This window comes from Bactrocera neohumeralis, chromosome 6 (assembly GCF_024586455.1).
Source record: "Bactrocera neohumeralis isolate Rockhampton chromosome 6, APGP_CSIRO_Bneo_wtdbg2-racon-allhic-juicebox.fasta_v2, whole genome shotgun sequence".
In the NCBI taxonomy this organism is placed as follows: Eukaryota; Metazoa; Arthropoda; class Insecta; order Diptera; family Tephritidae; genus Bactrocera; species Bactrocera neohumeralis.
Window position 1 is genome coordinate 39847338 of NC_065923.1, and position 237507 is coordinate 40084844.

Here is a 237507-nt window from a genome sequence, read left to right on the forward strand (position 1 = left end):
TGGGGGTTAGGTGGGTTCCAGAGGTACAAAAAAATTTATTTTTACAATTGCTTTTTTAATATAAGCAATCATATAAATAGTATTTCAAAAGTATAATATGGCATGTCAAAGGTACATATTTGAACAATATCTTTTAAAATTTTGAAATAAAAATGTTGAAAATTCAGCCGTTGAGAGCACATCTCCCTAAGTGTCTCACAAAAAAGGTGCTCTCGTCGTGGACAGCATAACTTATTATTGGTTCATCTCAAATTAAAAAAAATTTTTTGTAAAATTTCCGCCATTTATTGAAAAAAATAAGTTGTAATGAAACAAAAAATTCTTCGTTCAATAACTAGAGAATGTTACTTTAAAGATGTGTACACTTTGAAGTAAGTCGGTCCTTAACTTTTTGAGAAATCGTGTCCACCGACTTCAAAAACACACTTTCGAGAAAAACGCGTTTAAAGACGTCGAAAACTCGAGCGCACAAGTTCTCAAGGCTGTATCTCCAAAACTATTACTCGGATCAACTTGAAAATTTATTACAATATTCTAGACGTGTTGTAGAATTTAATACGACAAACAAAAAAAAAATCGATTTTTTGAAATTTTCATACCCACCCCTTAAAGCGCTTTGCTGAAAGAGCTAAAGGCTACCTCAAAAATCGAGTTTGAGAAGTGTTTCTAAGATTGGATTAAACGCTGACATATGTACATAAGTGCATGTAGACTATTTCGAAGGCGACAACATTAATGTAGACAAATTATTAATTTTTTTAAGCAAAAATTACCGTTATTTTTTGAACACACCTCGTACATGGATAGTCAGACTTATGAATTATGACGGTTGGTTGTTGTTGTTGTTATAATGACCGAAAACATTCCTACAGTAATTCTTTCCCACGACAGTCGAGTCTACGTAACCGAAACTGAGGAACCTTCCATTCTTACTTCCTATTTACAAACTAGAAGAAACAATACCGTCGGATTCTCAATGTCTTTGTCAAAGGTCTCCAAAATTCTCCTAACCACCAACCGCAATATAATATTTTTAAAGATCATTGTAGATACTTTTTCGTTTTCTGTCAGCTTTAGATAGGATTCAGAAATATATCATTTTTAATGTGCTATTGTCTCTAAAGGCAGTTCATTAAGTTTAAAAAATTTTCTTTAAATTTAGATACTCCTTTTATTGATACTCCTTTTATTGAATATTCAAATATTATCTATTTTCAACCAGGCTTCTATTGGATCGTTCACAAAGTAATTTTTTTTGTGCAATTTAAACATGATTTTTGTATTTGAAATTACATACGTATGTATATATTTTCCATTTTCATCCAATACCTTTTGCCATCTTTAGGGCAAGAGATTAATCCCACGCTCATACAATTTTGCTTCTTGCTGCTAAAAAACTGATCCAAGTGGTTTTTGATATCCTGATTTGAGGTTCTTCCATTCAAGAAATTTCACAGAGACCGGAACAAGTAATAGTCTAGAAGACAAGTCTGAAGAATATGGTGGATGTGGTAGCATATCCCAATCAAGCTGCATACGCTTGTACACCTTTTCTATTGATTAATTTTGACCTCTTCTGTTTGAGTACAGCTGATACCAATATACTTCAGAATTAGTCGTTGTATTGTCGGGCAAAAGCCCAAAATAAACGATCCATTTGAAAACTCACCAAACAGAAAACATAACATTTTTTAGATGACTGCCGGCTTTCGAAGTGATTTGAGCGTATATTTCCAAATGTAGGCCGAGGCTACGTCTCAGATGGTCCATCCGTAGAGTCTAATTTTCGATGATTCGTTAGAGCATTTCGACTGATAACTGACGAGTGACACGTGTGATGTGTTGCTTCTTAAATAGAAGCGGGCATTGTCCGCATAAACTTTAGACTTTACATATCCTCACATTAAAAAGTCTGTCGGTGTAATATCACACAATCTTGGTGGCCAATCGACCGGCCCAAAACGTGAAATTATCTGCTCACCGAAGTGTTCTCTCAATAAATCCATTGATTGATGCGATCTGTGTGAAATGGCGCCGTCTTTTTCAAATAAAATGTCGCCGAGATCACGACCTTCAATTTCAGCCATCAAATAATCGGTTATATGGCGCGATAACGCCATTGACGGTTACGTTCTCACCGGATTCATTTTTGAAGAAATATCGACCGATGATTCCACCGGCCACAACAAAACACAGCAAAAGGTTTTTTTTTATGGATGAAATGGCAGCTCTTGAATCTTGAATCTCTTCTGGTTGATATTCGTCCCAAATGCGGAACATTTTGCTTGTTTACATACCCATTGAGCCAGAACTGGGCCTCAACGCTGAATGAAATTTGGTTCGAAAATGTCGGATCTTCTTGGAACTTTTCAAGAGCCCATAGAGCTAAGCAATATCGCTTGCGTAGGTTGAGCAGCTTCAGTTCTTGCTCAAGCTGCATTTTTTACGCTTTCAATTTAAGATCTCGACGTAAAATACCTCAAGTCGTTCCATACGTCAGCGCCGAATTGACTCTCACGGTACACTCTCAGCTACGGCTGCTATATTTTCTTTACTGCGTGCTGGACATGGTCTATTCGTTCGAATGTATACAATATTGAATGCTGAGTCTGAAAATGGGTGATGGTGTTGCGAATAGTACGCTCAGTGGGTCGATTAAGTTGATCATAAGTTGAGCGAAGCCCGCGAACGATTGAAAATGTTGTTCAGGCGTAAGTCTTTCCGTGATGAAATGCCACACAAAACTGAATAAAAATAATATGACAGCTTGAAGCGACTCATGCGTGACCAGTCAAAAAAAGCTATTGAACAAAGTACCTCTACTTGGATCACCGGTTATATACACATGTGTACATACTTAATAGAGTCTTCGACATTTCCTGCTGTGACATTGATTATAACTATATTCATTTCATATATTTTGATATATTTTTATTGAAAACTAATAAAACATATTTGAAAGTTTTTATTCAAAATATTTACATATGTATGTGTTTTATTTCATTGTCTTGAGGAAGTCTTCAAACTATCGAAGCACATTTTGACCTTCAATCCAAAATACCTAATATACAGGTAAAGGGTGGCGCAAAAGTAAACCTCCTTCAGAAGATGTTATAAATTTTGCAATTGAACTATAATGTCAGTTCTGTTTTGACATTTGTGAAGTAAACATATGCGAAATACAGGTATGTATGCTCCAGAACGCGGGTTATTGGTGACTATTTATTTGACCAATAATCGGTCGGTGACTTTGGCACAACGTGAATTTCGTCGCAGATTTCCTGGCCGTCCGCAGCCTACTGGTGAAACATTGCGACGTTTAGCCGTTCGCCTCGAAGAGACTGGCACAACACGAGATGCTGCCAGGCGTGGCAGGCCCCGGAGTAGCCCGTTCTGCAGAGAATATTGCTGCTGTCGCCGAGGATTTCAAGGAAGCGCCGTCCACATCGACCAGACGACGTGTCACGCAAATGGGTATCAGTCGACGGTGTTTACAGCGAGTTTTCGTACAAGAAGATGTTTCCGTACAAAGTCCAGACGATGCATCAGCTGTTAGCTGCTGACCGCCAATCGCGTCTAACATACGCCCTAGCCATCCTTAATCACCACCAAGAGGAAGATGATTTTTCATCAAAAAGAATCATGAGTGATGAGGCCCATTTCCATCTTAGCGGGTACGTAAATAAGCAAAATTTACGCTTCTGGGGCACTGAAAATCCGCGTGTAATCCATGAAGAGCCATTACACCGGCTCAAAGTCACTGTATGGTGTGGTGTTTTTTCTTCGAAAATGTCGCGGGCCAAACGGTTACTGTGAGTGGTGAGCGCTAAAGAGCAATGATCAACGAGTACTTTTTGCCGCAACGTGATGAATTGAGATTGAAAAACATGCGGTTCCAACAGGACGGTGCAACGGCACAAACTGCATGTGCCACAACCGATATGCTGAAGGATGCATTTCCCGGGCGCCTAGTCTCCCGTTTTGGTGATTTGCACTGGCCAGCTAGATCACCTGATTTGACCGCTCCAGACTTCTTTTTGTGGGGCTTGAAGTCGTGGGCTTATGTCAACAAGTATCAGACTCTTGCAGCTCTTAAAGAATGTGAGGACCTATATCCGGAAGTTCTGGCCAAAGTGATGGAAAATGCCATAAAAAGGGCTCAAATGACAATCAACTGTGGCGACGGCCATTTACATGATATCATATTCTCGACTTGATGTAAAAAAATTTAAAAGACCAAATAAAAATAATCCACAAGCAGAATCAAAGTTTTTCATTGTTTTTTAATTAAAGCCAAAAAACATCGGAAGGTTATTTTTGCGCCACCTAGTATATACACATACATATGTATGTATGTTTATAACAATATTTTTTAAATTTAAATATAACCATACGCTTCTATATACAGATCTAGACATGTAAGTAACTGAGTTTGTGCGAGTTTATTCGAAATTTTAGCGGCAATTTTGGAATAACTAACTTGCAGCACTTTTAAAGTGTTCACAATGCACTGGAGCATTGCACCCAAGTAACCCCGAAAATTGGCCACGGTGCGTGGGGGCATAACTTTGGCACGCACCCATTGCCCTTAGCTTACGAAAACAAAATTTTCCGTAATGAAAAACGCAAACGCATATACCAATGTGTTCCTGATTTTTGTGATATGTACGTATATATGTATGTATGTATAACTGTTAACGTAGGTAATTATCTTGAGCAAATGCATAACAACACCACATGAACAACGACAATACAAGAATATTGCCAATTTGAATCGCTTACCTCAACAAAACATGCGTCCAAAAGTCAAAGGCAGGCGAAAATTTTTTGCATTTCATTAATTACCAGCGAAATTCGGTGTTGTAGCAAAATCAAATCGGTCAAATTGGGTCGTTTCCCCGTGGATTGTAGCACCGTTCCACTTTCCGCAATGGTTCAAAAGCACAGACGCGAGCCAGTGCCGGCCACAGTCTCGCCGCGTTCTTCAAACGGAAGTGATCGGTCGCTCGTTGCATTGTGTTGGACGGAGTAAACGCGACAATCGAATTATAATTGCTGGAGTTTAAGCGGTTTCGGATTACCTTTCATTGGATTACATACACAAAAGGATACATACATGTGTGCTGGCCATTCTATACATATATCTATATGTATGTACATATTGGATTATGGCGCGTGTGTTGTGAATGAAAATTTGAATTTATTATGAAAGTGCGATTTGATCCTTGTGACAGCATAGTAACATGATACACTTGCATTTTAACATGCAATGAACAAGTTTAACAATCATATTTTTATTATGCTATCAAAATGAGTTGTGGTGTCGTGAAATGTGCACAAAAAAGTGAGAATTGAAAAAAATTGTTATAAAAAAATAAATGTTATAAAGTGACGTTAAAGAAGCAAAAATTGGAGATACATACCATACATATATATACATACATATATTTGTGCCGAACAGTGGGTGCGACTACTCCATAAATAAATAAATAACTAAATAACTAAATAAATAAAGTTCCTATTGTGCCCCAATTGATGGATACCGTTATAACATAATATAAACTGTGCTACAATAATGGCAAAAACGAAATTATTTGCCGATGGTAGGTGTAAAATCATAATAATTTAATCGAAATTAAGCGAAGTATGGGGTATGCCCAAGGATATAATTCATAATTCCTTATTGTTCAGTGTTGTGCTTAATTCTAAAGAGCTGTTTAAATATTTTATGTATACATATGCATATGTGAATAAAAGTAAATGAAATGGAATTTGCTCCACTGAGTTAAATATGCAATTTTGAAGAGTTTGTGAAGTGCACTCCACCAAATCAGCCTTTAACGTCTGATCAAATTTGACCCGGACTGTTCTACTAAAGTTTGGTCTCCAAATGTCAATAAGTGTGTGTTTGACAGTTGTTTCTTTAGGAAGCGAAAAGTTTGTAATCGTCCTTACCGTCTGATCAAATTTGACCCGGACTGTTCGACTAAAATTTGATCTGCCAATGTCAATTAGTGTGTGTTTGGCAGCTGTTTCTTTAAGACGTGAAAAATTTGTGACCGTCTTTGCCGTCTGATCAAATTTGACCCGGACTGTTCAACTAAAGTTTGGTCTCCAAATGTCAATAAGTGTGTGTTTGACAGTTGTTTCTTTAAGAAGCGAAAAGTTTGTAATCGTCCTTACCGTCTGATCATATTTGACCCGGACTGTTCGACTAAAATTTTATCTGCAAATGTCAATTAGTGTGTGTTTGGACTGTTTCTTTCGAAAAACTAAAATTTGATCGGACTGCAAAGTTTGGTCAATGTCAATAAGTGTGTGTGTGTCCTTGTCCGTCTGTTTCTTTATTTGGAAGCAAACAAGTTTGTGAGGCGATTTAATCATGGAAAAAGAACTTTACAACGAGTTTGTTTGAAATTTTGAAAATATTTGAGTGGCAAAAAGCATTCAGTAAAGGCCGTGAAATCATCGCAAACTAGCCTCATGCGAGTTGTCCAACCATCTCTCTTAATGACTTAATCGAAAAAAAAATCTCTTAATGACTTAGGAAAAAAGTCAGAGAGCTAGCAGAGGATTTCAACAAGTCTTTTCTACGCAACACATTTTTTTTTAATGTTTTGAGTATGAAGCGTGTCAATGTAAGATTTGAATCTTTTGCAAAAATGACAATGAGTAGCGGTCGCAAAATAGATGCTTGATAACGCTTGACAGCTGAGAACCCTACATTCAGCAAACGCATTATTACTGGTGTCGAGTTATTAAAACTGAAATGACCTTGATCTTTTACTAACATCGAAAAATTATGTCACTGTTAGGTCATGTAGCTCCATAAATTGAGCTTTGTGGCCAAACTCTGGGCTCAATCGTCTGATTCTTGCATTTCGTCGATTTATTTATATATGTGGCTAAACCATCCAGCCATAGACGAACTACGAACGGATTTAGGATTTCTCATATTTCACTAGATGAATGCATTTCGTGCAATAGCTTTTTGAAAACCTAACTCATCCATCAACTGCACTATTGACCTTCACCATATCTTGTTTAGAGCTAATGATTATTTCTTTTAACGGGCAGTTTAAGTTCAGCAATCCGAATCGCCATTTCCTGCCTGGCGTTGGGAATCCACAGCAGCGGAAAATGTCATCCCAATATGTACCTTGTGAATAACACTACGTTCCTTTTAATTCAACGTCCTCCTTCTTCGTCGAGACGAGTTGAATTCCAATTGAGGATTGCAGAATTGCTCTCTCAACGGTTACAACTGCCTGATAGCCTGACTTCTTCTTCTTGCAATTGCGGGGCAATCTAGGAGTATGTGCTCTGATGTCTCTGCTTCTTGGTCGCAAAAGCGACATTGATTTGTGAAACAATACCTTATTTTATACAGAAGACACCGCATCTTGCAGTGAACTGCGTAGATTTCCACAAGCTGCCTTAATTTGTTTCTGGGAAGGATGGTTGGGTTCTTGAGCCGTTTTGTATCGTATTCTCTCAGAAACAACTTTCGTCAGTCTAGGCATTTGTTGTCAGTATTGACTTCAATTGGCCTTTTCCTCTTCTCAAAGCTCCTCTCGTAAAGTGTGGGGGTCCACAGCGAAAAACGGTTTCGGTCTTGTCGGACTGGTTGCCATCGCTTCTTTCACCAGGAGATCGGCTAGATCATTTCTATTGATTCCTCTATGCCCAGGAATCCACCCTACTAGGATATTGTTTTCAGTAGAAACCCTGTTAAGCACTCCATTATAATTGTTGATTTGATTTCAATGGATGAGATTGCCTGAAGTGCCGTTTGATTATTACTGAGTGTGAAAATTCGATCTCCGTGATAGTTCCTCTCTAGAATGATCTCTACACATCTGTTAATGGCATAGGTTTCAGTTTGAAAAATGCTTGGAAGCCGTTTGGCGTGTGGTCCCACTATACCAGCTGTAATTTAATCTACTGTTTTCTAACCGTCTGGGTTGTTTCTTCGATTTCAGTTTCATCTAAAATCCAAGTTAATTTTTCTGTGATACTGGAAGTTAATTCTTTTGATAAAGTGGATTACGAAGGTACTCCTGAATCCCTTTTCATAGTACATAGATTTCCTTAGCAATATCATCTCTTGAAAAGAGTGCGATCGGAAGGCTTCCCTAATGGTCCTTGCCATGTCCTCAAAAGCCTTTTTTATGTCAAAAAGCCGCATAAAATTACTTCTCCCTTTACAAAACCATTCGCAAAGTCGGCGATTACACTGTACAGAGCTCTGTCTGTACACTTGTTGGTTCGGATGCGGTGGATTTTTTTAGAACAGTTGTCCTGATGTGGTGATCAACTAGCTTCTCCATACCCTTTAGTAGGAAGTCGGTACGAAGATGAGTGCTCCATTTTCTTCGGAAATAAACTTGTGCAAGGCTGTTCCTCATTAGTTTTACTAAGCGCGTCAGAATAATCTCTTCTCCCTTCTGGAGTAAAACTGCAAAAATCCCGTCCTGACGTACCGCTTTCAACTTGGTAAACGTGCTTATAACCTAACTTACCGAGTAGTTTGTAAAAATACTCCTAGCCACTCTCCAGTCTAATGGGCCTGGTCTATTATCAGTGGTTGTGGACCTTGTGCAAAACTTCCTGAAGTTGTTGTAAATAGTAAAGCTCCCACTAGTCTGCGTACTGATTTCCTTATTGTCGAAAGTTTATTTATTACATACTATAATGATTTTCGTTCCTCTAGTAGAGTTTTTGCCGAATATGTCGGTCAGTTATACTCACAAAAATGTATGGAAACTTGATCCCGAGTATATTTGAGTACTGTGTTAATGTAATCAGCCCAGACCTCCAACTATTCCCAATATAACCGAAATAGGGAATTTGAGGTTTCCGCTGGACTCTAAATCGTTTACCTCGGTCAATATGTGTGATATTCTAATGATTTTAAATAAGAAACGTAGTCGGAGTTTAAATGAAAACGGTCTATACGACAGTCGAAACACCATAACCTTTATATTATGATTTCCGTTTCTCTGGTTAACCTTTTCCTGGTATATTCACTATATAAAATATATCTCCTTTGGGTTGATTTTATACCACATATATCTAACTTCAGTAAATTATTTTGTTTTCACTTTGCAATAAGAATAAACGTTTTGTTTGCTTCCACTTTAATAAAATAATTTTTTTACCACAGATATTGATGTGTGCGGTCCAAGGTCTCAAAGAAAATGTCTAAAGACACTTCTTTTTCAAATACTCGCCATATCTGGAATGGCATTGTTGGTGGTCTTCATACTCCTAGTCTATCACGCAGTAAGGCTTGATAGAGGCGGTAAGTTTTAAAAATTCTAAGATGTGCCTATATTTATATTGTATGTATTTACTTTCGCGTAGGAAAGCATCACACTTTTGACACATCGAGTTCGCAACATCAGAAAATACAAAACAATCCACTCTATAATCATTTACCTCAAGATGTGACCGCTAATAGTCAGACATCCAACTATGACTATAAAATATCGAATGAACGAACTTTAGACGTTCCGCGTTCGCCCTCTCCAGTTACCTACCATCGACGTCGTAGAACTCTGGCCGACATGTTGGATCCTTTATTTTTAGAGCGTGGCCCAAACTTCGATAGACTTTATACAAAAGTGCGAGACAAACGAACCCGTAAAGAGTTGACTGAATTAGAGAAAGAATACTTTCGTTGCAAAAAGGAGTCAGTAAAGAGTAGCAGTTGTATGGTTTCATTTCTAAAGCTGTACAATTTAGCTAAAGAAATCAGTGAGAAAATGGACAAAATGAAAGAGATATTTAACGACAATGAAGAAACGCGTACACAGAGTAAAAGTTCCCATTCTAAAGAGTCCAAAGAACTCGACGAAGATGTTCACAAGGGCGATAACAGCAATGAAGAAATTGCTTCGAAGACGGAGCCCAGCTTAACTACAGTGACGGTTGAAGATGGCTTTGCGCAACGAAATTCTAGTACTAAGGAGGACGAAGAGCAAATTCATTATAGTTGGATTATAGATGGGCAACACGATAATCCTGTAGATAAAGACACTACGAAGGAAAGTACAAATGGAACAACACCAAGTATTTTGCCAAAATCAACCGCGATCAGGGAAGTTTCACCTACTGCCACAGAGAGTACTCAAAGAACTGTGACTTTAAATAAAAATTTGTCTAATAGTACAAATCATGGAACTGAAAGTGCACAGACGGCATTACCGAAGAATCATAATGATACAAGTTTTACGCACACCGAAAATGAATCACACAAAATAAGCTGGATTTTAGATGGTTTTGAAAGTGATAATGAAACAATACACGTGAATAAAACCGTAACCCTGAAAACTACTGCGGAACCATTAGAAAAAAACAAAACCACGGAATTTGCCGAGCATACTTCTGTTACAACTCAAGCGACAAAGACGACTGTAGACGATAAACCTGAAAAGATTAGTTGGATAATAGATGGGCATCATGAAGAAGATGAAGAAAAAGAATATAAACCTACAAATACGACACAGTCCAGTTTATCAAAAGGTTTAACTTCCAGTATCACAGAAAAAATAACCTGGATTTTAGATGAAACTGAAATCGAAGAAACAACCCCAAAGCTACATCAAGATCCACCATTCAAATAGAAGACAAACCCGATAGGATCAGTTGGATTATTGACGGTAATGATGACAATATTGTAACAGCTTCCACATCAAGGACCACATCGACGTCTACGCGCGATATATTTGAAGAATTGGAAGCGGTTACGGAAGCTGTTGAGAAAGAAGAAGATAAGCTGCGCAAATTGAAATACGACGCAATAATTGAAGAAGAAAACAAATCCTACGAACAATACAAAAATGACACTTCAACCACAACACTTCCACGTGGGCACTCAACACCCTCTTTGGTAATGAACCAAACAGTTTTTCTTACTAATACCACAGGCATTACAATAACTTATGGCGGAGACTGCGTAACAACGCTAAAACCCGACATTGAACATGAAAAAGCACGTATAAGCGGTAACGACCGCTCACATCCTCTGGATTATCCCTCCAGTATAGAGAATATGCTTGACAGCTCTGAGAAACAGCACGGTTTTAAACATATAGAACAAGATATTATTTGGCCAAACATTAAGAACGCTACTCCAACCACAAGCGCTCCGTATGATCCTAAAGTTTGGGAGGAACTATTTCGCAAAACTTCAATGGTACAACATCAGCGGGATGAATTAATTGATACATTCGAGATAGGAGATATTGACTCTATGATGAAATTTGGTGCCAAACTGAACTCAGCAAACACAAACGCTTTCCAGGGTATGTGCTTATTGTATACATAGAACCACTGATTTTACAGTGTTAACCCAAACATTTTCAGATGCGCAATTCCTTTCGTTGTGTGATCAAGTGGCAAGACGTTTGCACAGCAAGGGTGCTTACACAGTATCTGACTCCTTCACGCCGGCACCGAGCCCGCAATTTACAAGTCGTGGACCAGGAGGCTTTCCAGTTACTGGTGAAACAATGAAGGCCACGGCTCAGTTCCTTTACAATCCCAATTTCGGTATGCCTACCATACCGATATGCTTTTACATAACTCCTGCCAACTTCCGCGTAAGTAATCAGCACCCTATGTGGTCACCAAATTTCCAAGGCATGCCGGTCAGCTATACTAGCGGTCCCATGAGTTTTAATACGCCAAATGGTGTTTTCTTTGTGCCTCAGAACGTTGGTCCAACGGGAAGTTTCTTTGGTCAAACAGGTGGTACGGGCAATGGCGGGTAAGTACTTCATAGCGCACAATGGACCATTGCACTTATTTTTTACTATAGTTAGTGACTTTTTGCAGTCAAAGTAATATGGGTAATCTGTTTACGAAGAATGCTGCACCTAGAAAGCAACAACAACAATTCTTCTGCACTTACATGCAAAACAATGCCAATAATGGCCCCAGTGGCGCGAGTGGTGGTGGACTTGGTAGCAGTATTAACGCGATGGGATTCTCTAATGGAAGCTTCAAGATGCGTACGAGTGCCCAAAATCTCTCGAGCGATATTATTTACGCCTCCTACACCAATATTCCTGATCATTTGGGTCATGTGGATCATTTCCAGTGTCCGTCGCCAGAGCAGACAGGTTGTTATGGGGGCAAAGAGTGTATCCAGAAAAGTGCTTGGTGTGACGGTTATGTGGACTGTTCCGACGGTAGTGATGAGGCAGCTTGTCGTTGCATAGATCGTTTGGCCAGCAAACGTATTTGTGATGGATATGCAGATTGTCCGATGGGTGAAGATGAGCTTGGTTGTTTTGGTTGCTCCGATTTAATATATTCCTGTTACGACAGTCCTGAGGAATATACTGCATTTAATCGGTCGACGGTTTCGATGTGTTATGGTGCAACCGAAAAGTGTGACGGCGTTATGAATTGTCTGAATGGACGAGACGAACTTGAATGCAATATTATTGTCAAAGATGTGTCGGATCATATGGTGAGCCACATTCATTTAGTTCCAAAAATAATTTCCCAACATTTTCTTTACTTTAACCAACAGTCACATGCTGTGTCCAGTTCGAGCGGTTTCCTCTTCCACAATTATCGGGGTGAATGGTATCCTGTCTGCAACAATGCTCAAAAGTGGGCTAATGAAGCCTGTGCTAGTGAAGCCGAACACAGCGCTACACCGAATGTGACTTTCCGTGCGATAACATTACCCGGCCCCTTTATTGAACCTACTTTAGTAGGACAGGCGCACTTTCCTCAGTCTTGTCAGCAACGCGATGTACACGATAATCTCGTGGACCAGGCTGCTTATGTTAATTGCTCATCAACCATGTGTGGTTTTGTGAAGAAGAAATCTGTAAAAGCTTTTCGTCGAAAACGTTCAAGAGCTTTGACAGCATCGCAAACAATGAAGAAGCAACAACAGCGCGGCATATTCAATGGACGCATTGTTGGTGGCAGTTATAGCGCACCAATGCAATGGCCGTTCGTCGTTGCCATATATAGAGATGGCAAATTTCATTGTGGTGGAACAATATATAACGAAAATTGGGTAACTACAAATAATGAATTTAAAATTTTTGAACTACGTTTTTCTGATTAGTGAATATTTTTTTGATTAGTTGATTGCGCAATGCCGGAATCAGATGAGTGTTACATACGAGTGTTGCCAGTATATTTCAGGATTAGAGAAAAAAAAAAAATATTAATCATCAACTTTCCTGTTTTTAGAATTAATCATTAAGATCAACTTTCAATTTGTTTTTGAATTCTGATAGTCAAAAATCTGTTGTTTCATTAAGATCCATAGCACTGTTTCGTCTCTGGAGGTTAGTTTTCCTGATTTCTTGATAAACAACTGGTAAACAAATGTTTGTGTATCACTCGGAATTTACTGTTCTGCGTGCTTCAAGTGGTATGGTTGGGACATGTCCAGTTTAAAAAAAGGGCAACGAATTGTTGGGAAGGAACTTTTTTGGATTCGCTGATCTTGAAACACCCATACTGTCGACTTCTGTTTACTTTCAGGCTAATACCCGTAAATTCACTATCTATCAACCTTCACGAGGCCATTAACATGTTTTGAAGCACCGCTATAATATTTTTTAACATTTCTCTCAACCAATCCACGAGCTTTGAGTGATTGACAAATTGTGTGGAATACAACCTGAACAAATTTGTTTTTAGCAGTCAAATGTTCATACAATGGTCCCACTAAAGCTTAAAGTTGTCTCAATCTCACGAAATGTCATAAGATGATCTTTAAGTATCAGTTTGCGCACAGCGTCAATACTTTCCGGCACAACCACTGATTTTGGACGATCTTCACGAAATTCGTCTTCTATGACGTCGATGGAATTCACCATACCATCGATAAACACTAGTCATTGTTTATCGCCAAAAATTAATCATCTATGCACTGTTACTGAGTTAATCCACGTCTAAATTTAAAAAAAATAATCGCTAAAAATATTCGCGATTTAATTCCATTTTTTTCCCCGAAATGAATATTTGAAGTTACTGTCACCAACACAAATAGCGCTCGTTAGTCAAATTGTTCTGAGTATGTATAACATTAAAAATTACAAATTTTACGATAAAGTTGTGAGTTGCCAGACTGCAACACTAGGGTTGTCAAATTTCAAAATATATAAAGCAACATAAACTGAAGTATTTGAGTTGGGTTTATTGTATCGTTTTGCTCAATATTTTCTTTAAAAGTTTTGAAAACACTGCTTTGATCGTGAAGTTAGGTAATGGCTTCGAAGGCCTTGTGCACACAGTTTCGTTGGTTCCATTTGATTTTTTAATACTTCATCTAACATCATTATCTTTTTTTGTGTCTACGCCCCAAATATTTTTTATTCATTGATCTGGGCTCAGAACCTCGTCCTTAATTAAAAGCAAATGAGTTTATAAAACTTTAAAATTTAATAAATTTTTTTTTTCAAAGTTCATCCAAGTGGCCGGTAAATACAAATTTATTGTATCCAAAAATTCATTGCAAAATATTACGTTAGTAAAATATTCCGTATTTGACTCATACTTTATCGATATTCTAAATACTTATACTTCTTAGGAACAATCACCGATATCCAATGCACTGTTTTGAAAATAGCGGTTCAATGGTTTCCTAGTTTATAAGGTTGGGATCGGAGTATTTCGATGTAAATACCTTCTTGGTTCAATATTATGATAAATGAACTTGATTTAGATGGGAATATATGTGAACTATGTATAGATTAGGTTAATCTGGTAGGACAATGAGCAACGCATAGACCAGTGTCCTTTGCGATACCACATGGAGTTCAGTTGTTAAGTCCAAATGTTAACATACTCTGCGACCTCACTATCGATATCTTCTCTACTCTATCATACCGTGGGTACTCCAGATGCTTACAGCGTAGTCTTGTCAATGTGGGGCTAGAGCACAAGAGATGCTCCATTCTTTCCCCCATCCTGCGGGCGTGTGTCGCCACCAGACAGTGATCAGTTAGTGTTCCCATCATGTTCCTACATTCACTACTATCTAATATCTACCGTTTTGCACATGACCTTTGCAGTTTTGTACTCAGGTGGCTTGTTCCATCAGGTTTTGATTTTCTTTACCATGCTTCTTTCGAGATCGTCGTATAGACAATGTATGGGTTTACTAATGTTGACCACGTTTTTGGAGATGACTATTATTGGCAATCTCGTTCAATATTTCATTGCGCTCGATGCCTTTGTGACCTGGCACCCAGCAGAAGTTAAGTTGCTTGCTTCTGGTAAGACTGCTTCCTAAGACTTTTCTGGCCGATATGCGACACGAGGTTACTGCCTTGATTGCTGCTTGGCTTTCTACGTAGATGTTTACTCTGGAATTGGCTGTAGGTGCATTAGAGACCAGCTCCGCGACTTTCGCAATAGCAAAGATCTCAGCTTGAAATATACTGCAGTGGTCCGGCAACTTAAAAGGTTGTCTTATGCTTAACTCTGTACAGTATATTCCCGCACAGACTCCATCTTCGATTTTCGAGCCATCGCTATAACAGTAACATAACATATCTTACTTCGAACCTTCTTTCCCAGTTGAAAAGTGGGACCATGTCATCGGTGTTTGCCCAACCGCCATTGCCCACCGAACTATGCCCGAAGGTTCTATGTGTAAATTCTCCTGCAGCCAATAGTCGTCCCGCCGATTTTGCTGCGCAGTTTTCAGCGAAGAGGTTTATAGGTGGCAAATTTAGTACCAGCTCCCGTTATGCACAGCGCACCGAGCCTCTGAACCTACCTGTCTACCTACCTACCCTACTAAGTATAAATGCTAGCATATATATTTCTGATCTAGCATTGCTTTGAATGTTTTTGGAACATTTTAAAAAAATCCTTGAATTATAAAAAAATTTTCTCCAGATTCATACCAACACCATTCACATTGCGACGAAACCAGTTTGTTTTTTATCGTCGAATCTTCGTATTAGTTTAGACTTGTTTGCGGAATTGAGCTGATAATATTATTTATTTTTTCTCGATTTTATCTGTGAAAATTTTTTGGAATATCTGTAACATATCATAAGCTCCTTATATCTGATATTGGTTAATAATTTTTGTATTATTGATACATATACTATATACATGTGTAAATATAATAATTTTCATTCATAGATTCTTAGTGCCGCGCACTGTGTGATAAACTACCATAAATATTATTATGAAATTTATGCTGGATTGTTACGTCGAACGAGTTTCTCGAGCTCTACTCAAATCCGTGCAGTGTCTCATATAACTGTGCATCAGGCATATGAAAGGCGTAGCATGCGAAACGATCTTTCCCTTCTACGCATGAGCGAACCACTGAATTTTAATCGTTGGGTGAAGCCGATATGCTTACCCGATATGGGTCGAACTACTGTTGGCGAAGATTGGATTTGGGGACCCGAAGAGAACACGTTATGTACGGTTGTGGGTTGGGGCGCTGTGCGTGAAAAAGGACCTGGAAGTAAGCACAACGTGAAATAGTAGTCGACAATTTATTGAAGTCATAAATTCTTTGGCTCTAGGTGATCAATTACGCGAGGTTGTGGTGCCAATACGGAAGCAGTGTAAAGAGCTAGACGACAGGCGGTCTGAAGATGTTTGTGCTGGTGATTCTGGTGGTGGGCGCGATGCCTGTCAGGGTGATTCCGGCGGTCCTTTGTTCTGCCGCAGTGCTAACAATTCGGAGGAGTGGTATTTGGCCGGAGTTGTCAGCCATGGAAATGGTTGTGCGCGCCCTGATGAATTCGGCGCATACACACGCGTTGCGCTCTACTTGGATTGGATCGAAATGGCGACACAATTTCTAGCGAAACTTCGGCCCCGTTTAACTTGCCCCGGTTACACTTGTGTGTGGGGAGGAAAGCGCTGTATACCTAAAAAGCAACGTTGCGATCGTGTTGTGCACTGTTTAGGTGGTGAAGATGAGGTGGGCTGCACTTACAATTTCATTCCAGATATGGTCGGTAGTAGCATAAATGCTACAGCAACAACTGAAAGTGATTATTATCCCGAAAATGTGGTAACACTTCCATACTGCAAAGCAGCGGACACAGAACGCCAGGCTCGCGTAGAGTCCGAAGAAAATGAGGATAGTACAACGGTATTCACAACAGAAGCCCCAACAAATATTTCAGAAACAACTAAAACTGATAGAGTAAACTCCACTGAGTCTGGTATGACTGAAATAACTACAACAGAGTCTAGTATGGAAGAGACTACAATAAGTCAAACCACTACCAAAGAAACAAGTACTTCTGAAGTTAACAGCACCAAGCTAACAACTAGCGAAACCAGTACCACGGAGTCCACGGAGTCTACCGAAAGCGAAAGCACACTTTGGACAGCGGCAGACACTACTATTACGCCCAGCACGACGGAAATTATTACGACTATTACGGTTGTGAATACAACAGAAATAAGTACAACAGTTAGAACTGAAACAACAGAAACCAGCACGACGGAGACCACAACTGAAACTTCGACGTCCTCTGAAATCACAACACAATCGTTAACGCCATTTGATATTGAAAATTTGGTTACGACTCAGGCAACGGATGCTACGCTTTCTACTACCTCCAAACCAGATACAACACAGACATCGGAAAAAATTACAACTGATGGAACTTTAACTTCGGAAACATCTAATGATTCAACTACGAGGAAACCTAAGAAGTTTAGTAATTCCACTATGCCAGGGAAATTCGTCTGTCAAAGGTGTGTATAATTAGTAATAATATGTATTTCCTGGTATAGGTATACATTTGTCTTGTGGGTAATCGATTTTACAATGTGTCGTAATAGGTAGGACCACATTTAGATAAAAGTGCAAACACACTCCTTGGACGAGGTTCATACTCCACTGAATTCTTCGAAGTTTCATTGAATATATAGTCAAGTATATTCTTATTACTAGCAAGTGGACTGCTAAAAACGCCCTCACCATAATCCTAGCAAGACCGAACTGGTGTTATTCATTACGTCGACAATAGTCGACGGTCATGACATGAGCACGCACGGCCGAACGTCGACTATAGTCGACACCCAGAAATTTAATTTATCTCTACAGTTGCGCAGTATTCGCTCGCATAATTCTAGTTTCGTTAAATTCATCGAGCAACACGGTCCTGTGACGTTTTTATTATCTTATGACAGATCTATCGACGAACGAGGCAGCGCGCGGACGGTGAATGCCGGCCGTGGGCGCCGTACCAAAGTGGTTAACTAAGTAATCCTTTGGCTCTATGAAACCATAGTTAAGCCTATAAAGTTCTACAGAATTTTCGTTTCGTGGAAGCCGCTGGAATAAAGCTACACTCACGAAAAAATTGGCTCTGGAGCGCATCATCTTTCAGAGTAGTGATTATTCACTCCGATAGTAGGGTAGCGACGTTATTTTTGTCTTGAGTTCGCTGACTGTGCGTTCAAAACTAATGAAGTGATGTCAAGACTCTTTATCTCTACCGTCTATTACAGGAAACTGTAAGGCTGAAGAGATTACTAGAACAGGTTAGACTTTAGTTTTAATAACTGTGGAATTTGAATTCCTGCGGCTGTCTACTGGACCGTTGGGCCTCAGTCCAAATCAGCAAGCGCTGGTTGACTGCCAGCAGATGCACAGTCGCAAGGTGCTTCTGGCCCAGGGTAAATCTTATTGTCGAGGAAACTCTTCTTTCTCAGAAACGACCACCCTTCAGTGGTTGTAAGATCTGACTGGACACTGCCAGATCGGGATTCAGAAGGTTGAATATCTTACCGGATGCCAGCTGCATTAGCTGTGTGGATGAAGATGACATAAAAACATCTCTTCCTCTTCGAATGCCCTTGTTTCGCCAGATCAAGGCAAAACACTTCAGATGCCATACTTTTAGACCTTCAGGTGAAATAGAAATAAAACACCTGAGCAGATTTGTGATAGATTTAGGGCATATTGTCGATAGCTAAAACCAGCTACAGGAGGTTTTTGTTTGGCATCACATTAAGAATCAATAGAAAGTCTTATTGGGTCTAAAATTTGTATATCCATCGTTCTTTTATAATCCACAAATTTTTAATTAACTTTTTTTTGTTCTATAAATTTTAGAATACCGCAAATTGTAGAGTTGGCAAATCGATGCGATCGAGTTTTGGATTGCGAAGATGGCACGGATGAGGAGTCCTGTACTTGTCGAGACTATTTGAAAGGATCTCTCAATATACTCATTTGTGATGGAAAGGTTGACTGTGAGGATTTGACCGATGAAGAGAATTGTGGTAAGTACATATACACCTACATACATGTACATATGTGCATGAATATCAGGAAAGCTTCATATGAATATATATTTTAGGTGATTGCAATGACAGTGAGTTCTTGTGTCCACTTTCTAATATTTGTGTGCCGCTGCAAAAACGTTGTGACGATACTATCGACTGTGCCTTTAAAGAAGATGAAAAGGACTGCTGTGAGTAAATGTCATCTTCAGTTATGAAGTTTATATATTTCGATTTTTTTAATTTTAACTTGTTAATATCTCTGCTTCATAGTTGCTTTAACCAATGGAAAGAACATCGTTTTGGACGCCGATAGGCGACCCGTTCTGAATAATGCCGGCATTTTTTCTCGTAATAGTCATGGTAAATGGCGTGTGGTATGCTCTCATGAGATTCCCTTCTCGGAAAAAATTTTCACGACGGCAGAAAATGTATGCGCACAGCTCGGTTTCAAAAGTCTAAAATTTTACAATACAACTAAATTCATTACACACGACTCCATAGTACCCATACATCCGGATATTCAAAAGAAACCTCAGCATTTGCGTACACACTTCTCCGCCATAGCAGAGGACAATCACCTTTTTTCCAACATGGAACGTCAATTTCGTGTAAACGATCAGGCATTCAAGGCGCGCACGCAATTCATAGAACGTGCGAAGGATGAGTGCCTTGGCCTCTTCGTGGAATGTGAAGCCAAAGCTTATAAAGTAGAGCCAATTAAGACTGTAAGTGCGGGAGAGGAAGTATCGCCATCGGGCTTGCCAACATCTGTATTGAAGCCGGATTTAGAAACGCATGGAAAACCGAACGTCTTCGTAACACCGCCATCAACACTTTTTATGGTGAACAAGAAAGATGAAGTGTTCGATAAGTTGGAGGGGTTAATAAAGAGCCGTAAGAATATGACACTTTTGATAGATAATAAATTGCACGAGGCTGTGGAGGAGTTACACTGGCCGTGGGTGGTTGATGTGTACGTTGATGGGCGGCTGTGGTGTGTTGGCGCCTTGGTTGATAAATATTGGGTGTTGGTACACGAGTCTTGTCATTATGGTGTTAGGTGATTACAGTTTTTTTTCAATTCAGTCAAATATGTACCTCAACTCTAACGATCTTTGTAGATTTAATACCAATTATATAGCTGTTCTGTTGGGTGGTAGCAAAACGAAAAGTCGCCGCCACAAAAGCACACACGAACAGATACGACGGGTCGACTGTTTCGAGCAGGTGCCCAAAAGCGATGTGCTGCTGTACCATTTAGAAAAACCCGTGCGTTTTACACACCATGTACTGCCGACATTTTTACCCGACTTGTAAGCTTTGTTAAAATAATTTCTAAATTTATATATAGTATTCAACTATTACAGTGACAAAGACGCGACTGATGAGTCTTACCAATGCATTGCTATTTTACACGACGAACAGAGCGGCCGTATAAAAGCGGTATCCGCTATTGAAGAACGAAATGATGCTCTATGTAAAGTCTCAGACACATCATGTTTTCGCCTAGTGGAACATAAACCACCAAGAGAATTAATGGGGCTTGGATTGAGCGATGAGGATTTTGCAAGCTTATCGGAGGAACTAAAAGAAGATTTAGATAAAAACAACGACTCGACGGGGTCGATAATCTCTCGCTTCACAACATGCACACAATTCGGTAAGAAGAACGTTAGTCGCACAGCTGTCGAACCTGTCGATCAGGGCATTTTGTCATGTCGAAAAACAGATTCCGGCTGGTTCCCATTGGCTTTATTCGACTACAATAATACGAATTGCTACAGTTTTAAGGATTCATTTGCTTTGCGAACTCTAGAAAAGGTTTACGGTGCAATGCAGAAATTAATAGGTCGGTTGGCGAACCAAATACGTACATTGTAATGGTAATTTTATAGTGCTGTTTTTTATATTTTTTACGCCACTTATAGACCAACCGAAATGTGAGCATTCTAACGGCGCACCGGTTTGTAGCACTTTTCGTTGCACGCTCGGTGATTGTTTGGAAGAGGAACAAATTTGTAATGGAATGAACGACTGTCATGATGCAGCTGATGAAGAGAAAGAAATGTGTAGTGGGCGTAAAAAAGGTTGGTGAAATTATTTTTATAGTAAAATATTAAGCACATTAAGGATAACTAGTTAATTGTGTTCTTTCAATCTCTTCGATTAAGAAGGCAACACGAGCAAGCACTGTGACTCTCCAAGACTTAAAGACATACATATATTGTAGAAATTGTACCATTTGCTCTAATTTTGTGTAACCAGGAAAGTTTCCGGAAAGAAAGCTTCTCAGAAAATTTCAGAAGGGGGTATCGTGATTTATTGTTAAATTTTCATTAATTGCCTAAGAGAGATTAGAGTTTAAGACATAAGCATCCGAGTATTTCGAACTGAAGTGGTTTAGACCGACCTGAAAAACTATTGACCAACAACTGCATGGAAAATTTGTCGTGGATTTTAAGATTAAGTGAAACGTTTTGGATGTTATTAAGGGTTAACGCGTAAACCTCACAAACACATGTGCTTAAAGCACTCTGTTCATTGTTGGTTCAAACTGAGGATCCTCTCTGTTCAATATTAACTTTACTGCGAAGTGATCTTTTAGACTATGAAAGTTTAATAGAAGAAGAACTTTCAGAAAATGGATTTAATGAAAATAATAAGTTTCTTCTTAGTAAGCTAGTCGCAAAGGGCTTACATTATAACTACTTTATCTACTAACTTAAAAATTGGAAAGTGTTAATAAAGGTTGATTCATTTCGAGGTTCCCTACTTTTTTAAAGAAAAACCACAGACACTAAATTTAATGGATAATGTTTATTGTCTATAATTCAAAAGAAATTTATTTAGAAAATATTTCTTGAAGATTATCTCTTTCAAATGTTGGCCGTTGAGTACAATTTTCGATGACCCGTTCGAGCATTTCGACTAGTAACTGGTAAATGACACGAATGATATTTTGTTCCAAGACCTGAATCGAAGCGGGATTGTCTGCATAGACTTTAGACTTTTCATATCTTTTCAAGAAAAAGTCTAACGGTATGATATCACACCATCTCGGTGGCCCAAAACGTGAAATTATTTGCTAACCGAAGAGTTCTTTCAATAAATCCATTAATTAACGCGATGTGCGAAAAGTGGCGCCGTCTTCCCGTCAAGTACCTTGCCGAGATCACAAGCATCAATACCAGGGAAGGTCGGCATTGACGGTTACGTTCTCACCGTCATCATTTTTGAAGAGATATGGACCGATAATTGCCCACAAACCACACTAAAACGTTGTTTTTTTCTGAATGAAATGGCAGCTCTTGAATCTTTTCAGATTGCTATCCGTCCCAAATGAGTTAATTTTGCTTATTTACATACCCATTGAGCTAGAAATGGGCCTAATCGCTGAACAAAATTTGGCTCGAAAATGTCGTAACTTCTTAAAAGTTTTTAAGAGCCCATAGAGCGTTGCGATGTCGCTTGGGAAGGTCGAGTGACTTCAGATTTTGCACAAGCTCTATTTTGTACGCTTTCATTTTAAGATCTCGACGTAAAAAACATGACAACTTGACACGACTCTCGCGTGATCTTTCAAAAAAAAGTACCAAAGTACCTTTACTTGAATCACCCGCTATTAGGTCTAAAAATAGACTCCTAACTTTCAGTTTATAGCATTTTTGCATTATATTATATAATATATCATTTAAATGGAGTAGATCGCGGGGAGCCACAAACAGCAGGTGTTTATATTAATTAAAATACCGCATGATATTTATTTTTGTACCATTGTGATTAACATTTCTTATACATATTCAGTTTGCCAACCATCGGAAATGAAATGTAGGTCTTCATACAAGTGCATACCAAAGACGAAATTTTGCGATCACATAGCCGATTGTGATGACATGACTGATGAGCCTACACTTTGTTCCTGTTACACATATCTGCAGTAAGTCTAAATAAATTTGAAGATTATCAATAGCTAATTAATATTCTCAGAGCCACAGATCCGAAGAAAATATGCGATGGCATACGCAACTGCTGGGACAAAAGCGATGAAAGCCCAGCGATTTGTAATTGTACCGCGAATCACTTTCCGTGTGGCGCGTAAGTAATGAATGTTTTAAATTTTAAAATTGCTTTAAATTTACATTTTACATATATAATATTACTTATGTAATAGAAAAAAAATTATCATATAATACTGGTTTAAATGCATATCAAGAGAGAGTGAGATTTTCTCTACCCTTTTACATACAAAATACGTAGGTTTAACCGTACAATTTACCATTTCTGATGTATGCGTATTCAGAATGTTTTCACATACATACGTGCGCTATTTGTGTTTTTTACATTTACATAAAACAATGGGTTTTTCAATAGGAACGCTACAAAAGTAAAAGGGACAGTAAATGACGCCATATTTTTCCCGCTCTTTTGACATTTTTCTTCAGTAAGGTTTACTATTTCATTGTGGAAAAATATACGATCCAACAACGAATCGAAATTATTAAAATTTACTACCGAAATTCGAGTCAGTGGCTTCAACTTTAAGAGCGCTTTGTCCAATTTATGGTCGTCATAAACGTCATAATGTATCAGATCAACAATTGAGCGTCTAGTGGATAGTTGCGATTTAATCCACAGGCACAGTACAAAATGTTCCTCTGACAGTAAGATAAAGAAGTGTCCGTAGTGACGAGGATAATGCTGCCGCAAATCAGTCCCTCACACGTCGTTCTCAAGCGTTGGTCATCTTTGTGACGTTGTTATGGCGAATTTTGCGAAAGACCTTGACCTACATCCTTACAAAATCAAATTGACGTCAGAACTGAAGCCGCTTGACCACCAGAATCGTCGTATTCTGACTGAGCAACAACTTGCAAATGATCCGGATTTTAATCGATAAATCATGTTCAGCGATGAGGTTAATTTCTGGCTGAATGGCATCGCCAATAAGCAAAATATGAGTCACCATTGCATCCCGAAAAAATTACGGTTTGGTGCGGTTTATGGGCCGCCGGCGTCATTGGGTCGTACTTCTTCCGTGATGATTAAGACCGGCGCGTTACTGTGAATGGGATTCACTACCGCTCAATGATAACCGAATATTTTGGCCCGAATTGGATGGTATGGACATGGACAATATGTGGTTCCAACAGGATGGCGTCACAAGCCACACAGCAAATGTCACAATCGATTTATTGAAAACCAAGTTTGGTGAACGTGTCATTTCACGAAATGGCCCAGTCAATTGGCCGCCTCAGTCGTGCGATTTGACGCCGTTAGACTATTTTTTGTGGGGCTACGTCAAGTCTAGGTCTATGCCAACAAGCCAGCGAGGATTGATGAACTTCGTACGAATATCGAATGTGAAATTGCAGCAGTATCGGCCGATTTTTGCGTGAAAACCGTCGAAAAAAGGGTTCAACGTCTAGATTTGTGCAACCGTGCCCGTGGTGGCCATGCAAAAAGAAATCGATATTAAAAAAACTTTTGTAGCTCTGTTATTGAAAAACCTGTTATTAACCTCGGCTAAAACTTGGAATTTAATCGCGATCAATTTCAAGTTATTATTTTTTACAACTTTCGACATGGATTAACTTATCAAAAGCGCAGGAATGAGCTTCATTCAATTTTTGACAATGAAGCTCAACCACCAGAGTTTATCGATGGTATAGTGAATTTAATCCAAGTCGTAGATCACGAAAAAACGAATTGCGAGAACTTTCGTACCCACTAATCCACTCGATGGTACATACATACCACACGTACTATGTGGTGTTTCGTGAAAGTATCCGTCAAATGAAGAAATCTAAAAGTTTTAAGAAGGCTTCGAACGAATGCTGGATATATTTAGACTATTTTTTATGGCTGAAATATGATCTTCGTTTCTGCCGAGAAGATTTTTGAAAAATAAAATTGTTATATTTGTTTCAAGTCGGTGAGAATAAAGATCCACACTTTTCCATTTGTTTTATTAGTCTCCTATACTGTGTTGATTTATGATTAATTGAAAATCATTAATTTTTCAGTTCATCAAAGGAGTGTGTGCCACGTGACTTCGTTTGCGATAAAGAGCCTGACTGTCCAAATGGCGAAGATGAGAAATATTGCGTAGGTCTCGAATTCCCGCAAGAGATAATAACGCAAAAGGTCGGCTTTACTAAGCCACCGCAACTGTAAGCAACGATTAATACCAAGGATTTTTATATAATTTTCTACTTCTCTGTTTTTCTCTCTCTCGTTCTCAATACTTAGCAAGCACAAGCAATTACCACAGTTCGGTCAGGTAATCGAGCAATCCTATGGCGTTTGGCATACAAAATGCTTTTCACGTAACAGTCCACCAGATGTGAAAGAGGTGCGGCAAATATGTAAAAAGCTTGGTTTCAGCCCCTACAAACAGCCAAGTTATCGCATAATTGATGATGCAGTCAAGGAGGTGGTCTCGACAAATGAGTGGCCCGATCAACGAGGACGCAGCTTCGGCGATGACGAAGAGTCACCTTTAGCCGAACGTTATCGTAGTGCCACTAAAGCGGTAGTGGTGAGTAAATTCTCACCACTGAGCCTTAACGAAGAGTTGACGCTATTCCTGAAGCCCAGCAGACCCATCGCTGAGGTGGCGCACTGGAATGCGACCGACTCTGACAAGTGTTATAGGCTAGAAATAAAATGTATGTAGTTGCTTAATATTATCTAATGTAGTAATTTAGAGGGCGTATATTTATTTTTTGAAATGTTAGCTTTCAAATTAGTTTAGATTTAGGAAAATTTTTGTACTTTTGTAAAAAATTAAAATAAAAATGAAATTTGAGACTTCTCTTTACTCACCTACGATTGGGGCCCAACGGTATGCTGATGTTGTTGTAATCGAGGTCATCCAACGGTAGGCCCAGGAAACATGCTGTTTCGACGGGGTCGGACCATAGGGAGAAGGGTGTCGGATGTGTGAGGTTAGCAGGGCATGCAAAGAAGTGGTTGGTGTCATTCGGGCACTCATTGCACGCTGGACATATGTTTGATATGTCAGGGTCGATTTTGCATAAGGAGGAGTTTAACCTGCTACAGTATCCAAAACGAAGCTATCCAAAGGTCACTCTCGATTGTCGTGGCAACTCGAGCGGTTCGTCTGCAATGGGTGGTGGTACGCCATTCTATGTGAGGGAGTCGGAGAAGGTGTTAATGGCTCCACTGTGGATGGCGGTCAGTGCATGTCTGAAGTTTGTTGCGTCCGAAGTCTAGTTGGCTTTGACAAATGACCTCAATGCTTTTAGGAGGCAGTTCCGCTCCATGCAGGTGACTGCAGAGATGATTTCTACGAAAGCACCCCAGGAGAAAGTGTTTGGAGAGGAATTTATTATGCTTAACTGGGAGCATATGGACCTCACTGTGAAGATGTTCGATGGAAGACATCAAGAGGTCGATAGGACTCCCCTTTGTTTTCCACACATTGGGTATTTGAAGAGTGGTCGGCGGCAGGGTGAAGACCTTGGTCAAGTAGTTTACTCCCGTCGAGCCTACGTGTTTTAGCATCATCATGTTAGTTCAATCAGGGCCAATGGATTTGGACGATTTTGTCTTGTTGATGACACTCTGAACCTCCTCATCGGTGAAATTAAGTTGTGCTCAGTCTTTTGGCATTTTGGCAGCCGTCGAATAACAAATTGTTTGGCTTGGTCTACCGAAGAGTGCAGTATAAATTACCGGCTAAAATAGCTCACGCACTTTTTTGGGTCTGAAGAGGCATGGTCATTGAATTGAATTTCAACTGGGTCTTCATGTCCCTTCAGATTCGACAAAGCCTAGACAGTAGTCCGAAACTTACTCACGCCGGTTGAGAGGTTACAGAACTTAAGGTGCTCTATCCATTTGGTCCGTTAGTAGTTTATTTACCATTTGCCGAATCTCCAAATTGAGATCCCTTATGCGGGGATCACAGGAATTGGTATGGCGTAAGGTGTTGCGCTCATTAGCTAAGGCAGCTGGTTTGGCTGGGAAATTAGCGAGGAGTTTCGCAATTCTTCCAGACTGAATGGATAGAGCGGTGAAGGCCTCGGAAGTCGAGAGGTTTCTCAATCGAGGTAATTATGCGCAGATGCTCTGATACGAAAGTTAGCAAAGGTCGCCAGGTTATGCTATTTATCAGACCACCACTAGCTATGGTAATATCGGGCGAGCTATTACAGGTTCCCATAATTCTCGTGGAGGCTTCCTCATTCATTGTGCAGAAAGTCGAATCATCTATCTGTTCCGCCAACTTCATCCCGCTACGATCGTTTGACAGGCAGAAACACCAAAGATCGTAGTATCCAACGGTATCTTAATAATTAATAAGAAAGCTTTTATATTTCGTTGGAAATGGCATCGTTTATTACGTTTACTCATATATTTACTAATATGTATTCATATTTTTATTTACAAAGTATTTTTGGCGTGTTTTTATTTAACAGTTTCTTGGTCCAAAACGTCAGCTTAACATCGAAAGGTTTACTATTTCTTTCAGCATCATTTTGTAATTTTATTTAGTAGTAGTTATGTATTTTAAATTTGTTCTTAGTAAGTTCAAAGATTTTTGTGTGAATAAGGGAAGGATATTCATTTATTAAAATGCTAATGTTTTTTAAATGATTGTATCATCACTAAATAGAAATTTAATAATCGTTAGTTTCTTGTTTCCATATAACATGCGTGCCCATTAATTGGCTACTTCTAGTTTTAACTCTTTCTTCTAAATAACTTGTTAATGTTTTTTTTGGTATATTGTTGTAACAATTATCGTTTATATAAAAAAACCTATTTTAAATATCCAAAGTTAAAATGTTAAATTATTAAAGCACTTATATGTATATACTTACGTTTGTGTTATAGGATAATATAGCTTTTACAAGTTTTAGTACTCTTCAGTTAGCTTTGGTATCGTTTCAAGTTGAGAATTTCAATTTTCGTTTCTAATATATTTACTTTAATAATTTCTTTATGTCTTACTTCGTATGTTATGAATATTAAATTCGTTATTATATTTATAAGGATATAGTTAATTAATATATAAGCCGTCTTCGATTCGCCACTTCACTGCTCGCTAATTTTCCACACCGCTCTCTTGTCAAAAAATTGACGTTCGAAAGCAACAATAAAGTTGTACAGCTAAACTCATTATTATTTTTTAATACATTTAAGCCAGTTGCTTGTTCGTTTCGTCTATTTCTAAGTTGTGGCGAATCGAAGACCGTTATAAGGAAATAGGCTTTACCAAAATTATAACAATTTTATCATTATTTTTAGAAAAAAAGTAGCTTTATAAAATAGTTTGATTTTCTAACTAGTTTAAGTATTAGTTAAATTGTTTTATTACCGTTAAAAAGCTTTATAATATTTACTAAAATAAAAATTTGGTAAGTATATACTATACATATGATAAAATTAAGTTTAAAGGCGAAATTTTTATAAAATACTTATAGTAAATTATTTGAATTATGTGAAGATGATCCAATATGTAGAAAAAGCGAAAAGTCGCAAGAGTCTTTAGGTATTATACCTCTATCAAGACATAACTGTGTAAAATGGATTGCAGAGATAGTTCGATTTTTTTGTTCCAACTTTCTTTATACTTATTGGACAGTAAGCACTTTTTATAAGGACATAGAATTTATGGTGTATGATAGGAACCTATAGTTAAACGTTCAATTTATTTGGATTGTGGAAAGTGTTTTCTTGAGGTATCACTTAGAGAATATGTAAAAAGGGAGGCTGGGATGCGGCGGACCACCATTTTATTTCATTAATAGTCACAGTAACCGGTCATTGGATTCAGTAGCATAATTGCTTGTATTTGTTAATTTTAAAATATATTTCGTATAATCCGACTGAAGTTTGTCGCAAAGATAATGTTCCAGCGTGTTATCAACCTCCTTTCTCAACGTTTTGAAGGAAAAATCTTAAGGGTAAGGCTTTGTGATGTCTCTTATAATATTATTAAGTTTGCTTTTGCCTAAAAGTAGAAGCCTTACAAACTGTCCACCTTCATCATCTTCTTCTTCTTAATTGGCGTAGAAACCGCTTAAGCGATTATAGCCGAGTTAACAACAGCGCGCCAGTCGTTTCTTCTTCTCGCTACGTGGCGCCAATTGGATATTCCAAGCGAAGCCAGGTCCTTTTCCACTTGGTCCTTCCAACGGAGTGGAGGTCTTCCTCTTCCTCTGCTTCCCCCGGCGGGTACTGCGTCGAATATTTTCAGAGCTGGAGTGTTTTCGTCCATCCGGACAACATGACCTAGCCAGCGTAGCCGCTGTATTTTAATTCGCTGAACTATGTCGATGTCGTCGTATATCTCGTACAGCTCATCGTTCCATCGAATGCGGTATTCGCCGTGGCTAACGCGCAAAGGACCATAAATCTTTCGCAGAACTTTTCTCTCGAAAACTCGCAACGTCGACTCATCCGTTGTTGACATCGTCCAAGACTCTGCACCATACAGCAGGACGGGAATTATGAGTGACTTATAGAGTTTGGTTTTTGTTTGTCGAGAGAGGACTTTGCTTCTCAATTGCCTACTCAGTCCGAAGTAACACCTTTTGGCAAGAGTTATTCTGCGTTGGATTTCTAGGCTGACATTGTTGGTGGTGCTTGCGATGGTTCCAAGATAGACGAAATTATCTACGACTTCAAAGTTATGACTGTCAACAGTGACGTGAGAGCCAAGTCGCGAGTGCGACGACTGTTTGTTTGATGACAGGAGATATTTCGTCTTGCCCTCGTTCACTGCCAGACCCATTTTCTGTGCTTCCTTGTCCAGCCTGGAGAAAGCAGAACTAACGGCGCGGGTGTTGAGGCCGATGATATCAATATCATCGGCATACGCCAACAGCTGTACACTCTTATAGAAGATGGTACCTTCTCTATTTAGTTCTGCGGCTCGAACTATTTTCTCCAAAAGCAGGTTGAAAAAGTCGAACGATAGGGAATCGCCTTGTCTGAAACCTCGTTTGGTATCGAACGGCTCGGAGAGGTCCTTCCCGATCCTGACGGAGCTTTTGGTGTTACTCAACGTCAGTTTACACAGCCGTATTAGTTTTGCGGGGATACCAAATTCAGACATCGCGGCATAAAGGCAGCTCCTTTGGTGAATATTGCGGTGGATCGATGGTATTCATTGTGTTTTTGGCTTTAAATTTGGTCATAATCGTGGTGGTGATCATCGTGTAAAATCCATGAATTGTTCTCCCACAATTCTGGCCCGTTTCTACGAATGTTCTCACGCAAACGCCTCAACACGGTCAAATAGAACTCCTTATTGACCGTCTGTCTCTCCAGAACAAATTCATGATACACCAAACCACTAATATCGAAAAAAACAATTTTTGAGCGGCCTTGGCGTGTTTTTTTGGTTTCGGCTCGTTTTTTCCCCTCCGAAGATTGTTGACTAATTTGCGCGTAAAACTCGTGAACCCATGTCTCATTGGCAGTTATAATGCTTTCCGTGAAAGTGTGATCGAACTCGCGAGAGTTGTCGAGCTCTCTTTTCATGTCTGTAACGATCTCTCAAGCGTCTTTCAAGGTTTTGTACCACTCGTGGGCTTGTGTTTTTGATGAAAATGAGTCACCGTAAGCGTTTTCCAGTATTCGCTACGATTCCACACACGAAATTTGTTTAGAAATATAAAATTTGAAATATATTCTTTGTACGATATTTTTATCCATTGTAAAAACCGCAACGCACTACTGAGGCGTTCCGACTTAAGCAGCTGCTTATTTGGCGTAATAATTAAAGACAGTCCTATCAATTTAATTACAATTTTCGGGTGTTTTTTTGTCTCAATTCATATATAAAATTGAACAATTTGACTAGCTGAGTCAATTTAGTCATGTTCGTCTGTATTTACACAAACTAGTCTCTCAGTTTTGGAGATATCGGACTGAAGCTTTTAACACGTAATTTTCTCCTCAATTGGCTATATCCTAAAGGAACGATCAAAATCAAATCCTTTATGGAAAACGTATTTATTTGTGAAGGGTATTATATGTATGTGGGTGCGGTTTAACCGAATTTAAGCTTTTTTCTTGTGCTAATTAAAATTGTAAGTTGTCTAGGTTGGAGTATATCTTTTTCACTATCAGTATTACGATGTTAGATAAGAGTAGGAAATCGTTAGTTAAATTTTTTTTTTTTTGGGATATAAGTAAGTATATTAATTGGGGTTAAAAAGTATTTGGAATATAGAGATTTAGTTGAGAGGGAGAAGGAGATTGGATAGAGAGAGTTGTTAGGAAAAATCGATAAAGAAATGAAATAAATATGTTGATCAATTTGAAAGTTGCAATTAGTTGACTTTTAAATCCCACAAGTTATGCTATGTTTAGGGAAAAAGTTTATAATTTTATTTTTGAATATTTGAAAATAAATACGGCAGTTTGTGAAACGTAAACTCATTTGGCATAGTGAAATCAAAGTAGTAAATTATTTAAATAATAACCAAAATAATAACCAAATAATGTGCATTATTAGTATTTTAGTTATAGCATATTTATACCCATAGATTAGTATTTGAAATTGTAAATTTTCGTGTGTGTATATACAAAGGTATAGTTTACAGCTTACAAATTAATTTCAAACACTTGATGTTAATCACATTTTATTTAAATAGTTTTTAAATATATATCTAGTAGTAGTTCATTATAATTTAGATACACAAGCCCTGAACAATATGATAAAGAAAATTAAATAAATTTTCCTTTGTGCTTAATAAAAATTTTGTACGTATTTAACATTTGCTTTACATACATACAAATTATATTTGCATACAAGTTTATGTATATATAATACCTTTTTAGTATATAATACAATAATAAATAATAATAATATAATTGGTAAACAAATTCATTATTTTTAAGAGAGGAAACTTAATTATTGTGCAATTACTGTTCGATGTTTTAACGAAGGTTCAAAAGGATTATGCGTTTAAATATGAAGTTTTCTATAAAAACTACAAAACCTGCTTAAATACAAAGCCAAAATAGGACTTTCCCACACCTATTTTGTGGTAAAAAATAAGGGGAAGCCAATGAAAAGGAACATTTCGACACTCATAAGAAAATAGTTGAATTGAAGATAGGTCATAATTGAAAATGGCCATGTACCATACATCAGTGATTATTCCAACAGACCTACATAGGCCATGAAATTCGATATCCAATGAATATAAGCAACATCAGTACATAACCTAACATTTTCGTAACAAAATGAAGAAAAATTAGTTCTGCTTTCTTCAGACTGGATGAAAAAGCGAAGCAAATGGGTCTGGTGGTGAACGAGGGCAAGACGAAATATCTCTTGTCTTCAAACAAACATACGTTGCATTCGCAACTTGGCTCCTACGTCGCTGTTGACAGTCATAAGTTCGAAGTCGCAGATAATTTTGTCTACCTTGGAATCAGCATTAACACCTACGACAACGTCAGACTCGAAATTCAGCGTAAAATAACTTTTGCCAACAGGTGCTACAGGTACTCTCTCGAAGAACAAAGATCAAACTCTACAAGTCACTTAATATCCTCGTACTGCTATATGGTGCAGAGGCATGGACGATGACAACATCTGATTAGTCTGCGTTACGAGTTTTAAGAGAAAGGATCTGTTGAAGATTTATGGTCGTTTGTACATTGCCAACGGCGAATATCGCAGTCAATGGAACGATGAGATGGACGAGATATACGACGACATCGACATAGTTTAGTGAATATAGACTATGGCTAGGTCATGTCGTTCGAATGGATGAAAAACTCCAGCTCTGAAAGTATTCGACGAAGCACTCGTCGGGGAAAGCAGAGGAAGAGGAAGACCTCCCATCCGTTGGAAAGACTAGATGAAGAAGGATTTGGCTACAATTGGAATCTCCAGTTGGTTCCAAGCAGCGAAAAGGAAGAACGACTGGCGGGCTGTTGTTAACTCAGCTATAACCGCGTAAGCGGTGTCTACACTAGCAAAGAAGAAGAATAATAATTTATGTTTTCATTTCATGAATATAGAACATATCATTTGGTGAGTAAAAGCTACTTTCTGAGCATTACTGAGTTATTGAAGCTCACCACCAATCGAGAGATAAAAAGTTAAGTAAGCGATATTAATGTAGAGTTCGGCCTAATACCATAAGCTAAACATAAAACATATGTTGTGAGCTTTAACAGAAATTGCCACAAATGATATGAGTGAACGGGTGCCCCGGCTTTCGCCATGACCGGGCAGTCAAACGAATCTGATCAGAAGAATGCTCACATGCCTAAAATAAGTTGCACTCCGGAGCACTAAGAACTTCAGTTCGAGAATATGTCTAATTAGATAGCTCGGTATTGTACTTCAGGTCAACGTCTAGATACTCTTAGTTATCTAGAATGATCTGCTGCAGTTAAAAAAAAATTATCGAAATTATGAAAAAAACTTCACGCGAGTGCATAATAGTGCTGGAATCGTTTTGTGTTATAGGTTTGGGAAAGGTTACTTTTGTCTTTATGCGACTATAAATAATTTCTATGCCACTTAAAGTTCTGCATAAAGTTATATTGAATCTCGGACATTATTTTAGCAAAAATATTACTTAATAATTAGCGAAAATGCACTAGTATTAGTTGGTAATTATAAATAGTATTTGAGTATAATTTCAATAGTGACCACAACCCTAGCATTTTTTGCCAAATATTAGTTCAATAAATTCTAATACTATACGAAGATTAGCAGGACAGTGTGCAGAGTATAGTCTAGTAGTATAGTTTAGGAAGCTACGAGGTGGTGTTTATACAAAAAATCACAAAACATTATAGTTATAATTTTTTTATAATCTATTGCTAGTGTGTTATATACAGTTAGTGTCAGTTGGAGTTTTCCATTTTAAGTTATGTTACGTTTTGGGTATCATCCCTGAATGGTATTCCTTTAATCTGAAACACGATCATACCTATACTTATATATATATCATGTACAAGAACTCGAGTTCCACAAGAACCCTTTCGTTTATAGTGTTGATTTTTTAGTATTATTTTACCATTTTTTCTTTCGAGTCAGGATAGTAGTTTTCATTTTAGATATATTGATGTATATAGATTCAAATGTTTAGATATAAGTTGTTTTAAGTTCAGTTTGTGCTAAATATACTTCTTACGAAAACAAAAAAAATAATAATAAAAACTAAATTATATAAAAAACAACTGATCGTTTTGATAAACCACAGACAACATTTCCTAGAAACCGTTCCGACGACAGTCGGGTCTACCTATCTGAAACGGTCCCGGATTTTTATCCGCTCAAGGTCTGTGAACTCGACGCCATTCATCCAATTATTTAAATAATGTCATTCTATGGTTTAGCTTAATCCGTTCACGATTACTTGGACAATATGTCCTTACAATTTTCAAACTCCTGTATTTTTACTATTTTTAAAGCCACAATGTAAGCAAAAATAACTGTAAAAATCAATATGCACTTCCAAGTCAATAACCTACACAACCTTTGTAAATCAGATCGCCAGTTTGATCGCAAATTTTATTCATAGCGCAATCTTCAAATAGCACACTAATTGTGCTTTTTCTGTGAGAAACATTCTAAATCTATTTAAAAATATATCTTTGAAGCGTTGCACTGATACAATGTAAGTTATACATGATTTTATAAAAATGGGACTTAAAGTCCCTGCAAATCTAAATGGACATTTTGGATGTCGACAAGGAAACTAAATCTGCACGATCTGCGAATAACTATGAGTCCACTGGTGAAACGTCATTTCAGACTTCAAACCAACGTATCAATTTCCATCTTTTGGAACTAAAAACTTATTGACTATCCGAAAAAGTTTCATAAGTGGCGAAAAAAAGCCTTTCTTAAACTCCTAAGGATTCCGGTAACCAATTCTTGGACCATTTATAATAAACATAAAAATACTAAGCTGTCTCTTAATGATTTTTTGGTACCTTTAGCGGAAAACATGATTTTCGAGGGCAGAAAAGGAATCACAAACCAGCTACGACATTAGGGAGGTATAGTTCCCTAGCGTCCTAAAACTTACTTGTATCTTCTCATCTTACATGATATATTGAAGCCTCATGGTAACCGCAAACGCTTTGTATAATGCACTTCGCTCAGTTTTTAAGTCGAAATAAGTGGCCCGAAAGTGGTCTTCTGGTTCTGCCACACCTTAGTCAATGTTATGTTCTATGGAGTCTTTATATGGTGGAGGGCTCTGGAAAAGACCACACTTGCAAAGAAAATCAAGAGCGTTTAACGGGTGGCGCTCATCAGCATCGCCGGAAAGTGTATGGCTGCTAAGAGTGTCTGGGTTTCTAAAAGAACACGTGTCTGAACACTCGGAAATCCTCACTCATTTTGACTTCATACCGAATCACTTGGATCATAGGCGGCTCCTTCTTTACTCATATACCGACGAGGTGGTTGGTTAAAAGCCGTTGGAGAAGACTAGCTGCGAGCTTCTTCATGGATAAATCAAAGTTTGGAGGGAAGGTTGGTGGTGGTCCCTGACTATTGCAGTGTCTTCAAGGCCGAGGTTGCAGCCATTAAGGTATCAGTATATTTATCCTTCAGAGAAGTGACCATCCACTCAAATAGCAGAGCGACGATACTAGTCTTGAACTAATTAACAGTGCGTTCAGGGCTGGTCAAGGAGTGCCTAGCCTCGCTATCAATAGCATCGAGTGTCTATGGGAAAAGACTGGTATATGTTCCAGGTCACAGCGGAATCGCAGGAAATTGTAAAGCTGATCAGCTAGCAACAGAAGGCACCCTAGAACTGCAATCGGTAGAATGGGCTTCACGGAAGCTTGGCCAGCGCTGAGCCACCATCGGTATATGCGCTGTCGCAAAATCCTTTTTGTCCAAGATCGATCAGTAAGCCGCTCTCTAGTTTTGAGGCTATTGCTTTATCTGCATCCATGCACTAAGGTAAGAAACAACTCAACACTTTCTTGACTGTTCTTCGTTTGGGGGGCCAAGACTTAAGCACTTGGGAGCGCATATCTTCAGATATTACACCGAGCTGTCGGGAGTGGAAATTAAATGCGTATTCAAACTTGTATTGGCTACTAAGAGTTTTGCTAATTTATAAGTTCAAACACAGGAGTTCTTCTTTTCTTTGACTTCACAAAGGATTACAAAACTAAGAACTCTTTGATCAGCCATCTAACCTAACCTAAGTCAAAATAATGCGCTAAATAGACTCTACAATAAAGTAATAATATTATTGATTGTCGAAACAATAATTTAATATATTTCTCGTACAAATTAATTGCTTTTATAGATAGCTTTGCTCCAGCTAATTTCAATTTATCTAATTTTCAAAAAAGTGATACGTTGTGGATGCATTTGTTTTTCGTCAACAATCACGTGTGGGTTCTTAGAACCCCAAAAGTGGCAATTTGGGTGATTAACAAACCCATCAAGGTAAAAATGTGCTTCATCGCTTAGGATAATTTTGGTTGGAATTATCAGCAACCATTTATTGATGAAATTTGAAATACAAGATGCGTTCCACAGTAAACAGGACTTTTTGAACCTAGCGCCCCCTGGTGGCGCCATCTATATGTCGACTGGTGCGTTAGAATCTGCTATCTTTATCGATTGTCCAGTGAGAATTTTATGACATTCCATTGATTGGAATGAAGTTATTGCGTTTTAGGTGTCAGTATATTTGTGTTATCGGTGCGAAAATGAGCTTCGAACAAAGAGCCAACATTATATTTTGTTTTAAAATTGGTAAAACTTTTACTGAAACGTTTCAATTGATGAAACAAGTTTATGGCGATGATTGTCTATACCGTAGCAGAGTACACGAGTGGTTTCAACGTTCCCAAAGTGGCCGTGCGTGAACTCATCAAAAATCAGCCGAAATCGTTATTGAAATTCATGGAAATGAAATTAAACATCTCCAACCGATTTATCGCATTTTGACCTAACATTTGGGCTTATTAAAGGTGTATGCACGGTTTGTTCCGCACAAATTGACTGACGACCAAAAATTGCTCAGAATCCAACATTCGAAGAACGATTATTTGACCAAAAATCACATTTTAACCATTAACCACTCCCGTATTCACCTGATATTGCACCGTGCGACTTCTTCGTTTTTCGGAAAAATGCATTTGCCCATGAAAGGAAAGCGTTATGCAGACGTAGAGGCCATTCAAAAGGCTTGCACCGACATACTGGAGCTAGAACACTCGTTTGGACCGTGCAAAAAGCCGTAGAAGGAGACTATTTTGAATAAAATAAATTGATTTTTCCGAAAAAAAAACATTTGTTCTGTGTTTTTTTTTTAAGTCCTGTTTGCTTTGGAATGCACCTTGTATTATTTAGTAATGAACACACGTTATACTATCATGCAACGCTTCACTTTTACTAAACCTTTAAATAAAAAAATTTAAATATTGTCCTTTACATATGTAGCTGTTTTCTTCGGCTTACAGCCCTTATCCGAATATAAATCCGGCTCCATTTCGGTTACGCAGACACAACAGCTTTGACAAGGATATCAAAATCATTTCCAAGTGAATTGTTTCAGAAAAAGCTTAATGTGCATTCCTTGGGGCGGTGCATTCACGAAAGGGTTAACAATAAAATAAAATAAAATAAAATAGTAAAAAATCAAACACAAACGATTGAAACATAAACATTTATTTAAATAAACCCCTAAAACTAAATTACATTTCTTCAATAAATAATTTATGTAAGTTTGTGGTGAGACAGAGGCGCTTAACTAATTATTTGTTTTTATTGTTATAGGATTTAGCACTTATTCTCAAGAGCATACATCCGTGTTGCCAGTGATCATACAAGGATTTAGCGCATTCAGCGCATATAACCACTTATGTACCTAGAATTATTGTTAAACATACAGACATAATACGTTAGTTATGCCGTCTTTGATTTGCTAGTTTGTCATTTTACGGTCTTTCACATAAATTCCTCAAATGCAATCATACACATAGATATTACGTAAATGTGTTGGTAAACATATAACAATTGCGTCGCAATAATAATTTAATTTAAGTCTAGCTACATAGGCATTATAAGAAGTGATCAATACGATACCCAGACAATAGGAAGGTCACTTAAAACTTTTCTAAGCAAGAGCATATTACAAGGGTTAAGGTCAAAAATAACAATTCGCATTAAAATTAAATATGAAAACACATAGAAACAATTGAAACTACAAAACGAACGAACGAACGAACGAGCGACGAAGTCGCACAGGACAACACGTGCCTCTTAAAACTATATTCAGTTGTTGTTATTGTGTATGTATGTTTGTATTCAGCTATACGAGTATGTGGTACGTTACTATGTTACTATCATTAATATTTGTATTTGCTTTTTGTATTTGTATTTGCATGAAGCCAGTTTGTGCTTACGTGAAACTCAACATTGTGTTCCGTGTGGAACTAACATAGTTACATAACATACATACCTACATACGTAAATATGTTCAACTGATAAATGACTTATGTATATAAAAAATCTAATTTTTTGGTTCTAAAAAGGGCAGTCGGAAGCTAGCGGGTTTCTTTTCACATGTAACGGCCGTTAGGAGGCGTGTTTCGCCACCGCTCGTTGGTGGTTCAATTGGTATTGAGCGTTGCGAACGATCAATATGTGGCGGCAGTTGCAAGTTGATGGGATCGCGTAGGCGTCGCAAGTCGTATTCAGCTTCGGCGATTTCACGTCTTAATTGATTATACTTTTCAATGTCAAAGCTCTTCCTTTTGGCCTTTTTGTGCATTGTAATCAGGAAGAGACGATCCCTAACTGTTTCGTAAGTGTATTCCTGAAAGAAATATAACATATGTATATGTAATCAATAGGTTTAGGTACAATACAAAAATAAATTAAATAAAAGTCTGCGTCCAACCGTCCGTTTCCTAACTCGTATATCTCTATGTTTCCCACAAATCACCCCCATCGGACGTTGATCTTGCAGCTCTGAACTCGCGAATTGCAACTTAATTCACTTCGAAGTACCAATAAAAAATAGCAACCATACCTAGTAGGTAATTAAGCTGCCTTCGCTGAGTATAAATAACGGATGATCCCAGTAGAGGTATTAGTTTGGCATTTCATCATGGAAGGAAGGATCGCCTTAACAACATTTACAAATCGTTTAACTTTATTACGCTCAACTTTTGGTCACCATCACCTATCTGTAGACCCAGAATTCATTATTGGATAACATTCAACCGAATAGACCACGTCCAGCACACAGTGAAGAAAATAAAGCAGCCATAGCTGAGACTGTGCACGAAGACCGTGGAGAGACGATTCGGTGCCGTTCGCGGCAACTTGGACTGACGTATGGAATGACTTGGCGCATTTAACGTCGAGATCTCGCGCGACCTTCTCAAGCAACATCGCTTCGCTCTATGGGCTCTTGAAAAGTTCCGATGTTTTTTAGGCAAATTTGTTCTGCGATGATGTCTATTTCTGACTCAATTGGTATGTAAATAAGCAAAATTGGCTTTAATCTGAAGAGATGCAAGAGCTGTCATTTCATCCAGGAAAAACAACGGGTTGGTGTGGTTTGTGGGCCGCTAGAATCATCGGTCCATATTCTTTAAAAATGACGCCCGTAAGAACGTAACCATCAATGGCGACCGTTATCGTGTAGCTCATAATCTTGGCGACATTTGGTTTCAACAAGACGGTGCCACTTCCCACAGATCGCATCAATCAATGAATGTATTGAGCAGATAATTTCACGTTTTGGGCAGTCGATCGGCCACCAAGATCGTGTAATATCACACTGTTAAGCTTTCCTGTAGGGATGTAAGTCTAAGTCTAAAGCATATGCAAGACATCACACGTGTCATTCGCCAGTTATCAGTTGAATTGCTCGAACGAGTCATCGAACATTGGACTCAACAGATAGACCATCTGAGATATAGCCGCGGCCAAAATTTGAAAGAGATAATCTTTAAAAGATTTCAAAATTCTGTGTGTTTAAAAAAGTAGGGAACCTCGAAATGGATCACCTTTTATTATATTTTGTTATTTGGTGGATAGGTCGAAAAGTCTTGCTGACTTTTTAATGTCCATCTATATAATTTTCAGTATGAACTAAACATACAATAACAAAAAAAAATACAATCAATGAAAAGTACTAGAAGTTATAAACAACCTTTATAGCATTGACAGACGGCAGCGTTAAACCAGATTAATTGCATTTTTCGATTGGCCACCAAGATCGTGTAATATCACAGTTAAGCTTTCCTCGGATATGTTAAGTCTAAAATCTATGCAAAAATTGCGCTTCGATTCAGATTTTGTTGAGCAAAACATCACACGTGTCGTTGGCCAATTATCAGTCGAAATGCTCGAACGTGTCATCGAACATTGGACTAAACAGATAGACCATCTGAGATATAGCTGCGGCCAAAATTTGAAAGAGATAATCTTCAAAACATACGTACCAAAGAATATGCTTTCGAATGGTAGTAAACATTCCCCATAAGATTTAAAGTTTCTGTGTGTTTAAAAAAGTAGGGAACCTCGAAATGTATCCTCTTTTATATCTTTTATTGTATTTTGCAGCTTGGTGGATAGGTCAAAAAGACAGAACTGACGTCTGCTGATTTTTTAATGTCCATCTATATAATTTGCAGTATGAACAAAACATACAATAACAAAAAAAATACAATCAATGAAAAGTACTAGAAGTTATAAACAACCTTTACTCTCTCATCAGTAACTTCGAATATACGTACGAGTTCAATTATTATTGTAACGAATCTAAGCTCTAGGAATTATTATTTTTAACATATTACCGATTTCGTTAGGCAGTAATAAGCATATAGGGCCATCGTGGTGCCATATGTAACAAAGTATGTGACGGGTTCCATGATGTCCCAAGAGTATTCCCACCAAGTAAGGCGCGCCAAGACGCCAAATTGTACCGCCATTAAACTGAGTCCGACCCACGTTGCGACGACCGTTTTACGTTGCGCTAGTTTAGCAAGTTCCTGCTTTTCCTGTAAATTTAAGAAACGTTAGATATTTTCCATATGAGACCTACTTGCGTATGCGTGTTATAGAAACATTTACCATTTCTAGAGGTGATATTTCAAATTTTAAATTTTCTATTTTTTTCACTAGTTCTTGTTCTTTGTGCAAATGATATTCGCCGACATGTAAAGCTTCATACAACTGTAATGAGAACAAAATTGTATATAGGTTTTAAAAATTTTACTTAAAATAAAAATATGTTTTAATACATACTTGTGCTACTAAAGTTCTAACATCACTAAGCCTCTTTAAGTCTTCAGAGTCGATTTTTTTCCTTTTAGGAGGGATCACTTCGTATTTGTTATCATTTATTTGAAGCCTGAAAGATACGTAATTTAATTGTATTAAAAAATAATAAAAACAAATAACGATTTTTGTAAACATCAAGGAAACAAATAGTTATTCGAATCAGATTAGATTATATATTATATATATCACTTTAATATGGGTTCAAGTTCTCTTTAAATCAGTTCTGTATCTGGATCCGAACTTTTTGGAAAACGCGCATGCTTCTTGAACAATTTTTTAAATATTTTCTCTTCATTACTCACCAAAATGGCTCATCCATAAGGCTGTCGATGGCGCAAGTGGACGCTATTCGTACACCACATTTGTTCAGCACAACCGCTCGATCAATACCGTGATCTTCAATTTTCAGCATTTCGATAAGATCGCCTACTTTGTGCGACACGGGCCTCAGAGCAAATCGGCATTTTTCCAATCTGCTTGGCAGCGGCACTGTTAGGTGTGGAAGTCCTTGTATATATTCAACGTAGACATCGCCTGCAAAAGGTTGAAAATGAGACCCATTAAAGAGAATATTATAAAAATAAAATATTTATAGAGGCTTCAAAATATACTGGTGTGTAGTTTTGATATACAAAATATAGAATAAATATGTTTATAGTACAAAAATAATAATCTTATATATAAAAATAAAATGCCTTTTTTGTATGTCCGCACATTACACCCGAACCACAGCAAGGAAAGACGTGAAAATTTGCAAGGGTATTCCTTTAGTCCTGGAAAAGTTTCTATCGGTGGCCTTTTTTTGCAAATTCACCCTCGATTTCGCAATTTGTTCTATATTTATAACAAGAACGCTGAACCGATTTCGTGAAAATAATTTGAATTGAACCACGGGACGATTTCATCGTTTTATGTTAGAAGCCAAAAAATGATTATTATAGTGTATAGTATCAGATAATGCAACAAGAAAATAATACATATTTGTCGAAAATGTTTCATCATACATATTTAGTACGATTCCTTCCCCTTCTTAAGGGATCGTTACAGTGTGACCCAATCCGAAAAATATGTAGATTTTCGCCATTTTTTTGCCTATGGAATTATATTGCTAGTCCGATTTTTTTATAAATAAATACGTTCATAACGAATACAAAGATATGTTTAAAAATAAGTTAAATAAATGGTTTGAAATGACAGGTAAAAAAAGGTCTGTACAAAAACGATTGACACAACTTTGGTCTAACGCCAAAACTTAAGGGTTTTACTACACTGACCTAGTACCATCACCTTGGAATTTTAAGTTTTTTTTTTTGAAATTTGGCAAAATGGCGGCGGTTTGAACAAAAAGCATCGAATTTTGACCTTTTTCGACAGTATTTCGTTGAAAAAATTGCAAGATTTCACAAAAAAAAAAAAAAATAAAAGTGATAGCGAATCAAAAAAGTGGAAACCGTTTCGAAAAACACCATTCTGAGAAAAACGTGTTTAAAGATTGATGTGTCGCCATTTTGATACACTTTCGTACAAGAAACGCTGTAGCTATTACGTAATCACCTTCTCTCTCAAATTTTGAAAGAATGTTTCGATGAATAGTATCAGATAGTGCAACTTATTTCCGAAATGCTTTTCACTCTGAGACGATCCATTTAAGGTTTACGAAGTCAATAAAATATGTAGATTTCCAATTTACCTATTCCATTATATTGCTATGACGATAAATAATACCCTTGACAACAGAGAGCGATTGTTTCCGGGTTTAATCTAATGCTACTCCATAAATATAAACGGTCATTGAAAATCGTAGCCTTTTTATTGCAATTAAATAGTTTTTTGGACTATGTAACTTCAAATGGCCAGTATGAAACCTGTTGTGAAAACATTTCAAAATTATATCGACTTTTTAAGGGGTTATATACAGTAAGAATTTTCAAAAAAAATATTTTTTCATTTTATTTTCGTAATGTAAATATATTTAAGAATAAACTTTTCAAGTGAATATATCATCGTTCCGGTGAATATTTTCGAAATTGACGCATTTTGTAATGTTTTTCCACCTTTTGTTTGCAATTTGCTGAAATTGTCTATTGATCTCTCCAATTGTTATTTTTAACACGAGCTTCTGAAATATATTTTTCATATTTTCGAACATATTTTCTCACGCTCTTTTCCATTCAGGCATTTGAGGAAAGCTCCTGCCTTTGCCAACTCGTCTGCTTTTTCGTAACCGAAAATGTTCCTAAAGATTGCCGGGATTTCTTTAAAAAAAATACATCTAAGTTAAGTAAGTTAAGCTTGTTTTTATTTAGCTTAGTACAATCTCTCTTGCAGTTGTGAACTATACTGGAATTTGTCATGGGTGAAGACAATGCCAGCACGAGGGCCACCAGGCCGTCCGTAAATATAGTTGCTTTATGTATATTCCCGTGGTAATTTCTAATAGAACTTCGCTTCTTGGAGGTCATTCAATGTCAGAATTTCTTGAAATAATTGAATCTCCAAATTCGGTTGTTGCACGTGCTTTGTGGTTCGTAGCCCGTCTTGTTGGAACCAGATGTTTTCAAGATCAACTTCTTCCAATTGCGGCCATAAAAAGTTGATATTCATCGATCTATACCGTTCTTCATTGACAGTAACGTTGTCTCCAACTTCATTTCAAAACACGGACCGCTGATTCCACCAAACCAAAAACAAAACCTAACTGCCAATTGCGATAAATATCAAAAGAGGCCAGAATCATGGGCCGACAACTCTAAGATTTTGCACCACAATAATGCACCGTTACGTACTGCATTGATTCTTGCTGAGTTTTTCGCCTTTTTCGCCTGATTTAGCTCCGTGCGATTTCTGGCTATTCAGCAAATTCAAACGACTGCTCCGGAAAACCGTTTTGAGTCAATTGAAGACATTGTCTTTAACAACTGTTTCGAGGATTGGAACATTGGGGCTAATGAGGATTACTTTGAGGGGGACGGCATAGATTTTGAAAAATAAATTAAACATTTTAAAATGAAAAAAAGTATTACCATTTTCTGCTAATAATAGTATACTCGGTTATAAATAAGTAAGTCTCTAAATTTCTATCCTCTCGGATAAAAATATGCTTTTCGAACAAAATGGAACAGCTTAGTCTATTCAAGGGCATGCAGTCGCATTTTCTACAAGGACTACAGCCAATTATTGTTCTTTATGTACTATATATCAGAGTACTCCTTTTTCTATAATTTCATAAAAAATTATGAGGGTTCGTGACACAATATAGGTAGTATCTCTCATCATTCTCTATAGTTTTTAGTCTCCACTTCTGTAGTCATACATGCACCCCCCATTAGACATGACTTTTACCCTTGAAATTACTAGTAAAAACCATGAAAATTTCTTTGTTCAGAATTGGTCACTGACACCACTACTACACTGGGTAGAAAATTTGACTAGTGCTTCATCAAAGTTTTTCATCAGCATCCTAAAAATGATAGATCAAGGAAAAATGCGTGCAACAAAGCCTCTTCGCCAAACACGAGTAATTACGCACATTCAATGGGCAAATAATTTCATGCTGATTGGGAAAAAGTAAGTTTCGTGGCAATGGTAGGCAATATATGTATGTATGAATGTAGCGGCAGAATGAGTGCTTTCCTTCATGCACGCGTACATATTGTCACTTTTATGGTGTGAATCTCATTCCTCCACCGCCCACAGTCAAGGCTATTGACTGATTGGAACGCCGTAGAAACTTAATTGCTCAACTATGCATGCACAGACGTGATGTTTGCTGCAGCAGTTAAATGTTCTCAATGCTCTCTAGAGCACAACTCTTCACGCTGAATTCGAATGGAATTTTCTTTTCGATCTCGCATGTTTGATTAACATTATTACTGGTACTTGGTAGTCGATAGTAGTTAGGAAAATATTACGAATTGCAAAGTTGATTAGCATTTCATTACGAGCCTTACATGTGTAAATATGTATGAAGATGTTGTGAGCAAGCTTCATCAAATGAGAATGTCGAGGGCATAGCATGAAATATGAATGAGGGAAACAAATATTTGGAACATTGAGCAGCACTCAGAAGCATAGGCGCTCAAACACACATGAAACTGCACATAAAACAAACCGAAGCATGAAAATATTTGTGGCATTTTTATTGAGAATTTTACAAAAAAATTAAGCTTTTTTGAATTTACCGAAATTATTTTGACTTGAAATAATCAGTAGTTGAAATCCAAATGTGGTTTATCGAAAGTGAAATGTGGTAGCTAAGATATGTGAATAATGTAGTTTTATTTACTCTTCTTTCTTAACGCTATCGCGTCAGTACACAAGCTTTTTAACGAATTCAAACTGCGAAAGACTCCTTCTTCAAAGATATTTTAGAGTATTGAAGAGTATTACATAGGGTTTATCGGACAAAAAATAGCCTTTTTTCAACTTTTTTTTCATTTAAAAAATGAAATATTTTGTTAGAATTTTTTATTGTTAAAAACATACACTGCTAACAAAGAAATTCTGACATTTTTGGAAAAGTAATATTTTAAACTCGGCCATTGCGACGCCATTTCCGGTGACCCCTCGGAAAATTGATGCGCCCGCGTTGGCAGGATAACTCTTTACAGGATCACCTAAAGTTAAAAAAAATACGTGTTTTAGTTAAAACCTTAATTTAGAACTTGGACGAAGGAAAAAGAATCTGAAAATTTCAGTGAAAATTTCGTGACATTTTCTTTTCAAATATGTAGTTGTAATCGATAAAAAATCGCTCATCCAAGTCTTAAAGAATTGTATCTCAAAGACCTGTGTAAAATTTCATGAAGGTCGGTTGAGTAGTTCTCGATAAATCTTTCCAACCGACTTCAAAAACACAGTTTCGAGAAAAACGCGTTTAAAGACGGCGCATTTAGCCTAGCTAGCCTCTAGCGCACAAGTTCTCAAGGCTGTACCCCCGCAATTATTGCTCGGATCAAATTGAAAATTTAGCAAAATATTCTAGATTGGTTTTGTAGAATTTAATAATATAATACTCGATTTTTTGAAACCCAGAAACCCATACAACTCCTTAAGAACATTAGAAGAGGTTTCCAAACTAGATTACCAACTTCAAGATAACTCGCCGATATGTAAAGCTTACTCTACTTCTTCTTCTTTACTGGCGTAGACCCCGCTTACGCGATTATAGCCGAGTTACCAACAGCGCCAGTCGTTTCTTCTTTTCGCTACGTGGCGCCAATTGGATATTCCAAGCGTAGCCAGATCCTTCTCCACCTGGTCCTTCCAACGGAGGTCTTCCTCTTCCTCTGATTCCCCCGGCGGGTACTGCGCCGAATACTTTCAGAGCTGGAGTGTTTTCGTCTATACGGACAACATGACCTAGCCAGCGTAGCCGCTGTCTTTTAATTCGCTGAACTATGTCAATGTCGTCGTATATCTCATACAGCTCATCGTTCCATGCGATATTCGCCGTGGCAATGCGCAAAGGACCATAAATCTGTCGCAGAACCTTTCTCTCGAAAACTCTAAACCTTACAGAGCAAAGATATACTCAGGGGTACCAGTATGAAGTGAGTATGTGTAGAGAACGTTTATTGTGAACGAGCCATAACTTTTCTGTTTGGTTGGCATGACATCTAACACACATATTTAATAACCTTACAGTCATTGAACAAAAAATTTCATATGTTGTCAATGTCAAATTTTGTACCGATGATGAGGAAAGCATTAATTTTTTGTTTCCATTTGAAGAAAAGTGCTGCAGAGTCACACCGAATGCTTGCCGAGGTACATATATATATGGTGATTATGATCTATTAGAAGCAACATGCAAAAGATAGTCACAACGGCTCAGAGATAATTTTGATGTAAGAACTGTAGAACGTAGATGATCGGCAAATTGAATGAAAAACAAATGGAAAACCGAAAAGACACTTGTGAAATTTTGCTTCAAAGAGCCCGAAAGTAAATAGCAGTCAACTGTGTTTGTGTATCCAGTTGGGCCAAATGCAACAAAAGTTGTGCCCATAACTTTTAAGTCATATTCGTAAACCTGAAATATCCTCTTTATAACTGTGGACTCTGTTGCACCCGATACTCGCTTTAGTGTCTCAACAGACACAAGGTCTGATAAACGTAAATATAATTTCGCATTTGTTGAAGTTGTGCGTGTTTGTTGGAATAAAAGAGCAGGCAACCTACTGAACGTAAATTCGTGTTTCCACATTTGTTGTAGTCATTAAACACAAACATTATTAGTGCTCATGTTATCATCTTCTTAGCTTCTTTCTCAATTCTACATAAGCGCCTTTTCTGCATTTGCTTTTATTTATCAGTTTGCTTGCCACATTTGCAGGTTTTCGCTGCAATTAATATTATGTTCGCCCACCAAAGTATTGTTCGCTAAAAGCTTTTTTTCTACTCACCATTGGCCAAGTGGTTATCTATTTCTCTGTGTGTTTGTTGTTTCGCCAACCTACAAGCGTTTATTGTACACTCTGCTTGCAGCTCATTTTCACGCCAAAGATGTGTGTAGTTTCGTATTAATTTTCTTTTTAAATCAAATTTCTTTAACGCTTGAGTTATTCGCGACGACGGCGCCGACGCCGCCGCCGCTGCCACTGCGCGCACTTGACTCTCATTGGCGTCATCATGGCAAACTTTATGCGCTTATTGCTGTACTCCATATAACTGCAATGCTGAAGCTACCATCTTCATTATGTTCATCATTGTCTTGGGATATTCAGTCATTAGCGAGACTTTGGCGTCATAACTGGTGCGCGAGTACCTACAAACATATGTACATACATATGTATATACATACATATGTGGGTAAGTGGTGCTATTTGGCCGCTTGCTGGCTTGTCAGTTGCGGTTGTTGGCCATCACTGCCGCCTGCACGTCTGCCCCACTGCCGCCACTACCCAGCGCCACCAGCGCCGTTGCTGATTATTATTTTCATGCACTTTGATTTTTTGGGCTTTTCAGTAAGCATTTCACGATTATGACTAGTGCAGCCAGCTACTTACATGTACTTGTACTTGTAATTTGCTTTTTTTCTCCATCGGCGCTTATTAATGGAATTAAAAATTCAGTTAACTTTCAGATTTTCGCGCTTGCAGACGTTCCCGACGGATCGCCCATGTACGCGGTCAGAAAAACGGTGCATTAAGCATACTTGTGTTAGTGTTAGTTAATTAAAAAAAGTATATATTCATATATAAATAAAAATAACAGTGTTACTTGTGCATAACAAACAGAAAATATGCAAAAAAAAAAATCGTGAAAACAAATTTGCAATTCCATTTATTGTGACAAAGTTTCAAATCACTACCACAAATGCTACAAATTCCAGTGACAAGTGAAATGTCAAAGTGAGATTGACTGTCACTCAAGCAGGATTAAGCAATCAAAGTTCATACAGTCACAAAGTCTTGCGAAGAAACAAAAAAAAAAAAAAGAAAGAAACAAAACACTTGTTATCCACCAACCCACAAGCAAAGATAGGGTCGCTGCGGTGTTGTTGACGGCGCTGACACGCATACCTCTCTAACTCACCCACTGCCACCCTACCACATCCTCAAAAATTCTGAAAGTGTCAACTTATTTACTCGATTGATGTTGTTTACCCAGCCATATGTTCACACACACACGCCGAAAACTCTTTACAAGACCCTAGGGATGGCAGAGGGAAGTGTATTTGATTAACCATCGAAGAAATTGCTCGCCCTTTCTCTCATCACCGCCAGTTAAGTGTGCGCTGCTCAAGCGCCAAATGGCGGTCAAATGGGATATTGACAGTTGATGCCTTGAGGAAGACAAATAACAGTTCTTCAACGACTTTCCATAATGTTGCAAAGTCAAAAGAAATTTTAAGTGTCTGCTTGAAACTTCGAATGTCCTTAGCGAATTTGTGTATAAAAATAAATAAGAAATATAAAACTTTGCAATATTCACGTCTGCTTCCTCTTCGATTTGTAGCTATGTAGAAAATATTGTATAGATTTGCTTAAAGGCAATTGCTAACGTCTCTAATGCCAAACATACAACGCAATGTTTTCGAATTTTCCTGGGTCAAGTCTTGGGTTTTTTCTATGATAATAAAAATAGTTCCAATTATATACATATGTATATGTATAATTGTGTGAGGTTAGGTTTTAGGCTTCTAAAGGGTGATAAATTTTGAGGTTCCCTACTTTTTTTTAAAGAAAAATCACAAAAACTTCAAATTTAATGCGGAATGTTTGTTATCATTCGATCGAAAATTCATTTTCATTTATTTTTTAAAGATTATCTCTTTCAAATGTTGGCCGCGGCTCCGTCTCAGATGGTCCATCCGTTGAGTCCAATTTTCGATTATTCGTTCGAGCATTTAGATTGATAACTGGTGAATGACACGTGTAATGTTTTGCTCCAAGGCCTGAATCGAAGCGGGATTGTCCACATAGACTTTAGACTTCCCTACAGGAAAAGGTCTAACGGCGTGATATCCCACATTCTTGGTGACCAATCGACCGACCCAAAACGTGAAATTATTTGCTGACCGAAACGTTCTCTCAATAAATCCATTGATTGATGCGATGCGTGGGAAGTAGCTCCGCCTTGTTGAAACCAAATATCACCGAGATCACTAACTTCAATTTTGAAGAAATATGGACCGATAATACCACCCCAAACCATTGTTTTTCTGGATGAAATGGCAGCTCTTGAATTTCTTCATGTTGCTTTTCGTCCCAAAAGCTTGTTTACACACTCATTGAGCCAGAAATGGGCCTCATAGCTGAACAAAGTTTGGCTCAAAAACCTCGGATCTTCTTAGAACTGTTCAAGAGCGAGGCGATATCGCTTAGGAAGGTCGAGCGATTTCAGTTTTCGCACAAGCTGTATTTTGTTCGCTTTTAATTTAAGATCACGGCGTAAAATGCGCCAAGTCGTTCATATGTCAGTCCGGGTTGTTGCGAACGGCGCCGAATCGACTATCCACAGTCTTCATGTACACTCTCAGCTACGGTTGGTATATTTTCTTCACTGCGTGTTGGACGTGGTCTATTCGGACGAATATTATCTAATAATGAATGAAAGTTACTCCACTTGGATCACCAGTTATATATGCATGTATAATTGTATGCGGTTAGGTTTTAGGCATCTACAAAGTTTACAGCTTTTCAGACACATAACATTGAACTGGAGAAATGACCTTTCCTCCATTACTTGACCTTGTTTCCTCAAAGCGAATATTTAAATTTCAGGAATTGGGAAATAATGTCGACATGGAATTATTCTTGTTCTTCTTTTGTGACTTCGAATTGATATTCTGTTAACAAACAATTACACATTTCGGTAAAGATTGATGCAGACAGTCATAAGTTAAAATGAGTTAAGGCAATATACAACCGAAATTAACACGAATAGTTTTCTTTTTCCCAATATTAGATAACCATTCAGCTCCTTCAAGGGATGTTTGAAGCAATGGACCTTAGAAAAACACCACAGGCCATACCACAAAGTTACCTGCCGGTAGTGTTGATGGTGGACAGACCCAAAAGCTCCTACTTCTAGGCAAAAAGGAGTTTAGTCAATATCAGCAAATATGTGTTAAGGCAATCTATAACCGAAACTAAACCGAATACTTTGCTCTTCCATTAATATTATCGAATCATTCAGCTTCCTCAAGAGATGTTCGAAGCAATTGACGCAGTAGGAAAACCTCATGTCTTTATACATTAGCAACACTGTCACACCACAAAGTATCCTTGGGGTAGTCCTGATGCTGGACAGACCAAAAAGTTTTACTTCTAGGCAAAATGGAACTTAGTAATATTGTTGGGGTCACCACAGGGCACCTACCTTTAAGATCTCACCTTCAGAAAATGTGAAAAGTGGATTCGGCGGAATGCAGAGCATGCTCGAAGGATGATGAGACGGTGGAACATTATCTATCCGAATGCTTAGCCTTCAGCCGAATGAGATGGTATATATTCCACGGCTCCCAGTTTGCCAACATAGGAGATATTTGCTAGCTTGGGTAGACTTTTTTTTTACTAAATCCACAGAATTTCTGGATAGATCTTAGTTTAGTTACCACACGGGAGCAGAATAGGTCTAACAATGGCTTAAGTGCGGCCTGCTGGAGGCGCTCATGTGCATCCTATTTAAACCAACCAACCAATAATAGAGCCTTCGCTTAAATTCCCACGACAGCCGGTTCTACGCACAGGAAATGACCCGGATTTTATCCGGCCAAGGACTGTTTTTTTGGCGATCTAACCCCGTTTGGATCGGTAAGTGTTAGCGCCTTCGAAGAACTTGAAATTGAGCATTTCGTCATATATGTACCACTTACAAACCTGTTTATCGAAACGTGGGTTCGAACCAATTCCGGAACGACAGTAAAGCAGTGATCTCTCAGCAGATAACACAAGACTTTTAGATAAAGAACATACTTTCGTTTCCACGATAGATGGACTGCTGAATGTGTATAAATTTGCACTGAATTCATCCAACCAGCAAAGCTGGAAAAGATGAAATTTATTATTCCTAAGTGTCGCAGAAGACCACATTGACAACTTTTGGGATTTTTATTAAAATTCTAATGAGACCTTAACAACAATTAATCGAGTGCTAAAACAGATCTAGCTCGAGGCTTAGTAATACACGCGACCTTATAATTGAACACTCTTCCGTTCTTCTCAATAAGACTTTCGATGTGGAAAATGCTTCAAAATTTCAAAAAAGTTTATCTTTAGGCCTACTTTTGCAGTAATTCCTAATTCTACCTCAATTTGGGTGCTTAGGTTTAGTTGTGTTTTCATTTCAGATTTATATCGGGTGATTTTTTTGAGGTTAGGATTTTCGTGCATTAGTATTTGACAGATCACGTGGGATTTCAGACATGGTGTCAAAGAGAAAGATGCTCAGTATGCTTTGACATTTCATCATGAATAGACTTACTAACGAGCAACGCTTGCAAATCATTGAATTTTATTACCAAAATCAGTGTTCGGTTCGAAATGTGTTTCGCGCTTTACGTCCGATTTATGGTCTACATAATCGACCAAGTGAGCAAACAATTAATGCGATTGTGACCAAGTTTCGCACTCAGTTTACTTTATTGGACATTAAACCAACCACACGAATGCGTACAGTGCGTACAGAAGAAAATGTTGCGTCTGTTTCTGAGAGTTTGGCTGAAGACCGTGAAATGTCGATTCGTCGCCGTTCGCAGCAATTGGGTTTGTGTTATTCGACCACATGGAAGATTTTACGCAAAGATCTTGGTGTAAAACCGTATAAAATACAGCTCGTGCAAGAACTGAAGCCGAACGATCTGCCACAACGTCGAATTTTCAGTGAATGGGCCCTAGAAAAGTTTGGCAGATGAGGCTCATTTCTGGTTGAATGGCTACGTAAATATGTAAGCAAAATTGCCGCATTTGGGGTGAAGAGCAACCAGAAGCCGTTCAAGAACTGCCCATGCATCCCGAAATATGCACTGTTTGGTGTGGTTTGTACGCTGGTGGAATCATTGGACCGTATTTTTTCAAAGATGCTGTTGGACGCAACGTTACGGTGAATGGCGATCGCTATCGTTCGATGCTAACAAACTTTTTGTTGCCAAAAATGGAAGAACTGAACTTGGTTGACATGTGGTTTCAACAAGATGGCGCTACATGCCACACAGCTCGCGATTCTATGGCCATTTTGAGGGAAAACTTCGGAGAACAATTCATCTCAAGAAATGGACCCGTAAGTTGGCCACCAAGATCATGCGATTTAACGCCTTTAGACTATTTTTTGTGGGGCTACGTCAAGTCTAAAGTCTACAGAAATAAGCCAGCAACTATTCCAGCTTTGGAAGACAACATTTCCGAAGAAATTCGGGCTATTCCGGCCGAAATGCTCGAAAAAGTTGCCCAAAATTGGACTTTCCGAATGGACCACCTAAGACGCAGCCGCGGTCAACATTTAAATGAAATTATCTTCAAAAAGTAAATGTCATGAACCAATCTAACGTTTCAAATAAAGAACCGATGAGATTTTGCAAATTTTATGCGTTTTTTTTTAAAAAGAAGTTATCAAGCTCTTAAAAAATCACCCGATAGTTTCCCGTTGCCTTTACTGCAACCACAACTGTAAAGCACTAACAATAACCAAACACACACAAATTGAGTTTCGCCCAAAACATCACAAAACCCCCACACAAGTGCCCTATGTATGTTGAGCCGCAACATCGTCAACATCATCAGCAACGGTGCGTGGGGCAACAATGTTAGCAATGTAATGACATTGCTACTCGTTCTAGTGCTCCTCGGTTACTGTGGTTGTGGTAGTTGTGATAGTGGAAATTCGCAAAAAAAAGTTATTTTTGGTTTTCAAGCGGCGGCTGCTTGACTGGCTGGGCGTCTGACTGCTTTGCCCGGCTAACCCACTGTGATGAGAAAATATTTCAGTAGTTTGGCTGCTTATTTGGCTCGTTTATTTGCTCGTGCTTTTTTGTTTGTTTGTTGATAACCTTTTATTTTCCGGCTTGTTACGTTTAACTTTTTGAGTTGTGCATGTGGTGCACTAATACCAACGGTTGACCTTACAAATTCTCAAATGGATTTCCATGTAGTGTACGAAAGTGTCTCCGATTCGGAATGAACTAGTCGATTTGTGGTGAAGTAAGTGTTACTAACAACACAATCCGGTATCAGAAACCATATTGAAAACTGTAAATATTTGTATACCCTGAACAGGGAATATTAAATTTGCTAACATGTTTGTATCTCCTAGTAGGAAACATCGGAGGCCCTATAAAATGTATATCTAAATAATCAGCATGACGAGCTGAGTAGATTTATGTCAGTCTGACCATCTGTCTGTATATACGCAAACTAGTTCCTCAGTTTTTGAGATATAGATCTGAAATTTTGCACAAGTTCTTTTTTCTCCAAGAAGCTACTCATTTGTCAGAATCGCGGATATCCATCCACTATAGCATATAACTGCCCTACGAACTGAACGATCGTAATCAAGTTCTTACAACGAATATTTTGTATATGAGAAGGGTATTATAACTTCGATGCTTTGGTACGTTATTTCTTGTTTTGGCTAAGGTCACTAACCGTGTGAAGTGAAACCTAAAAAGAGAGCATTATCAAGTCTTTGAAGAAAATGGAAATCTTTATAAAGTGATAGGCGGCATTGTTATTACATTCAAACGAACAACAATTTATTAAATTTCGAAATAAAGCTGTCCACGATCTCAAAAACCATGATCATAAATTGGGCATATCTCATTTTCAAGACTATGAATATGGTATTACTGGAATTTCATTCTCTTCTATTAATTCTTTTAAACACATAATAATAGAAAACGGATTTAGTATGAAAAAGATATACATGTGTTTGTCGAGCTATCAGAAAACCAAGAAAGAGTTATACTATATAGTACGCATAAGCGATATGCTACTGTGATCAAATTGAAGAAAAGAGGTCCCGTTTTGATGACGACCCCTGAAAACGTGTTAAGGATTACGACTTAAGGACATGCAGCTGGAATGTGCGCTCCCTTAATGGGAAAGATGCCGCTGCCCAGATGGTTGATGTCCTTGTTAGAGTAAAGACTGACATCACCGCCGACCAAAAAATGCGATGGACGGAACAAGGACTGATGCGAGTAGATCCTTGTGGCATTTACTGCAGTGGGCATATAAAGGAGCGCAAATTCGGTGTGGGAGAGAGACTCCGTCGTCGAGTACTATCATTCACTTTGGTGGATGAATGTCTAGCCACAATGAGCATCAAAGCGAAGTTGTTCAACATATTGCTGATTTGCACCCACACCCCGACGAAAGAAAAGGACGATGTGACCAGAGATGTCTTCTATAAGCGCTTAAAGCGCGCCTATGATAGCTGCCTCCGCCACTATGTCAAATTCGCGCTTGGCAACTTTAACGCGAGAATGTGCAAAGAAGGTATCTTTGGTGCAATGGTCGGTAAATTCAACCTCCATTAAGAAACATCCCCAAATGGGTTGAGGCTGATCGACTTGGCCGGGACCCGAAATATGGTTACCTGCAGTACTAGATTCCAGACTAGAAAAATTCATCAAGTTACTTGGCTGTTGTTGTGATAGACGGAAGACACGTCTCCAGTGTTTTAGACGTGTGTACGCTCCGAGGTCCTAAAATTGACTCCGACCCGACTGTATTGTTGCAGCCAAGATACGCAACCACCTCTGTGCAGCAAAAAACGCACGTCAGCAAACACAAGGAAGGTTCGACGTCGAAAAGCTGCAATCACAACAGATAACCGAATGATTTGCAATTCGACTTGCACTCCTGCTTTCCGAGAACATTCATCAGCATCTCGGTCTAAGGGAACTGCATTTCAACCTCCTTACGTATAGCTGAAAACAAAACTATTAGTTTTCGGAAAATTCAAAAGAACAGCTGGTACGACGAGGAGCGCCGCGTTGCAGCGGGGAGAAAACAGACTGCCTACCTTGCAAACGTTACAAACGACCACAACACGTGCGGGATGGGATAAATACCGATAGTTGAAGAGGGGAGAAAGACGCATTTGAAGCCGACACTCACCATTCATTCGAAATCAAGAATTTTTTGTCCTAAAGAAGCAGCTGATATACTATATAGATCGAGGTCAAGAATTTTGACTGATTACACTACTCAACAAATCTGAAGCAAAAATTTGCGACTGATGTAATGAGTAAATCATTGAAATAACTAATTTGGTATTTATATTGTTCTATATTTTCGCTACATAAGTATATTTTCAAGCGTCGTCTGTACTGTCTATTTCTGGACGTAAGGTGGGGTATTTTATAATAACGCTTAAGGGAAAATAAAAATGACACTAGTTAAAAAAATTACAACGTTATAATCTTCGAAAAAATTGTCATATAAAGTGAACAATCAAAATCTAGATAAAGATCTTTATTACAGCTTCGGTGCAACGTGTGTGGCCTAACGTTGTCCCAATAAGAGAAGAACCCTGAAGTAATTTAGAGCAATGGGGCCGAGTGCTTGCCTGTATAAAAAAAATTGTCCGTTATGGTTAGTTTCACCCGACTGTCGTAGGAACGGTGCTGGTCATCTCTTGACGATTACTTACTACAGACGGTCCAATTCTACTAAGCTAAGAAATCAAGAAAGTTATTTAGTATGACTTGACTGTGCCCAAAAAATAAGGTGACATTGTATTTATTTTGAAAATTTTTTATTTATTCTTCCAAATCAATTTGATCCCCTTCAAAGTAATCCCCTCCCGATGCAATGCACTTATGCCAACGGATTTTCCAAACTTCGAAACACTGGTTGTAGTCACTTTCCGGGATGGCCTTCAGTTCCGTCTTCGCTGCGACTTGAATCTCCTCTATCGTATAAAAACGGTGTCCCCGGAGCGGTCTTTTGAGCTTGGTGAACAGCCAGAAGTCGCACGGCGCCAGATCAGGAGAATACGGTGGTTGCGGAACGATATGGGTTGAGTTTTTGGCGAAATGATCACGAATTACGAGGGCAGTATGGGATGGTGCATTATCGTGGTGTAAAAACCAAGAATTGTCTTTCCACAATTCCGCCCTTTTTAGGCGGATAGCGTTACGCAAACGACGCATAACGTTCAAATAATATTCGTTGTTGACTGTTTGACCGGTTTGAAGGAATTCATAATGCACAACACTACGATAATCGAAGAAAACAGTCAACATGACCTTGATTTTTGAGCGGCTTTGGCGCGATTTTTTTGGTCTCGGCTCTCTTTTGGCACGATATTCGCTCGATTGATCGGTTGTTTCGGGGTCGTAAGCATAGGCCCAAGTCTCATCGCCAGTTATAATGCATTTTATGACATCCTGGTAGTCGGAAAGCATCGTTTCATACACTTCAACGCGACGCCTTTTTCCAAAAAATTCAATGTTTTCGGTACCCGTCGAGATTTGACGCGCTTGAGGCCCAAAACATCCTTCAAAATGGTATTGGCTGAGCCTTTTGATATGCCAACTTCATCAGCAAGGTCTCTAATTCTTAATCGACGGTTTTTCAGCACCAAATCTTTGATTTGTTGAACGTGAGCTTCGTCGGTTGAGGTTGATGGTCGCCCTAGACGTTCTTCGTCTTCGACACGTTCACGGCCGGCTTGGAACTCACTATACCACTTATAAACATTTTTTTTAGACATAGCCTCATCACCAAAGGCTTTCTGCACCATCCTCAACGTATCCGCAGCAGAAAATTGATTCCGTAAACAAAATTTAATGCAAATTCTTTGCTCAACAAATTTCGACATCGCAAAAAACGAAAAATGAACTTTTAGCAGCTCACAAAACGACACGTATCTCAAACACTAATGAATATTTTGACATGAAATTTGACATAAATGTGACTGACAGTACTACCAACCTAAAAAAAAATAATTCTCCAAATCCTTCGACGCGCGCAGTTTAAATTCAAATGCCACCTTATTTTTTGGGCAGAGTATTATGTTTCTATGACCATATTGTGGAAGTCAATTGCACTAACACAACACGAAATACAGCAGTACAAGTATTTAAAGTTCAGCAATCCTGAAATCAAAGTCGAAGATTGCGAAACGGTTTTTTAATATATTGTACTTCGTCTATCGATGCATTTTCAGCATTAAAAATATTGAGAAATTAGTTTGCGAACAATTCCGAGCCGAGTAACGACCAGTCCATTTTAATGAGTGTTACATCATACTGGGTTAAGGTATGTTAACACAACTGGCTCACATGTGGAACATACATAGGAATATCTATGTACGTACACGTATTTGGTTTTGTAGATGTTTACGCATGAAAACCTCGCCAAATGCAACTGCTATTCCTATTAGAAAAAACTTTACTGCTTAGAGCAGGCTGTTCCTAGCGTCTTTTTGGCATTTTTGACAGTTTTATAGTTTCTGTTTGCGGCCTTCTTTCGCCAAGGATACAACCGAATTTAAGATGAAAGTTCCAAATAAATTGGCGCACCAATGGCACGATTTCAGCAGACAAATGGCGTAGACGAACAACAAAGTGCAAATCAACGGAAGTGTGGACAAGCTACTACATAAGTAAGAGAACAGACCCTGAAAACCTTAAAAATGTGTGTTGGCACAAAGGAACACTTTTAAATTGGCAGCTATTCGTTTTCTACTCCATCTTGTCACAATTCTTTCTAAAATTTACTTGTTACGTTGTGGCATGCGAGTATGTGTGTGTTTATGCTTGCAAATATAATTCCTTCGCTTTGCGTTTCTTTAGGACATCAGCTTGTGGTGTCAAGTCAATGTTTACTTATGTATGTACGTATATGTACATATGTGTATATGCATACCATATGTAAGCATGTGTGTGAGCGTGCCATATGCGTGTTTAAGTGCGTGTCCTCTTCTTTGCATATCTGCGTGCAGAAGTGACTGAGGCTCGTTAATTATGGATGCAAAGCGCATACATTCGACACATACATACACATATATACATATTATATATACACTTGCATGCATGTAATGTTGTTTTTGTTCGATATTTGCATTTCACATGAACAATTGCGACGCCGTTTGCCATTAATCAAATTAAAGGCGAATTAAATGTGTAACGGAAAACAGCGAGCCGTCAACTGAGGTTTCCCACACCCGACACTCGTCTCTTTTCAGAATTGAGGGGTGGTGGTAGTGCAGCGTGAAGTGTGAAGAATTTATGCAGGTGATTTCGGAAGCAGCAAAGTGCCAGTTGGCTTAGGCCTTGCCATTTATTTTAGCAAAACCACAAGGAGCCACTGTGAAAATTCGTATAGAAAGCCAAAATACTCGTAAATCAGCGGCACATAATAAACGGATTGAGGTAAATGATTTAAATGTTGATCTCACATAAAATACTTAGATTATACAAATATCAGTTTACCCTTTTCAAATTTATCGCTTGGGTGCTTTAAAGTTCTACCTAAGCTACTTTGTTCTGTCACATTTGTCTTTCATTTCAGCAAAAAGAAAAAGTGTTTTTGGAAAACTTTGGTTCGTTAAAAAATATAAATTTGTTACGAAAATTGCTTCGTGTTTTAAACGAATACGTTTTTTTGTAATCGTTCTAATATAGCATTTTTAGATTATTTAAGAATTTTCTTATAACCTTAGCGTTATTTAACACCTAAAGAGTTTTAAATTAGCAGCGAAACTAAAACTGAGAAATTTATTACAAGCCATTCAGCTTTATCGGAACGAGTCGAGCAAGAATGTATACCCAAAATATCCTTCAAAATTATTTGAACGGACTTGTGAGAGATGTCGAGCTCTCTTGCCATCTCTCTAACAATTGCCTGGTCGTTCAGAACGAGGCATGTGTTCAACGATTTCTCGACCATATTTAAAGGCTTTGTACCACTCGTATGCTTGTGTTTTTGATAGGACCGAAACACTGTACGCCTTTTCCAACATTAGCAATGAGTCCGCACAAAAAATTCAAAATTTTGGACAGATTCCATGTTCGATGTTTTTATTCATTGTAAAAATCGGAACGCACTACTGAGGTGTACCGACTTAAGCAGCTGCTGTTAACAAACTGGTTGACAGATCGCGCTCATATTTATCATAGATTTTGAAATATCTATCATTTTCCCGTGGAATTAATTACAATTTTCGTGTGCTTTTTTGTGACAATGTTCATAAAACTTGGGAACGAATCTCATTGAACCTTTCATAAATCTTTTGAGACGACTCATTCTAACAAAGCGCCTGGTTCCAGTGACATCTAAGGTATTTAAAACCCAGTTAAGGGAAAATTGTAGTAACAAGTGGTTCAATGTACCTATTGTGGTATATTCTGGTCAAGTAGGAACATGCATCCTCTGGTTTTTGACAAGCGTTAACCGAGCTCTCTCGAAACCAAGCCATATGGCGTTAGACAAGAAGAGGGCAACGAGTACGACTCCTTTCACTTCTTCTTCTTTATTGGTGTATACATCGCTAACGCGATTAAAAACGAGTCTACAAAAGTGCGCTATTCGTTCTATCTTTCGCTGTTTGGCCCAATTGGAGATTCCAGGTGTAGCTAGGACCTGCTCCACCTGGTTTTACCAACGGAGTGGAGTTCTTTCTCTTCTTCTGCTTCCCCCGGTGTACTCCATCGAATACTCTCAAAGCTGGATTTTTCATCCTTTCGGACGACATGACCCAGCCAGCGCAGCCGTTGTCTCTTAATTCGCTTGACTATGTCAACGCCGTCGTACTATATATCTCATACAGCTCATCTTTCCATCGAATGCAGTATTCGCCGATGCCAATACGCAAAGGACCATAAATCTTTCACAGAACTTTCTCTCAAAAACTCGTAACGTCGACTCATCAGATGCTGTCATCGTTCATGCCTCTGCACCATATAGCAGGACTGAAATTTACTTCTCAAGTGTCTACTAAGTCTGAAGTAGCATCTGTTGGTAAGAGACGTCTCTTTGCACTGGTCTGATTATATTGGAACGACAGATCCATTGAACATTCAGCGCCTACCAATAGGGTTGTTTGTGCCTCGTAGAGGTCATGTTTATTTAGGGATTTGTGTCAAATTTTGTCAGTGTATTTAGTAAGTTTAGCCATTTCTACAAGTCACGTTTCTTGGGTACAAGGCTTGGAAGATTATTACACAAATTCACGTTTCTAGTGGCTAACGTAAGAGCTCTTCACGCCCATTTCTGTCTAAATGATTTCGTCAACAAACAAAATTGTGTTGTATGATTCAGTAAACGGATTTGCTTATCCAAAAATTGATCGTTTGGTGCAGTTTGTGATTAGATGGGACAGGAAATGCTGTCACCCTCAAAAGCAAGCGTCATAACACGACGTTCACCGACATTTTCTTCCTGGAATTTTTTGAAATCAGTGCGCAGTCATGTTTTACGTCTAAACTTTTTTGAAAAATTCGAGCGTTTCGATTGCAGATATGATACATCACGTAGTTCTTGTTGGTAGACTCATATATAAGTGGAAATAGTTAGGTTACTAGCTCATCAATTTTACCCAATTTTAATCAATTGGTCAAACAGAAAAAGTAATACGAACGAACTTGAATCATACGACATACCGTCTTTCATTTGAGACTTTAAGACTGAATAAGTGTTTCCGTTGAAATTTTATTACTTTAATAAGAAGAAAACGTCGACCGAAAGTCAACCTGTGTTGGTGGATGTTGATGGTAAACATTATTTAGCTGAGCGAACGCATCAAAAGTCGTCTGCACGTCGTGAAGTTGGTGCTTTTGGCTTGGAAGGCGAAGAACGTCCTGAGCAGCCCAACGGGTTTGAAGATGGTGGACACATGATGAGCTCGCAGGATGTTTACGAGTAATTCAAGTAGTGTTTCGAAACGTTTTAAAGCTGTCTGATAGATTCAAAACCAAATAAACTGGAGGTTAAGAGACATTAAAATACGATTTTGCATTTCAGAAATGCGCGTTGTGTCTAGTAATGAAAAATTAATCTATTACGGCATTCCTAATCGCAAAACATCATATGTGAACCAGACAATCAACGGTAAAGCCGAATATCAGTGACGCCAAGGTGCTCTGTATTTGGTGGGTTCAGAAGGGCGTGCTGTTTAAGTCTTATCATAAGTTTCAAAACCAAGTGAAACCATTCATTGGGAATGCTACCGACAACAGCTCTTTAAATTGAAGCGGGCGATTACCGAAAAATGTGGGTTGGTCTCACGTTGCAAGACCGGTTAGCAACTATATCGCAAATAGCGGCTCAGAAGTATTGCCCCATACTTTTTATAGCCCAGATCTAGCCCTATTTGACTACCATATGTTCCGGTTGATGCAAAAAGCCCTCAAACTCCTTTGATTCATTCGCACGAATGACTATTACGGTGGTACGATATTGATAGAAAATTTAGCGAAAAACTAACGAAAAATCAATGCAGTATGCGACGGTGCATTAACGTCGTGCAAAAACATAGAGTATAATTCTGCCATCTTTTTACGAATAGCTTCGCGCATAACACTCAAATAGTATTTCTTGTTGACAGTTTAATCGAAGGAAACTGTCACAATAACTTTGATTTTTGACTTGCTTTGCAGTGTTTTTTCGGCTTCGGATCAGCTTTGCCACGATACTCGGCTGATTGATCGTCTGTTTTTGGGTCGCAAGTATAGATCCAAGACTTATCGCCAGTAATAATAGTTTTCATGACATACTGGTAGTCGGAGACGCTGTTTTTCGAAAAAAATTTAGTGATTTTGGAACCAATCGTGGTTTCACTTTTTTTAGGTCTAAATGAACTTTCAAAATAGTTTTCACTGCTGTTTCCGATATTTTAATCTCTTACTGTTAATCGTAGATTCACAAGTACCAATTCCTTTGATGTTGATGGCTGTCCTGGATGTGGTTCGTTGTCAATGCGTTCTCAGCCCTCTTTAAATGATTTGTACCAATCAAAAAACTTTGCTCGCGAAAAAAATTATCACCAAAGTCTTTTCCAACATTCTAAATGTTTCGGCACCAGAACTTTGATTCCGCATACTAAATTTATTTCGAACTTCTTTGTTGAATAATATCACTCATCGCAAAAATCTTTGAATGCACTTTATGTACTTCAGAAATAGAAGGGTATACTAAACACTAATGATTATTTTGACATGACATTTGGCACAGATGTCATTGGAAGTCTTACCAACCTAGAAAAAGATCATTTCGACAAATGGATTTTCGCACGAAATTCAAATTAAAAACTATTTGCAAATTACAAATTGACTACAAGAGGGACAATGGTTTTAAGAATTAAATAGTAATGACCTCTTTCATAAGAGTTGAATGTCAACGAAGTTTTTCACGAAATATTTGTCTTTCCTTCCTAAAACAAGGTAAATATATATATATACAATATATCTACACTAAAAAATCTGTCCTGAAAGAAATTATAACAAAAACCCATTTGAACCCCATGTATTATATTAAAGTAATACCTTAAATTATTTAAGTTATTTAACCATTTATTATACATCCTTAACATATAGTTAATTACACTATTATGCTTCCCACCATATATTCAATAGGAGTTCAGAACCTGCTTACCCTTGTTATATGCCCCCACATTTTCAGTTGAATGTGTGTTGGTGGAATGATGTGAATCATCGTCGTCACCATCATTTCCACCGCCACTAGCATTACCTGTGCCACTCTCTTTAGGGTTGGAAATAGATGTAGGCGAACTCACGGTACTCTCAATGCTGTGTTGAACTTTATAATTTGGGTTCTTGGCATGAAGCTCAACATTGTCAGCTTCGTGCTTTGTTGTTGCTTGGTTGGATGAGAGATTTTGGTACATAAGCGGAGCGATTTCTGGTTGTTCTTCGCTGGCTTTCTCTTTTGCAGGTTGATGATCTGTATAACTATGTTCTCTTGCGCTCTCGCTGTTTATTATTTTCTCCTCCTCCACTGTTGCAACAGCCTCGTACGCTTGCGTATCTGATGAAATTAGAGTTGCAGGCTTTCCTGTTTTAAGCTGTAAGTAGCTTTGTAAACGCTGCACCAACACATCCTTTTTGCCGACGGGACTCAAGCCATGCGCACGCAGCTGGGTGCGTAACTGTGATATTTTCAGCGTCGTGAGATCCCCCTCTTCATTGATGAAGTGAAAGAACACCCGGGTAATGTGTGTAGACGTAAGTTTTTTGGCAAGAGTGTAGTTGATATTACATAAATATATAAAATGATAAAAAGAAAATAGTTAACCTTGTATGGTGATGAGCAATGGAAGCGCGCGCTCGGCACCGCTAGTGTGGACCACTAGCAGCTGCAAGCTGCAGCAGATTTATCGTACCTTTTGAGAGAGTCTCATCTGCTTTAAGCAAGTGATGTGGTTTGAAATTTTGTGTTTGCATGCTTTTTGCTAAGAGGTTGCTCTCTTTGGCGGTTGGCTCTGCATTTTCATTTGCAGTTTCACTCTTGCCTTTGAACGAAACATAAAAGAAGAAACAGAAGAAAGAAAAGAGGAGTATAATTTTGAAGAAATGCAAAAATAACTAAAGTGCGGTGCAAGTATTCACATAACGTACGGGGAAACTGAAAGCGGGTGCGTGCGGGTTTAGTACATTGATGTGAATTTATTCAAATGGAAAATGAATTCGATGGGCATCAAACCGGAGGTTAAGTTATGTGAGATGAGAAATATTAAATATTTGTCTTATGAACAAATTTGGTGAGAATGAATGGGAGATGAAACTAAGGATGTGTGTAGGAATTATTTTGTGAAACAGAAAACAATTATATATTAATAACTTAATTATGTTAAACTCATTAGAGATAAGTGCAGTTAATTATACAAAAATATACCATACATAAATATAATAATATGCATTTATTACACAATAATGTTATTGCTCTGGGGGTGCCTTTTATTGGAGGTTGTTTATAATTTATTAAATTAATTTTTCATTAACAAATTTTTAGTTAGCATTAAGATTTCTCTTGACTGAGAGACCCCACAACAAAAATCTTTTTTCTTGTCTTAGTGGACAAACATTAACATGAATACTGTTCTTCTCAAGTTATTGGCCTTAAAGTGATGCTAGCTCTACTATTTTTGTTGATGCAAACTTGTTAGATATAACTGAAAATCCGTTCCATTAAATTCGGTGCTCGAATACTGGTTTTTTGAATTTTAAGGCAGAAAAAACTGAAAAATCATCGTGTGTTCTGCCCAATCCACAAATGGGAAACCCCATAATCTGCGCCAACTACCATGGAATAATACTCCTCAATATTGCATATAAGGTTCTATCGAGCTTGCTGTGTGAAAGATTAAAGCCCACCATCAACACACTGATTGGACCTTATCAGTTTGACTTCAGGCCTGAAAAATCAACAACTAACCAGATTTTCACCATGCGGCAAATCTTGAAAAAAACCCATGAAAAGAGGATGGACATACACCACCTCTTCGTCGATTTTATAGACTTTCGACAGCACAAAAAAGTGCTCTCTTTATGCCGCTATGTCTGAATTTGTTATCCCCGCAAAACTAATACGATTGTGTAAACCGACGTTGAGCAATACCAAAAGCTTCGTCAGTATCGGGAAATACCTCTCAGAGTCGTTTGATACCGAACGAGATTTCAAACACGGCGACCGCTTATCGTGCGACTTATTTAATCTACTGCTGGATTAATTTGAAAATAATAGAGAAGGTACAATCTTCTATAAGAGTGTACAGCTGCTGGTACGGCAATGATATTGATATCATTGGCCTCAATAACCGCGTCGTTAGTTCTGCTTTCTCCAGACTGAATAAGGAAGCGAAACAAATGGGTCTGGTAGTGAACGAAGGTAAGGCGAAATATCTCCTGCCATCAAAAAAACAGTCATCACATTCGCGAATTGGTCACTGTTGACACTCAACTACGAAGTCGTGGATAATTTCGTCTATTTTGGAATCAGTATCAACACCAACAACACGTCAGTTTCGAAATCCAACGCGCAGAATAAGTCTTGCCAACAGGTGCTATTTCAAATTGAGTAGGCAACTGAGTAGTAAAGACCTCTCCTCTCTTGACGAACAAAGACTAAATTCTACCAGTCACTCAACACCCCCGTACTGCTATATGGACGTTGAAAACATCTGATGAGTGAACGTTACGAGTTTTCGAGAGAAAGGTTCTGCGAAAGATTTATGGTCCTTTGCGCATTGGCAACGGCGAACACCGCAGACGATGGAATGATGAGCTGTACGAGATATACTTCGACATTGACATAGTTCAGCGAATTAAGAAACAGCGGCTACGCTGGCTAGGTCATGTTGTCCGAATGGATGAAAACACTCCAGCTCTGCAAGAACTCGACGCAGTACTCGCAGACGTTTTCGAGTAAAATTTTGTTCAGAGATGAGGCCCATTTCTGGTTCAATGGGTATGTAAAGAAGCAATATTGTCACATTTAAAATTGAAATTCGCGATCTCGGCGACAATTGGTTTCAACAAAATCGTGCCACTTCCCACACATCGCATCATTCAATAGATTTACTGAGAGAAAACTTTGGTGCGCAGATAATTTTACGTTTTAGGCTGGTCGCTTGGCCACCAAGATCATTTAATATATCACCGTTCTACTTTTTCCGTGGGGATATGTAAAGTCTAAAGTATATGCGGACAATCCCGCTTCGATTCAGGCGTTGGAGCAAAACATCACGGGTGTCAACGTATAGACCACCTGAGACACAGTCCTCATTAAATTTAAATTTTCTGCATTTTTTCTTTAAAAATGTAGCTAACCTTGAAATGCATCACCCTACAAAAGTATATTCGTGTTAGAAGAATACGAATTTTGAAAAAAATGATACCATTTAAATAAGGCTGTAACGATCCATCTCTGAAGTGAATAGTTACTGCTGGTGAAAAGTGGGTCACCTATGACAATGTTAAGTGAAAATGTTCGAGATCGATCCAACTCTTAATTCGAACCTGCGCTGTCAACAATTGGTAAATATATGAAAGTGGTCTTTGGCCGTTAGGAAAGGAATTGCGTTCCAACAGGTTAATGCCAGCACACACATCGTTTCTGACTCGCCAGAAGCTCCAGAATCTTGTTTCGAATATTCTTATGGAATCAAGTACTTGCCATTTTGCTGGTGAAAACTTTGTCTTAAGGGGGTATTCTAGTCTAGAAATGCTATTTAACGGCATTTTTAAAGTCCAATAAAAAAAAACTAAGAACATTTTTACTATCCAATTTTTTATCAGATATTTATTGATATTTTAAGAATACAAAAAAAAAAATAAAAAAAAATTTTTGTGATAATTTGATTAATTGCGGCGTGGTGGCGTGGCGTGGCGGGGGTTGAAAATAAGGGTGCGCCCTTCCTGACACGATTCCAACACTTTGGGTGATTTGAAAAAAAAAAAAAAAAAATTTTAATCAGTACAAATGCCGCTATCGTCTGAACTAGGATAAATAAAAAAAAATTTCAGTAAATGGCGACTGAATGCCCGTTTTTTGGCAAAGGTCAAAATTTTTTAAAAATAGTAAAAATCAAAATTTTTTAATAATCCTAGTTTCAACCATAGAGAGATATATAAAGAAAGTCCACACCAAATTTCAAGTTAATCGGTTCATTAGAACTTGAGAAATCATGTCAGAAATGTTGAAAATAGTAGTTTCGAGAAAAACGCGATTAAAGATTTGAGTCTAACTGCAGGCAGTCTATACGCTGCGTCACTAAAATAGCTATAATAGAAATTTTAAAAATTTCTTTGGGGAATATATTCTTAAAGGTCCAGTCTTTAAGAATATGCAAAAAAAATTAAATTTTTTCAAAATTCTAGACTAGAATACCCCCTTAAGAGAAACTTGTGAAAATCAACCGTCTCAGTGTTTTGCCAATACGGTTCCTCCCTACAAGAGTGACATTATGAAATTACCTTTAAAATGCCAAAAAGTTGTCGAAGAAAAATGTGCATATTTCACATAAATCTGATAATTCTAACTTGGCTAAAAAATCGTGTTTGTATCATATGCAAAATGCAAAAATAATGGACTTTTTTTAATAGTCTTTGGTATGACATGCCGTATGAGCAATACATGCAGATGCAGGCTTATAGAGGAGTTCAACAGTGCAGCATTTAAAATTATTACTATTGAAAGAAGCCTCGAAGTTTTAAATTGCTTGTTAAATACTTACTGGAAATTTATTTATTTAATAAATGCTTTAAAAAACTCATAAACAACATAGAGAAAACGAGGACTTAAAAAACGAACCCTTTTTCTGAGTTGCAAATTTTAATTGTTATATAAAATTTTTGACGTTCCTATGATCATCAGATTCCTTCACCTCTATTATTGGAAATAGTTTTAATTTGTCTTTGAAAAATATGAAAGCTTGATTTTTCTTACTGAACTAGAAAAAAGTAAGAATTATTTAACTTATTATTTATTTATTTAAAAATTTAATTCTTCACAGCGTGGCCCATTGCTTCTACGAGTGTTACGAATTGACTTTTAGCAACAGCCAAAATAGGTTCGGGGCAGAGTCACAGCCTGTGCTATGGCGGCACAATGGGCAATGGCTATTTTCGAACGTCACAAACGCGCAAGGACAAGCGGTAAGTGAGGAAGATTTTTAAGAAATATTCACTAATTTATATCTATTAATTTTAAAAGTTCTAGAAATATATATAACATTTATTTTCGAATTCAAATTACTTTGACTATGCAAACTGTTATCATTTGTAAACCGTTGCTTCATATCCGAACATTTTTCACCTGATTTACACACTCGCAAAGTCCACTTTGAACCAGACACTCGTGACTTTATATAAATACACAAGCAGCTCGTGCAACTTGGAGAGGTTTATATATTTTTTGGTATGCAGCAATATGTGTCAAATGGCTTACAAGCTTGTCTGTGGGATTAGAGTGACACAGCTGACTGATGTGTTCGTGTATCCGATGATGTGAAGTGAATAATGGCAAATCTTTCCGTTTCACCGGAGCAGTTACAATACACTTGAGCAAGTACGAGAAGCATAGGGAAAAATTACGCGGAAATGGCGAATTCTAATGCACTGATGTGCATATATATGCTTATTTTTGTATATAAGGATGGGGGGTTGTAAATAAAAAATATTCTCTCTTTACCAAGCGAGATCGCTTCGCTCTATGGACTCTTGAAAAGTTCCAAGAACCAACTTTTGAGCGGTCGATTGGCCACCAAAATCATGTGATATCACATCGTTAGACTTTTTCCTGTGAGGATATGTAAAGTCTAAAGTCTATTTCGATTCAGGGCTTGGAACAAAACATAAAGCGTGTCATTCGACAGTAACCAGTCCAAATGCTCGAACGAGTCATCTGAGACGTAGCCGCGGCCAATATTTGAATAAGATAATCTTCAAGAAATAAATACCAAAGAATGTTCTTTCGAACGATAAGACACATTCCCCATTAAATATGTAGTTTCTGTGTTGGGGAACCACGAAACAGATCACCCATAGGATTTTTATAATATCCTTCCTTATAATCGATTTGTATAGCTAGAGTTAAAATTTCTAATTTCTGCGCCAGTGATGAGAACTTAGTGACCTGAAATTGGAGGTCTACTGTGGAAAAATGTTCTGAGAGACATTGAAGGTAAGGGAACATACATATCCTTCGATCTTTATAACAGGTGTGTTTCTTTTTTACTCTGGAACCACGTTTGTAAATCGTGCAAATTTAATACCAAAATTATGGTTCGGTTCGCGCGTGGGCTGTGTCAATGTTCGGTTGACACAATCGCTCAGCAGAGTCATTAATTTGTGTAACCATGAATCGGTTTCGCACCACGTTTACTCTAGTGGATAATGTGCATCCTGAGAGACCGTCGCAAGAAAATTTGTTTCGCGATGAAGCTCACTTTTAGTTGAAAGGGTTGTACGTTAACAATCCATAAGTCATTGTTGAGAAGAAGTTAATCAACTCTTTTCAGGAAATTTTTGGTAAGCCTATTATCTCGTATTGTGGGGTTTAATCCCGCTGGACAATTTTTGGTGGCGTAATGTAAAGTTGCTTGCCTACGCAGATAAGCCCGATACGACTGTCACCTTGGAAGAATTGATGCATAAAGTGATTGAAAATTTGGCCTTTCGTTTGGATTTTTTCAACCCATACTTGGGGTATTACTAAAAAAAACCTAATATGCTTTCATGCTTCTGTCCCTCTTCTTTTCTTATCCAAAAACTTTTCAAGACTTGACATTGAATTCCAAGAGATATCGCTAACTTCTCCTACAATTTAGGTATGAGATTTGTCTCTTCGAACAAAATACTGACTTCCCGAGTGTAGTTACAAAAACCTACTAAACTTTATGCAAGCAACTAAGAAGTAGAGTACTCATGACTCTAATACACTAACAGAAGTAGTGAAATAGTTTGGATTGAGAGAGATACTTCGATATTCCTTATACAATTTACATACCATATAGCATTTAGAGGCGAGGTATTTGTGTGTGTGCATATGTAAGTGTATATGTGCATGTCTAAATGAGTATGCTTATGAGAATGCCAATGAAAGTCACGTTCCAGCTTTTTATTGTATCTACTATTGCTTAAGGTTGCATACAAATGGCATTCTTAAAGTTTGCAATGTCGATTTCCTTCTATTTGTGCTAGTGTTTGTATGAGTATATAACCGAATGCATATGTGTGTGTTTTGTTTCGAATGGGAAAACGAAGATTATACATATTTACACATACACACGCGTACATACATATATCCAGTACAGACACAATTAGCTCCAATTCGATTCCGTTTTCGTGTGAAATTTAGAAAACTCTTCTCGTGTCGACCTTCCTTGTTAGACATTTAGATTGTGTGTGTAAGTATACAAATACACCAGTTAAAACACCGAGGCGACAATTCAAAGCGTTAGCCAGATAACACCATATCTATATGTGCGTGTTCTCTTATGAAGCTACATTTAACGTTTACCTACATCTGCGGTCTGTGGTTAGGCTGCAGGAGACACAACTATTTCGGACGCCACTTACCTGTAAAAGAAGAAAATGAGCAAAGTTAGTGATTTAATTTCTCTATGTAATTAAATTGAGATTTTACAAAATATATATTTTTGAAGAATTTTGCATTGTGTAAATGACAGCTGTTAGGAAAGCTAAGGAACCTAAAGAATTGCAGTTTCTTGCGTGTTTGGGATCAGAAAAAAATTAATTTAAAGAAAAATTATTCCAAATAAAAAATATCTCAACCAAGCTCCGGAGCTTATGGCGAGTCACTATGCTATTTTTGGGCGGTTGCTTGAGATGGCGCAATTGTTGACAGTACACATCCGAATTAAGAGTTTGATTGTAAAAGAGCAGCTCATAAAACACGATTCCTTGCTAATCCCACATATCACACACCAAAGGCTTCAAGGCAGCTACATAATCCACCGTTTACACCAGCTCACTGCAATTCGACCACGAGCGTTTTCGTTTAACGTTGTCATAAGTGACATATTTTTCACCATCAGTAACTATCCGCTTCAGAAATGGATCGTTGCCATTCAACAAATAAGAAATCGCGGATTGAAATTTTATTGATGAGACGTTAAATCGTGTGGCACCCATACATTGAGCTTTTTTTATATCAGTCTAATTTAAATGGTACCAAAGGGTTTTTAGTATAATGCTTAGCAACTGGACAACGTCCGTTGTGATTTACGTGAGTACTTGCCGGCGACGGCCTTACCTCACGGTGCTTTCTAGAAGCACATAGATCAATACAATGCGTTGATCAGCGCCCCAAAGCATAAATGCATTCTGCACTTATACCTTGGTTCCAAATGGTTCAGGTATATAGGGACACTTTATCCGCCTTGGTCGGGTACGAGGCCGCCCTAAAACCTCTGCCGTACTTTGGGTTTGGTACCCGGCCGCAATGCAACACCACATTGGACTGAAATTTTTCAACCATGCCTGCCCTTAGGTCCAAACCACAGGCACCAAGAATCTCCACAAAGGGCCAAACTGAATAAGCAGATTGGAGTAAACTCCAAGGGCTAACTGCTCCCCGTGTTACCAGGTTAAAGTATCTGGTGAGAGCTTGTAGCTTTTGCAACTACCAGTTGAGTCCCCAAAAACTCAATGACTGGTGACAAGTGATCAACAAATCAGCTCTTTATATTAGAAAATAATGGAATTGCCTAAAATGATTCCTACATCGCAGTGCCTTTTAATTTTCAGCATTTTTTCAAGTTTCCTTGAATTTTGGGTATATCGCTGAATCAGCGAACTGCTATAGAGCGGATGATCTAAAACAAGGGTGCTCCCGCCAAAACTCTCTTGGCTGCGTTTGGCTCCATAAACAGGCAAAAATCTTACTTATCACAATAATAAAACAATATATGATGACTTGCGCTGGCGCCATCTGGTTTTAAGTGGCACACTAAAAACTAACAGGGTAACCTTCATTTATTCACTACTGGCTGGCATAGATAATATACGTATAGTTTTGAGTTGAGAGACTTCTTTGTCTTTATAAGAAGTATGTTGCTGAATTTTTTACTGATGTTTCGGAGTTAAATTTACTCTGACCTAGATTATGGAAAACTCCACTTTACAGAGAGGTAAAATGTAAAATTACTTTTGTGATATCTAGGAGAAATCTTAATGTTTTGAAATAAGTTTTAATGCTTTCATTGCTTTATAAAAGAACATCCTACCGTGTATCTAATACTAACACATAATCTCTTCTTAACTCTCTCATTAAATCATTTTCGAGCATTACCCCTTTCGTACTAATGCATTTCGGCCTCTCTCTTTTTTTGTTGTTTGCAAATTCCTCTCACTGCTCTCTTCAACTGTCGGTATCCATCACATCCCTCACGTGTTGTAACGTTACGAGGCAAATAGTCTGTTTTCTTTCCACTACGACACGGCACTCCTCATCGTACCAGTTGTTTTTTTTTTGCATTTACTGAAAACCAATAGTTTCGTTTGCTGCTGTACGGAAGGAGCTTGAAATGCCGTCCCACAGCTCCTTTATAGCGTGATCAGCCAACAACGTAAGTCCGTGGCCCGTGTCAGCTGATACGACCTATCTTATGGGAGCGCAATTTAAGTGATCAGCGAAAAACGCTATTCCCTTCCGCTTTGCCGTAGGATGTCGTAGATTTCCACGGCATTTGGATTTTTGCCGTAGAAACGTGTCAGCTGATTGCTCTCTCACAACGCAGGGTTGCCAATCTCGATATACTGTAGTAATTATAAAAGTTGTCTTCAATATGCTTGAAAATTTCTTAAACTAACTCAAAATCAGAGTCGAATGATATTATTTACAAATATATAAACTATTTCTAATAGTTTGTTTTCAGTTTTGATATTTTATATTATGAAAATTTGTAATTGAAAAAATAGATGTGTACAAAACTATATATGCGTATTGAGCAATGGCAACATTGTTCAAATGAAAACAAAGAAAGATGTCTCATTTCTACGGGCTCAACTTTTGACACATTTTGCTCGCTAGGGAAGGCAACTGAGGAAAGGAGTAGCGTTTTTCGCTGTTTCTGCTATTATACGGAGTTGCTGACGAGTGCTCTGAGAGAGCAGGAGTGCAAGTCGAGTAGAAAACACACAGCTTACAGCTACTCGACGTCGAACCTTCCTTGTATTTGCTGACGTGTGCGGTTTTTGCTGTACATAGGCGGTTGCGTATCTTAGCTGCAACAAGATAGTGGGCCGAATCGATGTCGGACCTCGGAGTGTACGCACATTTAAAACACTGGAGACGTGTCTTCCGTCTATCATAACATGATCAATCTGGTTGGTGGCTTTTCGATCCGGACACAGCCAGGTAGCTTGGTGATTTTTTCTATGCTGGAATCTAGTACTACAGATAACCATATTTCGGGACCCGGCGAAGTCGATCAGCCTCAACCAATTTGGGGACGTTTCATCATGGTGGCTGAATTCATCGAATGTTGTGCCAAAGATACTTTCTTTGACCACCCTGGTGTTAAAGTCGCCAAGCACGATTTTGATATCGTGACGGAGGCAGCTCACATAGGTGCGCTCCAAGCGCCCTTAGAAGGCATCTTTGGTTACATCGTCGTTCTATTCCGTTTTCAGCCTTTATTTTTCTAGGAAATCAACCAGCTGGGCAGCGGCACCTTCCCGATTAAGGGACCGGCCATTTCAGGTGCATGTCCTTAAATCGTACTTTTTAATACGCTTGTAGTGGTCGTCATCAAAAGGTGTGTCTATCATCCAAGGGTCTTGTTTCCTTTTCATTGGGGCGGTTTTTATGTGGTCCCAAACCCAACGCCCAACCTTTTTCACTTTAGCTCGTTTTCAAATGGATGCTCTTTAGCTACCCTAAGGATACTTGATCTAAGACCAAATTTGATTTCATTGATTGCTAATATGGCATAAACGGTGAATAATTGGCTTCAAACCGTAATCGTTAAAAATTATCTGGAATTGGAGTACGCTACATACATAAATGCTGCTTATTTTCACTCAATTATAGTTGGAATTAGTTAAACTTTGCATCCTCTGATCTGTATTGAAAACTAGTTCAAACCAGGCATATGCTAATGCGATTAATTTTCGGAGTAAAAAAATATTATTATCTTGTGAAAATTTGTGTTGATTTGCACAATGTCTGAAAATGAGTCTGAAATATGACTTCTAACATCCATTAATAACCAAACTCAAAGGCACCATTCTCAGCAAAGGAATGCACTAGAACGCATCACCATCAACTACAGAGTTTCAAATGTAGGAAAATACACACATACATATATACACACATAGATACATATACCAATAGAGAGAGAGTGTCTTTTACAGGCTTGCCAGAAAGTTGTCACTACCCATTGTCCTGCATGAAAAGTTTGCCTTCACCAGCACATTTCAGCAGCGACGTCAACCGAAATGCAAATTTTCGCTCAACTGACCAGCAACTGGCAAATGAGTTTACAATGGTCTACTGCGTCGAAATAAATTTCATCAATTCTGGGTTTTTTCTTCACTTTAGCCTTAGTTTATGCTAAATGGACAGACAATGATAATGCAGAAACCAAGGACCAACAGCCACAAAGGAACAGGGATCAAAGTTACAATTGAAAGCCGCAAAATGTAAAAATAAAATACTTTTGTCCCCTGAAATAACGTTTAAGTACAGCAAAGTTACGCTATGCTGAACATCAGCGGCTGCGAAATGAAAAGGAAATGAACGAAAAAAACTAAAAAATTAAAATCAACCGCAATTACTTAGGCAACTTAGGTGAATCAGTTGTAATAGTGTGACAAGTGGTTTTGACGCTTATAACACGCCCAAAAGTATGCTTCACTTGTTCACTAGCAAAAAGCAGCAACCGAAAATTGCATAGCAATCGGCAGTTTGGAGCAACTTTTTGCAAAACATATCAAAAGCATATTATTGCGGCGCAATCTGAGCACCTATTTTCAGAGGATCTCTTTCCCTCGCTTCCTTTGTTGCTGCTGGTAGATAGCCTAGAAGAGCATTCGCTGCACGTTCGACAAGTTCAATTAACTTGTGGCCAATAGCAGGCATCAGCATTCAGAACGGAATGCTCGTATGTTCGACATAAAGGCGCCTTTGTTCGATGTGGAGACACAAATGGCAATGCGTAAATTGAAAGCCATGTTGTTGGCCAAAACAATGGCGCACATGGCAAATAACCGAACTCGAGCAAATTGCAGTATTTTCACACAAGCTGTTTAATAAGCCAAACTTGTCGATGGCAGATAAGAAATATATCCAAGCAGGTGCGTATGCCTGGTAGAATATCTGATCGCAGAATGGAATCGATAAAACAAGAAATATTTAGACACTGTAGACTTGTATAGCTAATTCTAAATGGTATTCTGAATATTATAGTAAGCAAATCACAGAAATGTTAATTAGCAGATTACTAGGTAGAACATTTTTGAAAACAAAAAAACATAGTAGAATGAAACCCATCGAAAATGAAAGATAAAATAAAAAACATTGAAGAAGAAGGTACAAGAGTGTGTCGATATTGCCACTTCAATTTAGAAGGCAGACATGGTTATAATTTGATTTCCATTTTCCAACTTAAATATTTCTAACCAAGTTTGGTTCTAATCGTTTAACGTCGTTACCTGCTAACGACAGCCTTACCCACGGCGCTCAAAAGCACAGCGCACAATGCGTTGATCAGCGTCAGGCATTTTCAGTACCAATTGACAGTGTGGAATGGACACACTAACCACCTTGGTAGGACTCACCTAAAACCTCTGCCGTACTTTGGGTTCAGCACCCGGTTGCAATGCAACTACGTATTCAACCGACAAAGTGTCAGTTTTTTCCACATTAGTGTTTTAACCACAACCACCACCAGACTCCCAAAGGGACACGTTCGCATGAGCAGGTTGGAGCGAACTCCAACGGCTCTTGCTCTTCGTGTTACCAGAATTAAGTCTCCAGTCAGACTTCGAAGCCGAAACTTCTACCAGTTGAGCTTCCATACTGATACTGGAATGGTGACCAGAGGTTGGACCCCATACACACATTACACGCACACACCATTCGCACAAGAAACTAACCCTAATTCTCAGTTAAACGCCTACGTCGTCTAAACAATTCACGTGCAAACGACCCTAACTGTTTGGCTTTCCGAATAATGGAGATCACACCGCTAACATCTAAACGTCCATCAGTCCAGCTAATCTCCACACCTCCCAGACCCCTAATGTCCGAGTACATCGGGCATTCTGCAATTACATGCACCCAGTACTCTATCTTCGGCCCACAAAAACAATCCGACCTATCAGATAGGTCAGACACCATCTGAGGTGTGCGTTACGCTCAACAAACGAACGTCCCAAATGTACTCATAAGTCACTCGGCTATTAGGACTATTGTCCTAACGGTCTTGCTACCTACACCTGGACCTATCATGTGGAAGCCTCCTGCTCCCTAGATATCTCTCCCTTCTGGAACTTTCGATGTGAAAGATGCACCTCGCTCTAGTCGACCGATCGCTAAGGAACTTAATATTCATCATCAAACGGTTTTGAATCATTTGAAGGCTAGCTACAAAAAAAGCTCGAATTTTACCACATGAATTGTCTGTGAAAAATTTAATGGACCGAATTAACATCTGCGATTTTAGCTGGAGCGAAATGAAATCGAACTATTTCTAAAGCGAATGGTAACAGGAGACGAAAAGCGTGGTGAAGCTGAACAACGACTTGACCTTGACGCCTTGAAAGATTATGCTGAGTGTTTGGTGGGATTGGAAAAGAATCATCCTCTATGAGTAGATCCAGCCTGGTTAAACGATTGATTCTACATTTACTGTCAACAAATGATGAGATTGAAGCAAGCAATCAAAAACACGGCCAGAACTGATCAACAGAAAGGGCCTCGTCTTCCATCAGGACAACACTAGCCTTTGGCTGGAAAGTTTTGATGCATTCACCATATAGCCCTAACCTTGCACCATCGGACTATCATTTCTTTCGGTAAATACAGAACTCTCATAATGGAGTAAAGTTGGCTTCAAGCGAAGCCTGTGAAAATTTTTCGCCGTGAAAGCAGAAACGTTTCTCACTGGTGGAATAATGTCTCTGTTGGAAAAAAGGCAAAAAGTGGTCGACCAAATTGGTACATATTTGGTTCATTAAAGTTCATTATAAATATAAAAATAAATAAGCTGAAGTTTGATTAGAATCACGAAAAGACTTTTTCGACTACCCAATATACATAACACGAACCTTGAAACACCCAGAAGGAAATTTCGGTGATCTTATAAAGTAGCCAGGTTCGTTTTCTCTCCAAGAAGCTGCTAATTTGTTGGAATCAATATAGCATATAGCTGCTGTTCAGTTTGAAATAAAGTTCATATATCGAAAACTTTTTCATTTGTCAAAATGTCTTCACGAACACGCCCTAGGCGTGAGATCAGACCACTATTAGACACCTTAGATAACCTTGATTGTGTATTTGTTCCCATTTGTATTCTACATATCAAGATGCACAAAAGAGAGAATGAAACAAAACCTGGGAAGATCTACAAAAGAAATTTGTTCGTTGCAATACATTACGAGGGTAAGATAATGCAAACCTCATTCTGTTTAATTAAACGCAGCGACGGTTTGCCTTCATCAAGTGCATTTATTTTCACGCTGAAAGACGTGCAGCATCAATCACTTGCTAGTTTCCCAGCTAAAGGAACTTTCGCATCACACTAAGTACAAAACGTGGTCGAACAAAAGTACCACACATGATACGCACATGTGTGTGTGAGTATTTATGTATCGATGGCATCGATTCTAGCGTGCCACACTAAATTCCCATTAAATACATCAGCCGCCGCGTACACCAATGCCAACCATTTTCCTAATGTGAGTTTAAACATAAATATTTCACTGAAAGATTTGCAGTTTATCAGTGAAAGCAATTGTAATAATGCATGTGTGTGTATGTGTGGGTAGTACTTTTTCGAATTCGAACATCTCGAACATCCGCTTTGACAAAGTCACGTTCCCTTTCAAGATAGTCACGAGAGATGCATGCGATACACATCTGCTGGTATTCTTCGGATCTCATTCATCAAACACAATGAACTTCCGTTAATGCCGAACCACCTTCTCCCCGCCCCCACATATCAGTCATTTATATTTAAAATGTAAGCGTGCACTTAGTCGCATATAAAAGGGCGATTGCAACAAACTGTTGCACAACTACAGCTGACACGCTTCCGTCCGTGGGCACGCTTATGTGTATGTGTATCATGTTTGTATGTATCTGTGTGTTCCTTGCAAGTGTGATCGTTGGTGGCCGACATTATCTAAAAGCACTTGCGGGTATTTGTGGCGGCAACGTATCGTGCAACATTCTCAAGAGGGTCACAATGCAAGTGCCGTTATTGTTGTTGAGAGTTTACTAAGGGGATTGTTAAACCACCAACACTTCATACCGTTGGTTGTATGACGGCACGTTTGTATGTACGTGTATATCAGTTAATGTAATGTAGACTACTTTACAGTTATCATATCTTGTGGCTACTTACAAATGGCAGCGGGGTGGATAAGTCGCTTTTACAGCTATAAACTGCCAGCAATGAAGAGAACATTACATAATGACTAATGCAAGCAAAGCATAAGGAAATGAGTGTTCGTGTCAGTTGACGAGTTGACGGGTTAACGGTTTATTGACAGCCCCTTTGGCTCGGAACAAATAAAATGTTGATCTGTAATGCGACGGGAACATAAAGTCTTTCAATAATTTTTGTGGGTGTCATTTCAATTTTAGGGTCTTTTGAGTGCAAAGAAGTTTTTAGTAGTCAGTATGTTTGCTCTTTAACTGTATGCATGTCGCATAAGTTTAAAAATCACGTTAGAAATAATATACTAAAATTGAATGCACCATCTCCAAATTACGATTTTGGTGGAATGACTCATTTGCGGTTTTGACCTTTGAAAATATTGGGTAGTCGAAAAAATCTTTTCGTATTTCTTATCAAACTTCAAATTATTATTATTTTTACATTTATAGTGAACTTTATTGAACCAGATATGTACCATTTTAGTCCACCACTTTTTGCCATTTTTCCGCTACAGACATTATTCCACCAGTGTAAAACTTTTCTGGTTTCTCGGCGAAAACTGCGACAAGTAATTTTCACAGTCTTCTCTTGAAGCCAACTTTACTCTATTAAGGGAGTTCTGCATTGACCCAAACAAATGGTAGTCTGATGGTGCAAGGTCTGGGCTATATGGTGGTTGTATCAAAACTTCCCAGCCAAGCTCTCCCAGTTTTTGCCGAGTCATCAAAGATGTGACAAGCGTTGTCCTGATGGAAAACATCGCCCTTTCTGTTGATCAATTCTGACCGTTTTTTTCGATTGCTTGCTTCAATTTCGTCAGTTGTTGACAGTAAAATATTCGATCAATCGTTCGACCAGGCTGGAGCAGCTCATAATGCATGATCCTTTCCAATCCCACCAAACACCCAGCATAGCTTTTCGAGGCGTCAATCCTGGTCGCAAAGCCATTTGTTGAGCTTCACCACGCTTGGACCATGATCTTTTCGCACATTATTGTCGTATTTGATCCACTTTTCATCTCCTGTTACCATTCGCTTCAGAAATGGTTCGATATCATTTCGTTTCAGCAAAGAATTGCAGGTGTTAATTCGATCCATTAAATTTTTCACAGACAATTTATGTGGTACCCAAACATCGAGCTTCTTTTTGTAGCCAGACTTTTTAAATGGTTCAAAACTAGTTGATGATGAATGTTAAGTTCCTTAGCGATATCATGGCTGCTTATGTGACGGTCCTGGTCAATCTTTTCCACAATTTCATCGACTTTTTCAACGATAGGTCGACCAGAGCGAGGTACATCTTTCACATCGAAATTTCCAGAACGGAAGTAAGCGAACCATTGTTGTGCTATACGAACTGATTCAGCAAAATCTCCTTGGCTTGCGTGGCATTCTTCCCTTCTTTATACAAAAATTTCAAAATATAGCGAATTTCTTCATTATTTTCACTCATTCAATTAACAGCTGTAACTTTTTTAACTTCCTCGAATTCTTTTGGTTAAATGAAGCTTAAAATCTAACCTTTCCAACACTATAGTATATGGTATGTGATTGGTAGCACAGGAGATGTAAATTCTCCAGCAGCCATTAGTCGTCCCGCCGATTTTGCTGCGACGTTTTCAGCGAAGAAGTCTTTAGGTTGCAGATTTAGTACCAGTGGAACCCTTTCCATTGGCGTCTATTGAGTAGATACTAGAGCAGAATTGGTTTTTCAGAATAGAAATCGTTCAGAGCGTACAGAGACATTTTCATCTAAGTTGACTGTCTAAGACTACCCCAAAGGTACTTGGTGCGAATCTTGAGAGAGAGTTATGTCTCATTTATCGAAGGAAACCATCACAGAAGAATTTTGTGCATTTTTGTGAACGCTTGCGATACTCAATTCAGGACTGTATAAAGAGTGGTGGTTATTATACTGCTAATAGCGTGTAGACACTACACGTTATTAAAATGGCAATGTCATTTGCATATGCCACCATCTTAGGGGCTTTTTCGTTCCTACAGACTTCCTTGGCGTCGTTCCATTCTGCTTTTATCCGTCTAGAGGTCAAAAGGCTTCTGATCCAGCCTTAAATAGCAGGATACTATTCAGAATAGATTCCGTAGAGACATTGCTGAACGCTCCAGAAATGTCAAAGAATGCTCCAAGAGCATATTCCTTATATTCAAGACTACAGTCTGTACTGATCTGCCCGTCGTATTTGCGTGCTGCGTCTTAGACAAGCTTCTAGGAGACTATGGCTAAATCAAGTCAGCTCGTCACGCTGATCACTTATATATATACATATAATGATATATATTTTATAGGTTCTCCGACGTTTTCTTCTGTGCGTTACACGAAGTTTGTAACGTCTGTTTTATGCATAATTAACATAATGTCATGAACAATGTCAGTTTAGGGTCCAGTAGAGGTGAAATAGTCTCGAAATGTCATATTAATTTTGGAAATAAAGTTGAGACTAAACAGATGACCCTTAACCACATATATAAGAAATTAAAACCGTTTGTTCTAGTTTGAAAGTGACATTAAGTCTGATCTTTTAGCTTCGTTCTGTTGTTGCAAATAAAAATGATAAACAAAAATATGGTCCAATAAGTACCAATCCCCAATGTCGTCATTATCGCAAGAGAAATTTTAAAAATAGTACGAATGATTAAACTAGTTCAAATTTTGGTTGCGCGCCGGTTTTCGAGAAGCCACGTCAAGGTGTCGCGAAAGCGGCTATCACGGAGGATAACGCAACAGAAGTCCACGAACACCGTCGCTTCAAGGTGAGCAAGAAAGCTGAGATAGTCATATGTTGCACGAAATTCTCGTATTTCTTTAGTTATAAGTATATCTCGGACCGTCCTAATTACAACAGTTAATAACACAATCAGACATAACTCCGATACTTAACTATATATGTAAATCTGCACCGAATCATCTTTAGTCGTTCTCTGCAAATTTACCTGGTTTTTTATAATTATCAACTCCTTCCCCGCCATTTCCATTTCCATGCCCATTTCCGCTTCCATCTCCACTACTACTAGCTCTGATTGAGCCACGAAAAGGATTCGCTGCTGTTACAAATTGTTGACAATTCTTTGCTATGGATTGCCATTTGCCGTCACTGTTCGATACCATAAGGTCTGATATATTCGACATTTTCAGTTTGGACAAGTCAATAGTCTCAAAGAACCGTATTTTCACAACTCTTTTGCGTTTTATTAAAGAGTCGAAAATTTTCTTGAGTCCAATGGTGTAAATTAATCTTTTCATTTTTGCTATAATCGCTTAGTCGTCAAGCTGACGGAATTAACACAATTCAATATCGCGATTCACAAAATCCGAACTAGTTTTGTACGAAAATTATTTTTTGTAGTAAATTTACATAATTTTATATAATATTTAAATATTTTATAATTTTAAAAATGCAAAAGCAAAAGTCATTTTGATGTAAAGCAAAAATTCTGTCGCGTTGTAAAAGTAGCACATGTTCAATAAAAGATTGAAGTGTTTTATTGTAATGAACAGTATACAGAATGATTCAAATATAATTTACAAAATATTAAGAAAATTGTAAAACTTTATAAATTGAAAAAATAATTTGTTGCCTTGTAATATTTAACGTCATAAATAAGTGACTAGCTCCTCCTCACTGGATTCGGATGAATACGAATTTAGTACATTCATGCAATCCGACACTCGAAGTGTAACCAATTAAAAAAGCCGTAAATTCGGTTTGGAAAATTATTTCTATTTATTTTAAAGTACAAAATGTGTGAAAATAATCATTAATTCAGAACCAATTCACTTTTGCTCGATATGGCCACCTTTTGCCTTAACTATGGCCTTGAGACGGTCAAAAAACGAATCGCAAGCTGCCCGAATGTGACTTGCCGGTATTTTGGCCCACTCACGGACAATGGCTTTCTTCAGCATCTCGAGATTGATGTATTTTTTACTTCGGACCTTGCTCTCCAAAATGGCCCAGAGATAATAATCCATTGGATTCGCATCCGGTGAATTCGAGAGCCATTGTGTGGTCGTAATGAAGTTCGGAATGTTGTTTTTCAGCCATTCTTGGTTCACTCGCGCTTTGTGAGACGGTGCTGAGTCTTGTTGAAACGACCATGGCTTGCGACCGAAATGTTTGTTTGTCCACGGCTTCAAAGCAGCCTCCAGAACACTTTCCCGATAATATGTCGCATTTACTTTGACGCCAGGCTCGATTAAAACAATTGGAGAGCGCCCATCTGCGGTAACAGCGGCCCAAACCATTATTTGTGGCGGGTGCTGCCTCCTGATGGCCAACCGAGGACTTAGATTCTCGTATGAACGGTCGGTCAAGTAAACCCTATCGTTTTGAGAGTTTACGAATTGCTTAATTGGAATTTCAGTTCTTTAGTCATTTGATTGGCACTTCGTCGTGGGTTTCGCTCAAGTCGCTTCTTCACTTTCCGAACCATCTCATGTGACGTTGCAGTCTTTTGATGACTACCTCCATGGCGTTTTGCGATGCTACCGGTATCATTGTAACGAGTGATGGTGTAATAAACAAAACCTTTATTCACATTAAGGTGTTTGAGCTCACGAACAATTGCTGGCTTTTCCAGCTAAATATAAAGCAATCACACTATTGCGTTTGAATTCCATCGCTGATCACTTTATTTTGCGTTCACTTTTGGCAAAACACTTTTGTACTCTTGAGAACAATACTCCGAACTGTCATTCAGCAAATTTATAAACAGCTGATTCCAGTGCGACAGCTGCGCGAACGGTCTGAAGTTGGCTACACTTCGAGTGCCGGACTCTTACTTAAGCCTTGTGAAATTTTGTCAGGTACAAAACATTTTTATTAAAAATTTTGCAATTAATTCAATAATCGTTACTATTTACAGTTAGTACTCGCTTATGTTTTAACGAGTTTTTAGATGAAATCCCGGATTGGGTCTTAACCAAATTAATTTAATTTCAAACAAGATTGGTAAGTTCTTATCTGGTTCACGTTGATAACACTTCAATATATTCTGTTGTCCGATGTGATTCTTTGGTTCTACCAGAGCACCCTTATCATCCTGTTTTGGAAATCAATATCGAAATCATAGCCAACTTAGTTCATAATAATACACAAGACCTTTGTTCTCGGTTCAACTTTGCGAAATCTAATTTTAAGAAGATTAATTGCGAACTTTCTAAAGTAACTTTGGCAGATTACAGTAGCAATATCGATTTTAGTGTCTCACATTTTAATGAAACTATTTTAAATTTATTTGAAAGATATGTTCCGAAATGTGTTGTTACTCAAAAAATATGTTCAAATGTGTGGCTTTATTTAAATTAAAAAATAGATTATCACATGCTTTTAAACTTCTTAAAAAAACTGGTTTAGTTGTTGACTATTCCAAATATTCTAAATTGCGTGGACAATTTGCTGAACTCAACAAAATATTTTATAATAATTACATAAACAAAGTAAACAAGTAAGAAAGGGCTTAGTTCCGGTGCAACTGGAGACGTTATACTCTTGCAACTTACAGGAATCAAAGCCCGGGAAATACCTTACGATGTAAAACGTCAACCAGAGAAGCGTAATCTAAGCAATTTTACATATACGTATACTATAACTCATACACTGACCGACATATTCGGCATAAGGTTTGTGAGAAAAACGAAATCATTATACATAGCCATTACACGAAATCAGCCCGATGTTTGAAAATCTTGATAATGGTTATATGGGGGGTTATATGGGGGTTAGGTCAAGTTATGAATAAATACGTTCTGAATATTTCATTAATATAACTTAAATATTGGCCGATATATCCAGCATAAAGTCACCAGGAAGTCCGGTTTACATTAGGTATATGAGGGCTCGGGGAAGTATTGACCCGACTGCACCCAATTTGGATACACAGAACTAGTACTGCAGGAAAACGATTCTGTCTGATTTTCTATTGTATATCTCACACATTGACCGATATTTTCGAACAAAAATCAGCTATAGGTACTGGGGTCCACATATTCGGTACCTAGGGTCATGAACAGTTTTGGTTGGATTTGAACAATTTTTTGTCATAAGGTGGCATACACTAAAGGCACTATTCGTGCAAAATTTAATACCATTATATTAATTGCTTCTTGGTCAGTCGAGTCCCGAGATATATGTTTTCACCAAAAAGTGGGTGGTGCCTCGCCCATACTCCAATTTTTACACCGGCCTCAGTAAAGCCTTGTCATACTATCCCGGTGGCAAATTTTAACGTTTCTGGCGCATATAAAAGTAGTTATTGTGTCATCGCGCTTTTAGCAGTTTAGAACAGTACCGTTGTATGGGAAGTGAGCGGGGTTTTCATCCGATTTTATCCAGTTTCCCACTATCGGTGAAGATTTTGTAATATTTGTGGTGGTCGGACGAAAGCATACTCAACGATTAGAATTTAAGTGTGCTCTGCCCAATCCACAAAAAGGAGACCCCACAATTTGCGCCAACTACCGTGGGATAAGTCTCCTCAACATCGCGTATAAGGTTCTATCGAGCGTATTGTGTGAAAGATAAAGCCCACCGTCAACAAACTGATTGGACCTTATCAGTGTGTCTTAGATCTGATAAGGTCAACAACCGACCAGATATTCATCATTCACCAAATTCTGGAAAAGACCCGTGAAAGGAGAATCGACACATACCACCTATTCCTCGATTTCAAAGCTGCTTTCGACAGCACGAAAAGGAGCTGCCTTTATGCCGCGATGTCTGAATTTGGTATCCCCGCTAAACTAATACGGCTGTGTAAACTGACGTTGAGCAACACGAAAAGCTCTGTCAGGATCGGGAAGGACCTCTCCGAGCTGTTCGATACCAAACGAGGTTTCAGACAAGGCGACTCCCTATCGTACAACTTCTTCAATCTGCTGCTGGAGAAAATTATTAGAGCTGCAGAACTTAATCGAGCAGGTACAATCTTTTATAAGAGTGTACAGCTGCTGGCGTATGCCGACGATATTGATATCATCGGCCTCAACACTCGCGCCGTTAGTTCTTCTTTCTCCAGGCTGGACAAGGAAGCACAGAAAATGGGTCTGGCAGTGAACGAGGGTAAGACGAAATATCTCCTGTCATCAAACAAACAGTCGTCGCATTCAGAACTTTGAAGTTGTAGATAATTTCGTCTATTTAGGAACCGGTATTAACACCATCAACAATGTCAGCCTGGAAATCCAACGCAGAATAACTCTTGCCAACAGGTGCTACTTCGGACTGAGTAGGCAATTGAGAAGCAAAGTCCTCTCTCGACGAACAAAAACCAAACTCTATAAGTCACTCATAATTCCCGTCCTGTTATATGGTGCATAGACTTGGACGATGATGCGAGTTTTCGAGAGAAAAGTTCTGCGAAAGATTTATGGTCCTTTACGCATTGGCCACGGCGAATATCCCATTGAGATGGACGAAAACACTCCAACTCTGAAAGTATTCGACGCAGTACCCGCCGGGAGAAGTAGAGGAAGAGGAAGACCTCTACTCCGTTGGAAGGACCAGAGAGCCGAGCACTTTATTTAAGGAATAATTTACCACAGTTATAAGCAGTTGTGAAATAAATATTTTAAATAAAATCTATGCATATCATTTACTGCTTCCGTAATACTTCACGGATATATGTATAGTACATATGTACATACCATGTGCGAAAAAAGACAAATAATAAAAGTAAAGGGAAACCCATCACATAACAAAGTGTAAATGTTATGTTGTGATAATGTACGAGCCAAACAAATTATTGCCACACAGGTAATTTTTCAAGCCAAAAACGATGAAATGACAATTGCGATGATTCAATAAAAGCACAAACAAAAGCAAAAACTAAATGCTCATAAAAGAGGTGCCAAACAAATTGGAGCACGGCAAACGTACTTTACGCCGCATTATAACACATAAGTGTATATAGGCATACTATACATATGTATGTAGATATGTGCTAATGAATTGTATGTAAAGTATTTAGTTAAAATAAGCTTAAGACAACTAAAAACACAATGACATGCAAATAAAGAGGGAACTAAAGCGTCAAAAATGAATGTTGCAACTGCTTAAAGCGACCTTTCCGGCCACAAACAAGCCGCACCAGCTGCACTAGTCAATATGATATGATATGTATATTTGTATGTATAAGTACATACATACTCATATTCACATTAGTTACGTTGCTAGTGTGGTGAATACAATGAGACGACTGCAGCCTGAATCTTTTGTTATTATGCAATATCTTCATAATGCGAGAGATAGGTCAGGGAGCACGTAATAAAAGTGCAAGGTGTTTAGGGTCAACTGTTGCTGGTTAGGAAAGGTGATACTCTGTGCATGAGTATATACAAGTATGTAACAGTAAATGCATATTTGTATGTAAGTACTAAGTCGGTTCGAAAATTTACTAACGAAGAGATTAAAAGCTGAAAAAAGTAATCTTTATGTATTGATTTAAAGTTGAAGAAGTAATAAAAACATAAGATTGAAAAGTGGAGCAATGTATCTATTATTTTAAGAGGTTACCTGGGTTTACGGGTTTCAAAAAATCGATTTTTTCATTATCTTATTAAATTTTGCAATACCTTCAGAATGTTGTTCTATTTTGATCCGAGTAATAGTTTCGGAGCTACAGCCTTAAGAACTTGTGAGCTCGAGGCTTGCTAGGCTTAGTGCGCCGTCTTTAAACACGTTTTTATCGAAACTGTGTTTTTGAAGTCGGTTGGCAAGATTTCTCGAGAGCTACTTAACCAATTTTAATGAAATTTTACGCACGCCTTTGAGAAACAATTCTTAAAAAAAGTCGCGAAACTTTCACTGAAATTTAAATTTTTTGTAAAGATATCTTCCAAAAATCCAATTTCCAGTTTTGTTTTTCCCTTCGTCCAAGTTCTAAGTTAAGATTTTAACTAAAACACCTATTTTTTCATTTTAGATGAGTAAGGAGCTATGCTACCAACGCGAGTGCATCTTTTTTCCGAGGGTTTACCGGAAGTGGCGTCGCAATGGCCGAGTTTAAAATATTTTTTTTCCCAAAAATTTCAGAATTTCTTTGTTAAAAGTGTGCGTTTGCAGCAATAAAAATTCGAATAAAATATTTAATATTTTATATCAGAAAGAATTTGTTGAAAACGGCTCTTTTTTACCCGAGGAAACCCATGTAAAACCTTAAGGCCTTTGTGAATAATTCAGTTCGAATGAAGGGAACATTTTTACCTGAAACTACCACAATAATTATGTCAATGTAACAGATCTTACTCAACAGTTAAATGCCACATTTTTGATTTTGAAGTTTTTTTGGAAGCCAGTTTGAAGTTGCTGTTCCACTGTTTCAGAACCTGGGTTCCATCTCAGTACCGTCTAATTCTAAAAAGCCTGAATATTCTCAATTTAGGGGATATTTTTAATTTTTATATAGTGAAAGAGAAATTAAAGAAAAGTGTACCGTCATAGTAGGGTTCCGTGGCTAGAAAAATAAAAATAATAATTTTAATAAAAGGATATACGGACTTTAATTATATTTTTTTTTTTTTCAAGAATTATGGATATGCAAAGAGTAAAACTGGCTTTCTATACACTCGCTATATGCTGCTTCTTCTTCTTTATTGGTGTATACACCGCATACGCGGTTATAGCCGAGTTTGTATGTTGCTACATAGCATAAACCTGTTGTTTGGTGCAAGGAATTGCAGTGATGAGGGGAAGACAAACAAATTTTAAAAAGTGGGATCCTGTCCCCTAATAGGATTAATGTATATATCCCCCAAATCATTTAAGCTTAATGAAACGAACTTGTTCAGACCATATTTTTCAGCACCCCCTTCGAAAGTGTAGAAATTTGTGTAATCGGATTTGAACACCACGCACTCCGCAAACCGGTTATGTTGAAAACTTCTATAAGTGCGATATCTCAATAAATAGAAACTTGAGAGAAACTAAATTTTGCACCCTGGATGATTCAAAAACGTCCCAGATAACGAATATGAAGGGATCCCAGTGTCAATTTCTAACTTTTTAGCTAATATATCGGCAAAAGCCTTAGATATATTATTGAAATTCGGATTGAATTCTTTTCTGACGAAGGAATGCCAGTATGTTAAAAATGGATTGAAGCAGATCAATACTTCTCTTGACTAAATGACTTAACATAAGCTATCGGATTATGTGAGTGAACTGTGTACTTAAGTTCACAGCTGCTATCTTCTTATAGAAAATACATCTAAATGATATACTAAGGGTATCTAGTATATAAAAGGTGATCTATTTCGACGTTCCTTACTTTTTTAACGAAAAACACAGAAGCTTCAAATTTTATCCGTTGAGTACAATTTCTTTAACACGTTCGAGCATTTCGACTGAAGAATGACACTCGTGATGTTTTGCTTGAAGGCATGAATCGAAGTGGGATTGTCTGCATAAACTTTAGACTTTACATATCCACACAGAAAAAAGTCTGTCGGTGTGATATCACACGATCTTGGTGGCCAATCGACCGGCCCAAAACGTGAAATTATCTGCTCACCGAAGTGTTCTCTCAATAAAGCGATTGATTGATGTGATGTGTGGGAAGTGGCGTTGTCTAGTTGAAACCAAATGTCGCCAAAATCACGAGATTCAAATTCAGGGCAGAAATAGTCGGTTGTCATTATGCGATAATGGTCACCATCGACGGTTACGTTCTCACCGGTAACATTTTTAAAGAAATATGGACGATGATTCCACCGACTTACAAACCACACCAAACACATTTTTTTTGAGTTCAATGGTACCTCATAAATTTCTTCGGGTTTCGCTTCGTTACAAATGCGACAATTTTGCTTGTTTGCATGTTCTTTTAGCCAGAAATGGGCCTAATCGCTCAACAAAATTCGGCTCGAAAACTTCGGATCTTGTTGGAACTTTTTAAAAACCCATGGTGCGAGGCGATGGTACTTGGCAAGGTCGGGCGGCTTCAGTCCTTACACAAGCTGTCTTTTGTACTTTTTCAATTTAAGATCTCGACGTAAAATGCGCCAAGTCATTCCACACGTCAATCCAAGTTGCTTCGAACGGCGATGAATCGAATCTCTACGGTCTTCGTGTACACTCTCAGCCGCGGCTGCTATATTTTCTTCACTGCGTGTTGGACATGGTCCATTCGGTCGAAAATTATTCAATAACGAATGCTGGGTCGCAAGATGGTTGATGGGTGCCAACCTATCGAAACTGTATCAAACTTCTGCTGACTGCGCATAATGCTACAAGCAAAGTCTTACCGAAACCAAGCGAATTGCAAAGTAAACGGAACGAACAAAGACATATAAATATTAGATGAAATTCCCCCCCGCATTAATAAAATGTGATTATATTTTGTGGTTGTCATTTGTACTACTCATTGTTGCGCATTTGCTGTCAAAGTAATTTACAAAAACAACACACCAACAAACACGCTATGCTGCATCTAACACTTTGTATAATGCATAATGCGAGCGTGCTTGTGTACTCATTTATGCATTTATATGTGTGTGTATGTATGCAATTACAAACAACAACTCAGTTGAATAGCTTTCAATGGTGCATTCAACAGGTGCGAGTGATTGCCGAGTAATTATGAGACTGAAGCGGCGGAAAGCCCACAGCGGCCGCCCTACCCTACACACACACACATAAATATGTAAATGCATGAGTATGTTTGTGTGCGCATGTTCGTCGGTATGTATTAGCATATCTTCGACTGAAATTCTGCGCTTTATGCTTTTCAGCGTTTTGTTACATTTCAAACGGTCGACAGCGCAGTTGACAGCGGCACGACTGAATAAACAAACTTCCTGTCGTCGTTGCTCATTCACGCTCAGCCAAAGGGCCACCAGCAGGTGGATTGCGTATATGACCTAACACATACATACATACATACATACATACATACATACATATGTACGGTTTTATGACGCAGAGCAACACAAAAGCACTTCCGGCCCCAAAGATTGCTTTGACTGAGTGGAAATTATGCGCTTAAATGTGTGAAAAGCGGCGCATACAACAACAAAGCACACTTACATATGGTTAATGGTTTTATTTAAATTTGTGAGTGTGTACATGCGTAGATACACCGGTGTGCGGGCACGATATCGCATTTTATGGGTTTGAGGCTATTAATTATGCATATGAGTGCGTTATGAGCCAACTCTTCTGGGTTTTTTTCTTTCTTTTGGGGGCATGCAACATGTCACTGATGATTATAGCGATGATGATTGTGGCGAAAAATTGTGCTGTTTGACTGATTGTTTTGTTGTAGTTGCGGCAATGTCGCCTTGAAAAACATTTTTCAGTTCGTTTCACTCGCTGCTCCTGCACAAAAGCCATTGCCAGCTATTTAGTCAACTACTACTTCAGTATTACATAGATTCCGACGGCCGCGGTGAACTTTTGTGTTCGCTGGTCTATAATGTCTTTGCTAAAAAGTTGGTACACAGATTAAGCACAAAGCGAATTCAATGCTGAAAATTTTTGGATTCAGTTTGGGACTGCCCACATTTGGCCAATATAACATACACAGTTGAAGTTAGAAAGTTCTTTGTGAGTAAATCATTGGATATGTTCCACTGATTGGACGAATCCAAAGTTTATATAATAAATTAACCATTTGGAGTAGACAAAAAAGATATTGAAATTTTTTGAATCATTTGATCCTAAAAAGTACATAACTGAATTTGCCGAGTCACGATACAACTCAAATAAGAAACTTCTTGACATACTCAATATATGCCATATAAACGGGTGATCGAAGTATAGATACTTTTTTCTATAGCCTTTTTTGACAGATTACGCATGAGTCGTGTCAAGTTATCATGTTATTTTTGTTCAGTATTGTCATAATGGAAAGACTTACGCCTGAACAACGTTTACAAATCGTTCAACTTTATAACGAAACTTCACGTTCTGTAATGAATATATTTCGCGCAGTTCAATCAACTTATAGTGAACATAATCGGCCTACTTAGTGTGCTATTCGCAACACCATCACTCATCATGAGTCCCAACATTCATTATTGGATAATATTCGACCGAATACACCACGTCCAGTACGCAGTGAAGAAAATGTAGCAGAGCTACTCTGAGAGTGTACACCGACGTATGGAACGACTTGGCGGATTCTACATCGAGATCTTAAATTAAATGCGTACAAAATACAGTTTTTGCAAGAACTGAAGCCGCTTGACCTTCCCAAGCGACATCTTCGTTCTATGGCTCTTGAAAAGTTCCAAGAAGATCCGACGTTTTTGAGCAAAATTTTGTTCAGAGATGAGGCTTATTTCTGGCTCAATGGGTATATATAGACAAGCGAAATTTCCGCTTTTGGGTCGAAAAGCAACCTCAAGACATTCAAGAGCTGCAATTTCATTAAAAAAAACAGTTTAGTGTGGTTTGTGGGCCGGTGAAATCAACGGTCCACATTTCTTGAGAACTGATGTCGGTGAGAACGTAAACGTTAATGGCGGCTGTTATCGCGCCATGTCAACAGACTATTTGATGCCTGAAATTGAATCTCGTGATTTCGGCGTCATTTGGGTTAACAAGACGGCGTCACTTCACACAGATCGCATCAATCGAAGGATTTATTGAAAGAAGACTTCGATGAGCAGATAATTTTACCGTTTAGGCCGGTTGATTGGCCAACAAGATCGTATGATATTACACCGTAAGATGTTTTCCTGTGATGATGTATAAAGTCTAACGTCTGTATGAACAATTCCGTTTCGATTCAGACCTTGGAGAAAAACATCATGCGTGTTATTCGCCAGTTACAAGTCGAAATGCTCGAATGAGCCATCGAAGCCATGGACTCAACGGATGGACCATCTGAGACATAGCCGCGGCCAACATTTGAAAGAGATAATCTTCAAAAAATAAATGTCAAAGCATCTTCTTTCGAATGATAATGAACATTCCCCATTAAACTTTAAGTTCCTGTGTTTTTACTTAAAAAAAGTATGGCAGGTCGAAATTGATCACCCTTTATTACGAAGCAATTGTTCAATAAACAGGAGATTTTTTATGTGAGACTAAATTTAGCTCTAAAAGAAAATAATATGTATTCGATGCCAGTAGTGCTCATTCATAAAAATGATATGAGCTTTTCAGCCTCTCTTATGACGTGTGTAGACGAAGCGGTTTTAGTGCTCCAATTTGCTGTAAAAATGCGTTCTATAAAAAGTGCATAGTATTGCCAGATAATGCCAGAGATTTCGGTAGTTCCATATCATTTTCCAACTATTTTTTGTGTGGACACACTTTGATAAATACCAGTGAAACTCCATATAAACAAGTGCAGCTGGTTCCTGCAGGATTGCAACGGGCGCAGCAAAACCATAATGACTGGCATCATAGTCAGCTATAAATCACCACGGACAGAAAATACTTACATGTATTAGACGTGCTCATGCTACAAATATAAATTCATATTTATACAAGTACATATTAGTAACAAATGAGTGTATTAAAGTGAGGGTTGCTTATGGAAGTGCCAATGTTGAACCCTATAGCGAAAACGTACTAAGTATAGTAAGTAAGGTAGTTTAGAACTAGTATCAAACAGGAGCACAACTAGTCGGCTGATTGTCTTTTTTAGTATAAGCAAGTTATTCGTGCTTGCGGAGGTTCTAAGGGACGACAATCGTCAAAATTCAGTCAGAAATGTACTAGAGCCATACTAGTTCCAAACGGAAAGATAACTATTTCGTTAAATTTATTTTGTCAGGAATAAGAAAAGGTAAGAAAAATTATTAATTCACCGATATGTATATAGCTTTCTGAAGCGACATCAATAACAAAAAAAAAATGGCATAAATCTGATGCTTTTTTCACAGTTCGATATTTTTCAGGAGGTTTTAGTCTTAATGTTTACTTGCCTATATATACACATATTTAAATACAGAACAATGTGCATTATGTTAGTTACTGTACAATATTTGACTCATAAACAAACATAAGTAAGCACACAGTAAGTTACTCTTTCCCTCGGTTCAGTGCGCTTTCAATACCGAAACGCTTTTTGTTAGTTTTGTAAATTTTTTGCCAATATTCGTATTGTTGTTTTTACGTTATGAACCACATGCCCTCAATTGCCAGCAAATATGTACAATATTTGCAGAATATTTCGGTTTTATCTATGCAGATATACGCTTATATAAGCAGATACGAGGGTAGTTGAATAATTATGTGATTTAAATTATTTTCATGCAAGTATTATTATCAGTTGCCTTTACTGTTTTTCCAATACCTTCGTTTTCCTTCTCACATAAAATAATTTTCTAATGAATATTTCAAAAAGTTTGTTGTTATTGATGAGCTAATTCGGTTTAAATCTCTTAGTATGGAACACCTTTATAATTTTCAGAAAATAATAGCAGGTGTCGAAATCTTGTCTGGCCTTGAAGGTCAATTTCACACCTAAGTTACTTATATTAAATCTCTTGTCTTTTTGTTGTCGCCTATTTCGACACCGCTTCATACCCAAAACATTAACCAAAATATTAACCAAAGCATTAAGGGGGTATTCTGGTCTAGAAATTTAAAAAAATCGAAATTTTTTTTTCTTATATTTTCAAAGTTTAACTATTCAAGAATATGTATACAACAGGATTTTTCAAGATTCAAATTATTTTCGGAGATTTAGGCATTTTTCTGACCCGGCATCCAAACTGGTTCGGCCGGAACTAATCGAACAAAAGACTTTACGCGAAACTTTAGACGCGTTTTTCTCAAAACTGACTTTTTCGGAACCCACGATTTCTCAGGTTCTACTGGACCGATTTACTTGAAATTTTCATAGAGTCTTCTTTATAAGCTTGTCTATAGTTGGAACTAGCCCCATCCCTAAATTTTTATTTTTATTATTTTTAAAAAATTCGAAATAGTCAGGAAAAGTGATCCAAAAAAACGTTTTTTTCAGGCAGTCGCCATTTTGTGAAAAACATTTTTTCCCATTCTAGATTAATAATCTTTTTTTTTTTGGTTTCAGATAACTAGGAGGGTTGAAATCATGGGTATGGTCACGTGGAAATTTTTAGAGACCCCCCACTTCGTCAGCTCATATTTTTTGAAATTTTTTACTTTTTTTAGTTTTTAATTTTTTTCTGTACTCTTCTAAAATTAACAAATAACTAATAAAAAAATGTATAGTAAAAATATTAATTGCTTTTTTTTACGACACTTTAAAAATTACCTGAAATTCATGCTTCTAGACCAGAATACCCCCTTAACCAAAGTGGTTGATCTTGAAATCTTGTTTTCTAAGCATTCAAATCTCTTCGTTTTTGTTTCCGCTCATTTCGATAAATGTTTTTAGGCCAGCCAGGCACTTTCTTCATACCCAGAACATTAACCAAAACAATAACTAATTGATCTTGATCTTGAAATCTTGATTTCCAATCACCGTTTATTTAACTATTTTGATATTATCGTCATTGACAGGTGTGAACAGACGACTTGCGTCATGTTTTCGATGACTTCACGACCTCCACTGAATGCTTTGTGCCTCTGAAATATTTGTATTTCCTGTTAAATTAGACACAGATTAGAATTACAAAACACTTTTACAACAGCTTCCACTATTCCTAAGATTCTTTTAGAAGCGCAAAATTCCAAGCGAACTCGTTGTACAATTTTTTCGCGATTTTCTCGCATCGTAGAAACAAGGCTGTGGAACAGACACCAATTGATATAGTGAGCTCAAACTTCAGACGAATAAAAAAAGGTTATACCAATCTAGAAAAATTAAAAAGAAAGAAAATATTAATTTTTAATGAAGTCAATGTCAGGCCTTTGACCAAAGTTCGAGTATGGAAATCTTCTCATGGAAATTCTTCTAGAGGCATCTTAGAAACAAACAGATCCTTGACATATAGACAGATTGATTTTTCGCACCATTAATGACTTTAGTTCGAGTACATGAAAAAGTTTTTGAGCGAATTATGGAGCCGACCGAGTCCAAGTTTGATATAAATAACGTAATTTCATTATGACGCGACCGAATCAAGTTTGATATATATAATAATATTGACATTTTAAGGCTTCTATTGGCAAAATGAGAAAGCAATTTGTAACTACTGGAATGCTGCTATAGTGGTCTAAAATTTATATAGTAGTTCATTTTTTTTTTTTGTAAAAACGAATTAAATAATTCAACCGAATCAAGTTTTCGAAACAATTTCGTGAAGCATTTATATTCTAAAGCCCAAATAACCAAAGTCTGTTAATATTATAATTACCAGGAGCAGTGCTGCAATTAAGGCGTCGATTCATCGAACTAGCCTCGTACATTTTCGATTTATTTTCTGTATAAGAAATTCTATATTGCTCACACTTTTAACTATATACATAACTGTATGCTATAACATATACACACATGATGTTTTAGCTATTTGATTTTTGATTCACTGCTCACTAAAGTTGATGTTCGGCAGGCTATGGTATTGAATCATCGGCATAGAATATTCAAGAACAACTTTTGCAGAAACACAAAATGGTAAATAAAGCATTCGGTTTGTTAAGCAAGTGTCTTCAACGCGGAAAAGTGGAAATCAAAATCAAAAAATTAATTCATAAATAAACTTTGGTAAATGACAGGCAACTACGCTGGAAGGAGAATATTTAAATCATCCCATTCTATATTATTTCTATTCTTTTAAAGTAATTCCCGGTTGGAAAGGACCAAATTCTTATATACATACAAATATATTGATATGCAAAGAAGATATAAAATTAAAAATATTAATATCATCGTTGGATTTATTAGATCGTGGAAAAGGCGCCGTCATTACCCCCATTACGCAATAATAATATGAATGACTGCTGATAAATTCTGGTTCACTAAATTGCCATTCAAGAATTGGAGCCGAACGACGTTGAGCGTCACACGCTCGGTGAACGAGATGGCTACCGATCCCGACTTTGGTCTATGGCTCTATGGGAAGTGAGAATTATTGGCCGATATATATTCTCTATGAATTATATATCACACACATTGACCGATATTGTCGGTAAAAAGTCAACTAGAGGTACGGTGATCCAAATATTCGGTACCTACGGACTTGAACGGTTTTTGTAGGATTTGGACAATTTTTGGTCATAAGGTGGCGTACTCTAATGGTATTACTTGTGTAAAGTTTCATTACGTTGTATTAATTGATTATTGATCAGATGGGATTTGAATTTGTATTATATGGGTAGTGGTAAGGGCGAATTTGGTTGTTGTAGCTTAAGTAGTTCAGGAGATATATGCATTAGACTTATAAGAGGGCGGAGTCAACTCAACTCAAGACTCTTCCACGGATACTTTCCGGTTAAGTATTACTTCGTGGGAGGGATATGACATTTAAGTCTCCTCTATTGTGCGGACTGACGGACGCTCTGTTGGAAAGTCACAGTTTTGTCATTATGCAAGCAGACGCTTCGCTAAAATTCGACTGACACATGAGTGTCGTTAAGTTATCGACCGTAAAACTACCACCGAATGTAGTTTTTAGTTTTTCCCTTGTATTTGAAAAGCGAGGGCAATAATATAATACATGTTCAGAGTCTTCTATATAATGTGTACACGTCGGACAGTGCAGACTAATATGATTGTGGAATCTATAAAGATAGCTTCTAAAGCACCCATGTCCACTAAGTATTTAGGTTAGATTGAAAGCCAGATCCCCATGTCGTCTGTATATCTATGAGTGGATGTCTGGAATAAGTCTGTTGGCCCAGTGCTCTTTGGATGAGGATTGCCAATTATTTGTTTAGCATAAGCTTTTATATCCATTGCTTGTGACCATATTGGTGCTGCGTATAATATTACGGTTTTGCTTTTGCTATTAATGTTCGCCGGCTGGAACGCTTGCAGCCCCTATTGGCCAGCAATATAATTTTTTTTTTGCTTTAGCGGAAGTATAAGTACGCTAAATGTTCCTTAAAGTTTAATTTGGAGTCCAATGTTACTCTCAGGTACTTCAGCAGCGGCTGTGAAGTAATTTTGCACTCCCCTACGGTGAGCTCTATTCGTTCTTCGGTCTTCCAGGTGGTTATGAGAAAAACTTCTCAGACTCACAGAAGAGAACAAAGTGGATTGAGCTTTTGTATGCTTTCGGTTACGATGTTTTGTGGGATTGGCAGTCGTCCGATTACGCTTATCAACGAATTTACGATTTCAACTCATCTCTTCATCCTGACCATTTATGTACATATGTATATATAACCCTATATCTATCTCGATTAGTTTTAGGTGATACACACAACCGTTAGGTGAACAAAACTATTTTACTCTACAGCAACATGTTGCAGGAGTATAAAAAGTTATCAAAAAAGAAATATATACAGTATATACATATATACATATATAATATACTTTTATTTAACTACCAAATATTTATCGGATTATTATCGCTGCAGGTCAACGAACATTACGTAAGTCAACAATGCTTTCAATTACATAGATTTATTTGTTTGATAATCTCGTCAGCTGGCGCCGGGTTCAATAAACTCTATGCTTCCTTAACAAATTTTTATGTAATTACCACCAAAATTTCTCTTGCAAAATTATGAAAAAGTACAAAAACGCATTGAATTATCATATTGCAATATGGAAATAGCTGAAAACACGTACTTCTCATACACACACACAAACTAATATGTAAATGTCACGAACTAAATCCAAATGCGGCGACTAAAACCAAAAAAAACCAACGTGGGAAAGCCAATTTGCGCATTTTTGAAAACAATTTTTTTCCTGTAATGAGTGAAAAGTGAAAATTCGTGCTGGTGATTTATGAGCGGACGGACCAGGCGAATGGAATGCTTAGCAGAAGACTGGCACTTATAGAATATTTTCAAAATAAAATATTACTGGTTTTCGTTTTCATTTAAATTTTCACTGAAACACCGCAAAAAGACACAACAACTTACAACAACAATCAACAATTTACAACAGCTTTATTTTTATTGCCGCTCTTCTTCAGCCACTGTCATCCGCCGTCAACCAAAGCGCTGCGGTTGTGTTGCGGCGCGGTTTCGGCGCTGTCAACAGCCAATGTTGTAATGCGGCCACCGAGTTGACACGAGTGTCACTGAGTATTTGGCAAGCAAACTCACAACGCTTCATAATGCCACGCAACCATACAGCAACAACACCAAATAGCCAGTGTCTGCAGCGCCAGTTGCAGAGTGTGTTGCTGGAGGAGAGCGCGCTGCGGAACGCAAGCGGTGAGCTTGGCTTGCTGGCGGTTGAAATTGGATGAGTCAAACCGCGCTATGTGGAAATTTGTAGATCGTCGCACCACACACAGCCGCAACGCGATCATAGGCTTGCCTCGCACGCATTGACTCAATGTGGTGTGCTGGTGGTTGATGGTAAACTAATACACGGTGGCGTTAAAGCGGAGCTTTGCTTGGAAATTTGCTAACTGAAAATATGAAGTGCATGCGCGTTGACTGTTATGGTTCGTCGCAACAGTCCAAAATGAGACGCGAACGCGGCAACAGCGAGCAAGCGGCTTTGAATTGAGAATCAAGCAAGCGATCGCGCGTGAAAATAAAAATTATTAATTCAAAAAAAAAAATTTTTTTTTTAATTACAAATAAATTAAATTCAAATGAAATTGTCGATTTTTTTTTGATTATTTTCTGCGTGCCTAAAAGCTGCTGAAAATCGCGCGTTAACCGCAATTGAAATTTAATAAAAATCTAACATTATTTAGAAACTGTGCTGCCACATAGTTACAAATACATTCTATCGCACATACATATGTACGTGTGTAAATAAAGCAAATTGAATTGAATTGCTGTTTGCCGAAACTAATCAAGTTCGCAATCGGTTGAAGTAATTGTTGGATAAATAAACACAAACGCTTGCGCCAACACGCAGCCAGAACCGTCTTCTACACGCGCATCCGCGTCGCCGCAAAAAATCGATGAGACTTTGTGCAGAAGTTTAATTGCCACATTCGTTACTTTTGCAGTTTCGCTGTTTTGGCGTGCCGAGCAGCGCCGCCGCTTAGTGGGTGGGTATGTATGTGTGTGTGTGTTGTTGTGTTGTGGAAATCAGTGTCGCCGACATTTCGTGTCAATATTGATGTGGCAAGGTTTGCTTGCCGAAAAGGCTGCCTCTGTATGAACTAGCAGATTTTAATAATTCAGCATTGCAATTTCATGCTCATTACTCGCCGAGAACACAAACAAACTGCTGGAATTGTCATTGACGCCGCTGCACGCTGCCTGCACTTGACGGCAACTTTACTTGCGCAGTTTGCCTCACTTGCTCTGGTAATTCAATTTTACTTGCTGTGTTTTTGCTGTTTTTGTTGTAGTTTTGTAATTGTGCATTAGTTTGTGAGAACTTAATCAGTTTAAAAGCTACAAAAGAATACTTGAATAAGTTTTATTTTAAATAAGGTTTGGGTAGCATATTTCAAATTAGTTAAACCTTCCAGTATATTTAAATTAGGTTAGATTTAATTAATTAAATTAGAGCCAAATTGTTACTAAATTTTGACAGTATTAGCCTTTTAAGTGTGCTGCAGGATATTTGCTGTGCTTAATTCCTCATGCAACGGTATTTCAAAGCTTTGCAGGTTTTATAGATAAAGCAACATTTTAGTTTAGTTATTAGTGCATCGATTTTATGAAATTTTAAAAATAAATTTAATATTACATAAAAATAGATTTAGCAACTTTATTTTAACCTAATATGCTTAAGTAGTTATATCATTAACTTTCGTACACTTTTGAATTTTTTATCTTCGTTAAGAGCGAACATAAACCTAGACGACGCTAAAAGTTTAGTTTAGTTAGTTTAGTTTTAAAACTTCATAAAACTTTTCAAAAGAACTAAAAACGTTAACTTCGGTGGTACCGAAGCTATAATATCCTTCACAAAACAAAATATTATTCAATCAATCAATCAACTCAAATCAGGATCAATTTTTTAGTATTTTTGGCAACCTTAACCACTCTGTGAAAATGGCTGAATAAGCATTATAATCCGGCCCACTCCCCGTATAAAGGCTTTGTTAAATACTATTAAAAGTGGGATAAATACATCCGCCATAGACATAAGATTTTACAATCAAGACGGTCCGATAGCGCTTTATGAGAGGCGGTGTCAAATTCGCACGGTGTAGGAAGTACATTAAAAAAGCCATATATCTCATATCTCGCCAGCTACAAAATGTGTCGACTTATTTAAACCACTACCTACATACATACATAACATTACAGGGAGAAATCAGGAAACGAATGAGACTTTCCACGTCTACTTCCCATGTAACATAATTTTAAATTACAGTGAATCTTTCAATTTATTTTAAATAAATCAAGAAATAATCAATTTAGCCAGACGTAACTATGCACAAATATTACCATTGAGGAGTGGCACCTTATGACCAAAATTTACGTTCAAATCGGACCCGAAATGAGATACAGAATATGTGGCACTCAGTTCCCGTTGTCGAATTTTTTTATCGAAAATATCGGTTAATCTGTGAGATATACATATATATTTTAGAAATTCAGAGAGAATCTTTTCCGAAAATAGTATGTCTGTATATCAAAAATGGGTTGAATCGGATAAATAATTCCCTAAGCTTCTATATACCTAATAGAAAGTTTTTCGAACTTTCGACTGACTTAATCATACTAATATTATAAATGCGAATATAAGTTTGTTTGTTATGCTTTCACGCAAAAATTTTACTTAACCGATCATCATGAAACTTTGTACATATACTCTTGAAAGTATTAGAAATAACATAGGGTACTTTATACTATTAAAAAACATTTTCAAAAGAAAAAAATTGTTTGTCAAATTTAGCTACTTCAACGACAAATCTGTGAGATATATATTTTGAAAATTGGTGATGGTTGTTTAGATTTTATCAAAAATGGTTGGCTACATATTACTGTCTATATACTTAAGAGAAGTTTTTGTAATTTAGTAGAAGTGATGTGGATCTCATTGCTAATGTTTTTCCGGAATTGAAACAAAATTTGTGTAGCGATCAGTGGTTGTGTGCAAGAGCAATATTAACACCAAGATAATTAAATTGTTAATAGGATCAACACTGTCATTTTAAAAGTGGTTCAAGGAGAAATGAAGTAAAAAAAATATTTCTCAATGGATACAATTATAGATACGTAACTTATAAATATCAAAATTAACTGAACGTCTATTATTGGTTATAACTACTATAGTCTAGTGCCGAGAATATGTAGAATTGGTCTACGAATTACCCATATCCCATATACTACAGATAATGACTTTTCGTATTCTAACAACTTTTAAGCCTCTTTATAAAACTGTTTGAAATATGTTCTGGATCATGCTGAGTAATGTCAAGAAATTGTAAAACCAATTGTGCAATCTGTCGCCAAAACCTTATATAGTGATTTGCTGCTTCCCACCTGTCTTTAAATCATTTATTTTGATCAAAATGTGTGATATTTTAGTGAAATTAAGTAAACAAGCTTTCTTACTAGTAACGTGGTTTAGCGCTTAATATGAATGGAATTGTGTTACGTGTAGAACGACTTGTGTGACGTGTGGAACGACATTTTACGTCGAGATCACAAATTGAAAGCCAACGAAATACAGTTTATGCAAAAACTGAAATCGCTCGACCTTCCCAAGTGACATCGCTTCGCTCTATGGGCTCTTGAAAAGTTCCAAGAAGATCCGACGTTTTCGAGCCAAATTTTGTTCAGCTATGAGGCTCATTTCTGGCTCAATGGTTATGCAAACAAGCAAAACTTCCGCATTTGGAGTAAAAAGTAACCTGAAGAGATTCAAGAACTGCCATTTCATCAAGAAAAACAACGGTTTGGTGTGATTTGTTGGGCGGTGGAATCATCGGTCCATAATTCTACAAAATTGATGCCGCTGTGAGCGTTACCTTGTTTGGACCGATCAATTGGCCACCAAGATCGTGTGATATTGCACCGTTAGGTAATTTTTCTGAAGGAAATATGTAAAGTCTTAAGTCTATGCGGACGATCATGCTCCGATTTAGGCTTTGGAGCAAAATATCACGCGTACCAGTCGAAATGTTCGAACGAGTCATCGAAAATTGGACCCAATGGATGGACCATCTGAGATGTAGCCCCGGCCAACATTTGAAAGAAATAATCTTCAATAAATAAATGTGAAGAAATGCTCTTTCAAATGATAATAAACATTTCACATTAAATTTGACGTTTCTGTGTTTTTGGAACCTTGAAATAGATCACCTTTTATATATTTTTCTTTCCAAATCGGAATATAGTACTTTTTTCTCAAGAATAATTCATAAGGATTGAATTGGTATTAAAATGAGCAGTTTAGAAGGAAGCTGATGGAGACAGAAACTCTATAGCTTGTGTTCTTTTAGGGTGTTATACTTTTTGCTAAAGAATTACTAAAGTGTAATTTCGTCGTTATTAGAGATCCTTTCTTTAATCTTTAAAAAAAGTCACATAATTTGGATGTATATTTCATTAAGGTAGTCTGGTAACTTATGCCTATTTTCATGACTTCTTTAGAGGGTGTTTTTTACAGGAAAATAAAAATGAACTATCTTGAATATTTAGAGTGTTTTTATTTACATATTGAAAATATAAAAAAAAAAATATTTGAAAAAAAATTTAATACTTTATTACTATTATTATTGTCACTAGAAGTTGAAACCTCAAAAAAAAATGCACGTGGGTGGCCCGGGTGATTTTGGCTCTTGATGTTATCTGAAATCAAATATTCTTGATTATTCTTAATCTATAGACATGTCATTCTGGTCGGAACTACTGAAGTTAAATTTCAAGGGTCAATAACAAAATGGCGGACTTTGAAAAAAAGTCCTTTTATTTTAGCAAAGAAAGGGTTGTAAAAAAAGGTTAGGGGTGAAAAAAATTCTAGTTAGTACCGACGAGAACTATAAATGTGTAGAACAGCCTGTTAAAATTTGAAAGCAATCGGTTCAGTAAAAAAAGTTAGGACCCGGGCCGACCAGAAAAACAATGTTTTGAGAAAAACGCGTTTAAAGTTCAACAACCTTAAAAGTTGGACTCCGAGGCGCTCTAGGAAACACGTTATAACTCCCGCAATATTTCGAATTTCTGTCTGAAATTTTCACAGTATATTCTCAAGACATTGTACTTTCAAATTAAGTAAAAAAAAATTTCGATTTTTTGAACCCAATTTACCAGACTTTAAGTAATAAATAGATATTGAGAGGAAACCGAGGCGTCGTAAATTGTTTAGATGGACTATACTTATTATGTACGCATTGTTAATTGAATAAGTTCTGGAACTGCAGTTCTGTCGTTTGATAAGCACTCGTGCGCTTTTGAGAATAGAAAGAGCGAATAGCAAGAAGCTTAAATCACTTTTATGTGGGGAGTGTGCTTCTGAGTTTTCCTGCCTGATTGTGGTTAGCCAAACCGAAGGTATACATAGTTTAGCATTTTGAACATTACTTCGCGCTTTCTATTGAAAAAGCTTCCATAACTTGCATAATCTGAAATATAAGTTAATTATTCAAAGAATAAAAATAAATTAAACTGAACGTTTATAGGAAACTATCTGATTTTGGGAATTTAATTAAGGAATGCTTTCCAGAAATAATTGTGACTTTACTTGATTGGCAATAAATTATGAATAAATAAATATCGTTAATAAATTTTATTTGCATTTGATGGAATTTGATGGAATTTGGTGTAATTGAAGTATTCCATTTAAGTCGAGACCGCAAGATTTTCATTTCGCAGTTGCCACAAGTGGTGCTTTCCACACTTACACATATGCATGCAGCTATAGGTATGTGTGAGTTATTTGATGAATTTGTAAAGCTACAACTTTCATAAAGTACCGAATCGCATTCATAAAGCACATTAAATTTATTATTTAAAACTAAATTTGTTGTGTGGAATTTTAGTAAAAAGCTGAATATTAAATCGGTTGTGGCAAATAAGTGTCAGTACACATGCGATGCAAATATGTACATATATATATATATATATGTATAAGTATATAAACCTAAAGACATATGTATGTGCGAATGTGTGTCCAGCGCCTTTGGAATTTTCAATTTACAGTTAACAATTGTAGGTTATGTTATTAATTAGTGCAACGCAATTTATACAGTTAAAAGGCACTAAATAATGTTGCAATTTAAATACTGCTGTAATATAAAATAAAAATGGTGTAAAAACACCATTGCAACAGCTCGCTGATTAAAACGTAAATTGCCAGCTATTGGCGCATGCAAACAGTGCATGGATTAGTGTAATTTGTCTGCAGGCGATTGTTGTGTATTTAATGATTTAATTTTTATAAATAAAAATTCAAACGAAAAGGTGAGATGTTTACAAAATGCGCGGATTAAAAATATGATTTTTGTAGTAAGACACAAAAATTCTATGATTAAAAAGTAAGGCAGAGCTACGTTAGGGTGTAGTCGAATCACAGCCAGGGAAGCGCCTTCAGGTACATAAGGCCTGTTAGTTATATGCGGTCTAGGGCGAGTTTTCACCCGATTTTATTCACTCTAAGCACTCAAAGCAATGTTATAAGAAAATCATATTCTCTCAATTTTGTTAAGATAATTATATACGAGCCGATATATGCGGTATAAAGTCATCCTGAATTTCAATAATCTTTTAATAAGAGATAAGGGGCTAAGGGAAGTACTGACCTGATTCAACAAATTTTTGCGATACAGACATACTGCTATCAGTAAAGAATTCTCTTTGAATTTCAATTATAAATCTAAAACATTGTCCGATCCAATATTTTCTGTAAAAAGTCAACCATAACATAAGAATGTTAAATACCAAATTTGGTTGAAATCGATCGAGCAAGTCCTGAGTTATGTCAGTTTACTTATTGGTGGCTGGTGCTACGCTGATCGTCTAATTTTTACCCCGGCTTATACAAAGCACGGAGGTAAAATTTATTATTTATGGCGTGTTTAGTTGTTGATTTATCGCGCTTTTAGTAGTTTTTAACAGTACCGTTATATGGGGAATGAACAAGGTTATTATCCGATTTCATCCATTTTCATAAAACTGTCGGTAGGAATAATATTTTAGCCGAGTAAAATTCGTTGTTGTAACTTTAGTAGTTTAGGGGAAATGCACAGTAAACTTATGAGACGGCGGGGCCACGGCCACTTTTTAAAAAGTTTTTGCCATTCCCTGTGCCGAATTATAGTCCTATATCATCATTCAAGTTTTTTTTTAGTTATGGCACTTTGCATGTAGGCACTAGACATAAAAGCGTATACCAGCCATAGACTTCCACGGAGACGAATTCATGAGATTATATGAGCTGGATGAGAGGAAAGAAAGAAGAGCATAATTATATGGCAGCAACAGTAGCAAACCTCAACCATAAGACGGTGGACCCACAGACTTATACCTGACATCCATACCTAAATAAGTAGACACCATGGGAACCTAGATTTCCACCTGACCCAAACATTAAGAGGGCATGGGTGCTTCAGAGGCTACTATACAAATTTCAAAATGACAACAGTCCGTATTGTTCGTTGTGTACAGAGTCCATAGAAGGCTCTGAACACGTGTTTTTCCATTGTCCTCGGTCTAAACGTAAGGGAAAGTTAGAAACTGCGCTATGTGGTAGTTTAACGGTGGAAAATTTGACTGCAGTTATGTGCCAATCCTCTGATAAGTGGAAAGCTGTTTGCGAAGCGGCAACTTTGATCATGACTAAATTAAGACAGTTACAGCAGAATAGGTGTCGGTCCGTCCGTGCTATAGAGGAGACGTAAAATATCTTGTCACTCCCATGAAGTAATATCGGGTGATTTTTTAAGAGCTTGATAACTTTTTTTTAAAAAAAAACGCATAAAATTTGCAAAATCTCATCGGTTCTTTATTTGAAACGTTAGATTGGTTCATGACATTTACTTTTTGAGGATAATTTCATTTAAATGTTGACCGCGGCTGCGTCTTAGGTGGTCCATTCGGAAAGTCCAAAAATGGAAGAACTGAACTTGGTTGACATGTGGTTTCAACAAGATGGCGCTACATGCCACACAGCTCGCGATTCTATGGCCATTTTGAGGGAAAACTTCGGAGAACAATTCATCTCAAGAAATGGACCCGTAAGTTGGCCACCAAGATCATGCGATTTAACGCCTTTAGACTATTTTTTGTCAAGTCTAAAGTCTACAGAAATAAGCCAGCAACTATTCCAGCTTTGGAAGACAACATTTCCGAAGAAATTCGGGCTATTCCGGCCGAAATGCTCGAAAAAGTTGCCCAAAATTGACTTTCCGAATGGCAAGACGCAGCCGCGGTCAACATTTAAATGAAATTATCTTCTAAAAGTAAATGTCATGAACCAATCTAACGTTTCAAATAAAGAACCGATGAGATTTTGCAAATTTTATGCGTTTTTTTTTTAAAAAAGTTATCAATTTTATATGATGATTCCGTGGGAGGGTCTTGAGCAGTGTTGCCAACCTCAAAAAACTAAAAAACCACAACTCGCCTAAAAAAAAACAGTAGAAAGCAGGTAAAGAAAAATGGCAGATTTCATAATTTTGCTCATATAATTAAATAATAAACAACTTTCTTAGTAAATAGAACTCACATCAATTGATATACATATTTATAATCACAGCAACATAAAACAAAAATCAAAGAAAAATTATTTTTCAGTTTCATTTTCAATTGCCTCATCTTCAATATTTTCACACTCATTTTTATTTTTAAAATCATACATGTTTTTGTTGAATTTCTTCATGTGCTTTTCTGTGGCTTCGAATGAATAGCAATCAGTTATTTCGGATTTATTGTGTAATACTCCTTTAAGAGTTGTAGTCGATATTCTATTGTGTAATTTGGTTTTCATAATATTTATAGCAGAAAATAACCTTTCCACGGCGGCGCTGCACAAAAGTTCTTTACCAATTCACACAATGTAGGGAATGTTTGAGATTCGTCTCCATTTCTTAATTCTTCTACATGTTTCCAAAAGTCGATAATACCGGGAGTTTTGTTTTGGTCGAAAGAAAAATCGACATTTCTTAACATTCGCCATTCTCTATCCAGTTCCGTTATATTATTTGGACAAATCTTTGGGAAGAAATAATGTAAATCTGCAATGGAAGGGAATTTCTTTTTTATTTCAGAATCCAGAATTGCTTTAGGATTTAGCATCTTCAGACATTTTAATGCTTGACGGTCTTTGTCGTCAAAAGGAAACCTTTTTAATATCTGTTTTGCAGCCTCGATATAAAACTCCTTACACTTTAAGTAGAAATTTTTCAGCTGTTCTTCCTCTAGTTCTCCTAATTCTCTCTTTCTTCTGATCAAATTTGGCACCATTCCACCAACGTATATATGTTGCATCGGTAAATGATTCTGCTCACTCGAGAAGTCAAGGTTTAATATTTTAGTTTCTTTTGCGTGTAAAATATTTTGTGCTTCATTTTTTTCTCGTTCAGTGAGATTCAAATATTCAGCTTGTACAAAGCATTCCAAGATCGTTGTGTATGCGGTCAGTATTTTGTATAGTAAATATAATTTCGGAGTCTCGGATTGCATTTCTTTATAGAGATCGGTAAATATAGGTAATGCAAATTTCAAAAACCCCAGGTACAATTCAATTGTCGGTTCGAGAGCCTTGGAGATAATTGATTGCGCAGAAAGTAATCTATCTACATGAACTGCAGCTTGAAAATACAATTTTATAGCTGGTAATTGTTCCAGAAGCCCATTTATTACCTCAATAAGCGACAACCATCTGGCTTGGCTAGGGTGGAGTAATTTGTGTGGTTTAACATTTATGAATGCTTGAAATGTTTTGAAATCTCCAATACGTTTTGGTGAATTTTGTACATGATTATATACGTCTCTACAGAAATCTTCCACGCCCCTTGGCAATTTCTCACATGCGTATGATGCGCATAGGTTAAAAGAATGACAAATGCACTTCATAGTAAAAATGTGAGGTATGGCATTTTTAAACAAAGTGACCAATGAATGTTTATCTCCAAATATAACGTTAGCGCCATCAGAAGCAAAGCCTATCATGTTTGATTTGTAAGGAATATTTTTTTCAACAAAATATTCTACTATTTTGCCATACAACGCTGTTGGTGTACCATCTACGATTGGTATTAAAGTCAGAAATCTATCTTCAACGCTGAAATCTAATTTTACTATTCTAGCGACAAACGCTAAATGTTTTATCGTAGATTTATCTGTGCTTCCGTCAACAAGTAATGCAAAGCAATTGTTCTGTAACATCTCTATTATATTTTCTTCAGCTGTCTGCCCAGTTACGTTAACAATAATAGCTCTAGCTTTTGTGCGGTCTATAGATAATTGTTCGGCAATTTTCGAATCTGGACATACAGCGCAAATCAATTTATTCAAATGAGATGCTATGTTAAAAGATATATCCGATATCACTGAATTGATGAAGCAACCGAATTGGTTGATTTCAACAAATTTTTTGAAGTTATACTAAGAGTTGAAATAAAAAGTTTCAAATATTGACATTAGTTCTGCTTCGAATGGGAAAACGAAGACTATACATATTTACACATGTACACACATACATATATCCAGTACAAACACAATTACATAGCTGCAATTCGTGTCGACCTTCCTTGTTAGACACTTAGATTGTGTGAGTGTAAGTATATAAATACACCAGTTGAAACACCGAGGAGACAATTCAAAGCGTTAGCCAGATAACACCATATCTACTTATATGTGCGTGTTGTCTTATGAATCTACATTTAACATTTACCTACATCTGTGGTCTGTGGTAAAGCTGCAAGAGACACAACTATTTCGAACGCCTCTTACCTGTAAAAGAAGAAAAGAATGAGCAAAGTTAGTGATTTCATTTCTCTTTGTAATTAAATTGAGATTTTACATAATATATATTATCAAATAATTTTGCACTGTGCAAATGACAGCCAGCAGGAAAGCTGAGGCTCTTAAATAATTGTAAATTCTTGAGTGTTTGGAATTGAAAATAATTAATTTAATGAAAAGTTATTCTAATTAGTTTCATATTAAAGAATCGAGCATCTGAGCTTATCCATTTTAAGCATATGCTCCAGTAATTGCGGCATTCAGCGTTTTTGACGAGAGAAAAAAATAGCGAAAACGTTAACTTCGGTTGCACCGCAGCTAGAATATTCTTCAGAAACAAGGAAGTTTCCATGCAAGTACTTGCTTTTGATCGTTCAGTTTGTATGACAGCTATATGCTAACATATGGCACATATAACAGCGGCAGTTCCAAATAAAAGAGCAGTTTTTTAGATCAATATCTTAATAGCTAAGGGACCAGCCCGCGGATAGCTTCCTACTGCTAAACTGATACATTGGGGGTAACCACTAAGTAGTTTCAATAAAGCGTTATGCAAAGAATTTTTCTTTGCTTTAGTAGGAGAGTAGATTTATAGGATTATAAATTCTAGAGAAGTATAATCTAATCTAGGTCACTTCGCGTAGACTCAAAAGCAAAACGTCGAGTTTCTTTTGGAAAATATACCAAAGGAATGGAGTTCGAGTTGAGTTTAGTATTCTAACCCTTCCAAAACGCGAAGGGTACTTCAGTATAGGCCTCACCAAAATGTAAAAAAATATTTATTTAACATTGTTCTTTAGAACAACGGTTGTTAAGGGAATAAAAGAATTTGGATTTGCGATCATGTCCAATCTTTTCTTCGTCTCAAATATGGTAATTTTGCATACCCATTGAGGCTAAACGCTGAACCACATTTGGTTCGAAAACGTCGGATCTTTTTGGAACCTTTCAAGAGCCTATAGAGCGAAGTGATGTCGCTTGGGAAGGTCGAGCGGCTTCAGTTCATGCACAAGCTGTATATTGTACGCTTTCAATTTATGATCTTGAATAAAATGCGCCAAGTTGTTCCATACGTCAGTCCGAGTTCCTGCGAAGGACGTGGAAACAACTTTCCACCTGTATACTCTCAGCTACGGCTGCTATATTTTCTGCAATGCGTGCTGGACGTAGTATATTCGGACGAATATTATCCAATAAGGAATGCTGGGTCTCAAGATGAGTAATGATGTTGCGAATAGTAGGCTCAGTAGGCCAATTTTGTTGGCCATAAGTAAATCTTTGCATAATGAAATGCCAAACAATAATGAACAAACATGACAACTCTGTCTGAAAAAGGTTAACTCTACTTGGATCTCCCGTTATATCAATTGAGAAAAAATGTTAAGGATTTAGGGAAGATGTTTACAACGTTTATGAAAATGATGAAGTAGCTAAAGATATTACTAAATGCCCTCTATCGAAAAAATAAATAAATTTGGATAAAATTAAACCAAATTTTGTGCGGCCCACAGTTTGAATCTCCAATATTTCGATATTGCGACTTAATTGCTCTCAAATCGACAAACATTTATTGTAAACACACAATCTTAATTGTTGTTCGGAATTACTAATGGCAATAACAACAACAGTGTTTATATTTACATTTTTTTGTAATATCATTTGGAATCAATCAAATCAATTGGAAATCACTTTGACAGCTCTTCGCCGTGAATACAGTGTTATCCATGTAAATATTGATATAAACAATATACATATACATATATAAATACATACATACATATGTTAATAAAAGTGAATATATAATTCACTCGTATATTTGAAGGTGTAAATTGTAGGCATGACTCGGATTTAAAATAAAGTGTGATAAATGTTGGATTTTATAATTTATCCTCGTAGAAGTTGTGCAATCAGATGCATACTGAATGAATTTATTATTGGACATATACATACATATGTACATATGTATTTGCGCTACATATTTATTGTGTTTATTTCTTCCAACGCGGTTATTGAGTTCCTGCGATTTTACTTTTGAGCTTTTGCTTTCAATTGGTGGAAGCTTACGTTTCCATACATACTATTCTGAGCAAAAAATAGTAAGACTTTGTTTATAATTTTAAAATTCTTAATTTATTCTTCAAAATCCATGTCATCCACCTCAAAGTAATCCTCTTGGCTCTAATACATGTCTTCAAATATTTTTTCAATCCGGAATAACCTTTAATGCGTGTAGTGATTCACATTTCATGTCTTCAATTGACTCCAAACGGTTTCCCCGGAGCAGTAGTTAGAGTTTGCTGAATAGCCAGAAGTCAAACGGAGCTAAATCAGTGAAATGCTGTATGCGACGGTGCACGCACCACTCCTCAATAATCGAAGAAAATTGCCAACATAACCTTGATTTTTGACCCGATTTGACGTAGTTTTTTCGGCTTCGGCTTACCTTTGCCATGATATTCGGCCGATTGATCATCTGTTTCTGGGTCGCAAGCATAGGTGCAAGACTCATCGGCAGTAATATACGTTCCTCGTAGGTTCCTCGTCATCGAGTTTTCGTCTCTCTTTTAATAACTTGTACCAATCAAAACATTTCCACATTTCGCGCCCAAATGGTCTTTCAAAATGGTTTTCATTGATCCTTCCGATAGTCCAACGATGCCAGTAAGATCTCTGCTCGTCGATTCTCATGCAACTTCTATAACCTTATTTATATATGTATGTATCACGCGGTCTGTTAGAGGTATAACACTTTCGTAGGTAGGGCTATACGTATAAAACCATCTGCCAATTAAAAAATGTTTGATCGATAACATTGGTTAGGTAAGGGAAGGTACTAAAGAACAGCAGCCTATTTTCGGCGAATTTTTGGTTCTCCGCATCAATATCAATCGTCTATATTGAATATGTGCTGGACCCACTGATGCCTATAGTTGTCTCAATCTCTCGATAGGTCACATGATGATCATGAAATATCAGTTTGCGCACAGCATCAAAAGTTTCCGGAACAAAAACTGATTTTAGACGACCTTCACGAAATTTGTCTGTCGTTTCGGTCATCTTAAAGACGACGCATTTAGCCTTGCTAGTCACGCGCGCACAAGTTCTCAAGGCTGCATCTCCGAAATTATTGCACGGATCAACTTGAAAATTAAGGACAATATTCTAGAGGTGTTGTAGAATTTAATAAGACACTAAAAAAATCGATTTTTTGAAACCCATAAATTTAATCAGTTTTCGAAAGGTGAAAAAAATCGCGCGAAAATGTTCGCGATTTAATTTTTTTTGGTTGAGTCGAATAGAGTAAGTTACTGTAAATAACACAAATAGCGCTTGTTAGAAAAAACGTTCTGAGTATGTATTATATATCACAAAAATGTCAAACATTACGATAAAGTTGGGAGGTAAAAAAATCGCAGCACTTAGGAACCCAAATCCCGAAATATAAAAGGCAAGCTACGTAGAATTCTCTTTGCCTTAGGCAAGTGCATTCTCTCCAATATCAGACGATGTAATATCGTTTTATTTCTGAATCAAAAGTCTTCTTAAAGGAAGCCTTTCATTATTTACCTTTAGGGCCATACAAACTTTGGTCGCTTTAAGTCCTGATCAAATAAAACAAATAAATTTATTTCTATTTAATTCTCCCCTCTGAGCACTTAGACTTTAACTTTTCGTTGGAACAAGCTAAATAAGGCATCAAATGCCAGGTGCAACTCAATACAACTACCTGACTTTGTATGCTGCATGGCGTGAAAGAGATCTCATAACTCAGCTTCATATAGAACAAAGCTTCGAACCATTCAAAAATGCAGATTTACCAGAAAAATATATTTATGTATGACTACATGAATATTGGTGTATCAGTGCTGGTCGTTTGGCATTACCATTTTGATAAACGAATGCGCTCACTGGCGCGAATCCAGGGTGCAGGGCTGTCACAGCAATTCGCAAAAAAATTTATGAAATTACCTGAAAAACTTCAACAATGCAGGCGGCGATTGCGAATTAATCAGATGGGAAGCTCATATTGCAGAAATATTGTTTGTACCCCACACACACAAATGGATGGTTGCATGATGGGGCGAATATATCTATACATATTTTTACATATGTATATGTATGCTGATGTGTTTGGGCCACTGGCAACAGCGACACTCGTCAGCTGCGTTCGCCAATATTACATAAATGAATTTATTATTGTTTTCTGTTAGCGGGAATATGCGACTACGCGGCAATTGGAAATTGGCAGGTAACAGCACGCTGCACCCACAAACACACATTCATACACATGTATATATACATAAAGTATATATCTTATGTGAAATTGTATTTGCCAATATTTGGGTCGCATTTCCACTGCACCATTGCGTTGCCTCTGGATAAATGCGTCACAAAAGCTGCAACCACATGCACACACCTCTACATAAATATGTATGTTTGCACAGTAATATATGTATGTACATATATGCTGTGTGGCGCATTGTTTGGCCCAATGTTTTCATATGTAAATTCAATTCGACAATTATTGTGTTGGCAGTTCATTGGCATCGAGCGTGGCTTATTGTGTGCGTTGCAGTTATGACAAAGGGTTCGGCCGCTTCCGAAATTGGCATTTAACTGTGCACAAACTCGCATTGAGCGCAGATATACACAAATATATATGTATATGTATCTACATGTAGTATATATGTAGATTACGGGCATAACTGGCTTTTATTGTTTTTAAGATAATTTAGATAACATAGATTTGATGGTATTAAAGCATTTGCATTTACATATGTCAATTCTTCTTCTTTATTGACGTAGACACCGCTTATACGATTATAGCCGAGTTTACAACAGCGCGCCAGTCGTTCTTCCTTTTCGCTGCTTAGCGCTAATAGGAGATTCAAAGCGTATTTAGGCCCTTCTCTACTTGGTCTTTCCATCGGTGTGGCGGTCTTTCTCTTCCTCTACTTCCCCCGGCGGGTACTGCGTCCAATATTTTCAGAGCTGGAATGTTTTCGTCCATTCAGACGAAATGTCCTACCCTGCTTAGCACGTGTCTCTTATTTCGCTATGTCAGTGCCGTCGTATATCTTATACAGATCTTCATTCCATCGAATGCGGAATTTGCGATTGCCAATGCACAAAGTATTATAAATCTTCAGCTGAAACCTTCTCTTGAAAAACGCCGACTCATCAGATGTTGTCACCGTCCATGCCCCTGCACCATATAGCAGGGATATGAGTAACTTGTAGAACTTGGTCTGTGTTCGTCGGGAGATGAATTTATTTTTCAATTGCCTACTCAGGACAGTTTTAGGTATGTCGTAGACATCACGAATACAAGATTTGTGGGGTACGAAGCATTCAATGAAGGTCGTGAACTTACCGAAAGCTTGCTAAAGTGCTGGAAAATCGTCGTATCAACATCAAAGAGAAAGCAGAGGATCTCTAGATCTCTTATGAATCGACTCAAAACATTTTGGTTAATGTTTTGGGTACGAGCCGTGTTCATTACGTACCTAATACCTGAATCTTGCGATGCCGAGTAGAGGTCTCCAACGAGCTGCTTGACAGCGTAGCTGAGGACCCTAGATTCATCAAATGTACTAATACTGGTAACAGGACGTGGGTTCATGAATATGACGTCGAAATTGTAACACAGGCTAGCGAATGTCATTCCAAAAATGAGTGGAAACCGTAAAAGCCCAGTCAAAGTTGTTCAAAAATCAAATTGATGTTTATCGTTTTCTTTGATTACTGTGGTGTAATTCAGCAAGAATTCAATGCACAGCCACACTGATAGACTGTGACAGACTTAATAATAATAAATTATGAAAAGTTTTGTACGTTGGCATGTTTAAAAGGAGACTAGTTTAGAGGCGATAATAAAGACTGGCATTTTTTTATTAGACCGGGTTAGTATCCATTCCAAGCAACCGATATGCGAGGAAAATTAGAGACCGAGTTAAACATTATTGCTTTTTTCGGGGTTAAAATTGTTGATGCGGGGATATACTGTTCGGAGTTAAACAATAGGCAGCCTTCTAAGCTGGAGCCGGATCACTGCAGTATATTTCAAGCCGAGGTTTTTGTTATTGGGAAAGGCGCGGAACTAGCCTCTAATACATCAGCAAGCAACTCCGGAGTTTACATCTACGTGGACAGCCAAGCAGCAATCAAGGTAATAACCTCGTTTCGCTTTCTGGCCTGTGTGTCTTAGGAAGCAGGGCAGCAGCGGAGAGTGTCGCCAGGAACAAGCTACTTATTTTTACGTATACTGCATACCAGATCACAAAGGCATCGATGACAATGAGAGAGTGTACATGATTGGCGAGAGTGGTGTAAAGCTGCCACCCGAAAGCGAGATCGAAGTAAACTCATGCATTGTCATTATGACTATCTGGACAGCAGTCTAGTATGGCAAGGAAAATCAAAACTCGTTGGGATGATCTATCGGGGTGATAAGACTTCAAGAAATTTCAAGAGCAAGGTGCCAGTGAAATAATCGAGCATTTCTTCTGCACTTATCCAGCATTGACAAGGCAACGCTTTAACCATTTTGAGGGTTCACAATAAGAAACACTAGAAGAGGTATCGTTAGTTTGGTCGTATTGAGCCTGTTGAAATTCGTGTCAGGCGCAGGCATTGTAAAACATGACTACCCTCCTCTTGGTCTACGTAACGGTACTCCATCTGGTATCGCTGAGTACCAAAACTGGTCTATGCGTGGCGCATTAGCCTACCAGACGAACCTAACATAATGGTTAAGTAATGTCCCAACGAAGGTTAAAAAAATAAAATAAAATAGGTAGAATAATTTTCATTTTCGAGCTTTTTATTGAGTTGATTTTTAATGGCTGCGTTACTATGAAATCAGCTGTAAGATTGGCGGAGATATATGAATTGTTCACAAGAACCTTCGATAGGCTCGATAGGCAGATCGGTGGATAAAATAAACCAAATACCATCTCGCTTTCTCTGGGAGAGAAGGTTTCAAGTCACGCTATAAGAAAGTGTATGGCGCAGAGGCACTCGATCGACCAGCGCAATACAGACGGACGGATCAAAAATTACTGATAGAGTGGTCGCCGGGATCTAATGTGCCGAGCTAGATCTCAGGCGACCTGTCAAGCCGCCGATATACTGCAGTTTCTTCCAGGCAGAAGCCTTTGCGGACAGGAAAGCAGCTGAGAAAGCTAACAACGCAGGAAATAACGTAAAGGATATTAGTATTGTTATACATAAGTATATGCATACAAGGTGCGTTCCAAAGTAAACAGGACTTAAAAAAAAACAGAACAAATGGTTATTTCGGCAAAATCAATTTATTTCATTCAAAATAGTCTCCTTCTGCTTCAACACAGCGATGCTTTTTGTACGGTCCAAACGCATGTCGAACGAGTGTTTTAGCTCGTCGGCTGGTATGGCCGCCAGTATGTCGGTGCAAGCCTTTTGAATGGCCTCTACGTCTGCACAACGCTTTCTTTTCATGTGCAAATGCATTTTTCCGAAAAGGAAGAAGTCGCACGGTGCCATATCAGGTGAATACGGGGAGTGGTTAATGGTTAAAATGTGATTTTTGGTCAAATAATCCTTCGAAAGTTGGATTCTGAGCAATTTTTGGTTGTCAGTCAATTTGTGCGGAACAAACCGTGCACACACCTTTCGTAAGCCCAAATGTTCGGTCAAAATGCGATAAATCGATGTTTTGGAGATGTTCAATTCCATTTCCATGAATTTCAATGATGATTTCGGCTGCTTTTTGATGAATTCACACACAGTTTCGATGGAATTTCTGGTGAGCACGGATTTTGATTGGCCCACATGTTGATCGTCATTTATGTCCTCACGGGCACTTTGAAAACGTAGAAACCACTCGTGCACTCTGCTACGGGATAGAAAATCATCGCCATAAACTTGTTTCATCAATTGAAACGTTTCGGTAAAAGTTTTACCAATTTTAAAACAAAATTTAATGTTGGCTCTTTGTTCGAAGCTCATTTTCGCATCAATAACACAGATATGCTGATTTTTAAAACGCAATAATTTTCACTTCCAGTAGATGAAATGTCATGAAATTCTCACTGGACAATCGATAAGGATAGTAGATTCTAACGCACCAGTCGACATATAGATGGGGCTACCGGTTGGCGCTAGATCCTCAAAGTCCTGTTTACTTTGGAACACACCATGTATATGGATATCGATAATCAAGCAATGTCAGAGAATGTCCTTAGAAGCAGAGAGGCAGTAGCTATTGTGGCTTCCATTAAGCGGCTGTATATATATTGGGTTCCAGTTCCAGATTGTCAACGATGCCACTCGCTTGACTTCCGAAACAGTTCATAAAATACGCAAGTCTTTAAAAACAATACACAACGAAATTCCGAAAGGGTAGACGGGCCAGGGTGAGACGGGAGGCTTTAGGGATATGCAATACGCCAAGATCTTTCTTGAGGAAGCGGAAGTAAAACACGCAAACTTTCTACTCACATGTTCTCAAAACGATTGATTGACGGTTGTTTACCTAGTAACAGGTCAGAACTTACTGGCATGCGAACTTTATAGGCATTATTAACGATGGCACATGTAGAAAGAGCGGGGAAGTAGGCATGAGAAAACGCATGAAGAGCTCGTATGCTTCTTTCTGACTTTATCTAGCACTTGGCTTACATAACAGGGAGTTTCGCAGTTCAAGAGACTGTATCAGAAATAGATATCAAGTCTCTATTGAACTTCGGTCCATGTATGGGTCGACAGCCAGCCAGCGTAAACTAACCTAAGCAAAATTGTGCGTAATTCGAATTTTTGATTGGTAATTCATTATATTGCTGCAAAGAATGTTGGTCGTTCTTTGTAATAATGTTAATTGTTACCAAGAATAATGAAGAATAACACAATGAAGCCTTCAAAAGCAATTCACAGGAAATGCTAATTGCCTAACTGTTTCTGTTTCATTAAGTAAGTAATTGGCAAATGTTGTTTGTGCAGTGATTTGCTTGAAAACAATATTTCTCACTAAAAATAAACATTTGAAGAGGACAGACGGCAGAGTAATAGATTTCAAACAACACACGCTGCCATTGCTAAGTTACAGTTAAATTAGAACAGCACACTTCAGAAATTTATTTTCAAAGCAAATTCATTGCAGCTGTTATTTTAGCAAAATTGCGAGTGTGAGCGGCAAAGGAAGCTTCCATGAAGGCAGGAGACTCCAATTTCGTCCTCGAGTTTAATTTATAAAACAACATACTTGCAACAAGAACACGCACAACTGGCGCTCACTCGCTTAGGTATGCTCTTGCCGCAATGCGTTTAAGTTGTTTTGTTGTTGGCAGTTCTCTTGCTGTCAGTTCCGTTGGGTTCACAATGCACAGACGAGGAGGTAATCATGAAAAAAATTGCTCAAGTCGTTAAGCGCTTCAGTCAAACAGCCAACAAGAGAGAGACTCTTTTTGTAGCACATGTAGGAAGTTGGAAGTTGTGAAATGGGTTTGCAGACGAAGTAGCATAACAAAAGCGAAAGCGGCGAGTTCTCCTATGCAACTTGCTGTAGAAAAAATGCTGGAAACAAAGGAGGCAGTAAAATTGCGGAAAATGGATGGAGTTGCAGCGCAACTCTTTTTAAGGCAACATAAGTTATGCTTAACTGTAATGCACCCACGCAAAGCTTCTCAATTTTGTTTTTGTTTAAAAAGGAAATTTTCTTAAGGAATTGCGCGATTTTTTACGATGAGAACTTTATGGTAGTTGTGCTAAAAGAAAGCATCCTTATTAACACATAAAGTCGTCATTAAAGTGATGGTTGCCACTTAGTTAATTAATTAAAATTTAACAATAGATTACATGGAGTATAGTTTTGCGTTTTTTTTATGAAGTAAAGATGACAACAAACGGAGACAAAGACTTTTTAGGGTCGGGAGCCAAAAGGGAATCTTTAAGCTTCAATAAAAGCCCTACAAAAGTAGATTTTTAAATAAAACAAAAACGGCTTGAGATATCAATGAAATTTGTTATTCCTGTGAAAGTACATTAGAGCCATTATGTATGAAACTCGATTTCTTTTGCATGGCCACCACGGGCACTCTTTCAAAAGTCCAGACGCTGAACCCAATTTTCGACGGTTTTCAAGCATAAATCGCCCGATACTGCTACAATTTAGTGTTCGATATTCCTACGAAGTTCATCAATCGTCGCTGGCTTGTTGGCATAGGCCATAGACTTGACGTAGCCCATCAGGAAATAGTCTAAAAACGTCAAATGGCACGACCGAAGCGGCCAATTGACTGGCCCATTTCGTGAGATAACACGTTCCACCAAACTTGGTTTTCAATAAATCAATTGTGACATTCGCTGTGTGTCTTGTGGCGCCGTTCTGTTGGAACCACATATTATCCAAGTCCATATCACCCAATTCGGTCCAAAAATATTCGGTTGTCATTGAGCGGTAGCGATTCCCATTCACAGTAACGTGTCGGTCTTGTGCATTACGGAAGAAACCGCACCAAATCGTAATTTTTTCGGAATGCAATGGTGACTCATGGAGTACGTGTGGATTGCTGCCTGACCAATAACGCATATTTTGCTTATTGGCGAAGCCATTCAGCCAGAAATGAGCCTCATCGCTGAAGATGATTTTTCGATGAAAATCCGGATCAATTTAAAGTTGTTGCTCAGCCCAATTCACGAATATACGACGATTTTGGTGGTCAAACGGCTTCAGTTCTTACGTCAATTTGATCTTGTAAAGATGTAGGCCAAGATCTTTTCGCGAAATTCGCCACAACGACGTCACAGAGATGCCCAACGCTTGAGAACGACGTGTGAGAGACTGATTTGGGTCTTCCTCAATTGATGCGCTAGCGGCAGCAATATTCTCGACACTACGGGCACTTCTTTGTCTCACTGGCACGGGAACATTTTGTACTGTGCCTGTGGATTCAAATGTTTCCACTAGGCGCTTAATTGTTGATATGACAGGACGATTATGACGACTATAAATTGGACGTAGTGCTCCTAAAGTTGAGGCCACTGACGCCGAATTTCGGTAGTAAATTTTATTAGTTTTGACTCGTTGTTCGATCATATGTCTTTCCATGATAAAATGGTAGCCCTCACTAAAGCGAAATATCAAAAGAGCGGTAAAGAATATGGCTTCGTTTGCTGTAGAATGCATGTTTACTTTTGTAGCGTCTTTAATGTAAACCTTGTTATATTGTATTTATCTGTCGACTAACTTAACTAACCTAATCTAACTTGTGCTACATTGGTGTATTTTTACTTTACGAGCGACTTGAAATCTATTTTTTATACTTCACTCAGTCCCTTCCACTGTGAAGCTTCTAATTATCTAAGACAATTTCTAAATAATGCTGGACAGAAACATAGAAGGTGTTCCAGTGTATCTCTTATGACCATTTCCTCGCCTGGCTCGCTTGTGATGCCAGTAAGTTGTCGCCTGTGACTAGGTCTGCAGTGCTTTTGAGACCGTGTGAGTAAAGAACTTGCCCGTTTTCCTTCGGGGCTTTTGCTCACAATTTTGGCGATCCTGTATGTGCTTAAGGCATTCCATCTCGCCCTGATCCGTTTGTCAGCATTTTCGGAAAATTCATTTTTTTCGTGTTTAGTGACTTCCTTCCTTCCTGTATTGATACGGTAGCCAGCAGAAATATAATTTTAAGCTGAAAAATCTTCCTCGTCACAGGACACCTTTTTACGGGCCGGATTCCGGATCAAGGGAATCCAATTTTCTTTTTAATTGAACCTTGGATTATTAGAGCACGTTAAATTCTGAAACTGTAATTTTTTTACTTTCTCACCTACTAAGGTATTTTATCTGACCCGCAATGAACGCAAGTTCGAAGCAACTGTGACATTATCATTCAGTCAAAAGCATTGACGATTCGTCATTAACACATTCGCAAGTCATAAATTTCATGCGGCTCTAAACCAGATTATCGCACAAAACTTTCAATTAAATCAACTGTAGACAAACACACAAACACATATGCACATACATAAGTCTGCACTGATGTACTTAAGTGCCTGCCAGTGAAGCGCCGGATGTGGTCACGTCTGTATGTAAACGTACGGCAAAAAGTGGAAAATGCAACAGGGAAAGCAAAAGAAAGTGTTTGTTTGTATTTAAAGTAGAAATGTCAGACGAATGCATGTGGATCCGAATGTAAATTCGCTTATGTCATGTAGTTGTAAAGTAACTTCAACATAAATAGTGAAGCAAACAAGTTTTGCACGTGCTTAAAACACGAGAAGTTAAATTTTTAAAACCATTTTATCGCTGGCAAACTTGTGAGCTTTAATGTTCACACATTCAACATATGCTGACGCATTAAACAAACGACCGAGCAGACGAGTGTGTGTTGAACTTGGGCAACGCTCAGACTTTGAAGAGCAATGTGACGCGCTCCAAGCTATGCACACATGATATGATTAAATGAGAAGCCGTAAATCCAAATAGAAACCATAGAATGAGACCAATTTTCTTTCAATTGTCTTTTGTAAGTATGGAAGTTTACTTTTAATTTTCCATATAAATCAAATGTGGACCAAGTGCCTTTCTGTAATTAAATCCGTTATACTGATGAGAATGGAAGCGATTTTAATGATTTAGAATTAGTTTTTAGCGTTTCAAAGTATCAGAAGAAAATTAAATATACTTCAGAAAATTAATAACTTTATATGGAAATATGGTCAATCCTATATAAGAAACTACAACTAAAACGCCATAATACTTCCTCTACGTTATAGTTGTCGAATGAGAGAAAATAAAACGTGGTACTGTTTGACCTATCTATAAGTCAAATTCTCCACACGATACATTAAATACTTTACAATAGATAGTAGATATAGGCACTTTTTTCTCTGTTCACACACCTGCGAGTGCTTTGTGGGCGCGCCGAAGCCGTTGAAGAAGAAGTGCAGTGAGCTTTTTTGCAGATGGAACGAAGTTAAGAGGAGAGTAGGTGTTAGAGTCTGTTATCGAGATCTCTCATCAACTTTGGTTTCAGGCTATCATACTGTTGTAAAGTTTTTCAAGCGGAAGTGCCTGCCATGAAGGCAGCGGTAGATGTGCAGCCTCCTTCAAAGAGGTCTGAATTGACTCACATAGCTAATGGGCTCTACTGGCTTTGAGCTCGCTTACTGTGTTCTCAAAGACCGTCCATCAGTGCATGGACTCACTATCAACAGCTTCAAGTTTTTCCCATATTATACTTTTTTAGGTTCCCCGTCATAATGGAAAGCCGCAAATTGCAAAACGATAAGCTTACTAGGGGTGCATCTTTAGATCAATTTAACGCGATTGGATGCGTGTCGTTTGCCCGCTGTCCTCTTGCGTTTTCGCGCTGGTGCTACGGATTTGATCCGACTCTTCTCTCATTCAAAAATGTTTCGTCCACCTTGAAAAATTGATATTTGTCTATATCAAAAACTCATTTTACAAATGACACTTGCGTCACGTTCAAAAACTACAAGACGTATGTATTGCTTGAACCGCACAAATAACAATATGAGAGAGAGGAGTGCAAAACGCTCACAATGGGCTTCAAGAGTTACCACACCGAAGGAGAGAGAGCACCTTAAAGCGGCTATGGCCACTGGATGCTACTTCATGTCTACTGGCAAGTCGACTTACTGTCCTTCCGACACAAGAAAATTATCCGACCTGATCGACTTTTTTATCACACGACAAATATATAGAGCCTGCATTACCATGGAAAACTAATTGGACTTAATATCTGTGCCAGTAATCTCTATTCCATAATCGCCATCTTAAACAAGTCTATATATTAACTATCTTTCTAATAGACATACGGATAGGGAGTATTTCAAAGTTTTGCTCTACAAAAATTTTGATTTCAAATTAAATATAACAATCTTGAGTTGAGTTTTAGAAGATCAAGCATTTAGGAAAACTATTCAAGAATCAGCTTGGAAAAGTACTCTTTCTTCGAAACAAAAAAGCTTGTATGCTAAATATTCCTCAGAAATTTTAGATCTCATAAATAAAAAATAAAACTATGTTAAAAGTGGTAAATCACGCGATTTCCTCAATATAAAACGGAACTAAACAATTTAACTAAGCTTCTCAGCACAAATATATTTATAGTTATATATGAGAAATTAACGCCAAATTAAAATACAGATTATTATTCTCTTTGTAAAGCTGTAAAAAATATTAGGAATCCAATATTGTCGAATACATCCCTCAGAAAATCAAACGGAACCTGGGCCAAAAGCTACGAAGCAAAGCGGAAACCAACATTAACGTTAAGCCCTTTTGTGTTCCACGCTACTTTACCGCAACTGTAAGCATCGCATGTTAAATAAGAAGTGAAAAATATCATCAAAACTACATTTAAACCGAAAAAGGCTTCTGTCTTCGACTTGGTGACTGCTGATGTACTCAAAAATCTAACGCGAAAAGCATCAACAAAGTTTACATCGATAATAAATGCCTTCTAAAATCTCAGATACCTCCCATTGTCATGGAAGGTATCTGAAATCGACATATTGTCCAATTCACTGTTGCTTATTTTGCCCAAGCTACTTGAATCGGAACATAATTTAAGAAGAAGGGCTTTATATCAATTCATCAATTTTGATTTAAATCTCAACATTGAAGCGGTGCAAAGATTCCCAAATAAAGTTCTGCGAAAAATTCTAAATGCCCGTGGTACATATGCAATTCAGATGTACATCGCGATCTTCACATAAAAAATGGTTTGGGAAGTCATTCGCGAAACGCATCGAAACATGCCACCATGTTACAAAATCACGTAAACGCTGAAGCCCGACAACTAGGAGAGTTTAGAAATAGAAGGCGCATACTAAAAAGAACAAGTCTTCATCACCTTCTAAGGAAATAACAAATAATATAATATTTAGTTTTAAAACCAAGTTTAGTTTATAAAAAAGCTTCTTAATAGAGTTTTGATCCGGCAACCGAGATGCTTCAACTTTAGTCTGGCGCAAGCTGGACATTGGAGGAGAAGATGTCAAGATGTTTCACCTGCAAGGGTCAAGATGTCACCAAGACTTGTTGAACATTGCTAAAAGCTAGTAGTTCCATGGTCGTTTTATGTTCCACTGTGGGCCAGAATGCTTTCGCAACCCCACAAGGGCTGGTTACTGACCAACGCTTATTGAGCTCGTGCGCTGTCTATAGATGTCCTTTCTTGAAAACTCATCAGCTTTACAGTTTCCGATGATGCCGCTCTTTAATATGGAAGTAGCTTGAGCTACTGAGGTCATACCCTCTAGCTCTGAGTTCACTGTCAGCGAGCTCAAGGCTTGTGCAGCGGTCTGCTAATGGAGTGATTTTGTCACTAGTAATTGATTTGAAACGTGCTAGTACATTGAATATGTACGATCCGTAGAAATCAAAGTTCAAAAGTCGAAGGTCGTGTAAAAATATACTGAAATTGAATGAATAGGTACGATAGCATGGTTGGATATGATCGCATTGTGGAGATAAGTTAAGCAGCTATAATTCTATATTTAAAAAATTTAATTTTAGCTTTCGATACTTTTGAAAAATAATTAATAATTCAGTACACCTGTTACTCCACATAGTAATTATTATTAATTAGAATTAGAGATTTGCTTACTAACAAAGCAGTAAAATTATGGTGTTCTTATTTGAATAGCGCAATCAGGTGGAACTGGGGTTTTACGCTCGGTTGAGCAGAGCTTTAAGAAATTTTAGTCACGCCGCTACATTTAGTACAAATACAAGTACATACTTATATGTGTTTGAACAAGTTTTAATTCTAATTAGCATATGAATAAGTCACTTGTAATTAAGTTGTAAATTTTACTTATATTTGCCGTGTGCTGGTAATTACAATAAAATATTAGATTAACGTACGTGTATATTTGAAGTTTATTATTTTTACGACTTCATATTTTCTGCCTAATGCAGCAGTTTGAAAGCATAATAGTCAAGCCTTCAAAATTATAAGCACAAAATTAATTTATTGTCAGATACATACATATGTATGTATATATCCATTATTTGAGCTGCCGAGATGCTCGTAAATTGTAAAATATATTGAATTCATAAATTATTGATATTTTGTTTGCAAACACAAATCTCTCGCTGGGTAGCTGAGTGCGTGTGTGACTCTTTAAGAGTGCACAAGTTCAAGGCTTTCACACCGATTAGCTTAGACTTGCACACATCGAATAAACTTACATACTTGTACATACATATAACTGTCGCAGCAAAGTGCCCAATTAAGAGATTAATCAATTTTAATTTCAACCCATTAAATTTCTTATTTAGATCTCTCGATAAACAGCAGAGTGTTCTTAGATTACATAACCATTAAAATTTTGCGACTTTTACACGCCGCACAAGCGATTTTATTAAGTCAATTACTTAGCCACAAGCTAACAGCTAATGAATCATGGCCGCTTTTTTGTAATGATTACTTTTTTCTGTTCTCTCTCTCTCTCTCTATCCCTCTCCGCCGCTCAGAAGATCCAAAGAGCTCACGTACAACTACGTGGATCGCGTTCGTTTGGCTGAGCATTCGCTGCAACAAGATTATAGATGTCCGACGCGCGGTTCCGGCTGGCGTCACAACAATAAATCCATCTCGCACTTGGACTTGGCCACAAGCTGTCATAGCACAGCTTTCGGACCAAGTCATTGGCCACATAATCGTCAGTTGCGTCATTCGCGTTCGTTAGATTATGCACATTTAACGGAACGTTGCAAGGACCCATTGGATATTGCGGAATTCTATTGGCGTTTAGATCCAGATGGTGATGCTTTATATGAAGATGAGTATGAAGACGAAGTGCCCGATGAGGAGAACGAATTAATAACACGTTATAACGGAGAGAAGTCATATCGCGATTATAACTACGGTGAGTATAAATGACCTATTTTAATATAATTCTTTATCACTTCAAAGTAGGCTCCCGAGGCAATATAAGCATGCCAACGCTTATTCTAACTTTCCACACACTTTCCATAAGCTTCGGTTGGGATGACCTTCAGTGCATTCAGCGAATTTTGGTTTTTCAGTTCTGACTCATTTTTAATGCTAGATTGTCGGAGAGTTTCGACATCACATTCATAAACTAAGGTGTCTTTGATGAATATTGGGCACTCAGCCACGTTGTCAAATATGCCTTTTGCGATTCTTACTCGACGTCGTTTTTGCAAAAGATTCAGATCTTTTGGCACAAGTCACTTCATACCCAAAACTTTAACCAATATGTGTTGACATCTTAAAACTTACCGATCTAAACGGTGTTGGATACCCGACCGCCATTCACAGTGAAATCATTAATACCTCCACCGACTCGCTCTCTGCGAATGGCGTGTTTGGAGTCAAACCACAAACCATTGCAGACGAATAGCTCGAGTAGCCACGATAATCGAGAGTGACCCTTGCGCAGCTTCGTTCTGGATAATGTAGCAGGTTAAATTCCTTCTTAGACAGAATCGACCCGACATATCAAGTATACATATGTCCATCGTGCAAAGAGTCAACGCATGACACTAACCACCTCTTTGCATGCCCTGCTAACTCTATACATCTGACACCCTTCTCCCTATGGCCCGAACCTGTCGAAACAGCACGTTTTCTGGGCCTACCGTTGGATGACCTCGATTACAACTTTTATAATCTTTACCATCCTAATTGGGTTTAGGTACCTGTTACAATAACAACAGTTGAAATCCTTCGATCAGATTCCATCAGATGGTATAAAGTATTGTAAACACAAGGTTAAGTTGTTATGGATCCACAATAATACTCTAAAGTAACTGGTGGACCCACAAGATTACACCATCTCGAAGTAATGACGGACTCCCGCTTTGATGGAAGTCAGGATACAAAAATATTCCATTTGACAAGTCTGGCTGTTTGTTGCTCCAAAAGATTTCAGTCGTGTCCTAAAGGATAGAGTCTACGATAATGAGTCTGCGCAAACGTATGGTAGACCGAGTTTAGTTTTGCGAGATTGAACGAAGTTCAGATTACATCTTCAGACCTCAACCTCATATTTGAGTATTAATTGGATGAAAGCCGACAGTAGTTAAGGAATCTATATATACTTTTGTATATAAATTCTAATATTTATAGGGGAAATAAAAATTTTTGTAAACCTTCGCACTGTATCTGCAGTTCAAACTAATTTTTCGATCTCATTTTCTACCTTTATTTATTTTTATCGTTCAGCTGAGGGTAATTATCACACCGCACACGCTAACAACAGCCAGCTTCTACATCCGCCGCATCTCCATCATAGTAGCGGTAGCAGCGTTGGCGCTGGCAACAACAATTTAGTTAAAACGCCTACAGCGACGCCGGCGGCAGCAACTTTGCAAGGTTTCGATTTCGGCAGTGAGTCGTGCAGTTTGCGTCGATCGCGCAGCTTAGCCGTAATTCGTGAAGAGACATTTAGCGACTTGCAAATTACAACCGCCAACAATAGCCGACGATCGCAGTTGATACCGCGAGCGCGCATCGTGAATCGGGGCTTCATACGAGAACGCGAGCGGTAAGTAAATATCAAGTTTTATTTGAGCAGAAAAAAAGGGAACTGAAAAGTCGCGACTGAAGTGCACTCAAATTGACAATACAATCTATATGAATATTTTCATTTTATAATTACTTTCGTTATACCCAACTACATATATCACGTAAAGGGGAGTCGAGAGATGTGAAGAAATTTCTTAAGTAGTCAGATTTACTTAATGATGCAATTAGTGTTTGGTGTCGTCATCAAATCGTGTACTGCATGTTTCTTCTTACTGGAACATGGAAAAAGACTGCTAAGCCGGAAAACTAAGCCGAGATGTAGAGTATGTTACTAGTGGCAAATATTCTAGCACATGATTTTACAGTGGTGACTTACAGCGGTGACTCATTTAAAACAAGCTGTTCAGTTAATACTCTGATAATCCTATAAGTAATTTGCTGGTTAAAGGATGGAAGAGTTTCCGAATCGCTTGGCTTCGTACTGCCGCAGACTTGGAAAATGTATTAGAGTTCCAATAAAGTCACAAGGAAGAGCTGGAGTTGTGATGTATTGTTATTCCGATAAATAGGTTATGTTTGGTCGTCGCTCCTGGCTTAAATTTGGCAAGAAAGCCAGGAGTCTGAAAGCAGGCTTCGCAGCAAAGCAACTGCCTGCTATATCCACGGGTGCTATACATATGTATAATAGCATTAGCTGTCATCATAAGTGTTGTATGCTTCAGCTGTTTAACGAATGGGTATTTACCGATAGCCCTGGCTTAACTACGGTTTCGTAAAGCCAAAACGCAACTTTCGGTGAGAGACCTCAACGCTTCGCAATAGCTTCTTTACAACAATATAAGACTAACGAGGACATTAACGAACTGGGCAGCGGCACCTTCCCAATTAAGGGATTGAACGTTCCAGCTGCAGGCCCTTAAATCGTAATCCTTAATGTGTTTGCAGTGGTCGTCATCAAAAAGAGAGTCTCTCATGCGAGCCTGTTGTTTCCTTTTCATTAGGGGCGTTCAACTTTTCACTTTAACTCGCCTTTAAATGGATGTTTTTTGGCTACCTAGAGGGTACTTAGTCCTAGAAAAAGTAACATTTCTGGTCACTCACAAGTAAATGGCGATCAGAGAACTTTCCTCACTTGCTTGAACTTCTACAGATGGCTCCATCATCCTCGTAAGCGATTTTTAGGGCAATGAAGCAGAAGAATGCCATGAGACTCTTATGATTACTTTTTATGTTAGATCCACAGAAAAATGCTAATCGGACACTCGAAACCTCAAAGCTTGCTTAAACTAGAAAAGTGTATATAAAGACAAGGTAACTTCGTTCCAGAATTGCTTAAAAACTCCATGAACTTCTAGCATTTGGTGATAGATTTAGACTTCTTTTTACCGCGTTGTATTGTCAAACCTGAGGAAGCAGTTCAGATTTGTGCCGAATGAGGATGATTTTTTGATGTTTTTTTTGCTATTCCCATCTTATGCCAAATTTTAAGTTCGTTTAATATTACTTAGCATCATTTGTTTAGTAGTTTTTAACCACTTTTTATTTTCCTCGCCGACTATTGCTGTAAGTAAATGGGCACTTAGCTAACAATATAACTATCTCTATTAGCGTTTGTTTGCACGGCTGTGTATTTCCGTGCAAACAATTGGCGACGTAAGTGGACCGCGCATAAGACGCCACTCAGTGACGCAGTTGGCGACAGCGAAGTGGCTGTGGCATATAGTATGGAGAGATATCTATCTCTATATACATACATATATGTGTGCTGTCGTTGATCACAAAAGCCGAAACATCGCGTGCGGCGCTTATCGCTTTACAAGCGTCTAACTTTTCAATTTCACAGCGTTGCGTTGACGCTTTGTACGTAAAGCGCTGGACTGCGCGAGAACCACAAGCAATTTTATGTAGATTTTGAATGAGCGTGTGTCTACAGGTAGCCGATCAGCTGGTAGGCTTGCTGGCAAACGACAACTGACCGCTCGAAGCTGGCGAACGGAGCTCGATAGAGTTTAGTAATTTGTAGTCACGCGTGTGAGCCATACGCTGCGCATCCCACGTTTGCTGTGCTGTACAACTTTTACGTTTATTTCAACTAAAGTTGTAAGTAGTAACAGCGCGTTTTTTATTCGAATAATAGTGGCTTAGTGCAAAGCAAGTTTTATTAGAAGGCGCAGATTGCAGTGCGGCGGAAAATCGTTCATTTGCGCGCATATACAAAGCGAAAAGTTTACAACAATTGCGCTGGTATGTGTACGGACAGCTGTGTGCGCTTGTGTCACGTGTGTTGTGGCGGTGTGTCGATGATTTTGCGCCGCTTTGCGCCTAGCACTGCTGCATCCCCTGGATCCAGTGGGGTTTTACTGTATTATTTTCCAGGAGCACAAGCTTGCTGTGCATAAAATTTGCCGTTACATTCATGTGAAAATGCGAAACTTTGGCATAAATTATGCGGTGTGTGGTTGGCTGCAGTAGATTTAGCGCCAATCTAGTGGAAAATTGCTAAGCTTGAGCCGCTTTCTGCCAACGTTGGCAAAGTTTGCATATGTAGTAGTGTGAAAATTTGCATACACCTACACACACACGCGCAGCGAATATATCTAAAAAATTCCCTCTGTTATTGATTTTTCATGCTCGCGTATGGCTGCTGCGCGTTGTGTGCACTTTTGGTTAGATTCGGGCTTGCAGCTGAGCACCGCGTTACCGACCCATTCCTATACACCCACATACATCTGTGTATTGTATAGTAATAACGCGCTCGTACTTATCCAAGCTACAGAAATTCCGTAGCCAAAATATTTGGTTTGTTGTTTTTATTTTTGTTTATTATTTTTGTTTTGTTCATAAACCTGCAAAAGTCGGCAGTGCTCAACGAGCTTCCGAAGATGAGATTTATGTATAATGCAACATAATGAAAAGGCTAACAATTTGTTCTGTACGAGACGTCCAAGTTCGGTTGCGGATACTTAAAAGCAACTAAGTTTTGAACGAATTCGTTGCTGTTTTTCTGTTTTTGTCATAAAACTGTAGCGAAGTTTTTGATTCAATGCTTAAAGTTTTCCACATTTGAAAGTTAATTGAAGGGCAATTCGCTGGTGTTGAGTCAACGATCTGGTTTTGTGCGCGTGTGAGTGTGTAGCGGAGAGATGGGGTGCCAGTTGAGCTTCACTCGGCATAAGCTCGAAACTAGCTTTGGTAAACAAAAGCAATAAACTGCCACAAGCCAACATAAAATGCTGAAACATGTGTTATACCTCTAAACATAAACAAATTAGAAAAGTTGTCAAAGCGAGATTTATTTGTAGTTTTACTAGACACTTTATATGACTGTAAAATCAAAATAAAATAATAATATTTCATTGCACCCAGAACATGGGATATTAAGTCCGCCACCAAAGATAACGTCGAAGATCTTTTATAGTACATATATCAACGTGATGAGAAGAGTCGACGTAGCTAAAGGGTTATCTATTTCGAGGTTCCCTACTTTTTTAAAGAAAAAACACAGAAACTTCAAATTTAATGGGGAGCGTTTACAATCATTCGAAAGAACTTTATTAGGGATTTAGTTTTTGACGATTTTCACTTTCAAATGATGGCCGCGGCTACGTCTCAGAAGGCCTATCCATGGAGTTTAATTTTCAATGACTCGCTCGAGCATTTCGACTGGCGAAGGTTCTTGCCGCATAGTCTTTAGCCTTTACCTATCCCCACAGGAAAAAGTCTAACGGTGTGATATCACACGAGCTTGTTGGACAATTGACCGAACTAAAACTTGAAATTATTATTATAATTTCATTAAGTGATTCATGTGATAGTCAGCGGAGGCGTCGTCTTATTGAAACCAAATGTCGGCGAGGTGAGGAGCTTCGTTTCCAGCTACCAAGTAGTCGGTCATTATGGCGGCATAACGGTCGCCATTGACGGTTACGTTCTTTTACATTTTTAAGAAATATGGAACAATAATTCCACCGGCCCACAAACGACACTAAACCGTTGTTTTTTCTGGATGAAATGGCAGCTCTTGAATCTCTTCCTGGCGCTCTTCGTTCCAAATACATTAATTTTGCTATTTTACATATCCATTGAGCCAGAAATGGGCCTCATCTCTGAACAAAATTTGACACGAAAACGTCGGATTTTCTTGGAACTTCTCAAGAGAACGAAGCAATATCGCTAGGGGAGGTTGAACTGCTTCAGTTCTTGTACAAACTGTATTTTTTTACGTGTTCTATTTAACGCCAAGTCGTTCCATACGCCAGTCCGAGTTGCTGCGAACTGCGCCTAATCGGCTCTCCACGGTCTTCGTGTACACTCTCAGCTACGACTGCTTAGTGGACGTGATCTATTCGGTCGAATATTATTATAATGAATGCTGGGTCTCAAGATGGGTGATGGTGTTGCGATTAGTGTGCTCAGTAGTCCGATTATGTTGAACATAAGTTGATCGAAGTGCACAAAGCACATTCCTTATAGAACGTGAATTTTCGTAATAAAGCTGACCGATTAGTAAACGTTGTTCAAGCGTAAGTCTTTACATGATGAAATGCCAAAAAATATAGAACAAAAATAATATGACAGCTTGACACGACTCACGCGTGATCTGTCAGAAAAAGGCGATTGAAAAAAGTACCTCTACTTGGACCATTTTAAATTGAATTTATCCTCTGTTTGTGTATTGTATTTACACTCAAATCGCTTATGACGGAATAATCTTTGGACCATTCAAGATATTATCTACGAAAAACTGTTAACCGACAATTTCTTATTGGTGTAATCTATCTAAATAAAATTGTTCTCTATCTAATCTGAACTACCCATCTTATGGTTATTTCTTAAGGTCGAGTTTCAAGGGAGTCGTTAATCTAGATGAAATATCAGTTACCGCCTTTTGACAATTTCTTTTCTCAAACGAAGTTTATTTAACCTTAACGAAAACTGGTCACTGTCCCATTGGCACTCAAGCGGTGAGGCTAAATATTTTGTAGGACGTAACTTCATAAAGTAGCAGGGAAGAAGAAAATATATCCAGACATTATGTCCTTCACTTTTGCAAGACTAAGGTTGAAGTAACTCGTTAGTCATACTTTCTAAAAACCCGGCGAATTGGATGGTATAGATATGAGCCGGCTCAATAAATTTGTGACTGATACATCTCTAGAAAATGTAAGCATCACAATGGACAGTCGCCTCTAACAGCCCAAGTGAGAGTTTTATGGTCTCACGAGAAATCAGCATTTACCTAACCTAACAAAATTTAAGAACATGCTGTTTGTGATTCGGACTAAACACCCTCTTACTCTCGATTTAAAAATGGCAAAGTCATGCTGTGAAAGTTAGCGATATTAAGTAAAATACGCCACTAGCAAAACTAAAACGGATATGTGCTAATTGAAGAAAGCACACAAATTTTAGTACAATTATAGTATTGAGACCTTCAACTGGTTACTCGTCTATGGTATATGCATACCACTGTCAGCAATAGTGCCTGGTGTCTAGGCGTTGTCGGTGAAACCAGCTTGTTTACACATACCTTTGCTCTAGTTTGATTTAGTTTATGAACTCAATCGTCCCCTCGAGCGCTAGAAAGTTTTGTTATTTTAAAGTGAAGTCGAAAGTAATGCGGAATTAAGTGACTTTTGCAAACACAGATATGCAAATGAATGCCAATTTTCTAAAACGTATACAACAATGAAATCGACATGATTCTTTAAATACTTGAAAATCAAAGAACGGTTTGAAAACATATGTGTAGCTAATTTGTCGTTTTGAAGAAATATTTTTTAGAAAATTTTTAGAAAACGTTTCATTAGTTAAAGCTTCAGTTTTGATACTCAAAATTTGTATCTATTTGACAATCATCTATAACTTTTTTCACCGACAATGTTAACAGGAAGTCAGCATCGGACCTGCTTCGTGAAACAACAACTAAAGCTAGGGACTGTTGGATACTTATTAGAAAACATATATTTACTGACATATTTATTCAAGAGATCCGAAGTGATAACCTGAGAGGAACAAATTAATATCGCTTTTAGGGCGCTGATGTGAATCCTCGCTTCGAAGTTAACAATTTTGCCACAGTTCTCCATTTCCAAATTCGAATTGATAACCTTAAAAGTGTTAAGATGATCCTTGCAGGCAAAAAACTGGCCCAAGTTTCTTCTGACGTCTTCATTTGAGGTGAAGCTTCTCCCGAAACAAAAAATTGTGCAGCGATTGGAATAAGTAATAGTTCGAAGAGGCAAAGTTTGTATATTATGGTGCGTGTTGTCCTATATCCTATTCAAGCTCAAAAAACTTTTGGCGAATCATCGAACTTGTATGAGGCTTCGCATTATCATTATGGAACACTACACCTTTACTAGTGATCAATTCTGTTGTCTTCTGTTTGGGTGCATTACTCAAGATGTCCAGCTGATCACAACACATGTCAGAATTAATCGTGGTATTGTCGGACAAAACTTCAAAATAAAGGACACTTAGTAATTCCCTCAAACTGACAAAATAACCTCTTTACCTATTACCTTCGAACTATTCACGTTCGAAGTGATTTGAGCTGGTTCATTCTTCTTAGACCTGATATCTTGTGCTGTACATTCTTGTTATAAATCCACTTTTAGTCGCCTGTAACAATTCACATCAAAAAAAGGACCTCTTCATTGCCATTTGATGAGCGAATCGTAGTCGTTAATGCGACGAAGTAAATTTCGTTCGGTAAATGTCAAGCGGTGGTAAATGTCGAAAATAATTATAGAAATTTCATATGCTTGTAGACGGTTGCGTTAGACAAATTTAATCTTTTAGCAAAATCTCGAGTTGTTATACAACGGTTTGCAGCGGCTTCCAGAGTGCTATCAGGTAGTGGTTGAAGATCGAAATTGTTGGATCAAAATCTTGCACACCAATTATGGCAATGGCGTTCGGTGGAAACATTTCCAGTCCATACACATCACAAAATTTTCGCCTGAACTGCATTTTTACCCTTTCGATAGTGAAACAGTAAAATATGACAAAAATGGTGTTTGCGACCTTCCATCCTCGAAAAAATATAAGAAAAGTTCCTTCATTTCGAAAGTAAAAGGAATATACGTATGATATTCAACTTCGTCTTTTGATTCCAAATTCCTCTAGATATTCTATTTGTTTAGGGATTAACTTGCGGATCTAAATATTTTGGCAACAAGCATTTGAAAAATTCCCAAGTCAGTCGGATCTACTTTATAAGAACGGACTAGTACTCATATTCAGCTAAAAACTGCTTCCTCGTCAGCATTCTTCGATACTTTTATGGTTCTAGAAACACAAGAACTGAAAACATTTGATGAGATTTGAGATGGAAGTTGAAAGAAGCATCCCGAAGCTGTCATTTCTATCTGGAGATTTAAAATAAACTGAATCTCAGTGAATAAAGTAGTATAAGTAGTATAAGGATTAAAGTAGTATAAGGAGCTATAAGGTTTCGATTAGACCTGTATATCATTCTATTGAAACATTGGGATTCGAAGGAAGTGCACTTACTCCAATGAATCGTCAAACAGCGCACCTTCCTCTTTAACGAAAGAAGAATATTGCGATTTCAAAAGCAAATTTTGATTTTGCCATTCAGCAGGTCCTAGTTTCAAAACCAAAGCTTAGAGACGTTATCGAAATGACTAGACTAAGCTTATGGTCCAGACAAGCTGGGCATATGAAGGAGTCTGAACAAGGATACACCGAAAGTCTCTCCTCCTTTAACTGCATTCCTGAAGACTTAGATCACTGCGTGGTGGAGGCGACTCTTGGTCTTGATATATAGATGGGGAGGAGTTGCTGAAGAAGAGGACTAGTGAGCCTTTTCAGGGATGAAGCGAAGCGAACAATGAAGTTTGAGAATAACTCCATGCTTGCAAAGACTTTTAATACATTTATTGAAAATGGTTAAGTGTGAAGTGGGTTGCGATCAAATCCAATAAGATCAGCTGTAGTACTCAAACGAAATCACTTAGTGCACGATGCAACATATAAGTATAAATTATCAGCTTGACGAGTTGAGTCCATTTCGCCTTATCAGTCTGTCTGCCTGTCTGTTTAGTCTCTCAGTTTTTAGGTATCGAACTAACGTCCTTTTCTCCTCACGCTGCTGCTCATTTGTCGGAATCGCCGATATCGGATCACTGTAGCATATACAAAGCTGCCATACAAACTGAACGATCAGAAACAAGTGACTGCATGGATAACTTTTTCATATGACAAGATATTTTCACTTTTGCATTTGGGATCGGTATTAAAGCTTCGGTACACCCCAGATTGACGTTTTTCTGTTCATTGATCAGTCAGTTTCAAAATAATCCAAACTAAACTAACTGAGTAAAGAGTCTAGAGCAAGGCATCAGGGAAACAATGGAGCATATCTTGTGCACTTGTCCCATACTGGCAGAACTACGCTGTAAGCATCTGGGGTCCCACGACACGGTACACTGGAAGAGGCATGGATAGTGAGGACACAGAGCCTGTTAAAATTCGCGTCTAGCGCAGGTATCCTAAAGGATGACTACTCCTTATGGACTTAGTAACTGAACTCCATCTGATATTGCAAAGGACCGAAACAGGTCTATGTGTGGCTTATTGGCCTACCAGCAATCATACATAGGCATTACCTTTGGATCAGTCAATAATTACCTCTCATAAAAAAATAAATAAAAATGTCATGCAATTTAAATCTGCCACAGGCAATGATAGTTTATGTTTACCATAAATTCACATATTTATGATTTTGCATTGTTCCAAGTGCTGTTTAAACACATATATTCATATATATATGTATGTACATGCATAAGTATATAGTACAACAAATAAATGTTTACACATGAATGTCATTGCAACCGCAGCAATGCTCAGTGCCATATTTTTCATACAGCAACAAAGTGAAATTACACCGGATGCAGTATTTTATCGAGCAATCCTTTTTATTTTGCGTATTACGGTTGACATCAGGCGTCCGAATTATGTTTGCTTGAGGCATTTTCTAGGTCATTTCATTGGCAGCGAGCAAGGCATGTGGTCAGATCGTTGGCGTCTGTGCAGAAAAATGAGCTTACACAAAGCACACACGCACAACTATTCATGTTTAAAAAAAATGTGCGCAGCATCGTGGCGCATAGATGTATGTATATTTATAAGTGTATCAATGTAGCCCCAGGCACTTCTGTTCAAAATTTATGTATTTTATGGGCAATTCTTTAACATACCGCAGGAAACCGAATATCGGAAAGCATGCATATAGTTCATACTATAAAACTGACAAGTGCACGGGATTTTCAGTTTTGTTTTGGTAGTGTATGCAACCGAATTTTCTCAAGCTCGAGTTGAGTATGGGAAAATTTTTACTAATTTCACGGTTTTCGCTTTTAAGTGTTTAGTGTTTTTCAACTGGAAAAAGTAGAGAATAACAAAACAAATATTGTTATTGCAAAGGCCTTTTGGAAGCCCAGGAAGACAAGGAATATTAATGTGAAATATCATTTCACCAAAATCAGAAATTAGGATGAGTTATGAACCAAATGCTGAACGGTGTTATGAAGGTAATATACAGTGGTTGTCCAATACAACGAACTTTCATTATAAAGAATTTTCGGTTTAAAGAACCATCAAAATTATCAATACATCAACTTCAATGTATTATTAACGCAAAGTAGGATATACATACATATAAGTAATACCAAAAATTATTTTTATATATGTACGTAATTCTAATGTAATTGTCACCAAGATCTTGACACTCCTCAGATCGGGATAATTTTCCAGATTCAGATCGGTGCATTATCGTGGGGCAAAACCCAAGAGTTTTCTTAGAGAGAATAGGAACGAGCCCAGGGGTCAGGTCTACGATCTGTCGGGGTCGTAAAAGGGAGAATATCACCTCTCTTCGCGCCGGTGACACTCTGTTATCGTCGTGAAGAGAGTATGCGGGCGGTTCAGTTAGGTGCGTTATTTTCCCAGGTCGGAGGTGCAGGTACCTCAAGCATAAGATGATGGGAAGTTGGGATACGCCTTTGGCCTTGTTAGGTCAAACCGGTCTCCAGGTTTTGATGGTTTGAATAGAGAGATATGCAAAAGCTTGTGGAAGTTCATTACGTAATACCTGGAGACCATTTATAATAAGTGCGTCTCGGAGGTATACTTTCTACACGAGTCGGAAATGAGTTATGGTGGAACGGCTTCAGAAGCTGCGATCGAGTGGTGCAATGACTAGAGGAGCTTGGCTGTCCGGAAATCACTCTTTGACGGAGTTACTTTTCGGACAGAAAGGCCTCTCTAATCGGCATGAATGGGAGTGTGGAGATCGGAGTGGTTCGTGGCTACCTACAGTGCTTCATCTGTGGTTCATATATCTGGAATCTCATGATGGCTTCTCTACTTGGGCAGCTTGAGCGACTCTGTAAGTTTTGTGAGTATGTGGATGACCTTCTTCTGGATGATCTTCTTCTTCTGCTTGAAGGTCGCTCGCGGTCTGAGATAGAGCGGAAGGGGGGGCAATTTTTAGAAATTGTAAACACTTGGGGCTTAGGTGTGGGGTTGGACATATCAATGGAAAAAGAGGTGACAATGCTGCTTAAGGGCGGATTTTTTCACTCCACACTTGGTGAATGTAAAGGAGAGACTGCAGGCAACCGTTACCAAAGTACGACGTATTTTGCGGAGTGATTGTAGTCTAGGACGCCGTGCTGTTCACACCATATATCGTGGCTTGTTTGTGACCTGTGCCACCTATGGAGCCGCTGTATGGTGGGAAGCAGCCAAAAACTCTTCTCCATACAACGTTGTTTGATGCTTGCCTGTTTGCCTGTATGTCGCACCGTCTCAACGGTTGCTTTGCAGGTTTTGTTAGGTGCATCCCTTCTACAACGTGCTGTGGCATTCAGATTAGGAAGGAATGTTGTCATTGCTGCGGAATAACTGGATTTCTGATGGTGACGTAGAGAGAGAGGGATATCTAGGGAGTAGGAGGCTTCTAGATGATAGTGTAAGCTGTAAGTGGCAAGACCGTTGGTACAATAGCCTTAACAAGTTACACGTTAAACACACCAGATGTTGTCTGTCCGTCTGTATATAAACTCGAACTAGTCCCACAGTTTTTCAGATATAGATTTAAAATCTTTCATACGCCCTTTTCTCGTCAAGACGCTGCCATACAAACTGTGCAATCAAAATTAAGTTTTTCTATGAAAATTTTTGCCATGGATTGTTATCCAAATCTGTACCGTTGTCTTCGGAGAAATTGTTCAAATCGAACTACTATAGCATATAGCTTCGTACAAATTGATCGATCACAATCCAGTTTTTTTATTGAAATGTTTGTATTTACGAAAGGTATATTTTAGTGTTTTTTCTTATTTTTTTTGTTATAATTACTAGAAAAAATAATTTTAGCTTCAGTTACGCCTCTAAACGTTGTATTATAAATTGTTCTATTGAAAGCCTTAATAGAGTGCAATTATGTATTTTATAGCAACAATAATGAGAAACAATAAGAAAACCTATAAATCTCAAGTTCTTAAAAACGACTGAAACGTAACATAGTTTCACCTTCGTTGCGTGCATTCATACCCCAAACGGGCACGAACGTACAATGCGCAGCGCCAATGCCCACACTCCCCACTGCTGTCTTAATGCACGGTTTAGTCAAGCGTTGAATGATTTCAAAAAAATATTATAGTTAAAAACACGGAGATGTACGAGTAAAAGCGGTCCACACGCAAATCTCAAAAGCGTCGTTTCACAGGCAGCGTTTACGGCAGCGTTTAATTGTCTGTTACTTTACGATATTTTTTGCCAACACACTTACTCGTCTATTGTCTAAGCGCCCCTATTCATTTTCATTGCAGTTTGCGCTAAACTAGAAGCACTAACACACATACACACACACACTAACACACTTGCCATAATGACTTGCACAATGCGCTCAAAGAAATGCGAAATAATAACAATCACAAGAGCAATTACTGTCATCACTAATTGTGACGTTTTCCCCACAGATTAATCTGCGGCGGCGGCGCCAGCAAGCATCATCATCACCACCATCATCACGGTGGCGGCGGCAGCGGCAGCAGCAATACGAATGTGTGTGAGGAGCTCGACTACGAGGCACTAAGCGCCGTCGAACAGAAGGTGCAACGCAACAATAGCATCAACGCCGGCAGCAGAGACGCGGGGGAGTTGCAACAGCAGCAGCGCGCTCATACACACTTACATCGTCATCATCACCATCATCACGCGAGTGGCAGTGGTAGTGGCAGCGGCGGCGGCGGCAACAACAATCACGATAACCTTCAATACCAAAGCACACAGCAGCAGCAACAGCAACAGCAACAGTCAGGCGCACACCCACAAAGCCCAACAGCAGCTGTACAGCAGGCGGCGCAACCGCAGTCACGTGAGTCGGACGACTATTATGATAATCTGAAGCGCTTGGATGCGCTGACATTGGGACTTGTTGAACAATTACACCCTTGGCACAATGAGAAAAGCGATTTGGAGAGTTTGAACTCCGATTACTTTAAAAACTCGCTACATCAGAGTCACGAACTGCAGCAGCAGCAGCTGGACTTTGAAGCGCTCGAAGAGGCGGTCAGCTTTTTGGCGAGCGAGAAACCACGCATATACCAGTCGCGACGGCAGCAGCGCGTATTGAGCGCCGCACAGCAGAAGCTACAAAACGCAACCGATTCCTATCAGGAGAACAGTCAGAGTAGCGCATTTCCTGAGACCACAACTAGCAACTCGGACGATCAGACGGATAGTCCGTCACTGTCCGAGCAGGAGTACGATTTGAAGAAGATTGAGAAGATCTATAAGAAAACCGCTGCACTTGAGGCGGATGAGGACAGTTATGAGCTCATAAGTCTCACGACAACGACACGCACACGCTTGGAGACCACTGAAGACGAAGAGGACGAGCACGAGGATAGCAGTTTTAATTGCAACGAACAGTCAGCTGACGCAACTGATTGCCTAGCGGTTGTTGCGGAAAGCGTTCAAAAAACAAACGAGCACGAACCCATTAATGGCGTGTTAAAACGTACGCGCGCCTTAAGCGAAAATCTCGAGAAACTCATTGCATACGACTCGGTCTATCTGTCGTCCGAGGAGAGTTCTGAAAGTACATTGATTGACGAAAATCACCGCGGGACATATGAGCGCACAACACAAGTAACGGCACAACTCGCAGAGGACACTGGCGACGCGGCGACATTGCTGCACTTCTCCATCGAAGATATAATCTACGAACCGCACAACAAGCAACCGCTTAGTGCCAGTGAGCGCAGGGAATTTGATACGGAGCAGCCGCCAACAGTTGGTGTTGCCTGCACGGCGACCATATTGACAGAGACGGATACGGCGGAAATTGCCACGCAAGCAGCGAAGGAAAAGCAATTAGTTAGTATAGTGGAAACAGTAAATACGAAAATTGAAAAGATACCGCTAACGGCACACGTATTAGACGAGGAGCAGCAGTGTGCAACGCGCGACTCGACGACATTGTATACACAGATATTGAAAGTGGGTCATACGTCCACACCGTGCGGTGTCACAAATCCTAGTGAAACTACGTCAACGCTATCAACGATAGCTACAACGACTGCTAAAGCTTTAGTGATAGCTGCAACCGGTGCACCGGCAACGACTACAGCTATAGTTAAACCTGCCACAGGCGGCGCTTGCTTAGCCACACAACCCACGGTGGGCATTACATCCAGTGCAGCAAGTAAACCGAAAATCCTGTCAGTGGTCGAGAAGCGTAAGTGGAAGCGTTACAACGACGCAACTACTACCGTCAACTTAGGTGTCAACAACAACGAAGCGGTAGTCCAGCCACGTGGCTGTGGTTTAGAGTCAAACGTCAGCTCAGCTTTACCACCAATTGATTACCCACTTACGTCACTGAAGAAGCATCAGTCAACAAGCGTTGTCGACACACTTACGTGCACGCCGTCGTACGCCACACAGCCGTGTGATAATCAATATCATAGTCTGCCGGATGTGAGTATAGGGCAGAGTCTGAAAGTGTCCGAGTCTATCGATGCGAAGCTGAGATCTTCCTACAACGTACGCAAAGGTGAACTAAAAGAGTATTGCAGACGTGCGGAGGTTGGGCATACAAGCGGCAACAACACAAGCGCCAACAACTGCGGCGCCGGTAAGGCGACACACCTACTAGAAAACGCGACTAACAAGTGCAAATTAAAGCAACAACGTGAGGAAGTTGTAACTACTGAAGAAATTTACGACTCAATCAAGAGATTCGGTCGTGCACATCAGAAGGCAAGACAGAAGGAATATCAGGAATTTCACGAAGTGCATGTGGAAAAAGAGAAGAAACGCGAGGTGAAGGAGAAGCGTCTCAAAGTGCACGATAACGAAGCGACTAAAGCGGAAGTTGTGATAGATATACATACTACGACGACATACCCCGACAGTTTAGCGGAAGAAATTGACAGTGAGCAAGTCGTAAGTGAAGACGCGGCTGGAGCACAAGCGCTTGAAGTGCCACAAAGCGAAGTGGTTGAGGAAAATACCAGCGTTGATACTAATGTGGCAGATGATACTGATAGCAATATAACAGCCAACAGTTCACTGGATACCAGCGCGAGTGAGTATCAGGAGCAACCAAAGGACGCGCCCGACGTTGAGGTTGAAAACTTCAGCAAACTAATTGAGCGGCGCGCAAAAGAAATCAAAGAGAAAGCTTGCAAACTCACTCTAAGTGAGGGGAACGTCAAACGCACGAAGTACAGCACGCCAGTACAACGCATAGAGACGCAACATAGAGAATTATACACGCAACAAGCTGATGATTATCACGTAAGCGCAGTGACAAGTCAATTTCGCATAATTGTGACGGATGCGCAAGACAATATCATCGAGGAAGACGCAATAGAAAACGACGACAGCTTAAATAGCGCAGATCAGGCTGATCTCTCGCCCTCAAACAATTCCGCATGCCAAAAGCTTAACCTGGCAACGGATGTAACGACAAGAAGACAGGAGATAAAGGAAAAATCCACAAAAGATAAAACGACAATTGTGAGCACGCACACGCGTGTAGCATCGCTGAAGCGTGTACCTTCGAAGCCGAAACGGCAGCAACACCATATAGCACAACACCACCATTGCTGTCAACAGCAACATAATAAAGTCAAAAGCAATAATAGCAACAATATTCAAGCGAGCGCTTGGCGTAGTCAAATCGGTAGCGACACAACAAACGCGCCGTGTCACGGTAACGTTAACAGTAGTGATAGCGGCAACGGCAACGGCAGCGGCAGCATTAACCGCCATCACAACAGCAACAATTACTGCGAATTATCAATAAAATCTAAGGAGCATCGTGTGCTGAGCACACAGATCTACAAAGCACGTCCCATCAAGGTGCTCACAGCGAACGATTCCTTCCGTCGACGTAGCACTGAGGGCGCCGTAACGGCCGCAGGCAGTAAGATGTCACGACCACAAATTTTGCACGTTGTCGACAACAAACGGCGCGCTGACATACTTGGCACGGCCAAAAATGTACGAAACAATAATAACAGCAACAATAATTTCACTAAGGTCAAACGAACGGAGGAAGACGGCAAGGCAGAGAGTGAATATCTGAGAAAGGTCGACGCAGTGCGCAATTACTGGGCGAAATTGGCAAAAGAAGGCGATGAGCAGGCGACGGAATGCATGATCTTAGACAAACAAGTAGGTGGCATACGCGAAGACGAAGCTAAGGAACAGCCTAGTGAGCTTGCAGACTACCAGACGCCGAAATATGCAAACATACAAGAAAATGTTAATGAGCAAACGAAAATTAAGTTGGAAGCGGCGGCACATCAGTCACATCAGTCACAGCAGCCACAAAAACCGCAACCCGAACCGCGACATTTTATTTTGGGTCCGCAAACACACGGACCAATACAAACACAGAGTCAAGGCACTCACTTCCATCAACAGCCAGTTAAGCCACTTAAGCCTAGCGCCAATCAAGATGAATTCTGTAGCTTTATGCCTTCTATCGAGATCGTGGAACTGGATGGTGACAAGAAGGCCACCATAGTTAGTACAGTGCCGCCTGATTCGGAGGATGCGGCCGCTTTGGCTAACGATGCCAACGGTGAACCACAGTTCGATCACATACGCTATAAAGTATTGAAATCACAACAACTACTGCGCAGCAATATGGTGCCACGCAGCAAAAAGGAGGCACAATTTGATGGGCTGATACAGTATTTGCAGGAGTATAGTTTCCAAGAGCTTTTGGCAAACAATAATGTCGTGATTGTGGAGCCGGTACGCACGAAAATCGAACGCCCACTCGCCATGGCGGCGGCGGCAGCGAACGTGGCGAATACAAAGAAACCGGCGCGAAAGCCCAATGAATGCAGTGGCAATGCGGCGGCCACAAATCAAGCATTGGACAATGGCGATGACAGTAAATTGGAGCAGAAACCGAAAGAGCCGTTACCTAATGGTGGACTAAGCAATGCACGTATAACGAAGTCAAAAGAAAAAATAACTAAAGATATTGGCGAGGCTGGTGAACGAGCTGGTGCAGGTGGTGGTGGCATTAAGCGTCACTTCTTCTATCAGCCGGTGCGTGTCAATCGTGAACTATACGAGGAGGAGTTACCTAATCCGGACGTTGTACGCAATGTGCGCCGCTTCTTTGAGGAAAATGTATTGCCCACACCGCGTGGTGGCATGCAGTTGCTGCATAGGCCGCCACCCGAAGAGGATACGTTTGTGGAACGTAGCGCGGCTACTCAACTGCCAAGTCCGCGTGCGAGACGTGCGCGCAAATACCGTTATCTGACTATAGACACATCCTACGGGCACATGCCGCCGCAGCATCAAAGCCATCAGTCGCAACAACAGCAGCAGCCACTGTCGAAGCAGCAACCGCAAACTCAGCTTGCTAACAAGAACGGCAGTCCGACCGCACGCAAATGGGATACGGCTAGCTTATCGAGTGGCATCTCCAGCGGTGATTTGTCGTCACCGTGTGAATGCAATGAAATGGACGCCACGTGCGCCGACAAGCCAGAGGCCGTCAATGAGGAGGTGCTAAAGGGCGTGCACGTGCAGGCGGTGGTGCAGCGACACAATAACAGAAATATGCGGCATACCGCAACGGAGCCTAGTGATGTCAATGCTAGTAGTGGGGTGCATGATTGTAATGGACTTTTGCAGTTACGGCCACGTCCACGACCACGCAGTTGCACCGTACGTGGCAATGAGGACACCACTTACCGTATCAGCGATATTTATGAGCAACATGCAAGTCAGCAGCAACAACGAAATTTCGCAAGAGATGATAAAAACAGCCGACTTACCACAGAGACGGCCACTGACGATGAGGATGCCGATGACGAAGACCTTGACGATGAGGTCTACGAATCGCATTATGTAAGCAATGTAAGTATTGTGTGTCGTAAGTGGCAATGCGTGGCTGCCACAATTTAATGTTGAGTACACACATATATTCATACCTTTGCCATAATTCCTTCTTAGTCAGCAGAAAGCGAGTGTTTTTCGCAAGGCGCTCGTAAAAGTAAGCAGCGGCCGCATAAGACACTGCCATTGGATTTATGACGCGTTTATTTAACTCAATTAAGCTTATTTTATGCGGTGTGGCTGCAACATTACGTGCCGCATATCTTTTTGTCTGTTTCCCTTTAATAAGACTTTTGCGCCTCATCAGCAAGAAAGCAAAAATTAATAGGCTTCGCAAACGTTGGTGACGAAGTGTCCAAAAGAGAATGCGAAAAATTCGCGGATTTAATATTTAATCCCGTAGAGAGGCAATTTCAAGCATTTTCTTTATAAAGTGTAATCTTATTTTATTCAGAGGCACTTCATTTATAGTAGTATTGTTGTTATTTTTCTTTTGCAGTGCTTCTTCTTTAAGAATTCTCATGGTTTTCTACTGTTACCTTCGTGGTGGTCTTAAACTTCGTGTTTACTCAATTTATTGCTTGTATTTTATTATCTAGGTGGCAAACATTTAATCTTGTTGTTGTTGTAGTGACAAACATTTTTGAATAAGATTGATGAGTCGACAGTCTTCAGTCGGCTAAAAATCCTATCCTGTTTCGGTTACGTCGATTCGGCTGCCGTTAAAATAAAGATTACCCCGATAATCTAGCCGGTTTCGTGATATTTTTCGGCATAGAACGGGTATAATTCTTCAAAAAATATGTCTTGAGTTAAACACATTTCAAAAAACGGGTTTTACAATAGGAACGCTACGAAAGTGCACTGATAGGGACAGCAAACGACGCCATATATTATATTTCCTCATTCTTTTGACATTTCTCTTCAGTAAGATTTGCCATTTCATCATGGAAAGATATACGATCGACCAACGAGTCCAAATTATTAAAATTTACTACCGAAATTCGGAGTTCTGTCTGATCAAAAAGTGAGCGTCTACATAGAAGTGCCTGTAGTATCGAGAATATTGCTGCCGCTAGCGCATCAATTGACGAAGATCCAAATCAGTCTCTCACACGTCTATCTGAAACATTGGGCATCTCTGCGACGTTGAACACCAAAATCGTCGAACACCAGAATCGTCGTATGTTCGTGAATTGGGCTGAGCAACAACTTGAAAATGATCCGGATTTTCGTTGACAACTCATCTTCAGCGATGAGGCTCATTGCTAAATGACTTCGTCAATAAACAAAGTATGCGTTATTGGTCAGGCAGCAATCCACAACTACTCCGTGAATCACCATTGCATCCAGAAAAAATTACATTTTGATGCGGTTTATGGATCAGGGGCGCCATTGGTCCGTACTTCTTCCGTGATGAATAGTACCGGCACGTTACAGTAAATGGGAATCGCTACCGCTCAATGATAACCCGGATATTTTTGGCCCAAATCGGATGATAGCACTTGAAAAATATTGGAACCACATATGCCGTCACAAGCCACCGAATGTCACAATCGATTTGTTGAAAACCATAGGCCGCCTCAGTCGTGGGATTTGATGCCGTTAGGCTATGGTCTAAGTCAACAAGCCAGCGAAATCGAGTTCCATACATATGGCATCGAATGTACTTTCACAGAAGCGTTTTTGTAGCGCACTTAATGAAAACCTTATTATTCACATCGAATGGGATGTGTAATTAAAGATAATTTGCTAATAAGTATAGCGTTCATCGTTGAACGGCATATTCCAATTTAAGTGCACAGACCCTCAAAATACCTATCCCACAATTAAGGTTAGGATATTGATCTGGAACCTAGTGGTATAATTAGAAAATCATATTTGTCGTGTTATGTCTTTGGCTACATAAGAAATATCTCGAATCCACTTGAAGTAGGTCGAAGGATCTATTTGGTTTCGGGGTTTATTTTCTGGGCATGATTGCTGTCTTTTCTGCCAAATTAATGTAGTTATTTCTCTTTACGAATTTACATTTTTCTAGATCACAATTTTGGAGAGTAAAAGCTCTTTTCATGAGACAATGTTCCCGAACACACTTCGTAGGGATTGAAACAGCTGCAGAACGACAAAAAAGTAGCTGTACTTGATTGTCAGGTGGGATGTCTTAAAGTGTCAGCCCCCAAGTGTATTAGTCCTAATCTCGCAAATGTGGAACAATCAAAAAGGAAGTGCTGAGAAGTTTACATCTTATCTTCTTCCATATAGTTTCTGTAGCTGGCTACCTGTTAGATTCTCAACCTTACAGCAAGGACGCCGATAGAGAAATAAGCAGTTAGAACCGCAACTACTAGATATATACCAGAGTTACAAAGGGAAAAGGGCTCTTGCGAAAATATTGGGCCAAAAGGATCTTGGGCCAAAAAGACCTTAGACCAAAAAAATCTTGCGACAGCGCATGAACCGATTATAGTCTGGTGCTAGCCAAGTTCTCGCGAAGCCAAGCTATTCTGAAAGTCTAAAATTAAAGTTGATAGAGAGTTTCTGACAATATATTCCTGCACAAACCTTGGCCCAAAGCTGTGACCCTCTACTTCACTAGCTTCTACCTACCCACAACTTTAACAAGTTTACTCAACTTGGTCGACAGTTTCTTCAGAAAAATACTCCGACTATGAGCTGAATGTATTTCAGTCTAGAAATTAAGTATATGGATGTCTACCTGTCTCCGATAGGTCTTTTTTCCCTTCCCTTTAACCCGAACTATAATTAGTTGCGGTATTAAAACCGCAATTTAGTGTTCCATTGAACAACTTAAATATCTGTACAACAGTTATCTCGAAGGGCACACAACTTTACCAATTCCAACTTTGCAACCAAAGTACAATTTAAGTAGTGTCCTTTCACCTGCACAACACAAATATACAAATGACTTACACACACATTACATTTTACATTTTCAGGATGTGCTCGAGAAGATAAGGGAATGCGGCTCCACAATCACCTATTATGGCGGACGTGTATTACAAAGTACTTCTCCGGATCCAATGCAAACTGGCAATAACAACAATAACTACAATAACAATACACAAGTAAATACAGCGAATACCAATACAATGACACTGACGAGGCGACGTGTGCGACAAATTGAGAGTAGTAACGCTTGCGAGCCACCAAGGGACTTTGCCGACCAGCAGGCGACAACACAAAAGTTTCCACAGCAAAGTAATGAAAGCCATGACAAGAACAATGGCGCTACAAAGGAGGCGCTAGCGGCAGCTGATGACGGTAACAGAGAAAGTTCATTGGCGCACTTTGGTGAGTGGCAAGCATTGAACCATATCTAGCATGTGTGCTCTTCCTGGTATTGAAATTGTTTTGACATTTCTCATTTTCAGGAATCAAATTCAAACTTGTCAAATCGAACAGCTGCAGCAGTCGCCTAGAATTGGCCGGCACAGGCGTTGAAATCGTCGAAACGGGTGCGGACGAGACAGAGGTCGTCAAAAAGATGGTGCATAGGTTTGAGTGTGGAAAGACAAGACAAGAAGCAGAGCGTGGCGAAGAGCCGCTGACGATTAACAACCAGACGCCAGCCAAAAGATTGTTAGATTGTGCTCAAACAACCACTGATGTTGTGGGTGATGTGAAGCAAGTAACAGTAAATAATCACATAAATGTGCCTATGACTACTTACACTTTGGAAGCGCCGACGCCGAGTGTTAGACGTGACGACATCTACTACACACACGAGGATAAGGAAAAAACTTATCAAAGTTCCGCAATGGACATACGTTTGAGTCACGTTGACCAGCGTAAGTCGCAGGCGCCTACTGCGGGCGATGGTCTTGATGGTGGCGATGGCACACTGAAAGTATGGCGTAATAAGAATGTCGATTTGGCTTACATAATGGCACAAAAACAGCAGCAGCAGCAACAGACATTAGCAGCAGGGGAGACCGCCACAAACTCCAATCGAAAAGCCGCGCAAGGCGAGTCACCACAGTTTGCTAAACAAACTGCCTCATCAACGACCCCGGCAGTGTCGAAACGGTTCTTAGAATCCAATATGCCATTGAAAAGTCATAACGATGACACGTTTAACGGTATCCGGGGGGAATACGGCGAATTCCAAGAGAAAATTAATTTAAGAAATGTTGAATCCAAGCAACAGCAAACGTGGAATGGAAATGACGAATCAAATGAAACACTACACACCTTGAGCACTCAAGTGGAACCCCTAAGAGCTTTGCAGGCAACAACAACGCCCATACTTGCCCCACGTTCCAACCAACGACCGGCACAGATTGTGGTACCTGTGGAAATTCACCGCGTAGACCAACAAACACCGGAGCCCCACGGACGTGCAAGTGTGGCCAGCAGCCGCGGCAGCAGTGTAACAACCGTTATAACAACAAACACAACGGCGCTTTTAGACAAAAGTGTGGTACGCCATTATGTAGCTAATGACAAGAGTCTCTTTGAGAAGCGCAAATACGATGATATCGAATTTGAGGAATTCGAAGTTTACGATCCGACAAAGGATTTCGAAAAGTTAATTGAAAACGAAAAACGCCGCGAGGAGGCGAAACGCGAGGGACAATCGCAGCCACCGCAACAACAAGAGCAGCGGGCGGAGCAACAGCCTGTCTATAGCGATTTGTCTACGACGATGTCATTAAATGGCGCCAACGATGCGGCCATGCGCTACGACGAAGACGAGGATGAAGAAGACGATGGCCGTAAATCGAAACTTGGCAGCGAATGCTACGACTACGACAGCCTCGAGGATAAGTTGTGAGGTTGTGCGTGCGTTTCTCCTATTCATCCTATAATAAGTATATTTATGTTATCCCTTTAGTGGTTAAGTGCTTTAAATTAATTTACATTTGCCGTAATGCGCAGCGCTATCTGAGCGTAATTGACTTCTCCGTCTAATAGCATGGAATTTATCGGTAATGTAAAACGACAACGATAACGGTGTAGGGAATTTATCTGTAAATTACGAGTTTTCATATAAATATTGTGCTATCTGAACGTGTTGCTTCTTGCACTTCGATTCATACATCTAAACATATATCTCTTTATTTATTAAAAGCAAATACCAAAAACAACAAATTAGTGACTTGCACAGGAGTAAAAGTCGCTTGGCGATTGCCACGACAAATGCCAAAAGTAGTCATTCCAAAGTTTTATGCACACTTCGCAATTAAGATAAAATTATGTACTACATTGTGTAATTAAATCTACAAATATATCTATAAAATAAAATCAATACATATACAGTTACTTTATCGGACAAAAATTTATTTCATATTGAAGGTTATCTCTTTCAAATGTTGGCCGCGGCTACATTTTAGAAGGTCCATCCGTTGAGTTCAGTTTTCGTTGACTCGTTCGACCATTTCGACTGGTAACGGGCGAATGACACGAGTGATGTTTCGTTCCAAGGGCTGCATCGAAATGGGATTATCCGCATAGACTGTAGCCTTTTTACGAGTATATATTCCCATAGAAAAAAGTCTAACGGTGTGATATAACACGATCTTGATTGACACGAGCAATTGACCGATTGAAACGTTAAATTAGCTGCCCGATGAAGTGTTCTCTCAATAAATCTATTAATTTATGCGATGTGTAGGAAGTGGCGTCGAAATCACGAACTTCAATTTCAGACATAAAATAGTTAGTTATCATGGCGCGATAAAGGTCGCTATTGAAGGCCTCATTTTTGAAGAAATATGGACCAATGATTCCACCGGCCCACAAACCACACCAAACCGTTGTTTTTTCTAGATGAAATGACAGCTCTTGAATCTCTTCAGGTTGCTTTTCGACCCAAATGTGTCAATTTTGCTTGTTTACATACCCAGCGAGCCAGAAATGGGCTTCATCGCTGCACAAAATTTGGCTCGAAAGCGTCACATCTTCTTTGAACTTTTGAAGACTCCATAGAGCGTAGCGATGCCGCTTGTCAACCAAACTCTACAGAGTCGTTTCCTTCAGGCATTTCCATATACAGTTCAAAAATGGAAGAAATCGGATAATAACCACGCCCACCTCCCACACAAAGGTTATGTTGAAAATGACTAAAAGTGCGTTAACCGACTGACAAAAAACGTCAGAAACACTAAATTTCACGGAAAAAATGGCAGAAGGAAGCTGCACCCAGGCTTTTTTTAAAAATTGAAAATGGGCGTGGCCTCGCCCACTTATGGACCAAAAACCATATCTCAGGAACTACCAAACCGATTTCAATGAAATTCGGTATATAATATTTTCTTAACACCCTGATGACATGTACGAAATATGGGTGAAATCGGTTCACAACCACGCCTTCTTCCAATATAACGCTATTTTGAATTCCATCTGATACCTTCTCTGTATAATACGAGTATATACATTAGGAACCAATGATGATAGCTTAACTTTACACAAATACGGTATTTGAAAAATATCTAAATGACGTATAATGAAATCTCTATTATCACTTTATCATGCGAGAGTATAAAATGTTCGGTGACACCCGAACTTAGCCCTTCCTTACTTGTTTAAATTTGTTCTTAAGTTTGATACTATAATATAAAATCATATATGTAGGTTAGCATATGCATATATTATTATCAGTAGTATATAATAGTACTTGTTTAAATCTTAAGTTATTTGCTAGCAACATATATTATCGTTTATCAGTAATATAATGTGCGCGCACTGCTCTCCCGTATGGTAGGGCTGACCAAGAGCTGCAGGAGAGGAGGGCTTGGCTCAAAACGCCTCACGCGCCCAATGAACCTCCCGCGAAGAGGCGAGAAGATGCCGCCTTAAAATAAGCGTCCACAACCCCCAACCGGGGCTGCACCGAGGGAGAACCTACCCAAGAGAGGGAGGCAACAAAGCGACGAGGGAACAGAAGACGACGAAAAACCCTGGGCAAAAGCCCATCAGAATTGAGACCAGTAAAATTCTGATTATGGTGTACTGGAAAACCGATATGGAACAGATTGACAAAGGGCTGGGGGGGCAGTATTCTGCCACCTCAGTAGATAGGAGTGACATCTTATCGAAATGGCTGGCAGGCTAATACTGCCCTCACCTCCGTCTCGTTAAAACCATGGCAGGTCTTCAAGTACGTTCAATGCACGTCGCCAAAATTTCTTTGGCCGTACAGGTTCAGTTGAGACGAGCTCCTGATTCGCGCCCGAACCCGGCTCTGAACACAAGCTCCCATAAGGACTTGTGTCAACCCTCGCGTGGCCTCCCGTGGCTTCGCTTGCATAGATAACCACGGGGTTCATTAAGGGCGACTGTTACAACGTGCGGAGATAGCGGCTTGAAGCGGAGACCCAATAGAAAAAAATGAACACACCGCAACAACAACAAAAACCACAACAAAAAGAACAACAAAGCAAAGATGGCCAAGAAGAGGAATACGGGACAGCCTTCCGTAGAAGCAGTAGGGTACTCAGGTCCCCCGTACTCATCGCCACTCCAAAACAGACAGAAAAAAATGGAGAAAAGACAGTCCTAAAGGAGACTCCGGTCACACAAGCAGCACCGGCAAAACAAGCAGAAGGGAAGAGCACCCCAGTTGTCGCTAAAGAAGGAACTCAAAACTCGCCGAAACAAGAGTACATCACCCAAATGAGACGGGCAGAAGAGGAATCCCTAGAAAAGTGCAAGGGTATAGTGCAAAAAATGAAATTGGCGATGGCAAAACAAAAGAACGTCAGCATGGACGTCAAGAATGGAGCGGCACAGCTAGACGAACTCTTCGACGTCATAAAGAGCTACCGCAGAAACTGGCTCACCGCAGAGAACGAAAAAAGGCGAGCACACTTAAGCAGACGCATCACGACCCCCGAGTCAGCAGCTTCGAAGCGCCGTGCGACAAGCCCAGTCGAGCCGCGAGAAACGGTGCGACCACGACATGAAAACGACGGCCAGTGGCAAAAAGTTTTGCCTAAAAAACCTAGAAAGACCCACGCAAACGAAGGAACGACCGAAGAAGCGCCCAAAAACGCAAACAAGAGGCAACAAAGCAACAACATGGCCGCAAGCCAGAAAGGGAATAATAGGCCTAAACGACAAACAGAGGCCGTTATAATAAAGCCAGCAGAAGGGAATAGCTACGCCGAAGTCCTCAAGAATATCCGTAGTAAGGTAGATCTTAAAGAAGCAGAGGTCAAGATCAAGGGGATCCGCAAAACAAGAGCCGGGGCCCTATTACTAGAGCTAGAGAAGGGGCAGTCCACAAAGGCCAGCTTCTGTGAGGCACTTAAGTCCACACTTAAAGAGACTGCAACTGTCGCCGACCTTAAAACTAAGGCTACCATAGAAATCAGAGACCTCGACTCGCTCACCACAAAAGAGGAAGTTGCAGCGGCTGTCAAAGAAGCGCTACAAGACCCCACCGATGACTTATTAATTAATATAACAGCTCCAAACACAAGAGAGCAGGTAAGGGCATACATAACGATGGACCAAGATAGGGCAGACACACTGATGCGACAGGCACGCATCAAAATTGGATGGGTTTATTGCCGACTGCGGCTAAAAGAAACCCCCAAAAGGTGCTTCCGGTGCTTTGGACCAGGGCACTTAACCTGGGATTGCAAAGGGCCCGATAGAAGAGGACAAGGCGTCTGCATTAAATGCGGCCAACCAGGGCACAAATTAAAAGAGTGCACAAAGCCCCCTTCATGCTGCCTCTGCGAAGAGGCAAAACTCGAAAAAGCCGATCACATTCCGGGCTCCGCAAAATGCTCGGTATATAGGAATTACCGAAACAGATGAAGATCCTACAAGCCAACATGCATAGATGCAAGGCCGCTGACGCACTACTCTCGCAAATGGTGATGGAAAATGACTACGAGATAATCATCATAAGCGAGCAATACAAAAAGAAAGAGACAGGCACATGGCTAGAAGATAGCAGCTCAACCGCCGCTATATGGCTACCACCAGGGAGTAACGCCACCACTGTAAGCAATGGGAACGGCAACGGTTTCGTGTGGGCCAAGTGCGAAATTTTTACAGTAATTAGCTGCTACTTGACGCCAAGCGATAGTACACAGGAATTCCAAGAAAAGCTCGACAATATAGAGGATACAGCCAGGACTATAGAAGGCCAATTGATTATCGCCGGAGACCTAAACGCCAGAGCCGTAGAGTGGGGTATGCCAAACACTGACTCGAGAGGAAAGAGAATTCTAGAAATGGCTGCGCGGCTAGGTCTAATAGTGCTCAACACGGGAAATGCAACCACGTTCAGAAGACCGGGATGCGAGGAAACCACACCAGACATCACCCTATCAACAGAACGCATGGCAGGCTCAATAAATAATTGGAAAGTCCTGGAGGACTACACTGGCAGTGATCATCACTACATCTCTTTCATGATCGACACTGGAAGAAACGCTCACCAGCTCAGAAAATATAGTGGAACACGAAAGTGGAACATTTCGAAGCTAGACACATCGAAATTAATCGCCGCAATAGACGAGCAGAACCCATCTAGCGGCCCCTCCCTTATAGCAAGAAAAACAGTCGAGCACACAATGCGTAATATAACCAAAGCCTGCCAAAAATCAATGCCCAAGGCTACCCACAGCAAACGTAAAGCAGCAGTTTACTGGTGGACTGAAAACATCGCCGAACTCAGACGCACGTGCCTCCGCCTTCGCAGATCTTACACGAGATCCAGGCGCAGAGGAGCCGCACCCCAAGAAGCCGAGCAATACAAAGCAGCAAAAAAGGAGCTGAAGCACGCCATCGACGACGAGCAAAGCCGAAATAAAAAGTCGACGACAAAAAGAAAAAATGGGAGGAACTACGGGAGGATATAAACAGAAACCCCTGGGGGCTAGGGTACAAAATAGTGATGAAAAAACTCGGCGCTCGAGCAAAGCCACCTGACGTAACCGCTGCCAAAATGGAACACATCGTGAACGCACTATTCCCCACACACGAAACAAGAGCCAGTGATCCAGAACAAACTCTAAGCACTGCGGAAATCCCTCAGTTCACCCTTGAAGAGCTGCAAGTAGCCACCGGCAAGCTCAAGGCGAACAAATCACCCGGCCCGGACGGGATCCCAGCAGAAGTCCTCAAAATAATCGCTGCAGAACGCCCAGGAGTACTACTGAATATGTACAACGCCTGCCTTGAAGCCGGAATATTCCCTGAACCCTGGAAAAAGCAACGGCTGGTGCTAATCAGTAAGGGAAAAGGAGACCCCAATTCGCCATCAGCATACCGGCCATTATGCATGCTTGACACAGCGGGAAAGCTGTACGAAAGCCTACTTAAACCCAGACTCGAAGCGGCTATCAACGAAGCTGGAGGACTGTCGCCTAGACAACACGGCTTTAGACCCGGCAGATCAACCATAGGAGCCATAAAATGCGTCATAGAAAGCGTAGAAGCAGCACAGCGCAGATGGCATAAATACAAAAGAATAGTGTTGCTGGCGACTCTAGATGTACGAAACGCCTTCAACAGCGCTAGATGGGTAGATATGATCGACGCCCTCGAAAATAGCTTCAATATACCTGACTACCTCAGGGCTGTGGTGCGGAGCTACCTAAGTAACAGGAAACTGCTGTACGAAACTAAAGAGGGATCACGACAAAAAGCAGTGACGTCAGGGGCAGCACAAGGATCCATTCTAGGCCCAGACCTGTGGAACATCAGTTATGACGAAATATTAAAACTAGAAATGCCAGATGAATCGTATCTAATTGGCTATGCGGACGACATTGCAGCAGTAATCACAGCGAGGGATACAGAAGAAGCGAGAAGAAAACTGAACCAGGTCATGATACGGACGCAAGCATGGCTCGACACACACAGCCTCCAGCTCGCTACGGAGAAAACTGAGCTACTGCTGCTAACAAACAAGCACATACCTCTGGAGATAAGCATGCACACGACTGCGGATATTCTTAGGACAAAAAAGGCAGTTAACTACCTAGGCGTAAGACTGGACCCCAGACTAACCTTCTGGGCACAAATCCAGCACGCCGCAGGTAAGGCAGCGAAGATCACGTCCCAACTGAGCCGATTAATGGCTAACATAGGAGGCCCCAGCCAAGGAAAGAGAAAGCTCCTAATGTCGACGACAATCAGCGTCCTATTATACGGAGCCGAAATCTGGGCAGACGCGCTTAAAAAGGAAAACCGGCGTAAGGCAGTGGCCAGAGTGTACCGCACCGCAGCCCTCAGAGTTGCATCAGCCTACAGAACAGTATCAGGCGACGCAATATTAGTTATAAGCGGCAATGCTCCAATCGACCTACTGGCATATGAAAGGAAAAAGCTGTGGGAGCTAAAGAAATCACCCGGCAATAACATGGGCGTAATTCAACAAATAAGGAAAGATACGATAACATCATGGCAACAAAGATGGGAGAATGAAAGTCGCGGCAGATGGACGGCCAGGCTGATAAAAGACCTAGATTTATGGACAAGTCGTAAATTCGGAGAAGTAGACTTTTACACAACTCAGCTGTTATCCGGCCACGGATACTTCAAAAAGTACCTCTACAGAATGGGAAAAGTCGAAGAGCCGTCATGCCCATACAACGACGCGACAGAGGACGACGCTGAACACACATTCTTTGAATGTGAGCGCTGGCAAGGAGAACGCACCGTCGTAGAAGACCTGGTCGGGCCAATAAACGCTGACAATGTAATCAGCGTCATGTTGGAGAGCGAAACAAACTGGGGGATTATCCAGAAATACGCAGCAATCGTGCTACGCATCAAAAAGCGGGACCTGGACGCAGGTGCGCAGATGTAAATCTCTCAATGAGAAAAATGGAACGCCACCCTGAAGTAATGCAAACGCGGTCCCAGGGTGGGCGACGGTTCCTTAGAGGGTTCTTAGTGACCTGCAATTGGCACATACCGCTGCTGTGACGATAGCACCGATGATGGATTAGGTGCATTTTTTTACGAAAAGATAGGCTGCTCAGCCATTCTATACATTCCTGTGCAAATATAAATAATCTCATAAGCTGAGAACGTTTTAACTATCGCTGAGTATAGTCGATATATATTGCGATAGTTGAGTTAAATATTATCTAACCGACTTATAGCAATGAGTTCTCCAAATATCTGGATTTTGCTCAGACTGCGTGTCGTAGGAATGGAAAATTTGGTACGCGGTCCTGCATCCGGTTTATATTCTGCTATACCCTTTTGCTGTCATTTGAAGTATTGTACCTTTAGCTGTTTCATTGATAAGTGGTGAAGCGGTGTGAGTTGGCCAGATCCCTATGCCTCGTCCACCGAAAAGTAGAATCCAGAGTGCGACTCAGATATTTGGCTTCACTAACCATCTCTGCCGCAAATTGTTAGGGTTCTTAGGTCCGGCTGGGGCCTATATGAAAGTGCAGTCGATACTAAAATGTGGATTGATGTGTGAGATGAGATGCTAAAGCTTCGGAGGCCCTATAAAATATTTATATAAATGACGATGTCAGTTGGTCCGTCTGTATATACTTGTATGTACGTGAACATCTTCCTCAGTTTTGCAGATTATTACATCGATGTAACCGAAGATAACGGATTTTATGTTTTTTATGGAACTAGCTTAAAACATTTTTAAGGGTTTTTTTTCGGAACTAAGCTCACTTGAAAACATATCGCTTTCGGTCGCTTGCCACCAATTAATCCTCTACGCGCCTACGCAGCCATGCACTTCAGATAATGACATGATAAGGCCGATATACCACATACAATAATATATGCAACCATATACAGACATTTGCCAGAGTATATGTCAACAACAGCCATTGTTATTCCAAGGGTACTCCGACCGACCGAATTTAATTAACAGCGAGTGACATTGAGTGGCTGTGTGTCTGTATAGGCACAATAAGCTGCTGCCGCAATGTGCTGCAAGTGTTGGCACATGCCGCAATGTGCAGAAACCAGTCGACAGATCATTGGTGCTGGCAGCTGTTTTAAGTTGTTATGTACTCATCGTATATCCGTTAACGGGAACGTGTGTAAATCTAAACTTAACTGGATGCGCACACATGCACTGTACACACACACATACAGCTTCGTTATCGCTTACCTGTGCGTTGTTGTTGCTCGTCCTTTGACGTGTCGTTGCTCTGTTTACAATATCTCCGTGTGCTCCACGAATTCTGAAAAAGAGGCGAGAGAAGACAGGAAATATAGTCCAATGTTATCAACATGATAGAAAAGACAGTTTGTTTTTGTTGTGTACTTTTAAAATATGTAAATTTTTGACAGAAATATTTTTATCCATGCAAATTGCCGCATATAAATTGTGTTGGCATAGCCAAAGCAGCAGCTATTCAAGATAACTGTGTAAAAATTGTGATAATGTAATCTGAAATTCAAATTTCCAAAATGAATACGAGGAAATGAATAGATGGCTTCAAGGAGTGTGCAACAAAGAGGATGTTGCCAAAACTTTTATATTCTCGCATTTGTTAAGAAAAATATAAAAGACCAACCACCAATGGCAAAATTACAGCAATAAGGAAGACCTATGTTCGCGTGCCTTCGAAAATGATGTTGCATATAAATACAATAATTGGAGATATGGTGCTGATTACATAATTTGTTTCTAACAAACCAGATTTTGCCTAAAACAATATGTTCACTTAGTATCAGTATAATATATCATACTTTAACCCATATAAAGGTTGACCCATTTCTAGGTTCCTTGGTTTTTTTCTAAAGGAAAAACAAAGAAACATCAAATTTAGTGTGGAATGTTTATCATCATTCAAAGAACATTCTTTGGTATTCATTTTTTGAAGATTATCGCTTTCAAATGTTGACCGCGGCTAAGTCTCAGATGGTACAACCGTTGAGTTCAATTCTCGATGACTTGTTCAAGCATTTCGATTGGTAGCTGCCGAGTGACATACGTGATGTTTTTCTCCAAGGCCTGAATAAAAGCGGGTTTGTCTGCATAGACTTTAGACTTTACAAACTACACCAAACCATTGTTTTTTCTAGATTAAATGGTTGCTTTCGAGTCTCTTCAGGTTGCTCTTCGTATTAAATGCGGAATTTTAGCTCGTTTACATACTCATTGAGCCTCTGCGCTGAACAAAACCTGGGTCGAAAACGTCGGATCTTCTTAGAACTTTTCAAAACCACATAAAGCGAGGCGATGTCGCTAGGTAAGGTCGAATCACTTCAGTTCTTGCACAAGCTGTATTTTGTACGCTTTCAATTTAAGATTTTGCGTTCGTTTCATACGTCAGTCCGAGTTGCTGTGATTGATGCGGTTTGTTAGTAGCTGTTCATTCACCGGAGTAAATGCCAGGGCTCTGCGACTTAGTTTCTCCCCCACACCGAATTTACGCTCCTTTATATGGCCACTGCAGTAAATGCAACAAGGACATACTCGCCTCAGTCCTTGTCCCGTCCATCGCATTTTTTGGAAATCACTGCCGAATGTTCTGGAGGCTGCTTTGAAGTCGTGGACAAACAAATATTTCGGTCGCAAACCATGGACGCTTCAACAAGACTCAGCACCGTCTCACTAAGCACGAGTGAACCAAGAATGGCTGAAAAACAACGTTCCGAACTTCATTACGACCACACAATGGCTCTCGAATTCACCAGATGCGAATCCAATGGATTATTCTCTCTATGCCATTTTGGGGAGCAAGGTCCGAAGTAAAAAATACACCAGTCTCGAGATGCTGAAGAAAGCCATTGTCTGTGAGTGGGCCAAAATACCGGCAAGTCACATTCGGGCAGCTTGCGATTAGTTTTTTGACCATCTCAAGGCCATAGTTAAGACAAAAAGTGGTCATATCGAGCAAAAGTGAATTGGTTCTGAATTTATGATTATTTTCATACATTTTCTTACTATGTTTTGCTCATAGTAATATATGAGTATGTATGTTTATTTTTTTATATATTGGTGATGGCGTTTTAGGTAATAAAAACCGGCAAGTTTTCCTGTTATTAATAATATGTGGTATATCGCCGACTTTGGTCTTTGTAAGTTATGGTAGCATAAAATCTTCGGTTATACCCAAGCTTAGTCGTTCCTTTGCGCAATGTGCTTAATGAATTTGTTAATGCGCAGAAATATGGCATATAAATTTAATCACAGGAATGAAATCAGTCGTTTAATTGGAGCCTAAAAGTATGCATTACATTGCGAAATCGCGTTCATATCTCGAAAATTAAGATGCAATTAATTAAATTACAGCTACAAATTAGTTGCATGTCGTAAATTTCAAAGATATGTCAAGTTAAATAATGGCCTTCTACTCACCCATAGAGCAACAGGTTGAAAGAGCGAACTTTTAAGTACCACGAACCACATACGAGTATGCGAAGAAAGCCCTGTAGGGAAGTGCATTAAAGTGATTTTTTTACTGCTTCTGGATAATGAGCATTACCCAGAACGGGGTAGTAAAAAAGAGTAAAAGAAGAGCGAAGATGATGTGGTATTAGCTCAGTTTTCACATTAATTTTAAGATCAGGCTAGAGCTGTTGAAACTGTTCCATTTAACAAATCACCTAAAGACAACATTGTGAAAATTTCCCAAGGGATTATAAATTACTGGTAGGATATTCCCTGAAAATGTCAGAGTGATGGTACGCACCCTGTATGAAAAATAAAGCTGTAATATCTTAAGTTTTGTATGATAGATGCGTAGTATCGAAAAAGCATGTTTTACAAGTCGCTCGAATGTAGAAAATGTGTTCGCCTTTTGAATTTTCTTCAACTTAAGTATATAACAATTACATACTCTCTCAAAGGAGAGTAGATATTTTGAGGCTTTGCATTTCTCAGCAGGTTGCCAAGTGCACACATCCTGCCAACTCCTATAAAGTTCGAGAATAAATTCAATTAAACTTAAACGCCGACCAGGGAAATCACGTGCCAGGCGTAAAAGTGAGAGGAGGACAAGTGGAGGTGTTATATATGAGATTATCTATCACACGTGCAACCATTTCGTAGCGATGTATGTAGTGTAAAGTGTATATTTATGTGCTCAGGCGAAATATACAATTTGGTTTTATCGAGCAGCCATCGGCTTTGGCTCACCAAATATCAGTTGCGAAATTTTAAATTAACTTTGCCTACCTGCTCAATTATTTGGTTGTTGGTTATTTACGGTTACGTGTTGCTCGTACACACATAAAGTACATGCGTACAAACGTACATGTGTGTTCATGTGTTATACATACATTCATCATGCCTCACTTTTCTGTTGGGTTCGTCCGTGTGGCTGTTGTATTCAATCAACCACGAAAATAAATCAGACAGAAGCAAAATTGCCAGACATTTATTGAAATTTTGCAGCGCAAAGGGAAAAGAAAAGCGATAAATTTCGCCGGAAAACAGATACATGAGTAAAATTTGCGATAAGTTTTTTTTATACGGAAAATCGCGTGGGAAAATTATGACAGACAAATTATGTTTTCAAAGCCTACGCCAGGATTTATTATTATATCAAAAATACATCTTGTAATGAAGGTATGAGTAATAACCACAGAAGACCCATTGCGACCATATCTTATTCCTCAATTGTATTAATAATTTTCAAACTAACTCTTCAAACGGTATGGCATAGTATTTTCAGACAATGTGAATTTTTTAATAATGCAGAAGAGAGTCGCTTGCGGGCATATTCAACATAAAATATTAAATATTAGGAATTTCGAGTTAAGTGACGATTCGTAGCCGAATATCATTATATTGTACTCTTGTAGAACCCCCAGAGGTGATCTAGTGACTGATGCCTAGAGCATACTAAAATTATGGAGGGAACACTTCTCCCACATGCTGAATGCCAGTGAAAGCATAACACCAGAAGATTGTGAACCCAATTCTCCAATCGATGACGACGGACCGACCATGAAGAAGATCGAATAGCAATTACCCGTTAGAAGAACAACAAAGCGGCGGCGGCCGATGTATTGCTGGAAGAACTGATAAGGAGCATGCATCTGCTTCTTTGTAGAATATGGTCGGACGAAAGAATGCCCAACGATTGGAATTTAAGTGTGCTCTGCCAATCCTCAAAACGGAGGGCCCCACAATCAACGGCAACTACCGTAGAAAGATTAAGGGCCACCTTATGACTTGGCAGCATCCAATGTGGTTTAACGTGGGTATCTGCCTAAGGAGGCTCAAATCCACGGTGTTTTCTATTACTAGAAACACACAGATCAAAACAATGCTTGACAGTCATAACTTCGAAGTCGTAGATAATTTCGTCTATCATGGGACCAGCATTACCACCAACAACAACGTCAGCCTCGAAATCTAACGCAGAATAACTCTTGCCAACAAGTGCTACTTCGGACTGAGTACGTAATTGAGAAGTAAAGTCTTCTCTCGACGAACAAAGAGCAAATTCCACAAGTCACTCATCATCTCTGTCCTGTTATATGGTGCAGAGGCATGAATGATGACAACATCTAATCAGTCGGTATTACGAACCTTTGAGAGAAAGGTTCTGAGGAAGATTTATGGTTCGTTTGCGCATTGGCAACGGCGAATACCGCTGTCGATGGAATGATGAGCTATACCACGACATTGATATAGTTCAGCGAATTAAAAGACAGCAGCTACGCTGGCTGGGTCATGTCGTTCGTATGGATGAAAACACTCAGGTGGGGAAGGACCTGGCTAAACTTTGAATCTACAATTGGCGCCAAACAGCGAAAAAGAGGAACGATTGGCGTGCTGTTGTAAACTCGGCTATAACCGCCTAAGCGGTATCTACGCCAAGAAAGAAGATATTAGAGGGATAGTTCTCAAATAAGACCTCAAAGTAAAGGCATGTGTTTGATATTTATATTCAATATAAATACATTGACATATTACTCTGAAAAAACGGCATTACTTCTAAAAATCAAAGTCATTTATTTCCAAAACAAGTGTTCTCTACGACAAATTTCTTTTTATATTTTTTTACTGCCAAATCATCTCTGAGATTTTGCTGAGAGCGGTACACCAGCCCAAAACACCGTAAAGCTAGATTGGCTTGACCACCGCTATGTAACATCAATGCATGAATCCAGGTGGTAGGCCCTATGTAGACCCTTGCATTTTCTTACATACATATAGGGCATCACTGGCCTTTTTTGATCCCTCCTACATATTGAGTTTCCACATCAGTTTGCTTTCCAAAAACACTCTTATTTACTTGGTATGATCTTTAGTTGTTAACTTAACCCCGTTGAGCTTCCGAATTTTTAGCCATGTCAGGATTTTGTACCTCCTTCATAAAGAGTACTTTATGTATCTATCCGTCGGTGTGTGATTCCCAGAGCGGTGTCTATTACGGTACTGTTTGTGTCTAGAAACTTCCCTGTCATTTGTCAAACTATTTCATCTGCATTGGTTTTCAGATTGCGCGCTTTCCTTTCAAACTTTTTTCAGAAGCCATTAGAAAGAGAAGTGGTCAGTACAGCTACTGAGGAATTCCTGTTTGCGCTAATCTGATTAATTTGGCTTTGTTCCATTTCGCTTTAACCTTCCTGCAGTTAGGTAGAGTTTTTCCATGCTGTGATAGTGGAATCTATCCGGGCTGCTTTCAGACTGTTAATGATGGACTTGTTGGAGACATTGCTGAATACTCATTTATGTCAAGAAAGACGCCCATGGCATATTCCTCTAGAGTACTCTTTTTACCATATATTTTTTGTTTGCGGTCACCTTGGATAGAATAGAAGCTTGTATCTAACATTTTTTCGAATAAAGACGGGACTTTTTAGCCCGCTTTCAGTATATATACGACCCTCGATCCACACTCTCATGCTCCTTACCGGAAATATGCAAACAGTTATGGGAAGACATTAAGCTTTTACTAAAAATCAAACGTGGAGATATTTAATTTATATTTAATATTTAAATAAGCGATCACTTCAATTACACTGAACGGTCTATAGACAGCTGAAAATGCAAAAAACATTTATTATATTTTAATTATTGTACGAATGGCTTACTCTTTCTACATTTTATAGCCGCCTATCACACATACTTAAGTAGTTTCGTATTTATCTCACTAAAAGTTATAAATGGTATTTTGAGCTTTTTGCATAAACAAAGTTTTAGCGGAAAACTTAACTCAACTCAACAATTTTTCATTAAATTTTCACAGTCTACATTTCCGAACTTTTATTTTCAGTTCGAAAAGCGAAACCGGTTTCCGTAGTTATATGTATAATAACGGAAAAACTTTTCAACTTCTTTAATTTCCACTTTGGTTGAAAGGCAGCAGCATAATGGTGCAATGAATTTGTAATTAAGATTTGTTGTTGCGGCAGGTAAGCTTATATGAGTGCCTAAAGGGTGGATTAAACTGGTTTTGCTGAAATTTTTAGTAATTTTTTGTTGAAAAAACAAGATTTAACAAAAACATTTTTGGTAAGTAGAATAAAAAGTTACAATGAAAGCTCAATACTTTCATTGGTGTGATGGACGCTGTGTGTGCTTTCATCTAACTGAGGAACTCAAAATGGAATGTTTGGAGTCAAGTCCGTTTTGTACTGGGCGTAAATCGCCAAGTGTCAATCTCTCGCATCCCAACAGTCCAACCTGCTTGACTCACTGCGCCTGCCCACAATGTTACATAATTATGGCGAAACTTGAAGATCGTTGTGTGCGTATACAAAGTGGCACGGAATTTTGCTTACATTTCTTTTCATTTGCCATTAAGATGGCAGTGAAAATCTCGCGAAGATACTAAAAGAGCGCTCCAACGCCGTTTTAATACTTTTAATAGGCAACGTAATAAACTTAGCATAAAACCCCATAAAAATAATGACTGCGCCACAAAACACCAAGGGCGAAATAGCCAGAGCCAAGCAAAGTTTAAGTCTTCGGCAATTAAAAGAATGCGAATAAGAATTTTCCAGTGGATTTTAAGAGCTTAAATGAATGTGAAAATCTTAACAAATTTCGCAAATAATGTGGACTTCAAAAGGCCTCAAGAATGCGCGAAGGCCAACAAAAATGTGGATGTGTTTGTTTGGCCAGATGAATGGCGGTGAGATGAAAACACCAAAACAACTTCTAAGCGATAAAACGCTGCGTTTGGCAACCAAATTAGGGCAAGTAGTTGCAGTGGAAGGATCAAATGCCGCGCTATGCGGATCATGAAGTGCTGCAGCTAAACAAAGGCACGCGACCACAAAACAAGCAGCGTAAATGCAGAAATGAAAGGCGTTGTTGTTGGCAGCGCAAAGCATAAGTATACGCAAAATAAAGCAAACAAATCAACAAAGGATTTGTGAACGCTGCAACAACCACACAACAGGCGCTTGTGAAAGCCATTCATGGCTTGAGCGCCGCTTGCTCACAAAAGACATGGCGGCGGGGCGCCAATGTTTTTTTAATGCGGAATTCCGCCGACGACTGCCAACAGGCGGTTGTGAGAAACAAAAGCGGCGCCAGCGAACAAAACGTGTTGTTGTTATTGTTGAAGAGAACAAACAAAAAATTAAAATTAATGTTCGGTTGCCTGCACATATTCACCATCGAGTGCGTTCAAATTATTTTCAGCCAGTCGACTGCCTCTGAGCTGCGCAACAACAATTGGAAATACAATTAGAGGCAAAGGTTTCGTGCACATTTCTCGATTTTTGTATGCTTTTAGGTGTCTTGTTTTGCCTTAATCATAGTTATTTACACTTTATGGAAAGTTATGTTCATTGACGTTTAAAATTGATGACAGCTGTTGACCTTTGGAGCGCCGAACGTTATTAAGCTCAACAGGGTTTGACCACTGACTCGTGTAAATTACTGTTTCATAAAATAAATAGTCTCCAAAAGCACAATCGTCGTAATTTTACTCGATTTTTGGAAATAGGAATTTTATCTATATTGAAAATGTTCACATCGGAGGCATGTTTGGAGAATATGAAGAATGAGACATCGTTACAGTATTGTTTTTAACAATTCACGAACAAGCCACGAAGTGTGAGGTTTTAAAAAACGAAAATCGAAATTATTACAGTTGAAAATTTTGTTTACATGTAAAGGGTGTTCCAAGTAGAGGTACTTTTTTCAATAGACTTTTTTAGATAGATTTGTGTTCAGTACAGTGAAGCCGCTCGACCATCCCAAGCGACATCGCTTCGCTCTATGTGCTCTTGAAAAGTTCCAACAAGTTCCGACGTTTTCAAGTCGAATTTTGTTTAGCGATGAGCCCCATTTCTGTCTCAATGTGTATATAAGCAAGCAAAATTGCCCCATTTCAGACCTGAAGAGACTTAATAACTACTTTTTCATCCAGAAAAAACAACGGTTTGGTGAGGTTTGTGGGCCGGTGGAAACATCGGTCCGAATTTCTTCAAAAATGATGCCGGTGAAAACGTAACCGCCAATGGCGACCGTAATCGTACCATGATAATCGACAATTTGTTGCCTGAAATTGAAGCTGGTGATCTCGGCGACGTTTGGTTCCAACAATATATCGCACCAATCAGTAGATTTATTGAGAGAAGATAATTTCACGTTTTGGGCCGGTCGATTGGCTACCAAGATCGCGTTATATCACACCGTTAGTGGGAATAACATCACGCATATAATTCGCCAATTACCAGTCAAAATGCTCGAACGGGTCATCGAATTTTGAACTCAACGGATGGACCATCTGAGGCGGTCAATATTTGAAAGAAATAGTCTTCAGAAAATAAATATAAAAGAATGTTCTTTTGAAGGATAATAATCACTATCTATTAAACTTTAAGTTTATGCGTGCTTTTTTTTTAATAGGGAACCTCGAGCAATAAATTTTGGTACAAAACTGGCAAAGGTCTTTCAAGAAAATGGGAAAACCTACCATCAGAGACGGATCGCTCTTTACCACGACAATGCGAGCTCTCACATATTGACTGAAATATTTTTCAGCACTTAAAATTCGGTTTGACGAGTCATCCATTATATATGTAGTCTTGACTCGGCACCGATTAAATTTTTTTTATTCCCATACGTGATAATCTCATAGATGTCAAAGTGTTTTAAAACCTAAAGAGTCGGTTGAAGCATTCAGAAAGCATGTTTGGAAGATACCTCAATCAGAGTGCCAAAAGTGCTTCGCCTATAAGTTCAAATGCAAACAAAAGTGAATAAAACTTTACGGATATTATTTCGAAAAACTATAAAGCGATTTTGGATGATTAAAAATTGTTTTTGTTCTCGAAGCCCGAAATATAAAAAAATTATTGTTTATTATGGAACAATGACTTCTCGATAGGCGTTTTAAAGTCTTTGTTAGTCGTAGTACAGCTGAGCTTCTTTGTGCGTATAGTCTCAAATATTTAAGAGAGCTTGTGGGTGCACTCGCTTTACTTTGTAGAGCGGGACGATATAACTGCTCGATGTGTCTTCCTTATAAGAAGTGAGAGTTCTGGTTTTTCCAGATTAATGGTTAGTCCATATTCCTCCATACCAGAGAAAGCCATATCTATGTACTAAGTTTTGCCCGAGGATGTTAGTGAAGATCATTTGCATAAGACACAGCATTAATTTACATCCTTCGTAATGAAATAAGCAAACGAAGTATTAACTTAATTGGAGCATACTTTTCTATCTCGGTTACATAAAAATACTGTTAACTCTTGGTCGCATCTTCATATATTAGTATTATAATTGTCTGAGCTTTTACCGTAAGCCCATATGAATATTTAATTTATTGAAGGAAAAAATCCACTTAAATTATTATCGTATTAAATAAATTTTTTATCCATCCATACTATTTAGTGCGCTCCATCCCGATATTCGCTTGAAATGCTCTTGATGTAATAAGGCAGCACAGACGAGAAAAATATGACATAATTGTTTGATCACATTAACATTTGTATTCACACCTTATTCATATCATTCTTGTATCCACGTTTTATCACTTAACGGCAGAGCGGGCACGCACACATACACAACGTCTTATACATATATAAATTCATACAACTGAGGTTATCTCGTAGCAGTGGGTTCGCAGCTGGATACAGCAAAATCCAAGAGTACAGCCAATGGCTATAATTTCTGCACAATAATTTAATATGAATACGCATTAAGGCGAATAAATTTATGTACATATGTACATTAGGGTGTTCGTTATTTATTAAGTTGATTTTTTTCGCATAATTATTGCTGTAAAAGTTATATGCGTACTTTAACTGAATTAAATGTATTGTGTTCATATAGTACACCGTGTCGTATGAGCAACACAGAATGCACGTATAAATCACTTGAATGCTCAGTACGAGTATATGAGATGCTGTATAAATTTAACTGCGTATAACTCTGAAAATAATGTTTCTATGAAAACAATTATTGAAACCTTTTTTGTAAAGCGGAAAATTTGATATTAGAATATGGTCTTTGGAATGTTGTAGAATTACTTTCTGTATCTAAAATATCAAAAAATTCAATGCTATATACAAAGGAAAGGAAATTTGACTCAGGCACTGTTGAAATTGAAAACAAAAAGCTTGTTTATGTTGGAGCTTATTTTTAAGGCATAAAATGAAACTTCAAAAGGCTTTTGCAACAAAACCAATATTGGAAAATAATGTAGACCCTAATGTACACACATACATATGTACTTATATGAAAGATTGAATTAAAACGAAATAAAATAAGAATATTATAATATTTGCTTATAGGCATATGTAAGTACATATGTAAATATATTATCGGATCTCTTTAATGTCTTCATTCAAACAAAAATATACCAAGAGATGATATCGAAGGGTAGACGAATATTATTCATATAGCTATTATATTAATTTAAACAAAAAATACTTACGTGCGTGTTAAACGCAATGGCAAGCAGTTACATAAGTATATGAATTGTGCAGAAATGTGCCTAAAAGTTCTCTTGTACAAGGTTTAATTTATTGCTCAGTAGACAGCCGAATACCCCGACAGGCGGCTGAAGTGGCAGTCTTCGCAATACGCCAAAATTAGCTGAGACACCGACACAAATGGCGAGAAAGAAAGCAGCAGCGATGAGAACGCGGTGGCCTGTCAGCCATATAATAATTTATTATTTATATTATCATTCGCTTCACAGTACATAAAGCGCTAACATCTGCCCGCTCTCGAATTGCGAATTTCTTCTTTCAGTTTTTGGACTATCTATGTGCCTACTCATCGCCCGCTGTTGAATTATAGAGAGCACAAAAGCATAGTCGTGTGTGTATTATATGTGATATTGGCGAAAATATACTTTCTCCCTTTTTTGCTGGTTCCTTGAAATTCGCCGAATATAATATGCAATTACTAAAAATTAAAGCGAAGATATTAAATCATTGAAAATGTGCAATGCCAAAAGCACAAGCAAGTGAGTGGTACAAAGCCTTCAAAGACGGTCGAAAGGTCGTTGAAGATATGCCTCGATTTAAACGACCTTCGACTTCTTCAACTGAAAAAAATTTAATAAAACTGAAGGATGTGGTGTCGAAAATCGTCAGGAAAATGTTAGAAAGATGGAAGGAGAGCTCGATACCATTCGAAAGATTTTGGTGAATCTGAATGTTTTTTTAACAAGAGAATACTACCTTTCATGCCAAGCCTACAGCCTTTGGTACGGTTTATTTTTTACAGCTTCGTATATTATAATAATGGATACAAGAATGATATGAATAAGGTGTGAATACAAATGTTAAAAGAAATTGGTGGCTGACGAAGATTAAGAATTTTGTTAAAAATTGTTTTTCCATACTGTATTTTTGTCCATGAATAACCTTTTTCGATGTGCGTGTGAAGTTTGATCTCCATACATCAATTACTTATTGTACGTTAGGCACGATAAGAAAGGTGCATCTAAAAAGCTTTACCAGGGGAAAAATTTGGAACAACAAGTTTATATTTTGTATTTCCATTGGAAGCATGGCTACAAAATAGTTAAAAATGTTGATTAATTATTTTGGGCAATTTACTTTAACACGAACACAAGAATTTCAATGGATCCAAGCAATCAGAGATGCCTGATGCTAGTAGTGCTAAAGAGAGTGCTTGAAAAGCATCGTGCTACCATCAGAGAGATAGGAGAGGATCTCAACATCACGTAAGGATGGACGGATTGATGACGTAACTGTGGCCCTACAATTATCACTTAATTATTGGAGACAATACTTTTGTTATGAATATGAAGTCAAAAGTTTCGGCAGGACGGTCTTCACTACCTTCAGCAAATTTTGGTTTCTTCAGTTCTTGGAGTGCCAATCGCTGATTATTGTACAATTTTGAGTCAAACAATCAGCGAATGGCACTCCAAAAACTGAAGAAACCAAAATTCGCTGAAGGTATTGAAGGCCATCTCAGTCGAAATTTACAAAAAATGTGTATAAAGTGGATTAAGTCTTGGCATGCTTGTACTGGCGCAGGAGCATATTTGGAAAAAATTTTACTGAAATACGTAAAATTATTTTTCAGTCCGGGTCAATTTTGATCAGATTGGTATATGTTCGTTACAATTGGCAGTCCGATGCTTAGGAATTTTTAGAAGATGTACTCATGCCTTTACACAATATATATTTATATACCGGAGCGTTCATACTACAAGTGATTTACATGTGTAGATACATGTTACATATTATGTGTTGCTCATACGACAGGGTGTACTAAATGTATATGTATGTACAAATACAATATATTTGATGCATAGTTTCAACTGTATATAACTTTTAAAGGATTTTTTTTTTAGAAGTTATTTAAACATTTTGTGAAGACCGAAAAATGTTATATTAGAATATCGATTTCATGCTTTGGAGATAACAAATTTTTTAAATTTTTACAAAAGGTCAAAAAGTCTCATAAAATATATGGATATGAAAAAAAGTAAAATGATTAGCTAAGGTTTAATTTAAAAATTAAGCTCTTCTTTACGTTGGATTCTTAATTTATGACAAAAACTTAAACTGCAGGTGACGTTGCTAAAAAAATAAATCAACTTGGAAAATAAAGGACAGCTTATTATAAATGCATATAGTCATCCAAAATTCAAAATAACGTAACATCACTTTTCATAAGTTTACAGGTGGAGGAAAAACGATATAATTGAAACCACTCATATTGAAAATGAAAATTGACTTTTGTTTATAAAATGGTTATATATTGGTTATCATACGCTCATATTGAAAAAAAATTTGAGTTTTGGTTATAATATTAGCTATTATATCTGGTAACGATTTACGATTTGTTTTTGATGATACGTTGTTTTGCAATTTAGGTGACGATATATACTTAATATGTATTTATGAAGATGATGCATTTTATTATATATTTACCGATGTCAATAATACGTTCGACAGTTTGAAATTGCCTGCCGACATTATCTGCTTTTGTTTAGCATCTTTATTTCTTATTTTTTATTTGAAGAAATAAAATTTGATGGCTTATGTGTAGGCATAACACGTGTCTATATTCAGCAACTGCGCCGAACATAATAAAATTGCCGTCCAATAACTTATTTCAAATATTTTTGGTTCACATAATATAAAATTACACGTAAAAACCTACAAATATTTGCGGCTGACAAGTCGTTATTTATTGGTCAGCCAGTTAACAACTCTGTCTCTTTATGTCAGCCAAGAAATGTTAATTACAATTTCTATTGTCCAATAAAGCAACGGTTTTACGAGCCAAAAAATAAAAACCGGCCGACGGCCGAGACCCCAACTGTTATTAATAACGACAGACGCTTGCTAGGCTTGCTAGAATTCAATAAAACGCCCAAAGAAAATCAAATTAAATTTTGTATGTGTGCAAGCCAAAAAAGCTGTAGTATTTTTACTATTTCTGCTTTGAAATCGCATATGTTTCATACCTTTTATGGGCTGCTGACACCATACACAAGTATAACGACGGCCTGCGAGGCGTGTGAGTGCACATAAAAGCCACAGGCGCCACAAAGCCCAAGCAGTGCGGAGCAAAAGGACACTTGAACGGCTGCCAACTGAGTAACTAACCATTCAGGTGAGACGGACAAAAAACGTTAAGTGGCTTTCAGTTACATACTGAGTTGTATACGGGATATATATACTATACATACATGTATCTACAAGCTTTTAATGAAAAAGCAAGTAAGGCATTTACATATACAGTAACATACATATGCGAAAGCGCACAGTTGCTGTTACGTCGTTGTCGCCCGTTCGATTGTCGTTGCACTTCCTGTTGTTACGTTTATTTGCTTGCGTGTTTGTGCATTTGTATTGTTGCTCATTCATGTAAACACTTCTGAAACTATTGTATTTACACTCTAAATTTCTGATTGCACAATTGCAAAGCAGTAATCGTTTTCTGAAGCGTTGTCCAATACTTTTTACTGCCATTTTTATTGTCATGCGCGCTTTCGGTGTTATTTTCCTTTGGATATATTGTGAGCATATCTAGCATTATGCACGACTAAGGAAATGGAAAGTGCCAAATGCAAGCATAAATTATCTACTCGCATAAACACGTCATAAAATAGTGAATTACACTCACGTATTTCCTTTATATGGGAAACTATTTCTGTAATGGCTAACTCTTGTATTAAAAGTGAAAACATATGCAATTAAATTTTTATATTTCAATTCTGAAGGCAATTTTATAGATATCAATAACTTAATTTGCACTTTGATAGTCATGAAGTGGTCGTCTAGTTTAAGTGCCACTTGGCGTATGAGCGACATTATCCAGTATTCGATTATGAGGTACTAAAGATAAAGGGAAAACATTTGGCCTTCTGAGCAATAAACTAAGAGGTATGTATTGTTTAAAATTTGTAAGCAAAAAATAAAAAAAATTAATATTTTAAACAAAACATAAAAATAGAAAATAATTATTTTTATCGAAAATATTTATTTTTATTATAACGTTTTATAAATTAACACTCATTTTATGTTAGTAGTGGTTTACTTTTACGAATTTAGTATTATTTCCATATACATACTTATGTGTATTTATAAATAATTTATATATCAACTTTCATATGTAAAACTTCTGAAACAGTCAATCTACTTGCGTACTACGAGGCGTATGAGTAATATTAACTACTATGTGAGATAATGAGGTTTGAATTCGGAAGTCTTTATCATTGAAATGAAAAATTAACATATTATAATTATATAATAACTATATAACTTGAGCTTTCTAAGGATTTTTAAATTTTTCTTGATTGTGTTTTTTTTTAATATTCTTGCACTATTTCTGTATTTTGAATCTAATTTTAGTACTGAATATGTATACTGCTTCACTGGCAGTTGTTCATCATATTTGGTTCAGGTTTTCATATTATTTCTGTGCGCGCATTAAGTTGAATTTATGAGAAAAGTTTTACATATTATTCAAGAATCAGGTCAGTTTGACTTGGTAGTGTCATGGCTGTAGGGCGCCTTTTTACCAAAATATTATTATGATTTGGATACCTTCTTTTATATCGAGAGGGCCTGCAACAACGTATTCCCGGTGGTGGTTATTGGAGCTATCAATAAGTTTGAGATCGAAGCTAAACTCGGTTTTCGTTGCATATCATTTATAGCCTCCAATACAATAGACGGTTGTGACGAAGAGGGCAAGTGCACAAACACTTCGGAAAGTAGTTATATAGAGGCACCCTGTAAGATTGCATACTTTCCCTCTTGTTCTGTATTCTAGTTGTGAACGACCCTTTGAAAGAACTAAGAAGCCTGGTGGTTGCCTAAGCGGGTAATGTAGCTCTTTTGGTAAAAGAAAAATTCCTAAACACCGTTTACGATCTCAGTCAAGGGTATCCAATTGTGGTTACCAAGTGGGCAGTTTGAAATAGATTAGCCATAAATCCAAACAAAAATGTGCTAGTTTTATTTATCTCTGATTTTACTCTCCCCTCGTTGGTGAGCTACATTCTTCATCTAGTAGTCAGGAAAAAGTAATTGGGGGTTAGCCCAGATAGGAAGCTCACATGGAAGCCAAAAATCGAAAAGAGAGTGAGGAAGGCATCGGTTGCCTTCTATTGTTGTAAAGGAGCAATTGTGAAGAGGCGGTGCCTCTTACCAAAACTGGTGTCTTACCTCTTTGATATCGTAGATAAGCCAGTATGTTTCATGGGTCGTTGTTTAGTGAAGAGTGCTCGGAAAAACCACAAAGGGCGGCTCTAATCGACATTTGTAATAATATACTGAGGACAACACCAACAATGGCTCTCCACGACATTCTAAACTTTGCCTATGTAGACATATGTGGCAATAACTGTTATTCCACTTACGAAAGTTGGTTATATGAGGTACCCCTGGTAGGGATCCATAGGAATTCTCTATTGCTTCGATTTTATTCCTTATAATCTAGACCATTGCCTAGCGGAACAGTCACTTTGCGAAGAATTTTTGGGTGGGACGAAGCCGTTGAAGAAGAGGTGCAGTGAGCTTCTTCACGGATGGATCGAAGTTAACAAGAGGGTAGAAAATAGATCTCTCCGTTGTGAGTTTTCCACCAACTCTAGTTTCAAGCTACCATACCTCTGTACCGTCTTTCAAGCGAAGGGGCTGCTGCTAAGTTAGCATTAGAAATACTGCTTCGAAGTGCAGTCCTCTTCAGAGAAGTGCGTATGATGGCCGAGTGGCTCAAAAGTAAGACAAGAAGTGCATGAGCTCATTAGCAACAAGGTTTTTCCACAATAGACTTCTATGTGTATTCGGTCAGTGCGGAATCGGCGAAATTGATTGATGATTGAAAGGAAGCACACGCTTATCTCAATTTCAACCGCTTGGAAGTGAGTCGGTTGCCCGTTGTCCTCTTGCTTTCTAGCGTTCGACCTATGGACCTCCAGTGAGTTTGGTAGATGCTGGTTGACAAACAGCACTTCTGCGACTGTGAGACCCTTCTGGCCAATGTGAACCATACCAGAGGTGTTATGAACTGCTTGCACTTAGCAAAAATCAATCTCTCAGCTATTGGAGGTGTTTTGACTGGATATTGTCCAATAGGTGCACATGCGATAAAACTAAATATTTTGAAGGTGAATTGGAATTATTTTGAAAATTTGTGGCTTTTGCCAAACTGAGATTGAAATCTCTCGGTAAACACACCTTTCCACAGCCTAGGGAAATGTTTGGGGTTGAAATACTATATGTTATAGGAACTATAGACAAGTCTATTCATAAAAGCTTACATAAGTAGGTTAATGGGTTTCAAAAAATCGTTTATTTTGTTGAATTAAATTTTACAATATCTCTAGAATATTGTCCTGAATTTTCAAGTTAATCCCAGTAATAGTTTTGGAGATACAGCCTTGAGAACTTCTGCGCTCGAAGCTAGCAAGCCGCGGCGTCTTTAAACGCGTTTTTCTAGAAACTGTGTTTTTGAAGTCGGTTGGTCAACATTTCTCGAGAACCATTTAACCGATCTTCATGAAAGTATACACAGGTCTCAGAAATACAATTCTTAAAGACTTGGACGAAGGATTTTTTTCGATTACAACTATTTGAAAAAACAATTTCGCGAAATTTTCATTGAATTTTTCATTTTTTTGTAAAACCAAAAATCCAATTTTAAGCGTTTTTTTCTTCGTACAAGTTCTGAGTTAAGGTTTTAACTAAAGCACCCACTTTTTAACTTTAGATGATTCTGTAAGTAGTTTTCCTGCCAACGCGGGCGCCTATTTTTTTTGAGGGATCATGGGAAACGGCGTCGCAATGGCCCAGTTGAAAATATTTTTTTCCAAAAATTTCAGAATTCCTATTTTAATAGTGTATGTATGCAACAATAAAAAAGCTAATAAAATATTTAATTTTTGATATGACAAAAAAAAATGTCGAAAAAATGCTGTTTTTTACTCGAGGAAGCCCATGTAACCCCTTAAAGTTAGAATTTAATTTGATAGTGTTGAAGATTTTATGAAAAATGTGATCTCTTCGAAGGCTGAAAATAAACAAGTTGACAATCCTTTAATTCCATTTTGGACACTTGCGTCTTAATCAAATGAGTGTTAAGTATAATTTTTTTGGACGAATTCAAACAGTTATTCAAACAGGCTTCTGGTTATGAATTAGTGAAAGCAAACTATTTCTAATATTGCTTAACAGACTTACTAAAAAATTGTAATAATTATAGGAATAAATACACATACAAGTATGTGTACGAGTTTCCTTCCAGCGCATTAGGCTGATTAATTTTGTTGTTGTCACGCGTGTCACTGTGCGTGCTTGCAGCAAATAAAAATTGTTGCGAAATGTGTGAGTGCAGGCCCAGCCCGACCTGATGACTTTCAGACAGCTGATGTGCGTGAAAAATGCCATAAAAACAAAGCATAAAAAATCCAATAAAAAAGGAGCTCAAAATAGTGTAACCCAAAAAGCGTGCTTAAAATATTTTGCGCTACACGGAGCAGCCACTGGCTTTGCAAGGCATGCAACTGCCTTTTATTAATAATGAATGCACCTGCATAACTGCATATTATATATGCGCGGCGCTAATGAGCGAGAACGCCTAAAAGCATGCACTAAATCGGGCAGTTAAATGAGATTATAGCATCCAAGTGTTTTTTCACTGCTTCGTTTTAATATTTTTGTTCTTTATTACTCTTTGTTGCATTTTGTGCTTTTGACACGCACGCGAACGCCGTCGTAAACCAGTTTGTGGAGAAATAATGCAACTTAAGGGTAAAGCGCTCGTGCTGCCAGTCGCTTTAGGCGGTTGCATGCCTCGTCAGGCGTTTAAGTGTCCTGACAAATCATTCGAGTGCACTTTAGCGCGGCAATAACTACAAGTGTGTAAATTATAGTCGCATTAAAGCCGACAAAGCTCTTGCTGAAAGTGAAACGTAGCATAAAAATAAGGGAAAAACAAACAACAACAAACAAACATCTGCACGGAATTTATGCTTGACGCTTCAAGTGTTTGTTGTTATTTAATATATACAGTATTTTTTGCACTCCAAGCGACCTTAAGTTGCTGCCACACGGTTGCGCTAAAAGTTCTTTGTGATTTTTGCCGCAAATTCAACTTTGTTTTTTCTCGCTTTACGGCTGGTTTTTGTTGAGGGAGAATTTTATTTGTAGCACCAGTGCGCACTTGACGCGCTCTTCTTTGTATTTATTAAAAATATTTGCTTTATTTTCATTTCGTTTTTGATTTCATTCGCTCATTGCTCCTGGTGCCACAAATCTATAAGGTAAATATTGGCATTGTCGGTGTCCTAATGAATTAAACTCGAAGCCAATGTCCAAGTACGTGCTTCGAATTGTCGATTGGTCGGCCGCCAGTGATAAATTTGACACTTTTATTGGATTAGGTAGAACAATTGTAGGCAATAATACTGTAAATATTGTTCGAATTAATGACAAGTATTTATTTATATCTGTAGACGCGACAGTCGACACTTTGTAATATGCGACCCTAATACATATACAGGAGCATTAGGGAGATTAGCAAACGTAGGTACACATTTTTAAAGCAGAATTCTTTTCCAATAATTTTGTGGTAAAATATTTTGTCTTTAAATTTTGGTCTCCATGAGATCTGGCTGAGCATTTTTAACGTTATTCTCTATAGCGCTTTGGAAGCTTTAATTATTTTTTAAAACTTCCTATTTTTTTCTACGAAAAACTGTCGAAAAAATAGCAAAATTCGATATTTTTTGATCAAACCGCCGCCATTTTGTCAAATATCAAAAAAAAAACACGTTTTGAAATTTTTATTTTAGATAATATATTTTTTTTACGTGTCATTTCAACAATTTATTTAACTAATAAAACCAATAAATACCCAATTAATAAACATAAAAAAAATCATTTCGTATTCGCCATGAATGTCTTTATTTATAAAGAAATAACTGGACTAATTAGTTAATTTTAATAAAAATAAAATCGCGAAAATCTGTGATTTTTCAGAGGGTCACACTGAGACGATCCCTTAAAAAGGTGAAGGATATGGTGCTTGAAAATCCTCAGGCAAGTGCTAGAGAGACCGCTAGGGAGCTCGAAATCTCTCGTGAGTCCATTCGAAAGGTTTTGCTGAATATTTTGCATATGAAACGCGTTCTTGTTCGACACAACTCAAAAAGAGTACCGTAAAAGGTCTCTTTGGACATGCTTGATCCTGCGAATTCCAATCTTACATTTATGGAGAGCATTATATCTTCAGCTCATGAGTTTGACATGCAATCAAGTCAACAATCATCGGAATGGAAGGAAAAAAACGTGCCGAAGCCAAAAAATCACACCAAAGCCGCTCAAAATTAAGGTGATGCTTATTGTTTTTTTCGATATTCGATGCAGCAAACCCATCATAACTTTGTTCCAGAGAGACAGGCGGTCAATAAGGAGTTCTAGGTGGCCATATTGGAATTGAAGAAGAACAATTTACGGTTTTTAAGCAATGATAATGCTCCATCGCATCGAGCCACGATTGGGATCGAATTTAGAGCCTCCAGCGTATTCACCGGATTTGTCTCAAAACTGAAATTGCCGCTCCGTGGAACCCGCTTTTAGTCGATCAAAGAGATAAAATAGAAGGCCATCCCAAAATGTGCTTTTGAACAGTGTTTCGAGGACTGAAAAAATCTTTGTAATAAGTGTATTATGTCTGGTGGGGAATACTTTGAAGGCGACAAAATAAATATTGATGAATAATCAAATATTTTGTGTTTTATTTACAATTTGCGGGTACTTTTTCGTCGCAATATATATATTTGATGGTGTCTCCGACGTTTCGTTCTGGGTGTTTTTGGTAAACTTAATATGCCCCGTTCAGGGTATACAAAATGCTAATTTAGGCGACTCACATTACATAAACATTAAGCAGTTTGTAGGTAATGAAAATAAATTAATATGTAGAGATCTCAGTAACTTACGAATATCTGTCTATCTCATCGATTTATCCCTTATTGTGAACACAGAAACGTGTGTTTTTGTTTTATTTTTTTCTGGTGCAGCGTCCGAATAATGTTCATTAAGCCAAGGCTTGGCTTCAACAGTATTTTTTTCGTCATAAAGCAATGCTTTATTCACACGAAAATTTCTTTTTTATCCATTTTTCCTTAAACTAACATAAATTGCTTCACTCAAAATGCTATATCTGATATCGATAGCGGTCAAATTGATATAGATTTAACCAGCAGTTCTATCCATATGTCAGCCACCGAACTTTTTAGCTTTTCTGTTAGGTGGACCTTAAGCTTCAGTGAGCACTGTGTTTCGGGCCTTGAGAAATATCAGAACAATCGCAAATATGTATTTCATACTTCGTCTTAATATTGGCAGTGATATTATGCTATGTAAATACATTTAATTAAATATATTTATTTATATTGTATATAGGCTTATATTTTGGAAGGGTTTACATTTTAGGAGCAAACAATTTTACCAACCTTTCTTCCTTACCAAAAATACCACCTTTCATCAATAATTTCCTGTATAAATAACAATAAAATTCAAATATTTTATAGAGCTTTGAAGTTTATTTACGAAAATATTTATTAATTCAAGGAATATTTATACAGATATAGCACAAAAATTTTTGTTTTCTTGCGAGTGTAGATTTCCGTCCAAAATTGAACTCGATTTTGTATGCCCATTCTGTGCTAGCAGGAAACTGATATTTTTTTTAAATCAACCTTACAGCTACTGTTCATAATTAGTTGATTTCACTGCAGCGTATGTGTGGCGTAAAACGCGCTCTCCAATATACAAATTATCTCTCCCATACACAAATTGCAATCACATATACAAATTAACTTCATTTTTATGACCATTAAAACCGTGTTAGCTGAAACCATTTGACATTTATGAGCACCGGCGAAGTATACTAAAATGGCGGTCAAGTGCTCGCAGGGATTTCCGTTTGAGCCGGTGTGGGTGACTTTGACGCACGGGCAGACTGTAAAGCCACATAACTGCCGTATTACTACTCATATAAATATATGTACATGTTTCCATATACATACAAGCACATGTGGGAGAACATTTTGAGTTTGTTTTGTATTGAAAATTAAGAAGCCATTCCCCCAATTTAATTTGAAATTCTATTTTTATGACCGCAGTTTCATAACCAAAAGCCAATATATTATATAAAAGTGGCTACGTATTGCGCAAGCTTTTTCTCTTCTTTTTAGTGCATTCTCCTGGGAAATTTAGTTGAAAAGCATGTAACTCTCTATGAATTGATTGGTGACCAGAGATATTTGCCCATTTTTCTGAGTAAAGCAGGCATGTAAATATATAATATATTAATTTTAGGTTTTAAGAGTTGCCTACTTTTTGCTGGACTATTACATCTTGGAGTATTAATATCTTGTTTTCATAGCTCAAATTAAAGAAATGCAATTTTTTGCGTATTAAAATTCTAAAAATGTGTAAGTTGATCGAATATTTCTCATTATGCTGTGGAAAAAGTTTTAATTTACGGTTTTTCACTTCTTCTCTCTATCTTTCAGCCTTTCACTTTCCCTTTTCACTTTCAGCTGCAAATAAAATTAATTTAACAGCTAAACTACCAGTTCAAAAAACTTAATTAATAGATGAATTTAACAATTTACTAGGCATTGCGTGTAAATGTGAACACCGCCCAAAAATTTAGCATTACCATTAAGGAAACTATGGCAGAAAACTTTTGCACATTACGCTTTACATCGGAAATATGTAGGTTATATTATATTTGCCATAAATTATATAATATACAGTAACGTACAACGAACTGTTTGCATTTTCACTTCAGCACAAGGTACAATATAATTCTGCGACCTGTGGTATATACTATTGTTGCTACTATAACTCAATTCGAGCAATTTTTTCTTTAAAACTTTTATATTAGAAAACCCTGTAAAATAGTATTGTTCAAAGTATTGTCCATCTGAAGCTGTAATATACTCCTAACCGTTTGGCAATGCGAAGGAAGAGCCAAGTAAATTTTCCATACTCCGTGCTGATGTAAACCGTGATGTGAACAAGGTGTATTGAAGGTGTTCTGCATCAACCGGAACAAATGGTAGTCAGAAGGAAGGAAGAAAAAAAAATAAGGTGACATTGTATTTATTTTGAAAATTCTTTATTTATTCTTCCAAATCAATTTCATCTCCTTCAAAGTAATCCCCTCCCGATGCAATGCACTTATGCCAACGGATTTTCCAATCTTCGAAACACTAGTTGTAGTCACTTTCCGGGATGGTCTTCAGTTCCGTCTTCGCTGCGGCTTGAATCTCCTCTATCGTATAAAAACGGTGTCCCCGGAGCGGTCTTTTGAGCTTGGTGAACAGTCAGAAGTCGCACGACGTCAGATCAGATGAATACGGTGGTTGCGGAACGATATGGGTTGAGTTTTTGGCGAAATGATCACGAATTACGAGGGCAGTATGGGATGGTGCATTATCGTGGTGTAAAAACCAAGAATTGTCATTCCACAATTCCGGCCTTTTTGGGCGGATAGCGTTACGCAAACGACGCATAACGTTCAAATAATATTCCTTGTTGACTGTTTGACCGTTTGGAAGGAATTCATAATGCACAACACCACGATAATCGAAGAAAACAGTCAACATGACCTTGATTTTTGAGCGACTTTGGCGCGATTTTTTTGGTCTCGGCTCTCTTTTGGCACGATACTCGCTCGATTGATCGGTTGTTTCGGGGTCGTAAGCATAGATCCAAGTCTCATCGCCAGTTATAATGCGTTTCATGACACCCTGGTAGTCGGAAAGCATCGTTTCACACACTTCAACGCGACGCCTTTTTTCCAAAAATCCACATTAAATTTCACATTATAAACAAAATTAAAGCAACAATACTCATCGCAGCCGTGTGTAAATTTGCATTTATAATTGGGATTTTTTGCTATGTGATATTCTATACCTAACTCACTCATTCTGAGTGATTATTCAGAAAGAATCGATCGATCTGACAAAGTCATCAAATATGATAGTAGATACGCTGCTTGTAATGTTTCGAAATCGAAGACAAAAAGCTGAGGCACATTTTCGATCCATTTATTCAGACACGAAAAAGATAGCAGCAGAACTGACAAACAAACCCCGCACATTTCTGCGTGAGAATTTGATAAGAATACTACAGGGTCTCAGTGTACATTCGTTTGTTGGATACAATCGGCGAAAGTTTAAAGATGCGCTTTTCTAGAGAACTATTCGATGGATTTCAACTGAGTTTGCTGCTTCCAGAAAAATTATATGATTTGAAAAGCAAAGAAATGGAACACCTTATTGATTGATTGATAGATAGATTTTGGATTATAACAATGTCGTGCGACGTTTTAAGTTCAAATGTGATTTTGATCACTGGCAGTGTCATTGGAGACAGAAGCAAAACTCAAAAGAAAATAAGTTGCCGACCACTGCATTGAAAACGTTGAAGAACTGCCATGTAGATCTATACCTTATGATTCATAGTTTTCTTCCCATAATCTGTACACTTCATGTGACGAATGCGAGTTTTGAACGCTCTTTTTCGATACTTTGCCGCATGAAAACTTGGCTGAGGACGAACATGCTTCAAGATAGATTGATCGGCTTGGTGTTGCTGCATACACAACATGACATTGAAGTCACTGCAGAAGAAGTTTTTGTAAGATTCTCAAAACTTGGGCCACATCGTTTTGTTTCGTAAAATTAAATATTTTATATTAATATATTTAAAATAATAATTTGCATGTTTCAAGTAATTGTTTATTTCTGGTTGAGAACAGTTTACTACATAATTTAGTTAGTTAATTTAGGACACCCTGTATTTAATTCCAATCTTGCGTTAATTTTTCTTTATATACACATACTATATATGTATTATAAGTCTACATGTTTATCAGAAGCTATGAAATGCTCGTGTTTGCCAAAACATATCTAAAAATACGAGCCTTTCACAAGTGCAAAATCGCCTACACACAAGAAATAAAAAATAATATACATACTTTCTTATTCTATGGTATATACTATAAACAAATAAATAAATGCAAACATATGTTAAGCATATATCTACCATAAACTTGCGGTCATAAGTACACACAAATATAGGTATAAGCAAACAAAAGCGCAGAGAACAGATTTTCACTGACCACTTGGGGTTTTTGCGGCTGCCTCACACGCCGGGGACACCCCTGACCAGCGTTAAAGAAAAGCAAAGGCGCAGCAACGAGTAAACGCCCACTTTGTTGGCATGTGGTCAAAATTGGCTGGCGTCATTAACTTTCGCTCAGCGCCTGCTCCAGCCAAGCGGCAAGTCGGGCAAAGGTGCCGAGCGGCATTTGCTAATGCTCTCAACTCCTCGGCTCATTTGCGCCTAGTCGACCACTTTGTGGCGTTGGCTAGTCACACAATGCAATTACTGCATATGTATGCGCATATTTAATATATATATATTTACATAAGCGTGGCATATATTTAAGATATTTATTTTTATGAGCGAAATATGGTTTATTAACAGCATGAATTGAGGCATCAAGTGGTGCTTTCGGAACTATGAAGAGCCTTCAACACATACACACTCATAAAAACACAATGGCAGCTAAATTGCGCTTGTGGCATGGCCATTTGTAGCCGTTGAGTGACTAAGTGCTCGTTCTTTGCCTAAATTTTTAATTGCGCATCTAATTTGGCACTTGTTCTTGACAAGCTTACTTCGAGCAAAAAGCTCCTTTTACATGCCGCAAAGCATAATATAGAGCCTTCACAGCTATGCCAACAAAAGAAAGAAGTGAATGTGTTTGTTTGTGTGGCTGGCAGTCACTTGTTGGCCTCGCAGCCCATTGAGAACACTCAGGCTGCCCAGCGAGTGGTGCCTGCCCTAACAGACATGTTTCTTACTCGTGTAACCTCATACATATGTGCTTTCATTGCACACACACTCCCACTTGTATATACACACACATACATATGTTGTTGGTTTACTGTGCAGAGAAATTTGTTAGACTTAATTTGCGAACACGTGGCGTCAATGTAAGCTGCCAGTTATTTTGAATAATTATCATGCTCTAGTTGCACTCAACACACTGAACATTGGCTTCGGGCTCGGCTCTAAAGCCAACTAATATTTCTTTTTTCACGAAATTTGCGAGGAGGAAGCTTTACATCAAATTTCTTTGCACTTTTATTATGAGACAAGAAAAAAAGTTAACTTCGGCTGCACCGAAGCTATAATACCCAGATGCATTTCTTATAGCATGAGAGGGTAAAAGAGAAGCTTTGTCTTGATTTTGATCAGTTAAATTATACTATATTGCTATATGTATGCTACAAAGGTCCGATCTAAACAATTTGTTCGGAGATAAGTAATATTCCGCGCCAAATTAGGTGAAGATATCAAGGGCAATAAAAAAGTTTACCTTAGAAGGGCATGATTTTGTCAGTTTATATGAAAAATATATCCGGCTTAGGCGGTTCCGACAAATGTACAATATCTTGGAGAGGAGAGGATTTGAACAAACTTTGAGATAGATATCTCAAAAAGTGTGGGACTGAACTCATTACGCTGATCATATATATATAAGTATATATCTTTAAATATAATAATTTCATCTCAAGTTGTTTAACCGCGATGAACTCCTAAATTACTGAAGCGATTTTAGTAAAATTTAGCACACTGTGTCCAGTTTGAACTAATTTGGAAGATAGGATAGTAAAAACAAGTTATAAATAAAAAAAAGTAGTGAAAGCTCTATTAAATGGACGCTCTATAAGCGGACATCTTTATTAATCATATACATTGGCCGGTGCCACAATTTGTTAATGTTTATTAAGTACAATCTATTAAGTGGACAACTCTATTAACTAGACAGAAAGGCTGGTAACCAGACGTTGAGAAAGCAGTTTTAAATTCGTTCTTTTTCCCAATGAAATTTATTTCTATGAACGTATTCAAATTTAAATCTGAAGTACAATCCCTTGGATTCTTACACCAAAAAAACGTTTGCGCCTTTATTCGTAAATAAAATTTTCACTGTATTGAATAGTTTATTTCATGAATAATGGTATAAAATGTATACTACTTCGTATTACTATATTGTCAAAAGGTCCGAATAAAATTACGCAATCCATATTTAAGCAATAAATTCGCAAAATAAGTCAATGTTTTTTACCATGAAACCTTAACCCTTAAGCACTTTCATCTCACTCCCCAAAATTATTGAAATCAGACTATAACTTTTCAAGAACTCAGACACTAAATAAATATATAGACGCTAGTGTTTACCAAACATATCGGTTAATCGATAAGGTATAATATTGAAATTCGGGAAGCTAATTTGTTTGATGCCAAAAAAGGATAAAATCGGGTCTATACTTCCCTTAACCTACACAAAGCTCTGGGCAAAAAATAGTAAGACTTTTTAATTTAAATTTCGCGCAAAAGTCCATTCGTTGCAATTTTTTTTCTAGGTTGGTAAGACTTCCAATAACATCTGTGCCAAATGCCACACCAAAATAATCATTATCGTTTAGTATACGTTTGTCAAAAGTACAAAAAGTGCATTCGGCGACTTTTACGATGAGAGAAATTATTCAACAAAGAAGTTCCATTAAATATTATGTGCGGAATCAAACTTCTGGTGCTTTCAGAATGTTGAAAAGAACCTTCGGTAAAAATTGCTTGTAGCGAGCAAGTGTTTTGATTGGTACGAATTATTCAAAGAGGGTTGAGAACGCTTTGACGATGAACTACATCCAGGGCGCCCATCAACATCAACTGATGATCAACACGTCAATAAAGGAATTGATGCTTGAGAACCAACGATTAATTTTTATAGATCTTACTGGCATCGTTGGAATATAGGAAGAATCACTGAAAGCCATTTCGAAAGATTATTTGTGCCTAAGAAAAGCGAAAGCACAATTGGTTTTAAAATCGCGAAATTTTTCGAAAAACAGCGTCGCGTTAACGTCTGTGAAATAATGCTTTCCGTAATCTTCGAAACAATCCGACAACCAGGATGACATGAAATTTATTATTACTGGCGATGAGTCTTGGATCTATGCTTTCGATCCAGAAACGGACAATCAATCGGCCGAATGTCGTGGCAAAGGTGAGCCGAGGGCGAAGAAACCACGCCAAAGCAGATCAAAAAATCAAGGCTATGTCGAGAGTTTTCTTCGATTACCGAGGTGTGGTATACCCCGAATTCCTTCGGACCAGGAATACTATTTGAGTATTATACGACGACAATGCACCGTCGCATACTGCATTGATTCCACGTGAGTTTTTCGCCAAATTTTCAACTAATATGGTGCCGCGACCACCGTATTCGCCAGATTTAGTTTCGTGTGGCTTTTGGCTATTCAGTAAATTCGAACGTTTTGAGTTAATTGAAGACATTAAACGCGAATCGCTATGCCCATTGAAGGCTATTTCGGAAATTGACTTTAACACTGTTTCGAGGATTGGAAAAAACGGTGGCACAATTGTTTTGGGGCCAAGTGAGATTACTTTGAAGGGAAGGACATGGATTTTGAAGAATAAATTTTGCAATTATGAAAATGTTTACTATTTATTGCACATAGTAATATATATGCGAACTTCCGATTGACTTTATACCGCAGCTAGCAGTCAGTATGTAAGAAATCTTAATGAAATGCCAAAAGAATCTCATTCTTATAACATTGTATCTTCTAGGCTTCATAAGCTGAAGTTTGAGAAATACTTTTACTGGGTCCAAATAACTAGTAAATAGGTTTTCAAACATACGCTTGGCTTTAAACCTTCTATATTTTGCCAATTTTGTGAGGTTTCCTAATCAAATTCAGAGTTTCTCTGTTTTTGGTAATTAGTGTCGCCCTTGGTTAGGTAGGTGTACACAAGAAAGGCGGTGTGAGCCGAGGCCTGTACTCCACAAATGGACAACACATTTTCGCAATGATGCATCATTCAATTCTCATATATAAATAAGTGATGTTTTACCGCCAGCCATCAGCGTTTAATGGTTAAATCATTCTTAGTGCCACATTTTATTTGCTCGTCAACTGTAGTTGAAATAAATACACCTGAAAGTGTTCCAATCATCTTCCTTTGTGCTTTACGCCTATCAACTAAAACTTTAATGGGCCATCTATGATATCAGTTTCTCAGTATCTTTACCTTAAAGCCGTTAACAGCTCAGGTGCACAAAGGAGACACTCTTGTGATTCTCACATTTCCTTCGTAATCTTCCTCAAATTGCGTTGCCATAGAACTATTTACATAGATAAGTACGAAATGGGTTGCTTTTATGGCATATCGACGAATGACAGCAACGACGAGATGTGGCACGTGTACATATACACACACACATACAAAGCTACTTACCGTTTCCTCATGCAATATTCTCTCTATCAAATGAAGTTTTTATGGATTTTCGCCAGTTTGAAGCGTATGTTTCATAGACGTTTCCGCTTTTTCATAAGTTCACAGCAACTTTACGCTGGTGCATTAGTATATAACTGTATGTGTATGTGTGTGTGATTTGTGTATAATCTTTCAGCACGTTCGATTCGCTACTCTTTTACACGTTGTTTGTGTTGTGTATGTATGTGTCAGCCAGCCAAACGCTTAAATTGGCATTTCGGATCGCAGAAAACAATATTAACCCAATAACATTGAACGTGGCATACATATGCAGACATGCATGTACATAAGTATTAAAATACATAAGCATTTACATATATATAGGCATATATAAACATAAGTGTATATGTATATACGTATGTATGTAAGCAGTTCTTTAACTACACCATTGGGGTTTATCTGTCAGCCGTTACCACGCGGCACAAATGGATATGCTAAAACTCTAAAGACTCACACTCAATCACACACACATACACACTCAACAGCATACACATACACACTCAATCGCACACACATGCACACTCACATTTCTCACACCAGTATATGCATAGTTTTCGCGTTAAGCGGTCCATTTATTGCAATATTTTTGCATCTGGTCATAGAAATGGAAAAGCGCTTTCGCCGAACAAGTGGCCACAAGTGAATATGAAAATGTATGCTAAACATATTTCATTCACACAGCTACACACTTACTATGTGGATATATAAACTTATGCACTTAAATGTAGACGTATATTAGATGAGAGCGCATAAATAAAATAAAATCCTTTGTTCCTCTATTTTATGCGCTTGCGGAGTCTAAAAAATACACAAACATGCGAAATGAATATTCGATATACATATCTTCATACATACAATATGTGCATGTGAATATGTCTCTTCATATCTACTTATCTATAAGCGCACTTTTGCCTTCTTTGAAATTGAAAATTTCATGGTTTTTCCTGCTGCTGAAACAAATGGAAATGTTTCTAAAAAAATATTGAATTTAGCAAAAAGTTCTAAAATAGTGAGTTAATTTGCATTTAAGACCAAACTTTTAGGAATATGTGTATACATGATCAATAGCACGCGATTTTTGAAAAGTAAATATGAAATTTGAATATTTTATGTAGCAATGCCACCATACAGTATTGGATAGTGAGGCTATGAGTCTTTACAAAACATATAATGATAAGTAATCTAGCTTAAACCAACATCTATAAGCCCTATCTTGAATAATATTCTTGATGTATAGCCGAGTTTACAACAGCGCTCCAGTCGTTTTTCCTCCTCGCTGTTTGGCGCCAATTGGGGAGTACAAGTGTAGCCAGGTCCTTTCCAACGAAGTGGAGGTCTTCCCCTTCCTCTGCTTCCCTAGCGGATACTGCGTCGAATACTCTCAGGGTTGGAGTGTGTTCATCCATTCGGACGACATGACTTAGCCAGCGTAGCTGCTGTCTTTTAATTCGCTGAACTATGTCAATGTCATCATCGTCCCATCGACTGCGGTATTTGCCGTTGCCAATACACAAAGAACCATAAATCTTCCGTAGAACCTTTCTCTCGAAAACTCGTAACGTCGTAACTCGTAAAACTTAAATTTTGTCATCGTCTATGAGTCTGTACCATAAAGCAGGATGGGATTGATGAGTACCTAGTGCGTACCTGGTACTCAGTCCCAAATAGCTTCTGGTGGCAAGAGTTGTTGTATGTTGGATTTCGAGGCTGACGTTGTTGTTGGTGTTATGCTGGTTCCAAGATAGACGAAATTACCTACGACTACGAAGTTATGACTGTCAACAGTGACGTGGGAGCCACCTCGTTAGTGCGACAACTGCATGTTTGATGACAGGAGATATTTCGTCTTGCCCTCGTTCACTACCAGACCCATTTGCTTCGCTTCCTTATCCAGTCTGGAAAGCAGTACTAACGGCGCGGATGTTGAGGCCAATGATATCAATATCATCGGGTACGCCAGAATCTGTATACTCTTATAGAATATTGTACATTCAGCTCTGCAGCTTGAATTATTTTCTCCAGAAGTAGATTGAAGAAGTTGCGCGATATGGATTCGTCTTGTCTGAAACCTCGTTTGGAACCGAACGGTTCGGAGAGGTCCTTCCTGATACTGAGGGAGCTTTTGGTATTGTTCAACGTCAGTTTACACAGCCGTATTAGTTTTGCGAGGATACCAAATTCAGACATCGCGGCATAAAGACAACTTCTTTTCATGCTGCCAAAAGCAGCTTTGAAATCGACGAAGAGATGGTGTATGTCGATCCTCTTTTCATGGGTCTCTTCCAAGACTTGGCGCATGGTGAATATCTGGTCAGTTGTTGACTTTCCGTACTTGAACCCTGATAATAATATGATAATAAGGTCCAATCAGTTTGTTGACAGTATGCTCGATATAACCTTGTATACGATGTTGAGAAGGCTTTTCACACGGTAATTGACGTTGATTTTGGGGTCTCCCTTTTTATCACTGTCGAAGATTGGGATGTGCTTCGTACTTCCTCGTTTTCTGATTTCAGGTAGAATTCTCAGCCTTCAATAAAAGTGAAATTTTCATAAATTCTGCAAAATACTAACTGTTATCTGTACAGAAAGACAGTAATAAGTATATATTATAATTAGATTCGAGAAATGTGATGCAATCTCTGTACGAGAGCAACGTATAGTCACACCCACTAAAATTCTTAAAAAGGCGTATTACAAAGCGCGCCTCCAGTACATGCAAAGCGTGGCTTGAGGCACTTTGGTGGAACAAGGAGCGCGGATCACTTAGGCGTGATGTTAAGGAATTTTTCCAAACAACTAAGGTGGACAATGAAAACTACTGCTCGAGAGAATATAAATATTTACCTAAGGAATAAAATAAGGAGTAAATTCGTAAAGCCTAGATGAGTCATGGAAGAGCTTCTGTGGCATGTTGGAAACCGAGGTAGCTACGTTGAAGAATTTACTAACCAAAGAATCTACTACCCCTAGGCTACTACGCAAAAAATGTGGAGAGTGGACTGTAAGCAGTGAGCGTTGAGCAAGCAACAGCTTGAAACCGTTTAAATCCCTGGTACGAAGTGTATTTTTCCAGCCATTATGCAGAATGTATGAACAGCGCAGGTATCTTACATAATCACAATATATGTGGGATTAAGACTAAACTATGTATCGAAAGCATTCCTATACGGAGGGTAAATCCACGGAGACTTCACTTCACTTGCTAAGCCAAAATAAAGGGGTGAGGAGGCGAAAGAAATAAGCTCGGAAAGCTGCCAAACTGATAGTCTATGCAACGCATATCTGTACTAGTGAGAGGAAAGTCCCTAGACACAATCAGTAGCGATATGGACAATGCTCTAAGAGTCCTATACCGATGGGCGATATCGACCCATTTAGTTAGAGGTGATGTGGAAACTCAATGTAAAGGATAGAGTGAAAAAGGTTCTGTGGTGCCTTATATGCATGTGAGAAAATATTAGGGCCCACATGGGGCCTTGTATGCATTTGTGTTATACAGTGGTAGTCAAGTTAGTCTTGCTTTGCAGTGATTTGGTGTAGTGTACCACTGTCATTATAATCTCATACAGAAACCTGTTGGAGCAAATACAGGGACTCGCTATTCTCTGCATAACGAAAGCGGTATGCACCACTTTAACGGCAACACTACACAACCTACCACCAATCGACTTTGCAGTGGGAAGCTCTGCAGCAAAATCAGCTGCAAGAGTGGCGGCGCTTCATTTGGGAGAGAAGATTTCAAGTTGCACTAGCAGAAGGTGGATAGAGCAGGAGCATGCGAATCGCCAAGGGAACTTAAAACATCTGCACAAACATATCAAAAATGGCAAATGAAATGGCTGGCAGAATCGACTGCTCGGAACTGGATCTTAGGCGACCCTTTAGACAATTAGAATACTGCAGCATCTTCCAGGCGGAAAGCAATAATTTCAGATCATATTACATCAGATAATGTTCTTAGAAGCAGAGAAGTACACAAGTAGTATATACTGGGTTTCAGGCCGGAAAGCAATTCCGGGAATGAAATAGCTAATCAGTTCTCGAAAAGTGCCATTCGTCTGATCGATATAAGTTTCCTAATTTTTACATTCATGCCATAACAAGGATTAATTGCAATAGACAATAAGCAAAAAATTTATAATGCCGACGCAATTGCTGGTGGTCGGTTTCCTTTCGTAAATAATTTTTAGTTTATTATAGTTACCGTACGCGCTATTATAGATACTACGTAATAGGAGGATTACGTTTCGCCGCGGCTGCTGCAAGCTCAGTTTTTAAAAATTATTTTAAATCCCAATTTTTCAACGAAATCATCAAAAATAAATATAATAAAATTATAAAATAATAAATTAAAAACCAATATATTTTTTAAATTTCTCAAAGCTTAGACTTGTGGTGAGCAAAGACGTTCATGCTATTCGATAAATTAAAGAAACGAACGGAAATGCGTTTATTTGCCAATTCAAAAGTGTTTCTAACTAAAGCGCTCTCTTCTTACAAATATAAAATGCAAAGCACGCGCATTCCTTAGCCTTGAACTCGCTGAACTCCCATAACAAATACACACATGCTATATATTATATATACTACAACGAACGATTCCGAAGCAGTCAAGTTTCCACGCTTCAGCCACAGTCCTTGCTTGACACACTTTCAAATTTACTTTCGCATCGGCTTTGCCTCGTCACACAAACACATACGCTTACATGCTTGCTTGATGTACTTTCGTATTATTGTTTTTATTGCATTTGGTTTAATTTTTTGTAAGAATTATAACTGCAGCGAGGTCTCACATCTCCTTCACATTTCACTTAAACTTATGCTCTGCTATATGTACCTACCCGGTAGGGAAATTGACCACTCTTCAACTAGTAGGAAATGGAAACCCAAGTGCTTAAACGACAATACCCTTTCTATATATGCAAATGATTCGGCAATTACCAGTCGAAATGCTCAAACGGGCCATCGAAAGTTGAACTCAACGGATGGACCACCAAAGACGTAACCGCTGCTAACATAAAAATTAGATAATCTGCAAAAAATAAATGCCAGAATGTTTTTTCGAATGATAATAAACATTCTCTCTTAAATTTTATGTATCTTTGTTTTTTCTTCAAAAATCTACCATTTGCTTACTATCTGATTTTTTTCAATACACCAGTCTAAGAATGCGATGTATGCTAGTTGCTGTTCGGTTCGTCATTTTTCTCGTTTTGGCAAGTCGCATAAAACTTCATAATTGGTGTTAGCCGGACTAGTTCGAATTCAGATTCGTTGCGTCGTGCATAATGGTATTATTGAATGTCTATAATATTTTTGAACATGCGTGTTTGAAGCGGATTACGGCAACTCAAACCGCAACAACAAGACCCTGCGTGTTATTAGTTTGAGAGCAGTAAAACCGAGTTAAAGCAAAAGTCAATTAAAACTTTGCTAATTAATGACGAATCACAGAAGGCAGTACCAAACGAAGTTGAGTAGGTGGTATATTAATGTCACGTATGACGAGTATTTAAAAAATGACAATCTAAGTGGCTAATCGAAGGATCGTTCTAAAGTGAAAATAATAGTGAAGCAACTGTCACTCAGAAAGAACAGATCGGAAGCTCGACTTACTAATTATTAGAATACTCACGGATTCATTTAAATCACACTGGTAAACATTGCTTTTGTCACACGAAATTTGTAATGATTTTTGTTTATGTTAGAGTACCCTCAATGTATTTGTCTAATAACTTGTTTCAATCACGTTCATTTTTTTTTTTTGTGATAGCTTCATATTTATTTGATACCTCACATACGTGAATTTTTTTAAATAACTTCACTTATACGAGTGTGCAACTAGTGCATTCGACTAACTTAATTCAGATGTACGTTTATTTATATCGTAAACAAGTCACGCAAGTGTTCTAATTTTCACAGTGCTTTTATAATATTTTGCAATTACTGTAAGGAACCAAGATAAATCATGGATTTTCCAATGTTTTCTTACATGTGTGAGACCTCTTTTAAGTTAGGCTGGACAAAAACCCAGCCATATATCTTCTGCTATACCAATGATATGAACCGAAACAAAGAATCATAAGGTAATTGTTATTTATTATTTATTCACATAAATAAAAGGAATTCCAAACATACTACCCAGTATACAAACTTTATCATAGGGAAACAGACTTATCCTACAAAGGGCCGAAATTCTTGTTTCAAAACCTCCAAATCGATCAGAAAATCGGGATAATACTCCAGAGCTTATCCTAAGTCAGCAAGATCTGAAGATAGTCACCAAGGCTATGATTAATCAACTTTAGAAAGACCGCAAATTGATTTTAGCCAGTGGCGTAGCTAGGGGGTGGAGGGGGGCGAAGGGGGTTGTCGCCCCGGGCGCAACGTCTTGGGGGTGGCAAAACGATCTTCGTTGCTTTTTAATATTCAGAAAAATACTTCAACAATTTTTTTTACAAAATTTATTATAAAAGATAAAGAGTTTTACACTCGCAATGTAATAATCTAAATAACAATTAAAAATATTAATTTTTACTCGAATACTCTTCAATCTTTGAATTTGTCTTATATCTTTTGGCTTATATCTTTCTTAAAAATAGTGATATAACTTAACTCAAAAACCGTATTGTGAGAATTTTGGAACTTCAGAATTTGCGTGGCTTCTAGTTTCTAAATTTTATATACTTAATATCGAAGATATTTTGTAAAAATTCACTTTTGTTCGAACCACCTCATGAAACTTGTAGGTAGGTAGATAAAGGGGGCGGCAGAACATCCTTGGCCCCGGGCGCCCGAAGTTGTAGCTACGCCACTGATTTTAACGATTTAGAACTTGATTAGAATCTGCCTAAAAAACAAGTTGACGTTTTGGGGTATATAGTGGATCAAACGGCTGGAATTTACTTTTTCCTGATACGAAAATGTCTTCATTTTTTTTACTTTCTTGGCGATAAAATAATTCTTTATTTATGATATGCTTGCTCTCATTTGGATTTCTTTCCGGCAAATTTGGGTGCTGTGCGTTGCGAATAAGGCGAGAGGTTCCATCAGGTAATTTTCTAAATAGAGAAAGAGTATCAAAGGAAGTGGAGGGCTGGAATACTAGCAGATTATTGTTGGAGACTTAAAAAAAGACTAATATTCAAGAAAATCATAATTATTTCTTCTATCTAAGCAATAATTTGCTCTAATTGTAGCTGATGTTTGCATTTTTTTAATATATGTTTGACACAAGAAAACCCAACGCGTATTTTTTTTTCATTCACATTTCATTGTTTAGTAATTCCTTAGTACATTAAAAATTTGATGAGTTTTCATGGGGAAAAAAGGAAAAATTTTGTTAGCCAATGTAATTTATTTCGGTGTTGCTGAAAAGCTCATAATGACGATATTTCAAGGTGTCTGTGTTATACCTAAATAAATTTTTCATTTATCATTCCGCCTTCCATCAAAGGTACACCATGTCGTATGAGCAACAGATAATTTATAAGGCACTTCTATGAATGTTCAAACAATGAATGTATAACTTTTAATGCGTGAAGTTAATTTTACTTCGGAATGTATTTGAACAAAGCCAATATTCAACAAGGAAGAAAGTTAGCTTCTGTTGCAACGAAGCTATTCACAAAAATTTGTATGTTCTTAAAAATATGAGTATGTGCTGTAGGTAACGAATAAGGCGAGAGTTTCCATCAGGACATTTCCTTAATGGAGAAACGGTATCATAGGAAATGGAGGGCTGGAAGACACTTAAACAAGACTATTAGAAGCCTAATATTCAAGAATATTTTGTATATTATGCAATAATTTGCTCTAAATGAAGCTGATGTTTTTTATTATTTTTTGTTTTATGTTTGGTACAAGAAAACCCGTCGACCCGATGAATTTCCTTGACAAAAAAAAAAAACTTTGTTAACCAGTGAAATTTATTTCGTTTTAGATGAAAAACTCATAATGACGATATTTCAAAGTGTTCATGTCTTTAAATATTATATACTAAATTATACCGAGTTAAATTTATGCATTAAAGATGCATAACGTATAACGTTAATTATGTTTCAGAAGCCAATATTCAACAAGAAAGAAAGTTAAATTCCGTTGCAACGAAGTTAAATACTCTTCACAAAGACATAAAACTCCTTTGTATGGCAGCAATATATATTCTGGCCTAGGGCAACACTAAGTGTTGCCAGGTGCAATCTGACATTTCCATTGGAAAGTTTGACATTTTTTAGCATAACATCACTCAGAACGTTTTGTCATTTAATCGTGAATTGTTTTATTTACAGGGAATTAAAAAATTCATCTCGGCCAAAAAATGGAATTAACTCGTGAACATTTTCGTGCGATCATTTTTCACAACTTTCGACGTAGATTATCACGACAAGAGTGCATCGATGAACTAAAATCTTTGTATGGCTATGAAGCACCATCCTATAGCACTGTGAAAAACTGGTGTAATGAATTCAATCGTGGCCGACACTCGTTCAAAGACGAATTCCGTGAAGGTCGTCCAAAAACAGCCGCTGTGCCAGAAAACATCGATGCCGTACGTGAACTGATAATGCAAGACCGTCATGTAACATACCTTCAGATAGAGGCATGCCTATGCATTTCTCCCACCAGCATACATTCGATATTGCATGAACACCTGGCCGTAAAAAAGGTTTGTTCTCGTTGGATCCCGCACATTTTGACAATCGCTCAAAAAAAGGCTCGTGTGAATTGGGGTAAAGAAATGCTGAAAAAATACGATCGCGGTGCTTCGAAAGACGTTTATAAGATCGTAACAGGTGACGAATCATGGATATATGCGTAGGAGCCCGAAACAAAACAGCAAATCGACAAAAAAAAAAAAATAATAATAATAAAAAAAAAAAATAAAAAAAAAAACATTTTCGTTGATAAATATGCCTATTTACATTATTAGGCCAGAAATATATATAGCAACCTACGTATATTTCTTCTTATTAGTAAATACTACATATTCATTATAGTCAGTAGTAGAGAATTTATTTAGTTTCGAGAAATGTGATTCAATCTCCGAATTAGAGGAACGAATAGGCACACTTACTAACATTCTTAAAAGCGCGTATTACAAAGCGTTTCCCCCAGTATATGCAATACATGGCTTGAGGCCACCTTGGTGGAACAAGGAGCTCGGATCACTTAGGCGTAGTGTTAAGGAACTCTTCCAACTAACTAAGATGACCGCTGAATACGCCTGCTGGAAGGAATATAAGGAAGAAATGGAAGAGTTTTTGAGGTATGTTAGAAAAGATAACCGAGGTAGTTAGGTTTAGGAAATTGCTATCCAAACAATCTACCACCCCTAGGCTACTACGAAAAATATGTGAAGAGTGGACTGGAAGCAGTGAGAAGTCTTTGATCAGACAACGGCTTTGAACCGTAAAAATTCTTGGTTGGCGGGCATTTTTAAAGGCATAATTCATTAAGGTCACTCAATTACTTCCAACATTATCGCTGACAAGTGGAAAATTATTGACAAAAAAGTGAGTATATATAACATAAAGTAAAGGAGTACATATCAATTACACATCACCTTGGAAAAAGCACATATATGTAAATGGAAATAGAGGTTTTTTAAAAAACAAATAAGACACCTGCAGCAGTTGGCGCCTGGATATCAGCTCAACTTTATATTTATACTTTTTTATACACAGCAGTGCTACAGCAAGAAGGAGACTTATGCCATTTAGCTCTGACAAACAGCTAATAATGCCAATATTGACATTAAATAAACAGGCGTTCACTGATTTTTCCACAATTATTGAATATACAATAATTTTTTTGTCTAAGTTGAAATCGAAAGACTAGCGAAAGGGTTTTCATCAAAGCTACAACACCGCACTAAAATACTTAAGCATTAAAAGGGATCCAGTGCTTTGCATGGATTCTTTGTTTTTGCAATGCCATTTATTACAGCTGTCTTCAGTTCGCCAAACGTTGCCGCATAACGAATAGAGCGAATAACTACAAATAATAGACTGCAATAATTAAATGGAGAAAGCATAACATGCTATTATAACAATTTAATTAATTTTTAAAAATAAGTAATACAAATTTTGAAGAAATTGTTTTATAACAGACTCATTTATTTTCTGATTCCTTTTCAGTTACAGAATCGTGTATGTGTAATACCAAAATGAACGCACTGTATTCATAACTCAGTACGAAGGTATGCATGTGAGGTCTTGCCAGTGCCGTCCTTGCTACCGGCAGCAGAGCGCCAGTATTCTCCACTGCATTTTTCGTTTACTCGCCTGCATAGACATACATACATTGGAACATACTTATTTAATAAAATATACATATGTACATATGCCATAGCACTTCCGACCATAGCACAATCATACATAAGTACACACGTGAGCACGGCAGACTGCCCGTCGCCAGTTGTATTCTTTGTTCTCACTTTACCTCCATTTTCTTCGCACTGCATTTCTGCAATTTTCACCGCTTTTGGCACGAATGCACACACACACATACACAAAATCGGTTGGAAAATAGTGGTAAAATAGACATTAGGTCACATTAATTATTTACGCATCGCTTAGTGTGTAAAGAAAGAGAAGAAAGCAATAAAGTGAGCAGCAGAAAAGTATTGCGAATATGGATTCATTAATATCAAAAGTAAGTTCTGCATATTCTAAAACACTCTAGCATTCCCTTGCTTCCTCTCGCTATTGTATCAGTAAAGAATCAGAATTACAAACAAGACATGAGTGAAAAATATCGGATCCATTGCCATGAAATGAAAGTTCAAGGTTAATTTAACTCTTACGCACATTTCGGAGTAAACATCGTGATTTTGATTATAGATTAGATTATGTAAGAATTGAATGTATCTCCTCTTTGATCTTCGCAAGCACAATTTTCAGCAAGGCTTCTAATGGCAACGATGATTCTAGGAATTCACGGCTGTATGAAATATAATAAAACAAGTAAAAAAGAGTTATGGAGGCTAACGGAAGTATTAATCCGATTCAACACATTTTTGATGCACGAACAAATTTCAATAATAAACCTGACAGATCGTCTGATACTTTCTATAAAAGTTCGTAATTGGAACTGGAGCCCACATACTCGGTATATGGGGACTAGAAAGGTGTAGTCCGGTTAAAGATATTATTCATGCAAATTTTATGTCGAAGTATTCTTACGCCGTAATATAGGAATTTGAACGAGGGCAAGACAAAATATCTCCTGTCACCAAGGAAACAGTCGTCGCAAGTCGTTGACAGTCATAACTTCGAAGCCTTAGATAATTTCGTCTATCTTGGAACCAGCATAAACACCAACAACAACGTCAGCCTCGAAATACAACGCAGAATAACTCTTGCCAACAGGCGCTACTTCGGACGGAGTAGGCAATTTCGAAGTAAAGTCCTCTCTTGACAAACAAAGACCAAGCTCTATAACTCACTCATTATTCCCGTCCTGCTATATGGTGTAGAGGCATGGACGATGACAACATCTGATGAGTCGGGCATACGAATCTTCGACAGAAAGGTTCTGCGGAAGTTTTAGGATCCTTTGCGCATTGGCAACGGCGAATATCGCATTCGATTGAACGATGAGCTGAGCGAGATATATGACGCAATTGACATAGTTAAGCGAATTAAGAGACACCGCTACGCTGGCTAGGTCATGTCGTCCGAATGAACGAAAACACTCCAGTTCTGAGAATATTCGACGCAGTACCCGCCGGTGGAAGCAAAGGAAGAGGAAGATCTTCACACCGTTGAAAAGACTAAATGAAAAAGGACCTGGCTATTCTTGGAATCTCTAAATTGGCGACAAACAACAAAGAGAAAGAACGAATGGCGCGCTGTTGTAAATTCGGCGATAACCTCGTAAGCGGTGTCTATGCTAGTAAAGAAGAAGAAAAAGATTTCGGCAATAAAACGGCACCATGACTCCATATTAATGTCGACGAGATTACGCGGTCCAATTTCAGGCAGCAAATAGTCGGTTATCATGGCTCAAGAACGGTCGCCATTGACGGTTATGTTTTCATCGGCACCATTTTCGAAGAAATATAGACCGATGGCCCTCAAACCACACCAAACCGTTGTTTATATATATGACATCTAAAGTGTAACTAAATTTGAGGTGAGACTTTAACACCTTTGTTGCAAAATAACGATATTTTTACTACAGCTTTACTTTTTCCTTTTACTACACAACGATCCAAGGTCCTGGGAGCTCTTCGCTTTCAGCACGGTACACCTGTTTGTAGAAGTTCTAACTGTACACTGTCCGAACGAGATTAATGTAGTAAGATTAAATGTGTTATCGAATTCCAGCATCATCAGCTGTTTGGAAGAATACTCCGCTTTTGCCAGGCAAAAATATGTACCTCATGTCTCATAGTTTCAGACATGCAAGTGAGGGATCTTCTATCTAACATTATCTAACCTGAGCGTAAAAGTTGAAATGGGAAATTATATAACAACTTCCGAAGTGTCATTTGTTGCAAAATGCTGTTTGAGTTTTAAAACTTTGTAGGGTTACTAAAACGATTGAAGTCAAATTTTTTGGAAGAATATTAGCTTGTGACAAATTCATAACCTTTATAAATTACGATTATACTTATACAAATGGATGAGCTCTAAACAATGGTAATAAAAAGCTTGTCAAAATTGTCATCAATTCCAAAGCAATGCGAAAGTTTACAGCAAATTTAACGGCGCTGAGAAGAACAATGGCGGCAGAGTGTCCGCAAGAGTTGCAGAAGCACGAAGCATTCGCAGCGTGGCAGCGGTGAAAGGCACGTAATGCATAAAAATGAATTTGCACAAATCGTGTTCTCGCGGAGGTGGCGATGGTTCGCTTTGCACCGTTGTTTATCGCAGTTGCGTTGGACATCAAATAATCAACTTATTTATAGCTAGATTGCGAATGCCAAACAGGACCTCACACATTTCAGCGTGGGCGAGCGAATCAGCATTTGGCGAGCAAATGCATAGAAAAATATTTGTCTAAGCTGGCGAACTGAGAATTCAACGAAAGCATACACAAATAGCAGAATTTATTATTTCGACGAAATAAAGCAATCAAAAGCGTTTTACGAATGCTGGAAATGAGCAGCAAAGCAGCTGAAATAAGCTTGAAATCCAAACCAGTAATGTGAGTACCCCACACACTGGAGGTCAAGTGGTGCTCAGCAACTTAGCCACTTGCTTTAACCCAGCGGTTAACTGGGCAGGGGAAACGGAGAGCAACAGAGAATAAATGAAATAAGAAATTAAAAATGTAACCAACTCAAATGCGGCTTTAAGTCGAACAGACATGAAATAAGATATATCATATATAATATATTTATGTCTCACATCACTTTCTCGTATATCAATTGACAGTGCCAAAGAACAAATTGCTGTGGAATGTCAAAAACGCCTTGATTAGGGTCACCGCCTACGCTCAGGGACAATAATGCAGCTTGTAGCGCCTTTCTTTTATTTATTGCGCGCAGACAAATCACGACAGCCACCGAACATATTGTATGAACTCGAAAATTTGTTAAACTGCTAACGAAAATCCATTGCTTCATGAAAATAGCAAACGAAAAGGCGAGACATATGAAATAAGGAGATAAAAGAAAAGTTGTGAATTGGCTGACAAGGGTAAAGTCAGATATGCGCCAAACAGCTTGTTTGCTCACAACTTAGTTTGATACGCCTGTACACATATTGACTGTGAGGATTATGTCCAAACAAATTGGCATGCTCTCTAATAAATTATCAAAAAATAATAATTATCTATGTGCAGCTGTATTTTGGAAAGACTGGAAGCTTTTGGCTTAATCTGAGCTTATTCAGTGAGTTATATCAAACTCAGCATAGCTGCGTAAATAAATGCTTAAGGCATGAAGCTGCAAAGGAGTCTATAATAAATTCACACATGTATATGTTACTAATCTATGAATAATGACACATTTTTTGTTAAATTTATACAGGGTGTAACATGATGATGTATGCACGTGTTCAATGGGAAATTTTAAAAATCGCATTTACATATCTAAGCTTTGAGTTCTCCAATCGTACAGGGTATCTTACTGATGGTTTTGAATTTAGCTTTGCATTTTTATACCCTGAACACCCTTAATGAGAAGCAGATAAGATAAGATCGATCTGAAATTTGGCACACCCTATGGAGCTACTCATTTGTCGGAACCCAATTCGACAGTTCCTATTACATATTAGTAGTCGAAAAAGTCTTTTCGTATTATGTCAATAGATGGCGTTGCAGTTGTACTATATACATAATAGGTTGTCAAAAAAGCATAATAGCATATTTTACAGTACTACTACGATAAAGGCAAAAATGCATCTCAAGCCGCCATTAAAATTTGTGCAGTTTATGGACCCGATACAGTTTCCATTTCCACCGCACAACGATGGTTTCAACGTTTTCGTCCTGGTGTAGAGGTGGTCGAAGATGCGCCACGCTCCGGAAGGCCTGTCGTCGAAAATTGCGATAAAATCGCTGAATTGGTCGAAAGAGACCGGCATAGTAGCAGCCGTAGCATTGGTCAAGTGCTGGGCATGAGTCATCAAAAATTCATTTCAATTTCAATAAAAAAAAAAAATTCAATAAAAATACCGCAAGACTTTTTTATCTCTAGTGCTACCAATTACATTGTGTGACACCATATAGTGTTAGAAAGATGAGATAAGCTTCATTTAACCAAAAAAAATATATAATTTTTTGGTTGTATTGAAAAAAAGTTACAGTTGTTCAAAAATAAGTAAAAATAATGAAGAAATTCGCTATATTTCGAAATTTTTGTATAAAAAGGGGAAGAATGCCACGCAAGCCACCAATGAAATTTTTGATGTTTACGAAGCCAGTGCTGTATCAGTTTGTGTAGTACAACAACGCTTTCGTTCTGGAAATTTCGATGTGATATATGCACCTTGCCCTGGCCGACCTATCGTTGAAAAAGTCGATGAAATTTGGAAAAGATTGACCAGGACCATCACTCAAGCAGCCATGACATCGCTAAGAAACTTAGCATTCATCATCAAGCGGTTTGGAACAATTTAAAACAGGCTGGCTACAAAAATAAGCTCGATGTTTGAGTACCACATGAATTGTCTGTGAAAAATTTAATGGACCGAATTAACCACTACGATTCTTAACTGAAACGAAATGAAATCGAACTATTTCTGAAGCGAATGTTAACAGGAGACGAAAGTGGATCAAATACGACAATATTGTGTGAAAAAAATCATGGCCCATTCGTCGCAAAGCCAGGATTGACGACTCGAAAGGTTATGCTGAGTGTTTGGTGGGATTGGAAAGGAATCATGCACTATGAGCTGCTCCAGCCTGGTCGAACGATTGATCGAATATTTTACTGTCAACAACTGACGAGATTGAAGCAAGCAATCGAAAAAAACGGTCAGAACTGATCAACAGACAACGCTAGACCACACATATCTTTGATGACTCGACAAAAACTGGGAGAGCTAGGCTGGGAAGTTTTGATGCATCCACCATATAGCACTGACCTTGCACCATCGGACTACCATTTGTTTCGGTCAATGCAGAACTTCCTTAATGGAGTAAAGTTGGCTTCAAGAGAAGCCTGTGAAAATTACTTGTCGCAGTTTTCGCCGAGAAACCAGAAAAGTTGTACACTGATGGAATAAAGCCTCTAGTGGAAAAAGAGCAAAATGTGGTCGACCAAAATGGTACATATTTGGTTCATTAAAGTTCATTAGAAATACAAAAATAAATAAGCTGAAGTTTGATTAGAAATACGAAAATACTTTTTCGACTGCCCAATATTTTCTGATGCCATTCCAAATATACCATCTAAACAATGTCGACCCAGAATCGTTGAAAATATTGCAAAAGTGTTTTAGGAAGTCCATTTTATCACGAACACAAGTACTTCAGTGGTACGAAAATTTGCCTCATGCGAGTCGCCTATTCACCTTTGTTGACGATAACAGCAAACAAGTAAAAGTGCTTTAAAATCGTCATGTTGACATCAGAAATATAATTAAGGTTTTCAACATCTCTTATAGATCGACTTAACACATTTCGGTTAATGCTTTGGGTATGAAGTGTATCAAAATACTCTAGTATTTTACAAAAACAACGTCAAATATAATTGCTTGACAACATAACTGAGGACCCTACATTCATCAATTACTTGATTATTGGTAACGAGACGTAGGTTTATCATTATATAATGTCTAAACTGTCCAACAATCGTACGAATGGCGCTTCAAAAATGAGTCGAAACCGAAAAATACCAAAATTCGCTGAAGACACTGAAGGCCAAACCAGAGTCAAGACTCATAACAAGTCTGTGTAGAGGCTCAAGAGGCTATTGGTAATAAACCGACAATGAAACTTCCCAAGCCCATTTCAAGTTTGCTAAACTGATACCATAATTTCACTTTAAGGATCTGGTAAAATATTTAACCTTACCGCATGAGCACAAAGCAGGCTGCGACCGAACAGAACATTTATTAATTGGGAAACATGTAACTTACTGAGAACTTGTCCATCGATTCACGCCTACTTAGCAAGAACTTGCGATCGCACAATTTTGACGGACTATCCAGCGTTTGCTGAGCTTTCAAAGACCGCAGCAAGGAAAGTACCACCCGCTCTTTTATGGGAATAAGCGAAATTTTCAAAGATTTCACTATAACCCAAGGACCATATAGGCCTTGAAATGTAACTGCCTATCCTTTCGGTACTTCCATAAGAATGAGTAAAATATATGTGAAGCTGCCTCAAAAGCGAGTCCTCTAATATTTTTACTAGCTACTTCGGCTTTGGAGTAATTGTGGGCATTAAGATAGTTCTCAAAATTCTTATCAAGATTTTTAAATAGTGATTTTTCGGAATGAGCTGTAACTGCTTCCATTTTCCAACAAAATGGGAACCGATTTTCATCTATTTTAACAATCTGGCCGGGTCGATGTCTCTTTTTTCCAATTAATTTCGAATATTTCAAGCTTTGTATATATTGATGGTAGTTGGAAGATTTACCATGCAAAACGTACTCGAAGCGTCTACATGTATGGAAAACCGTGGAAACCATTTTAAACAAGCCAGGATCTCAAGCTAGTTTCAGAGGCTGACAGTCAACCACAACATAATTAACCTGACTTCATTACTTCATTAACACTTGAATTATTGACGCTTATTTCCTGATAAAACCAGTTTGAGAATACGCTATAATATTAATTTATTATGCAATCAAACAATTATAAAAATTACTCACGCTGACAAAACTTAATAGCAAGCAATTGCCTGCCGACATAAATTGTCAAACATGTTTTGCTTTTGACAGCTGCCAATACTTAAAAGTACCGTTAAATTAAGCCAGAAAGTATTTCAAAATAATGCTATAAAATGTATCACTGTTTGCTTAATCAATAATTGAGATATTGGACACAGTGAGTGAGTAAAATAAAATGAGTATACTGTACAGTACAGTGTAGACAAGTTAGGTTGAACCACACGTGCAGCTAACAAGTATCCAACTGAGATATAACCTAAGTGAGAATTGTCGAGCGCTTACAAGAGAAGGCGGATATTTGGTTAGTAATTGCTTAGTAATTTGGTTAGAAATTTGATTAGAATTTTGGTTAGTAATTGGTCAAAACTGGTTTTATGTACCGGTTTAGGAATTTACAACCTTTAAAAATGGAGTACAAATACCATAAGAAGACGGCAGTTTAATGTTTGATCATCAATTATGCAGTAGGACTCTGCTTGCAAGATAAAGTCAAGTTTTCTTGTTGACTTCATTTTATATCAATCACTTATAACAACAAGTACGGTTCTCAGGACAAAGTTTGCTGAAACCAATAAAGCATTCAACTATAAACGACAAAGGGATGCCTTTAGGGAGCACTTTGTCAGTCATGTTGTGAAGTACAGCTGTAAATGAGCTTCTGAATTCACTAACTTTCAATGGCATCCACTGTCAAGGCTACGTGGATGACATTCTCATTAGTGCAAAAGGAAAGTTTGAGAGAACCTTTTGTGGCATCATTGAAAGAGGACTCACCCTAGCAAGAAGATGATTTTTAATCGTCGAGCTTCACAAAAAAACCATAAAAAACAGCCATCATTCCTTCACAATAAGAACTATTCCATCGCTGAGGGCCCTAACGCTCAATGGAGTGGAAACGGCTAGGCATGATGAAATGAAATATCGAAGTAGTAGTAGCAACATAGTTTCAAAAATTTAGGGGGAAAAGCAAACACCTAGCTTTTTGAAACTTGAGCTGCAAACCAGGTATAATTCGCTGGATACAAGATGCGTTCCAAAGTAAACAGGACTAAAAAAAAATACAGAATAAATGTTTTTTTTTCGGCAAAATCAATTTATTTTATTCAAAATAGGCTCCTTCTGCTTCAATACAGCTTTTTGATCGGTTCAAAAGCATGTCGAACGAGTGTTTTACTCGTTGGCCGGTATGGCCGCCAGTATGCCGGTGCAAGCCTTTTGAATGGCCTCTACGTCTGCACAACGCTTTCCTTTCATGGGCAAATGCTTTTTTCCGAAAACGGAGAAGTCGCACGGTGCCATATCAGGTGAATACGGAGAGTGGTTAATGGTTAAAATGTGATTTTTGGTAAAATAATCGTCTTTCGAATGCTGGATTCTGAGCAATTTTTGGTCGTCAGTCAATTCGTGCGAAACAAACCGTGCACTCACCTTTCGTAAGCCCGACTGTTCGGTCAAATTGCGATAAATCGATGCTTGGAGATGTTAAATTCTATTTCCATGAATTTCAATGATGATTTCGGCTGATTTTTGATGAATTCATGCACAGTTTTGATGGAATTTCCGGTAATCACGGATTTTGATTGGCCCACATGTTGATCGTCATTTATATCCTCACGACCATTTTGAAAACGTTGAAACCACTCGTGCACTCTGCTATGGGATAGGCAATCATCGCCATAAACTTGTTTCATCAATTGAAATGTTTCGGTAAAAGTTTTATCAATTTTAAAACAAAATTTAATGTTGGCTCTTTGTTCGAAGCTCATTTTCGCACCGATAACATAAACATACTGACACTTAAAACGCAATAACTTCACTTCAAATAAATGAAATGTCATGAAATTCTCATTGGACAATCAATAAAGTTAGCAGATTTTAACCCACCAGTCGACATATATGTAGATGGCGCCACCAGGGGCGCTAGTGTCAAAAAGTCCTCTTTACTTTGAAACACACCTTGTTTCTGTACATTATGACAGTCAGACCAATGCTCAAAGATAGAGCGGCTTCATGAACGTTAAGAGTCTCACTTGCAACAGTTGAGAAATAACTGGTAAAAAATTCGTACGTATCACTGGTGCCATATACACATGCCCAAGTACTGTACTAGATGTGATTCTGGCAATTCCAACCTGGTTTTTATCCGGCCAATGGCTGTTTTTCCGAGATCTTACTCCGAAGGTGGTTATAGACCTTAATCTGCTCAATATCGTTATGAAGATGACAGAAAGCAGGTATATTTTAAACTTGCCTCCCAGAAACAGAGTATGAGTTTACCGTTGTCACTCTTTCCTCAATACGAGATTAACAAGAGACAATACTTTGGAAAGGGTTCCAAAGTCTTTTTATGCAGCAATAGCATATGGGAAGGCTTCATCCTTGAGGAGTACTTTCACAGGTGCGCAATGCAATGGTAGACAGACGGTTTGAAAATAGCAGATGGAATTTGATCTGGTATAGTGGAATCACGAATCAGTGCTCATGGATACCTACACCACAGTCAAGTGGGACTTCAGGCAAACTCCTCCATTGAAATGAAATGTACAATGGTATTGGAGTGTATAAAAAGTGCAATACGCGCTTAGCCTTCGATAGCCGATGCTATTTCTGGCAGATTTCGATATAAAATGATTCCCGAAACTAGTCGCTTCTCACAGAAACAAATTAAGGCAGCTGGTGGGATTTTATACAGGTCACTGCAGGCTACAGTGTCAGCCGCACAGATCGAGAAACTGTTCCGTGGATCTGGGTCGCTTCTGTGACCAAAGAGCAGTGACACTAGAGCATGTACCCTTTGCTTGATTTGCAATCGCAATAAGAAAAGGTCAGGCTATCAGACGAGAGAACACATTACCACGATTATATCAGTAGTTTTGCTAATTCTCTTTGATTTGACGGGATTAACCGAACTGTTGTGATAACAGAAGAGAGAAAAATAGATCATATATCGCAGTGCAATCCTCCATTTGCAATCCATCTAATCGCATTCGGATATTGTTAGCGCATAGACTGGTGACCTACAAACATACAATGTTCCTAATTTGCATCTTTTCTCCTCCCTTCTCTCTCTCTCTTGTTCTATGATACTTTGATATAGAGATTGTATCTTAAAAATCGCGTCTTTTCTCAGAAGAACGCGGAGAAGCGATAAATAGCATAATGAGCTGAGTCGATAGAGCCATATCTGCGAAATAGCCACTCACTTTTTGAAATATCAATAAAGAAATTTGCACACGTCCTTTCTTTCAAAGAGTTACTTATTCAGTGATATCATTGATATCGGACCACTGTAGCATCTAGCTACGAGTACCATACAAACTGACCGATAAAAATCAAGTTCTTGTTAGGAACCTTTTTTATTTGTGAAGAGTATTGCATATAGCTTCGATACACCCGAAGTCAGCTATTTTTTGTACTTGTTAGACTTCAACAGTAGCCCCTAAATGCAAGAATGTGTTTCCCCACAAATTAGTTCACATAAAGCAGTGTTTACTGTATGCATTGTGTGTGATAATATAAATTACTTAACATATTTGTCATAAACAGTTATTGTTTGCATCTCTTTCATATACAAGTATGTATGAATGTATGAGTGTGGGTAAGCACGCCAAACTATCAACACTGGCCCGGGCGGTACTAAATTTAAATTTCGAATATTTTGGGTCTGTGTCAGCATTAATCAGATAAGCGACAATAGAGGCATTAAATGCGCTGGCAGGCAGCATAAATGAGCGAATGAAATTTTGACAAAGTGTCGAGCAAACGCTTCGGCCCCTCCATCCCCCCCACATACACACACATTCATACAAACCTAAATAAACACATTTAAGAGTTTAAGCAAATGTATCCATAGAGTGAGTTTTGTAAATAAAGTGTGTTAAATATTTGTGTGTGTGGGTGTGTGTGTGAACAAAGTGTCAGCGATCGCGTGCGCCAAAACCATTGCCAACAGCTTTCAAGCACAAAACTGCAGACTTATAGTACAAACATACACATTTATACTTTATGGATGGCACATGCCACATACACACATACACATGCACATAGAAACACACATATAAACGTATATAAGCTGCAAATATTGCTTGCTAATTCCCACCGCAAAGTGTTGGCAAATATTTGTACCACTTGACATCAACCGAAGACAACCGACGACTACAATAAAAGCAACAACAATGGGGAAATCATAAGCTTGGGTTGGACAGGTTGAAGTGTGATAGTATTAGCAGTATTTCATATCTCTGTTAGTGTTAGTAACCGAGAAAATGATAAATGTTAATGTTAGATAACCCTATTTGAAGTGACTTGATTTGTTTTTGAACGGAGCGTTGGAGCATTTTAGATGCTCTATTAGAATTTTTGAAATTATTAATTATGCATTTGCTTATTAGGGTGTCCATTTTTTCCCCATGTGGATGTATACCAAATCGTATAATTATAAACCAGATTTATAAAACTGTGTATGAAGGTTGAGTACATTTGATGGATAATTTTAACTGTGTATAACGCTTAAAGACATATTTTTTATTGCAAAAAACGTTTGTAAAGCGTTAAATTTCGTATAAGAATATCATGCCATCAATGTTACAGGTTTGTTTGCTTTCTGGGTTTTTCTTCTTCTTTACTGGCGTAGAAACCGCTTACGCGATTATAGCCGAGTTACCAGCAGCGCGCCAGTCGTTTTTCTTTTCGCTACGTGGCGCCAATTGGATATTCCAAGCGAAGCCAGGTCCTTCTCCACTTGGTCTTTCCAACGGAGTGGAGGTCTTCCTCTTCCTCTGCTTCCCCCGGCGGGTACTGCGTCGAATATTTTCAGAACTGGAGTGTTTTCGTCCATCCGGACAACATGACCTAGCCAGCGTAGCCGCTGTCTTTTAATTCGCTGAACTATGTCGATGTCGTCGTATATCTCGTACAGCTCATCGTTCCATCGAAGGTGATATTCGGCTTGCCAATGCGCAAAGGACCATAAATCTTCCGCAGAACTTTTCTCTCGAACACTCGTAACGCCGACTCATCAGATGTTGTCATCGTCCATACCTCTGCACCATATAGCAAGACGGTGATGATGAGTGACTTATAAAATTTGGTCTTTGTTCTTCGATAGAAAGCTATACTTCTCAATTACCTACTCAGTCCAAAGTAGCACCTGTTGACAAGAGATATTCTGCGTTCGATTTCGAGGCTGACGTTGTTGTTGGTGTTGATGGTGGTTCCAAGATAGATCAAATTGACTCAAATGACTGTCAACAGCGTTGTGGGTGCCTAGTCGCGAGTGCGACGACTGTTACTTTGCTTCCTTATCTAGTCTGGAGAAAGCAGAACTAACGGCGCGGGTGTTGAAGCCAATGATATCAATATCATCGGCATACGCCAGCAGCTATACACTCTTATAGAAGGTGGTACCTTCTCTGTTTAGTTCTGCAGCTCGAATTATTTTCTCCAGAAGTAGGTTGAAAAAGTCACTCGAAAGGGAGTCCGGGTCCCGGTGGTCTGGAACGCTCGAATTAAAAAAGGTTTAAAAGAAAAATCGATTTAAAATGTTTACAGTTTATTTATACACTTATGAAAAGTACAGAATATTTCTTTCTTAAATAAAAAAAAACAATATAAAAATCAAAAAAAAGCTATTTATTATAATTATTTTGACTCTTTGAACATCTGAAACATAAAAACCAAATAAAGTATTAATCGGTAGGAGTGCAGCTATCGCTGGTACTACAACCAAAAAATAAAATTGAAAATCAAAAAAAATTCGCGCCAGTATTAGATTGAAAAAAATGGAAAAATATTACAATCCCATTTTTTTTTATTTCAGACATTGCTACAAAAATTCCAGCTTTCATTTTCGACCTTGAAAGAAAAAAATTCTGCAGGCAATTGTGTAATTTCGACTATAAGCGCATAAGTGGTGTCGACGGCAATATAAAAAAAAGATAATTTGAGAGCTTCATTCTCATTATTAAGCATTTATAAATAGTTTAATACGCAATGGCCGTTTAAAATCGTTTTAGGACCGACAATTGTTTCTCAAACAAAATTTCTTTTTACTGGGCTAAAAATTTGAAAAAAGTGAACTTGGCTTTGCCCTCTAATAGGTTAAATGTATACTATATATCTCCCAGATTACTAAAGCAACAATAGCCAAATTTGCTTAAGACAATTTTTGCAATTTTTACTCTTACCGACAGTGTGGAAATTGATGAAATCGGATCATAACTTCGCTCCCTCCACATATAACGGTATAGTTAAAAACTACTAAAAGCACAATAAATCATTAACAAAATACAGCAGAGACATTAAATTTTATCCCCGAGCTGGTACTAGAGATTTGAAACGAGCCTCCAAAATCGGACGATGGGCGCAACACATTTAGGTGAAATCCCATACCTTAGGACCTATTCGACCGATATCAACATTTCTCTTTACCATATAATAAATGCCATTTGATTCCTTCACTTTTCAGTATATAAATCAAGACGCAATTAATATAACCAGATAAAGCTTTGACCCAATAGTGCCTTTGTGGCACACTCGTGGCCTAGCAAACCTTCCCACTGTGCTTTCTTAAATTTTTTTTCGGTCTTTATCGTTCGTTCGGGATTTTTTTCGAAGCACCCGAATTTATTGTTTTTAAAGTAATACCGCGGCTAAACTTCGTGTTTCAATTTAAAAAAAAAAGAAAAGAAAACATTTATTTCAAATACAGTGTAAGGGAAATTAAATTAAAAAAAATATATAATTTTTTCATCGCATGTCAGTTTCTTACATTGCGAGCTCATTTTGTAAAGCTCACTAGCTTTAAAATGATTTTTTCTATAGTTGATTGTGTTTTGTTTTTAGTTTTTAATATTTTTGATAAATAAAATGTCATTAACTTATTTCTAAATAAAAAATTTCTATGCCGCAAAAAGTACCGCTATAAAGTGTTATCAAATATGCACAACACTTGAAAATTTGGAGTGGTAAACTTTGCGTGGCCACGAGTGTATGTCACCGTCTGACCAGGAATGGTCCAAATCGGGCCAAAACCGTTCCAGCACCTAGGTACCGAATATATTAAATTTTGGTCAATGTGTGAGATATATATTTGCAATGCTGAGAGAATCCTTTTCTGATAGTACTATGTCTGAGCGTCAAAAATGGGTAGAATTGGGTCAATGCTTCCCTTAGCTATCATATGTCTAATATACAAATTTTCAAACTTCGGGGTGTCTTTATACCGAAACCCTGGAAGCATTTTATTAGTCTATGGCATGTTAATTGTATATAGTCTTTGTTAATCCTACCCCCTATTGCCATATACTTCTTATAATTGTTTTCGTTATTCTAACAAGTTTTATGCCGAATATGTCGGTCAGTGAGTTTTATTTATATATAAAATTGCTTCAAAATATATTCTCGAGTATACCCTCGGTGTGTCAAAATTAATTATATCAGCCCGACAGAGCTCATAAAATGATTTTCGTCTTTCCACATGTATTTAAATCGTTCCAATTGGTGTTTTATTATGTTGTTTATTGTATACTAAATTTAACCTCTTCGACCGAGTTAATATCACACATATCTCACATGAAGATATTTGTTATAGCTTTAGCTGACGGAAACTAAAAATATACGTAGCAGTAAAACTAGTTTTAAGTTAATAACCTTTACTATAAGTCACGAATATTCCAAATTTGATTGTAGTTTACTAACAATTTCTTCGAATAATGACTGTTGAATTCTTTCGCAACATTTTTTAATACAGCAACTGAAGGTATTACCTGGACTTTAGTTCTTGTGATTTACAAAAATTTTAAATTTTCGGTTACACCTGAACTTAGTACTTCCTTACGTGTTTTTGTTAGATTTCGATAATCGACATTTCTGTCCGTGAAGCTTTTTTGACATAGAAGTTACAACGGAATCCACGAAACCAAAACTGCGAGTGAATAGTTTTTATGGCATTAAAACCACTATGCACATTTGCAGCCTTCTGCCTTGGCAGATGTGTTTAAAAAGGAGAACCGGCGTAAAGTATTGGCCAGAGTGCAGCGCATCGCATTCCTCAGAGTTGCAGCAGCTCACCGAACTGTGTCATGTGATGGAAAATTAGTCATAAGTGATAATGCTCAAGTTGAACTTCCAGCGCACGAAAGCAAAAATCTATAAAAGGTAAAGAAAGCGGATGAAAATTACAAGAGAATTGGCCAAATAAAAAAGACATGATACTCGCTTGGCAACGAAGAAGATGGGAGAATGAGAGTAGCGGCAGACGGACTGCAAGACTTATAAAAGATTTAAACTTATAGACAAGTCGCAAATTTAGAGAAGTCCACTGCTATCCGGACACGGATATATCAGAAAGTGCCTTCATAGAATGGGTAAAGACGAAGAGCCGTCATGCCTATATAAAGATGCGACAGAAGACAACGCAGAACGACGACATTTGAAGGAAGGCATTTGCCAACCCCTCACCCGCATAAAAAAAATTCGCCGGCTTTGCGTTCGGCTAGGTTCGCATTTTTTATCAGTGAAGATTATTTCAAGTAATAGAATGTTGTTGAAGGCAAATTAAATACCAATATTCTGGCTGCGCTTATACTTGGCAACTGTTTTTTCATATTCGAGAAAAAACATGTTTTCTGGTTGTTGCAGACTTGAGTTAAAAAATGTGTATTCTATTAGCCTTAACTTTGACAAACGAAATCACGAACGTTTTACTCCATAAAATATAATTCTTAATAATCAGAAGAAAATATTCACATTTACTAGCAGAATATTTATTTTCAAAGCCCAATACTCTTTAAACTGTGTTAATGATACGTAATTTCCCACCAAAAAACGGTGATCTTATATACAATAGAACGAGAAAAAGATAAAATGTTTAATAAAAAAAGATAAAAGGCAAGTTGAAGTAAATATTTGCCAGAAACTCGAAGAAGCTGCGAAGTCCCCATCATCAGATAATTTATTTACAAGCAGAATTAATGAAATGCTCGGTTGCCGAAATAAACAGGAAAGCATAAATCGAAATAAAAGCTACAAACATACAAACACGCTGCTGTACCTTTTTCATAATACCGTTACGGGGAAAAGAAAAACGGCATTAATAAAAGCAAATTTTCTTTCTGCAAACTGTCGGCGACAGATCGTAAGTGATTTCATTTCACACCGAAAAGCAATCAGTTGACACTTTCGGGACAATCGCTCAAAATGCAGCGCCAAATTGGAAAAGCGATTGCATGAGTAGGTGTGTGTGTGTATGTTGCAGGGTGGTTTATGCAAAGAAAGGCAAATGGATTCTGTCAAAATATAAATCGCTGCGCATAAGGTGGAGTGTCGCGAGAGAAATTTGTGTTTGCACACACTTTCCTCCCCACTAACTTTTCTTCAAAAGCATTTCATTACAAAAACGTAACTAAAGTCGCCAGTATACTTAGAGAAATAAAGAAATAAGGTGGAACTCTGCACATGGAAGCGATTCCGCACCCAAAACGCTTACGCAAATAGTTGAGGGTCACAAAATTCCTCGCAAATGAATTCCGCGAAAGAATGTGCGCCGCAATGCTAATTATCCTCGCTCGTTTGCGGAACGGCAGCCACAAGCGCCAACGCAAAACGGACGAAAAGTACAATCGAAGCACCTGAAAAGGACGTGTACTCACACACACACAATGCCACATTTAAATATTATTTTTATTCGCACAAATGGAAATGCAATTACGTTTCGTGATAATTAAATTGCTGTTTAGTTTGCTTGTGAAAATAAGAGAGCTGTTGGGGGGCACACTGATAAGCGTGGTATATATTAGGTAAAAAGATAAATATGAGAAGAAGAGCAGCTGCACGAATGTGTCAAGCGAATGGCGTAGAGAACAGAAAGCCTACAAATCACAGCTGAAACAAATATTGAAGCAAGTACACAGACACACATAAAAAGTGTGCTCTTCTCTTCTACAACGAATTTGTTTTTCAAAATTGTCATAATTTTTTATGACAAATTTTCGGTTCTATAACAAAATGTGTATATAAGTATTTGAATATATGTTTATGTGTATGTATGTACCTACATATATAGAACATAAGCAACCGTTGTTTTCGAAAATGGTAAAAAGTAATAAAAGAAATCATAGCAGAATGAAATTCCTTTGGAAAATAATGATAAAATAACAATAATTAAATGAAAATTTATTTATGCGCGATCTGAGTTCGGAAATTGGTAGGAAGGTGGTGGTTGCATTTTTAATGTCATAGGTAATAAAAATATCTACAACTTTCATGTCAATACCTTTTTAAATAACCTCTCAACTTATGTGAAAATTCAAATAAATAAATTTTCGGTTTTTTATTTCAATCTTCTACAAAAAAAATTGTTTCTCTTTGAAGTTATCCTTTTATGACCCAACCAACCACAATTGTCAATATCATTGATTCTAAATATATTTTTTTCCTCCTTCATTTGACATGAAATCGAAAAAACCTCATGTGTCCAGCGATGAAGCCCTTTTCTGGCACAATGGGTACTATGTAAACAAGCAAAATTGGACATTTGGGACGAAGAGCAACCTGAAGAGATTCAGAAACTGCCATTTAATCCAAAATAAAAAAAGGCGGATTGTTGTGGTTTGTGGGCTGGTGGAATTTAGTTTCAACAAGGCGGTGTCACTTTCCACATCCATCCATCATTCCATCGCATCAAACAATAGATTTATTGAGAGAACACTTCGGTGAGCGTTATGGTAGGGGGATGCTTCATGGGCTTCGGTATTAAAAATGAACAAAGGGCGTTGTATCGCCCACCTTTTGATAAAATCTTATGTCTCAGGAATTACTTCCCCAATTTCAGCCAAATTTGGTGCGCAACATTATTTTGACCTTCTTGTGTTGTGCTGTCAAAATGTGAGAAATCGAAAAACAACCATGCCTACTTACCTTATACAAAATTTTTAAATTCCATAGACACAGAATATAAATCAAGCATCAGTAAAGTTATGTCGATAAAATCTTGGGTAAATAGTGTATATCATTCCTTTTCATATCTCTAAAGCCCGAACATTTGGACCTCAGTGCACACAGCTGATTTTTTACTCTGCTCTATATACTTAAAATTTAACATTTTTTCCTCATAATAGTGTGCTGCTCACGTGAAAATTTGAATAATACTTCCATTTGGAGTTTACATTTGAGTTAAGTTGGTTAATATTAGTACACATTTCGGAAAAATATTGTAAGGAGTGACTTAGTCTACAGAAGTTAATAAGATACCAAAATTTGATTACAAACTATTCGGTTTCTTTAGATAATATATGGTGAATTCCTAAGCAACATCTTTTGGTATACCAGTTTTGTCAATACCTAAATGTGAGTTTATAAAATGTTCATTTACACCCGAACTTAGCACTGCCTTACCTGTTTTCTGTTGGCTTTGCCCAAGACCCAAAGGTATTTTTGACATGTCGGCACGAAGGCATCGCATGAGCACGCTGCTTCGAATATGATTTTTACCTAAGATACATGGTTTGTAAACACAATTCCTTATTGAATTTATACAAGTATTTTGAAGCTAGTTCAGAATTTCGCTATGCAGAGACAGTTTTGCATTTATGACATCTACTCGAGAAAGCAAAACACACCCTGTCATGCCAAACTGTCAGCTTGTTTGCAAAGAATAATGGAATAACACTTTCTTGTGATTTGTAAACATAAATTCATTCGCATTGCATTTTTCGAGTCAAAAAGTCTGTTGCTATAATATATTCTTGAGTTGCTTGCCAAATTTTCTGCGACATCTTGATGATTTTCAGGGTCATGAGGTGCAAGTTTCTTACGCATTTGCGACGAAGGTTTTTTTTCTGTCAACAAACTATTAATTCACTGTTGCAATAAATATTGACAAGCAAATAGTTTTCGATAATTAGTGAAGATTTTACAAATCAAATGAAAGGCGTGGGGTATTTTCGCTCAATCGGAAACAATTACGCTGAATATTAATTTTTAAATGTCTGGCTAGTTCTTATACAAAGCGAAGCGTTTACATGAATGTGTCAAAACTTCCGTCAGTGATATTAATCCACCGCATAAATATATTAATTAGCATTTCAGAAAGGCACATTTTGGAAAAAAATGTTTTTTCTATCGAATTTTACAATAAATTTTGTAAAATGGCCTGTGTCGCAATATTTGGAAAACAATTCTTCATTAACGAGTTTTCTATTTTCGTTGCTATATTACTTCTTGCACTTTTACATTCCTTTTTGTTTTGTAGTTTAAAACGAGATAAAAAAATAACCCTTTTGGTTTTCAATCTTTTGACATAGGTAATCCTTAGTTAGTTATAGTTTTTCTATGGTGCTCTATCGAAAATGGAAGATCGAAAACGGCATTTTCGGCATATTTTACTGTTTTACTAGTTAAAGGATAAAAATCTGGTTCAAGAAAGGGGAAGATTATATAATGTGTATGAAGAAGATGTGTTAACCGAACGTCATGCCAAAATTGGTATGCAAAGTTTCATTCCTGTAATGTCGATCTGGAGGATACACCACTTCTTGGAAGCACTCTTGAAACCGATGTGTATAAAATAAAGTCGTTGGTCGACGCAAATAGTCGAATAACAACTCGAGAGATTGCAGAAAAATTAATTTTATCTCTCGCGATGATTTTCAAGCACATGAAACGCCTAGGATTAAGTTTGAACTTTGACATATGGGTTCCTCATGTTCTTATGGAATGAAAGTTGCTTGGCCTCAATAATGACTGTCATTTGCTTATCCAAAGTCAATGAAGTGATCCTTTTTTGATGCATGTTGTTACTGGCGACGAAAAATGTCTTGATTACAAAAATGTAAAACACAAGAGATTATGATCTAAAAAGGATGATGCAGCTCAAGCCACTTCGAAGGGCGATAGTCACAAAAAAAAGGTTATGTTGTCTATTTGGTGGGATTTCAGAGGACTCGTTTATTTTCAGCTTTTATCCCATCATAAAACGATTAGTTCTGAAGTGTGTTGTGATCAGCTGAACAAACGGCGATGCAATCAAGCAGAGTAGGTCAGAATTGCTCAATACAAAAGGTGCAGCCTTCCACCATAATAATACGAGACCTCATACAAACTTGTTGACTCGCCAAAAGCATCTACAGCTTGAAAGAGATGTGCTACCACACCTACGACATTCTCTAAACTTGGCATCTTCGGACCTTTACTTGTTCCGGTTGCTGCCAAGTTCTTTGTGTGCATGAACTTTCATCTCAAAACCGACTTGAACTAGTTCTTCGACTGCAAGTTTCAAAAAAATTTATGAGCTTGGAATCAATCTATTGACCTAAAGATGTAAAATATTGTTCAAATTGAACTAAAAATCGAAATTACGTAGTGAACTATCCAATAATAGAAGGAAACACATATATGTAGAAGGTACAAAACTTGGAATTTCCAGAGTAATTACGTGTTAAATTCTTAGTTCTCATTCAAATATCACTTAGAACATTATCTACAGCATGATTTTCTAAAAATTACTTAAATACTCGTACCAGGTCTTTCAGAGATGTCTAGAACATGATCTCTTCGAATACTTCTTGAAGGTGAGTGATTCTACCTTCAAGATAATCTGGCAGTCAAACTATCAAAAAACACGTCAAGAGAGTGTGTAAAATTAATTAAAAAATTAAATTCCTTTCCATAAATCTCATAAATTTTATAATAATAATAATATTAATAATTATAATAAAAATAATAATAATATAATAATAATAATAATAATAATAATAATAATAATAATAATAATATCAATAATAAAAGCCAGTGCAACATAAATGCCACTAAAAATTTGCTTTCATTATTGTAATTGCCATGTTTACATCTGATGAACTTTCATAAATTGCAAATCCTCTAGGGAGTTAAATGATTTATTCAATCAAGTACAACATTTATCCGCTCGAACGCACACCTCACATATAGTACATATGTACATATTTATACATATATTATTCCATGTGTGCATATCATTAAGTTAAACTAAAATCAATAAGTCAATGGCACTGAAGGGCCAACCCAACCAAAAATAAGTGCAATTCAGAGAAAGCCTCGCTAACCAAAGTGATTTTTTCTGCGTGAGGGTTCTTTTGGTAAACCGTAAAAACATTAAGTACACACTGACGCACCTATTCATGTGCCCACTCGCTTCATTTATTCATTCATTTGCACGTGTACTCATTTTTCAGTCTTTTCAGTCATTCCAGTCATGGAATTTATTTGAGTAAATTGAGCAGAAAATCTGCCAAAAGTAATAAAAGGGGAGGAAATTTGTAGACAGCATCCTTCAGATTTTGCTTCATTAAACTTTTTGATGCACGAAAGGTAGCTCGAAAGGGAATACTACATTAGAGATGTTATATTAATGTGTGTATCATTTTGGGATATATAAAAGATGTGTTCCAAAGAAATTACACTTTTTGAATCTTGTCCCCTTGCGCCATCTAAGTTGAACTAAATTTAGAAGCTGCTATTATCAATTGTCCAGTTGTCATGACATTTAATGATTAAAAAAAAAAATTGCGTTTTAAGTTCAGTATGTTTGTGTTTCGGTGCGAAAATGTAATAGAACAATAGGTCAACATTAAATTTTGTTTTAAAATTGGTCAAACTTTTACCGAAACGTTGCAATTGATGAAACAAATTAATGGCGATGATTGTCTATCCCGTAGCAGAGTTCTACGTTTTCAAAGTGGTCGTGAGGACATAAATGACGATCAACATGTGGGCCAATCAAAATCCGTGATCATCGTATATTCCATCGAAACTGTGCGTAAATTATTCAAATATCAGCCGAAATCATCATTGAAATTCATGTAAATAGAATTGTGCATCTCCAAAACATCGATTTATCGCATTTTGATAGAACATTTGCCCATGAAAGGAAAGCGTTATACAGACGTAGAGGCCATTCAAAAGGCTTGCACCGACATACTTGGCGGCCATACCGGCCAAAGAGCTAAAACACTCGTTCGACATGCTTTTGACCGTCAAAAAAATCGCTGTATTGAAGCAGAAGGAGACTATTTTGAATAAAATAAATTGATTTTGCGGAAAAAAGCATTTGTTCTGTTTTTTTTTAAGGTCTGTTTGCTTTGGAACGATATAAAATTTTCTGTATGTATTCCTAGATATTTGTGCATTATGATAATAAACTAAAAAAGCATCGATTTTTTGAAAATTCTAACTGGATATAACCCTTTAAAGTCATTTCGTCGAATGACGCACATCTGAAAGACGAAAATAAAAGAGGAATGGCGAATATGATATGTCGATTACTGATTCAAAAAATTGGAATTCTTAGCTTATAATATTTTTATAACATAAAGACAAAATCGAAGGCTCTTAATCATCCTACAAGAAAAACCTGCGGTACGGAACAAAAAGTGGAAGGTTGCTATGTACTGTTTGGACCTGCACATTAACTAAGAACTGGTGTTTACTGAGAAAGAAAAGACTATGTCAAAAATTGAGCTTGAGAAATGTTTCGATAACTGGCACCTAACCGTTGGCATAAGTTGATAATATCGAAAAGGGACTGTTTTGAAGGCTATCACATTAATGCAGATAATTGACTAAACATTTTTCAAACAAAAAAAAAAAAAAATAATTTAATATGGAATAGATCTTGTACAATTATAACGATGTTTAAATGAATTTAAGTAAAAATTTAAAAATAATTGGTTTTGACTTATCCGTAAAACCATAGGTCAAAAAAGATATCACTGAAGCCAATTATGCCAAAAAAGCATTTCACGCAGGTAGAAAAGATCTCAAAAAACTACTCAGCATTTTCTCAGCCATTATTTATAGAAATATGCAGCTGACCGATGACAAGTCCATGCAATGTTGCCAACGCAAAATCCATGCTAAGTGTTGTAACAGGCAGCTATTGTCGGTAATTCATAAATCTTTTGTCATATGTATGTACACATATATGTATACCTCACGATTAAATTAGTAACAAAATAAAAAAATTGCAAAAAAAAAATACTTTTATGTACAACGAAAATAAAATATTTACCCAATTTTACTTTTTCACAATTGTACTTACATATGTATATGACATCCATACATATTAAACATATTAAATAAGCAAAATAAACATGCAAGCATTTAAAGCAAAAATTTTTTGTTTTTTCGTTTCGAATGATTCATGAAAGTAACAATGAATTGCCAATGTCGGTGACACATATTAGCAAACAAGGCGACATTTCTAGTGCGTCATCAACACATTCGATTCATCATATAAATCCGTTACCGTCTTCTACTTCGTGGTCTAAATAAGAAACCCCCCTTTTAAAGGAGATTTCTGGCAACTTATCAAAATCTTTTAACACAGTTAATCATACAACGCAATCATATTCTAGATACATCGAATAATCTGTGCTTAATCCAAGGGTGAAGAGGTGGACTATGAATTATCTGAGCGGTCGGCAATCATCAGACAAAGTTCTAAGTTAAGACAAATGAAACAAAGCGTTCCGCATCCAGTCCCTGCAGGGTAATGCCCTCTCTCTTAACTTCTATGATATATATCCCTCAACCACCAGATGAAATGTACATCATCTTATACGCAGATAATGGTGCGGTATTGACATCGATCAATGGAACAGATGACATGTGTTCAAAAATAAAGGATTATCTCACCGATCTTTCTCGCTTCTTCGCTGCAAGGAGCCTAAAACTCGCTCTCAATAAATTCACTGCGCCCATATTCATGAGTGGTCGAAAGATCACACACTTGATCTTAATATTGCAGTCGATGCCAATCCGACTATTAACCATCCTAAGAACGAAGCTGCAACAAAAACCCTTAAATCGCTAGCTGGTACTTCCGAAAAGAATAAGAAACGTTGTTGACAATTACATAGCAATTGGACTTGGCACCAGTATGGTCGCTTATACGAGGTGTGTTCAAAAAGTATCGCGAATTTTGTGTTTTTTCAAAAATTATTTATTTATTCATGAATATCTATTTTGTCCCCTTCAAAGTAATCCCCTTGTGCCAACGGTTTTTCCAATCTTCGAAGCACTTCAAAAAATCATTTTTTTTTTATCTTCTTCAGCTCCTCCTTCGATGCCGTCTTTATCTCGTCAAGAGAAACGTAACGTCGTCCTTTCATGGGCCTCTTCAGTTTAGGGAACAAGAAAAAGTCACAGGGGGCCAGATCTGGGGAATACGGTGGCTGCGGCATCATTAGTGTGGGGCGTTATTGTGGTGCAAAAGCCAATTTTTGTTCTTCCAAAAATCCGGGCGTTTCTGGCGGATTGCTTCGCGCAAATTGCGCATAACTTGCAGGTAATATTCCTTATTGACCGTTCTTCTCTGTGGCAAAAAAAATGTCAGCAGAACTTTCGCGATACTTTTTGAACACACCTCGTATAGTGGGGCGTAGACGACGTTTCAGAACACAGTATTCTGTACAACAAGAGGATGGCTCTTGATGTCTACCATTGAACAATTTAAGGAACGCAATGCACTTTTCTTCAATCAATTTCTGCTGGCACCAAGCACCAAAATATCATTCCTTGATTACGTCGACGGCATAGCGCAATTTATCGACCAGACTACGGAGTCACTAACTTCAGGCATGCAGTGAACTATTTATACTTTCACTAACTCCTCCCAGTGTATGACGCCCTTGGAATCAAACCACTATCAATTTGAAACGAACAGCTCGATTTCTCTCGCGATTATAGAGTTACCCTTGCGCGACTTCATTCTGGATTCCATAAATTATTCAGTTCAATAAAACTATAGAATACCACTCTGCCTAATTGTGCTCAAAATAAGCATGATTTAGATAAGTGATTTATGACATTTATATTGTTTGTTTCTGCGCAGGTATGGCTTGCGGATCTAACTGCTGACTAAAGCCTCTCTTTACAACATGTGGGCTAAATAAATATGGATATTTAGTATTTACACTAGTTCCACTCGTTTAACTCGATCAAGCTTTCAAACACGCTGAGCATTGTATAACTCTTACTCTTAAGCTAAGTTCATCTCACTCTGCTATACTCTTTTTTCAATTCTCGTTCGGCTCTTTTAGCGCGCAAATGAATGAAACTGTGTGCGGTTGAGAAGATAAAGCCATGCCCAGATACATACATACAATACATTTCTATGCTGTGAAAATTTCTGATTAAATATCAAACAAAGCATTAATTCGTAATTAAATTTCTCAAAAGGTCATATGCTATTTTTAGCTTGACGCGCGCTTCGGGGCTTCGTGCATTTAGAATCGTGCTTTGAGTTGTATTTATTCAACTTTAATTAATCAGTTCTACTGGAAGTGTAAGGAATAGCTTAAAATATTTAGTTGCGCTCTTTTGCCGGTATTTTGATTACAGCTGAGTAGATAGACAATGGAAATAAAGGCGCGAGCTCACGGCCTTTTAAAAGTTTTTAAAAGTCAAGGCGTTTGACGATAATTTGAAAGGATTGCATAGCTTTCCAGGAAGAAATGTAAATAGCTAGAACCGTAATCCAAAAAGTCAAGTCATGAACCAAATACCTCTTGCTGTAGGTGCTACAGCTACATTCTCCTTTTATCGGAAATAAGCAATTAGCTTCATCTAGAATCCATCATCATTCCATCAAAACGAAACATTAAAAATTCTTAAACAAGCAGTGTTCAGACCCATAAAAATCCCTGAAGCTTGAAGTGGAAAAATCTCAGTTGTTCTCACTTTAATATGTGGAGGATAATTTTATAATTAGGGGTTTTTAAACTTTCTTTTTTCAAGAAATTTAATGTTATGGCCCAGAATTAGAATTGTTATAAGAACTCGGTGTTTTTAAAAATATAATGATTTGTCATTATGTTTAAAAATTGATTGATTGGAAAAATAATAGCCAAGAGACCAAATTTTTTACCATTGTTTGCAGCAACTGTCAGCAATAAAGCCGAATATTCTCCTTAAATGCATCAGTCCTCTCGGGCTTAACTGCGTAGACAAGCGACTTCACATAACGGCACAATAATTTAGCGGTGTTAAATCGCACGATCTTGTGGGCCACGCTGCATTTCCACTACGCAAGATAATGTTGTCAGGAAAAGTTTCCTTAAATAAGTTGTTGGAATCAAAGGCCACCTAAATCAACACCGTACAATTCAGACACGAAAAAGTCTTTAATCACGGTTTGTTTTGTTAAGCGTTGGTATAAAGAATGAAGATATCCGTAGCATACTTTTTACAACTTAGGTAGATGGTATGGAACCCTAGTTACCAAATCCATTCTGACAAATTTTTACTTTTCGCCTTAGACAGTTTCCGAAGGGATTGTGGGTTAAGTCTTCCGCCATACACTAGTTGTTTAAAACTTCTACCTACACTTACTAATCGTAGAGAAGTGCTTGGTATTATATTCTTAGTAAAAACCCTGAATGAAGCAGTTAGCAGTTCTTTTATCCTATCTGAAGTAAAATTTAATATCTCGGTTCGCGGTAACTTATACTCTTACTGTAAAATGTTGTAGATCAAATTTTGAACTTAACGTAACAACTGGTTATAACGTATTTTATACCTAGGCTATTGAAAGTTTTGTTTCTGTAGCTGAGCAGTTTCAGATCTCAATGCTGAAAAAAAACTCTCTTCCCTTTCATGACTCGGAGCAGAGTATCATCACTTCAAATACGACAATTTTGTTTATTAACGTTCCCATATAACCAATAAAGACCTTCCCCTCTGAGCAAAATATTCTTGTGAGTATCGGGATCACCGTCCTCACTTTTAAGCCCATTCAACGAAGGATCGACGCACTTGATAGTCGCTCGACTTCAATTCTTACATACATGCGTTGTTTTGTAAGCCCGCAAACTAAGATCCTTCCGTAAAATCTTCTATAAAGTGGATGGGCACAGCTCCAATTGTTGAGCACGATTGCGGATCGGCTCGTTTAGACTCTTCCACAAAAAAATACTTTGCGTTGATTACCTTGGATGTGAAGAATGTATTCAACTCTGCTAAATGGACAAACATATTCGAATATGGACCCACAGACTTACAGCTGACATCCATACGTGGATAACTAGACAACATGAGGATCTGGATTTCCACCTGACCCAAATATAAAGCGGTCATGGGTGCTTTAGAGGTGATCTATACAAATTTCAACATGACGTCAGTCCGTATTGTTCGATGTCTACGGAGTCCATAGAAGACTCGGAACACGTATTTTTCCATTGTCATCCGTTTTTAAACATAAGGGAAAAGTTAGAAACTGCACTAGGTGGTAGATTAATGATGGAAAATTTTACTGGCCTTATGTGTCAGTCCTCTGATAAGTGGAAAGCTGTTCGCGAAGCGACAACTTCAATTATGACTAAATTGAAACAGAAGAATGAAGACATAAAATGTCTTGTCACTCCTACGAAGTAGTACTTTATCTGGTAGTTCCGGGGGAGAGTCTTGAGTTGCGAGTGGTTAGGTTTAGCGGATTAAAGTTCCTCACTCCGGCTTTCGATGTTTTCCCCGACTATAAAAAAGGCTCTTCTATACTCTGCTACACAATAACAAAATCGTATTCAATCAGCACTGTGCGGCATTATCATTTGTATGTACATATGTATGTATGTATACATGTACATACATATATACACCTGTACCAGAGTACATAACAACATATTCGAACATATGAATTCAGGTAAAAACTGAAGTTCCTTGTGGGTGTACACCGGTGCGAGGGCACTCTAAGGTAAATAAATGCTTTCAAATGTCAACGGCACCGTTGATCGATTAATAAACAACAATAAAGTCTAGTATTACTATCAGCAAATATAGTACACACGGTAGAGCGTAAAAAAGCCAGGTGATTTAGTATGACACATAGCGTCAAGGGACGCATATACCACAACAACAACTGTCGTCGAGCTAATTTGGCATAGAAGAGGAAGAATTGTGCTGAAAAAAAGTTTATAAATTTTATCGAGGCAATACGAAGACACCGCTAAAAAGTGGCATATTTATAATGCCTTTGACACCAAAACAAACGAAGTGAAGAGCATTAAAGACAAGCATGCGTTGTAAAAAAGTTTACTAAAATAATATATACACAGTTATGTATATGTGTATGTATGTATATATTTACAATTGTTTGTCTGTTCTCCACATTTATACATTACTCTACTTTGCTCCAAAATATAGTACACTCTCTTCTTTCGACTTTGCCGCTCACTGCGCTCCGCTAACTAAATCTTCGCAGTACAAACGCTCCGCAGGCCTACATACATACATGCATACAAGCATATGTACATAGAGAAATACAAACTGCCGGAGCATTGAAGCGCCTTTGTCATTGTTAACCTCCCCACACTGCCGTAGCGCCGCCACGCTGCTCAGCTGCTGACCAACGCTGAGGCACTGGCATCAAATTCGTTGGCTTTTTAGTTAACCGGCTCGGCGCGGTGTCTATTTTTGCACGCGCGCACACACAAGTATTTCCATAAATATCTGCATTAATTCTAACATAAATTCCGATATAGTCGCATGATTTCCATTAGCGACGATAATCATCTCCACACCAGCTACAGAAATACAACAAAGCGGTGGGATGGCCCTTTGATGTCTATACTTTTGAGAATTGCTTTCTGCTTTCTGTTCGCTGGTTTAAATGGGCATCAACGAGCGTTGAATGAATGTCGTTAACCTGTACGCCGACCGAGGAAGATGATGATGAAGTGGAATATGCCAAAAATATGAGGGTAGCAACTGGCAGACGCCAATGCGGCAGCGCTATGTGTGGGCGTTGGGTGGCGGAAACGAGAGCGGCAAAGGAAATCTTACACTTAAGCTCCCTTTAACACTGAACAATCACAGCATTTCGAGTGCCAGACTGATTTTTTAACAACTTACCAACAAGTACGGCGCGGTTGGCGTCAGCCGCAGTCCACGGCTCAGCTGGCTGCTTAACTCCGTACGTCGCAGTAGCATACGGAAACTTGTTACGCATACGCCCGGCGCCATATTCACCCCGAATCCTGTAACTACACCAGCAATGACACGCCCGCTTATACGTACGCCCACTATTGTAACGCTTTGCCGCGCCGTCCACAGCACCTCTAAAGTAGGCAACAATAACAAAGCACAACCGATAACTTCACTTTGCCGAAAGCCGATGCAAACAAATTTCAATAAATTGCGAACTCAACTTTAAATTTTCTACAATTTTTTTTTTGCACGCACTCTTGCTGCTAGTGAGGAAGAAATTTTGCTTATTTTTTTATAAAAATTTGGGATCAAGCACTTCTCTGGACAATTTTCTTGCTCCACTTTTATTCACATACTTTATTATTATACACTTTTATTATTTTTTTCTTCTTATAATATTCCACTTTGCACAAACACACACACACACACGAGCCCGCTCGCGTTCAGTTATACTCCACCGTAGGTTGGTATGTAAATGTGTTTGCCTCTAGGTAAGACAACAAATCCAAACACCGGGGAGCTCACTCACTGGTCGTTGTCATTAGCTATGGATCGGGTTCACTTGCTCGCTCGTTCGTTTGTTCTTTCGCTTTACAATTGTGCCGCGGCGGATGGCTATGCTCCACGCTGCGAAATAAAATGTCCCCAACACGCGAAGAACGTTGGCCGACAACTGAAAGTTCTCTTTCGCTTAGCATTTATCATGAACTGCTTTCACTATCTTCCAACTTAGTTGGCGGGTGGCGTTGCCACAGTTGAGCGTTTGCTAGTGGCGGCTGGTAAAATGATTAGATAGCGGGGCATTTTGTTGAGATACGGCGAAGAAGGTGATTAAATGGCATTTTACGTAAAATTTCGATGAATTATACCAGAAAACTTCGAAAAGTCTTCAAATTCAGTTCATAAACTTGAATTAGTAAACTCAGCACTCACAAAACATAAAATTTATAAAGTGAAACAAAATCTTGAAGATTAATCTCTAAATAGACACAACTCCAGACTCAATAAAAAGAATTTCTCTAAATATATGTACATACATAATTCCAGACTCGATAAACTGAATTGCCAAAATCTTTTTTACTTTGAGAGATAAAATAATTGTGCCTAAATAAGCATGCACGACATTGTAAGCTTCTTCACCAAGCCGGCAGCACGCGTTCGCGTTGTCAGTGTCAAACTCAAAAGCTCGACAATGTTGCATACGCAAAGCAAACATAAATGCAAAACTGGCACAAGAAAACTTTATGAAGGAGAGAGAGAGAGATTAGCTATGAGGGAAGAGCAAGCTTGCTACTAAACTCTCTTAAACTCTGTACTCTTAGCATTGTTGACCTTCAAGTGGGTTGTGTACTCGTACCAAATGGGCATCATGCAGTGAAACTTTCATTATATTCGCTGATAGATATTCCACTACATTTTTAAAGAGATATTTTCACATAAATCTCGCTGATGCTTTTGAAAAATTATTGATAACGTATATATGTATATACTATAAACGTGTTTTAAATTTATTTTCCAATGGAAAAAACAAAAATTGCTTTGTTTTACTTAAATATGCCGCTAACCTTTTGCAAATCGGAAGCTTTAGTTCTACCCATCGAGCTTTTCCACCAAAAATACTTGTTTATTATGAAAAGCTGAAGCAACAGGATAGGCGCATGTACCATAAGCAGCATTTCCGTTTAGTACTTTAGTATAATAAAAGCTCTCCTGTATGTGGTGGTTGAAGACGATGAAAGAAATGCTGGTGTGTAAATATTGAGAATACCTTGATAGACACATGAGTATATACCTTCCTAATAATGCAGCTATTTACCGTTAGAATATTTTTTTAATAACGCCTTTTGAATCAAAAAAAAAAAAAAACAGTTATAGTTACAGGAAGCGATAATAACTAAAGGCGGCCGAATTTATATTATTTCAGCTGATTTGTTTTAAGACCGTCAATTTTGATATTTTACACAATATTTAATAACCCAAATCCCGATAAAACGCTGCTACAATTCACTAACTGTAAATAACGGGTTTTAAATTAGAGCGCTATAAGAATATAACAAAATCGGTTCGGGATATCTATGAAATTCTTTATTCATGTTAAAGTACATTCGAAGCCATTTTGTATGGAGCTCGATTTCTTTTGCATGGCCACCACTGGCACTCCAGACAGAAGTCCAGACGTTGAACCCAATTTTCGACGGTTTTGAAGCATAAATCGACCGATAGTGCTACAATTTCAAGTTCGATATTCGTACGAAGCTCATCAATCGTCGCTGGCTTGTTGCCATACACCATAGTCTGACGTAGTCCCACAGGGAATAGTCTAACGGCGTCAAATCGTGCGACCGAGGTGGCCAACTGACTGGACCATTTCGTGAGATAACACACAACACTGGTTGGTTTGTGGCACCGTCCTGTCGGAACCATATATTGTCCAAATCTATATTATTTAATTCGAGCCAAAAATATTCGGTTATCATTGAGCGGTAGCGTTTTCCATTCACAGTAACTTGTCGGTCTTGATCATTACGGAAGAAGTACGGCCCAATGACGCTGCCAGCCCATAAACCGCACCAAACCGTATTTTTTCGGAATGCAATGGTGACTAATGGAGTATGTGTGAATTGCTGCCTCACCAATAACGCATATTTTGCTTATTGACGAAGCCATTCAGCCAGAGATAAGTCTCATCGCTGAAGATGATTTTTCGATGAAAATCTGGATCATTTTCGAGTTGTTATTCTTCTCCTTTACTAGCATGGACGCTGCTTACGCGGTTAGAGCCGAGTTAACAACAGCGCGCCAGTCATTTCTTCTTTTCGCATTGTGGCGCCAATTAGTGATTACAATCTAAGCCAGGTCTCCTTCCATCTGGTCTTTCCAACGGATTGAAGGTCTTCCTTTTCCTTTTCAAATTGTTGCTCATTGCTTTGTGCTCAAGAGGTGTCAGTTCTTGCGTCTATTTGATCTTGTAAGGATTTGCGGCAAGATCTTTCACAAAATTGATAACGACATATGAGAGACTGCTGTGGGTCTTTCTCAATTGATACGCTAGTGGCAGCAATATTATCGACACTACGAGCACTTCTTTGGCTTACTAGCACAGGAACAAATTTTTACACTAGCTGCTCAACTGCTGATCTGACAAGACGATTTTGACGATTATAAATTGGAAGTAGCGTTCTTTAAGTTGATGTCACTGACTCCGAATTTCGGTAGTAAATTTTAATAATTTCGTATTTTTGTTGGATCGTATATCTTTCCATGATGAAATGGCAAACCTTACTGAAGAGAAATGTAAAAAGAGCGGGAAAAATATGGCGTCGTTTGCTTTCCCTATCGGTTCACTTTTGTAGTGTCCCTATTGAAAAATTTAGATATGACTCAAATTTGACTGGATGCCTAGACCTACAAGTCCTTTATAATGCCAGTTGGAGGTTTATTATTAATACGAGCTGAAGTTTACGTTCACGTGCAATTTAGTATCAAATTCTGATGCTTTATTGAGTTCCTTGCGAAGCACCAAAGCCGAGTGCTCGATAAGGCCGGACATAAGCAAAATGGGTGTTCCAACGTCTCTCTCATGCCTACTTCCGTGCACTTTTTGCATGTCCTGTCGTTCATAATGCTATTGTAACCTGTAATTAGTCCAACAACGGTTGTGTAGTCCTTAGCCTGCGTGTTTTCCCTTCGCTCCCTTTCACATGATTTTGATAATTCTGTCTGCTCCTTAGGCTTTCGAACTCACACGAATTTGGTTCGTCTGTCAGCCCTTTTAGAAATTTCATTGTGTAGCGTTTTTAATAACTTTCTTATAAACTAAAATAGTACAGTAGTTAGCGGTTGGCTTGTTTGACAGTCTCATCAGCTATCTCGTATCCCGAAAGGGCCCTGTGCCCTGCAACCCAGTATATGTGTCGCTTTTCGGTAGCCACTGTATCTACTGCCTTCTTGCTTCTAAGGACATGTGTCATATAAATTATGCAAAAATTGGCGGAAAGAGTGGCATGACACGCTCCCATTTGGACCAGTGGATTGTAGGAATAAAAAATCGCATAACACGTCATTTAAACGGTGAAAATGGTGCTTCCCATTTAATTCTAAGAATTTCTTGCTTATCCAAAATAAAACTCAAGCAAGTTGAAATAGTCAAAATTTAACTTGGCATAAAAGAGCCTCTCAGAGATTTGAAAACTATCTGTTTAAAATTGGTGATTAATTCTTACATACCCCTTTTATCTTAGACGGTCTGTATACTGTGATCGAAGGTGAATTTTTAATTTATACTTCGCGTGTTTTTCGAATCGGCAATTCAAAAGAAGTAAGTTATGTATATTTTATAGGGTCACCGACGTTTAGCCTTCGAGGAAATTTAAAATTTGAGAGGCAAACCTCTACTGTCTATGGAGTGCAAACAGTGAATTCCATTAAAGTTCTGCAGACGGACGGCAAGTAAATATGTATTTGCGACGGAGTGCAAACGGTGAAATAATAAATAGGTTTCTCCTCTGCGATGAAAGCAACTCCGGATTCTCGTTGAAATTGATCTTTCGAGTTCTGATTTAAGCATTATGAATTAACTATTTACCCACCTGCAATATTTAAAATCATGTAAAAGTCCATCCATTTTCCATGCAACATTTCAATTCAAATAAAAAATTGCTTTTTTCCCTTCAGAATATTTGTTTATTCGTTTATTTACTCGTTTTTTGTTTTCTTATTGTCTCTTTATGAATATGTTTTTGTTATTTAATATACCTTATACAATTGCTGTTGTCTTGTTGTTATTTATATTTGTATTGTTTTCTCTTGTGTTTGTTTTTTTTTTTCTTGTTTATTTTTGTAAAGCGACACACATTCACACATAACTTATCTAAAATGGTAAAATCAATAAAGTTGTTGGAGCTGACACTGTAATTTATCGACTTGCTATAGTTGTTGTAATTTAATTACATTTATACATATTAATAGACAGATAATAGTTAAACATTCATTTCGGTGTTAAAGCAGCGGGGTTTCTATATACAAAGTATTGCTGGAGCTTATGCACTCACGGACTTATTTATATACATACATACTTATGTATAAGACAAAATATTAATGTGTGGATATTTTGAAGGAAAGCTTTTTATTTAGGCTTAGTTGTTGTTAGTATGAATTAAAAGCATATTCATTGCAGTATTATTTGGTTATAATGGCAGACATGACTAATTGAAAGAAACAAAAAATGTAAAAATCCAGACCAACTAGGTCAAAGTACATAATATTGGATACTAGAACCATAGCTCATATACTACTAACATAAACACATATTATTAAAGCTAGCTCCATTCGCTTCTGAACTTATAGATCACATATCAACTAGAGTGGCCTGATATTAGTTAATTTCGAAAATATATATGTATATACACTCGTGGCCACGCAAACCTTACCACTTAAAATTTGCAAGTATTGTGCATATTTGACTACATTTTATAGCGGTACTTTTTGCGGCATAGAATTTTTTTATTTTGAAATAAGTTAATGACAAGTTATTAATCAAAAATATTAAAAATTAAAAACAAAACACATTCAGCTACAGACAAATCAATTGAAAAATTGTGAGCTTTACAAAATGAGCTCGAAATGTAAGAGACTGATGTGCGATGAAAAAATTATATTTTTTATTTTTTTCATATTCATATTAATTTCATTTACCCTAAATTTGAAAATAATATTTTTTTATTTTTTTTTTTAATTGAAACACGAAGTTTAGTCGGTGTATCTCTTTAAAAACAATAAAATCGGCCACTTTTGTATAAGCACAGAAAAGCTAATTTGTGTTTTACTCATTAAACGTAATAAATTAAAAACTATAATTATAATTAGATAATATAATTTAGTTTACTTATGCTTATTAAAAAAAAGAAAAAAATACAAATTGAAGAAAATCCCGAATGAACGAAAAAGTCCGAAAAAAATTTAAGAGAGTATAGTGGTAAGGTTTGCGTGGCCACGAGTGTATATACAAGTATATACATATTACGGTGGCTAAATTTTTTGCTCTTTGTTTACTGAAACACAAACTTTTAAAAACCTCTAAGAATATCTTTCCAAGGATGAGCGCTTAATTGTAGCGGCAAGGTTCAGCACCTTGCAGTTTCAGATTTTTTTTTTCATTATCAGTTAGAAAAAATGGAATATCGCCTCCAAAGTATTTCAATAATTTTTTTGTTTCATAGATTTAATGGAAAAATGAATGCTTTACAAAATGGCAAAAAAACATTAAATTTGTTTACCCAGATATAATAACCAATACAATGTATAACCATTTTATCACGAAAACTCTAGTCAATATGAGTATATGATAACCAATATAATGGGTTGTCAAAAAAGTCTTGCGGTATTTTTATTGAATTTTTTTTTTTTTTTATTGAAATTGAAATGAATTTTTGATGACTCATGCCCAGCTCTTGACCGATGCTCCGGCTGCTACTATGCCGGTCTCTTTCGACCAATTCAGCGATTTTATCGCAATTTTCGACGACAGGCCTTCCGGAGCGTGGCGCATCTTCGACCACCTCTACACCTGAACAAAAACGTTGAAACCATCGTTGTGCGGTGGAAATGAAAACTGTATCGGGTCCATAAACTGAACAAATTTTATTGGCGGCTTGAGATGCATTTTTGCCTTTATCGTAGTAATACTGTAAAATATGCCGTATTTTCTCTTTATTTTGGTCCATGTTTGCGACGATATAACTCACGAACGACTTAAAAGAGAAATAAAACTCGTGTTAGCGCATGAAATGAGCTTTCCAAAGAGGTATAGCATGACCCGATGCGACGAATAAAACTAGAACTACGCGCTTTCAGCGCCAACTAGCGAAAATACCGCAAGACTTTTTTGACAACCTATTATAACCATTTTATAACCAAATCTTAATTTTTCTCAATATTAGTGGTTTCTATTATATCGTTTTTCCTTCGCCCGGAAACTTATGAAAAGTGATATTACGTTATTTTGTATTTTAGGTGACGATATAAAAGTTTCTAACAATTTTCATCAAGTACAAGTAAAAAAACGCCAAAAAATCTTACCACCTTCATTTTTCACATTTTCTCACTAACTGTAAGCTTTTCTGTCGCAGAAAAAAAAATTACATTGGAACCTCATAAAAGCTTTAAAAAGCAATAAATTCAGTAGTAAATATAGGTAAGCAGGTAATAAAAATAAAGTTGTATTTAATGGCATTTTTATACACTCGCACCATGTCGAACAAAGTTTAATAGTTGTAAAAATATGATTTGTTTGTGTAATACTCGTACTCATAGTATTCAAATATTTGCTTTAATTCAGAAGCTGCTCCATTTGGAAATATCGTTCTGATAAAACTCGAAATTTCTCGTTATGATATTCATATATACATGAAGCATTCTGCTTTGTGGTTAAGTGGGACAATTCCCGCCACATCCTCCCCAGAGTGCATTTTGCATTTGGCGTGGTATCTTCACGAAATTTGGTATCGAATATTTTCTAAGGCAACAATGTAATCTCGGAAAAAATTGTTCAGATCGGATTACTATAGCATATAGCTTCTATATAAAAACTGAACACATAGTTACTAAAAGAAATGCACTTGTGAAGGGTATATTAGCTTCGGTGCAGCCGAAGTTAACGTTTTTTCTTGTTTTATATACGCTGGGGAGGAATATAGATTTTTCGGATTGTAAAAGAGACAAGGTTGAAAGGCAGGACTAAACGAGATATCTCTAACCGAGTAAGCTTGAGTGACACTAATTTTGTCAGATACTCACATTTTTTACAGACATATGAAAAAACAATAACCGAAATAATTTATTTGAATATTTCTAATCAAAGGAGTAAAGTTTTGGGTAACAAAGAGAACTGAATCGAACAAGCAACTGGCATATATCGATAAAAATAATTGCAACCAAAGGAGTTTATACTATTATTCTAATTAGAATCCAAATTAATTTCTCGGCTGTATAATTTGATATACGTTATTAAGAGTAGAGAAGTTTTTTCTCTGGGAAACGTAAGTTAAAAAGCAAAAAATTAATATTATATACTCGAGTTAGCCTCAAAGACACTATTTTTTTCAGACACGAACATTTTTTTTACAGATCTTTGGATAAATAATAAAGAAAAATTTTGTATTTGAATTTTTAAACTTTAAACGCGTTTTTCTCGAAAGTACTTTTTTTGAGGTGGTTGACATGAATCTCAAGTTCTACTGAAGATTCCTTTGAAATGGTATGTATTTTTAAAAAATTCGAAAAGGTCGAAAAAATCGGGTCGGGGTTTTGTTATTATTATTATATTTTTTTTTAAATAATCAACCCGATAACGACATCCTTATTAATGAAGAATCTTCTTGTTTTTTGTGTTTTAGATCTCTACAAGGGTTGAAATCACGTCAACCGTTTTATCTCGACGAATTTAGTTTTTTTTTCTTGCAATTTTTTTTTATATTATTAAAATGTCAATAAAAAACATATAAAAAAATGGATAATAAAAATGTTTTTCATTTTTTTTATCTTAGAGTAAAAAATTCCTAAAATTCATGCGTTTAGACCAGAATTAAAATTAAAAGAAGATAGTTTATATTACTCTATTATTATTATTATTATTAGAAAGTAAATTGTTTTTTTTCAGCTGTATAATTGTAAACTCTTTCAGAACAAAAGGAGCGCTAAGTAAAAGAGCGAGGGAGTCGAGAATTGGTAGGTTGAAAAGAGAGCTGGGTGAGGAAAGAGAGTTGAATCGAACAAACAAGTTTATTCTACAAAAGCTAGTTTAAAGACAAAGTAGCATGTCCTATTTTTTAACTCTATGATAATGGTATGCCTTGGAGAGCTTACGGTAGATGAGATATTAAATGAGCCAACTTCAAAATTGCCTGCCCAGCGAAATAAAGGCTTGACAAATATTATTTTTGAATACTTTAAGATCTTCCAATAAATACAAATATATTTTTTAGTCAGTCATGTATCCATATAAATGCGATTTGCCAAACTTAATGAACTGTGCAAATATTTATGCACTTAAGGTTTGAATGAGCAATTAACCCTTCACCAAGCGGTGCAACAATTAGGAATTAAATTCGCTGCAAAATATTTTTTTCACGCATAATTAATAAAAACAAATATGAGGAAATTACTGTTTGTTAATTTAATTAGTTTTGGTTTCCCATATTTCTGCGAAATTTGTTGCTTTCAATTCAAATTAACTTTTTCTATTTTTAAAGCGCAATTTTGCATGAAAATAATCGTGCTTGGGCGTGAAGTTTTTGTGAGACGGACAGTTTATGCAATTTATTTTATTTTATCGCTAGTATTAAAATGTTAAAGCATTTGGCTATGATTAAAAAGTATTATTTTTACATTAAATTACGGCCGAATCGCACATTAAAAAAGTTTTGCTGTAATTATTTTATTTTATAAAGTCTACAATTTATAGCAGTTAATTAGGCTTTATGCAGATAAGCGCTCTATATGCAAGAGTGTTTGTATGTTTGCAATGCACCTTTTGTTGGATTTAAATCGGTTTTACAAACCTACTTTTCACTTTCGAAGCCTACTCTGGTGTCCTATTGAAATACAGAAACTTTTTCGTTTGAAATTTTTTCGAACATTGGGAAATCATTGAAATCATTGTTTGTGAAATTGAGACTAAATAGTGGACAGCTGTTCGTCGGTAAAAAATTTACCGCTCAAACTGGCTGCAATCGACATGCACAATATTTTCGAAGGAAGTATTGATAGTGTCATACATAGCAATCGACCCCGGAACACACTAAGGATCTTGAAAGAATTCAATGAACCCGTTTGTAAGAAAATCAATGAAGGCACTGCACTTCTTAGAGAATATTCGCATACTAATATGAGCAAAAAATAGTAAGACTTTCTTCATAGTTTTAAAATTCTTAATTTATTCTCCTAAATCCATGTTGTCCCCCTCAACGTATTGCCCCTTGACCGCAATACACTTATTTCAAGTTTTTTTTGAAATGCTTTCAATTTCCGGAAAGCTTCAATGCGCCTAGTGATTCACGTTTAAAGTCTTTACTTGACACAAAACGGTTTCCCCGGAGCCGAGGTTTTAGTTTGCTGAATAGCCAGGAGTCACACAAAGCTAAAT

General features: G+C 38.0%; 2 protein-coding genes across 3 annotated transcripts; one reads left to right on the forward strand and one right to left on the reverse strand.

Annotated features, from left to right (window-relative positions):
* The first annotated feature begins 4990 nt into the window (after positions 1 to 4990).
* LOC126763569 (serine protease nudel) lies at positions 4991 to 26074 on the forward strand. The gene is given in 19 exon segments (XM_050481202.1): positions 4991 to 5603; positions 9167 to 9304; positions 9367 to 10593; positions 10596 to 11309; positions 11371 to 11773; positions 11842 to 12481; positions 12545 to 13045; positions 16141 to 16474; positions 16536 to 17727; positions 19094 to 19263; positions 19341 to 19454; positions 19537 to 20326; positions 20388 to 20579; positions 20634 to 21115; positions 21195 to 21353; positions 23071 to 23203; positions 23254 to 23361; positions 25290 to 25436; positions 25516 to 26074. Coding segments are annotated over 19 exon segments (7899 nt in total). The 5' UTR covers positions 4991 to 5575; the 3' UTR covers positions 25943 to 26074.
* An 11837-nt stretch (positions 26075 to 37911) lies between these two features.
* Positions 37912 to 228027, reverse strand: LOC126763580 (calcium uniporter protein, mitochondrial). Of its 2 annotated transcripts, XM_050481219.1 has the most exons (9): positions 227292 to 228027; positions 158952 to 159024; positions 64352 to 64480; positions 63604 to 64149; positions 41860 to 42091; positions 41522 to 41627; positions 41348 to 41449; positions 41071 to 41274; positions 37912 to 39077 (listed from the first exon to the last, which is right to left on the reverse strand). In XM_050481219.1, exons 1-9 carry the CDS (start codon positions 227400 to 227402, stop codon positions 38772 to 38774), a joined length of 1809 nt encoding a protein of 602 aa, XP_050337176.1. In that variant the 5' UTR covers positions 227403 to 228027; the 3' UTR covers positions 37912 to 38771. The 2 variants fall into 2 exon arrangements, with proteins under 2 accessions (XP_050337176.1, XP_050337177.1); XM_050481220.1 differs by lacking the exons at positions 63604 to 64149; positions 64352 to 64480.
* Positions 228028 to 237507: the final 9480 nt, after the last annotated feature.

What these genes read in the sequence shown, in the direction of transcription:
- LOC126763580 (XM_050481219.1), bottom strand. Translation starts at nt 227,402, where the DNA reads ATGGCGCCGGGCGTATGCGTAACAAGTTTCCGTATGCTACTGCGACGT. An exon ending in TGTGGGGGCATATAACAAGG is followed by an intron (nt 42,092 to 63,603) that starts GTAAGCAGGTTC and finishes AACCTTTTGCAG; the next exon opens with GCGATGTCTACGTTGAATAT. An exon ending in ATTACTGCCTAACGAAATCG is followed by an intron (nt 39,078 to 41,070) that starts GTAATATGTTAA and finishes TATTTCTTTCAG; the next exon opens with GAATACACTTACGAAACAGT.